This window comes from Gopherus evgoodei, chromosome 20 (assembly GCF_007399415.2).
Source record: "Gopherus evgoodei ecotype Sinaloan lineage chromosome 20, rGopEvg1_v1.p, whole genome shotgun sequence".
NCBI lineage: Eukaryota > Metazoa > Chordata > Testudines > Testudinidae > Gopherus > Gopherus evgoodei.
Window position 1 is genome coordinate 2,017,955 of NC_044341.1, and position 288,358 is coordinate 2,306,312.

A 288,358-nucleotide genomic window follows, 5' to 3' on the forward strand; every position below is an offset into this window, starting at 1 on the left:
CAGTGTGAGTGCCACTGACAATCAGCTCACGTGCCGCTTTTGGCACGCATGCCATAGGTTGCCTACCCCTGGCTTATATCATATCTCTTTGTGTGAGTTTCATCCTTCCTAGGTTATCTGAAACATTCATCTTATTTGACAGTGTCCTTCACTGATCAGCAGGTTTTTTTCTAGATATTAATAAGATGTTTCAACATTTTGTCCTCTTTTGTAAGCAGTTCCTTTTATATTTTAAGAGAAAAAGCTTTGCATTAAAATTAATGGCATTTAGAACTTCCATAAATCTTCAGGCTTGCCTGTGGGTGAGAGAACATTAAGGTTCTTACGTATACAATCAATATGACATGTTCATGACACCTTAAGCTACCTGCAACCACACAACTTCCTAATTCATACAAATAAAAAGTATTCTATGTCTATGCACTGTAAATACAGTATTTAATTTGCCTTATTTGGTTATAGATATACTGTGAAATGATGAATTACTGCCATAAAACTATTTTCACTATATTTGTGCATTCTGCAAATAGATTTTACCACAATCAATTGAAATCACATAAGAACTGTAAAACAACAATTGCCATTCTAGTGAAGGACAATGGAACAATCAGATTAATGTAAGGTGTTCTAACAACCTGTGATGATACCACTTCATTCTCTTTTGAGTCTCCCAGGTCAATTTGTATTGTGGGCTTAGACAGACAGTAAGGTCGTCAAGACAAGGAAAGAGTTGGTTTGGATTTTTTTATTATTTTGTACAGCACCTTACACGCACTGTGTGAATAATTACATTATGTTGAAATTCAGTTAACTTGGATGTGCAACATTAATTCTGCATTTCACAGAGCAGTTTTCCTAATGTTTACAATTGTTGTTATTGCCACAGCTATAGAATAATTCATCGTTGGTGCACCTCCACTGCAGACAATGTATGAAGCTGGCCCAGGGTCATTCCATACAGGTGTATTAAAACCGTCTATTGCAGCATGTTTCAGTGGGAATTTGTATGTAAACACACATATGTAGAGTTACAAGCTCTCTTCCTAAAAGCATTCTGATGTGACTAGGACAAGGACTCTGAGCTGAGGTTCCAAACTATTTTGTTATTGATTATGATGTAGAACAATCCCAGGCCGACATTTGCCGTGACAGCGGAATTTTCTCTGGTGGGAGCATAGGCCAGAAAAGAATGAAGCTACTAAAGTTGCCTATACAAGAGATAAGGGTGTTGAGAGCAGGCCAACCAGTGAGAGAGCCAGGGGTGCTTCAGGAATACAAGGGAGGATGGGAAGGGAAATATATCAGGGAATAACTATCCTGTTCAATTTTTCACCTTGGAAGACTCTCAGCTTCTATAGGGATGGGCAGGAGATATGAACCCAGAGAGCCTCTATATACCACATTTTCAGCTGCTAGACATTGCAGGCATTTTTGTTGTGCCTTGGTTATGTTTTTTTTTGTTGTTGTTGTTGTTTGTAGCTCTCTCTCTCCCCTCTCTACCTCAGCTAACAATGCAGAGCTCTCTCCATGAAAGCTTGCACCATCCATGTTCTCTGCATACCATCCAACCCCTAGGGTGACCAGCTGTCCCAAATTTATAGGGAAGTCCCCATATTTGGGGCTTCTTCTTATATAGGCCCTTATTATGCCCCCATCCTGATTTTTCACACTTGCTAGCTAGTCACCCTATCCAACTCCAACCAAACAGCAAAAGATAAACTACATCCATGCTCTGTGATTAGTATTTATACTACACTCCACCCATCCATAGGCCCTAGTCAGCATCTGGGGTCTATACTCTGGGAATGTGCACCCCCAGCACTAAGAGACAATCCTTACCCAGTAACAAACTAACCCAACACATCAGTCTGCAGCTGGCTATTACACCTAAGACAGAGACAGAACCCACTCCCCTTACTTAAATAAAATCAACCCCGCTTCTCTACATCCTGCCCAGACTGACAGCAACAAGGAATAGCAGCCTATCTTCCTTCCCCAAGCACGTCTGTCTGTGTCTCAGTACAAGTAGCCCCCAGCTCATGGCCTTTATGAAGAGCTACAGCTGTCCCTCATATCAGCCATTAGCAGGGAGACTTTTCCTCCATGCCCTTTCCCTGAATCTTTAACCCTCTAGGTACCACCAAAGCACTGTCAGGAGACAATAGAAATTGTCTTCACTTACACCTACGTGTATGCCCAGGATGTAGGTATTGACATCGCTCAGGGCCTCTGCACACTCACAGTGCTATCAGCATTTCTCTAGGATTTAACACCTGTGCAATTGACAGCTGGAGAGCCCTGCCCCCACTGCTTGGTAATTGACCTAATTACTCAATGGGGCCAGGAGGAGGAAAAAGTCACATCCCTTGTGAAATTAGGTCCAAAGCCTAGGTCATAATTTCGGTAATTTGTCTGTAGTCCAATCAATATATTATAGCTGCTGTCCCACAAGTTACTAATTCTATAGTCTAGAGACACATACAGGTGATCAGACACCCAGGTGATGGGCACATATGGATACCTGGCTAACCTGCTGTGCTACACAGATGTGCTCACTAATTGCTGCAGAACATAAAAAATCAGAATCTTTCCTTCTGTACTTAAGGCTGATGGGGGGTGAAGGGGCTTTTCCTCTCTTTCTTTAAGGATATGAATGATAAATGCATGTTCATGGGGGCTAGGATTGTGTTAATTGCTCAACGATAGGCCAGATACATTAGCATTCCCTACAATGCTAGGGGGTTTTGAGCCTACTACCGAGAAACTGAAAAGACAAAGAAAATGAAAAGGATGAATAGTTACAGCCTGTTAGTACCTTTGTAAGAAAATTAAAGATTTGCTCCTCAGATGTTCCAGGCAATGCAGTGCCAGACAGCTGGCAAATGAGAGCGATTGAGGATGATGGAATAGATCAAACTATTTACAAAAGAAAAATAAAGGCACCGCAGCCTGGCCCCAGCAAGCTGACAGAGCAGCCCGCTTATCTGGTGAATTTCCAGCCCTTTGTCTCTGTCACGGAGATCGTTAAACTCCTCTAACTGCAGAACTCCGGGCTGCATCGCAGCGCCTCTCCCTGCAGCTCTGGGATTCCTGCCACCTTCCACCAGAGGAGCTTGTGTTTAGCTAGCGCTATGGTCCTCGGCCCCGTCCCCTTTACCTGCCAGCTCCTCCCTGCAAATAAACTCTGGCTGCAGGATGCCCAGTCTCTGCCCCTTCCCTTCCCTTCCCTTCCCTCTGGCCTCATGCAATGCCCTAATCAGGAGCCAGGCCAGGAGGCGCTGCCCAGACGGGTCTCCCTGCTCCAGGCTGAAGTGATGCTGCGAGGCGGAGAGAGGCTGCACACCCCGCGCCCTCCCTGCGAGGCAGCCCCAGCCTGGGGGAGGGAAGGGAACTCCCGGTCCCCTGGAGAAGTTTCCCACGCTCACTGTCCGGGCTGCCTGGGGGGGCTCCCTCCCCCGCCTGTGTCCCTATCCAGTCCTCCTGCAGGGACACCCCTCCCCGGGCACCCTACTGCTGCGCCCCCCACCCCAAACCTCAGACCTGGGCTCGAGGGAGGGTGACAGGCTCGCACGCGGCCGGGAGCAGCCCCCCAGGCTGGCGCCCCCTCCCGCGGTTCCCAGGCTGTGCGGGCTCCGCAGCCGCGGAATAGTCCCCCCCCCTAAGAGCGCACTGGTGCGCCCGGGCGCAGGGCTGCGCGTTTCCCGGTACCTGAGCGGGCCAGGGCGTGTCCTGCGCCCCCCGACGGGCAGCTCCCCGGGGCCCAGGCGGCTTGAGGCGAGGAGCAATCGCCTCTGATTGTTCCCAGAGAAGCGGAGTCGCCTGCCTGCCCCTTCCCAGCCCGAGCTGCGCGGGGCTGCCCGCCCCCCGCCTCCCTTGGGGGCTGCTCTTTGGGGTTTTCGTTCCCCTCCAAACTCTGCCCCCCCCCGTGTGTGTGCGTGTGCAAGACTCCGCTCCAGGGCTTTGTGCTCACCAGCGATAGCATCACTGGTAGGAGGGGACAGAGACTCCGGCAGGCTGAGCAGTTAGAGCTTTTCTGCAGGTGAAACCCGGCTCGGCCCAGGCACCAGCCGGCGGCGCTGAACCGGCGCCGCTTCCGTGGGACTTACACTGCTCGGGCTGCGGAGTCCAGTACGATGTGCCATGAGCCGCCTCCCCTCGCCCCGGCCTGCCAGCTCCGCCTAGACCCCGGGCACCGCCAGGACACGCTCGCCCTCCAGTCCTAGGGTGGCGAGGGGACCCCACGCTGAACTTGCCGGGAGGCGTTTTCCCCCAACGATGCCCCATTTCTGGCTCGCTCTGCGGAGTCTGCTTGTGGAATACTGGGTAGGGCTCCTGGTCTGCAGCTTTGGGATTCGGTGTTCGCATGGGATGCCCCATGTCATCCGGATAGGTAAGGGCGGGGGTGCTGCGTTCGCACCCGGGTCTCCTTAGGGAGGTGGGGGGCTGCTTGCTCGGGGGGGGGCTGCTTGCTTGGACAGGGCTTGCTCCAGCTTTGCTGGGATTTCTGGCGGCTCCCAGGCTACCCAAGCGCACTTTCCAAAAGGAAGCAGCCAAAGTGCCAGTCCGATGCAGAGGAAAGGCGGCTGCGGGTCCGGTTCGGTGGGGAAGGGAAGGGTCCCAGACCCGCCCACTAGCTGGGAAGCTCCAGCAGCCTGGCTGCTGCTGGCACGCGAGACGATCTGTCCGCGGGGCAGCAGCCATGGGGCGGGGAGCGGGACTGGGCTGCAGGACACTTCAGGTATTAAAGACCCCGGACCGGGCAGGGGATGTTTTCAGAGAAACGGCGAGAGCTTGTCGGGACCGAGTCGGTGCCGCCCCCGGTGACTCCTCTCGCTGCTTCCCACTGCAAGGGGGGGGCTGCCAGGGCTTTGCAGAGGGAAAGTTTGGGCAGTGGCTTCTCCTCGGCTCGGTACTTTGGAGGCGGGTGCGGGCCTGGGGGTGCCCCGAGCAGGAGGGGGCTGTGTGCACGCGAGGAGAGGCGCTGGGGGGGGGGGTAAGGTACATGGAGAGGAGTGGGCGCTCGCGGGGTCCTGGACTCATGCCCGTGGCTGTGGCCGGTCCGAAGCGCTCAGCGGGGCTGGTGCGGAGCCGGGAGCTCCTGCTGCTGCCAGGTGCAGCGACATCCCGACGCGCTGGCTGGCTGGAGCTGCTTGTCATCTGGCTTTCTGGGGGCTGAGGTGTGACCGGGGGGGGTTACAGCCCTAAAAGGCGAGGGGTCAAATGCCGCGGCTCCCGCGGCCTCTCCGCCCATGGCTGGCAGCTAACGCCGGCCAGCGGCTCCGGGCAGCCAGGTTCGGGCTGCGGAATATCGGAGCTTGCGGGGAGGTTTGACATCCCTGCAGTCATTGCACAGCCGGGCATGCAGGAGTCCCACATGCTCCCTGGTTACAGCTGCGGTTCCGAAGTGTGTGATTCCGGGACGGGCTGTTTGTTCTCCCAGCACTCGAGTCCGCCTGCGGGTCTGGTTGTGTGGCTGTGGTGCACAAAGCCGGGGTTTTGCTCTCTGCCACGTGTCACAACTGCCGTTCGAGTTTTACAAAGGGACCCTCTGGGCCGAGTTCTCCTGGCTGAAGAGCTGTCAGTGGAAGGGCTGTAGGGAGGAAAGCAGCGCGGAACAGGACCTCATTTACCCAAATGCAACTTCACAGCAGCCCTCTCCAATGTCTGCCAGAGGAAGACATACGTAGCAGGGCCACAAATAAAACCCGCCAGTGACCTGAGAGGCAGTTACTGCCCCAGATGTAATCTCTCTACCCATGGGCTGGTTTCCAATGACCATCTGAGCCAGCCTGCCCTGGGGACTGATGGCCCGATGCAGGGAGGCTGAGCACCTGCTGTGTCTGGGAACAAGATACTGTGGTCTGATGCTGCAGTTGTATCCACAGAGGTAGGCTCCTGTGCAGATCATCATGGATTGAGGGGGAAGGCTCAGGATCCAAGGGCAGGGTCAGGGGCCTTTGCATGCTTCCTGAATCCAGTCTGGGGGAGTTCAGCTGTGTAATTGCAGATCCACAGCTCTGAAATGCCCCTCCCTACTAGGGTGCTGGAAACTCTGTAGCACGGGGAGAGTGCAGACTCCTGCATGGGCTCCATGATTCTGCATGTCTCCATCGGCTCTGTGAAACAGAACCCCACTGTAGCTGGCCTGACAGTCCTTACTCAGGCTAAATTCCCACCGAAGTCAATGGAAGTTTCATCTGAGAGGGGACAGGTGTCTCGGGTTCCAGTCCTGCATCTGGATGCACTTGCACAGGAGCCCTATAGGGGTCCAACATTATCGGATCCAATTGCAACCCTGGGACATTGGGAGCTGCAACTTGTGATCCGACTTTCTCCACTACCAGGCACCTGGTGCAGCCATGTCATCCTGAACAAAGGGGCTGTCAGATGCTGCCTTTCTGACTTGGTAGCAATTTAAGAACTGCACAAGGTATAGGGCAGTAGAGAGCCAGCCTCAGTCACTTGACCCACAGTGCTTTGCACTGTCATCTGCCTAGCTCATCAGAGCTGCAAGCTGCCCCCTGATTTGCCCGGCCTTCTGAGATACTCAAGCAGACACTTGAAGGGGTGCTTATTGGAGTCACTGGGAGGGAAGGGTGCTCAGCACCATAGAGGATTAGGCCCATCTTCTTGGGACTGCCCTGTGGCTCAATGGAATCATTCAGCAATAGGCTCCAAGGCCTAGTGGCCTCAACCACCCAAGAAAAATATTTTCTGCTGGAGCTTGAAAAGGCTCCAGGCACTTGCTGGAAGAGCAGAGAAGAAAGAGAGTCTTCACATTCAGGTGCTACTAAAAAAAAAATCATCATGAACCTTCCCCACAGGATTGTTCTCACTGACGGAGACACTGTAGGTCTGATTTGCCGTTGCCTTGCCTTCCCCATACCAATGCCGAACGCTGCCAAGTCAGATGGGCAGGGTTTTACTCTCACACTAGCCTGGCACAAATGACCCCACAGTGGGCAGTCTGACCTTCCTTCCCTGTAAGCACCTCTGCCTACAGCTCCCATCAGTGTTGTTAAGGGTTGATCGGAAGGGGCTGCTTTTAATTTCTAAACTTAAAAAAGCCAAACGCCTACCTCTGGCAGAGCATAACTTGGTTTTGGTCAATGAAACAAGAAAGTTAAAATGCAGAGAGCTGACTGAGGGTGTAAGGAAAGCTACAAATGCCTTAGTGCCATTTGTTTAAAATTGGCATCATATTTTCCTCCCCTTGGGTTCAGTTGAAAAATGCAGATTTTTCTGTCTGCATTAATTTGCCTGTCAGTTTGTGCACAGCTACAGCGATTCCAAATCCCGCTTTTAATGACTAGAGTACAGTGGGACATGGAAAACTCCTGAAGAGGTAGCCTTTGTGCTTTAAAAACAGTCAGGTTTTAAAGGCTTGTTTGGTTTCAAACGAAACTGACAATTGATTATGTGCCATTTGAATTCTAGGGAAGGCATCCAGGACAAGGAAAGGAAGTGCCAGAAAGTGCCTTCTCTGTCTCTCTCAGATCCTCATAATGGGGGAAAGGAGGGAGGGAAGAGATTGATAATGCAGAAAATACATGCCTTTTTTAAAATTATTAAATGGGAGTTTTCCCCACCATTTTCAGTATCTATTTGAATTTTTTGTGATCCATCGAATATTTTCAATATTACACAGAAACCTCGGAATAGATCTTCTATACTGTCAAGTAGCTGGATTCAGCTCCCAGTCACACTGGGGTAAATCCAGAGTAACTCCACTGATTTAACTGGAATTACTCCAGATTTTCACACATGCGACTGAAGAGAATTTAGCCCCCAGTTGTTTGTGATAGTCAGATGCTGGGTGTGAATGTAATCAATGGAACTACTCCTGGTAGTAAGTGCTGCACTTGATAATAAGTATTTGCAGCATCATGCCTCATATGTAGTAAAAGCTACTGCTCTGAATGTGTATAAAACGATTAAGCTATTTTAAACAGCATATTTATCTGGCCTTTCTTTTAGATTAAAAAAGGGGCAGCAGCACTCGTTATGAGTAGTACACTAGAGCTTGATACCATCTTGTAATGTCTGAAGTTACTAACCGTAACAATGCGAAGTGTCATTACTGGAGATGATGTCACAGTTAGGATTTCAAGCATGTACTGTTTTTAGCAAATACATTTTAGTTGCTTCAGAAACTACTCAAAATTATGTCAATGCAAGCCCAGAAAGCAAAACCTACGTAGATATGAACCAGACAATATGAATACAAGACTAATAATAAATAATAATATACAAGAGGAGAGTGAGTGGTAGAATTTAATCCACTATTTTAATGTTTACAATTTTTGGTTGTCTAGTCTTTTGTTATTATGTAGCACCAGCCCTATACATGTCCTGAGCCCAATCTGACTGCCTTCATGTACATGGGTTATCTATCCTTCTGGCTTTAGTGGATTACAGCAGTGAATAAAGGCTTTTTCTGAAGTGCTCAGTGATATGTAGGTGCAAATTACTTGAACCTGTGCTTTAATTTCTTATATTGTCACCAGAACCCTCAGTACATACATACCACATCCTCCTCTATGCATAAAAGGGAGCTATTGTCTGGAGCGAATTTCTTTGTTTTCTGAAGATTTGAAAGGATTCACTTTCCCTTTCATTTTTCTTCAGCTTTAATTTTTGTTGTTGTTACTAAGATTGCATTTTTCTTTTTATTTATTTCCATAGATTGTTATACTTCAAACGTGATAGAAAGGCCCAATCCTGTGGTCACTGAAGTCAATGGAAATTTTGTCATCTATGTCACTAATAACAGGACTGTGCGCTGACTGAACTTTTAAAGAAATGGTCTTAGACAGCTGAATTATAGGGCTTTGTCTCTTATTTTCTCTTTTAAAATTGTGTCAGGTAAGGGAAGAGGTCAGGGCATCAATTGTTTGGGTGATTTGCAAGTAATGCAGGAGAGAGAGACAATTGGATTGGTGTTGGCAGGGGAAAATGATCATTGATTATTTTATATAAATACATAGAAAATAAATTTGGAGCATAATTCTCTGTGAGATCAGCTCTTTCAGGGCTTATTACTGTGTGTCTGGAATATTTTTAAAACCAGATTTCTAGTTTCAGCAAAGGAAGTTTTATTTTTTAAAAACCCAGATTTCCCAGAGATGTCTTTCAGCAGGGATCTGCACTGAATGCTATGGGATTTGTGAAGGCTGTAGGAGGTAATTCTCAGAAAGGCAAGTCAAGTATTATTCTATTCTGCTCAGGCTTGATTAATAGTTTGGAGAAATTCTTGTTTCAGTGAGAGAGTGAGGGAAGGGTTGGACTGAATTATTGCAGGGCTGTAGAACAGAAGTTACCAGGTGTGAGGGGTTGCTAGGTTTTGCCTGTCTTTTCCTAAATAGTGTAGCTGCTGGCCCCAAGCCAGTAGGTAACGGTTTAATGGTTTGTGTTCAGGGGAGTTCCTTGCCCTTAATCCAGGATGTATATGGGATAGAGACCAACCCTGTTCATCCTTCTATTATGAAAACATCTTATTTACATAGTTATTTTGTATAAGCCTCTCCTAATCCTACACACACAGACAGAGGACCAGACTCCAATTAACTCCAGTTTTCTGCCAGTGGAGCCCCGCTGGCTTCAGCGGTGCTGGATTTACACTGGTGTGAGTGAGATCAGACTCAATCCCATGCAGTTTGCAGCAACTCTCCCGAGTTCATTGAATGTCACTACAGCCGAATGGGCCTAACACTTGTCTTTGAATTTGGGAATCACTGAGTGTAAAACAATGAGAATTTTTTTTCAGTGACTGGTGATGCGATGAAACATTGGTGTATAGGAGCAGACAGAAGCTGAATGAAGATCAATATGTCCCCGCCACCCCCTGGAAGCAAATAGCTTTAGACAAGTGGCTTCCTGCCACCTGGGATCAGCATACAGACTTAGAAAACATTAACTTGACGAATCTTCCCTTCCAGCCAAGCTGACTGCACAAATTCCAGCCATTTTGTTCTTTAACGGGAGGTGTAAACAGAAAGAACTGAAACTTGAATTCCACTGGGCTGAGTTAGCATGAGTTAGTCACTGCCAGCCTGACTGCAAAATGCCCCTTGGCCCAGATTCTGACCTGTTTACACAACTGGTATAAAACTGGAGTGACTCTTTAGAAGTCAATGGAGTTACTTCCAATTTACAAAGGGGTAAATGAGATCAGAATCTGGTCCCCCTTGTATCAATGGGAGACACAAGCCCCCACAGGGAAACTGATTTCCTTGGGATTCTCTGAATTTTTGCAAGTTAAAACTTTTTTTTTAAAATCACTTTTCTGCTTTTGTGGCTCTTTCTGTATTTCCAACATCATGTACCCATTACTCCAGCTTTTTATAACTGAAAATGAGTTATAAGGTCACAAGATCCTTTGTGTCAGATAGCATATTTTAGTGATTTCAGCAGACTGTACATGTGGCAGAGTAAACTGTTGTTGGCATATTAATTCTCAATGTATTTGAATAACAACATTACTTCTTTATTGCAGAGAAGTCTAATTGTTTGATCTCAGCTTCCTCTTGAGAAACTCACACAGGGTATTAAAATTAAACTTGAAAACTGACCCCAGTTAAACACAGGAATAGGAATACAGCTGAAATAAATATAACCTCTTGTGTGCAGCAGCTGCTGCTGCTTCCTTGAATGAAACAGACACTTTCTCAAGACTTTGTGTGCACTGATCCATAGACGTCTTTGCACAAAGTGAAATTCAGTAGGTTTATGTAGAGCTGAAATGATGCATTGGCCTTGGATGGACTCTGCATGGGGTGAGTTTCACCACTCAGTCCTTAATGGTAATGGGGCCATTAACTCTGGTACCAGGTTCCATATGGTCTGTCATGAATGCCCTGTAATAAAGGCTGGATTGTTAATTTCGTGCCTTGCCACCTACTGTTTTCTACCCTGCTGTGCAAACCTCCCCTTCTTATCTTGATTTCTGATTCTCTGGACCCTTTCTGTTTAAAGAACTAAATGAGGATTGATTTTTAAACCTTCAGCCTGATTCTGAGAAGACTTTTAAAAGCCTTTTTTATTCTATAATGCACAGAGCAATAGTAAAACCCAGCCAATCCACAGCAAAGCTGCCTCTCTCTTCTTTTTGTAAACCGAGCAGTTCTTTAATATGGATAAGGAATTGCATTAAATTAACCATGCTAAATAAAATGTGGGCTTGCCCCATGATAATCTGTTGTTGCAATATTGCCACGAAACTGAAAAGCCGGCATTTAAAGAGAGCTAATGTTTGTGGAGTGCTTAGTCTCTTGTTTCAGCAGAGGGCAGTGTTTTTCATTTACAGGTGGAGTGCTTTGTAGGCATAGGGAAAATCATATTTTCAGCCACTTCTCTCCTTCTAGCTCTTGAATGTAGCTCCTTTACATTAGCCATCCTAGCTATTTTACAACCATTTGCCAGGAAGGGGTTTGCCAACCTAGCTAGACTGCTAGTGTCTCTGATGGAAACATAATAGGAAATAAACCCCCAGATTGCACAGACTGTTGGTTGTGAGCATTATCTACTAATCCAATGCACTGCATTTCCCCTCTCCTATAATGCTGTACATTCTTCTCTCTCTCTCTCTCCTTGGCTAATGGTTTAATGTAATGCAGTCTAGACAGCTTTTTTTCTCTGCATTCTCAGAACATGGACTGGTCAGAATCTCTGTGCAACACAGATAACAGCTAGAAAGCATCAGTCTACTTTAAAAAAAATAGACAAACCCAGGAGGAATTCAGCAGCTGAAAACAAGGTTAAAAATTTGTGCTACTGGCAGTGTTGCCAAATGGAATAAATGTGGAGTCAGGAATAAGGGATTTTTGCTGAAGCAGATAGGCTGAGTTTGGTCCTAAAGCTATTTGTATCTAAGTTTGCTGAGACTCTGCGGATACATCTGTTTGTGCTGCCTTTGAGGGATTTTGGGGTGTTCTCTGTCTTAAAACACACAAGAGTGTTAGCTCTTTGAGCAAGGACTGCCTTTTATAGTGTTTGTGCAGCGCATGCCACACTACAGCCCTGGCCTGATCGGACTGCAATGTTTAGTAATAACAGTGAGAGGGTATTTGTTAGTCTGAACATTAAATCAAATCCAAAGGTGACATCACAATCAGGAGAGCTTTAAGCGTGTGGTAGGCCTAGTTCTGTACTGCATCTCTATTCTGATGGCAGCATTCTGCATTCATTCTACTTGGGATGTTATTCCAAACCCTCTGTCCTCCTTGTTTATGTGCAACAGTCACCACTTAAGTCACATGTCAGCAGTGTCCAGAGCCTCAGCACACTACACTGTGAAGCTAAGAACTATTCTCCTTTACGTTACAATTTTCTTTCTTTAGTTTTCAGTGCAGACAGGGAAGTTTCACATGCCAAATGTAACCTGAGATGTTTAATCATCTCTGGTGCATTGAAATCCTCAGGCCCAGGGAGACACTATATATTCTGCTACAACTTGATAATTTTATGGCATGAATATATTGCCATGTACAGAGCTTGTTTGTTCTGACAAGGAGAGAAGGTGGCTGTGATCAATAAAATGCAGGATTTTTACACGTTGCCTAATAGAGTTGTGGCATGAATAATTCCATGACTCAGCTCAGATTTTCTCTAAGGATATGCCCAATTGTTCTTCCTTTGAAATATAATTTTAAAAGCTACTAAAGCAAACAGCATTTAGCAGTAATAAAAGGCTACACCACCATACCATTATTAAACACGTCTATTACACTAGCACTCGTATGCCCCAGTCAGGATCAGGGTCCTATGGTGCTGAGCACTGTACACGCAAAGCCACGCTCGCTGCCCCAAAGAGCTTACAGTCACAAGTCTCTTTTCTAGTGCTTCCAAATGCTGGAGTGCCAACCAAGCAAGGGCGACAAAGAGATTGACAAGTTTTGGAAGTGCCATAAACTCTTCTGCTTCAGAGTATGAGCCAACTGTTAACTAAGGAGATCAGGAAGGCACTCCTCTGAGGAGCAGATTATCTCAGAACAGCTACTGTGGGGTCTCAGTTTCCTGTGCCTTCCTCTGAAGCAGCTGGTGTTGGCCACCGTCAAAGACAGGATTCTGCACGAGATGGAGCCCTGTCTTGGTCCAGTCTGGCGACTCCCATGTTCCTGTGTTTAGTGATGCAGAACCTGTCTGGGATCTGAATGCCATGCGAAGAGAGAGGCTTCCTTAGTTCATATCACATATGGAGTGAAGAATAGGCCCTCAGGCACAGCACATGGTGCAGAGAATAACCGTCCTCCTTTGTTCTTTAGTTCATGGTGACATTCAAACGCAGCCACTGTGCAGCACAAGGCTGTTAGACTTCCCTCCAGCAGTTCCTTTCCAGTCTGTGCCATTTATCCAGTGGCATTTATCTACTTCCCTGTGACTGACCACCTCCATGCATCTGTTCTGAGCATTGTCCTCTCGCTCCTTTTGCCTGACACCATGAATGGAAGCACACACAGAATACATTGTTTACTTGTGATGCAGAGCCTCACAGGAACACCTTGAGCTTCTTGCTGGGCTGAAGTTTTCTCATTCTCTATCTCCTGTTTGGTATTGCTGGGAAAATGAAGTTGGTAAAGGGATCTTACTCCTCCTGGGTGAGTGCCAGCACAAGGCTTCAGACACCAGCTAGTTCCCCCTTCAGTCCTGAGGGCTGAAGTTGTGCCTAGATCTTGTGCCTGGGGTGAATAATTTCACCCCATAGCCATTCTGCTAGCGGCAAGAATGAGACCCGTGTGTTCTTGCTGGGTTCAAGTGTTTGTGCTTTAGTTGCAAAGGGCTTGTGAACATTTATTCCAGTCTTCCTGGGCAACTGGACCTTTCTACTCACAGGACCCCACCACTCTAAAGAAAATATTCCTCTGAATCCCTGAAATTACATCAGAATCGGGAGTTACAAAGAGGGAATGCAAAGTTTTTCAGTAGTTGCTTAAGGCTTTGTTCATTTGATTTTGAACATTCAGGGAGGCAGCGTCGCGTAATGGATAGGGCACTAGACTTTAGCTCAGGAGACCTGCATTCAATACTTGGCTTTGCCACTGAGTGACCTTGAGCAAGTTGCTTCATGGCTCTGTGACTCAGTTTCCCCATCTGTAAAACAGGGATAATGATACTGATCTCCTTTATAAAGTGCTCTGAGATCTGCAGTGGAAAAGTGCTATAATCCATAATATTAGTCATACACTACTATATATATTATACTGTAGGCCATTGTCACAGAATACTTCTGAGAGTCACATTACAGATGAATTATTACACATTACGGATGCACAGTTCACATCTAAGTGCTTTCTGATTTTAAATGGAAAATTGGGATTATGTTAATTCACCTGAAATCTTTTATTTGGTGCCTGATGCTGGAAGCCTATCAGTTCCTGAGCTTTATTGAATTGCTTTCTACCGTCACATGCGAATCAGGGCACCTGGCAGGGGAGTGCTCAGATGTGGGGAGGGAGGGAAGGGGGAATTAAACTTGCTGAGAATGCTAAAAAAGCAACAGAGGTGTGGGGGTGGGGATGGGGACAGTCATTCTGAAAGGGCTGGGGAGACTCTGAGCACAGGGCAGATGAGAGGTTTGTGCAGTTCTGTTCAGAGAACTGTCAGATAATGAGGCTATGGGAAAAGCAAGGGAAGAGAATGTCCCCCTGGTGATCATACAGTTTAAAATAATAAGCTGGAGAGGGCTCCTGTGGGTGTGATGGGTGAAATTCCTTAGCCGTTGGCACAATGCTTAATCGAGCTAAAGTAAAAGAAAAGGAGGAAAAGACAAGATTCCTGGCTGCCTGAGTAGAGGTTCCCAACGGGTGAGAGGCGATGTCATCTGGCATTATTAAAGAGCCGACTGTAAAGTGACTGCAGAGTTGAAAAGACCACATGAGCTAAGGTGAAGGGGCAGCACAATTGAGAAAAGCTGCAACGATCTTTGTTACACAGAAAAGCTGGAGAAACCTGGACTCTGGTTCCCAGTCATGATTCGTTCCCTTTACTCCAGGAGCATCCAGGTGGCAGATGGCTGGCAGGGACAGCCCCGGGGAATGCAACACTCCCCTGGCCAGTGTAATGGTGGTGTGAATGGCTCTGTGCTGGCCCCCAGGGGAAGCATGTGGCTAGGGACAGGAGGTGGGTAGTTGGAGCTGAGAGAGGGTACAGACATATAGGGTTGCCAAATCTGACTGAAGCTATTCTGGGAGATTTTTTTCCCCCAACATGACAATGTCATTTTCTTAAAATATTCTATTAAAATCTCCTGGATTGCTTTCAATAGTCACTGGGAGATTGATGCTGATTCTGGGAGACTCCAGGCCAGTCCTGGAGGGTTGGCAACCCTGCAGCCATGGTGCTTTGCACTTTGGCTATTCTGGTTGTCTAAAGCAGGTGTAAAGTACAGCAGCCTCGGGGGCTCCGGCCATCCCCCTCCACCAGGCCCAGAGGTGGTTAAAGTTCCTGTAGCCCCAACTCTGCTTGGCCATGTCTCCTGAAAGCCGCAGCTCAGAATCTAGCCCCTGCTCTTATCCCTACTGATTTAGACAGTGGCAGGCCCTCCGTCTACTTTTTTCACTTTAAGATCTAGATGGGGAGGATTTATCGGCCATTCACGGAGGACTCTAACCCACAGAATTATAAGGCTCCAGTCACCTGGTTATCCAAATAACAATATACAGTTCTGAAGGAAACTCAGCGGGGCAGATGCTGGACCTCGCACAGGGCTAAAAAATGGAGACTGAAGAATATTCCTAGACTGTGAACGTTTCAGAGCAGGGACCATGTTTTCCAATGTGCTCATACGGCCCCTAGAACAATGGGGCCCTGATCCCACCTGGGGCATCTGGGCACAGCTGCGATATCACTAGTTCAGAATAATTTGCTTGAAGAAATGCTGTATGAAACTAGAGAGGGCAAAGCCAAATGGGCTTTCCACAGCCTCTCCTTGTTGGTATTCCTAGTGGTTTATGAGGATCATCTTCATGTAACTCCTTTATGGGGGAAAGGAGATGTCACTGTCTGGCAGCGGTGCCGTGCACTCTAGCTCATTAGATCAGGAAAAGAATCTAGGCCATTACTTATTACAAACTTACTTCTTTTTTTTATGGTCTAACAAACAGGAAGAAGGTTTGTCAAACCAGCTGTTAATCAACTCCAAAGAGGCGGATGCTTTTCTCTTGAGATGCATTAATCCCAATTTTATCTCTGCTGTGATGATTTGGTATCACAATGAACACGAAACAAAAACAAACCAACCTCCGAACAACCCCTCAAAATAAAAATAGACCCCTTTAAAAAGTCTTGTGGGTAGAGGCTGTCTCCTGCCTGCCTGTGCCAGACTGATTCACTCCAACACCAAGCACGGGATATTTGCATCTTGGATTAGCTGGGTGAAAATATTTGTAGAAGTTAATTTATTGCTAGCGAAAAGTGCCAGGTTATTGACCCTGGAGACAGAGGCCTTCTGCGCACTCTCAGAACAGGTCCAGCTCCCGCCGAGGGGGATGGCGTGGTGTCTTTGCCTGCGGGCAACATACATTAGCTTTATTCACTTCTCTTCTCTTCTAGTTAAGCTCTGATTCAGGAAAACATCCCCATCTTAACACATGCTCAACCCACCAGAAATCAATGGAACTTATGTACTTATCTAATTTCAAGCATTTGCTTATGTGCTTTCCTGAATCTGGGATTTATATTCCACTCAGTGCTATGGGATCTAACAACTGAGCATGCCTGGATGAACCACCTTTACGGCTGTCCAGTCTCCTGATATACAGTGGTGCCAGGCACATCACAAATGCTTGTTGAGACTGATCATCCGGAATGAGCCTTCAGTCCTGGATAACTGCTCAGCCTGAATATGAGAATGTCAATTCATGGCATGATGGTGGCTTTTGATGTCCAATAAGAACTGGACTGAGACTGTATTGGGGTATTGGCTGGTCTGTGGGTGGTAATGACATTTGCTCACTACAGCATGGCCTTTATCAAACATGGGACTTAGAGATGAAAGGCCCAGTCCTCTGAGCCAGCCAACACTGAGGTGCACAGGAATGTGTCATTCTAAAAACGGCAGTTGTAGAACAAAACCCAAATACTTTTAAAGACCCAAGAGTGCAGCACAATGAGAAAACAAGCGTCTGTTGCAGGTTGTTAAATGACTGTCATTTCTTACATGTCTCTTGCAATGAAACAGTAAGTAAAATACGGAATAACCCACAAATTTAGCTGAGTTATAGTGGCTGTTGAGATTGAGTGTTAGACTTGTCAGTTACTTTTTGCAGTAAATTCAGAATGCTCAGAAGTAAGTCGGAGCAGTAGTTTTAAAATCCACCCTCTGGTTGTGAAATAGAAACTTCCCCTGCTAGAAACTGCAGCTGTTTGGGTACGTATCTTATGTGATTTTTCCAATGGCCGTAACAGAAGCAGTACATTATAAACTGGGCTGATTTGCTGATGAATGGAAGGAATGCTCACAGCACATGTTCAGCAAAGAACTTCAGAGTCGATTTTCAAAAGGGCTGAAGCCCAGCCTCTCTTTCTGCAAGTGCATGTTGCACATGGAAAATTTGCACCTGCATTTTTGCATTTGCAAAATGAATCTCAGGTGCAAAATTGAGTAACTTTCCGCTCTAGCTGATTGATTTCTCTCCATTGCGGGTGTAAAACTATCCTTGCAAAAGGGAAACTGGCCTTTTGAAAATTTGTCTTTTAACTCTGCCAGACAAGGACAACATGTGCCTCTCTCTGTGGCATTTGAAAGGGGAGATGTAAGTCTTCCCACTACCAGAAAAAGCTTCTCTTGCAAGTTGCACAGGTGCAACTGTGAAATCTGAATGTCTTTGGTTCAAATCTCACCTGGGGGTAAATTATTCACTCCTTATATGCCCTGTAGAAAGACAGGCTGGTAACTCCTCCAATGAATATTAAACCAGAAGAAATCTGTTCTCCTTTCTAGAACTATTTGTATCTGGTATATAACTTGAGAGCATTTTGGAAAATGCAACAAGACACTGAAAGGAGTTTTTCTGGTTAATATTCTAATATGTGTGCAGGTGAAAGATTCCATACTCTCTGCTGTGCAGAACATAAGAATGGCTATATTGGGTCAGATCAAAGGTCCATCTAGCCCAGTATCCTGTCTTCTGACAATGGCCAATACTAGGTGCCCCAGAGGGAATGAACAGAACAGGGAATCATCAAGTGATCCATCACCTGTCGCGCATTCCCAGCTTCTGGCAAACAGAGGTCAGGGACACCATTCCTGCCCATCCTGGCTAGTAGTTATTGATGGACCTATCCTCCTTGAACTTATCTAATTCTTTTTTGAACCCTGCTATAGTCTTGGGCTACACAACATCTTCTGGCAAGGAGTTCCATAGGAGAATGAAGGAATAATTACCCCATGACAGTAGAGCCTCAGACATTCTCTTACAGACTCACTCCATGCCTTCACCTCCTTCCAGTATCTACAGCATGACCTCTAGAATCATAGAATATTAGAGTTGGAAGATACCTTAGGAGGTCATCCAGTCCAATCCCCTGCTCAAAGCAGGACCAACACCAACTAAATCATCCCAGCCAGGGCTTTGTCAAGCTGGGCCTTAAAAACCTTTAAGGATGGAGATTTCATCACCTCCCTAGGTAACCCATTCCAGTGCTTCACCACCCTCCTAGTGAAACAGTGCTTCCTAATATCCAACCTAAACCTCCCCCACTGCAACTTGAGACCATTACTCCTTGTTCTGTCATCTGCTACCACTGAGAACAGTCTAGATCCATCCTCTTTGGAAACCCCCTTTCAGGTAGTTGAAGGCTGCTATCAAATCACCCCTCATTCTTCTCTTCTGCAGACTAAATAACCCCAGTTCCCTCAGCCTCTCCTCATAAATCATGTGCTTCAGCTCCCTAATCATTTTTGTTGCCCTCCACTGGACTCTCTCCAATTTGTCCACATCCCTTCTGTAGTGAGGGGACCAAAACTGGATGCAATACTCCAGGTGTGGCCTCACCAGGTGACCACCCTGGGAATAAAAGAGTTTAGTGTCTATGGCCATTGTGTTCTTCATCTGTTCTCCCCTCTGCTGTTCTGCTGAGGCTTCAAACAAGGCAGCTAGGGATAGTGGGATAGTGACAGCCTTGAAGGACTGGGCTGAGGTGACCACAGCCTTATTTCATACAGGGCACCAGAGCAGACAACACATGGCAATTATTTTTAGTCACAGTCAAAATGGCTAGAACTGGGCCAGTTCCTGGGCTGACTGAAGTCAACAGAGATTCTTCCATTGGCTTTAATGGGGATAGGATGTGATCTGGAGACCTGAGAGGTAGCCAAGTGCTGTAGTTCCTGGTACTGATTTGCTGAGCCATTTGAATCCTGTCCTCTGGCTCCTAAAATGGGATGGTTGCAATGGGCAGTATCAGAGGCTGTCCCCCAGGAAAAAACCATCCCTCTGTTAGATATTTCATCTCTAAAATATACCTACTACCTTGGCCTTTGCTCTTACTTATTAATACTGTTATCAGGCATTTGCATTCTCAGAGAGTTCTTAAAATGCAGCCATTCCTTGCTTGGTTTGTTTAAAGGCCTTTCTACTCCTTCCCCCCCGCCCCCATACCAGGAGAGGCAGAAGAGGGCTCCTTGCTGACAGCCTAGTGATGGCGAGGAGGGTGGATGCAGTAAATATTAGAGAGCAGGAAGCTGGATGGAGACATGGGGCAGGGAGTGAGCAAGGGAGAGGCTGGACCCTCCTTACTGATAGATCAGCAGGTGGGTTTCTTACCCCGGCTCCACTCACCAGGCACCCATCTTCTCGCTGTCTTGCCTGGGTTTTGCCTTTTTTCGCTGCTGCTCTTGCTGTTCGCTGCCACCCCCCCATTCCTTGTTGAAGGGCTACGTGCCCCTGGGTGGGCTGTCATTTGGGCTTGTCGGTGCCCAGGCAGAATTCATTCGCCTAGCTGAGTCCTGTGAGAGCCTGGGGCCTCTGCCATGCAATCCTTCCCAGGAGGCATCCAGTGCTCTCCATTGGCTTCAGAGGGATGTGGATCAGGCCCTCTGCAGTGTCACGTTTCCCGCTGGAAGCAGGATAGGCCTGGGGCCATGCAGCTTTGTGTGTCCTCATTGCTCCTCTCTGACCTCCCTGGGATGGACCAGTCTCTGAGGCTGGGAAGTGCTGCAGCACGGAGTCCTGACTGGAGACCCCGGGTTTCAGCCTCCGTGACTCTGACACCCTTCCTGTGCAATGACCGAGCAGTATCTGTGTAACCAGGCACCTGCCAATAAGGTTATTCCACTGAGACACCTCCGCCGGCCACACAGCTTCAGGAAGGAGACGTAACACTGCAGAGATCCAAGGTGGTATTCATCCGTTGGACACGTAGCAAAAGATACACAACCATTAACTTTATAAGCTGAGGCTTTTCCTTGCTTGCCTAAGACAGTGACTCCCTTCCCTAGATCTGAAGGAGAGCTCGGTGTAGCTCAAAAACTTGTACCTTCCATTAACAGAAGCTGGTCCCATAAAAGATATTGCCTCACCTACCTTGTCACTCTCATATCCTGGGACCAACACAGCTCCAACAGCACAGAGGACAGCCCAGCTATGTCACTCAGGTAAGTGGCTTAGTTAAGCCGACCTAATGCCTGGTGTAGACAGTGCAAGGTCAATGGAGGAATTCTTTCACTGACCTTGAGGAGGTAGATTACTGATGCTGATTGGAGAACACACTGCAGCTGTGCCACTGTAGCATTTTGAGTGTAGACAAGCCCCAGGACAGATTGGTAATATTTTTCTCCTTCTCTTTTTTAAAAAAACACTGGATTCTTAGTGTAGACAATGATTTATTGAATAATCAATTTCCTTATCTACCTAATACTTTGAAGCAATCTATCAGTGCCAGATAATCAGTCTAGCCTGTGAGTGTTTGTCCTGTGTGTCTTGGTGTATCTTTGTCAGGCCAAATGAAGTTTTCATTTTCATGTTATTTTTTTTTATCCCCCTATGGGTTTTGTTTATGGTGCATAAAGGAACATCATGATGTTATATTACACCTTACAAATTTTACAGAGCAGGAGAGACTTATGCAGTATGAATATAAAGGGCAATGCTATAATGCAAAGGGCAGCGAGACATTCTTGAACACAGAAGGGTACACAGGAAGGTAGGGAGATAAATCTAGGCAGATTATCAACCCCAAGTGTCATTCCTGTTTATGGAGAAAGAAGATATTTGGTGTAACTCAGGCTCCAGGTCACTCAGCTGCACTCTCTGAATCTGCTTTGCATTCTGGGCCAGTTATGTTTTTCTTTGCCTGACCAGTGTCCTCTGCCATGGCATCTTATCCTGTTCTCCAGAGGGTCTGCTATGCCGTGTGCTCAGAGTGCGCAGAATTCACCCCTGTGCAGAAGGGCTACCACAATTCCACACCACTTAGGGGGTGACTAGGTCTTGCCTAAGCCTGTGATTGCAGCCAGTGGACAGGAACTGACCTGCTTCTTCAGCAGGAGAGGCCTTTTATGGATAAAGACGGCCTGGTTCCCCGCGTCTAAGGAAAGGGGGAATCAAGAGAATGAACCATGGGAGGAGGCAAAAAGAGTGAAGCTTTCAAAGAAAGAGGGGAAGGGAAGAACTGAGGGGTGGGTTTGATCAGAATGGAGATAGGATGCAAATTCTTCCCAAGTTCAAGTTTGTCTGCAGCTGGGATTCTAGTTCATGCCTGTTAGAAAACCCTCCAAAGCCTGGATTTCATCTATGCTGCTGCATTGCCGGAGGCCACCCCGTATTTCTTCCTGCTTTGAGAGCTGGCCGAACAGCAATGGCTTTGCAGTTGCATATGTTCATTTGTTATTTTACATGTACCAGATTCCATGCAGTGAAGGGGACCAGGTCGTTTGCATGGCTGAGTGTAGAGACAGCATATTCTAGTGCAGTGAACTGAACACTGGTGTGCACGGTGGATTTTCGTTTCTAATCCCACCTCTGCCACTCACCTGGTAGTGTCCTTGGGTGAGGCACTTAACGTCCCTTGTGTCTCCGTTTTCCTACTAACAAAACAGGGACACTACCTCCCAAGAGGGCTTGACTGTTTATTTGCACAACTGTGGGGATTTGAGGCACCGTTGTGCTGGGCGTAGTAAGGGAGTCCTTGCCTCAAAAGAACTTACAGTCTAAATAGGCAAGCCAGAGGAAAGGACTTGTCCAAGGTCCCATGGCAGGTCAGGGCCAGGAATAGACAACCCACATCTGCTGACTACCAAGCCAGCAGCCACTACACTGAGCCACACAGCCTCTGTCATGCCGCTTCTTTGGGGATGAACTCAGATTCATACCGTGCCTTGAAAAATGCAAAGCACTATATAAATGCTAAGAATTACTGACACCGTATAGTATTTATTTTTGCCAAATGCAATTGGAAACATTCTTCTTTTTTGTCAGAACCTGATTAAAACTTAAAAGTAGAACCTCTCTGTAGAGCGAAACTCCCTGCAGCAGATTGGACCCGTCCATAGGATGTGTATTTTGTTCTCTTTTGCACCTTTTTTAAATTTGAAAACCCAGCAGAATTGCCACTTTTTAATTTTCAAGCATCCTCAGGCAGAGGGACAAACAAATATTCATTTTTCGCACCCATCATTAAAAGCCTCACCCAGGAGAATGCTCTCTGCTTAGAGGGGACAAGTGAAATAGAATTCTGTGTATTCCAAGAGAATAGCACTCTGAGCCTTGGTAGAGCTTTCAGGTGAAATCCTGGCCAATTGACTTCAACAGGGGCAGGATACCATCTACCTTAGGTATTCCAAGGCCCCCATAGATATAGTAACTGAACACCTCCCAATCTTTAGCATGTTTATCCTCACCACCCCCTCTGAAGCAGGGCTGTATTGCTATCCCATTGTACAGATGGGAAAGTGAGGCACTGAGAGACTATGGGACAGATTTACAAAGGTATTTAGGCACCTAAAGATTGAACTCAATGGGAGTTAGGTGCTTAACCTACTTAGGTGTTTGTGTAATCCCACTAGGCACTTATCTGCATCTTTAGGCTCCAAAATACCTTTGTAAATCTTGCTTTATGGGACTTGCCAAGGATCCCCCAGGAAGTCTGTGGCAGAGAAGGGAATTTAACCCAGCACTCTAGCCACAGGACCATTATTCCTCTCTTCCATCCTTAGTGCTTCAGATGGGTTGGATGATTTGTTAAACTCTGAGCCTTCCAGTGCTGAATGGCCTGAGGGTGGCAAGGTAATTTCAGGGACATAGTTCAGTACCCGTTAGCTCAGAAGTGTTACTGACAGAGATTCATTTCTGAAAAGAGTACTTACATACAATAGAGGATGCCAGTCCTTGAACCCCATTTTATGTCTTTTAAGAGGGGAAAATACTCTATATGCTATTTCCTGAGTATCTCCCCAACTCTTGTGCAAACACACACGGGACATAACCCCTTCCAGAAGGGTGAGATGAATGCATCAGGGACTCAGGTAGAAAATGAGAGTCTCCTGGAACCCTGCAGGCCAGCACAGATGTATAGAGCATGAAGTTCTCTGAAGCTGTGTGTTCAGTGCTCTAATGCCCCCAAACCCACACTCCTGTCAGGGCAGCAGGACACTCTATTATTGCCCAGTGTAATCAGTGTGGGAACAGTGGCCAACCCAATGCTTGGTCGAGGCTTGAGTGCTTCTCCTTTTCCCTGTATATTTCTATAGGCTTCAAAAAACAAGCCCACTGATGGAAAGGGCAAGATGGCCAGTTCTAAATCCAAGCAGGAGGAGGAGACTCTGTGGAAGCAGTGCATGAGGACACAAAAGCACCTGACATCACCTGGGCTTGGGGTTAGAGTTGGTTTAGAAACGCTTGCAATAATATTGCCCTCTTGGGGAACCTGAATGAATTCTGCTTTCAAGTGCTTGCAGTCACGCAGGTGGCTTTAATGAGCCCAAGTGGGCAAGGCCTCAGATTTATGTTTAATTCAAAGGACTTCACCTTGTACAGAGCCCCCTAGCACCTGGCTAAGACACTGCCTCAATTGTATGGTGAACAGGGAGGCGAGAACAACATCTCCTTAGTCACCAGCAGGACTTCCTGCGGCTCCTTGGTGGGCTCCAGCCAGCTGGTATCATGTAAGCTCTTTGGGGCAGGGACCATCTCTGTGTTCGGTGTCTGTACAACACCTAGACCAAGTTGCCATTGTGCTCTTCTTGGGGCTCCTAGGAACTACCACAATACAAATCAAAATAGTTATTCAAACCCTCTCCTCCTGCTACGAGAGTCCCTTTAAAGGCACTGTATGGCTGCAATGTATTTAAATGCAAGTGAAATCTGCTCTCTATGGGCAGCACCATGTTTCACTCTTCATATTAATTCTTCAATTCTGTTAAAGATGTTCCCTGTTCTTAGAAACTTTGAAGCTTTATGAATTATGTGTTGGCTGCATATGATATCGCCCAGTCTCCCTTGCATGAAGACACATACTGCTAGCGGCACTCCATATCCTCAAAGACCCATTTGTGCCTCACAGGGAAAGTAGAGGCCATTTTAATTCCCTCCACCATATTTTCTATATTCCCCTTCCAACATAATTTATTTCTGTAAGACCAAATCCTGCAGGGCTTAGTTTGACAAAATTCCAAATGAGATCAGTGGGCATTTTGCTTGAGGAAGGCTCCAAGATTTAGCCCATAAATATTTGAATGGAAATAGGATGTTTTGTTTCTTTTAGTATTCCAGTGCTTATCCCGCACCTGAAGCTGAATCCTCTGCTTGTGACATCATAGTTCATTGCAATGGAAAGGACCACAATGTCTCAGAAAGGTAAAACTCACCCCAGGGCAGGGGGCCAGAACCAAACCAATGAACCTCTTTAGTACCATGTAAACACTCAAATTAAGAGTTTTGCTGACCCTCTGCTTGGGATGAATGTCATCCAAACAGGGGATTAGGATCTCAGATGACGATGTAGTTGATGAACTGTCAGATCTCACTTGCCCTTTACATTAAGGGGAATTATAAATAAAAATCCCAAACAGAATCTGTCATCTCAGATTCCTCTGTCCTCCCTGGAATTTTTTCCCAATGATATTTCTCATTAGGCAACATTGGTTTTGTACACACTGCCATTAATTTATTTACTGTTCGGTTGATGATTAGTTAAAATAAACTCAATATTTGTTTTACTTTTTAAATATTAATGTAATGTTGGTTATTTGAGTATGGAGTGGAGGAACTTGAAATACCTTCTTTTCTGCAAAACTATTTTACATTTTGAGTAACGAGGCTTCTGGGGCTGGATCTATTTCTCCCAATTAGAGAGAGAGCAGTAGCATACTAAAATCTCTAACCCAACCCGATTTGCATATTATTATCCATAATGCTTTACATCATGAATTCATATTTAATTTTAGTACTTTTTGGAGGCAATTCTAACCTAATTACATTTCTCTCTTTCTCCAAGAATCTGACACTTTCCCCCCTTCCTGTTTGAGACAACAGCTGAGCCACACAAATGAGCCACAGGAAAGCCATGCGACAGTTGTTGGGATTTAAGTCTTGACAGATGTGGTTTGCCATTTAGTCTTGCTTAAATATTAGTCTCACTTTGCTTCCACTATAATTCCCTGAATGCCATCCACTCAGATCCTCATTTTGCAAATTACCCAAACTCTATTCGTCAACCTCATGCCTCAAAAGTAGAGAGAAGAAATTAATATAGCTTAAGTCTTGGGCAATCTCTCCTTTTTCCTGTTGAAAGAATAAATTGGATCCATTTGCTTTCTTAGCAGCTGGTCAAGATTTTTGTTCATAGATGCAGAACAAGTAGAATAGGCTTGAAAGTAGCCATGTTGATAGAGTATCACTATTTTCTCAAAAGACAGCAACTAACATGGGCAAGAACTGGGCTAATTTGCAATGTCAGTTATCCGTGCTGTGAGTGCAAAGAATGGAGATGACAATGCATGATGTATGAGATCATTTTTCTTCAGGAGATCACTAATACAAAGCAGTGTCTCTAATCACTCTACCAGCCTGTGCAATGGAATGCCGGTTTTGGTTAGCAGTCGGACTGGTCAGCACCATGGACAGTAGTAAATGACAATCCTCCAGTATCCCTGGCTATGAGCTTCAGTTTTCGTGACAAAGCTGGTGCTAGAGGCTGTCACTGGTTTCCGGGGCTGGAGTGGGGTGGGACAGCCAGCCCTTTCAGCCAAGTGAATTATCTGGCATGACGCTTGATGGGAATCCACAGGGGAAAGGGCTTGTCTGCTGTTCCTCCTTCATTGGCGCTACACCAGTCCAAACCCCTAATGTGGATGTGCTGTAGTAGTGCAAAATCAGTAATTTACTAGTGTGTCACACTAGTGCAAAGTGGGTAACTTACCAGAGTGTACTGCACCAGTGCAGAAAGGGTAATTAACAAGGGTTTTGTATAAATCCACATGCATCTCCATTCATGGTTTGTGGCCATATAATGCATCAGTATAAGTACATCAATGAAAAGTTCCCTAATGTAGACAACTTTAAAAGGGGAACCATGTATCCATTTTGGCCCCATTCTGTACATGTATTAAATTATCTATCAATTCATCTACCCGTGGCACTGAAGTGCCTGTTATTCTGGCATCTATACATATAATATGTTTAATGTTGAGACGTAGTTCCTGGGTCACAGCATATAATATATAGGAGAAAACTGGGCTTTTTAGAAATTGCAGGAAAAAGTTTCACAAGAAATGTTTTGAAATTTTAAATTTTCAAATAAAAGCCCTTGACTACTCTAGTTGGTTGAAAAACAGCAGATACATTTTTGTGAACAGTTTCCATAATAATTCACAATTTTTTTCAACTAACTCTTAAGTAGGATAAATCTCACTCTTAGAAATAGAGATGGGTGAGAAAAATCCATTTATTATTACTAGACATATTTAGCAAGCAGGTCATCTCAAACCCAGCACTGCTCACATATCTTCAGTGAGTGTGTTATCTGTGGGAAGCCTCCAGGGCTCTGGTCCTGAAGGTAAAGAACAGGAATTAGACAAGATGTTCTGTAACAGACAGGAGGGACTCAGTGGGGCTGAAAGGCAGGCTGGTGCCCTGCGCTAGCACTATAACACAAGTTTATTTGGCCAGTTTTCAGTTGTAAAATTCCTCACAAATACGCCTTTCATTTTGACCTTGACGTGAGTTTCAAGAGGCCAGTGTTGTTTTTTGAGAGGCTGCAATCCTTTGCACACATGCATGGCAGAGTTGCTATCATGTCTGAAATGGCCAGAGATCTTTGCTATTTTTAAACAAATTAATTCTCACTAAAGCCACTAAAATGTCTGACCTCAAGTGCCTCCTTCCTTCTGGCTTTTCTGTGCATTGCTCCCCTGTAGCTGGTGTTGGGAAGCAAAGCAGTTAGTAGGTGTCCTTGTATTTTAAAGAACTCAGAAGGTCACTTCAGTTTGGACAAGACTACTAATCATTTTAAAACAATGTCATGTTGGCTACACAGCATAAAATACACCTACCTGCCTCTCAAATACATTTGGCTTGGGTTGTTTCCCCTCCCCCACCAACAGTTTGACCATCTATATTTAGTGTTTGCCCACTGGTTTGATATATATTTTTGACTGCATTATTATTAAGGTCACTTTGTGTGGCTAGATGGCTTTTTGTGCCTTGTGAGTGTTGGTGGGAAACCTACTTCCATATGAATAATGAATGTTTATGCCAATAGGACTGTAATTCATAAATTGTTACGACAGTTGCATTTTGAAAGGAAACACAGAGAAACCAGGGTAATAAACCTTGCCATCAAGGGAGTGGACTTCTGAGTCTTGGAAAAATTTCTTGCCCAAGGATTATTTATGATTATTACCCAGCAAAATGTGGTTTTGCATTTTTATTGGTTGCAAATTACTTGTAAACTCACTAGGGAACTAATGAGTTTTCCTGCGCAGCCCGTGCCACTTCAGAGGCTTTTTCGCATTTTTATGGCTGATATATACCATTCTATTCGATTTATAGTAGCAATAATTACTTCTAAATCAGTCATTATTCAGGAGAACAATCAGTATGTTAAAGGGTTAACCGCTCTGGGCTTTCAATTGACAAACGCTGGACATTAGCAATGACTCATTTCAAAGGGATGACGGCTGGGGGCACGTGTGCAGTTTTTCCTTAAGCAGCAATAACTGCTGCTTACTGACTCTAATGGAGAACACTGATTATTCATGTTCCTGAACACTTTCTCATTAATTTTACAGCATTACCGGATCCTGCAGGGTCAGATTTCTGAGTTTCTTTACTAGAATTACTTGCCAAATAATGCAGCTGAGCAGATTCACTGGGCTGATTCATTTTTTTAATGAGGGGATAGAAGGAACTTCGGGAAGTCCAGCAATGGCTTTTTCTCCAGCTGGCTTTTGAATGCGGTCGTAAGAGTTGGTGCTGTTTTCTTGTTAGCTCAAGATGGAACCTAAAAGTCTCACATTTCTGCACTTCTCTGTTGGATGATGCATTTGGCTGCATGGTTGGGCCATGGCACTTTGTATTGGGCCCTTGGGGGAGTTGCTCTGCAGAGGTGCTGAGAACCCAAAGCAGGGCAAGGAAATCATGACCTACGAATAGAAGAGAGCAATGACAGGAGGAAGGTTGGGCACGAGGTCAATACGCTAGACTGAGGCTTAGGTGATCTTGTTTAAGTCCCATGTCTACCTCTGAATCCCCACGTGGCCCTGAGAAAATCCCCTAGTCTGTCTTTGTCCATCCATACGGTGGGCATTACAACCTTATACTTTTCCCACCCTTCATCTCTCTGATCTACTTAGACTAAGAGGTCCAGGGCAGGGACGGTCTCTTACTATGTGACTGAACAGTGCCTGGCATGAGGGCTCGAGATGTTGCTGTAATACAAATAAATAATAATTGGGAAAGTCAAGAATGGAGTCTGCTTATCTGGTGAGAACACAGGCTCAGCGTCTTGTGTCCAGAGGCAAAACATTGCAGGAGTTTGTGGGAGGTGACAGACTAAAACAATCGGAATTGGAATCTAATGAGACTAGAACAGGATGTGTCCTGAAGTGGAGCCCGTGGGTTGAGACTGTGTCTCGCCTGCTTTACGTTGCTTCTGGTTACATGCAAGTGCTTTTGGAGAGCCTGACCCTTCCTCATGGGCCCTCACTCCACTGGGCCCTGCCCTGCTAAAAGCTGTCCCCAGAAACCTGCAGCTCTTGCTGCCAGCTCGCATGCGATTTTGCAAAGAACAAAAAGCTTGTGAAAAGGCTGCCCGAAGCAGGTCTGGATTCTAAGCTCAGCTGCTTTCCCTAATCTTTCCCTTTCGGCTGAATGGCTCAGGCGCTCCCTCCTCAGCCGTGATGGGAGCCAGTCTGGCAAGCAAAATAGCTCAGGGTGAGCTCCCCCCGAAATGTCACATTTACTGTATTTCTGCAAATTGAATTTTCCATTAAATTGTTTGTAGAGGTGCGACATGGTGGCACTCTCCCAGACATAATTATGCATGTCACAGACAAATATAAGTTAATAATAGAATGCCCTTTGAAATTACCTGTGGATCTTTTCATACAGGAGAGAGTGCATGTAAATGATGGGCAGTACCATTTAGGAGGAGTTAGAGAGATTCGTGTGCTAGAATTTTAGTCTCTACTTTCCCTCCCAGCAGAAACTGAAAACTATTTGCATTTTTTCCTTGAATTGCCTGGATTCTTGGAATGGATTATTCCAATCACAGGGCATCAGTTCTACTCAGGCCCAGATCGGAAGGCCCTATCAGTGCTTGCTAGTGGGATGTAGCCCACTGGTCAGTGTGTGCATTATGCCACCTGTCTATGATTGTTCCAGCCCCAGCAACACAACCCAGCTCATGCTATACAAACCAGGCTTGACAGATACAAGAGTGTCATTTGGTCCCCTTCCTTGGTGTATTTTGTGGGACTCCATCCTGAACAGGACAAGGGGGCACGTGCCCGTTTGAGCAGAAGGAGCTGTCATGCACATGCTCTTTCCTTCATGGACTGTGAGCAGCTGGACTCAGAAGGACAGGTATCAAAATCTTCCCCATTGGCCTGCCCCTGCCTTTGCAGAGCCCTCTCGTTGTTTTCCTCTCTGAACTTTGCCCATCCTTGCTGGGTCTCTGGGTAGCAAATGCACCTTAAACCATCAGTGGGGGGTGGGGGGGAATTTCCAGGGCAGGATGATCACTCTTTGAAACAAGCCCATGGTTTAAGTAAACAGCAGGCAGCTCAGATCGACCTTAACAGAAGTGGTTCCTAAATTATTCATTGTCATGGTTACCAGCATCCATTCTGCTTGTTGTTCTCCAAGTGCCACCTTGCAAAACCCCTCCCAGCTAAGATGCAGGTGAGAGCTGCCTTTCTGGAGGTCCAGATCCTGATGGCAGCTCAGCTAATCTCTGCCCTTCCTGGGGTCATGGGCTCCTTTTTTGTGGCTTTCTGAATGCAAGAGACAAATGCTTCTAAGTGTTCATTAAATTTGGGAGGAATTCTGGGCCACTGGTGTATCAATAGCTAATGCCTTAGCTAGAACCAGCAGAGGATTAGTCAGTAAATGGAGTTTTCTGTCAGAATAATATTACAATTTGTTCCTTCTGTCTCTGCCTTGTATGTCTCTTTCCTTCTAAATGTAACTTTATTTAAAAGTACTTTCCAACCTTTCCTGGTTCCACTCCCAGCTCTGCCACAGATTCCCTGGGACCTTGGGCAAGTTACTTAGTCTCTCTCAGCGCATCTATATAGAGTGTGGCACCCCATGGCAGAGAGCCTGACAGACTTGGGCTCATGCTACTGTGCTAAAAACAGCTGTGTAGACAGTGCTTTTAAGCTGTGGCATGGGCCAGAGCTGGGGCCCTGACACACACCCCTTTCTAGGCTTCTGCCCTGAGCTCCAGCCCTTGCTGCCTCATGCACCCTGCAAGCTCGAGTCTGTGGACCTGAGCTGAGAGGCTCGCCACTGTGGGCTGTGTAGACATACCCTCAGTGCTTTACTTCCTTGTCTGTGTAATGGGGATAATGGCACTGTCCTACTGGATGGGGCTCAAATACATACTGAGGGGCTCAGATCCTACAGTGGTGGAGGTCATACAACTACCTTTGGTAGCCATCTGTTAAACCAGTGAGACATGGAGTTTACACCCCAAGATGCTTTGGCTACAGGCATTTTGAGAATCAAGTGTCTTAAATATACTTAACTGCATATTTAATTTCGATTTTCAGGGGTATTTACTGAGATTGAACAACTATGTACTAGACGCAGGGCTATAAAACCTTAAAAATATGCTCTTAATAATCCCTTGGTATTTAACTACCATACAATAGTGTCTTCTATTGTATCCCAATTAAATCCCTATTTGAGACACTTAATTAAAAAAGTGACTATAATAAGCTCCAGAGCATTTACCTTTCTAGTCAGATCCCCCTGATCTATCTCTACTGCTCTGCACGTTTGTTACTATCATACCAAGCAGCATATATCGAATATATTACTACGTTACAGCTTGGTTTTTAATCAGGGCTTTGGGCTTTTGTGCTGTGATATTACAGGGAGATTTTCTTCCAGTCGACACAACTCTGGTGTATCTGATAAGAACGTGTGCTTGCATTTTCCTCAGCAGGAAGTTACTCAGGCCCCACTGTTTGGTTCTGGGAGAGCTGAACTCAGGTGAGGAACTGTGGGTGGAGGGGGTGGCCAGGTGCTTCCTGTTACTTTACACCTTCCAAATTCTAGAGGTCCCCAGGTGTGGAGCAGACTCCGGTGCTTGTTAGGGTTAGGGTTGGTCAGCACCCAGGGCGTGCTGCTGTGCTGAGGTTCTGATCGGAGGGTGGGTAAGGCCATTTCCCAAAGGGGTTGTCTCACAGCTGTGCAGCCCTTTGTAATGGGTGCAAAGGGGCCACAGAGGAGGTTGGAATCAGGGTCAAAATCTTGCATGTCAAATGGGGGAGCCTTGAGAATACTGACCCCGCATCACCATCTCCAGTCCCGGCTTCTGGGCAGCACTCTGCACAGGTCGCTCCTTCAGTTAATGATTATAACAATGGGATCCATTGCATTATTACTGTGTCTTCTGCCAGCCTTCCGCGGACAGGCTGAATGGAACCCTTGGGGGCACAGGTGTGAGGCCAACTGCTTGTCATTGAGTCAGGTGACTTTTCTTCTTTAAACTTTAATTTAATTTAAGCATGTTTTAAAATGGTAAAAGCTTTCACATTAGACTCTTAATCTCACAATGTGCCAGAGATTTTAATTCATGTTAGTGAAGCTTCTCTGTTGATTTTCAGCCTGAGAGTCAAAATTCAGGCACTGGGGGGAGAGAGAAACTCCATGACAGACACTCCAAGAAGTGTATTTGTTTATTTGCATGTTTAAAATACAGCAATTTGTTTATATAAATACTTCTGGGGAAAAAAAGTGAGAGGGTTAAGGCACTGGGCTGGGATCCAGGAGATCTGAGTTCACTTCCCAGCTCTGAACCAGACTCACTGTGTGACCATGGGCCTGGCACTTTGGGAGAATTCCTATTCCCATGTTACATCTGGGGGAACCAGTGCATGGAGAGGTTAAAAAGTCTGACCCAAAGCCCATTGAATTAGAATGGAAAGACTCCCACTGACTTCAGTGGCCATTGGATCAGGCCCTGAATCTCTCTGAGCATCAGTCCCCCCAGCTGTAAAATGGGGCTAAAAATACTTCCTTTCTCCCCATTGTTAGTCTGTCTCATTTAGTTAGGTTACACTCTACCAGGCAGAGACTCTCTGACATTGTGTACGTGCAGCACCCGGCACAATGGAGCCTTGACTTTGGCTGGGGCCTCTCAGCAATACTGTAATAATAACAAACAACAACAAGGTGGGGAAAGTGACATTTTTAACCTGCTTTTTTGTCTAATGAGCTGCTCATCGCGCTCCACAAAACTGTTCTGGGGAGCAACGGAACTTGCAAGGGCAAATAAAACATATGACTCCCCAGAGTAATCCCTCTGAAGTCACTGCATTGCAGTGGCACTGGCGTAACTGAGGGGACCTCTGATGCAGAGAGGAAAGGAGTTACCTGAACTGCAGCAACCTGCCTCAGAAGTGATCCCCTAAGCAGGGCCTTGTGAAATGGTCTATGTGCCAGTCCCAGGTCTAACATGGCACAGATTGCTTCCCCAAGTCAGTATCTGGATACCTCTATTTTCGATTTGTTGCAGTTGCTCAGTGGTAGCGAATTACAGAACAAACCAAATGCATTCACAAATGTAGTGTCAGTTTTCCAAAAGGCAATGGATGTTCTTTCCTTTGGTAGGCAAATCAAACTAAGCACAGCTCTGTGATGTAGCAGCTACTTGGATTTTGCAGAGGATTGTACGGCAAGCAGTGGTTTCTGAGCAGCCTATTACCATAATGCATACAGTATCTTATAAAAATCCTGTTTTCCCCATTTCAGCGCTACAGTTACATTTCATTTACAGTCTAAATCTAATCAGAGGATCAACGTAGATCTTGGCAGAAGAGCCTTTTCTAGTCCTGGGAGTGGGGAATCAAAACGGCTGCACTCCTTTAGCCCAGCAAAGTGAGGGCTGCAGAGATCTGAGACAGAAACAAGCCAAAATACAAAACCACTTTCCCAAAGTGATGTAGCTGAGTGCCAGATTGTCTGAGCTCAAAGACATCCATTGGCTGGAGAATAACACCTTGTTTAGGGGAGAAGAGTAAAAGATGGCGGGAGGGGGGAGTACTTTGAAGGAAAAAAATGGAAACACTTTGCCCCAGCCCCCATAAAACACAGCTGCCATTTCATTGTTTAGATTTCATGTACTGCTAATTATGCACTCTTGTGTTTTCTGTTATTTAATGCTGGCTAGTGATGGATGCTGCGTAATCTTTTGTAAGAGAGAGCACATTTGTTTGCTAAGGCTAACTGCACACAGTCTGTTACTGTGTGGCACTGAACACTTGGAGGGCGGGTGCCTTTCAGTGTTATCCGTGAAAGCCAGGCTTCCCCCCACAATAACCTTCATTAATCAGCCTTCTCTAGTTTGTGAGCATCTGGGACCATGGTGTCTTCCTTGGGTGCCAAAGCTTGCTAGGAATTCCACTTTGAAAATCCTTCTGTTGAGCCCCCATTCTTTGAATTGTGTTTGTTTTGTTTAAAGTGCCTCCTGGTACTGCAGTCTTTTAGGTTGTGTCACGGCTGTGTTCACATTGAGCTGAAACTTGGTGTGAAAGGGCTCCACTTAGAGGGGATCGAACTTCATTTATTTCTAATTCTAGGCCTGAGATTTTCAAAATTAGGATCCTAAAGTTAGCCTCCTTTGTAACTGAAAAGAGCAGCCCACTCTGGGTAACATTTCCAGAAGTGCCTGAGTCACTTTCAATTAGGTTCCTGTGTCACTTGGATGGTTCAGAAAACATTACCCCCTTTGACCGAAATAGAGCTGCTGGGCACCCAGTCATTTTAAAAATCAGGCCATTTATTCAGAAGCCTAAAATATGAATTTAGGGGGGAGATTTTAAAGGTGCCTAATGGGTTTAGAAGCACAAGTCCCACTGAAGGTCAATGGGAATTCTGCTTTTAAGTCCCTTGGGTTCTTGGGGTTGATTCTCAGAAGTGCTCTAACTTTAGGATCCTAACGTCAAGTTCTTCATCCATCTGCCGGCACCTAAATGAAAGTGGCTGGATTTCAGAGGTGCTCGCCACTCATACATCACACAGACTGAGGGGAGCTCCAGCTGCACAGTCTTTGAAACACAAGGGCCACTTTTATTTAGCTACCTAGAGATGGAGTTAGGAACCTAATTTTGGGCATGCAGGTTTGGAAATGCACCTTATATAACAGAGTTTGGTATTTTAAGGTACATAAGGATAAAGCATAGAAACTACCCCAGAACTTGTCTGCTGTTCTTGCCATTTTTTAAAAAATGGCAATTGATTTTAGAGAGGGTTGGCAGAATTCAATTTTTTTTCAATAATTTTGTCATATCAATGTTTATTTTTAAGCTTTTTAAATTTTTACTGGTGTAATTTTTCACAGTTGTGGGAATTATAGGGGGCTTCAGATAGTTATTAAATAGTAGACATTGAGGTTCATAAAGTTAAAGCTTTATAAACCATTAAAATACAAATTGTCAACATCACATTTCAGAATATAGAAAGTAAATATCCTTAAATCAAATCATATTTATTTTCGCTATTCATTAGCTAGCTCATTTGTAACAAGCCTAATTCTAAAGTCTAGATAACTGGAGTTTTTTCTCTAATAAATTCTCAAGCAACATTTTTCTTACATTGCCTATCTGTAAATTTTGATTATTGTCCATGGAAATATTTTTTCATTGGTATGTGTGTGTGCGTATCGTGCAACTGATGTTCACCAACATTTACAGATAATCTCCTCCACCAAGACTACTTTTAGAATGTTTTCTATTGTATCTTTATTGTCACTGCTCTAATTTGTATTCAGATAGTCATGTAAATACAGACTGATAGAGCACTCCAGGTCCTAAATCATGGGATGATCTCTCAAGTCAAAAAACGGCATTTTTACAATCCTGTGTCGGCATTCATGTGATCTGAGAAACAGCTTGTTGGGGGTGTGGTACTGGCTTCATCATCCACCAGGACTGAAGTGACTGGCATTTATGTAGTGTAACTTCTGCTCAGAATAGCCATGCATTCTTCCTGTGGCATCTCTGGAAGCAAGATTAAAGCTCCCGCTGTGAACAATCAGTTCCTTAAAGACTAGCCTATCAAGGACATGTACATAGACACCCATTTTGAAGGAGCCTTGACAACCTTAAAAGGCTTAAATAAGGCAGAAAAATAGAGGCTGCATAGTCAAAGTGCTGAGTTCTTGCAGAGCTTCCTGAAGTTATTTTTAAACACGGTGTCACAGAAGAGGCAAAGCTTCCTTCAGTGCAAAGGCTCAGAGAAGGATGGAGTACCTCGACTCCGAGACAAAATGTGCAAAGCGGGTGAGTCTCGGAGAGCCAAAGGGCCCTCCCTCATGCTCAATAGCACTTCACTGCATGAGTAATCCCATTAACATGAATAGAACCAGCCGTGGAGTAAAGTGGTACCCAGCATTAGATGCTCACAAGCTGATTGATGTACATACGCTAAGGGAGTCTCTAAGAAGATGGGGGACAGTGAGATCTAGGGGATAGGTATTGGGCAGGGAGATGGAAGTTCTATCCCCAGCTCCGCTGGATGATCTTCGGCAAGTCAATGTACCCTGATTGTGCTTCCCGCTCATTTCGATGGTAAACTCTCTGGAGCAGGGACTCTCGCTTCCTGTGCATGTGCACGGGGACCCTGCATGTAGCTGTGTCCTCTAGGTGCCACTGTGATACAAATAATAATTCTAGGTGCAGCGTGTGTCTAGGAGTGGGGAAGTGACTCTGGATTAGATTCTCTTACACATCCTCTGACTCAGATTTCTTGGGCCAGAGGTGACGTGTGTGCAGTTGATAGGCTTTGGGAATATAGCGCACTGGTAACTGTTACCAGTCATCAGTCATGCTTGTAGTGAGTGAGTTTATTCTTTAACAAGGGCTTCACTTGCCTCAGTGATAAGCAATTAAAAAGAACCCTCTGATTTCAGCTGAATACTCGGAGCAGTCTCGCCTTGAGCACATTTAAGCACTACTTTTCTCCTGTCTCCAACAGACTTCTAAGGGCAACTTCTAAGCACAGGCATAACTCTTCAGCTGGTCACCAAAATAAGAGCAATTATTAGACTGTGTCTCTGCCACTCAGAAAGCCACTGGTTACCATCCTCTAATGCCATTACAGTCAGTATCACTTTAGCTTTAATTGCTAAATGTTGCTCTAGAATAGTTGTCTTGCTACTCTGTGTGTGCATGTGTTTGTGTGCACGCGCTCGTCCGGGTTTCAGAATGTAAGGAAAGTTTGTGGGGTTTTTTCTGTACATTTGAAATGCTTCATTGTCAAACTGGCTAAAAGCCCTTATTTATAAAATGCGTGCATCCCTTTCAGTTCAACTGAAAAGGCATTAAAATAACTGCAGCTGTGGAAGGAATAATTACAGCTAGATTTTGTCAAGGACTCTCTTGTCTGATGTTGCCATCTGTGACATAGTGAATGCAAAGATCATTTTAAACATAGGCAGTTAATGTAGGGAATAATTCAAGAGCTTTAGATATTTATGGTAAATTATTTAACTTTATAGTTGGATTTTATTGCCACATTATTTCATGTGCTGAGAATCTCTGCATTTTCTGTTGTCCTGCATGTATTGAGTTTCACTTTGTAGCAGAAAAGTGTGTTGCAATAAAAGCAATACTTCAAACACTTCAGAAATGTTTCTATGGCTGTATATACCTACCTACCTATTTAGTGTTCCTCCAGCAGAATTAGATCTGTTATCAAACAAATTCTTAGCACATTGTCACTGATGCTTTTTAAAGAAAAAATCTTTTGAAAAAGTTATGTCATTGATTGTTGATCAAGTATTAATAATGACTACTTCAAGCTTGGGTTGTGGTAACCTGTCATAGATGCTGCTTTCTCACCATTAATTTGCCACTTTCTCTTAGGAGAATGTTTTACAGTATCCTCCCAGGAGAATGTTGCTATATTATTTCCCCCCCAAATGAAAGCCACCTGCCATCTTGAATAAATGGCTACTAAAATGAAAGAGAGGGGGCTTGTCCTGGCTTTAATGATATTCACTGCTCTGTAAAAGGGGGTCATGTTTCTGTGAAGCCAGTGACACTATCAATCAAATAGGGTAGAAACAGCCAAGTGGAGACAGGTTGCTGGAAGGATCTGAATGCTCTGTGCCCGACACTCACACAGTCTAAGAGTGTTTATATTTTCTGTTGCTGCTGACAATTAGCACATGGCCCATTTCCCCCCAGAGGGTTGCCAACTCTGACTGAAGCTATTCCGGGAGATTCCCCCCCCAACATGACCTAATGTCATTTTCTAAAAATATCCTGTTAATAGCTGGATTTCTTTCACTAGTCACCAGCAGCTCCATGCTGATTCAGGGAAATTCCAGGTCAGTCCTGGAGGGTTGGCAACCCTACCCCCCTTGTAGCACAATAGGACTGGTGAGGATTTCTCCCCTTTTGTCTCTGGGTGGCATTTCTTTAACTTTGCCTTGGAGTGGGGCTCAGAGCTGCATAGACAGACAGGTTACATCCAGGAAGAGGACAGAGTAGCTCCCTGTGTGTGCTACTGAGCTGCATGCATCCTCCCTTCCCTTGTGCTGCAGGCTTTGCTATAGCTCCAGGCTAAAAGAAAAAATCTTGGGAGCCAGCTGCCTTATGCCCTTCTTGGCTTATATGGAGGGAGGTCTGTGACTTGAGGGAGGCTGAGGTGTTGCGTCTGAGAAGATGGCAGGCCTCTGCCAGCATGCAGGACTATGACAAAGTGGACTTTCTAAGGGAACAGCTACTGCCTCCAACTGGCCTTGCATCCTGGATTCTTCACAACATTTCTGCAGCTCCGAGACAGGAGATCCCAAATGGGACTTCATCATGGGATTTGGCTGCTACTTTTGACCACATAAAGCCACCCTATAGCTGCATGGATGGAATCCTTGTTTGAATATGCATCCCAATTCAAAGAGGAAAGCCGGAGAAACTCTCAGCACAAGGCCTCTTCCTCTTCTAATGTATGTCTGCTGCTACTTCTCCAGCTGTGCCTATGGAAGAGAGAAATGAGATCACATCTGCTGCTGCACATCTCTGGGGTTCCTTAGGGCCCCTGGTGGTTCTTTCCCTAGTAATCAGGAGGCAGTCATCCTGCCTACTCAGAAAGTCTCCCCGTTCTTCAGCTGGTTGTTGGCTGCAGCAAAGCACGGGGGAAATCCTATAAAGGAGGCCTTGATTTGGAACAGGCCCCTAAAGGTATCATTTATCTCAGGGAAACAAGATGCTCATCTCATGAGACAAAGGAAGGCTTTATAGCCAAATGGTCACTTCCATAAGCAATTTCTCCAGTTGCCAGGTGGCTGTCGGCAGCAGCCCACAAGAGAGAGGAACCTAAGCACAGCTCAGTCCCAGTCAGGTTGGGGAGAAGTCTGTCTTTACATTGCTGTGAGTCTGATCAGCCTGTGACGTGGGATATGGAGAGTGGCAGGCGGAAAACAAGCCCTAGGAATGGCAGACCATTGGCTGTCTAAGGACACCTCAGGGTAACAAGCATGACTTGTGGCAGCTTCCTATTCATCAGTGTATACAGAGAATGTGGCAGGGTTAGATACATGCTGCTCTATCATATTTAGGCCTTAAAAGGGAGTGGGACTGGCAAATGACATACACGGTCAGATGTGGGGCATGAGTTCTCCTGCAGACCTCTACCAACCTGCTAGAGTGCAGAGGCTCCTTGATTCAGAGCAGTCACCGCGTAACCATAAGCTTTTTTCCAGGAGCAGGGGACAAGGAAATTCCATAATTGCCTCCCAGTCTTTCCCAGGCCCCCGGCTGTTTTCACTAATTCTGAATTGCTAGATCGATTAAATAGAAACAAGGGCTCTAGACTCTTACTTTCTGTCCTAGTTTCATCAGTGGAAGTTGCCAGCTATACATGCCCTTCATGTATGTTCCCCAAGATTCCTGCTTCTTGTCCCATACACTCTTCGGTTTTCTTCACCCGGACATAGTGTCTTTGAGCTGTTATCTCTTCCATTGTAGCTTGATTCAGCCCAAAGATATAGGGTCAACATGAGACACTCTTTGCTTTGTGGAAGCTGCAAATCTCCTCAATTTTGCCTGGACTGTAATTAGCCCCTCTAACTCCTTGTTTTGCTAGACAAACCCTTGCTCTCTGAGTACAGCCTGGCAACTGGGTTTGTTACAGTCGCAAGGCAGATCATTTGCTTTGTACATTACATACTGTGTCTCTCTCCAGTGCAAAGGAAGCTGAGTCTGCAATAAAGGTAACAAAGTGACCTTTTGGGGAGCTATGGTAATCATAACTAAGAAAAGATGAAAACAGATTTCCTTCTCTCTTTCTGTACACAAGGGAAGCTTTCTCAATTACCACATTTACATTTTGCCACTTATTTTCATCTTCAGCACCATTTCATTGCTGGTGCAATATTTTTCTTTAAGCTATACTCTTTTCACCAAATTCACATTGAAATAAAAACAGTCGTATGACCCCCTGTTGTAACACAGCATATTTCCACATTTTTGTCAAAATTTCAACTTTCAGATATTGTGACATTCTGTCTTGGATCAGTCCTGTACACTCTCCTGAAAAGTATTCATGTTGTCTGGCAGATTCTTCTATCTAATCTAATTCAATCTAACCATCGGTTGATGACTCTCATCACTATGGGAACTGAGTGCCTCCAAAGAATTTAAAAATAGAAATAGTAATCTCGCTTTCTTCCTTTGCAGCCGGAAGCTGTTAGGGGTGTGTGTGTGTGTGTGTGTGTGTGTGTGTGTGTGTGTGTGTGTGTGTGTGAAAAATGATTGAAGCTAGGGTGAAGAAATGAGTTTTGAAGTTAATTCTGTAAGACCCATGGTTGTTCTCTCTTGTGGCAGTAAGTCCAGGCCTATTTCTTGTAAAAGTTTTGTGTCATGAGCCTCAGAAAACTTTGAACTCCAAAATGCTTTGATTTGGGTATTGGGTTAAGGAGGTTCATAATGGATGTTTCTTCATTCAAAGAGATTTGTACATCTTCAGTAGGAATCAGATCTGAAGACTCACTTTAAGTCTCCTTGTTCATTTTGTTTTGTTTTTTAAGGCGACTGTTGTAGTGAAGGAAATGCAGAGGCTGCAAAAATAGCTCTGTGCGATGAAGTGTAGTATAAAGAGATTTGTATTTCTCTTGCTCACAATCTTTCAGCGCACATACAACCAAAGACTCTGCTTTGTGTCAGGTGAGAGCCTCATTTTATATTTTAACTGAGTGACCAGTACTTATGTTGATAGATGGACAGAGAAGTCAGGAGCTAACTCATAATTCCTGAACTTGACAGGCTACCTTCTGCAGCTCATAACTTTTATATGTAAAGAGAAAAGATGATGAAAGTGTTTGCTTTGGACCTATAGAGGCTGCATTGAGAGTCCCTGATGTTTAATTATGGAAATGGTTAAAGATCATGGAACAATGTGCAGACATGGCTTCTCTACCTGCTCTTTTTGTCTGTGTCTGTTACTGACACGCATTGTGTCAAGATCTGTTTACAGACTGTATCAGAGCCTGTGGAGTGCCTGTATCTATGGCTCTTTGACTTGGGATGTTAAACTCCATTGTAATCTCCTGCCTTATAGAAACGCTGCTTTATAAGGCTCAGAGTTGTTTGCCTGGATAGGATTGTGTCAGTCACATAGACAGACCTTGTCCAAATGTTTCTTCTTCCTGTGTATGAATGTTACAGGGTGCCTGTGTGTGTGTGTGAGAGAGAGAGAGAGAGAGAAATACAGTCCCTAAAGCTGAGCTCCCCAAAGTTTGAGGGCAGGTGGGTATATGCATGAGAAGCTGGAGCTGAATTTTGTGGCCTTCTGCATGTCTGTAGTATGGACTAATCAGAACTCCAGACTCAGGCATCACCAGACCTTTGGTGAGGACCTGGATACAAACTTTCCAGCTCAGCCCCACCTCTAGTGTCTTTGTTAAGCTACAAAGCTACACGGCACTTGACAGAACACAGAAGACAAGGTCTTTGCCCTATAGTGCTTGTAATCTTCACAGGAAAAAATGCCATACAGAACAATCATTAGAGCTTGAGGATGTGGGGTGATTGTGCCAGTGAAGAAATCTATTTACAAACACATGGATCTATGTGAAAATCTAAAACTCATGTAGCCTTCTGTCAGTAGGCCACGATATCAGCACCTTCTGTGACCAGCAACCTGTCATTATGGGCATTATTATTATACTTTGAGATCTTTGGATGAAGTGCGCAATATAAACGTAACATTATTTACAAATTAATGAAGCCCCAGCACCTGAGTGGGAATGGCGAATCACTTCATCCACCATTGAAATTTAGCCACTTCTGGGGTGAAATTCAGCTGCTTCTTAACAAAGCACAGACTCCTAGGACTGGAAAGGGCCACGCCTAGTCCAGCCCCTTACAGTCAAGGCAGGATTAAGTTATCTAGGGTAACAATGCTTCGCAGCCGTTTAGGTCAGGAAGTGAAGAATTCCAAAGGTCAGGGCGCACTCATGTTTTTACAGCGCAGAGCACATCTTAAGAGAGATTCTCATGGGTAGCCTCTCCTCTCTCCTTTGTGATTTTATAATACATCCCTATGGCTACAAAGAGCAATTGCTTCCAGGGCACAATTAGGTATTTGAAGCATTTTTAGTTTCCTTTAATGTGATTTGGTAGCTGGGAACAAGGAAGAAGAGCAAGCTTCCAGTGACCAGATATAGACATCAGCAAGTGCTGAGCTCACCATGGCTATTCCCCTGGCCCCAGCATGCAAGCTGCTGCCAGGATAGCAGGAACTGCGAGGGAAACATAGGCTGGCAGCCAGAAGACTGAGTCCCACTCTAGTGCGCTTGTGCAAAGTGCAATGAGCTGTGTGAGAAGCATTTCCAGCACTAATGTAGCGCTGGGGCATGGGACCTGCAGTGAGGGGCCAGCAACTGACTCAGCATCGCTGTTTTGAATGGCTTACGCTATCCAAAGATTGGGCCAAATTTTCCTCTGGAGTCACAGAATTTATATCAGCTGAGAATTTGGCCCATAAGGCCAGTTATGGGAAGAAACAGGCATAAAAAGGCCCAGTGTTTGCTGGAAACCCTTCTGTTCTCCAGTGTCTTCACCTCTAGCTATTGTGCTTGTTAACTTGAATTAAACATTCGTAATTCAGAACTCATTGAAACATGCCTTCCAGACTCCCAGACATATCTGCCATGGCCAGGATTAATCACAAATGATAATTATTTCATTTAATACTCTAATTATAACTATGGCTCTAATAAGCAAATTCATGCATGTTAACGTCCAAGAAAAGGAAAATACAGAACCAAACAAGCTCTGAGGGATGACTTGGATGCATCTATTGGTGTCCTTGTGATGGGGTGTGTAAACCCCACATGAGTCAGGAAATGGTTGTGAGCTATTGGGGGCCAATCAGCCCCACCCAGAGATACTGGAAGCAGGTGTCAGGCTTTGAGGGGGAGCTCAAAGAGGAGAGCCCTGCTCAGCAGGTGGCAGGCTGAGGTCAGGAACTGAGGAAGCCTGCTGCCAGTCAAAGCCTCCCTGAGGGCAGGTTCGCCTGGCCTGGCCTGGCCTTGTTCAGTTGCTGCTGACTGACAACTTCAGATAAGCCCAGACAGGGTGGAAGAGTTTGTTTTCTTGGCATTTGAGAAGCTGGAAGGGGCAGAGAGTCTGCCAAGGACTGTGCCCTGGACAGGAGGAGGAGTTTACGGCTCTTGGTATGTATGTTGGACTTTGGGCACCCTGTGAGGGCTGGAACTCCAGCATGACCTAGCCAATGGCAAAGTCACTTCACCCAGGAAAGTGTTGGAGGCTGGATGGATTCACGGAAGACCAAGAGGGAAACAGAGGCAGAGCCACTGCAGCCCCACACCACATCACAAGGGAGCACCTGGGAGGACACGCGATTGCACTCTTGCATCTTTTTATAAAAAATCTGCAACAGTGGGTGTTAGGAAAACCCACCTTAGTTTGAAAGTTTGGGAAGGGCACAGGAGAGAGGGGTGACAGAGCTGCAAGAAGCTGAGGGGTAAGTAGCAGTGGACAGAGCTGTTTCTGAATCTTTTGATGAAAAGTTTTTGCTGAAAAAAACCCCACATTATTCATGAAAGACCCAGCTCAAAAAAATATAGTAAAAAAGTTATAAAAGGGGTAAAAAAAGTTTCAGGATTATTGAAATAGAAGCTTTGTTGAAAAAGTCAGCACATTTTGTTTGGAAATTTTAGGAAATTTACAATGAAAATGATTACATGGGGACGGGGGAGAGAGCTCAAAATCAAAATGAAACATTGATCTGAACCTTTTTATTTTCAGTTTATAAAAATCTGACATTTTTACTTTTTGTCCTGCTTTGAGATGGGAAAAGTTTTTGCAGTGTTGAAAATTTGCTCAGGATGGGAAAACCATTTTTCCCACCCATCCTAATGGTGGTCCACAGTAGGTTGATTGATTATTTATTGTACTGCAGTAATGCTGAAGCATCCACCAGAGATCACGTACCCTCAAATCTGCCACCTCTGTCTCTGGAATCATTTATTTGTTTTAACATAACTGGCAAAGTGTGCTTTGAGGTGCCTCACTTCACGTTTCCCCATCCCCAATGTTTGTGATGCTTAAAATGTGCCACTTCAGTACTGAATTGACAGCCTTCCCCTCTGTGTCGGTCACCAACTTCAATTCCTGAGTGCCCAGTGCTATGATGGTACCATGGTCCAGCCCTGGGCATTACCTCCTTTGAGACGCTGGCATTTTCCTTTGCTTCAGGGATGGGCTTTTTTGTTTTTATATGTTTGCCACATGCCCCTTGCCCTGTGTTCAGCCAGACCTCTGGGGAAGAGCAAGTGAACCAAACAGATCTGCGGGAAAGGCCCAGCTTTGTGACTGTCAAAGTTTTCCTGGGGGCTGAGTGGCGCACTGCAGCTCTAATGTATGCATAGTGTCTTTTCTATATTCTGCACCATGCTACAGGGGAATAAATGGATTCAATGAAGTATTGTGCAGCTGCAAATGTTTAAAAATATCTGACTGTATGTAAATTTATGTAAACTACAAGTGAGTATGTCTAAGTGTAGCTGTGAGGTGCTATGCGTCTGTGCACAGACACAGGTATGCTGCTCATAAAATCTGCATAGTATATTTAAACATTTGTAGGTATTTAGGATGTGGTGAATCTTCCCCTTAGAGTCAATTTATTAACAATCCACTCAAATTCAAAATATTTGGATTCAGCAATCCTTTGTCCCCAACCTAAAATATTAATTCTTGATAATTAACCAGTTTTCAATCTCATTATCCAACTACATATGGTATAACAAAAATCATATGAACACCAAGCAACTCCTAAAACAAATGATAAAATAGATGGTACCTTTTTATAGCTGGAAGCAATTCTGGTGCTTTGTGTATGGAATCTCATTAGTCTGAGCTACTGATATTTTATAAAGCATAGTTAAGATGGTTCTCTGGGCTTATAGCCTGTATCCAGTGGGAAATAACAGCTAAGACTTGGTATCATCCAATTCCATAAAGGTGATTTGTCATGTATTGGGCAGGTGTGTTTGTGTATTCATATAGATACATAATACCCTTCATATGGTACACTATGCTACACATTCACAACAAAGTCCCTTATGACAATGCTTACTGTACTTTGCATGTCGTTATGTCTTGTTTCCTGTGTATGGAGAATATATTGTGCTGCTTTAGTTTCCGGACTATTTCATAATATCAAATGGTAAAAAGAAATCTGCATAACTCTAACAGAGCAGTCAAAATCCAGTTGCAAATATTATGTTGTTTATTGATAGCTCCATAATATGGTGAGGTAGATTGCCAGACAGCTGCATTTCCTGGCATTTAAAAAGAATTCACTGTAATGTATTGTAATGCATTAGCATAATAATTGGTAAGCATTCGCAGATGAATAGTTTACTGACTGATAGATTTTGTACAGAAACTGTGAAGGTTACATGGAGGGTGAAAACATTTCATTGTGTCAATGAACATACTTAATTTTTCTGGAAGTGCTATTTAAATTGTGCAGTGGTATGACATTAACATAACAAAGACATAATGCATTAGTTTATGCTATAATAGGGAACACTGCCATACAGTCGCTTAATCAGGTGACCCGTAAAGGATAGAGGGCTAGAGAGTTCTCTCATCACCATGGATAGTTCCCTGAAAACTTCAGTTCAGTGCATAGCTGTGTCCAAAAGATGAACAGAATGTTGGAAATTTAGGAAAGGGATAGAAAATAAGACAGAAAATATCACTACATAAATCCTTGGTGCTCCCGCAGCTTGACTACTGTGTCTAGTTTTGGTCACCCCATCTCAAAAAGGATATAGTAGAACTGGAAAAGGTTCAGAGAAAGGCATCAAAGATGTTCAAGGGTATGAAACAGCTTCCATACAAGGAGAGACTAAAAAGATCAGGTTGTTCAGCTTAGAAAAGAGACAGTTAAGGATGGGATATTACAGAGGTCTATAAAATCATGAATGGCATGGAAAAGTTACTGGAGAAGTGTTATTTACCCTTTCCCACACAACAAAAACCAGGGGTCACCTGATGAAATTAATAGGCAGCAGGTGTAAAAGAAACAAGAGGAAGTACTTTTCCACATGACACACAACTAATCTGTGGAACTCATTGCTAGAGGATGTTGTGAAGGCCAAAATATAACTGGTTTTAAAAGAGAACAAGATAAGTTCATGAGAGGACAGGTCCAACAATGATTATTAGCCAAGATGATCAGAGAGGCAACCTCACGCTCAGGGTGACCCTAAATTTCTGACTGCCAGAAACTGGGAGGGGAAGATACGGGTGGATCACTCCAAGTACCCTGTTCTGTATTCTCCCCCTCAAGCTCTGGGACTAGCCACTGTCAGAGGCAGGACACTCAGCTAAATGGACCATTGGTCTGACCCAGTATGGCCATTTTCATTTTCCTAGCCGCTGCAATGTGGAGCGATTAACCTCAAGCTGCCTTTCTGTGTCTCACCCTCACCTCTGTGCTGCCTTCCCCTCACTTTCCAGGATGGGCTATTGGATCCTTTAGTTGTTTTGCTTTACTAAATTATCAGTCTATCAGGACAGAAAAATGCTGTGAATCCTTTCCATTAGACATTTCTGCGACTTGCTCACTAAGAACTGCTTAGTCAGTTAACGTGTGGCCCAAAGAACAGCTCATCTCTCCAGCTGGGAGTGGTGTAGTGTAGGAGTGTGAGGTGCAAGAGCTGGGTTCTAATCCCTGCTCTGCCAGTGACCTCATGTGGGACCCAGGAGAGCTTAGCATGCTTCTTTCTCTGCCTGTCTTGTAGGTTTGAAGCTGTTTGGAGGGCAGAGATTGTCTCTTGCTGTTTGTATAAAGAATAGCAAAGTGCTCCTGTAGTGATAACTGAACCCAAACCCCAATTACTGGGTTTGAAACCATTTGATTAATTAGCTTCCCCCTCTTCCTCCTGCATGACTCATTCATCTCTGCTGAATTTCGTCTTGGGAACTAGCCGCTGCTGCCTTCAGACTTCACAACTCTCTGCTGGGTCAGTGCCAACTGACCTGGGGGAAGCCCTGGAGTAGGTTAGATTCCAACAGAGCAGATGGCCAGAACTGAAGAGAGAGAGGACGGGACCTAACATATTCTAGTACAGTGTTGGCAGGTCCTGCTGGGAGCCAGGAGAGGTGAGGGAAATGGATTTGGGGAGGGTCTGTGGGAAGAGAAGGGACTAAATAAAACAGTGGGTGTGGCGAGGAGAGGAAGATCCCCTGGGATTGGGAGAAGGGTGAGCGAGAGAGGGAAAGGGAACATTGGGACCATTTCTGAGCTGGCCTTGATCACTAGACTGCTATGGTAGACTATGAACATGCAGGCTGGGGCAGGAACGAGGAGGGATCTGGAATTAAGAGGATGTGACCAGGATTTGTGAGAATTAGAATTACTCCAAAATTTTTCTGGGTCCCAAGTTCTTGGATGTTAACAGCTGTCTCCTGGGTTCCCTGTAGACATGTGTAGCATCCCAAATAATTTACATGCTTTGGCTTCTGCCTCATTCTTTTCTTTCTTCTTTTTTACAACATTGCCAAGCTAACAACTTCACAATTAACTTAGAGAAAACTGAAAAGCTAATTGAAAGGGACAGAGCTGAATCTCTTGAAAAGAACGGTTGAACGCATTCTGAGTCATTCTGTACGCTAATTCCATTATTGCTCGGATCTAATTGGGGGAAACAGATGTGAGAGGAAATAAAAAATTCCTGCCTTAGAGAAAAAAAGTTCTAGCTCCATCGTGACCCAATTGAGAACTGAAGAGGATCAGTTGTACATATGCACCTTTCCTGCTGAAGAATCCCAAAGCATTTCAAACGCGTTGCTGACATCCAGCAGCACTGGAAAGCCTCCCCCTCTACATCAGGAACTGCAGCCAGTAGGCTAAAGAACAGAGAAGGGAGGAAACTTTTTGTCCAGGGCACAGGGGCAAAAGCAGAGTCTCCCAAACAAGGCTACCAGCCCTGCAGTTTCTGTGAGGAATTCACAGGCCATTCTCATTTTAAAGCCTTTACAGCAAACTGTGTGCATGGAGTTCACTTTATTTACATCCGGAATGATGGAAGGACGAGTCAACTCAATCACAATGCACTTTTCCTCATCCTGATGTTTGGCATTTGCTGTTCTTTCTTTGGAAAAGGGCCATGGAGCAGATAGGAAGGAAACCAATGAGACTTACACCAGCCAGAGTATGATGTCCTTTATATGGAATTTTTAAGCCATCTTGTCATGCGTATCCATCCCCACCACCTTTTGCAGAACATTATATCCTCTTTATAGAAGTCGGTTGATTTGTTTTAAAAACTCTATAGAAAAGTTATGGGTTTTCTATTAGATTTCCCATAAGTGGTTTTCTGCCCACTAAAAACAAAGCAAACATTAAATCTACTCTGCAAAATGTGCCCAGAATTTCACTGTGTGCAACCGCCCTGCCTAGACAGGGATTCCAGGGAGTGCAGCTACCCAGCATTTGGGCAACGGATTTTCCTCCTGTGCCCCTGAAGCTGTACATAAAGGCATCCCAAAGTGTCCCCCAACTTGTTGAGTACGATTCCATGCCACCTGAAAGCCCACCTCTCTGTTAAGCAACCACCGAGTGCGTCTCCCTGGAGTGGTCGCTCAAGACAAGATTCACTGTGTGCATGGAGGGACTAAGCCAGAAGTAGAACTGAGATACGGTGGCCATTTCAGAGTGGCTGATAAAGATTCCGGGGAAGGCAGGGTGTATATCTGGCATGCTTAGGAGGAAGTCCTCTTATGCCAGACACATGTACTTCTTGAGGCACTGAAGAGACACAAAGCTTACGCAGCAGGATTGTATGTGTCTGTGTGTGTGTCCATCTTAACTCCTTGCTGAGTGTTAACCCTCACTTCTCTCATGGTGAGTAATGAAAAGGCATTTGACACCAACATAGGCCTTCGTATTGTGGCACACAGCCCTCTCCACTTTCTTCATTCTCAAATAAGAGTCCTAATCTCAAAAGGAAGGGTGCACACTCTTCTCTAGCCGAGTACAGCAGAGACAGAGAGCCAGCACTTGACACTACATGTTCACCAAGGAAACCTTCAGCGAACCAGGAAACCTTTGTATTAGCAGGCACATCAGCACCTATGTTTCCTAGTCAAAGCAGTGAAGGAAGTGATTAACCAGCTCTCTCTCTCTCTCAAACATTATTTTTAACAATAAAAGTGCTTTTATTAAAAGCTATTCACAAATGCCCCAGCATGTCTGACTTTCTTATTCTAACTGGCTATAAGGAATTTGAAATGTAATTTATGGTAACAGATTTCTTTCTACTTTACCTTGCAATATGTGTTACTTTAACAATGCTCCAGTGCTTTGTAATATCAGGGCCCTATTTGCTTCCACTAATAGGAGGCACAATTACCTGATCCTGTCACTGTGCTCTATATCTTGTTAACGCTCTGTTACAGTGCAACACTAACACCATCATTACAATAGGGAGATGGTTAATTATGACACACTTGGCTTCTTACAAGTGATAGACAGTACAGGAGCTTTTCTACATATCCTAAATGATCTTCGTTTACAAAACAGAAAGTAGCACCAAAGTCTTGAGAACAAACCCCTTACCCCAGTCTGTGTCCTTAGCATTGATTCAGAAGGTTATTCTCTTTCCTCTCTCCACTGAGGCAAATTAGCAACATTTTCAGACATTTGTCACTCATCATTTTGTCGAGAAAACACCCTTTTTACCTTCTTCTGCTATAGTGGCCATTTTTTTCTGTAGCTGTGCATGAAGTAACATCCTGTAACTCTGCTGCTGGGTCACTTATTCTGTACAATGCATTTTTATATTTTAAGTCTAGAATAAGTTTGTTCTGAGCTATTTTCTATAGCCAGGATTGTCTGGTGGGTCAGGGGCTGGACACAAAACTCAGGAGATGTTGGCTTCAATTCCCAGCTCTCCCAGAGACTCCTTAAGGCTCGTTAGGCAAGTCTCTCGTGTTCTCTGTACTTCTATTTTCCCATCTGTAAAACAGGGATGATACTTCCCTGCATGAGGATAAAGCCCTAAATTGTTTAGAACCACTCTGAGGGCAGGGATGGGATCCATGCAAGTACTGGGTAGAAGCTTGGTACATGTGTATGGATGTTGTTTTGTAGCCTCAGAAGTGAGTTAGGCATTGCACAGAAAACTTAAGAATACCGGATCCCTGAATTTAAAGGTTTAGAATCTAAATGGGATTAGCTAGTAACATCCACTGGTTTCCCTGTGCAGTTTATTCCCCAAAAGAGCAGTTGGTATGATGAGTCCAATCCATGTGTTTTATCCTCTGTTCCGTTTACTCCTGAAGATGCTTTTTCAGCAGTACAATCCAATGAGGGTGGGGACTCACTTTACAAAAGAGGTGGCAAGATGAAAATAATTTGGAATTTTCTAATCACAGTTTGCTGGGGCACTGGTTGAATAAATCTTAGACACAACTGAAATTCTTGGAGATAAATGAAACAAATCCCAGCCAACCCTAACAGTTCTCTTGATCCAGGCTTTAGAAATGACTCCACTGTGCTAGAAGACCCATACAGCTGTACGTATCCGGCATGTGGCGTTTCATCTTCATTGGGGAGGGGAGTGGGAGTTGCTTAGCTGTAGAGTAGAAATGAGAAGAGACTAGAGCCCAATGGGCGTGGCTGGCTAGACTGCTACTGGGGAGGAAGCTTTGTTGTGATCTCGCAATGTGAAACCTGTCATTCATCAGGCCAGATTTAAGCCTGGTGGAACACCATTGATTTCACTGAACCATGGGGGAATTTGTCCCATTGTGCCTAGGAGAGTTGGGGAATGTACTTTGTAGGCAACCAGAGAACAGAAAATGTTGGATATTTGCTGAGCCAGCGTTTGAAGACCATGGGCCAAATGAAATTACACCACTGGTGTGTTTGGTCCCATCAAGAGACAATAAAACTTGCTGCAGAGGCCAAATTGCAAGTAGACTGGCAAATTCCACTTACTGTAGCATGTTTCTGCATGGTCCTGAATCTTTCCCTCATCCTCAGTGATTTGCTACTAGGAATGCAGAATAATTGAATAGGCAAGACAGGACCAAAGCAATGAGACTGACCCAAAACTGGCTGGCGAGGTGGGTTCTCTGAAAGCAGACCAGTGTTCCTTATTTTGCTTGCAAATAAAGCAATCTGAATGTATTTATGTAGCTGGGGGTCTTGGTTACCAATCTGAGAGAGAAAAGGGAACTAAAGTGGCTGCCAAGAACCAGGACAGCTCTAAGGGACTTGTTGCAGGGAGAAGGTTTCGGAAGCAAAAGGCCCTGCTAATTCCAAATCTCTGGTATTCCACTGACCATGGGTGGCTCAGCTCCCGTCCCTCTCCTGGCAGCTGCTGGATACCCTGGTATCTGAATTCATCCAACCCATTGCTATTGGCAAGTGTGTCTCTGCATGCGTGTTGTGAGCCCTGGAGTTACAGTGAACTCAGCAGTTTGTACATGTTTCATCCATTCCATACATAGCTCAGAATCAGCATGCAGAACACTTGGGCATGGCTATGCCAAAGACAGAAAAGAATCTGTTTAACTCAGGATACATTAGGATTATTGCAACTACAAAAGAAAGTGCTGGTGTCCACTGAACTATCGTTCCTGCTTTTTAAAAATTCAGTAATTTATTCCCATTGAGATATATTTAGCAGTTAGCATGAAAGGGGAAAGCTAACAGCAGATGGGACTAGTCCTGGGGAGAATTTCAGTGTTGGATGGATTTCATTGTACGTACACAGGTGTGTGTACTGCGCTGGAGACACGACATGCAGCTCTCTCTGAGAGTTTTCAAATGCCATGTATATTATTCACCTAATAGGAATAACAAATTGTGTTTTATTTCCTGGAGCCTGGCCAACTGTTCTAATGGAATCGCATTGATTCAGAGCTATCTGTAAAGTGGGGCCCATAATATTTGGTGTTTTTCTTAAAACCTCTGCTCACAGAGTCCCTAGTTACTTGAGAATCTCAGGTTTTTTGGTTTTTTTTGGGTATGTTTCTAGCCACTGTGTTTACAGAGAGAATCTGGAAAACACAACCCCCTCATAAGGTCTAATAAGAATAGCCTGAAATTTATTAGTTTAAATACTCATGATTTTTAAGCCAACCTTGTGATATTTTGGGAGCCCAACTCACAATTTTTAAACGTTTAGGGGTGGCAATGGTGTCTGAAGATCAGGCATGGTCCAAAATGCATTGAACCTGCTCCTTAATCCATGGGCAGCCCCCAGGTGGATGAGGTTTGGAGACAGCCTCTGGCTCAGAGGAGACTCTCTTACGTAGTGAGATCATAGGAGAGAGTTTGGCTAAAGCAGAAGGCTCTTGCTGGTCAGGGAGAGGGAGTGTACTGGGGGTAGGGGGCGTCAAAGGCCAAAAATGGACATTGCTGCTCTCAGTGGGGTGAGATTTCTGATAGTTCATATTCCTTCCAAGCATGGCTGCTGATCTAGGCAGTGGTCAACCGTTGGAGCTTCAGAAGTAAACTAATTAAAGAAAGAGGAGAGGCTGCTATCGCTTAACGAAAGGAGGAACGTGCAATCCATCTGTAGTGATAAAACTTCCCACCTCCAGGCCGTCACTCACCTTGGAAACTTCACTTTCCTCCACTCCCTTCATAACACCAGAATAAAGGTGGGGGAAAGGAAATGTTATGGAATTAAACTGGAAAAGAACTGCAGAAAGGTTACTCTGCTTCACTTTTGAAAGTGCTTTGTGTGCACATGTAACATGAAGCGGGAGTGATGGAGAAATTCCTTATGATTTTACAAAAAGAAAGGGTGACATTTGTGGTGATATTAATCTCGCTACCTTTTCAAGAGTAAGTGGGGCATGTGAACAGTGTCTGACTTCAGCATGGGATAATAGACTAGTAAACTTAATTAGTTGCTGTCCCAAGGGGAGGAAATTGAAAAGTCCCAGTCTTGCTGTTGGGACTTGGGATGAATCACTCTATTTGCTCAAATCGGTGACTGTCAAACAATAATCAGAAAATGATAATGTGCCGGCTTGGCAGCAGCCCTGCCAAGACAATTGCATCAGTTCCTGGGACACACACTGCTGGCTCTTAGCTCTCTGCGATGCTCTCTCCTATAGTTAGGAAACGGGGGCCACCAAAGTTGTCTGCCTGATCAGTACATCCAAAGCCAGGCTGAGCTTGTTACAGAGGACCTACCTTTCTGCCATATGGACACTCACAACAATGACAGACTCTGTTGCCAAAACATAATAGAATAAAACCCCCAGAAACAAATCAACCCAAACCAACCAAACAAAAATAAGATCTTAAAAATCAGACCCATAACTGCCCCACAAGCAGAGCCAGAGTCCCTAAGATGCCACAAGTACTCCTCATTCTTTTGACTATATGAAGTCTATTAGGGACTTGGATTCTCATATCTATCTGTGGTTTTTATACTGGGCCCATCTTTGTAACACCTGGGCACTCTCCATGCAAAATCCGTAGCACTAGCAAAGAATCAGACCTCTTTCCTCCACTCAAATCATTGCGATGCTGATAGGATTTCAGCCACAAGTTTACATTCGAGTCACAGGAAGGGTATTGGTCAGAATTCTCAGATACATTGAGCTCCCTTAATCTCATTGTGGCTGAAGTGGGTGTCAGTAATCTGCATTGTCAGACCCACTGGATTTATTCTAATTTACAAAGCAATTCTCAGATGACATATGATTGCCACTATTAAGAAAAGGCAATACAGTATTTACCAAGAGTCACCACACACCTACGTTGATCTTTTGCTGGAAAACATTAGACTCATAGACTTTAAGGTCTTGCAGGAGGTATTATAAAATGACAGTGACATTAGAGAGCCTGTATAATATTCACACATATAAATAGGGACAGAAACTGGCCCAAAACTTCACCCCAAATCTGAACCATGCATGGACAGTTCTATGAGGTTCCGAAGGCTTTTTTTTTTGTTTCAATTTTCTTGCTGAGCCCTTAGTTCAGGATTTTCAGGTAGAGTCAGAAACATAAGCCTAAATTTCCTGTGGCAGAGTCATTCTCGGAGAATTTTCCACCATTTTTGAAACCAGGCAGGAAAGCCTGGGAATTTCCTATGGCAACTTCATTGCACTGGGTTTGCAGCACAATTGCCAAAAGTGACTTCTGGAGGTGTATCCGTATAAAATCAAGGATGCGGAAACCCGCAGAACCTTCACTCATTGCTTGAAGTGGACCCTTTTATTAAAGATCAGAATTGGCTTGTTACTCCCTCCACACGCACTCACGCTTTCATTTCCCTTCGCATTGCATGATCCCAGGTTAGTCAGGGAACAGAAGCACCCAGATTCTGTGAGACAGCTCATTTTGGTGCCCAACCAGGAGCAAGAAGTACCCACATCTCAGATTGTAAAATGGGCTAATTGACCTGAAGATGAAATACAGTGAAAACAAATACGTTCTTGGGACTTAATTGTTGCAAGCTGGAGTGGGGAGGCAGATGGAGGAGATGCTTTGCCCAGCAGAGCTAAATTGTGCCCACTAAGTTAAATTCTGGACTGTAGCTGAATCTAGTGCAAATAGAGCTGATCGTCATTTTTTGAACAACAGCAATGAAAAAAGTGTGTCCACATTGGCTATCATTTTTTAAAGTTTCCTGCTTTAGAAATTTTTTTTTATTTTTCTGAAAGCCTGATTTTGATTTGGTCAATTCAATGGTGTGTTTTTTCAAAACGGAAGTTTGGTTTTCAAAAACATTTGATTAATTCAGCAAAAATGGCAGAAAATGACATTTCAGACCACTGCGAAACACAGTTAGATAAAAGCTACTTTTGAATTTGTCCAAATTCCTGCAAATGTTTGTGTCTTTTTTACCATCTCTATTTTCTATCAGTGTAAATGATTAAAATTAAGTCAGATTAATAAAAGCTGAAGATTGTTAAAAATTGAAATGATAAGTAATGCATGTAAAGACTATTTTTTTAAAAGATGTGAATTTTCATTTAATATCTCTTTAAGGCCCCACTAGCTACTCTGCAAATTGAGATTGTGTCAATATATAATTCTAATGAGGGCTTTGTCATTGGTTTACTGACCTCTTGAAATCTGAAGGATACTTCTTGTGTTGCAGGCATTTATCATATTGTATTCTATGTGGGAAAGAGGGACTCATTCAGCGTATAACATCCATTTAAAAAAAAATCAGATGTTATACTGCCTCAGCAAATACAAACTTGTAATAGTCAGCTCTCTCAGAGAAGTATCTTCACATTTCTACTATCCAGGAAAGGAAGTAAAAGGATAAAAGGGCAAAGAAATACAAAACAAAGACATTTGGAGGATGTCTCCTTGTAACTCAATAATTACCAGCATTGCTGACACCACAGGGAAACAGATTTTGAGCCTGCTGAGAAATGGGTAGAATGTTAATAAATTTGGGGTTGCTGCCATTAACTTTATGGTTCTGTGGCGATTTAAATGCCTTATTTCCATCAGGGCTGCCTCTGTCTGTGGATACTTTCATGAGAACATGAAGTTGGTTGAGTGAACACAGAGCGGTCATGGTGTTCAGAAGAATATAAGATGCTAATGGAATAGAGAGAGAGAGGAGCAGTGAATACATCTGAGGTTACATAGTCAAGGAATTTTAATGAGACGTGGGTTTCATTTGAGAAATGTAAATAGAAAAGGGAGAACATTAATATCATTTCAAAACATCTATTCCGGTCTGTGTTCCGGTCTCTGTATCTTTCCTGATCACAGGAAGTGCCATGAGTGTATTGAACTCCCTTGTTAACTTCCTGCCTGACCCCAGACTTGGAAAGCAGTTGGTGGGGGGAGAGATGCTCTGTGTTTAACTAACCAAGGCCAGATTTACAAAGGTATTTCAATGCTTATAGGCACCTACTGGATTACAGTGGCACCTAAACGGCTTAGGCACCCAATTGACATTGATTTCAGTGGGAACCAGGGGCCTGACTTGCTGGGATGACAAAAGCTCCTGAGTAAGTGCCTATTTATTGATCTATTTAGGCACCCAATATCTTCATAAATCTGGACCCTAATCCCGTTTAAAGCCCAAGATCCCACTAATATCCAAGCAGCTGTCCTTTCCAGCAATGTGTTGGAAACTTCCGCTAGGCTTCCAGAGATCTCATTTCCCTGATCTGAGTTTTATTCCAGTCTGCACCTCTCTCCATGTTATGTACTTTGACATGTGTGTATGTTTAAATAATAACTTCCTGAAGCTCATTCCCATATGGATCCTCTGTGAAGTGTGCCTCCGTCCTGGATCTGCCTTCTTGTGCTCCCAGACGGGCTATGGATTTAGCACCGAGAATCTGGGGGCAGGGCAGCACAGGTCCCAGAGCGGGCAGGAAGTGTGGGGGCAGCTATCCAGACAGTGAGAGCAGAGGTCAGGAAATCAGGTTCTGCTGGCTCTACAGAGCAGGTGGCTCTTGGCCAGAGTCCATTGGGGGAAAGAGGTATCCAACTCCCAGCGAGTCAGTGAGACTTCAAGAGCGCCTGAGGAGTCGGAAGTGGTTCTGGGCTCCGTATGAAGGAGGAAGATGTCACAGAACAGTGACAAAGTGAGAAGCACATCAGGCTGGAGCTAATGCTCTCTGGGCTGCACAGTCCCCTGGTTTCTCCCTGTGCAGTATCCTTTTTCAGAAGCACATGAACCCCTCCAGTCACTTTGCCTTCGCTGCAGTCTGCAGGGGGCCAGCGGGGAAGGAGTTAGTACACTCCTTACTGAGGGCAGCCTAGACATTAACAGTTCGGTGGTATGCTGTCAAGTTGTATCCTGGTATTAGAATGGTTTGTCTGCACAGCCACTATGCTACCTCCATATATATTGGATAATAGATGCCCCTTTGGCAGGAGCAGAAAGTATTTCATTACAAAAGTAAAAAAATACTAAGGGGAGAGGGAAAGTGCTATCTCAGCTGGCTGCATAAACAGCTAAAATAAGCAATATGCAGGCATCTCGTTAGGAACACAGAATAATAATTTCTGTTCTGAGTAGCGATAGCCGTGTTTAATTTGTTGTGGCAATGGTGTTATGGCCCCAAACTTTATTGTCCTTTAAATTATAGTGCAGTCTATACAGAAAGTAGACAGGGTCCTAAATCATGCATTATCGCCTGTAAATTTGAAAATGAATTGTGTTTTTTCCCCTATAAATTGCTAACTTCACAGCTTTTGTAAAATAAAAATAAGAGTCATGACATTTATTTTATTTCAGTTAGTGAGGAATTTCCTCCTCTGGAGTCCTTTCATTTCCCTCTTCCCCTTCTCCTAATCTCTTTGACTCCCGGCAGGCCTCAAAGATCTGGGTTTGATAATTTCAGAGTCCAAAGCTTTCCATAGGGGGTGGGGAATGAAGGAATTCACCTCTCTTGGAGGGTGCTCTTCATCTGACCTCAGACTCTATGTGCTATCCCAGGCCCAAACGCAAAGCATTGCCTTGGCTCAATATATGGCATGCAGTCTGCGCTTATTTTCCTTCCAAAGGCAGCATAGAAGCAACTCCGATGATGCCATCCCTACTTGAACATTATTTTTTCCTTTGTATAATGGCCACAAGGCATGTGTTGATCGCACCATGGAGCTAGTGACTCAGTTGTTTTGGGGACAGTCCTATGTCTGCATAAAGCCAACTGCATCAAGGCAGAAAAGTCCATATTTGATATGGTGACATTGGTATAAAGCAACATAGCTTATTTTCTCCCACCCTCCTTGGAATAGCAGAACAATCAATAATACCCTGGGAGTTGAGCTGTGTTCAGAGAGCCTGCAAGCTTAGTCTTTATCCCTCACCTTTTCTGAGTAAAAGGACAGCTGGTCTCTTTATATTACAAGGCCTGTGACTCTTCTGCTGTCTTTGTGAGATCCACTTTTCGGCAGGTAATTGAAATGATAAGAGAAGGATGATTCTTCCCGTCAGCTCCGCTAGCCTGGCTACTAAATTGTAATTCATTTATAGGCACTGGGGGACTGCTCATATTTTGTCATCTTAGACCTGAATCTCTGGATCCGAGGCTTAATAATTTTTTGCCTTGCCCTCTATATTCTTCTGGTTTAGCTCCTCCAGTCTCATTTCAGATTCCATTTGCTGCGTACACCATGTGCTGCGGCTTGCAGCATTCTCCTATCGGAATGTCACCGATGCAGAGCAAAGATGGGATACTTCAGGGAAGGGAGATGGAGGAGCATCTATATAATGGGGCTGCTCACCTGTACCTGCGCTGCTTAGGGAAACTCTCCTGACCCAGTGACATCGGATTATCATTTCAGTATCACACTAAAGTCTCAACCAGCCTTAGAGAGGGCCGTGTTGTGCTGTACAAACATGTGGTGAAGGATGGTCTCTGCTATAATGGGCCCATGGTCTAGATAGACGAGATAGGCAGTGGGTGGGAGGAAGGAAGGATTATTATTCCCATTTTGCAGATGTCCCACTGAGGCTGAGAATGACCAAGGGGTTTGACCAAGATCACACAAGTCACTTGTGTTGGAACTGGGAATGGAACACGGGTCTCATGAGGCCCCAATCCCATGATTCCTCTGGCTCTTTTACTTTTAACATACTAAACCCATATCCCCTTAGACATGAAAGAGGCTGCTCCTGGTTACAAGGTCATGGAGACAAACATTCCCAGGCCAGAGGGACCATTGTTATTGTCTAGTCTGACCTCCTGTACAATACACACCATAAGCCTTCCCTGAATTAATTCCTGTTTCAAAGCAATAGCTGTATTTGAACTGGAGCCGATCTGAAACAGCCAATCTCAAGTCTGTATCCTCCCTATTAAAAAATGTGCCCCTTATTTCTAGTCTGACTTTGTCTTGCTTCAACTTTTAGCCACTCAATCTTGTTCTACCTTTCTCTGCTAGACTGAAGAGCCCTTTATTATCCAATTTCTGTGTCCCGTGTCGGTACTTATAGAGTGTGATCTTGTCACTCCTTAACCTTTCCTTTGATGAAACAAATAGATTGGGCTCCTTGAGTTATCACTACAAGGCGTGGTTCCCAATCCTTTAATCATTCTCCCGGCTGTCCTTTGAGCGGTCTCCATTTTATCAACGTCCTTCTTGAACTGTGGATGCCAGAACTGGGCACAAGATTCCAGTAGCAGCCACACCAGTGCCAAGTACAGAGGGAATAGAACCTCCCATCCTACACGAGATTCCTTGGCAGTGACCAGGGTTCTCTTCCACATTCATCTATCTCATCATATAATATAACACTGCAGTACATCGGCCTGTGGTTGCTAAGTCACTTTGCAGCTCTAATGATGCAAGTATGTTGGCCTCTCCCCAGGCAAGAAGGAAAATGCATCAGGTGAAATGTTTGTATGTTTGTACACCTAGAACAAGTCGTTCTGCAGTTGTGGCCAATGAATAATCTTGATAACCATAGAAAATGCAGTAAAATGAAATTCTCTCCTGTAGTGCCCAGGAAATGCCATTGAGCTTGCTGGATTTAAACAGAGAGCTTGTGAATGTGCTGTACCATTGCCCTAGCGTTGTTGAGGCAGCATGCTCAGCTACAGGGGAAGGGAAATGCCCCATGTTGCTGGGCTAAAGTGTGCTAGAGGAAGCAGAGGTCAGCCGTCATCCCCTGGAAGGGGGTGTGTGGTCACTGAAGAAAATGGAAGGAGGCCAGGCAGCACTTCCCCCAGAAGAGCACAGCTGCACAAGCACATTGTTCTGCAGAAGAGAGCATGCCAAGGTGTACTCACGCTGCCTCAGAGACTGCTGAATAAAAGCTCCACTAGGACAAGGGAAAAGGGCCTGACTCACTTCTCATGTACACCAGTATTTCACTGGTGTAACACCACTAACCGCAGCAGCTACTTCTGCTTGACAGCAGCGTAAGAGAGAGAAGACTCAGCCCCCCAGCCTCCGCCAGTCAGACATCACTCCCATGCACTGCCCAGCGTCTCTTCGCTGGGTCCATTCCCTAGAACATTTGTTACAGGCTCCTCTCCTTCGCTTGTACATTCCTGGCCATCCAGGAAGGCTTTGATGATTTGCAGCAGGTTTCAAAGATGAAGACTTGATAGAGGGAGGCAGCCAGGGAATTGATACAGGAGGCCTCTTAAGTCAGAACCAAGTTCGTTGCTTGTTCCAGGCTATTCATAATACCATGAAGCAAAAGGCCCCTCCCAAGCTGCAGAGACTGGGTAGGAGGAACAAATAGTAAGCTGAGGAGACGCTTGTGGGCACAGTGGTTTGTTTGCCGACTGTCTGTCCTAGGCCATATTGTGTATCCGATATCTGTTCTGTGAATGAGTCAATACTGGGTTTGCCAGAGATCTCTTGGCAGAACTTTCAGACAGAGCCCTGCCAAATGGCGCCTTGGCACACAACAATAATTAGATTTTGGTAATAAAATAAGTGCAGGAATTCCTGGTGTGGAGTGAGGCTAGCACTTGCTATCCTGGGCCCAATCCTTTGTTCACTTCCAGTGGTGTAAATCAGGAGCAAGTCCCTTGAGGTCAGCAGTTACACTGGTGCAAAATGCAGGGAGTGGAGAATCAATCTCCTTTTGCATTATCCACTTTCTGTTGCTGTGTCCTTTGTTTACCGCAGAGTTTTTTTAGCCCTGTTATCACCCACTTTGGGAGAGTAAAACTCAGAGGGCTCCATACAAATAATAATAGCACCAATGAGAAAAAGCTTATTCTGCCCATGAAAGTGAGACTAATACTCCTTGTGCCTTTCCTAACGGGGAAAAAGGCTGAATTACATGTAGCATAGCATGTGCGCTGATTGGAACAAGCTGGGTGCAGTATGGATTGTTAACTTTTGCTGCCTCTTGGACACATGGTGCCCATTCACAAGAGAAACCAGTGGACATAATATTTTACATCTGTACAGCACCTATTGGCCAAAAGCAGCTCATAAATCACATCAATACAGCACCGTCGGCATGCAGCTTTCAGGAGGTGGGGAGGGAGGAGGAAGGCAGTAGCCACACTATGTACTAATGGGATGGGGGCTGGGTAATTTAATTTTTGAAATTATCCCCTCCTTCCCCTATATAACAAACCCAAAGGTGATTCAGTTTTAAACAACTATGTGTTTTCTAGCTTATTCTCAGCCTCAATATAGAAGGCCTCCAAGCATGAGTAGCGCCATAGACACTGTGGGGCTGATTCTGCCCTGCCTTGGACTTCAGCTGGCGATTTACACATGGGCAGACAGACTTCAAAGTGGATGCAATTTTTTCTCATTCTGAGGGGAGAATAGTTCACCTTCTTTCACACAGACGTATGTGACGACACCAGGCAATAAGCAGTTGCGAATCAGGCTCAGTATTTCCCCTTTTGTTAGGATCTCTCCCCCACTTTCTCTCTGCTCCTCTATTCATAGACCCTCACAGCTGGGACACAAATTCAATAATGGATTAAGTCAATCTTGAATCCCTGAAATCTGAGTGGGTTTGAAATGTAGGAAACATGAATGTGCTTTTCTCTAGTGTATTCTATAAAAAGCAAAGTGAAAAGTCCCCCAACAGTGTATCAGCATCAGAATATCACTTATAGGAAAGCGATTTCTCTCTTGCTTCTATTTTTAAACAACCTCCCAGAGTCCACTCTGCCCATCTTCTATGGAAAGTGTTCCAAAGCTTAACTGGTTTGACATGTTCATTTCGGTTTTCCTCAACGTCTCCGGCATCCTCTGATTGAGCATTAAGGCTTGTTTGCATTCTCCAGCCTGCAAATGTATTTCCAAATCCTGGTGCCCCAAACACACATGAGACAGTGGGGCTGTCTGTGACACAGGCATTCTGCTTAAGTGAATGATTGTATATTAGCTGCTGCAGGCCTCTGTGTCTGCGAGCTATGCTCTGGTCACATCCCTTCCTGCGGATGATTTGCTTTCTGGATAATAGCTTCTGGCATGTAGCGCAAGAGACACTTTTTTTATTTTATGAGCACTGTGGAGGCTGCGGTGCCCAGATTTTTCTGTTCTATTTTGCTGCTAACACAACTTTGCACTTCCCCTCCATCAGCTGCTCTGATAAGAGCATTATAGGCCTGGCAGTGCCATTTAATGCTGCCCCTCTGTGCAGCCCCTTGTCTGGTACAATCCATTTGGAGAGTGAAACACAACCTCCTTGAAGCAAGTCCTGCCCTTGATTGCAGAACAGAGCAGTGCTGCGCTGCTGGGTCAGTAGATGGAGCTCATTTCAACCAGTCTAACTGCTGGGAGCTCTCCAGATAAAGAGCTGCTATCGGAAATGCCAGCCTATTCATAATACTTAGCACGTACCTAGGGCACAGCATATTCAGACGTTAGCTACTTAATCCTTCCAGCGCTCTCCAGTTCATGCCCAGATCCCTGCCGCATCGCCTCCTGGAACATCAGGCCTCTTGCTGTGCACAAAATCTGTGTGGCCAGGCACAGTTGTAGAGGGGGAGCCCTGCTGCTTCCAGCAGCTCAAATGCTGTGCCCTGCCCACAGGCCAGGCTGCACAGATAAGGTGTTCCTGTCATAAACATACAACTAAGGGTAGCATAAAATCCCTCCTTTGCCTCTAATGGGTTAAGAAGCTCAAATAACCTGGTTAGCACCTAACCAAAAGGGCCAATAAGAAAAGATACTTTCAAATCAGGGGCACAGGAAGGCGGAGGTTTGCTTGTGCTCTCTTTGTTTGTTCTCTTGCTGGACGAGAGAGGGACCAGGCAGGAGAAAACATCTCCTAAAAACCTACCTGAAATGAGCATCTAAGATTACAAAAATTGTAAGTAATAGCAAGGAAATGCATTAGCTTATCTTTTGTTTTAGCTTGTGAATTTTCCCTATGCTAAGAGGGAGTTTTATTCCTGTTTTTGTAACTTTGAAGCTAAGCCTAGAGGGGAATCCTCTGTGTTTTAAATCTTTTTATTTACCTTGTAAAGTTACCTTCCATCCTGATTTTGCAGGTGGGATTATTTAACTTTAAAAAAAAATTCTTCTTTTAAGAAGAACCTGATTGATTTTCAGTGTCCTAAAAACCCAGGGGTTTGGTCTGTGCTCACATTGTACCAATTGGTGAGGATATTATTATTAACCCTCTCCAGGAAAGGGAGTGAAAGGTCTTGAGGGAATATTTTGGGGAAACAGGGACTCCAGGTGGCCCTTTTTTCTAGATGTTTATCTAAATCACTTGGTGGTGGCAACAATACCTTCCAAGGAGAAGGAAAGGATTTGTGCCTTGGGGGGTTTTAACCTAAGCTGATAGAAATAAGCTTAGGGGATCTTTCATGCGGGTCCCCATATCTGAACCCCAGAGTTCAGAGTGGGGAGAGAAACCCTGACAGTGCCCTTGACACCTTCCTCTCTCCCTGGCCTCCCCTTGACCTGTGGAACCAGATTCCATTGCAGTGACCAAAGAGATGGAGAGAGGCAGCTGAGTGTGGGGAGCAAATGCTACTGGTACCGTTTAGCTGGATTCCCAGCCCTACAACCCTTTCCAATCCTCCTCCAGGAGCTCTGGGCCTTTCAGTTCCCTACCCCAATGGATACAATAAAGGGAACATAGGCCGTTCTAGGATTAACAGCAACACCCACTGTTACAGTCACTGGGATACAATTGTAGAGGTTACAACCCTCCTGTTGAAGGCCTTGAGTTTATCGCTAGCTGGGGTCAGTCAGAACATCTGCCTCTGATATGGGATAGCTCAGCTCAGGGTAACATACAAATCTGAAACACACACATCACCTGACACATCCTGCATCAGCCACTGGGAAAGCCAGAATGCCAGACCAGACAGGTCCATGGTCTGTCCTGAAGTCCTGTTGCTGTGTTGACCTTTCTGTCTGTACATCCCTTGAAAGATGAAATGTGCTATGTAGGTTTTAATAATAATGCATAATCCCATACAGTGAGTTCCCACTATGTATTGCACTAAAGGGTTGGCCAAACCCGTCCCTCTTACTGAACTGCAGTGGAGGCCTTTTGTGTAGGTTACTGGGACCTCATAACTGACTTTGGAACCACTCTGGAGTAGATCATATCTGAATACTGGCCCTTGAGCCTGTTGTACAAAGTGCATCCCAGCAATTAGCACTTGCAGCTGTGGCCAGTACCACCTCCACCATTACCTCTTTTGGGAGGACATCTTTCCTTAGCCAGTGGCACCAAGGGAGGGCCTAGGAGTCCCAGTCATGGGCCAGGGAGCCATAGTGCTGGGCCCTGAACAAACCCGGACTAAAAAGATGGCTCCATCCTGCTGGTGGTGGTGATGCCACAGATAAAGGTGAAGCCAGATCCAGCCATCCTGGCTCAGTTGCCACTCAGGCATGACTTCCATTCAAGTCAATTGGAGTTTTCTCTTGATGACCAAGCCAGGACTGCAAGAATTGAACTATCGCATTCAGGAAATACCCTGGGCAGGCAGCTTTATAATTCTATACTCGCCCAGCTCCTGGGTCCAGAGCTGGAACCATCTGGCCAGTTAGTGAATAATCCAGTGTCTGAGCTCCACCTTCCCTGTTCTGACTGGACAACATAAATCCCTGGGGCCCATAGCCCCCATTATCCTCCCCCCTCTATCTCTGACGTCATTGAATCCTGTACAGCCAGAGTGAGTGGCACAATTCCCTTATTCAAAGAGCTTTTCCCAGCCCCAACAGCTTTTCTGAGTGTTAATGTATTGGACAGTATGTGAACTTCTTGTTCCTTTCCACCCAATAGCAATTAATCCCGGCACAATTAATATGACGACTCAACACTGTGGATTTTTGTTCCCCTGAAGTGACAACACTGCAGAAAAATGACAGACCACAGTATAATATGTCTCCAGGGACCTGCCAGTGACCCTTTCACAGGACATATGTTCTATGCAGTAACACATTTAAGGGTTTCACTCACGTCTTGTTCTATTTGCTGAAACCTCCACAGCTTTTCATCTCACTCATAAGGATTCAATACTCTCTACTGGACCTAGGTTACATGCAGTGTATTCTGAAGGCGTGTGCTCCATATCTGGATCACTATAGCTGGAGACAGTACCTATACAGTTATAGGATCAGAGGGGCAGCCGTGTCAGTCTGGATCTGTAAGAAGCAACAAAGAGTCCTGTGGCACCTTAAAGACTAACAGATATATTGGAGCATAAGTGTCTGACGAAGTGGGTATTCACCCACGAAAGCTCATGCTCCAATACATCTGTTAGTCTTTAAGGTGCCACAGGATTCTTTGCTGCTTTATATAGTTATAGTCACTTTTTATTTCCTCCACTTGGGAGGGCCAAAGCACAGCTGGATTCACAGGATCCCAAGCAATACAATCGTCCAGAATCATCTTTGGGAGCAAGATTATAGTTAGAACTGAAAATTGCACAAAATACCTCCTCAGTGACAAAGATTGCAGGGAGACTGGGGAAATTACCCCTGGCTCAGTATGTTTTAAAAGATTGCAGTCTCAGGCTGTGCCTTAGATGCTCAGAAGCGGCTGAAGACATGTAACTCAAACAGCACCATTGGAGTGGACTTGTGAGAGAGCAGAGAAAGCAGGGGTTTCTCTCAGGAAGACGCTGAAAAGTACACAGGGCTGCTGGCCTTTGTATCCTTCAGAATCCCCAGAACCCCAACACAGTCACAGGTGCTGTGAATGCACCTTGGCGGGTTGATGAACTGCTCCCCACAGCTCACAGTAATCCACAACAAATATTGCTGGGGTCTTTGTGGAAGTTTAGAAGAGAGGAACGGGGGATGTCTCTGAGCATATTATGGAGTCTCATTGGATGCTCCATGTCTAGATTTAGATTTCTGAGCTGCTTCTGCTGACTCAGGACCAGATCTTGAAGATCCTATTCAGGATAATGCAAGTGTTCAGCATTTCTCAGGTTCAAACCTTCCATGCCCAGAGCCCAATGTGAAAAGCAGCAGTCCTGATACAATTGCCTAGTGGAGACACATCACTCTTGTGATCACACTGCCATCTGGTCAGCAAGCAAAACCACTGAGTCTATGTCCAGGAGACTCCAGGAAGTGGAAACGGTTCCTGAGTTGGTGCTGTAAGTGGATCTCTATCTGGCCTGAGTTCTGAATGTGCCCCTCAGTCCTGTATAGAGGCTCACAGGTTGTTAAATAAAGTACTGCTGCTGGCTTCAGGTGTGCTGACATGAACGCTATATATTCTGAGGCCTGGTCTACATCTAAAATGTAGGTTGACATTGCTACTTCTCTCAGCAATAAGAAAAACTCACACCCCAAAGAGACTCAGTTAAGAATTAAGAATGGCCACACTGGGTCAGACCAAAAGTCCATCTAGCCCAGTATCCTGTCTGCCGACAGTGGCCAGTGCCAGGTGCCCCAAAGGGAATGAACAGAAGAGGTGATCATCCAGTGATCCATCCCCTGTCGCCCATTCCCAGCTTCTGGCAAACAGAGGCCAGGGACACCATCCCTGCCCATGCTGGCTAACAGCCATTGATGGACCTAACCTCCATCGGTTAAGCCAACCTAAGTCCAGTGTAGGCACCACTGGGCAGAGGGAAGAATTCTTCCGTCCACCTAGCTCCTGGCTCTCAGAGAGCCAGATTAACCAAAGCGATGGAAAAAGTCCGTCTGTGGCTTTAGCAAGTGTCTCTGCTTTGGCACTACAATGGCACAGCAGCAGTGCCATGGCTGGGCAGCGATAGCAGAGACATAGCCTGAGGCTGTGGAGCTGCAGCCTCCCACATAGATCCTTCCTCAGGATCCTGAGAACAGCACAGAGAGATGGAATGACTTCCCCATAGTCACCCTGCACTCAACAGCTCAGTTCCCTGTTCCTAGGTTCTCGGCTGCCACCTCCGGTGCTCTCCTGGATGACTGCAGGAGATCTCCCAGTGCTGGAATGGGTGGGAGCGGGCTGCTCTCTGGCTCGATTTCACCTCCTGGGCACTGCAGACGGCCCTGTGGTTTTAATCATTTCCATCAGCAAGGAGCAGCTTTAGATCAGCTGGCAGGAAGGCATCTGCTGATGTCTGAGCGCTGTGACTGCCAACCGGTGCTCCCCACTCCAGCCTGGTCCCCAGGCGCAAGAGTCGTATAACAGTTGTGCTAGTTTCCCACTCCCTGATTTAGAACAAGCCTCTGCACTCCAGTCCTGTGGTGCTGCAGGCCCCACTCCCGGCCTGAGATAAATGTAACGTGTGAGCATTATCACAGGCAAGACCAGGATTTGGTGCCTTGCTGCTTAGAGAACCCACAAGAGCTGGGAATTAGCTGACTCAGCTGAGGTCTTGGCCTGGTAACAGACTAGTTCCCTCCAAAGGTTGGAAAGCCACTGGGTCAAGTTCCCTTTAGATTTACACATTACCAAGGGAATGTCCTTCTCTAGGTGCATTACCCCCTCCCCATGCTGCCCTGGGTCTGTGGAGTTAAGGAGAGTGAATTGCCTCAAAGATCTGTCCCAGGAGAAGTGAAATCACTTCATTGAAGTGCAGCATTTGGGAGTCTGTCCATTTAAAATGTCGTCGTTTCACAACTGAGGCTCTAAGTCATTTAAATTAGTGTGGCTGAGACGCTGGGCATTGAGAGTCATTTAATCTCTCTAAGTAACTTTCCTGTTCTGGGCCTCTGCTTACACAGCATTGGCATCCAGCTCTGAATCTAAGAACAGGATGCTCTCATATATCTCTTGCTGACCCTTCCATACTGGCAGACAGAGGACGGTCCCAATCAGTAATATATATACATACATATATAATAATATATGCATAATACGCACTTGGTGCCTCGGAAAGTCTAATTTCCCAAAGCCGAGGAAAATTATGAGTGACATTGACTGGGATGAAAAATTAAAATAGAAGAATGTGAATGAAAATTGGGAGTTCAAGAAGCAATTATTAGATAGCCAAAGAGCCACGATTCCACAATCAAGAAAGAGGACAACTTTGGGTAAAAGCCCACCCTGGCTCAGTGGGAAAGCAAAAGCAGCAATTAGAGTATATTTTATATATAGGATGGAAAAAGGGGAAATAGGAAGTAATCCATATAAATCAGAAGTTATGAAATATAGAAAAATGATAAAGGAAGCTAAAGACTTCAGGGGAAAATCCATGGCTGTCAGGACTATGAACAACACAGCAGGTTTTTGAGTACCTTAGGAACAAAAGAAATTCCTACAATGACATAGGCCCATTATCAGATGGAGATGGTAGAACTGTTAATAATGAGGCAGAAAAGGCAGACCTATTCCATAAATACTTCTGTTCTGAATTTGGAAAGAAGCAAAATTATGTACTTGAGGGTGATGAAATAATTTCTACCCCATTAATAACCAAGGAGGGGGTTTTACAATATCTACTAGGGATAAACATTTTGAAATCAGCAGCCCCAGATAACTTGCACCCATGAATCCTAAAAAGAGGTAGCTGGGATATTTCTGGCTCACTGATGTTAATTTTTAATAAATCTTGGAATACTGGGGAAATTCCAGGAGACTGGAAGAGTGTAAATGTGCCAATGTTCAGAAAGGGCAAGCGGGATGACTGGGGTTACTATAAACCATTGAAGCCAGACATCGATCCTGGGCAAAAGAATGAAAAACTGATACAGGATTTAATTAATAAAGAATAAAATGAAAGGAATATAGTCAATGTCAGTCAGCATGGGTTTTATTGAAATTAGGTCTTGTCAAACAACCTGATTTCATTCTGTGGTGAGATTACACATTTGGGTGATAAAGGTCAGTGCACAGACGTAATATACTTAGGGTTTTGCATGGCATGGGACTCAGTACCACGAAACATTCTAATTAAAAGAGTAGCACTATGTCATATCAATAGAGCACATATTAAATGGATTAAGAACTGACTGACGGATCACAAAAGATATCATTAATGGGGAATTGTCATCAAATGTCAGTGTTTCCAATGTTGTTCTGCAGGGTGTTCCCTGGGCCCAACGGTCTTCAACAATTTAATCAGTGATCTGGAAGCAGATGTAAAATCACTGCTGACACATAGATTGGCAGAATGGTAAATAAGGATGAGGACAGATCAGTCATATGGAGTGATTGGGACTGGATTGCTTTGGGCCCATTCAAATAAAGTGCATTTAAACACAGACAAATGCAGAGGGGAGATAACATGGCCCAACATACTCTTGGCTCCTGTGAACTAGCCAGTCTTGCTTATGTATCACATAAGTTTGGTCAGTTGAATCTGTCCTTGGATTGACTTTGAAACCCAGCATATTACTGGAGCTGAAATGCAGAGGGGATCATAGGCCACAGAAAAAAACATGTCAACAAAGGAAACTAACTTGGTGCATAGCATAAAAGGCCACCTCCTTCTCTCTCCCACCGTTTAGTCTCTTTGGAATGGAATAACCACTATAACCCAATACTGAATGATAAAGAAAGAGGGTGTGTATAGTGGAAGAAGCACATCTACTGTTTGTGGAGCAGAAAGAAAGGGAATGAAATAACGAATAGGCAAGGAACTTGGGGGAAAGATAAATACATGAATAGTTGGTGCATTGGGTCTGGAGGATTTTCACAGGGGGCAGGTGTTGTGTATTGGAGGTGGAGTGGACACTTCTCGTTCTCTTTGAAATAAAAGAAATAATAGCAAATTTAAAAATACCTTGAGGAGAGTGGGCATTCTCTTGCTGTCCAAGGGTTGTAATCGGGTTTACATGCACGATTTGAGTGGAAAAGTCTCCTCACTTTGATATTAAATACTTTTAAAAATCCTTGGCCAATGAATTTATGAGCATAAGAATTGCATTCTTAGTACAAAGCAATAGTATTTTTTCAACTGTAGTTAGTTTGCTTTGGTCTTTCTCTCTTCCCCTCTCTCTTTCTCTCCCCATTGTGTCTTTTAATGTGTTTAAATCTTCAGTAGAAATTTACACATTCTACGTGTTCTTGAATGAAAAGCAATAGGGACTTGCCAGCTCTAACTGTAAAAAACCAGAACACTGCACATTTTGGAAGGAGTTAATTATTCTGCTATAAACAGAAGTTTATATAAATTTGTAAGTGTACAGCAGAGCCACTTAGGTTATCTCTTGTATTGTACACTACCTCCTTCCTGCATGCCAATCAATTGTCTGTGTCATTTCTATCTTCTAGCTGTATAATTGTCAGACACTAAACAGTTTAATTAGGGAATGTGAGGAAAGATGCATCTTGGTTTTGAAAATATTATTTCCAATTGGATCAGCCACATGAATTCTCTGTGTAGGGACAGTCAATAAAAGTTACTTTGCTTCATGTGCTTTTCCACAACGTAAATCTAGTATGTGACTCCCAAACTTTAGGCTCCATTGAGTTGGTATTGACAAGTGAGATTTTCTGGCTACCAAAAGTGACAAAAGCCTGCAATGTCACTACTGATTTATTTCTGCTTGGGGAAGCCAGAGATATTCCATTTTGTTGAGCCTGTTCCCCAACTCTAACAGTTAATAACTTTCCAGCCTGAGAATGAATTTATTCCCTCTTGCACTTTCTATGGGCAAAATTCACCCCTGTTCTGAAGGACAGCACCAGGTCTGTGCATCACTTAAGTCCTCAGATTAGGTCTTGTGCTGGGGCAGTTCCAACCTGCATTTCTGCAGTTTGCAATAGCATTAGAACGATGCAACATAATCAGAGATGGTTGACCTTTTTCAGCCAACACTTTTTTCCACTGAAAAATGCAGTTTTGTCAAATTCACAAATGTTTTGGGTAAAAAAAGTTTTGATTTCTCTGAAAAACTTTGGATTTTCAGTTGAAAGAATTTCTAAATAAAAGTTTGTTTCATTTAGAATTGTTTTGTGGAATTGTTTGAAATGTCACTGCAATAAATTGGGATTTTTCAACCAGTTCTAATTATGATTTTTTGAGAACCATTGTGTAGCTTTCAAACACTAGAACCAAATATCTGAACTGAGATACAGTATTGTTCTGGATAGGCTGAAGAATAATAGCATGGATCCATTTAAAAGAAGCCTTGTTAAAGTTAGATTATGACGAAGCACATGCTTTGAAGCCTTACAGAGTAGTGATCTCATCCTTGTTGCCAGATGCTGAGTCTTTTGCTCATATATTTAACCATATGAACAAGTCACATGTGCAGTTGGGTCCAAAGAACCACATTTACTAACTGCACACAAAGATGCAAGGCCTAGTTATAAACATATTGCTGCTCTAACTGATTTCTGGTGTGTTCCAGTAGAGGTCACACGGACTATTTGAAGTTTACTACCCTAGACAACTCAGTGCCTAGAGAACGTACCGAGAATTGGACCTAGGAAGATTTTGATGCTAAATGGCCTGGAGGAAGTCTTTGTTGCTGAGAAAATCACCCTCTCTCTCTCTTATTATTTGCCCATCGTTTTACAAAAGTGGGTGATCATTGACAAGTGAGTTTTACTGGATAGAACTGAAAGCATAACCGCATGATGAATGGATTAGCACGTCCTGGTTAAAGCTGGAGTCAGAACTCTTCGGTTCTTTTACTGAGTCACAGTGTGACTTTGAGTAATTCATTTCACCTCATTTTTTCCTTATGTTGTATCCCTGTTCCTTTTGTCGCCATGCTAGCCCGTTCAGCATGGTCCTCTGCTAATCTCTTTGTGGATGGATAATCCCTTTGATCTACGCAGAAGACCACTTCATCCATCCAAGATTTTCTTTTTCTGCCTTGTGTTCTTCTGCCATCAACATTCGCCCTCAGTACCCATATACATGCATTGCCCGCTGAGCCTCGTAGAATGTGCCCTGCAAACCAAAGGTCTCTTTTGGTAAGATCTTTAATGAGTATTTGCTGAGCTCTAATCATCTTCAATACATTTTTGTTGCTCACACAAGCTAGCCATGATATAGAAGAATTCTTCTATAACACCATCATTTGAAGGATTGTACTTTCATTATTATCAATTGTTTGAATGTCCATGTTTGAGAGCCATAATGTAACACAGGCCAAATATACATCTTTAAGAATCGGGATTTGGTCTTCAGATTTATGTTCTTTCTCATCAGAAGTTTATTCTTACAGAATCTCTCTTTCATTCTGACTATTCTGATGCTGACTTCAGTATCTGATCTTCCATCTTCCATAATAGTGCTTCCTAAGTAGCAATAATTTCTCACTTACTGTACAACTGTGTTGTTCGCTGGAATCTTAAATGTTTCCCCAGGATCCTTGCGTACCCTAGGTTTTGTCTTGTCCACATTCAACTCTAGAGCATATTCTTTGCCATATTCATAAATAATCTCCAATAACTTCACGTTTCAGAAGAGCAGCCGTGTTAGTCTGTATCCGCAAAAAGAACAGGAGTCCTTGTGGCACCTTAGAGACTAACACATTTATTTGAGCATAAGCTTTCGTGGGCTACATCATGATGTGTCCAATGAAGTGGGCTGTAGCCCACGAAAGCTTATGCTCAAATAAATGTGTTAGTCTCTAAGGTGCCACAAGGACTCCTGTTCTTTTTGCCAATAACTTCATGACACCCGTCTAAAGCAATCAATAGCACTGTGTCATCTGCACAGCAAATGTTATTCACCTATTTTCCATACATCTAAATATCATATTCTGTTTCTTTGATTAACTTCAAACAAACATTTGCTAGAAATGTTGAATAAAGCCAGTGACATTACACAACCTTGTCTCTTGCTTCTCGTTCTCTGTTAGATTTTCATTTTCATTTCTCCTTAGTTGACCTAAAATATCCTGTAGGTGACCAGCTGCCGGCGTGAGCACCCACATGCAGAACTGGGGGCCCAAATGTAAGTGCCCAAGTTTGAAAGTCAAGCACAGAGGCTGCTAAATTTTTATCACAACAACAAGGGTTCAGAAAAGTGACCTTCGCCAAGGCTCATTATCTTGGACACAGGAGAAGACCATGGGGAGCAGAAATAGGTCATATTTAAAACGAATGGATTTTGCAATACTCCCTACCAGTTAAAGGGGAGGAGGCAAAGAGGGGCTGTGAGTTGTTGCCATGTGACTTCCTGAAGGATGGAGCTCATGCTCAGATGCAGAATGACATAGCAGCCTGCCCTGACTTGAAGGGTATCTGCAAAATACACGATCAGCTGTAGTCTCCTGTAAAGCAGACCTTAGGCAACACTGCTGCAATTTTTACAGACACAGATGATAGAGTGAACTTTTTGACTGCTCTAGAGTTTGACAGAAACATCAGAAAGCAGGAGCCCAGGCACAGAGTTATAGGGAAGGCTTGGAACTCCAGACAGCATTTACATTTGAGTCACCTCAGATTCTTGTCTTGAGTCCCTGCCCTGATCTATGCCCCATTCACCCCTGCTCCATCTCTCCCTGGTTTATCATGTCTGAATTCCAGAGCGTAAGCTCTGTAGGGCATGATCTTGTCAGATTTTGCCCCATGAGTATCTTGGGCACAGTTCAAAATGATGAATAATAATCATGTGGGAAAAGGGAAAATAAATATATTCAACGTATCTGAAAAGCTATGGGCCAGATCCTTAGCTGGGGTAAATGAGCATAACTCCATTGAAATCACATTTACAAAGACTTGTGCCATCAGAAACCAGCAGCAAGACTGATGTGTTATTGACTTACAACTAGATTCAGGCCATGCATGTGGGATGTGTGAACAAAAAAAAATACCACCCACTCACTTGTGGTATATAAAATCGCATTCTACTGAACCCTGCTTCTCTGGATATTCTAAATGGTGCAGCTGTCTGGATCCTTCTCTAAAGCGGTTTTATTCCTGCTCCTGTGAACTACTCACCCAGGCCTATCGGTGCTCTCTAGACTTTCAGCTTGGTACATAGGCTATTAGATCTTCACGGGGCAAAGAGCTCATCTCTTGCATGTTCTGTACTTTGCTGTGCTCATTGCCATCTCTGCGTTCAACCAAATAAAGGCAGTCTCTTGAAATGTTAAGTGGAGAAATGCACAAGGATGAGTAGATGCAAAAAGCTTCTTTGTTACGTTTTTAAGCTTTCGGAGGACAGTGCATTTGAGGTTTGCTTCTCTGCCAACCCTGCACATCGATGAAATATGCTGACATGCAATTGTCCACTTGTTAGAGTTTAGTGTTAAGTGAAATTGAGTGACACTGTTGTGATTCAGCCTGAGTGCCACCAGTGAGGTGCGAGGGCCTTTTCCTCTGAAGAAATCAGGAGAGGCTGGTGGTCAGGATGTTCAGAACTGATGGATTGGAAAATGCATTTAGAAAAGGGACAATCCCAGATTTTGTGCAATCTACACAGTTTATGGTTCATGTTAATATTTCTTTTATCTGCCTTGCCTCTTTAGATTGTAAGTTCTTTGGTGCAGGGACTGTCTCTTAATGCATGTACGTACAGCTCCTAGGCTGCTGGGGCCCCAATCTCAGTTGGAGCATCGTAATACACATAAATTATCGCTCAGTACCCACCTTCAGAAAATCAGCATCTTTAAGGTGCACCCAAACACAGGGGCACCCATACTTACTGGCCAGTGTTGAAAATCTAGACCCAGAGTAATAAATGACTGTTGCCTCTTCTGGAGTGTCCTTGGAGAACTGAAGTGTCTTGGATATTCACAGCCCAGCTGGCTGAATGCACAAGTTGACTTCGTACTAGAACACCTTTGTTCTGCTTAGGACATTCTGGAAACAAATAATCTCGAGAGGTAGGATTTAGTCTCAGTCTCACTCCAGATCAGTGCTGGATTAGAGCGGACAGGGTCTATGTGGGGTTAGGCAGTCACTGGAGAGCCTCTCAGGCCTGAAAGCTTTAATCAACAGCCCCAAAGCAACTATGAAAGAGACAGTCACCTCTCCAGCATGTGACTGAAAAGGTGACAGGTACAGTCATGTACAGTACTTGGGCAATTCTATTTCAAAAACTACCATCTCCAACCCTGCAGAATGATACAGAAGGCTGAGCACATCAAAGCTCAGACTCTTGAAAGCCTACAAGAAAATGTTGCACAGAACAACCAGTCCTAAAAACCAAAAGGGTGCCAGCAGGGCCCCGCACCTAGGAGTCCCCATCTCGAGTCAGCTTTGATTGCAAATCTGAAACTCAGGCTAAATTTGCAGAAAGATTCTCTGAGTTTTGGATGATTCCAGGCTGGGCTTTGACTGGTCCCAGGACCATGTATTTAGCACCATAAGCATACATAACACTAGATAATACGTCAGACTTAATGTGTCAAGTGGAAGTCAGAAGTTTTGTATTGTTTTGCCTTAAAAAGAGCAAACTGTGTTGGTTTGGGCTGAGTTTTGCCTTGAGTTTTTGGGGTGCATTCAAAGCCGAGACTTTTAATGACAAGAAGTGCAAGAGGAAAAATTGTTCATATGTATCCATGGGAAGGAAAACTGCTGAGTAATGCACAGCTCCACCAAACCTGACACTTCTCTAATCTCATGAAACAGGTCAGGGATAGGATTTAAAGATTTCATACCATGAGCAGCCAAAACCCATTCCTCTTTATTGTGTCGCCTGCATATAGTACACTGAGTATACTTGTTTGGATTTTTAAATGAATCCACTCAGCCCGTTTGTGTGTTCACGTCCTGCAAATACAGAAAGACTGAAGGAGTTTTATTGTGATGAATTTTTGAAGCAAGCTAATTTCACTCTCATGAGCACCTATATTTGACAGAAACTGACTTTTGAGCACCACAATGTGAGCATTGGTGCCAGAAGTGCCCATCCAGTCTCTTCCAATCCGGTAAGGCTCCAAGCACACACAGTCCTGATGGAGTTCCTGGCTCTGCACACCTCACATGACAAAACCATTAGGGATTAAGAGTGGGGAGGACCTCATCATATTTTATGTCTTGTCCAAAAGATGGAGAGCAGATGATATGAGCCTGGGGTCAGTCCCAATGTAACAAATCTTGAGTTACTCCTTCCTATAAAAGCATCGGTCAATTCAGCTTCCAAAGTAGAAGCCTGTGATAGATTTTTTTTCTTCGCATCCAGCCCAGGGCTGGATTATTTTTTAAATACAGTCTATAAACAAAGGTCTCCTCAACTTGGCAAGCTGCTAGATAGACTGTATCTTCCTTTTAGACTGCTTGGAAGACATGAGATGTTGAAGGGAGCCATGTTGGAGAGGAAACGATACCCCAGATACAACTAGTCAGGCATTTTTCTTAGTGTGCACTTCAAGAATTAAGATACAAAGCAGTACCTCCCAACCCAAATAGCACGTACCGTATACATGTCAGCGGATTGAGCGAACAAGCTTAGCAAACAATGGAGCATCTGTTTGCAAAAAGCAGACAAAGAGCCAATAATCAGGTCTATGCTTATTTTTTATATCATAATTCACTGCTGAAGTGTGGAAAGTCTGTGGCTCGACTCCTGATAAGCAGCAGACAGATAAAAACATGGTTACCAGCTGTTGCTGCTGGCACCATCGTCTGCATTGCAGCTTGATTGGAGCTGTTCTGGAACTGGAGTGTGGAAGTGCTTTATAAAAATACAGCAATTCAATTTCAAATGAAGGGAAGGAGCGAACAGCTGAATCTTGTTTCTTTCTCTTTCTCCACCTACTTACCTATCAACCTGAAAGACTCCTGGCACCATGGTGGCTTCTAAGTTTCCATGAAATCTGTTTTCTGCATGGGAAAAACAGAGGAAAGCTAAATCCCTAAAGAGAATGGCCTCAAATCCCGTCGTTCTCAAAGGAAACTCTGGAGGATTTTGCTGGAGGGAGGTGAGCTCATGAAAGGGTCAGACTGGTACTTGGGTAGTAGCTTGTCCTAGGTTGAAATGCTCTGAGTTGGCACTGGTCTCCAGTCACAAGAGATATGCAGGGTGCTGCCCAGTGAAAAGAGTAGAGAATGTGGGACCTGGCTGGGGAGCTAATAGGACACACCTTTTCACCCCTAGGCCGCTGCCTCAAACCCAGCCCAGCTGGGCAGTGACCGAGCAGGTGGGCATGGCCTAGTTTCTTGCCGTCAGACGTCCACCCTCACAAGTTAACTCCCTTGTTGGCAGTCCTGGCTGTTCAAACACAGCATGGCATTGAGGAGACATGCCCTCATCCACCCCTCGGGATAAACAGAGGACTCCAGGTGCCGGACCAGTTGCTAGACCAGTGTCTTTGACAAGCACCAGGATGATCATGGCTAAACTGAGCATGGACCTACCAATTGTGTCCTCTCACTTCTATCCCCATCACCAGACTTGCTTTTCTTCCCAGCCCCACTGGGTAACTCCTGTCTCATTCCCACGACTGAATCCTTTACCCATCTCCCAGGCTAGACAGCTTGCTAGCCCTTCCAGCCCCAGCTGGTCATGCTCTGCACCTCACAGCTGAGTCTGAGCCCCAGTCTGTCTATGTTATTAGTTCAGAGTGTACGTCTACAAGATTTTGGGTTTCTCCTGATTGTGGCATTAGGTAAAAGGTGTCTAAGTTTCTAGAGGTGCCTTGGAACACTTGGAGTTGGTGCATCATTGCAGCTAATGTTCTAGCCCGCATCTGTTGTAAGTCTGTAGCCATTGCTGCGCAGAGAAAGATGTTGTCAGAGAGAACTTGCTTTCTGCCTTGATGCAAACATCCTTCAGATCTCTCTTATTTAAATATTCAAAGTAACTCTCTCTTGAATGCCAGTCTGCACAGAACAAATCTGGAGTTCTGTTGTATGTGGCTCATTAGTCTCTGGAAATGGGTAATTCTGTGTATCCACACAATAGGGATGACACTGGAAAAACATCCTTCCCCCGTGCTCTGCAGCTGTACAGCTTTGACCTGGAGAGCCTGGACCAGCCCCTCCACTTGGGTCAGATGGTCCCACTCCCTTGGAGTCAACAGAGTTACACGAACCAGCTGAGGATCTGACATGCAGATGTTAAAGGGCAAGAAATATAGTTAAGTCATTGCTCATTCAGTCTTTCTTTTTGATTCTTCCCTGGCATTTTCCAACTGCCTTTCTCCCTTCATCTGTGCTTTCCTCCCTCCACTTCTCACTGTAGGTATCGGTTTTTTAGATGTGCATGTTTAATTAGGGTATAAATGCCACTCTGTTGTGTTCCAGAATGTTAGGGTTTGTATTTTTCTGTAGAACTGTATTTTCTTTCATGAGGTTAGAGATTTATTAGCTCATTTTCAGTTTTATGTTTCCCTTTTGGTGTGTAGTTTTGCCGGTTTCCTGCTTAGTTACCCAGAAGTCCCCCATTTTCCAATCTTCTTCTCTTTGAATTTGCTAGGGTCTCCTTTCTCTTCAGCGAATCAAGATTTATTTTCCTCTCCCACTGTCTTTGGGACTTTTCTTGGGAGCCATTCTTACAGCTGAATTTCCGCTTTATGTGTAGTTTGCAGGTGTCTTTGTGGTTTCCATAATTAGACAATACCTTGTCATTGAGCTGTGTGATGTGATGATGTTTTTATATCTGTATTTGTCCCTGTGAACAATGCCTTCTGCCCCACAGAAATACTGAAGGAGGGACCAGTGTGCTTCTTATAACACACTAGCACACAACGTGATCACCTCTGCCCTTCGTTCCAATCAGTAGAGGAAGCTCCTGCAGATTATTAGAGAAACCATTAGACCTCTGCATTGTTGCATGGTGTTGTATCAATGTTTGGGACATGGGAGGAGCATGGAAATAAGGTCAATTTAGACTTAAAGAACTTGTAACGTGGAGATTAAGGAGGTCCCTAATGCTGTGCCCGAAAACACCTCTCATTAATCTGTGTGAGCAGCACATATGCAGCCGTGGCATAAGTAGGACAAAAGCGAGGCTGAAGTAGAGCTAAGGGTGTCTTGGTTTGTGACACGCTGTCCAGATCCACTCTGGGGTATATTAGCCATCCAGCTGGCAGAAGGAACCTTGAAGTTTTGCTAGTTTACTTTGTATAGCTGGTTAACTGAAATCTGAAAAAAATGCCATTAAGTAGAACTTTGCACTGTTCTACAGACGTTGATACAAAGAAATAGAGAATTGTTTCCCTTTGGAGGGTCTCTCTGTATTAACCCCCAAACTTGTTATTTATTCTTTGTAGTCTGGTAACACTATGGATCGGCCTACAAAGTAACTAGATTCCCATGACTGGCCCCTGCCAGCCAGCTCGGGCTGTGGGGCTGTTTCACTGCTGTGTAGACATCTGGGCTCGGGCTGGAGCCAGGCTTCTAGGACTCTGCAGGATGAGAGGGTCCCAGAGCTCGGGCTAGACCCTGAGCCCAGAAGCCTACACAGCAATGAAACAGCCTCAAGCCTGAACCCCACTAACTGAGTCAGCTGTCATGGGCCAGGCCAAGGTTTTTCTTTGCTGTGTAGACAGACTCTTAGAGGCCCCAACCAAGACTGGGACCCTGTTGTGATGGGTGCTGAACAAACACAGAAAGAGACAGCCCTTTCCACAAAGAACTTTCAGTCTAAAGAATAACACAGGGAAATGAGGAAAAGGAATCCTCATTTCACACACTGGGAACACAGAGAGACTTACTTACCCACGGTCATAGGGTGGAATCCAGATTTCCCGAGTGACAGGTCATTGCTATAACCACAGAAGCATCCTTTCTTCCTCAGCATCTCTCAGCACCCTGTAGAGTCTGTGATTTAGTGAATAGCTGGAGGTGAAAAGTGGGAAACACTCAGAAGTTGCTCTTATTTGCACAAGACCCTGAAAGGAATTTGATGCATGTGTGGAAGTCTGAACCCAAATCTTTCAATCTTTTCATAGAGCTAGTACACCCAGCACTGATGTGCAATATCTGCCAGCTGGCAAAGCATCCTGGGTAATCATATTTAAGTAGCTATCAGGCCTAGATACTGTGGTGATGGACATTTTATAAATGCATTAGATAGACAGACAAGCCATCCCACTTAGGAACAGCAGCACTTCCACAACAGATAGCACCAAAGGGGGAAGAATGTTTATCGCAGCAGAGCTGGTGTCTGAGCAGGGGATGCAAACTGAAAAGACTCATGCACACCAACAGGACAAAAGCGCTTGTCCCAGGCATTACCGCAGGCACGTTGAACTCTTCAGCCCTCAAGCCCTGATTTTTTTTTAAAGGGGCCTTTAATCTGACCTCCCCTGTTTGCGCTTGCAGATAATTATAGGGGGTGATTCATCAGCATAAATGTAGCTGCCGGATATATATATATATGCGCAGTTGTGGTTGGGTATGTGTCCTTGTTCCCTCTTCCAAAAGGAATACTCCCACAGCCACATGCAGGGACACAGGGCTTTAAATATCAGCCTCTTAGTGGCTGGTACTTGACTTTCAATGTCCTGACCTTTCCACACACAGTTCCCCCGTTTGTTTTCGGAAAGCCCTTTTTGTTATTGCACTGAAGGAAGCGCCGTCCTTCAATATTGTTTTAGCCAATTTATACAAATTGTGTCTCAGCGCAGACTGCAAAGGTCACCAGAAAACCTGGAGAGTTATTTGGTGCTCTAAATAGAGTCTAATGCATCTTTTGACACAGGGAAGAGATGACCTGAATGCCACATTATTAACTCAGAAAGAGGCTTTCCTTAATTAGCATCCGAGTACTTCTCCAAAAATTAGAAATCAGATTGGATATCTATACATGTGCATACATATAGATTGGCGAGGGATGTATATATACTCAGGCCCTCATTTATATGTCTAAGATTTGGAAAGATCTATTCTAAAATGTTACATTTTATTCTCAGGGAACAAATAAGTCATGTAAAATAGGCCTAACACTCTTGTTTGATTTTTCACAGTGCTTGTATATTAACTGTTCACAGAACAAAGAGAAAAGGAGAAATGTGTGCTGGTTTCCACAGAAAGCTGTGCTCACAGAGACAGCACTTTGCCATCAGACAAGCATTTTGACTCCTTTAGTTACGGTGAAACAAGCAACTTTCCTTTCCTTTGGCCCAGTAGACACACATTCTTGTGACTCCTTGGGTGTGGCAGCCCCGCACTGAAACAGATCCAGAAAGGAGGACATCAGGACCCAGAAGGGGAAAGGTTCTTCTCTTTGTTGGCTTATTAAGAAAACATTATTTCCATTAACGACCGGTGAGCATCAAGAGGAAGAAAGAGTCAGTTAGAAGAAGCATCCAAAAGTTCAGAACATCTGAATACAGACCTCTCGCTTTTATCTGCCCAATTAGCTCCTTATACAGCCATCCTATTGGTTCCCATATGTTCCTCTAACTCCCATTTCTCCTGCTGGCAAAGGAGTTTGTATTGTCTTGGCTTTTGACTCACCTACTCGCCAAGGTCCTTTGAAGCGCACTAGAGCCACGGCTTCTTTCGGTGTTGAGGAGACAAGAAGTTTGCTGCATGCATACAGAGCGTGCGCGCCCTAATGTGGATTTATTACTGACTTGCTAGTGAGATACATTAAAAAAAAAAGGATAAAATACCTATTTTCATAGGCTCAAGATTTCAAGCAGTGGGAGCCAAGAATGAATGAGCTTTGAGCATGGAAGAGAAAAGCAATGTGTTGTATGTACTGTGACAAAGTTCCTCTTCTACTGTGGTGGGTCCTGCACTTATTGGCAGATTTGCTCACCTCAGTGATCTTCCCCACAGTCTGGGTCAGCTCCACCTGTGTCTGATCAGGAGTTGGGAGGTTTGGGAGGAACCCAGGCCCACCCTCTGCTCCAGGTTCCAGCCCAGGGCCCTGTGAAATGCAGCTGTCTATAGTGCCTTTTGTAACAGCTACATGACAGCTACACCTCCCTGGGCTACTTCCCCATGGCCTCCTCCAAACACCTTCTTTATCCTCACCCCAGGACCTTCCTCCTGGTGTCTGATAACACTTGTACTCCGTAGTCCTCCAGCAGCACAGCCTCTCACTCTCAGCTCCTTGTGTCTCCTGCTCCCAGCTCCTCACACGCACTTCCTCTCCTCTAGCTCCTCCCCACCTGACTGGAGTGAGCTTCTTTTTAAACCCAGGTGCCCTGATTAGCCTGCCTTGATTGGCTGCAGGTGATCTAACCTGTCTGCCTTAATTGGTTCTAGCAGGTTCCTGATTACTCTAATGCAGCCCCTGCTCTGGTCACTCAGGGAACAGAAAACTACTCAGCCAGTGACCAGTATATTTGCCCTCTACCAGACTACTGTATCCCACTGGCCTGGGTCTGTCACAGTACACACACACACACACACGTCTTTCTGTCGGGTGGCCTTAGAACTTCACACACACCACCACAAATGTATCTTCACTAACAAAATTGTGACCAAAAAATCCCCATTTACAAGCAGTTTTCATGCAAGTGCTGGAGCGAGGGGGAGTAGCAAAATAAAGGCTGGTTTTGAAAAAGGAAAATTGTTTTGGTGAGAAAAGCTGATTCCACATCTAGTATAGTGAACTTTCACCAGGAACAAATTCACGAAGAGGTTGGTAGAACCCCTCTTCACACAGAGCCACCTTCACTAGTAGAAATGTTGAGATTTCATTCAGGATGAAATTCATGAATTCACACAATTTGCTCCTAAAAGCGGGTGGGATGGAATCTGGCACCTTCACATCCAACTCTTGCCAAGAGTGGATCAATCTATCTTTTTAGAAGATACTTATTATTAATTATGTGTATTACTGTAGCAGCTAAAAGCTCAAATCATACACCAAGACCCATGGGGCTAGCTACAAACACATAACAAAGACAGTCCTTGCACCAAAAAGCTTGCAATCTGTGTATGTGACTCAGTGGATACAGACAGACAGAAGGGGTAGCCTGAAGAAACAATGATACAAAACAATTGGTCAACATGAGAGGCAGTGATATCAGCACACAGCTGCCTGATTGTTGTCAAGGTTTGTGAAGGATATTGTCTAAGCACAAAGCGCTTCTGCTTCTGAAAAGTCATGCGACTGAATCTCGTCTACACTCACCTACATTCATTTCCTTGGGTTGAGCTGGTTCTGAATTAGGCACATGGGGTTTGGGAATGTCTTTATTTAATTCCATTTCACTCTTTCCTTGCTGCATTGGTGTGTCCATGGCAAGAAGGGTATTTTAGCTGCAGGACTACAGAGCAAGGGCGGCTGTTAAGACATGCCGTTGTCAGTGGTGCTGCTGCAAGGTCTCTCTTCAGATTCCTCTTGTATCTCACATGGAGACATTGGTGAAGGGGTTGATGATGTGGGGAATCTGTCTTTTCTGTGAGATGATGAACTCTCTGTGTGTAGCTCTGCCAAGCTGAGGGTGCAGCCCTTTGGCTGCTCTGTTATGCTTTCATCTCCATGTTGGACTGAAATGCCATGGGGGGGGGGAAGTGATACAAGGCTGACAATATACATTTGTTAACTTAGGATGGTCCTCTATTCTAATAGAAACACCCTAGATGATAGACTGGCTCTCCCCTCCAAGAATACTGGTTTGTAAGCAGAGAGGTCACCTGGTAGGAGTCTGGGATCACCAGATGAGGCTGACAGAGGGACTGGAATGTTATAAAATGGCAGAAACTGATCTATTCATTGTCTTTGGCCATTACCATCAGCTCAAGCAGAGGGAAGCTGCTGCAGGAGTCTGATAAGGCAGCAGAGAAACCCTGCCTACCTGAACACAGATGGTCCCCCATGGACTCCCAAGGGTGGGTAAACTAAAGTGAGGGGCACTGCATTCAGGCTATTTGTTGTTTTCCACTCTGTGTAGCTCTCTCTGCACTCTGTGTATTTCTCATGACTGAGTAAAGAGCAGTGGTATTTTAGTATCCTCTGTAAAGTAACTGTATGGGTGATATATGTGACACCTGCCATATGCCCCCTGAAGAGAAACTGGGGGCCCAGAATACCCCCACAGCTGGAGTTCTGGGAGACAGCCTGTTTAAGCTCTGGGAGGAGTCTGAGGGGTCGGGGCTGGGGAATGGGTCATGTGGTCGCAGGTCTCAATGCAGAGGGTGCCAGACAGAGGATCTGCACCCTGAGAGTGTGCCTAGGGACCCCCAAGGCAGTGACAATGCCTAGACTCTGTTCAGGATCTGAAAGCTTAAAACAAGATCCAGCTGCTGGATCCCCTCCCAGCAATCTGGTGAGCGTCCCACAGAGAGGGCTTCTCCAGACCTTGACAAAAGGCACCATCCCCTCTTCGAAGCTGAGCTGGGCATCTGATGAGCAGAACTTTAACTGGGCTCAGCATGGGACTCACCTGCATTAAGCAATTATTTTAAATTAACCCCCCCTGTCCCTATTTGAGATAGCTCAGCTGGAAAGAAGGTTCTGGCTGGCTTCCTCACCTGCTGACACTTTTTGATGAGGTGTCCAGCTGCTGCCCAGAGCTGCGCCTGATAGATCATGTCTTGGTGTTGGGGGAAGCAGAGTTGGTTGCACAGATGGTACAGCATTCATCTTGCAATTTACCAGAATAAACAGTCATTATTGACTGTATTGTGCTTTATTTATTTCTTTGCACTGGCATTCCTGACTGGACCAGCCTAAAACCAATGGCGAATACAGAGTGCGAGCGATGCCCTGCCTTAACTCCTAGGGGGAGCCAGCAGCGTGAATGGTACCCGAGCCAGGCTGCCCACACGAGACAGGCAGGTGCACGGCAGGTGAGGGTGGGGGAATCTCAGAGTGGAGTGCACCTTAGTGAAACTCAAAAGAGGCGCAGCAGGCACCCTCCTAATGCAGTGTAGCTGCAGTGTAGGAACAGGGATATGAGGCCTCCCCCACCGCAGGGCTGTGGAGGATTAGCCAGTTATGACAGGTCTAGGATGGCATCATGCTCTGTGGCTGCTGTGCCAATGTGCTGGGGAACGAGGGCTTTGGGGAGGTGGAAGGATTCATGCCCCTTCCTCCCCTTGAAGCACTGCAGAACTCAGATGTCCCGGGCAGGGATGGGTCAGTCGCTGCTGCAGCTGTAACTGAGGGCTGTATCCCTGTATCCCAGGTGACTGCTGGGCATCTCATTGGCAGATTGGCTCCTTGACAATATGCTGCAGGCAGCAAGGACTGTTTCAGACGGCCACGCATTCGGTTCGCAACACAAACAGTCTTTCTGTGGTGGTGCCCAATTCCCTTCGGAGTCCCTCCCTAGACCTGCCAGGGGTGGAGAAAGGCAGGTGCCTGGGTAGGGCCTGGCCCTGGGAGCTGGAACATCTGGGCATTCTCTGATCTACAGATGCCCTCTGTGGCTCCGGGGAAGTTTCTGTGAGTCACCTAGAATGTTCTCTCTTAGCTTGCTGCAGATACCGGGCTGTGGGCAGCAGAGAGTCTGTCTAGTGGGGTGGGGGAAAATGGGGGGTTTGCAGCAGGGATCATGGCCCTCGCTTTGCTCCATGGCCCACAGTGAGCTGGGTTGTCTCAGTACATCTGGCCAGCCCATTTCCTGCACAGCCTCCTGCAGAGCCCTGGCCACTGCTTTAAAACTGCTCTCATGTGGCAGAAACCATGGGAGGTGGAGGTGGGAGTGACAACCCTGATGTCTTGCATGGGGAGAGGGGGTGTGGATATAAATTCCCTGTGGGAGCAGAACTGACCAGTCTTCATGCCCCCCCGCTCCAGTGGGGTGAATCTGGCCGATAGGACTAGACAATTCATGTTGCTTGGCGTTTCTTTGCTGCCCATCACTGCAATGTGGACCATGTTCCGGGATTCAGTTTCACCAGAGCCCAGCCCAGTGCAGAGTGGCATGTCACCGCCTGGTGGCTACACTTTTACGCAACCTTGCATGCCCTACTGACAGAGCCCCCCACCCAAATCTGGGGGTGTGAGGTACACTGCAGGTTTAAACGGGAACCGTCCCTGTCCACCAGAGCCAAATGGGAGGGGTCCCCTGGATGAGCCAGCAGGAGAAGGGTGGGAGACAGCGAGGAGCCTGTCCCTATGTGGAGCCCCTTTTTAGCATATGTTGCATTCTGCACTGAAATCCTCTTTGCTGCCTACCCAGGTAGCTAAGGGTCATTATGCTGGTGTTTATTTTGAAATCAAGCAAGTCCATTAAAGTTGTCACATCAAAAGAAATGTGCCCCTTTGAAATCTGTGAGTTGGAGAGAGGCTCTTCAACACTTTGATTAAAACAGAGTTATAATAGTAACATATTCTTCTGTGGCAGGGATTACTAGCCATTGTGGGCCATTGCCTCCTATTGGCTGGACCCTCGGAGCTCTGGGCTTGTTACATACACCAATGCGTGCCACCAACATGTTCATACTCGTCCTGTTACAGAAATATGGCTGCATAGCTATTATATCCCTACTAGAATGCAGAGCGGGAAGCATTGGCACTTTCTGCCATCGGTTCCCATACAAGAGATTAGCCATTTCATAGATTCCAAGGCCAGAGGGGACCACTGTGATCATGGAGTGAGCCCTCCTGGATAACACAGCCAGAAAACACCCCTGAAACGATGCTTGTTTTTGGAAGCGCTCGGCTCTAGTTCAAACAGTTGAGCACACTAGGAGCAAAGTGCCCCCCCCAGGTGTACACAGCGAATGCTGTAACTAGTGGCGGCAGATAGTGCTGCTGCTAACACAGGTGAGGAGAGTTAAAGACTTTGGGTTAATAGAAGGAAGGTCTGATGATTAGGGCATCAGTTTGGACTCGGGAGATCTAGGTTCCAATCCTGCCTCTGCCATAGACTTGCTGTGAAATAACCTCTCTACTCCTGCTCGAGATTCCTGTAGACCCATCCCAGAATCCCATGGGCTATTTTGGCCACAGCGTCACACAGGGAGTCATGTTCAGCTGACTATCCACCACAACCCTCAAATCTTTTCCAGAGTCTCTGCTTCCCAAGACAGAGATCCTCGTTCTGTATGTATAGCCTACATTCTTTGTTCCTAGATACATATACACTGAGCCATATTAAAACGCATAGTGTTTGCTTGCATCCAGTTCACCAAGCCATCCAGATCACTCAGAATCAGTGACCTGTCCTCTTCACTATTTACCACTCCTCTAACTTTAACAGGTGATGACTGGGGCCAAGACACAATCTCTCTGCACCTCAGTTTGCCCTCTGTAAAATGGGACTCACAATCCTATATTTCTCCTAGCCTTTTTTGTGTTGTCTGTTCACACTGTAAGCTCTTCGGGGCAGGGACTGACATATGTACAGCACCTTGCACTACGGGGCCTTTGATCTTGGCTGTGATCTCTAGGCACTACTGTAATGCAGAAAGGTGATCACAGTGAGATGCCAAAAGTGCCTGTGGGTAAGTTGGGTAAAAAAATCACGTGGTGATTTCTGCCGCCCCAGTGGAATAATAGTGGAGGGGCTCTCAGTGCTGAAGACAAGACAACCTGACCAAGGGATCCAGAGGAAGTGAGTGATGCTTGCAGCTGTACCAGCAGCATTACCCAGCAACCTTCTCAAGCCAGCTGAGTGGGAAATTGCTGATTGGAAGCTGGAAGCCCTCCGGCTGCAGCATCTGTTTAAGATTCCAAGGGTGTGTAAGCGAATCCCCCACTCTGTGACCTCAGCCGCTGTTAGTGTTCCTGCTCCAGCTGCTGCAGACACGAGGCTGGAACTCTGCATAATTGTCTCTGGACAGCTAGACGGGGGGAGAACTAAGCAGTCAGGTGTCTGGAGGGAAAAAACCCAAGCCCCCATTTTGGCTAAGCTCTGTGCACATGCTTTGATGGTGCATTAATGAATAAAGTTCAGCCAGATCACTGTGAGCTCAGAGCATCTCAGCAGGAATGAGCAGCTGAATGAGAGTTCAGCGTGCTAATCCATATTCATCTCTGATAGGATATTGCAATATCCTAATTGCATTAAGTCTCAGCTACACAATGCAGGCTGGGTAGCGGTTGGACCAGTGGAGCTTTCTGGTCTGACTGAGCCTGCTGTCTAGATAACACATCATCTTCATTTCCATTATGCAGGAGTTCCTTTATACTTGAGAGCATTAATAAAGATTTGTTAGTTCAACATGAATGCTGTAGAAGTGCCTCCCAAATCTGAATACTCCAAGAGGGGCTTGCACGCGGCCACATGAATTCATGTTTATTATGAAAATATGAACTTTTTTTATTGTATCGCTAAAAGGGATTATGGCAATTAAAAGCCTTTGAAGGGAGCGTGAGCGCCTAGGGTCATGGATACTGAATGCTTTTCGCGGGGGTGGTGGTGCAGTTGTGAGTTATTTATTGCATCCAGGTCTGGGGTAGGAAGAGAAGGGAGGAAAGCTGGAGCCGTTATGCATCAGGATTCCAGCTGCGGCATTCAGCTCTGCAGCTGCTTGGCAGATGCATCGAGTAATGACCAGCTAGGAGTGAGAGCCATGTGGGGGTGATGGAAGCTGCTCGCAGAGCTCAGGTTCTGGGAGGACAGCAGACCTGTGCTACGTGAACATAGGAAATTTCATCATGGGATTGCATGGAACTAGACTGCAGTCCTGGCTCTGCTTTAACGGATACCTGCTCCTAGCTCCTCGATAGGTCGGTTACATCAGTGTAGACTAGCGTGCACATGGCTAGAGAGGTGGCAGGAGGCCTAAGGGGGTCTGAACTTGCACAGCCTTGTGCATCTCCAACTCCGGATTTCAGTTTGAATGAGCCTCCAAATACCAACATTTGACGCTTTTTCTGAAGCTGGTTATGGAAACAAGACACTTTTCTACTTACTCCTGGAGCCTGGCAGTGTGCTTATACCATCATCAAGTTGGCATTGCAAAAGCATCTATCAGCACAATATCTAGGTGCTGTAGAATATGTATCCCAGTTCACTAGACCACCAGCCTTGCTTCATCCTGATCCCCGTTAGCGCCCCATTTTCAGCCACACCCTTCAGAAGTGCATTGCATCCACTGAGACACCCATGCCCCTGGGATTTTCAGTGCAGTCAGTGTTTTAGACCCCTGTCTGACAATAACCTCATCAGGGCAGGGAGTCTTTATTGTATGTGCTGTACAGCTCCAAGTGTGATGTTGGGGATCTTTGCCCTGTTTATTTCTTAAATGTCGCAAGGTGATGGCAGGATTGGCAGGGCTGCATCTGGCTCCAGGCCATGCATCGCACAAGTGTTTGGAAACTGTCTATTAAAAGAAAGGGAACGTTTCCAAGCCTCCAAACCAGTCTGATAGGAGAAGGAGAGAGCGAGCACAGGTGTGCATGAGGATGGGTGTGTGGGCCCATCCAATGTGACTGCTGAGTGAAGGTTCTGCCTGCTCTTTGCTTTACACAGATGGGCTCCCCTTCTCGTTCATAAGCTCAGGTGCCTTCTAACTGCATCTCCACCCCAAATGCCATCTCAGCTGCACTGCTCACATGAAGTACAGCCTTCCCCTCCCGCACCATTTGGCCTCAAACGTAAGACATGTCTGTAGAGCACTGATCCACTGGAAGAAACGGCCAGCTAAAAATAACTGTGTTAGAGTGAGGCAGGCTTGCAGATTCTCCCTTGGCCAGGGCTGTCCTCAGGGGGCTGTGAGAACTGAAAGCTTTTCCCACACAGCCAGGGGAAAAGGCCCCTGGAATGTCTTGCTCTGTATTCTGAGTGTGGAGAGATTCCTCCGCTGAATGTGTTAACATGGCACCAATTTTGTTCCCAGATTCCATTGCTGTTTTATCTGAGAAAAGCAATTATAGCTGAGAATCTCTCCACTTCGCTGCTCTTGTCATCCTGGAGAACACTTCCACTACATCTCTCCCCTGATCAAACAGCTGCAATCTGCTAACGAAGGTGCCACATCTCCTTGTGAGGAACTGCAGCAAGCACATCTCTGGGCAGGCCAGCTCCAGCAAGCAAATCTCTCCTCAAGGGAACTCACACACGCTCTTGTGTGTTATACAGGCAGGATCACAGGAAAGGTGTTCAGCTAATGTTGCTAGGAGAACCATGTAATTACTCAGGTGGATGGGACTAGTTTTCACATGGGAGTATTTCTCCTTTCCTCTGGAGAACAGGGCTGTGCATGTCAGAAGCTCCCGCCCATATTCAGGAGTCATGTGTAAAATTCAGAAACCCCAAAGAATAAATTTGTGACTTTGCTCCCTCACATTTTCACACATCAAGCAACTTCCTGGGGTGATGAAATGCCCAGGCCCCCTCACAAGACTTTTCCTCGGAGTCCCTCTCTGGTGAAAGACAAACGATCTTCCAGCCCTTTCCTGGGTAGCAAAGGGCCACAGATGTGATCATCATTCCTTTTAAGGTCAAAAGGGACCACTTGGGTCATCTAATCTGACCTCCTGCATAATACGTGTCTGTATCTCTATTAGCTGCTCTGCCAGCTTTTCAGGGGTGGTTTCACCATATCTTTTTTTTTTTTTTTTTTTTTTGCAATGTAAAATGAGGATTCCCCTCCGCCCCATATGGATAAAGTGGGAGGTTTTTGTTCTGGGAAGTATCCCCAAACCTGCCTCTTCTCAGCTTTGGGGGAAATGACACAATGGAAGCTGGTGGGGCCAAGGCAGAAAGGCTTGCTAGTCTCACTGTGCGTCTGGCAGAGCCCCGTCTGCAACCTCACTAATTACCAGGGAGTTCTCTACTGCGATGATGCACAAGATGAAAACGAGCGGAGCAGGCTGCCTTCTAGGAGCAGGAATCAGAGGGCTCCTGCACATCAGTGCACCTGCGGCTGGCAATGGCGGTTGGGGGCGGGTTCAATGATACGGACACTGACTGCGAGGAACTGCAGGTGCTGCCTGTGGGTACCGCAGATCTAACGGGAAGATGCTGCTGGTTCTGATGGCTCATTAGCACAAGGGGAGAGAGAGGAGAGATCAGATCCAGATCAGGGAGGAGAGGATGCGGCAGAGAACTCGAGCCATAATAGGAAACACTCCTGCAATTATCTCTGTTGTTTCCTTGCCTTGGACTGCAGTCCTCTTGCCAGCCCAGACTTTCTATCCAGCACCATTGCTCATCCAGAAAAGCAAATACATCGCGGGTAGCTATACGAGACAGTCAGCAGGCAGCAGAGCCTGCTCTTTTATTAATGGGCATGGCAGGGTGTGTGTGTATATCCCAGTAATCCACACACGTTACATTTGAGGATGCCAGTACCTTCCCCTGCTCCCTCGCTGTCAGTGCTGCACATATACCCAGGGCCACAGGGTATCACCAGAGCTTGGAGACATGAAGTGCCAGCAATGGAGGAGTCTGGGAGTAGGCACAGAGTAAGGATGACAAGGCCGCAAGGCGACCCAGCTTGGCAAGCAGCTAAAACAGGAAGCATCCGCACTGCACTTCACTTCACTGGTTAGTTCACAAGGCAGGGAGAGAGAGGGCACACCACAAAATGAGACCTAAAAGAGATGGAGCATAGGACGGAGTTTATGGGCCTAACACTGCCTAGAACTCCCAGGAACTTCTGCAGGAATTTTGAGAATGCAGATCCTGCAAAGCTCCATTAGATTGCTAGGCTTTTCCTGTGCAGTGCAGTTGTAGTCGTGTATTTTCCTGTCCAGCATGGGATCGTTCTCTGCAGAACATCTCTGAAACCCCCCTCGGCAGCGCGCCAGCACCAGGCATGAGCCATGCAGAGGCCTGGGGCTGGGTCTCTGCATAGGAGCAAGTTTCATTCCAGTGATGGGTAATTCCACCACTTCCCTTTGGAGGCTGCTGTCCCCGCCTAATCGCCCTTGTGGCACACAAGTTTTCCCATCCTACACTGACATAAACAGGAGCTGATGCCTTCCAAATAGTAGGAGACAGTTGTCATATCCATCTTGGAGCTGATCTCTGGTTTTATCTCCCTCACGGGCTGAAGGGGCCCGGGTAAGGCTTAGCCCACCTGCCACATGCTGTTGGGTTTGGCCACAGTGTCTGTGGTGTGTAGAACACGTCTGGCCTTCCACATCATGGCCATTTGAAACAGCCGCGGTGGAGAGTGGGGAGGCCAGAGGCAGCACGGTGCAGGGACCCAGCAACCATGGCTTTACAAACCAGGAGGCAGATGTGGTGACCAGATGACTGGAGATGCTACCCTGAAAGAAAAGAGCCTGATTCTCACACTGCCTTGCAACTTGTGTTCACATTGACAGCTGGCAGCGTGGGTGGGAACAGCTCCCAGGTCGGGATGGCAGAGTGTGACGCCAGCTTCACAGGGGGGCGTATAGGCGCACAGCAGAGCGCTTGCTGAGCTGAGTGTCCAGGTCTCAGCCTTTGCTCTGGGCAGGTGCTAGGAAGGACTGTTCAGAGAGAAAATGGTCGTGTGGTTCAAGTACTGAACCAGCTTGGGAGATCTGGATTCAATTCCCAGCTCTGCCACAGACTCCCAAGTGACCTGGGGCAAGTCCCTTCATATCTCTTGCCCTCAGTTCCCCTGCCTGTCAGATAGAGATGATAAATTCTCTTTTCTTCTCCCCTTTGTCTGTCTCGTCTATTTACACGGTTAGCTGTTCAGGGCAGGTGGTGTATCCATGTCCATGTACGTACATACACACAGTGCCTGGCACTACGGGGCCCTGGTCTCTGCTGGGATCTCTAGGAGGGCCATAAAGCAAATAGGAACCATTCAGCCTGAGTACATAAAGAGGGAGCAGAGTGGGGAACTATCAGCTGCAGCCCATCTGATGGCCATTTTCATGGTCCGACAGCAAGGGGCCAGCAGACATTGATTTAGGTGGCCTGTGGCTGACACCAAGCGTTTGCTTAGCAGGAGTGATTGTTTCTAAAGACCAGGCTTTTCATTACAGCCTCAGAGCCATGAGGGAAGCTGCCCAAAATCAGATATTGGGGGGGGGGCGGAGGGAAATGACGACTTTTTCGGTAAGCCTGGGTCTGCCAATGTGCATGAAATATTGGTTAAATACTAACTGGATAACAATATGTTCTTTATGCTGAAGAGGGCATGTCTCTTCAGCGGAAGTTAATCTACCGTGGGTGAAATGAGGAGCAATAGGCTTACTTAAACACGGTATGTATATTCATTGTCTTAATAAGGGATTTGGAAAATATGAGCCCAGGAGCAATCTGGAGAGTTGAAATTGAGGTCATTCCAGGCAGTGTTTTTATAAATGATATTTTAAAAGTGAAATCATGACAGAGGCCCCTTTTCCTGCAAGTTACTGCTTGAGATAGGCCCAGACCAAAGCCCATAGGCCTTAATACAGCCAGACTGGGGGAAGCTGAGATCTGGAGCCAAATGTTGAGGCTCTGAACCCATCTGCCTCCCTATGCTCCTGCAGAGATTAGCCACTCCCAGTAAGACACCAGTGGCAAAGACGAGGAAAGAGCAACCCCTGATCTTCCAGTGCCATGGGAGAGTGTGACTGAAAATGGGGGGAACCCGCACATAGAAATCTTAGATCTCACTTTATTTCTTGGGAGACTTTTCACTCCAGTCTGGAGAAAATGTCAGTTTCATCCAAGTAGGAAGGTGCTCGTGATAGAAGCAGGCCCCTCTCTGGAATAAACAGCAGCAGCGACATGCTAGCCCTGGAAAGTCGTCCCTTAGGAAGCAGGCAGCACATTTAATAGGGTACAATGCAGTCAGACCAAGCAATGAATGAGACCCCTCACTATACAGTGAGGGGTAAGCAGCCTACATGTTACTAAGGACCAGGGACAGCATGAGTGTAACAGGGCCGGGAGCATTGGACTGAGATGAGTTTACACAGATCGAATGAGTCTGGCCAAACAGATCCACGCTTCCATCACAGGAAGGATAAAGAAACAACTCTGACAAACTTATTCTACAGGGGTGGGGATGGGTGTGGGGAGGGTTAAACAATTTTCAAATGATTTTTTAATTAATCCCCCAACCCCATATTTACTCTTGGAATAGAATACCAGGATATAGTAACAAAAGGAGTTTAAGTTCTATCACGTTTGAAGTGCGATGACTTATAAAGAAGAGGCAGACAGTGGGTTTTCTAGCATGTGCTTGGGGATCTGGGCCGGTCAGAGGTGCACATTAGCTGTGAAATATCACCTGGAATGGCAGCTTCTTCCCATAATCCATTCCCAGCATGCAGCAAAGGATTTACACTTTATAATTAACTCTTGTAACTTCACTGTAAAGTTGCCTTAAAATCTCTTATGCAGCTAGGGATAGATTCCATGCAGAGCCTTTGGTGCTGTGCAGCGTCTGAAATCGCAAAGCTCCCAGTGCAACCAGAAGGAATTCTCATTGATTTTCAACACCAAAGTCATATATTTTAATTATTATGGCCCTTAGATATTTGTATGAATTAGCGACTTTTTAATTAAATCAATTCATTGCAGCACACAGTACATTCGCTCCTTGGAGTGCAGCTGAGTTTTAATGCTAGTTTCCAAAGACTATTATTGAACGCTAGAATTTTTTTCAAAGAGAAGCTGGCAACTGGCCTGCAGTGTCATCTGCTAATGCATTCCTGGGCTTCCACACAAATCTGCCTCAGTCTTCAGCCACAGCATCCCTTGCTAGTCCAGTCCTGGAGCCCCACGTGCAAGTCTGGCCCTGGAGAACCTGTGCAGAAGAGAAAGTCACAAGGAGCAAGCCAAGCATACAAATTGCTCCCTCTTATTTCTCCATGGGACACACGCCACCTAGAAGGAAGTGGAGAGGAGTTGGAACCATAGCTCTGGACTGGCCTGCTAACTAGCCAGCCCAGCAGTGGGGATCATACTGCAAAAGCCATACTTCCTGCAGCTCCAGGCATGGAGGAACCTCCTGGAGTCACCAACATTCCCAGAGCCCACGTCTCCATGCAGCCCCTCAAGCAAGTGCTTCTGATGCACAATGGGGCCCAGCATCACTCAGACTACGTTATGACACACAGCCATATCGGTGCATCTGGCAAGGGGCACTTGCATCGGTGTCTCTAAGACAGACTCGAGCCTCTTATCGAGCCATCCCAAACTTAGAGTATAAGTGTTTGGCTTGGTTTGTTGTTTTTCAAATCACTCCATGGCTCTGGCGTTAGTTCAGGCCTCCTCCCGCAGATCTCAGTCCCCCAGACCTGTTGTTCTTGGCCAGGAATAATACGTATTCCAAAGGTGTCTGGTGCATTCGATGCAACGTTCTGAATGGCTGTAATTCACGTTCTCCGTCGTTGGCTGCTCCCCTGCCATTATCCAATAGAGCAGGGGTAGGCAACCTATGGCACGGGTGCCAAAGGTGGCACACAAGCTGATTTTCAGTGACACTCACGCTGCCTGGGTTCTGGCCACTGGTTTAGGGGGCTCTGCATTTTAATTTAATTTTAAATGAAGCTTCTTAAACATTTTAAAAACCTATTTGCTTTACATATAACTAAACTATTGTTGCATATTATAGACTTATAGAAAGAGACCTTCTAAAAAGGTTATAATGTATTACCAGCACGCAAAACCTTAAATCAGAGTGAATAAATGAAGACTCAGCACAGCACTTCTGAAAGGTTGCTGACCCCTGCAATAGAGATTCCCAATGAGCACCAATAGGAGATGCCCACAATGCCTTTCATAAGTAGCCTTGAAATATATTGAACTGTTATTTCTAGTGTTGAGGACAAAGCAGATGGTTGAGGTGATATCAGCATGTATTGTTGTAACATTCGCTACAGTTCACTTTCAGAGGAGCTGTTCCTGCATCTAGTGATTTCTCACATGGCTTTTTGTAGCTGAAGGCGTTGCTCGAATTCACCTCTAATAAACCTGTCCTCTCTTAACTCAGAAGATGACTTGGAGCTATTGCCCTCAGCTGCAGAGCTGTGATCCTTACCCCACTTTTAAATCAGCTGTGACTTTTGCCTGATCTACTAACTGAGGAGTTACCTCTGGAGGACTTACCAGGGAGGAAGGCCTTCAGTGTAAGGTAGTGGGCTGGGACTCAGGAGGTCTGGGGTCAGTTTCCAGTTCTACCACAGACTTTCTGGAGAAAAATCATTTCCTCTCTCTGTGCCCCAGTCCCACCATCTGTTAAATACCAATAATAGCACTTGTTTGTCTTGTACATGATCACTTGGGTGGAAACTGCCTTAGCATCTGTACATACAGCCCCCCGCACAATGCAGCATTGATCTCAGTAGGGCCACCCGGAGCATCTCCAGGTTGTCCCTGTGGTCTGTGGACTTCTCTCTACATCCTCATGAATATGTGATCAATGAGGGTGAAATTCACAACTGTATATTAAGAGCCATGTAGGCCCCACCCCCCATTTGGGGGTACTACATGATAGACCCAGAACCCACAAGAGCTGCGCAGAGCCCAGCAGCACCTATTCTAGCCTAGGAACCACAGTATTAGCCATTGAAAAACAACCTAATATCCTACCTATGGATTAGGGGAGAAGGTTCTGCCCCATAACCTGCTCTGGTTATTGACACCCAGCCCATTTGCTCAGGCTCTCTGTGTACATCACAAAGAGGAGGGTGATTTTCAACCCCAGATTCCTGGATTTACAAGGAAGATGGTAAAGAAATCACTATTCAGGAGGTTTTCCCCCTTTTCTCTGGTAGCCAGAGCCCAGGATTCTAGGGAGAGGAAACTGGCTGCAGCGGTGTTCACAGCCCCTTTCATGACCACTAGCCACACGTACCACACCAACTGAGCATCGCTAGCACAAGTAGTTGTGGTAAGTGTATGTTTAGCTGCACTTTACAACAGGGAGAGTTTCACATTGTTTGTTGGATGGCAACATTCTCAGTTTGCAACTCCCACTTCACCCCATATTGTACAGCTCTCACACTGTGGGTACAGACAAAGACACAAAGTGCAAAGGAAATCAGGAGTCTATTAAAATAAAATAAGGGACTAATTGAAAATCCCCTCAGAAACAGATTTTACAAAATCCTGGTAGCAGCTTCTGAAACAGTGAACAATTCTTTTTAAACATGTCTCTTTAAGGTAAATAAGTTTCTGTCTGAAGCCCACCAGCTCTAGATCATACTTTGGGCTGAATTCTTCACCCATGATGCACCTCTGAAACTGGCATAGGCCCCATTGCTGACACTCGCATAAGCTCTTGAATGGAATTAAATTCCAGTCTACATCAAGCTTCTGAGCTGTGCCACATTCCCAGCCGGAAATATGCTGCTGAGCTAGGCTAACCCCCCAACTGCTGTCTCAGAGCTAGAGCAGATTTCCACCTATGCTGAGTTCCCAAAGCAGAGTAGGAAACAGGGGCCTAGAGACCAGTTTTATAGTCCCCAAGCACCGCCCCTAATAGCTTCTTGCCACTCAACCGCCTCCATCTGCTGCTAAGTGGCCTGACACAGCCAGCCACAAATAGTGCAGCACCTCCCAGCCCAGCAGCTGGGAGGAGGACAAGAGAAACCAGCTCTGCTGCAGTGAGGTTTTTACTGTCTAATTTCTGTTGGGGAGAGGTCAGACTTTTGATGTTTCTCAGGTTTCACTGTGTGAGGGATCAGAGTTCAGTTCATTGCTGGAGGTAAGATTCCTGCAGCTAAATCCTAAGTGATTTAGAGCTGTATCACCCTGTAGAACCACTTACATTGGATTTGAACCTATTAATAAGGTTCCCCTCTTGGTCTCCCCTGTAGCTGGAATGGTGCTAGGGATTTTAAGTCTTTGAGTTGCCAGACTAGTAATGTACCCACTTTATTTCCTGACTGGTTCTTAGTTTGCTTTACTCATAATAGAATGAATGGGCAGCTTCATTAGCATGTATTGGGTTCAGTTCCTATTTAAATGTAATCAGTTCCATCAGCTTTACATAGGCGATCACTCCTCAGAAAAGGAGGTGTTTTTTCTCTAAAACCATGTGTAGTTGGGGTTAGTCACTCACCACATTTCCAAAAGGGGGTAGCAGGGTTGATATGGGGATGGTGCCTTCTAACCTACCTTTTACCTGCCTCTGACACAGACGTGTGCAGAGCAAATGGCTGCTCAGACCTCTCGGAGGATGTTTTCTGTCCCTGTTTCAGTTCTCTGGGACTTGCTGCCCCACTGCAAACCTTGCTGTAGAGTTGACAGTAGCACAGTAAACTAGAAATAGGTTTCTCAGCCTTTAGGGAGGTGTAAGCTCCCAAGTCCCTTTCTGGTGCAGGCTCAACTCTTCACTCCATTAACAAATTCTGGACTCTTCACTAGAGCCACATGCAATTTCCAACCCCTTTGTTTCTCCCCCTCTCTTGCACTGTCCTTATGTGATTCATTAATTCCCTGTGACAGTCCCCCCGTCCTCCCCGTGCACTGGGCCAGCACAAGGGTTAGGCCATAGTGATAGGCCACGTGAGCCTCTGTTTAAGGCTATCAGTGATACACTGGCCTCCTGTGCTGGGATAGAGTCACCCTGAGCGAACAGTCAATCTTACAGCTAATGGTCTCCCTGGTATCCTCAGCCACACAGGCAGGATGAGGCTCCACCTGATTTTCCTGCTCGGCCTGTTGCTTTGGCTGTGATGGGGAGGGCAGGGGCTGCTCAGCCTGTACTGCTGCCGCCAGCAGATTGCAGTGGAGGGGCAGGTTTCCTGGCTGCACCCTCCCTGCTCAGTGGCCAGAGGAGCTGGCTGGGTGCAGAGGGGAACGTGAACTGTGCTAGGAAAGGGCTGAACTAACTTCCTCCATACCCAGAGCAGGCGGCAAGCATGAGTGTCTGAGCAGCGGCTCATTCTCTGGCCTGCTCCTGGAGCACAGCAGGGCAGATTGCAGCCTAGCCCGGCAAACGTTTGTCTCCTCATGGCATCCACAGCATGTTCTCCCCCTTTGTGCACTTGGCATGGCTTCCTTGTTCAGCTGGCATGTTTCCCCCTTTTGCACAGGTACCCACACCCCAGATTCTAGGATGGCACCACTCCCTTTTAACTCCATGAGAATGAGCACTAAGGAGGCTAAAGTAGGTCTCTACATTTCCCAATTATGTCTTTCACCTGCCCCTTAGCAGCAGCACAGAGCAATTTAATCACTCACCCAGCACTAGGGGTTGGAATCTACACCACATGGCCCTTTGAAGCCTCTTGAAATCTATTACAGACCTTTGATCTTTTCCTACATAAAGGGCATTCTGGAGAGAGTGGATAGCATTAACCAGAAACAAATTTTCCATGGGGCTTTCTTTTCTCTCTCTTTCTTTCCTTTTTATAGAAACCTTCATGTGACAAGAAGAACACTTATAAAAAGGCCCAACCAGGCTGAGTTTTGAGGTCATTAGCTTGAGTGGAATTCATTGTATTCATTTTATAAATGGTGAAACAGAGTCAGCTTGAAAATTCCGCATCTATTAAGAGCAAATTCAAAGCATGTAGCATCAAAATCACATAATGCTGAACTGTTAAATATTTAGGGCAGATGATGAACAGCGTGTCATAATATTTGTTGAATTGCATTTGCTATTTGATGCATCGTCTCACTTAAAGGCCTGACTTTTGCAGGCAGCAACAGAAGAATAAAAAACAAATCAGTTGACTGCCAGTATTTGGTTATGAGTGTGTGATTTAATTTAGACTTCATAAAACTAATATTGCATGCTAAATACCAGGTGGATATTAATTTTAATTAACGGAAGTTTAGCAATGCATAATTAACAGGCATTCAATTCACATACAATAATTCTAATGTAATGTAGGTAGAATCCTTATTTGCACTCCATTTGAATTTTCATATATGGCATCTTTTTATTTTATTACCATTCCAGGTCATACCTGGAAAGTAGTTCTCTTGGGAAAGTGAGTGCTTGTGGAGGGTATGGGAGACTCCAGGTTTTTGTTCATGTAGGAAAAATTCACCCATGCGCAGAAGGCTGGCACAGGGCCACTAGACTTACATTATGTCTACACCTCTGGCAGAGTGTGGAGTACTGTACATAAGATGCATGCTCCCCGCCCACGCCCCAGCTCAGATAGTGAGACACTGCTTAGGCGAGAGGAGTAAAGACATGCCAGAACCTTAGGGTGTACACCTGCAGGGATCTCTGTGCACTCAAGCACTGCCTTCACATCTGCACTGCTATTTTAGCACTGCAGTGTCCTGCTGCCTGCGTTGTTGTTCACCACTGTGAAAGGCTCCAACACCCGGGAGCTTCTGGAGCTTTTCCCAGATGCTTTTCCACTGCCAGAGCCTTTCAAAGCCGAGTGCAGCTAGCCAGACCCTGCACACAGTCCCCAGTGTATACAAGGTCTGGTACAAAGCCCATTGAAGTCCATGGAAAGGCTCTGCTCCAAATGGGTTAAGTAACACAGAGCCCGTGTGCGGGCTCCACTCCAGGAGAGCAGGGAGAGAAGAGGCAGTGGCAGTAGAAGGTTCTCCAACACATAATCCCTTTGCTAATCTGTCTCCATCCAAACAGGGGTGGAGGGTGGCACCATATCTAAAGATGAGAGCTGGTCATTCCCAAAGCCCATTCAAACCTTGCCTTCTCTGCCTGTGCTACTAACAAGTGTGTTGGTTGCTGATGGTTGCTGGGGATACAGGCACTCGATGGGACTGGACTGGGATGATATCATCCTGGCATCACAGGCTCATGCAAACAATGACCAGAGGGTTACAACCTTTGGCCATTTCCATTCCAGGCTGGATCCAAGTGTGTGAAACGCTATCTCTCTCTCCTAGACAGCATTCAGTTCTCCAGCAGTGCTTTCTTCCCCCTGCCCTGACTCCGGACATGTGGTGTTAGAGCTGATCAAGAAGTGAAAAACGACTTTCACCAACAATGCTGGAATCTCAAAGGGTTCCAGATTGATCCATTTCTTTTCAAAATTGTACTGAGAACTTTCTTAAAACCGTATAGAAAATGTTTGTTGACTGAACCCCTGGCTGTTGGCAAACAAACAAGAAAACAAAAATGTTTAATAACCATTTTGACAACATTTGGTATTTTCAATACACATTTTGATTTAAATTAATACAGATTTTTCTAAATACACCTCTACCCTGATATAACAGGAATTCGGATATAACGTGGTAAAGCAGCGCTCCTGGGGGGGGGGCGCTGCACACTCCGGCAGATCAAAGCAAGTTCAATATAATGTGGTTTCACTTATAATATGGTAAGATTTTTTTGGCTCCTGAGGACAGCGTTATATCGAGGTAGAGGTGTAAGTCCATTTTTTTTATAGAAAAGATAGCTGTGAAACTTTTTCAAACTCTTTTCAATGCATGCTACGTACTGGATACAACTGCCATGAAGCCGGTAACTCTTAAGCCAGCAGCTGAAGGATCAGCAGTTGCTGAGAGTAAAACAAGTGAGCTTTTCATAATGCCTTTATTTACACTGATTTTTATCTACGTTTCCTATTTACGCTTTTTTAAAGAAAGTTTCATGACTTTCCTTCTTCCACTGGTTTAGTGGGCTGAATTTGGTTCATCTATGGTATTTAGGTGACCCTACCACTAAAGTATTTGAGCACTTCAGTCATTGACGTAATTATCCTCACACTACCCCTGTGAGGTCAGGCAGTGCATTCTACAGATGGCGAACTGAGGCAGAGAGAGGCTAAGAGACTTGCCCAGGGTCACACAGGAAATTGATGGCAGAGCAGGGAATTGGATTTAGGACTCCCACGTCCCAGGTCAGCACCCTAACCACTGGGCCATCTTAAGTCCCTGCAAAAGATGTTCATGATCTTCAACCACCTCTTATTCTTCCAATGGATTTCTACTAGCGTAACTTCATTGACTGAAACAAAGTCCCACCTGATTTACCTGGGCAGAAGTGAGAGGAGAATCAGACCTGTACTGGAGAGGGGCTGGTGGCCAGAGTGCAATGGCCTGTGCTTACAACCATTGCAGGTGTGCAATTTAATGGCCATGTTAGTCAGCTAGCAGCAAGTATACTGGGAAATCTAGTGCTAATATTGAACTTTGTATTATCCATAATAAATACAAAGTACTTTTACTATGCTGCAGTCTTTGTTACAAGCCCAGTCAATCCCACACACGAGCCTGGATTTATTTCAGTTGTTGCATTGTTTTTCTGCTCCAGATTTTGGGTGGACTGTGCACCAGATGGGCAACACATATAATAAGACTTCAGCACAGACAAATATATTTTTCGGTGTGTTTTATTGATGACCATGTTGCCTAAAAGTGGTATTGTAAATCCTTAAGAATTTCAAGCTTTCAGAAACTTTCTTTCTTTTTTTTCTACTGTGCATTACAGTTTAAAGCATGCTTATGGTCCAAAGAATGGATATAAAAATGACACATCTGTGTGCCTGATTTAGTCTCCCATCAGTGAATTTCCAGGGTAAATTTGCTGAGTTTACACAAGTCAAAATAAGATTTATTTATTATTATTTTTTTTTATTTGGTGAGTTTCTCACTGCCCATGCTGTCACCTCAGTCTCATGTCTGGTTATGAAATTGGGCTCATTCTAATATGTGTGGGCCCCACCAGCAACACAGGTTCTGATTCCAGAAGTTATCTGGCTGGATGAGTATAATTAAACCCAGCTCACACTCCAGCAGCATGAACTAAAGTGGAGATGGACGAATACTGTGTTCCAATGCCACTCCAGTGGAAGCCAGTATAAGAAAAAACTTGGGTTTGTAATTAAACCAACCAGAGTAAGCTCAAGAGAACCTCTAGTTACCACTCACAATGGAGTTACTCAAAGCTTTAAAGGTATTTTGTTTTAAACAAGTAGGCCAGAGTTTTCAAAGTAATTTTGAGAATCTCAATTTTTGGGAGCTCCTCTTGACCCATGTGAGTGCACTGTACTTTCTCAAAACTAAATGCTTTAAGGTGTCTGAACAACCAGTACTAGACACTTCCAAACTCCCTGATCAGTTTTGACTGTTCTAAAGTCTGCTTATCTGGTAAATTAAAAGTTTCTTGGCATTTTCATTGCCCTTCTCTTGATAGTGGCCTATTTCCAGATGTTTGTGGTTCTTTTTGTAATTAATAGAGCATGCTAAAAAAAAAAAAGCCCGTTTCATTTTAATCATGTTTTATGCAAATTAGAAATGTAAATATGAAGAAATCTGTTGCTAACTTAATTTGTTTCTGCTGTAGCACTGTTATAGGCCTTTGATCTCAAATTAGTGCTTTGATCTGCTCTCTTGATCAGGGTTATGCACATGCTGTTTGTAGTAGATGCTCTTTCTTAGACTTAAAAAAAAAAAATCCAAATGGATCATTCAAAGAAATAGCACAATAAACATTGCCAATTAGACTGCGCAAACACGAGGTGCAAACGACTGAAAGTTAACTACCAGAGAGATTCCCAGCTGATGTAAATTGGTACACCTCCATTGAAGTGCTTGGAGCCATGCCAGTTTATGCCCAGTTGAGGACTGCGCCAATAGTCTTGAGTTAAAAGAACGAGGAGTCCTTGTGCCACCTTAGAGACTAACACATTTATTTGAGCATAAGCTTTCATGGTTTGTTAGTCTCTAAAATGCCACAAGGACTCCTCGTTCTTTTTGCTGATACAGACTAACACTGCTGCTACTCTGAAACCGGTCTTAAGTTAGTGATTACAAGATTCTAACATTTGGGTGAGGAGGGGGGAAGTAATGCTCTCCAATACGTACTGTTCACTTCCAGTAGCACCCACGCGGTGTGAGGCCCTGCCAACATTCATAGAAAGACCCAGCTCCGGCCCTGTGTTTGGGGCTGCCTCTTCCCCAACTCTCCCCCTCACCCACCGCTGCTCACAGCTGGCAAGGACAGAGGTTGTTAATCCAATTAGCACAATAGGCTAGAGCTGGGGGGGAACTGAGGGAGGAAAGCTCAGTGGTCTGAGCCTTGGCCTTCTAAACCCAGGGTTGTGAGCTCAATCCTTGAAGGGACCACTTAGGGATCTGGGGCAAAATCAGTACTTGGTCCTGCTAGTGGAGGTAGGGGGCTGGACTCAGTGACCTTTGGGGGTCCCTTCCAGTTCTATGAGATAGGTATATCCCTATAATGTGCATTTTCCCCTCTGTCAAGTGGCACTGATTGGCCCTATGGCATCTCCCTGTGTCCCTGGGGAATCTGTCAGGTTTGTGGGAGTGGCACTCAACAAACATTCATCTGTGTGCCAGGCCAGCGCAGCTGCTGCAGAGCTGAATAGCTGGTGGAAGAGAGATGGGAAGGAGAATTAAGAACCACCGGCCTGGTGTCTAGATGACCTCCAGAGGGCTGGGTCAGGAAAATGCGGTGAGAGCTGAGAGATTTGGCCAGTTCGTTTCTGTGCAGCACCTGGATTTAATCCCCGACAAAGCCTGATCTTTATCTAGGGCTGCTGGTTAGTTTAGCAAGACGTAAAATGCAGCCAAGTGGCTTTGCAGAACAGCAGTTAGAGCATTTGGGTGGCAAGTCTTGTAGGGAAGCTGGCAAAGTCCTGCGGAAAAGCCTTTGGCCTGATTCTCTGCCTGTCACAATGCACATCAGAAGTAATGCCCGTGAGTTAAGGTGAGGGCTCAGATGAGACTTTTATAGGGGTTAGATTATCCCACATGTGTCTTGGGGATTTCATGTACTCCCCTCTGCTGTCTGGTGCTGTCCATTGCCATAAACAAGATATTCAACTGAATGGACCCTGGGCGTGAACTGGGAATGTCTGTTACTATCTAACTCAGTGGAACCACTCTGATGGTAAATCAGGAGTAAGTGCACTGAAATCAATGGAAAAGTTTAATTATTGACTCCAAGGAGGGGCCGGTGTCTGTTCTCACTTATACCAGTATAATACCAGCCTAACTCCCGGTCATTGAAAAGTTACTGGTGACTAGCCCTCTTTGTTAAGCAGGGGGCAGCAGATCCCCAGGGAGACGGTGACTTTGCTGGGAAGGGACCGGAGCCAGGCAGTGCATCCAGAGACCATAGGAGAGCCACAGGGACATGCCAGCCAGTCAGCAGGGAGCAAGATCTTCTGGTCTTAAGTAAGTTCAATACACTAAGGTGACAGCTGGCTTCTCCTGGAGATGGCTGCAGCTTCCCCCTAGGCTAGTTCTCCATGGGGATGACAGTTCGACCTCCCCAGACCTAGTGGGTATCCAGGGTACTATGGAGGCAGCAACTTGCCCAGTCCCCCAGGGCGGTGATGGAGCCCTGGCCGCAGTGCCCAAGTTACATCCCACTGTGTCTGACTGACAGTGCTGGCCCATTGTCCTATCAGTGTGATTCCTAGGACTCGAGTGCCCTGAAGTATTCCTGGAGCATTTGATGTGACTTCTGGTTCCAGTTGCCAACCTAACTTTAAATGCAGCATTTGGTGCTTAGGTGCCAGTGATCAGTGCCCTGTATGTATGCCAGCCAGCAGGGGAGGGTGGGGAAACACAGAATCCTGAACTCAGCTCTTGGCAGGTAAGAGGAAAAGCAGGAATTCACCATGAGGGAACAGCATGAGTTAAAATGTCAATACATTTCCAATATTTACATCTGCCCAGAGATTCTGTTACTGATTTGGGATCTTAAACATATAAAGATGCATATTAGACATTTATGTACCCACACAGATGTGGCAAAGTGAGGTTTTCCTCCTTATTATGTTGTACATGAGCCTATATGAGTCTTAATTTGTGGGCCTCAATTTCCCTGTGTATTGCACAATGCCTAAGTTGTGGGAATTGGGTGTGTGACTTTTGCTGAGATCCTTGAGGACAGGTGAGGTGGCTCCAGCTCCCAGGAGGGGGATGCGACCAGGTGACACTTTGCCCAGGAAGCGAGACAAAGGCCAGGAGAAGGGCCCACAGGCATGTTGGAGGTTGAGTTGCTGGAAGCTGGGCAGTCTGCTGTTGGGGACTTGGAGACGGGGGAGTCCAGGGCATCCAGCCTGGGGTTCCCCTAAGTTGGACTTTGCTGAAAGTCACTGATTTCTGTGCTAACAAGTTCTGTTCTACGCTGTGTTCTTGTCAACTAATAACCCTTCTGTGTCACACGCTGGCTGAAAGTCACGACTGACTGCAGAGTTGGGGTGCAAGGCCCTCTGGCTTCCCCAGGGGTCCTGCCCAGGTGGACTCAGCAATGGGAAGTGCACATTGAGAACAGAGGTGCTGGATGCTCTGAGGTCAGTCCCAGGAAGGCCATAACCAAGGAGACTCCATGCCCTGAGGGGAGTCACGCTACCCGGAGTCCTGGCTGGCTTCATACCAAGCAGTTCCAGAGCATTGGGCCTGTGACAATGAGCATTGCTGTTTGGTTGTAATGTCTGGGAGGAGACAATCCTACATCCAGAGATGAATGATGCTCTGGTGGTTAAGGCTGAAACAGGGACTTTGGCTCTGCGGCTCTGGCTCTCCTGTGGGACCATGGACAAATCACTTCGTCTATCTGTGCCCCAGTTCACCAGCTGTGGAAAGGGGGAAATAATCTTTCCTTTCTCTGGGTTATTTAAGTTGCAAGCTCTTTCAGGGCAGAGATTAGCTCTTACTATGTATGTACAGCACCTTCGCTGTTACTGTGATACATAGAATGGTATCAGTCCATCTCTCTAGTGCCAGGGAGATGAGCTGGATCTATTGGGCCGTTCCCGTCTCTGACATTGGAGATTCTATTGAGTCTGGAGGTTGGTCAGGGTGTTGGGAATATCTCCCAGCTCTTACCTGCCTTACCCCTACTGCTAAAGCCACCTGACACACCATGTCCTGACTGAGCTGCTCTTGGGGGAAGGTAGCAAGTTAACACCGGGAAGAAGCTTAATAATTACGTCTCTCCACATGAGGAGTCACATCCTTGGCTGAGTGCTGAGCACATGTGGGAGGCAGAGCTCTGGGGTCTACGATACACCTGTTACAAACACTATGCTGCCAGGAGCAGCCCCTGAGCATGGCAAACATATAGGTACAGACCAGAGACAATCACAATGATAGCAAGAAAAGCCCAGAGCCAGTCCAGAGCTCATGTCTTCCCTACATCGTCTTTATGCCACTCAACATATGGTCTGACCCATAGTTATGAGATGTTCCAGGTGCTCATTCTGCACTCATCAGCATGGCATCTTAGCCGATGAGATGGTATGTATGGTGGCACATGAGAAACAGCATATCGCTAAAGGCGCAGAGGATTATAGAGATGGTACCAGCTGGGAGGTCACCGCAGAGCAGGTGTCTTTTGTAGATGACCTTGACCCCAAATCCCTGTGCTGTTGAATCAAGCCTGCAATCCCAAACAACTACTGACCTGAAAGCAAGTCCCCTGCCCTTTGCCAGGGAAAGTTCAATAGAACTAGGCTGTTGTGTTGGCCAAAGGCAGCATCACTTCAAAACTACCTCCAGAAAACGTAGACAGGAAAGCAAAGACTGTAATAAGCGCAGAAGACTCCCTGAGAATCCTCCAATCCATTATCAACCCCCCACCTTCTGATCTGATGGGTTCTACTATCCATAACTTGCAATTTCCATTAAAGGTGTCTCACCTTTTCAGACTCTCTCTATCTGTTTTTCATTAAAAAAGAAGCCATCATATTCCATTTGTTTCTCATTTAATGTGTGTAAAACGCTGATATGTACATTTTACCCAGGGTGTTTTTAATCAGTTAATTTAACCAGAAACATTAATAATGTATTTCTTTGCCCCTTGACTGCTCATCTGTTAAACAGCTTATACATGAGAGAATAATGTCACCCCCTGTGACATGAAGCATCTAATACAGTGCGAATGGAATAAGATTTTGCATGTTTAATGCCAAAATGAACAAAGAGGAAGATACTGTCTCCTGGGAACGGGTATTACAGGATGAATAAAACCACTACAAAGGACTTGTCTTTCCTAGCAGCCAAGCAAATCCTTCCAGAAAGGACACACATTTTCTGTACTTCATTTTCTGCTTGGATTCAGTTTCTTGGCATTTCTCAGCACATTTTTGTTATGCTGCAAGACCTGGTTAAAGCCGGGTCTCCATGAAGTGAATTTTCCAGCTTCAGCTGCATCCACGAAACCTCACCAAGGTATAATGGCAGGTGTTGGAAGCTGGAGAGCACTGAGACCAGTTAAGAACTGAACTGCACTCAGTGGGTGAAATTCATGCTGTGCAGAAGTCCAGCAAGAGAGATCTGTGTACCAACGGAGTCCCACAGCCTCAAAATCGGGCTGACACAGGACTTTACTGGCACGTGGTCCTCAGGCCTATATGCAGCAGAAACTTTCTTCTCAGCACTTCTCATTCATTTTTAGCTGGTGAATTCAGCAACATCAGTTTGCCTGACTTTAAAAAAAATCTGCCTCCTTAAATGCAGACATGGGCAGGAGATCCGAGCTGCAAAGGAGCAAAACCTGCTGAAGTCAGTGGGGAGCTGCAGCCCACTTATTTCTGTGCCCAAATTGGGAGTTAAGTCCCCATTTTAACTACCTACATTTGCAAGTTTTGGCCGTTTGTACTGAAGCCTAGGAGGGAGCTGCTGTCCTGGCCCTCACGGCTCTGCCCCAGGGAGTCTGAGCATGGATCGGGAGCCTGTGGCTGGGAATGCCTGGGATTTTGTAGTTTGCGATCACAATCTTACCTTTCTGTTCAGCATCTTTTCACTGCACCCCTGGAGCAACGGGCAGCAGTGATGAGATGCATCCCACTGTGCAACAGCCTTGATGTCACACCCTGGCACGGGAAGGGAAAACACTGCACCCCCTGAGGGACGAGAGACTCCATTAAGGAGATTTCTCCTTCCTCCGGTCGGCCTTGTGTGGAAGCAAAGCAGCACCTGCTAAATGGAGACTTTTCCCCAAGGATGAAGGGACCCACAGCAACTCTGCCTGACTCTAGTCATGCTGCTAACACCTCTCTGGCCAGCCTGATCTTCAGTGTTGTGCTGAACTTTACTCTTACATGGGAAGGCTTTTAAAATGCACCCACCACGAGGATACTTGGAGATATTATGCTCTGAGTCCAGGAGAGGGTTTCCAGCAACAAGCACTTCACTTCTCCTTCTTGAAGGGAGACTATTTGTTAGCATTGAAGATTTGGTTTTCAGTCTGACACTTCTAAGTGCACTTGGGATTGGAGCCTAGACACACTCTCATGTTTTCCCCACAGTTACAAGGTCGGAGGACAAGCTGAACAGAAGTGAAACAAATCTTTCATTGGGCTAACTAGAGAGAGGTGGAAGCTGGCTGGGCACATCCTATCCCACAATGCTTCCCCGACCTTTCGGCTACAATGGCCAGCATGATTTGAGACAGGGTCTCGTGCTCTGGCTTTCAACTTGCATTCTGGATAAGCCAACTGGTGTAAAGAACCCTAGCCCAGTGACATGCTGGGTGTGAAATACCGATGCTGCTGGTGCAGATGATTCCCACGGCGTTTCCTCCCCAACACCCCTCCCAGACTGGAGAAATCTGCCTTGGCAATATAAAATGCCACAAAAATCCTCCATTCAGGAAGGTTTAGAGAGGAAGAATGGTCCAGAGGGTAGGGCGCTAGCCTGGAGCTTGAAACACTTGGGTTTATTTCCTAGCTCCCTCACAGACACTTCATGTGGCCTTGTGCAGGTCATTTTGTGTCTCAGAGCCTCAGTTCACCATTGGGGCAATGGGGAGAACAGCCCTGCCCTGCCTCACAGTGGGGAAAAATGCCTTAAAGATTGTGATGAGGGCTCGCCAAGGGCCTGAGATAGACAGGAAACCAGTCCATAGCTAACAGGCCTTATTAGGATCTGTAACTGGGAAGTGACTCCACAGAAGACCACTTAATCACTGTGTATCTCAACTGTTTCATTACATTTATTCACCTAAATTTGGGTTATTGCTGGTTATGTATCTGTGACAGACCCAGGCCAGTGGGGTACAGGAGTCTGGGAGAGGGCAAATATACTGGTCCTATTGGCATCCAGCGGGGGTGGGCGGGCGAAGCCCGCCCACTTCTAAAGGGCCTCCCCCAGCCTAAGGGGAGGACCCACAGGTCTGGGACACCAAATAATTACGGGGGACAACTAATGAAAAAAAAACAGGATCGGGAGTGAGGTCATAGGGCTAAACGAAGGGAACCCGATGGGGACACCGAGCAGAGAACCCCGGACAACGCCCACTGCTCCTCGAAGGCGTCAAGGGAGCCAGTGGACGCCGCCCAGAGGAACTCAGCCCGGATGCGTGAGCAGACGGAGGAACGGAAATAGGCCCTACAGTCGCAGGAAATCCCGTCGGCCAACCTCCTCTCCCTGGTGTTGTAGATGGCCAGTTTGGCCAGGGCCAAGAGGAGGTTGAGAAGGAGATCCCGCGACTTCGTGGGGCCACGGATGGGGAGCGTGTAGATAAAAAGGTGAGGGGAAAAGTGCAACCAAAAACGCAGGAAAATATTCAGGAGGAGCCGGAACAGGGGCTGCAACCTGGCGCACTCCAAATAAACGTGCGCCAAGGTCTCCTTCTCCCCACAGAAAGGGCAGGTGCTAGGGACAGATGTGAACCGCGCCAAGTACACGCCCGTGCTCACGGCTCCGTGAAGGAGCCTCCAACTGATATCCCCGGCGGGCCTCGGGACCAGGGCAGAGTACAAGCTGGCCCACCGGGGCTCCTCACCCTCGAGAGGCGGCAGGAGGTCCCGCCATTTGGTATCGGGGCGGGATGCGAGGGTGAGGTAGTGAAGGGTATGGAGCACGAGCGAGTACAGATGTTTCCGTGGCGCGGTCTGGAACAAAACCGGCTGCAGATCATGCAGGCGGCTGGCAGTGAAAGGGTGAGGGGGCCGATTGGGTCCACGGGGCAGGGGCCCGATAAAAATGTCCACGGGGCCTGGGGTGGAGGGTGGGCGGGGCGTGCCCTCTCGCAGGACCCGGTCGAGGTAAGCCCGAGCAGCGGGCAGTAAAGCGGCCTTCACCTCCTGAAGTACGCGCTGGGGAGTACGAGGTCTGGGGAGCCCCATGCGCTGAGCGAGCATCAGGGGATCCAGCCAGTCTCCCCGGTCGTAGTCCAGGAGGTCTCCGACCCTGGTGACTCCCGCCGAGACCAACCTCTGGCACACCGTGGGGGACTCCGCCACCTGCACACGAAGCTGGGGATTGTGTAGCAGGGGCTCCGCGAGGAGGTCGACCCCCACGGTGGCCGCCACAGACCTGGTCGTTGAAAAGAGCTTCCAGGTCCGGAGGAGGTCTTGGTAGAAGACCGGCAGCCCGGAGAGGTCTCGCGGAAGACCTCTCGGATGGAGGTAAAAGAGCTGCCGGTCGTATCGGAGCCCTCGAAAGCGGCGGAGGAAGGCGTGCGCCAATACGCTCCACGCCGGACTACCCGCACCAAACAGGAGCCTCTGCAGGGCCTGGAGGCGGAAGACATGGACCTGAGCGCGTAAGCACTTCAGGCCCTGCCCCCCCTCCTCCAGGGGCAGGTGGAGGACCCCTGCAGAGACCCAGTGCGTCCCTGGCCAAAAGAACTCCAGAATCACAGTCCGGAGGTTGGCCAGGAAACGCGGGGCCGGGACCAGGGTGTTGAGTCGGTACCAGAGCATGGACAGGACCAGTTGATTAAGTACCAGTGCCCTCCCCCGAAGGGAGAGGCACCGGAGTAGTCCTGTCCATTTCCGGAGCCGCTCCGTCACCCTGCTCTGCAAATCCTGCCAGTTCTCCGGCGGAGACGGATGCGTGGCAGAAAGGTAAACGCCGAGATAGAGCAGCGGACCCGCGCTCCACCTGATGGCCTGAAGCGCAGGTGGGAGGGAGCTCGCCTGCCACCCGTCCCCGACCACCAGGCCAGAGCTCTTGACCCAGTTGACCCGGGCGGAGGAGGCCGCCGAGTACACAGCCTGGCAAGCCTCCACCCGCGCCAAGTCGCCCGGGTCCTGGACCACGAGGAGCACATCGTCGGCGTATGCCGACAGGACCAGCCGCAGCCCCAGCTCCCGAAGCACCAACCCCGTCAACCTCTTGCGGAGGAGACAGAGGAAGGGCTCGATCGCCAGAGTGTACAGCTGGCCCGAGAGGGGGCACCCCTGCCGCACTCCCCGCCCGAAGCTGACCGGCTCGGTCAGGGTCCAGTTGAGCCTGACCAGACACTCCGCAGAAGCGTACAGCACCTGGAGAAAACCCACAAACAGGGGTCCGAAGCCGAACGCTCGCAGAGTGCCCAGGAGATACCCGTGATCCATCCGGTCGAACGCCTTCTCCTGATCCAGGGACAAGAGGGCGAACGACAGACCATCCCTACACCCCAATTCCAGAAGGTCCCGGACCAGAGACAAGTTATCAAAGATGGTGCGGCCCGGGACGGTGTAGGTCTGGTCTGGATGGACCACGCCCGCCAGCACGGACCCTAGCCGCATTGAGATGGCCTTCGCAACAATTTTGTAGTCCGTGCTGAGGAGCGAGACGGGACGCCAATTCCGTAAGTCGCGGAGGTCCCCCCTCTTTGGCAATAAGGCCAGCACGGCTCGCCTGCACGAGAGAGGGAGGACCCCGCTCTGCAAAGCCTCGGCCCAGACGGTGACCAAGTCTGGGCCGAGGACGTCCCAGAACACGCGGTAGAACTCCACGGTCAGCCCGTCCAAGCCCGGAGATTTATTGGTGGGCATGTGACGGAGGGCCTCCGAGAACTCGGCCAGAGTGAGAGGCAGCTCTAGCCGGTCCCGGTCGCCCGTGCTGACCGTCGGGAGCCCGTCCCAGAGCACTCTGCAAGCGTTACGATCGGTCGGATCCGGGGAGAAAAGAGTGGCGTAGAAGGCCCTGGCCCTCTGGCACATCTCCGCCGGATCCGTGAGGGGGGTGCCGTCCTCCGCCAGGAGGCAGGTGACGTGCTTCTTGGCCCCCCTCCTCTTCTCCAGGGCGTAGAAGAAGCGGGAGCCGCGATCCATCTCCCGAAGGAGGTGGATGCGGGATCGAACAAAAGCACCCCGGGCCCGATGGTCTTCGAGGGCTCGGAGCTCCTCCCGCTTCTCCCGGCACGCTCCGCAGAGGGATGGATCCTCGGGGTTGACGGCCAGACGCCTCTCCAGCTCCAAGACCTCCCCCTCCAACTGCCCTATCGCCGCATCCCTCCGTCGGCTGGCACCCCGAGTGTAGTCACGGCAGAAGAGCCGGGCGCGCACCTTCCCCAGATCCCACCACCGCCGCACCGAGGAAAAGGCGCGCCTCTGCCCTCGCCAGGCCAGCCAGAACTCCCGGAAGGACGCCACAAAGCCCGCATCCTCCAGCAAACTATTATTAAAGTGCCAATAGGCCGGCCCCGGCCTCTCCGCGCAGAGAGAGGCCGTCACGGTGGCAAGGTGGTGATCCGAAAAGGGGGCCGGCCGAACGCTGGAGGAGTGGGCCCGTGAAAGGTGGAAACGTGACAGGTAAATACGGTCCAGCCGGGAGTGGCACGACCGATGGGCCTCCACCCGGACGAAGGTGAACGTCGAGACGTCGTCTGGGTGGTGGTCGCGCCAGACGTCCACCAGGGAGTGGCGGTCGACAATCTCCCGGAGGACATCCGCAGCTGCCGGGCACTGCTCGGTCCCCGAGCGGTCCCGTTCCTCGAGGGTGGTGTTAAAATCCCCTCCCAGGACCAGGCACTCACGAGGATCCAGAGAGCCAAGGAAGGCGGACGCCTGCTGATAAAAATGTAGCCTCTCCGGGGCCGATGTCGGGGCGTAAACGTTGACGAGATTAACCACAAGCCCCTCCACACGGATCCGGAGGTGCAGCAGGCGACCCGGCACAGCCTCGGCGACCCCTAGCACCTCGGGCCGTAGGTCGGGGGAGAACAGGGTCGCCACTCCAGCCGCGCAGACAGAGAAGTGGCTAAAGTAGGCCCCGTCCCCCCACTCCAGCCGCCAGCTAGCTTCAGCGGCAGGATCCGTATGGGTCTCCTGCAGGAAAACCACAGAGTACCCCCCCTCCCGGAGGAAGGAGAGCACCTGGCTCCTGCGGAGACCCATCCTACAGCCTCGGGTGTTTAAGGTGGCAAGGATGATCGGCGCCATGAGGAGGGCTGGGGGTGATCCTCGCTGGCAGACACGCCCACGGCCTCCGGCAGGCCGCGCAGCAATCCGTGACCAACCCCGAAGGTGAGTAAGGAGTCACGGAAGACACGGACCCGCCGGTAGGCCGCGGCGGTCTGCTTCCCGGTCCTCCTACCCTCCCCCATGAGGGCCCTCGCGGCCCGGAGGACCTGATGGAAATCCCCCCACCGCTGGAGCGCAAGATGGACTTTGTTCCGGGAGCCACGGACGTCCTCGAGGAACTCCCGCAGCTCCTCTCTCAGCGCATGGGGGGGTGGGGTCACTGATCGATGACTGGCCCCCAGTGGGGCCCCCGTCACAGCCCCGTGGCCCACCGAGGCGGGTAGGCAGGGGGCAGATCCCCAACGTGGCAGCAGATGGACCGACGCCACACGACCCGCCCCGCTCCCAGAATCAAGAAGGGGCGGTGGAAGGGGAACAGCAGCCCCTGGGGGGGTCGGGACAGGAAAGAACTAGTGAACCCGCTCCCTGGGAGGGATTGCCAGGGGCGGCACTGACATCACAGGAAGTGGGGGGGATAAGGACAGGGCCAACAGGAGTAGGGCGTGGATCAGGGAGAGAATCCTGGAAGGAGGTAGAAGCAGGATCCGGAGCCTCCATAGGTGAGACGCCGGAAGGTGGCTCCTCCTGGCCAGGCTCAAGGATCTGCGAAGTGGGCAGGGGACCCCAAACGATGCCGGGCTCAGCCATTGTGGCACGTGCGGCAGCCTCGGCACCCAGAGAGAGATGGTGGTCAATGGGGTCCCCGCTGAGGAAGGAGGGCGGGTCCTCCACACCCAAGAGGGACACCTCCTGGGAAGCGGGTCTCGGCAGCGGGGCACTGGCCGTCGCCCCAAGGGGCTCGGAAGCTGCCAACAGAGTGCCACTCACAGCCGAGTCGAGGGAAGATTCCAGGGGACCCTCAGAGGTGGGAGCAGAAACAGCGGGTAGGGGAAGGGAACCCAGGGACAGGGGGGATGTAGTGAGGTCGCCCAGATCGAGGCCCGCCGGCAGAGGGTCGTCCTCCCCCTGCGTGACCGGGGTCAAACCCAGGGCCTCGATTTCTGCGTAGATGGGAGGGAGATCACAGTCCACCACCCCAGGGCCCTCCCCGCCAGCACCCGAGGCGATACCCACCGCGGCACTCTCAGAGGCGCCAAGTGGGAAGGGGGCGAGAGAGGCTCCCTCGGGGGCTTCCACGGGAAGGGACCCCGGAGGAGGGGCGGTGTTACCTTCCGGTGCTGCCACGGCATCCCCAGCCGGCACCACAAACTGGGAGTCATCAGGGGACAAGGCAGAAGACTCGACATCGGCGCCCCCCTTCCTGCTCTTCCGAGGGGCCTCCGAATCCGAAGTATGTAAAGAAACTCGAGCCTTCCGCTTGCCCCGCTTCCCCTGCACTAAGGACCAGCCCTCCATGGCATCATCCGGGGGCTGGCTAACAGGGGTCGGCTCGGGGGGCAAGGGCAATGGCTCAGGGACTCGAGGAGGCAGTGGTGGGACAGAAGAAACCGGGGAGGATTCCCCCTGGGACGAGCCCTCTCCCACGGCTGGCGGTAGCCCCACCACACTCTCCTCCACAGAGGTGGACCGAGAAGGAGGAGGAGGGGCAGCTTCGGGTGCCGGGCAGCTAGGGGGACCGGCGATGACAGGGCCGGCGCCTTGCCGGGGCTCGGGGGTCCCAGATGCTCCTCCGTGCTGGGCCAAGGGACAGTCCCTCCGGACGTGCCCCATCGCCCGGCAGAGGTAGCACCGGGCCTCCCCCGTTGAGTAATGCACCCGGTAGTGGGCTCCCTGGTAAGGGACCAGAAAGGACCCCTCGAGCGCCTCTCCGCCACGCGCCGCCGGCGGCAGTTGAAGCTGCACTTGCCGGCGGAACGAGAGAACATGACGGAGGGCGGGGTCCTTGCAGCCCAAGGGGAGAGGGCTGATGACAGAGACGGGGCGTCCCAGGGCAGAAAGGGCGGGCAGCAGGGCGGCATTGGGCAGGAAGGGAGGGACGGAGGTCAAGATCAAGCGGACCCCCAGGTCTTCTAACGGCTCCAGGGGGACGAACACGCCCCCCACCGCCAGGCCCGTCTCTACCGCCTCCTGGGCGGCAGCCTCCGATGCCAGGAAGAAGACCACCTTCCCGTACATTTTGGAGGCCGCCACGATGACCGTGGGCCCCACTACCCTGGCCAACGCCCGCACGTAGGTCTCCACGTGGGGCGAGGCGGGCACCAGGAGGCAACGGACGCCGTGCTTCCTGGTCAAAGTGGGAAAGGGGCCCCGGCCGCTGTAGATGTTGGCGGAAGCAGCGGTCGGAGGAGCAGCAGCAGGCAGGGGGGCCGCCGCCACCTGGGCGTACGCCCTGGGGGCCGGGGGAGGGACACCTGCAGAGCTGGTGGAGGGAATAGCGGGGAGGGATGCCGCAGCCGGTAGCGGGGCTGCGGCAGCGGGGGCAGTCTCCGCCATGGAGGGCCTGGCCTTTCTAGCGGGGCCCTTACCCTTCTTCCCACCCCGACCCTTCCCACCGGCTGGGGGGGCTCCCCCCGAATCAGAAGGGGCGAGAGAAGTGGCAGCAACGGAGGTCTCCCCAGTACTCGCCGCCGCCGGTGCCCCAGCAGGGGCGGTGGTAGGTGGATCGGCAGCGGCGGTCGAGGTAGAGGCTTGGGCAGTGGACACGGGGGCAGGTGGAGGAGGGGTAGTGGGAGCATCGCGAGGGGTCTCCCCCGCCACATCCCCCGCCATAACGAGAGCGGGGAGGGGGACAAACAGCGAGGGGAGGGGAAGGAGAGGAGGCGGCCACCCTTCCCCGCTAGGCTGCAGGCAGGGGAGGAGGGCGCCAGAAGGGGAAGGCTAAAGGGGCGTAGGGAGCAACCAAGGACTAAGGGTGGGATTGTTGCAGGGCACCAACGCAGAGGGGGGTTCCGGCTCCTCCAGTTGCACTAGGGGAGCGGGGGGGCAACGGCAGAGGGGGGAGTGCAGTGAACAAGGGGAAACCAAATGGGGAAGGGCACAAGCGCCTGAGAGGGGGCGTGGGCGCATGGGGGGGAACCGATCAGGGCTGGGGGAGCACAGGGTGGGGGGAAAGGGCGAGCTGAGATTGGGGTAGAGGGACCACAGGGACAGCTACAGGGCCGGGGCAGAACTATCAGACAGCAGAGGGAAATAGGTGGGGTGGACAAATGTGGCAAAGGGGAGGGGGTCAGTCCAGTATGAGGGGGGAGGTGGTGCACCCACAGGCACTTGTGCCAAAAAGTCAATGGTTGGCTGCTGCTGCTGCAGGCCCAAATGGTGGAAGTGGGCGTGGTGAGCCAGGCGAGCAGCTCAGTCCCAGAGGCAGGAGTCCAAAGCAGAAGGAAAACAGCCAGCGGGGGTGGTGGAGGGGGCAACGATGGTGGTGGGGCGAAGGGGGACACGGATGGACTGGGGGCAGGCTCCACGCCACACCTCCGGTGCCCCAGCAGACACAGTCCAAACCCCCACCACAAGAGCACAGTTTGAAAAAGACTCAGTCCAGAAAAGCCCCCTCCACAGTGGTCTTCATACTGTCTCCAGCAGCGGGTGGTCTGCTTCTCCTTCCTCTCCTCCTCCGGGCACCAACAGCTCCCCAGCAACAGCCACAGTAGGCCCAGCAGCTCCAGGTGGTGGTGGTCTGGCATCCAGGCAGGAGGGAGCCCGCTCAGAGGGTGGTGGTCTCAGCAACAAGAGCTGGGGTCCCTTACTCCCCTCTTCTCTGGGAAGCAGGCCAGCAGCCCCCCCCAAGGGGCTGTAGGTGGAATAACAGCAGTAACTGAGGTGGGAGGGGAACCACTAGCCAGCCAGCAAACAGACAGCAGAGAGAGGGGTAGGTGGTGGTGTCTAGCCCAGCCAGGGAAGCAACAGGAGCAGGAACAGCAGCAGAAACAGCAGCAGCGAGGGCCCAGCGCCCAGCAGGAACAGCAGCAGCAGCAGCAGCAGCCCTCCCTCTCCTTCCTCTACAGCAGAGTGCTAGAAGAGAGATTTCTGGCCACAGGAGAAGCAGACTTCTGTTCTCTGAGTGACCAGAGCAGGGGCTGCACTAGAGTAATCAGGAACCTGCTAGAACCCCAATTAAGGCAGACAGGCTGATTAGATCACCTGCAGCCAATCAAGGCAGGCTAATCAGGGCACCTGGGTTTAAAAAGAAGCTCACTCCAGTCAGGTGGGGAGGAGCTAGAGGAGAGGAAGTGCGTGTGAGGAGCTGGGAGCAGGAGACACAAGGAGCTGAGAGTGAGAGGCTGTGCTGCTGGAGGACTAAGGAGTACAAGTGTTATCAGACCCCAGGAGGAAGGTCCTGTGGTGAGAATAAAGAAGGTGTTTGGAGGAGGCCATGGGGAAGTAGCCCAGGGAGTTATAGCTGTTACAAGAGGCACTATAGATAGCTGCAGTTCACAGGGCCCTGGGCTGGAACCTGGGGTAGAGGGTGGGCCCGGGTTCCCCCCAAACCTCCCAACTCCTGATCAGACACAGGAGGAGTTGACCCAGACTGTGGGTTCCACCAGAGGGGAAGATCACTGAGGTGAGCAAATCTGCCAATAAGGACCCACCACAGTAGAGGAGGAACTTTGTCACATCTTTTAAAACAAACTTTGTATTGATGGATAATTTAAGCACTACAGATGGATGGACAGACATTCTTTTCTTGACCTGTGTATTACATATTTTTTTAACATTAGCTTTAATAAAATGTTTGAATTGGAGTACTTCAGAGAGCAGGGTTTATTTCACACTCAGAACCCCCACTCTGAGGTTTTAGCCTCAGATGGTGAACTGAGAGGAGAAAAGAGATGAGGTGATTTGCCCAAAATTTCAAAGAGAGTCTGTGGCAGAGCCAAACTCTGAACCCTGCCTCCTGAGTCCCAGGCTGCTGCCTTAACCACAAGGCCAGCCCACCTCTCTGCCTCAGGGGAGTCACACCAGTTCCACAAAGCTGTGAGAAGACACAGGCCACATCTGTTTGCTGCTGCTGTACCCATCTGCACACCAAACCTGAACCCATATTACAGAGCTTAGCCTCTGAGGGCTTCCTTCAGCCCCAGGCAGAGGGGTTTAAGGTGTCTTCTTCCTGAACAGCCCAGACTGGAGATTACTTCCAGGAGCCTGTGTCCAGGATTTACTACGAGAGGTTGGCTTTTGGTGAGCAGCGCTGGTCCTCTGTAGTTTCCCCAAGCAGTCTGTTAACTCCTCCTTGGCTACGGTTCACGTAATCCAGGACAAAGCTGGTCTGCTAGGTTCCCAGTTCGAGGTACTGGGTGTATATTGATGGTTAGGATGTGATAGCCCCGTATGCTGATTGTTTGGGGTATGTGTATTTATAGAGCCCCTGTGCAGCTTGGGAGCTGTGGAATGGTACGTGGAATGCTGGCGAACTGGGGAAGTTTCATTGGGCCTGAAGGTTTCCCATCCCAGTCCCACGAGCCTGCCACTGCTTTTCAGCACAGGCAGGCAGATGAGATGTACGGCAAGCTGGGCTCGCTCCCTCCCAGTCTCCAGTAGATTTCCCATGCACTCTCTGCCACGCACGCTTGCCAAGCAGTGGGACACTAGTCAGCACAGCTCTTTTCAAGCCAGGCTTTTGGGGAAAGGGAAATAAAGCACGTCAGCTCTGTCCCTTAGTCCAGCTGAGTTGCACTCAGTGTGAGCTGAGGAGGGAGGAGATTTCCCCCTTACTTGGGGGCTATCCAGGAGCCTCAGGGGTACTCCCAAACACACCCAGTTGCTCATGGTCCCATGCAGCCCTTCCAGCAGCCAGGGGTAACTGGATTAGTGGGGTGATGGCTGGATCTGTGTCACTCAAGGGTTCCTCTTGTGCAGGGAAAGGCCAAGGTGGCCAGATGTGCTGCATTCCTCCCTGGCTTCCTTGATGTGGCATGAAGGGGTCGTAGTGGAAAGAAACCCTGGTCCCTTAGAAAATGCAGGTAGAGGTGACAGAAGACATGCCCTGAGAGAAGAGTGTAGGGCTGCCCCAGGAAAGGCCCAAGTCCTGTCTTTTTTCCTTTAGAAAAGAAAGAAAACACTGACTAGAACTCCGCCGATGATGTTACAGTCGTGACACAGCCCTGCAAAGCCAGTCTCTGATGCAGGGGCTGTTTGAAAGCAGTTAATATTCACGCAGAGAATCCCCTTCGGAAAGCTCCATCCTGTAAGTAACAGGCAGCTGATTCCCCAGGTTTCTGTTTCAGTCAGTCCATGCCTTTGTAGCCTCAAATTGCATCAGCTACATGACTATGTTGCATCACATTAGGCTCTGCCAAGCTGACGTGACAGGGCCAATGCATCATCACTAAAAGTGTACAGAGGGCAGGAATTCAGTTCCTTTGGTTTCTTGCTCTGACAGAACAGCAATCTATGCCCTTAAGAAATCCATTTTCAGTTCCTGCCGTGGAGGAATTAAAATGTGCAAGTTCCAGTTATTGCATATAGAAGAGCCTGGATCGTTGCTGCTGCTGAGCAGATCTCTGCCTCTGCCCCAGGAAGTAAACTATGGGTTAGTGTTACTGCAGGGGTCTTACTTCCATCCTATCCATTGGGGCAGGAGGTCTGAGCTATGGGGCTGAGGGTGAGGGGTAGGGAGTGCTAGGCAGGGAAAGGATCCCTTTGTGCATCTTCTGCATGCTAATAATTCCCACTCAGCACAAAGGATTCCTCAGTAAAATGTGAGTTGTAGGATGGAGTTTCCAGCTTCTTCTGGACTTTATCTTCCCTTCCTGCTTCATAAAGAGTCTTCCACAGAATCGCTCCGTGTGATTTAGAAGACACCAGATTGCACTGCCATGGGGATGCAGGGACTGGGGAGCTCCAGCTCACCTGGCACTTAAGCTCAGGACCCGGTTATACACGAATTGCTCTTTGGAGCACAGAGATGGGAGAGAAGGCCATTCTTGAGTAGATCAGTCACTGCGTCTCTTTCTCTCATCTGTGTATTCATTCCCTTTTGGATGGGGTTGATTTCACTGCATTTATTTCATATTTTCACTTCCAAGAATAATTTTTCACAAGCTAAGAGGGAATCTCTTGGTGAAGTTTAGCTCCAACCCCGGAGGCTCAGAACAGGGTCAAACCCCCTGGTGGGGGGGATTCCTCTTTATCTTCTGATGGGACGGGGCTAACTTATTTCCCATTGTTCCCATTAACAACACACTGGAAACTAACAGTCTTGTGGACCACAGGGATTTTCTTCCTGTTGAGTCACTTGGTTGGTTTGCAGGTGTGAATTTTCAAAACCTTCCCTGAGTGTGGACACAGCAGCATTATTTTCCTTTCCCAGGGGCCATACAGAGCACTGCCTCTGTCTGAGCACTGCCCCACCCATCCCTGCCTTGGGGGAAAACCACTTTCTGCATTCTGAGCCCTGGGGGGCGGGGAGTCAAAACTTCTGGGGTCTTCACTCTGTTTCCCAGTCGGTTGCAGCTCTGTGACTCTCTGGCAGTCATTCCGGAGGGATTTGGAGAAATTAAATTCTGGAGACTCGTTTATTCAGTTTGTCATATAGAGCAGTGATTCTCAACCAGGGGCCTGGGGCTCCCTTTGGGGCCATGGGCAGGTTTCAGGGGGGCTGCCAAGCAGGGCCAGCATTAGACTCGCTGGGGCCCAGGGCAGAAAGCCGAAGCCCCCCCGCATGGGGCTGAAGTCCAAGGCCCTTAACCCAGCCACCTGAGCGAGCAATGTAGCTTCACGGGGCTCCCTGTGACATGGGACCCCAGATACTTGCCCTGCTTGCTGCCCCCTAATGCTAGAACTGGCTTTTATATGCAGAAAACCAGTTATTGTGGCACACGGGGGCTGTGGAGTTTTTATAGCATGTTGGGGGGGGTAATCAGAAAGAAAAAGAACCCCTGCCATGGAAAACAGATATTTTCCCCACTCAGTTTCATCAGAATACTTTGTCCTAGTGCCAATTTTTTTGCCAGTTTCACCACAAAAATAGAACCAACCTGAAAAGGACAAAACAAGCAGCCCAGCCCTGAGAAGGAAAGAAAACAATTGCAAGAGAAGGAAATCCCTCAGGCCCCAGGTTTGAGAGAACACACACAATCTGGTGCTGAAGGGTAGATGGGAGGTGTAAGAAATTCTTCAGGGTGCATCCCATGTTGTCTCTGCAGGAAGTAAAGCTCTCTGCATCTTCAGTAAGATCTTTTTCAAAACAAGTGCTTGTTCCAGAATGCCATCGATGGAGGGGACTGTCAGGACACTGTCGAAGTGTGTTAGCAACTTTGTCAGCAAGGGAGGGAAAAGTGTGATCAAATGTAGCTGTTTTTCGAAGCTAAATAACACCGTGATTTTATTAGGAGAAAAGGTATGTGATTACACGACAGACTAAGTGCTGCTGAAATTCCCTTTCCTAGACAAAGCTGATTTGTTTTGTGGAATTGGAAAACACCTGAAACGCTTTGACTTTCTTGTACATTTAGCTGCTGTGAAGCTAAAAATAGCCAGCCATTTAAGGAAAATGGCATTTGGACAGAAAACTTGTCTGGCAGGTTTTGACTAGACAAGAATGAAACTGGTGGGATAGAAAGCACAGGAAACGAGTTTTAACCTGGGAAACGTAAAGCAGCTCACACCTGCATGGTTAACAGGGTCCTGTCCTGAGATATACATATCATTTCTCTTATATGGACAAGACACGTCTGTGTGATAAATGGTGTAGAGAGACATTCTGTAGAGCACTGTCAGCTGCTAATGAGATCTCTTTGCATTGTATTAGTGTGTGGCCTTTGTCAATGAGAGTTGGGTACTTAATTCACTTGGGCCTTCTTAAGTCCCGTCTGGGTTGTCCATAGACACATTCTGACTGTATGCTTGGTCTGTTTTGAGGTTGTGGGGGTCTTGTCATGAGCCAGAGAATGGAGGGGATGGTATGATGGGATAGCCTAATTTTGGCAATTAATTGATCTTTATCTATTGGAGGTAAAAATGCCCAATGTCCTGTGATGGGATGTTAGATGGGGTGGGATCTGAATTACTACAGAGAATTCTTTCCTGGGTGTCTGGCTGGTGAGTCTTGCCCACATGCTCAGGGTTTAGCTGATCGCCATATTTAGAGTCGGGAAGGAATTTTCCTCCAGGGCAGACTGGCAGAGGCCCTGGGGATTTTTTTCACCTTCCTCTGCAGCGTGGGACGCGGGTCACTTGTTGGAGGATTCTCTGCACCTTGAAGTTTTTAAACCATGATTTGAGGACTTCAATAGCTCAGACATCAGTCAGGGGTTTGTTACAGGAATGGGTGGGTGAGATTCTGTGGCCTGTGTTGTGCAGGAGGTCAGACTAGATGATCATAATGGTCCCTTCTGACCTTACAGTCTATGACTCTATGCAGTTGTGCATGAGTGAGGCTTATTGCTTGTGGTGCGGTTTTACAGCTGTGGTTTGGATGTCAGAAACAGGAGGATCGATGCCCCTGCGGTCAAAGGAAAGTGAATGAAGGAGATGGGGTAGGCAGGGATCTGGGGCTATTGCCTCCTCCTTGGAATTTGAGTGTGGGTGAAATGAACCCAGAGCTAAAACATGCCTGGCTACAGTTTGGCAAAAGAACTAAACCCATCCTCTTTTGGCTTAAAATTGTTTGTTCCTTTGAAATTGAGATGAAACAGAACCGGAGTTGGTCACAGGACATGGACCAATCCTCTCTCTGGAACTTTGCATTCAAACCACCCAGAGCCTCAGCTTTAGTAAAGGAAAAACCGAACTGATTCTGTTTTGCAAAGCCAAAGCCCACATACCTGTTGTTCACCCCTGCTGCAAATACACCCCCCCAGTCCTTACCCTGGCTAGCCTAACTCTGGGCCTTTCTTGGGCAGAGACTGGTGTAGGTTTGGTGATCAGAACAAGTGTCAGCAAAGCCTGGGGTGACTTTACCAAATGCTTACTGGCAATGGGATTTGAGCCAGGGTCCCCAGGGTGGAAAAGTGTGTTCAGCACTGTACTGTGTCTCAGAAGAAGGTTGTTATTACTATTATTATCTGTAGTCTTGTGATGCCCAGGAGTTCTAGCCAGGACCTCATTGTGCTAAGCACAGTACAAACAGAACTAACAGAGGGCCCCTACCTCAAAATTGCTTACAAGCAGAATTGCAAACACTCTGTGCCTGCGGCCATTCAACCTTCATAAATGTGAACCAATCCACCCAGGGCAATGGCATGGTCCCTTCTGGGATCAGTTAGGCAGCCAATACTCTCATGCTTATCAGGAAGATCTTGCAAAGCATCCCTGAAATCGAGTTGAGTGGGTGAGAGACCTCAGCACTGCCATCTTTTATCTGCCTGCAAAGCCATAGGAGGCAAAGGAAGGGGGAGGATGAGTAGCTGTGATCTGAATAGACAAGGAGATAACACTGTGAAAAGGCTGTTAGTACTAAATCAAGTGAACAGTAACTCAATTAATCTCCAAGACATCGCGAACACTTTTTAAAATAGGGTGGCAGTGGGAAATGCTGTAGAGAAATACATCACCACAAAAGGACCCTTAGTTGTGTTGTTTCATATGACGTGTATTTATAGACAAGCCATAAAAGTGGATACCTTTTTATTGCTGATTCTTTGACAGTCCATTGACTTCAAATTTTTTTTTTTCATCTGAGCAAAGTCATGGTGAAGTTCTTGTCAAAAGACCAGGAAGGACATCTACATGAAACCTAGGGGAAACGCAGACAGCTGACTGCATTTCTGTCCCTTCACCCTGCCGCACCTTGTGGTAATGGTTACACTGGTGTTAGTACAAGAGCTGTATTTCAGAAAGACTTTGGAGCACAATCCCCCTGAGTTCAGCCCCATTAATATGATTGACTATTTGCTCCCAATAGCACCCTTCATCCCCTAGCAGCGACCACTGTTGGAAGACAGGATACTGGGCTAGATGGGCCACTGGTCTGCCCCAGTCAGGGCCGGCTCCAGACCCCAGTTTGCCAAGCGTGTGCTTGGCGCGGCATGCCGTGGGGGGCGCTCTGCCGGTTGCCGGGAGGGTGGCAGGCGGCTCCGGTGGACCTCCTGCAGGCGTCCCTGCTGAGGGTCTGCTGGTCCCACGGCTCCAGTGGACCTCCCGCAGGGACGTCTGCGGAAGGTCCGCGGGACCGGCGAGCGGCAGAGCGCCCCCCGCAGCGTGCTGCCATGCTTGGGGCGACGAAATGGCTAGAGCCGGCCCTGATCCCAGTCTGGCTGTTCCTTGTTCATTCCCACTGTGCTGAGTCGGGGCTGCCTCAAAGAGCTTACAAGTACCAAGTCAGGATAAAGGTGACCTGGGCTGAAGATCCTGGGCTCGAGCTTAGACAAGCTGGGTTCTGTTACTGTCTCTGCCACAGGCTTTGCCTGTGAGGTTGGTGTCAGGGCCTTAGTTCTGCATCTCCACCGTGGAGATAACCTTCACTCACTGTCTGTGACTACTTGTATCACTAGCAACTTGAGGCAGAATCTGTCTCTGACTGTGTCTGTGCAGCTCCTTGCACCGTGGGGCCCTGATCTCAACTGAAGCCTATAGGTACTACTGGAGTACACACACACACAATAATAAAGCGAAGTGTGTTGCACCAGCTATTACAGAGATCAGGATTTATACCACTCCGAGAGCTAGGTCTGGCCGATGCAATTAACACTCGCACCATGTGAACTTGCTAATTAACTCTCCTGGAGTATTCATGTGCACAAGCTGATATTTTCATGTGCAAATGTGCATCTCACGAGCAGCATTTCACCATTTTTACTGACTTTTGAGTAAAAATGCCAAATCTGTCCTCCATATGTTAGTGTTGTTTACTGCAAAATTGGCAAATATCCATCTTCAGGGAAAGAAAAAACTGTGCGTACCTCCTTCCTTTCTGCCACCCCCACCAGCCTCTAAAAATAAAATCACAGCTAGGTCAGGAATGAAAACTGTTTGGCTTTTTTGGGCTCTTGTGAGAGCCTCAGTTCTCACTGCTTCACTGGGAGTGAGAAGGATTGTTTCACACAACGTGAACAAGGGGGAAACTCTGCTTTGAAATATTAACAAGCTGTTTGTTCTGAGGGTGGCTGAGCTGTTTGCTGAACTGAGGCTGACCTCACTGTGGCTGTGTTACTCGTGGGAATGGCTAGCGGAGGTTGGTTTTCAGGATATTTTCTTAAGGTTATTTCTTTTCTGTTGATAGTTTTTCTTATTGCAACCCTGAAAGATTGTCTTTGCCCCGACTCGACTCAAGTGCAGGGTATACATGGAACGAAGCAGATCTCCATAACCCTGGGCTCCACATGCTGTTACTGTATCCCCACTTCTCTCAATAGTTCAAGCCCATTTTCCCCCTTTCATTAAAATGGAAAAGCTGTGACAATTATTTTCATAATTAGCTAGCTCTCCAAATTAATGCCAATTACACTGTGTAATCACGAGGAAGATTATGCATTAATCAGCCCTTCCCAAGCTAGTTATTAGGCTCTGTAAGTAATGATTGTGAAGAACGTATGTGAAGAAAAGACACAGGAGCTAAGAGAGGAAACCTCGCCAATCCAGGGGAAAAGGCAGCAAGGAATTTCCAAATGGATGTAGTTGTTCTTTTCAGCACATTTGATTAAACTGAAGAGATTTGTCGTTAGTTGTTCCTCCCCCCACACACACACCTACCCACCACCACCACTCCTCCTCCAGGGCCTCTGCGTAAAAGATTATTCTGTCATATGTTGCTGCCTGTTGGCTCTCTGTAACACCTTAGCAAATGCAGGTATATTTCACATTGCCTCTGTCCCAATGCGTTCTTCAGCCAGCGCTGTAATCAGAAATATATTACCTGTGCCTGTCTCCTTTCTCATTGCCTGGCACTAAATTCAAGTTGCGAGGTAGTTGCGAGGTGGTTGCACAGAGAATCCTTTCTCAAAGTAAAGCCTATTATATCCAAATGGATGTCTGGAGTGTTAATTTATTTGGGATCAAACACTGATAATCCGCATACCCAATTCTACTGTATTCTGTCACAATAAGACACCCTCCAAACCAATTCCGAAAGCTCTGAGCTGGGAGAAAACATGTCAGTCATTTGCTAATCAATGCAACATGAAGCCAGTTCATTTCAGCATAATGCTAGAGAACAAAATCCTGCTGCTAAAATGTGCTGGGTTGAAAACCTTTGTGCGAAGGGGTAGGGATGAGCCTCACCAATGGGTTTTATTTTTATTATTGTTCATTATTTCTACAGTAATATCTGTGCTTTTGGAGCAGTGCAGACTTTTATAAAGGTAAGTCCCTGCCTCCAGAAGCACAAATTAAGGCTCCAATCCTGCAAATGCTTATGCCTGGGAGTAGCTTTGCATAATCGAATGCTCCACTTGTGTACACACAGTTTCTGGGATCCTCATATATGTACATACAAGGTGTTACTATCCCCATGTGCAACATGGGGAAACTGAGGCACAAAGAGGCCAAGAAAATGATCTGCCCAAGAGCAGAGAGTGAGTGAGTGACAAAGCCATTGGTGAGCCTCATCCCTTCCCCTCTGCACATTTGCTGGCATAAATAACTAAGGATCAATATCCCACCCTTGCCCTTCCACCATGCATCTCTCCTGTTCCTGCTGCTCCCCAAACATCTGTCCCTGCTGTCCCACCGCAGTATCTGGCCCCTGGCTGTGCCTTCATTAGGAGCTCTCTATAAAGCACTCACTACTGCTTCCTGGTCAGATCAGCCCCTGACAAGCCGTTCCCCCTCTGACTTCCAAGCTGCTGTGGCAGTGCGAGGCTGAGCGGGTATCAGTAGGTTGAAACCTGTGCTTGGTCTGGCTGGCTGGGCCAAAGGAGCAGGTGGGATGGGATGGCATCTCTCTGAAGTGAAGGGTTTTCATAGCTGGGTATTTTTAATGTGATAACTGAATGAGAGAGACTCCTGATGATAGATACTGAATTATTAACGTCAATAAGGTGGAGTTTAGCTTTTGCTGGGATGGAGAATGGCTCTGTGAATATTTCACAGGATAAAAAGGGAACGAGAGGGAGATCTCCAAGCAGCAGTATGGTGTGGAGGCTGCTTTGGATTGGGGAAGGGAAACCCTTTGCCGGCTGAGCAGAGCAGTCTGAGATATTCTCTGAGATACAAGAGTAGCAAGCACTGCTAGAGGACAAGGATCTAGGGGTCAGGGAATTCAGTAAAAAGGGACCGTACAGGACTGAGGACTGCGGATAGCGTTTCCATGATCACTTGGTTGCATCTGTCCCCAGTTGGCAATGACCAGAGGTTATTGCCAGAGAGTTGTGCTTCTTTCTTATGCACTCCATGCATCTGAAGAAGTGGGGTTTTTACCCACCAAAGCTTGTGCCCAAATAAATCTGTTAGTCTTTAAAGTGCCACCGGACTCCTCGTTGTTTTTGTGGATACTGACTAACACGGCTGCCCCTCTGATACTTGGTACCAATTTCTATGTCATCTGTAAAACGTAAGAATTATCTGCCCTAAACTCAATAAAATCATGTGCCCACCTATTTCAGTATCCTGTCTCTAGCAGCTGGTGCTGGCCACTGTCAAAGAGGAGGGTATAAGAAACTGATAACCTGCCCTTAGAGTAAATTCCTTCCTGTCCCCAAGTCTTTAGAAGCTGGTTATGCCCTGAAGCAGGAGAGTTAAGAGCCCTTCCAAAACTGGGGGAAGTGTTTTGTTTGTTTTTTGAATCCTTGCTATATCAACTCTGGACATTAAATGCTCCATTTTTTTTTCATCTCGCTAAGCTCTTGGCCTCAGTGGCATCTTGTGGCCATGATGTTTGCAAGTTGAATGTATATTGTGCAGAAAAATCTTTCCCTTGATCCATTTGAAACATGGTATGGGGGAAGTTTGACCTGTTAAGTTACTGGCCTGTGGATGAATTAGGGAATGTCTACACTGCAATTAAACACCCAGGGCTAACCTGTGTCTGCTGACTCAGGCTTAAGGGAGTCAGGCTAAGGGGCTGTTTACTTGCTGTATGTACATCCTTCTAGGGGCTTCAGTCCCAGTTGCCACCAGACTGGTACTCCTGACCAGCACCAAATTAATACAAACATGTCTAGACAGTGTGGTTTGGACCTGGAAGGAGGAGGCATGTAGTTTCTTAAATACCAATAGAGCTGATAAGGTGTCTGCCGTCTATAACGAAACATTGCAAAGGCTTTCCTACATCGAAGAGGAAGGCTTGCTTCCAGCTAATGAACCTGGAGACCATCTGTTACCAGCTGCATTTGCGGAGCTCGTTTTTTCATTAAGTGTTTTGATTTGCATGTTATCAGACAGAGTCAGGTTTGTGTGTCTTACCAGGGCTCTTTAGGGGCAAAAGATTGTTCCTACATCGCCGAGACAAGGAGATACAATTACATAATTTACGCCCTCACTCAGTCACTTCAATTAGAGAGGCTGCCAGTGGGGAATTGAGGACAAGACTTACAAAGGCAGAGCCAGGAAAGCTAGCGATACCATGACATGAGCTCGCTGCCGTTGGGGAAATGTAATGGCATTAACAATTTCCAAACATGGAAAAGCATGCTTTCAAGCCGTGCATTATTGAGCAGGGCAGGCTGTAGTTGGAGGCAAACTCAGAAGTTTCTGCTTGTCTGAACTAAGGACTTGGAGAGCCAAATTCAAGGAGGGGAAAAAAAAAGATGGGGCAGAGAAAACTAAAAAGCAGGAATGACAAAGAGGGAACTTAAGGATGAGAGAGCAGCTGGAGATTTCACTCCTAATTCTTATATTAATTATAATTCTGCATTAGTCACACAGCACAGTGACTGTGTATGAGGAAAGTCAACACACCGATTGCCCCAGTGGTGGAGAATCTAAGACATAAGACATCACAGCATGGCAGGAGGTAGGGCCCAGAAAGAGAAGCCAAAACAGCAATTCCTGGTCACTGTCAACGTGGACCGTGTTCCAGTTGGTGACTTAGAATGTAAAGGCTCCAGATTGTGTTCCCACAACTCTGCAGCTTGGGAAACAATTTAACTGCTGCAGGAGAATGTTCAAGATTAAAAAAAAAATTCTATTCCAAATGGGGACAAAAATTCAAAATCTAAAAAAAAAATAAAAAAATTGTGAACCAATAATGTGAACAAAATTTCATTTTGGTTTAATTTTGACCTTTTTATAAAAAGTTTACTCTTTGTTTAGTATAAATTCGCTAAAATTTCAAAACAAAATATTGTTTCAAAACAACTTGAAAAGCAAAAAAATATTTTTTAAATGTCAGAATTTCCCATTTTGATGACTTTGAAACTTTGTTTTTCATTTTTTTTTCAAATTTGGAGATTCACTGAAACTGACTGTTTCCTGTGAACAGTTTTGGTTTTGACAAATTGATGTTTTCCAGCAGGAAAAAACTTCTGTTGGAAAATTCCTGGCCAGTTCTCCTTACAGTCACACCCACTTTATTCTTATCCTCCTAGCAGGAGCTGGTTGGAAAATATCAATTCTGTAGTCAAAATGCCTTTTGTTTAAACGGAAAAAAAATTCAACCTGCTCTATCCTGACCTCTGTATACTTTCTCTGTGATGTTGATTGAGACTCAGTCACTTCTAATCTCAGATAGTCAGGGGAAGGGGAAGGAGACAGAAAGTGGAGGATGGCAAAACAGGGCAGGATAGGGAGAGAGAAACTTATGAAAAAATATTTCCAGAATTGTTGCTATCTCTGAGCATCCCTGGTTTCAGCCCCAACATAAGCTACCAGCATCTCCCTAGCAGTAAAAGGGGAACTAGGGAAACCCTCCTTCTCAGAGAGGCCCCGTTTCTTGTTTTTAGGTGTCCCCATAATCTGACTTGGCTTCCCTGCTTGCCGTCTCTGGGCTGGGTGCTCAAGTCAAAACAGAATGTGCACAATTATGTACACAGCAGTGAGCGGCTGGGCTCCCAAACTCCCCTGAGCTTCCTAGGGAAATTGAGAGAGGTCCCCCATGCAGTTTGGAAGACATGGAAGTTCCCACTCGCTGATAAATCCAGGGGAGACATGGCTGTAGCCAGTAGTGTAGTTGAGCGTAAATGCGGGTAAAGGGAGATTAGTTTACCTCCTTCTTTTTTTACCACTGGCTGTAGCCCTAATGTAGCTTTGCAATGTATCGGCTTTTCCCAGGAGTTTGTCTCTAGACACGCTGTGGGAAAGGGTGCTCCTGAACCTTCATGTTGTTGGTAACTGTTTTGGTCCTGTCTTGCAGGAGGAATTTTCGAGTATGCAGATGGCCCCAATGCCCAGGTTATGAGTGCCGAGGAACAAGCCTTTAGATTTTCTGCCAATATTATCAATAGAAATAGAACTTTGTTGCCTAACACAACATTGACCTATGACATTCAGAGGATACACTTCCATGACAGCTTTGAAGCCACTAAGAAAGGTAAGTAGATAGCTCGTTTTTCCATCTGGTGAAGAATTGGCTTGAGCAGAGGCAGACTGCTCTCTGCTCACCTGTTCAACATGTAGCCAGGAGCTTTAAGGTCTTTAAGGGCTTTATTTAATTATTTATTTTAAAAATGTCATCTCTTCTACTCATTTCCATTTTACTCCATGTCAGCTGAAGCTGCTAAGGCTCAGATCACCTACAAGTGACTGATTATATGCATGTGGCAAAAATAAATATCTTACGAGTATTGCGATCGGCAACGGTAACAATGCACTGCTGGAGACATCATGCATATACCCACTTGGATGACACCTTTGGCAGCATCCTTCCTGGAAGTACATCACCTGGTGTGCATGGCAGGGAGGGAGATTAGAACCTACCTGGAATGCTACAACAGTGTGTCATTGGTTAACAACACAGGGCTCCACTGATACAGGTGGACCCCATAAAATCTTGGCCCTGCATCTCTCAGAGGAATCTAAGTAACCACTGCATTCAGAGCTGCTCACGTTGCTTTCTCAGTGTGTTGGGGCTTACACACAGGCACATATTTTTGAAATAACCTGACCACAGTGAGAAAAAGTGGAAAGCTGCAGGAGCCTCAAGTCAGCCACACTGGAGCTTCCTCATCTTCTGTCACCTGGGCAATCGTTTCTTCATTAAAACAAACACACAAAGGAACAGGTGTTGAAGCCCACTATATTTTCATGCAGATGTTTCCATTTAATTGAACTTCATGCAGTAGGAAATTCCAAGATGCCACCAAAGGTGTTGATGGCAGAAACTAAACTAATCCTGATTCTCACTCATCGGGATTCTCCCACTTCAGGTGGAAAGTGGCCACCACTTTAGTGGATTTTATGAATATCTTTTCCTAGAATTCTCAGGACCATTGTAGCACCCAGTATGTGCAGGTCTATTGCCTGTTTCTACAGCTGAGTTGACTGAAACACCAAGGGGTCAAGTGAATTCCAGATCAAAAGCCTTGTAAATCAGATGCTCAGCCATGCATCTCCCAGCTCCTTATCCTATGCCGGTCACTAGACTACACAACTCCTTCACCCGCTAACCCTACACAGCTAACCTATTTCTCTTCCAACTCTCAAGTTTGCAAGGCTCTTGAGCAGCTCCACTTAGACATGATGTTAATAGAATATGACAAGTAAATAAAGTTATGTTTTTAAGCCTCTCCTTCATGTTTAATTAATGTGCCACTTCCTGGTGCATTTGCATTGCTAGGTAAAGACTGGGAACTCTATCCAATGAAACAGAGTCCCCCATTCTCCCACCCCGCCTCCCCCCACACATTAGAAGAAGGGTAAAACTTGAGCATCGAAATGATGGGTTGTGCCATTATGAAATGCTTCTTGCCTGTTGTGGTTTGTGTGGATGTTCTATCATGTTTGAGGTGACGGTTTGGTGAACTTTTTAAAAGCACAGAAGTGTGGAATAGTAATGGTGGACCCTAAAAAGCTTAAAAATTGGATAAACACAGAAGAGTTTGTCTGCCCACCACATATCTCTAGTACAGAGAGATTGCACCTCCCTTTGCCCCACTGCCACAAGTCATTATTGTTATTGGATGCCAGTTGATTTGAGCTGCTAGTGAGTGAGGTCCGGAGGGCGGGAGGGAGAAACTGGATGGCACAGCAAGTGCTATGGTTGCGGTTTGTCTGTCAGCTTGTGAGGGTGATGGATTAGCTTCAGCTGGGGAGGTGGAGGGAAACCTGCTCAGCAAAAGTATGACTCTGTCCGAATTCACAGACCAGAGAGGCATCAATAGACAAAGTTGGTAACTGATTGTCACAGAGTCTACCAGGAATCAAGGCTGATATTTGCTTTTTTCAGGGGGTTTTATCTTGGAAGTTCCCCTAGGTTTTGTGACCTCTGCACTGTGCTAGGCTGAAGTGTAAGTATCATGTTTATCTTCACTGAAGCATTATTTTTTTGCTGGATGTTAAACCACACAGGAACGAATAGAGGGGCATTTGTGCGCGTGCATATGTGAGTGTGCAAGTGACCATGTATGTGCACACACTCTCTACCTGTCAGGAAGTGGCGTGGTTTCCGCCTTGCCAAATGGAATTTAGCTTGTATGCCACAAGATGCAAGCTTCTGCACAGTGTCAGTTCTATGTTTATAACACAGGTGGTGACATTCAGTTCATTTGTCCCTCAAGCCTGCTCTCATTACACCAGAGAGAACTTCCACTGGGTTCAGAAAGCCTTTTGTCTGAGTTGCTAGTACTGGACAGGCCCATAAAGGCCAGCTTATTCCATGTGGTAATTTATCTAGTGGCTTCCCTGCACAGAGGATAAGAACCTACTACTGCCAACGGCTAGCACACGTAGTCCTTTGAGCCTTATGCTTTTTGTACTGAAGATCTGGAGTTCTCTCCCCTCTGGTCACCTGTGGTGTCACTTCCATACCCAATATGATTGAATTTCTGGCCCCACTGTGGCAAAACTTTCTGGCTTCAGTGAGGCCAGGATGTCACCATATATCTGATAACTCTCTGAGCAGAGCAGCATAGAGGAGTAAAATACCCTGCTTGGGGGCTCAATCCTCAATCCGGTTCCTATGCAGCAAAGCATGCAAGCAAGGGCCTGATATCCCGGTGGCCTCGCTGAGCTCTGTGTCAGCTGGTATCCCAATAGAAAGGGGCTGTTCACATGTGTAAGGGCTAGAGGGTTAATCCTGTAAGTGTTAGTAAGTCTCTCAGTCTAAACCATTGGTCACTGCTGAGCTTGACACAGATAAATATATTTTATTTTTAAAAAGTAATTGCTGTATGCATTTCAGAATGAAATAATTTGTGTGTTGTTTAATGTAATGAAAGAGTCAAAGCCCCAGTCGGTGCTAAGCATCCGCAAAATATCTGGGTTTTAAGCTTAAATCATGCATTCACAGTAAACTAAATGAAACCTACAAATCAAAATCCCAAAATCTCACCAGCCATCCACCCCTGTTTTCTGGCCACTGAAAATATATTGAATAAATCATAGATAATTTTTGTATGGAAAGAGAGATGGGGGGGAGATGCTTCCAGACCGTCAATGGCTATGGTAAAGTTCAGTCTCATGGGATTCAAACCAGTAGGGAACCCCGAAAAATGGACATTGGTTATTATGTAAATAGGAATCAATCCTTTTCCATATTGAGCTGACTGGGAAATAAGTGGTTTCTTTTTCTGTGAAATTTTCTAGTTTTTCTTTAAAAATCCCAAACCCCAAACTCCCATATCTTTAGGTTTTTTCAATTTTTTTAATGCAAAATTTAGAAGAAAATTGACATTTTTTATGAACATTTCAGTTTTGTCTAAAAGCCATTTTTCATTTTCAGAACAATTCAGTGGGAATTTTTTGCCCAGTTCTACATTTATACCAGTCACTGCCCAAGTGACCCTCATACAGGGCCTAATTCTGTTCTCAGTCTCCTTACGTAGTACTTAGTCCTGTAAGTAATTCTGCAAAGACCAATGGAGCTACTTGCTAAGGGCTGCTTGGAGCTGGTGAAGGTAGCAAAGTCAGGCCTTGGAGAATGGCTCATCGCTGGAGCTTGGCTTTATGGTCCCTCTTTACGAGACAGGAGAGGGCTCCGTGACCCAGCACCATTGATAGGATAGCGCCATTAACTAAGGAGCAGTCAGTGTTATCACCGTGCAGAGCTGGGATTGAAAAAATCCTGAAAATCTCAAGCCTTTGTACGTTCCCTCAGCTGTATTGGGCTTGGATAATCATTCCTTGATCTAGAACCTGACCTGTCATCTCTCATCTGTCTATAGAACCTCACCTGCCTCTCCTCTCTGTTCCTTTCTTTTTTAATATTTATATTTTGGTTGGTCCCCAGAGGCTTGTCTGTCTGTCCATCCATCCCCATACATGCCACTCTCTCTCTCTCCATGTGCCAAGACAAAGCCCCAGCGCTGTGCTGTTTGAGATATGACTGGGTAAGTGACACGCTCTGGATGGGCTTGTCTCCCCCAGTGTCAGTCAGTCCCAGGAGGGATATTGCCTGGTGTATTGACAGCCTCGATCCCTTTCTATTGCAGCCTGTGACCAGCTCGCCCTGGGGGTTGTAGCAATATTCGGGCCTTCTCAAGGCTCCTGTACCAATGCTGTTCAGTCTATTTGCAATGCACTGGAAGTCCCCCATATACAACTTCGGTGGAAGCATCATCCTTTGGATAACAAGGACACTTTCTATGTCAACCTTTACCCCGACTATGCTTCTCTCAGCCATGCTATTCTGGACCTTGTACAGTATTTGAAATGGAGGTCAGCTACCGTTGTTTATGATGACAGTACAGGTAGGTGAAGGGGGAGCAAAGCAGCTCATCTATTGTGGGTTCCATTTCGGGACTTTTCCCATGCGCCCTGGTAGAGTGAAATCATGTAATGTGCAGTGAGATGAGTCCACAGGGACAGATCCGAATTCCTCAGGAACTCACAGCAGAAGTGCACAGGGTTCTTTGGAATACGTGTAAAGCTTTTACAGACTTGTCAATCAACTAGCCTTCATCATCACTGCTGCCGACAAGGGCCAGATGAACGATGAAGTTCTCGGCCAGTGTAAATTGGTGCCACTTCACTGAAGGCAGCGGCGCAGTGTCAATTTATATGAGCAGAGAATTTGGCAGGTAGTTTTGCCACTGAGGGCACAAAGCTCCCACTAATGGCATAACTGAGCCTACAAAGCCTTTGTTGTCTTGCTCATACCATAGAATGCACCTTACAAACATTTGTATGTAGACGGAGCTGTTGATAGTGGAACAAAGCCCAGCAAAGCACCTGCTCTAAAGATAAAATCATGTTGGGTCGCTTGTGCAAGACAATTTCATGAAACCAGCTAGTTTCCTTAGGGGAAGTGCTGAGGAGAATGCCGTGTGACACTGCTGTTGGCTAATGTGGCTCCCTGTATATTCCCCTCCGTGACATGTTCAAATGCACTTCTTCCATTTTGCACGAGGATGCTTGCCATTGTCTCGTCCCTCTTTGCAACAGCCTTCTATTGGGTTTCTTCTTGCAATGCTAGATCCCACAAACTTTCACCAGCTGTGGCTGGCACGGCACTGTGCTTTCTCCAGAGGAAAGAAATGAGTGCACGGGTAGAAAGAAAGTCTCCGATTATTTTCTTTTTCTGCCCACACTTATGGCCGTAATATAATATGATAGAGATGAGATTCTTCTCTTCAGATTGGAATTAATTACCCCTAAAGACTCAGTTTGACTCAAGTCTCTCATTTAATTGGACTTTTTTTTTCTTATTTAATCTATATACAGTAAATGAAATAGATTTTTGAGTTGTTGGCTGGCTGGTTGTCGTGCTCTCTCTTTCCCCTAGAACATGGGCTCTTAATTTGCAGGGGCATGACCCCAAAGCTATAAGGGGTCATGACTGTCCTGCCAATCCCACATGGCCAAATGGTGGGGGGAAGGGGGCAGGGCGCATCCTAGTTAGATTTCAGCTAGATGGAAAGTGGGTTATTAGGAATGGGGTTTCTCATATGGTAAAAGTTGGAAAACAATTGCCCTAGATGTGGCTGAAATTTAAAACCATGGCCCAGCTGCATCCTTTATTTCAGTAGACATTTAAAAAATGCTAAATATTGGGGGGCAGAGGAGGGAAGGGAAATTATTTTGTGAAATCAACTTGTGAATGAAAATTAACAGTTGCCCAGTAAAAGTTTGTGGAGGAACCTGAAGCCAAGTGGATGTGGAAGGGACCCACTGCTGGCAAGAGCAGCCAATCCTGATAATGCTGTGGGTTTTCTCTTTTTGAAACACTGCTTTCTAAGGCCTGATACGGCTGCAGGAGCTTATCATGGCCCCATCAAGATACAACATCCGACTGAAGATCCGCCAGCTGCCCATCGACACGGAGGATGCCAGGCCCCTGCTGAAGGAGATGAAGAGAGGCAGGGAGTTCCGCATAATCTTTGACTGCAACCACTTGATGGCAGCTCAGATCCTCAAACAGGTGAGCTCCGGAGGGGCTGCAGCAGGAGGGATCCTTTGGGAAGTGGGAAGCCTCTGGGAATTCATGCTCATGCAATGATGATAATCCAGCTGAGACATCTGTGGTGTACCCCTGTAGGTAACGTCCTTTACAATAAAAAATGCAAAAATGCAGTGGCAAATGCTTTGCTTAGGCTCTTTTGGGCAATGTTCTGAGGCTATAGTTAAAGCTACTTCCTCTACACTTGGTTTTTACACCTGAAAATACAGGTTTTGTACAAAGAACTATGTTACAAGGGTCAGGTTGCGGTGCAGAGCACACAGAGAACACCAAAGTTAGGGCTGTATTGGTAACCCCAACTGGTGAAATGGAGGAAGGGTTATGGAGACCATGAGTCCAATCCGCTCGTCCCCTGCAACTTCTGCAGGCCTTTGCGCCTGAGCAAAGTGACTGTCGAATTCCACCAGATTACAATGGCAGGGTTCTGTTCCCACTTTGAATTAGTGGGGTGGGAGGGGAAGAAGACTGTGCAAGACACAGGAACAGCGTATCACGTGTCACATGTCTGTGCAAAATGGATACGATTCAGAACCAGACTCTTTCTGTTAAACAACAGCAACTTTTCTGTGTTATTCCCTTCTGGGAGACTTTAGCAAACATGCCAATTAAACCACAAGCAAGCCTGACCTGCAGCTTTTGTTCCCGTGTCAAGACAAGTGCTCTGAGTTCACCTATAGCACTGGACTCATTTGCAATGCAAAGCAGGAGAGGAGTCCTGCCATGCCGCCCCATTAAATATCATAGATATAGGACACGTTTTCCAAAAGTGACTCCTAATCTTTGGGTGTCCAGTGTGAGATGCCTTAACACAGTCTGATTTTCAGAAAGTTCTAAGCACCAGCTCTCTTCAAATCAGGCCCCTCAGAGGTGGCCCAGGTTGGGCACCCTGGATCACGAGTCACATTTGAAAATCTGGGTCCCAGTCTATTTAACACATTCATTACAAATGTCCCTATAGCGATTATGGCATCAAGGCAACTCATAGTTACCCTGGGCAATCCTTTTAAACCCCACTAACCCACGAAGAACTATCCCAACAGCTTGAATACCACAGAGAGCACATATGAGACCATCACATTCCCAGGAAGCAGGTGTGGAGTTTCTTGGGATAGCACCAGGGAGTTAAAGTATTTACTGTTTTATCCTCTTGCATTATAAGTTCACCTGCGAAAAGTCTTTGTTGCCAGTTATCTCTGGTCTCAGTCTTTGTGGTCACAAGTTTACAATCACATGTGTTCTCTGAACTCCCACCTCCTCCTTGGCAGCTGTCTGTGACTGGACTGCTGAACTCTTGTTCTGCACACAGCTCCCACTCTTCTCCTCCTGGTGTTTGTTGATAACCTCTCTGCCGTTCTGTGGGTTGTTTTTTCTTTATTTCTTTATAAAAGCAGAGGCATTTTCTGCCTTCAGACTCATGCATCACACCAACATCTGATGGCAGGATTGAGCCCCAGCACATTAACATTTGCCATCATGGATGACTCGGAGAATTACAGCCTCATTGCTTCGGGGTTGAAATTTTCTGCTGAGACCAGAGACCTGATTATTTTTGCATTAATAGCATCATGTTTTTTAAAGACATCCAGGTCAAGGAAAGGAATTAACGGAAAACTTTGGATTCTGGGTTTCTAGGCCCTGCGATCTGGATTGGCCCATCCTCTCCATGTTCCCTAATCCCCTGCTTCTTTTCAAACTGTCATTTTCTTCCTCTGAGCTAAATTCTGCCCTAGTAATTGTAGCAGAACCAAACAGAAAGCAGAGAGAAGCAAACATCCCCTGAGGTCAAAACCCCAAACCTCCCTTCTGTCTGAAAACATTTCCAGGAGGATTCCTTTCCTAGATACACTAGGGCTGTGCCCTGTTGCAAGGGGAATGGATTTGGTAATTTACTCCAGGCTCCAGGTCCAAAAGATTCAGTGATATGTATCGTAGAATTATTCATTCAGTCTAGTTTTATTAATATCCATCCCGGCAATGATGTGTGGGAGTCATCGTTTATATGGACTCCTGCTTCTTGGTCTACCTTGATCCCTTTTGCATCTCACAGATTAGTTGTAGAAGGAAACACTAAAATATTGCATCCATTAACTGGACATTGCTTTACAGCCTGTGCTTCAAAGATGCTGACATGCTATTTCCCCCTGACTAAGGCAGCTATGAAAAAAAATAGCTATTTGTTTCTCTGGGTATCTGCAGCTCCTGCTTCCTGCCAGAAACTGTCTTGCCCTTTATTCCATCCAACTATTAAGATCTACTACAATGCTTCTTGGAAATAGTAAACATTGCCCTGGGTGCCAGATTTTGCTCTGACTATTTCTGGAGCAGTCCTTTCAGCCCATCAAGCAGTTTTAAATGTATACTAATGGATTTGACTTCATTGATAGAATAATACAGAACAGCTGAGTGACTTCCCTCCATTCTCCTCCCCCCCTGGACTTTTTCTGACCCCCCAAATATTTCTAATTAGAATCCCAAATGCTAATTATAATCCTCCATTGATTATGTTCAGAAAAAAAGGGCACAGTCATTTTAAAAAATGAGTTGTATGAACGTGGTAGGCACTAAAGACCCACGCTAGCAGCAACAGATGGAAATACACAGCAATGCCAACACAAATTTAAGGAATAAAAAGCTTCACACTTCACCTTTTAAGATCAACACAAGGCAGCATTACTCTGGTGGTGGGTTGTTTGTCTGCCTAGGTTTCTCTAATGTTGCCCATCACCATGGTATCTGGAGGACCTGCCTCAGGAAGTAAACACAGCCATATCTTTCTCCCTCTGTCCCAGCCAGGCCAGCAGCGGTCAGCTGATTGTCAGTGTTGGGATTTCACGTGGTATAGGACGTGTGGGGATGCCCAGGTGTTGTAGTAAAATCTCTGGATTTTTCTCACTGCTGGAGCACCACGCCCCACTGAAGTCAATGGGATCTGAATGTGCTCAGCACCTGTTTAAAACAGGCCACAAGGGTCATAGGCCTTGATTCAGCCAGGCATGTAAGCATATGCTTATGTTCCAGGAACTTAAAGTTAAGCACATGCTTAAGCACTTTGCTGAATCAGTCCAGAATCCAAATGTGTTTCCTGTTTCATCTCTCTCTGCATGTATCAACCCTTCAGGTGTTTTTCTTTCACAGTTTCTTCTAGACAGTTTTACCATACATCTTGCTAACTCTCCTTTCCCCCCACTCTTCTTCAGGCCATGGCAATGGGCATGATGACGGAATACTACCACTTCATCTTCACCACCCTGGTAAAGTATCAGATCAGTGCAACTCCTTTTACTGTCCCCGTCACCGGGATGGAATGTGAGCGCGTGCCGCATGTAGTCAGCGAGCTGTAGGGAATGCTTTTTTCTGGGTGTGTCAGACAGCTCCAGGATCCTGGAGGGGTGGAGTGGACCTGTATTAATAGAACGGTGACTAGGAGGTTTTACTTAGCTTTGGTCTAAAGTCATTTATTTTTTCATTTAAACCAGCTTTCTCACTGAAGCATCATGGAGCTGTTCATGTTAACAGACATGCTGATTCTCCTCTCACATACGCTGCTTTTCACCCATGTAACTGCATTTACTTCTCTGGAGTTACTCCACATATACACAAGTGGCGGCAAGAAGAGACTCAGGCCCGCACTATTTATTCAACTTCTCTTCCTCCCGTAACTTTGATCTCGGTGCGTCTGCTCACACACTGAAAGCTGAGCATGTGCACAAGGGCATTAGCCATTGTGGATGGGATTTGTGGGTGCTGAAATTCAATAGGTGTTGGGAACCTCTCTGCCTGACGCTCTTTTGAGAACTGCAGCCTAACCCTCCTTGCTCTGGTAGATATTTCGACACGGCAGGTTTATTTTGCATGAGAAGAATTCAGCTTGAAATGATCTTCAGTCTCATTAAACATGGGCTAGTTCCCCTCTGACTCCAGGAGGCATTTTTCTTGGCATGTGTTTGTTTGCTTGTTTTAATTTAGGGTGTTATTGTCTGGGACTCTCCTGAATTTGGCATGATGCTAAAAAAACCTCATGTATTTTTTCCTTTCAGGAAAGAAGCATAATAAACTAACCCTTAAAATTTGCAAAACTTATTTTTCAAATATAAAAGACATTTTAATTACTCCTACTGCCATTATCTATTCCAGGCAGCTTTAAGCAGTTCCCAAATAACCTCCTATTAATCAGTCCCAGCTCAGCCTATAGTACATCTCATTTATAGGTAAAGCCTGGAAGTGGGGGGGAAATGATAATAAATTAATAAATAAGCAATCACAATTAATGCCACTTTCCTGAAATAACAGTTATACATGGGAAAGACGTTTTAATCTATTATTCCTGAAGGCAATGTTTTCCTAGCTTACAATACACATTCTCCAGCTTCGACCGCACTAGACCCATGGGGTGCTAATGAATAAGTCTATAATGTTATAGGGAATGGTTCTGAAAGGTCCCTAGTCAATGCTGAGTGCACCATATCAACATTTGGCTGGAAAGCGCCACCATTTTGCCGAACAGCAAAGCTGAGTTCAATATGTCGGGCCCCCTCTTGATCTTTCTTCTAACAGACATGGGAGCTGGCAAGATGCCCCACGAAGCTGTTGTCTGGTGTCAAGCATAGCCCCTGCTTCCACAGGAGTTAGGGTTTGATCCTGCAAGGTGCTCAGCACCTTCAGCTCCGGTTGGGGTCAGCGGGACTTGGCACCTCTAGAAGTGGTTCCGCAGCTTGTAGGATTGTGCAGCACCCGTACAAAGAGATGTCTCCTAAGGCAGCTGTTTGAGGGTAGTGAAGGAAAGTTGGGGACTCAAACTACTGAATGTCCTTAGAATCTGTGCACGGAGTTCAGAGTGAAAGAACGTGCACAGGGCAGCATCTCCGGTAGGCGCATACACCAGCAGAGGAGCTAGAATAAAGGGGGAAGAGGGCTGATGTTCTGCTGCTTACCCCACTCATCCAGCTGAGCTCAAGATCTCCACTGCTCTGAAGAGGGCTAAGGCTTAACGCTGATGCAATCTGATTGCTGGAAGAATGAGGAAAACGAAAACTGTTCCCCTGGGGTCAAGCAATAGACTAATAAACCCATAGTCTGAGATAAAGATGATCTTACCCATCCAAACTCCGCTGCGATTAAACATCCACACCCTGAGTTCAGTCACCTGGCATTATTTATGAGAAGACACTCTAGTCTGATTTTTCAGCCTGCTCTTTAACTGGTTCTCTGGTTTTTTACCTAAAATGTTGCAGGTGAAAAATTGATAATGCAGTTCTTTGTGGGCGTGATTAGTGACTGGACCTGTAAACATCTACATGGCATCAGCTGTGCACTTTGAGGGTGCAAAATAGGAGGCTAGCATTTAAAAATAAAATCAGGCCCTAAAGGCTTATTAAGGCCCAATAGCTGCAACGATTCCCAGTTCTTCTACTGAGTATGTGGTCATAGAGGTCTGGAATTCACTGGTTTCATCACACATAGATTATGATTCTGCATTTGGGGCTGTTGTCAGCTGTTCCATAAATTACAAATTCTGGAAGCGGGAGAGTGAGCCATCAGAGTCATTCATAGGGTCAGCCTGTGACTTCACCAAAAACCACATTTGCATGGCGAAGCTGGTTCCTGTTGGGTGTCAGGAGAGATAAGTGTCCCGCCACTAAGATGCACAAAGGCATAAATATCCCAAGTCCTTGCTTCCTCACTGAGAGATTCCCTGTCGTCTCCTGGATGAATCCCCTTAAGGAGTTGCCAAGCTTATTCCTAAACTCGCTGCATGCTTGGGCAAAGCTTCCTTACCAGGCAGAGTTCTGGCCTCACTAACTCTTCCCGGAGCTGCCCTTGAACAGCCGATGAAATCCCAGCAAATTGCTACACGTGCTATTAACATTGCCCAGTAATTTCCCAGACTGCGTCTGTGTGTTTGCAGTATGCTGCCTGTATGGGCACACTGGCCAATACAGGAAACATGATGGTCTGTTCTTTAACTCACCCTTGGGCAGAATGGAATTGTGTGGCTGAAGTGGCATATTGCATGGACTCTCTCTCTCCTGCATTGACCGTGTACCCAGTGATCCTTGCCTCATTGCACAAGCAATCTGGGCCAGATGACTCACACAGGGACTGCCAGAGACTATCAGACAGAAAAACAAGACTTCACCAGCAGGGGATTGATTAACGGTTAAAATATAACCCAACTTTTCAAAATCCCTTCTGGGAGCAATAAATATATCCCCACCCTTATCGCTTCAGCCCCCGTGAGCCATAGCAGGGAAACCTTGTTACTACCCACAATAACAAAGCATTGCCAGAAAAGAAGGCACTGGCCTGTGTGGGTGGACACCGAGGCTGGGATTAATAGGGTGGAAATTCCCCATGAACAGCCATTCACTCCACATTCCAGAAATGCTCTCTCCTTAAACAGCCCCTGTCACCACAGCAATAAGGGAGGGTTTACGAGGAGAAATGACAACAACAGTCGCTCCCTTTCTCCCTTCCCAGCTGGAAGCTTGCTGAGTTCCTCGGGATCCCTGTGTTTGCATGGGCGAGTTGTGTACGTGTGCAGGGGACAGGGTACATGAAGAAACTGTTGAAGGTGAAGAAATGAGTCTTGTCTCTAGGCCTGAGAGTGGCTGGATCCCAGGTGTTTGTTCTTTCTCAGGGCAGTGATCTCCGTAGCCTGGGGACATCTGGTCCCCTGCACCCATGGGTCTCCCCCATTGCTGTAGAGTTGCACCATTGTGTGGGATTGTAGCTGTCATGGAGGGAGAGGCACCCACAGGCAGCTAGAGCGCTTCCCATGGAGGCCTTTGTAGGTCAGGAGACACACTCTCAGCTGGACTATGGACTCAGAAGGGAGCTCTCTAAGCGGCTTAGGTGAACCCCCTGCTGCAGTAGCAGCTGGCCCTAGAGCAGGTCGGACCACGTGTTTGTGGGAAGCAGCGGGTGCTGCTCTGCTGGGACACAGAGCAAGAGTTAATCTGTGACTTGGCTACTTCCTTTGACAAACTCCTCCATTTGATCTGGTGAGGAAACCTGCTGGGCACAGATGTGCTGTGTCCCAGAGCTGAAGGGGGTGTATTATGCTAGGTGGGATAAAGGTGCATGGAGTATACATAGAGCAGGCACTGCCATCTTCCCTAAATACTGCAATGGGCATTGCATGTGAATACTGTGTGTACGCATAAATAACACAGCAGAGAATGACTGACTGGGATGGAGATGAACATACTTCGCAAATTCCAGCCTAGTGTCAAAATCATCCCCAGTTTGCACTTTGGGTTTTTGACAGTGAACAAAGAACAAATGCCTGTTGGGGGCAGCCAGGCTGTTCATCTTATCTAGTAGGGTTTTGTAAATACCTAAATCAACACACCTTGCACATGTCCCGCAGAGCTAAGGACTTCACCTCCTGTGATTGCAAAGTTCCCTGCCTTCCACACAACTTGGGAGTCCTCTGACTTGTACTGTTGAAGACTATTTACATAGGGCGACCAGACAGCAAGTGTGAAAAATCGGGGCAGGCATGGGGGGGTAATAGATGCCTATATAAGACAAAGCCCCAAATATCAGGACTGTCCCTATAAAATCAGGACATCTGGTCACCCTATATTTACATCAGTGTAGCTGACTCCTCTCAAGGTCAGGGGTCATTTGCATGTGCCCTGCCCCCCGTTAGCCTTCTTTTGAAGGCCCTTTGAGAATTCCAGTGCAGTCAATCTTGTGGCTAATAGCACCCCCACCTGGGGACGGTTTAGTAACAGAAATGATTCAAACAAGCCTTATGGTTCTTAATAACCAAAATGGTTCAAACAATCCCCCGAGAGACCCCAGAGGGAACCCCGTACCTGTAACACAAAAGTTCACGTCCAGCCCTGGTTTAGTCGGCCACACACCGAGCTCTTTCTCTGACCCAGTGTGCTGCTTCACCCTACTGCTCTCTGCAAGGAGGCCCCGGGCCCCACCGAGGCGTGCCTCTTCAGTAGGCAGGGTTGGCTGGCCTCAGCCCTGCAGCCCTCAGGGACGAGCTGCCCTGGGACAGTCAGTACTAAAGAAAGTGTCATTTTCCAGAAGGGAAGGAGTCCCGCGGCATTTTAACTTCCCAGCAGGGATCCTTTTCACGACTCACATTTCACCCCAGGTCTGGTTCCCAACAGGTTGAGCAGTGTGGCACATCACTGTGGTAGTTAAACACTGACTTTGATGCGGCGGTATCAGGGTAAAATTGAATCCGGCAGGGACGCCAATGGATTTGTATTGCAGTAGCACCAGGAGCCTGAGCCCTGTCCCAGGACCCTGTTGTGCAAGGTGTTGTACAACAGGAACAAAGAGACAAGTCCCAACCCCAAGGACTGTACAATCCATGACTGGGACAATTCATTTTGGGGTGTTTTTCATCACGTTTTGTGGGGTTTTTTAGTTAATCTAGTTTAATTTCTAAACAATGTCCTTTTGAAATAAAAAGTCAAAACAGAAACTCAGCACTTCCTCAGATTTGGCCCAGGAGAATGTATTGCATGCAAACTACTTTTTTTATTGCTTCTCATCTGTTTTAGAGAATGAATCAGCAGAGAGATGGTAGGAATGGGATGATCTGGGATTACAAAATCAATAACAGTTGCAGAAACTGTTCAAAATAAAATATGGTTAAAGTGACTCGTTAAGCAGATTATTCCAGGACCGAAGCTCCCTTCTGATTGCCATTCTCTGCCGCACTCATTCACGATCCCCTCATTTGTGAGCTCCCAGGAAACCTTGTTCAGCTTCATCATCCAGGCAGCTTCCAGTCCCCTTGGGTGAGCTGTTCTTGTTTTTTGCCGAGCTGAACAGCTGTGGTGTGTGCCTGGCGTGTCTCAGATCCAAAACCCATTCAGATTTGTTTCTGAGGTTTGAGCCCCAGACCTCCCTGTACTGAAGTTAATATTCAGATGTAGCAGAGCCAAGAGATGCATTAAGGAAGTGGGCTAACAAAGGACTGCAAATACCCTCTCTCTCCCTGCCTGCCAAGTGACAGCTTTGGGCAGGTTGCCAGTGGAGCTAAGACTGCCTGGCTTCTCTGGCTCTCTCGTTTTCTGTCGTATAAAGGGCACACTCATTCATTGCAGACCGTGTACACTGGTCCTAATGTCAAGAAATTCATCTTAGCTCCTTTTCTATAGCGATCTGCAAATTGACATTCCAAATTTGGAGTTATTCTGTCATCCAAGGTACCGTCCAGGACTCAGCACTCAAAGCAAATTCTCCAGGAAAAATCTTAGGGAACTTTCACAGGATTAAACTCAAATGCAGAAACAATGTATCTTAAGACCTCATTCTGCAGGGTGTAGTGGCCAGGTACCAGTCTCAGGGCGAGGGTTGGATGAAATTTTTCAGTCAATGTTTTTCACTGAATAATTCAAATTTAGGTCAACCAAAACATTCTGCAAAATCTTATTGAATTTGCCAAATAACAAAAAGGAAACATTTCATTTCAGTATTTTGAAAAAAAACCAACATTTTTCAGTTCAAAACAATTTAATCTTTTGATTTTAAAAAAAAAACCTTGAAAACTGGACATTTCATTTTGGGTTGAACAAAACATTTTGTTGTTATTTTTCGTTGTTTGTCTTGTGTGTTTAGATTGTGATGTCTTAGAAAGGAGATTGGCTTTTCCTAGATGTATGTAGCACCATGGGGCCCTGATTCCATTGGGTACTATCATAATATGATATGGATGGAGCTCTACACCCTGCATTCAGTACAGCAGCACCTTGTATCCTACTTTCTGTGAATCCTGAACTCTCCAGCTTAGTACAAAGACACCACATTAAACAGAGGAAATGAGACAAATAGAAGAAGTCACAAAATGTTAAAATTGATTTCTCTCTTTTAAGGATCTTTATGCACTAGACCTGGAGCCATACCGCTACTCTGGAGTGAACCTGACCGGCTTCCGGATCCTCAACGTGGAGAACCCTCACGTGTCTGCCATCACTGAGAAATGGTCCATGGAGCGGCTGCAGGCTGCACCCAGGGTGGAGTCGGGCCTACTCGATGGGGTCATGAAGGTACGACGGTCACTTTAAAATCCCTTTGGCATGTGGGTGTGTTGTCTCTACCCTGACACAAATGCCACTCCAGTTATAGAAAACTGTGGAAATGTTAAGAAAGTTGTTCCTTTTTTGTTTTTAATTCTGAAATTTGGAAACATTTTGACCAGCTATAATTGTTTTATTGGTATTGTGATTATTTCTTGTCAATAACAGCAATTCTTTGCCTTTCTCTAGCACGTAGAGGCTCCAGCAGGTGCTATACAAACATACAGTAAAAGATTAATTGGGTCACATCTCAGCCAGCTTGTCCCAAGGCACTCCATCCCATGGATCCTTCCTCCTATACTTAGTTGCCCTCTCTTATAATTGCCTTTTAAATACAACAAAGCTCCCATAGTTTAACCTCTTCAGTCCCAGTACTACACCATTCTTATTACAGTCCCTCTGGGTTGGCCAGCATGCACGGGGACCGCAGCTTCCATGCAGCTATCTGACTTGTCTTAATGGTGCAGCTCCCTGTCATGTCTCCTCCACAAAATCTGGATGCATGTAGATTGATTAGAAGCTGTTAGTTCAGGCTGTTGCGTGGCTGGGCCATGCAGTGACCACGACTAGGTGCAGTGTAAACCTCACACAGCGTGTGCTGGGAATGCGAGGCAGAGGACGGTAGCTGTTTCTTTAATCAGATAAATACTGTATTCCTTGTTGGAACACGCCTGGATTTCTCTGCGCTGGCCTGATGCACAGTGCTTGCTGAACTGGAAAGGTACCTGATGCATGTGCTACAAACCCAGGCTGAGGAGGGAACTCTCTTCTCATTGCACTGCACAAGTTGTGTTTTAGGTTGTGGCAGGCAGGTGCCGCAAGGCTGACCGCCCATGAGCACCCTGCTCCTGAGAACAGGCACTGGGAATTGGGAATGTGCATGCTGTTCAATGTGAGACACCTCACCAGGGACGTGTCTGCCACTGTGACAAGCTCTTGCACGGAACTCACCGGAGGGTTAGACTGGATTCAAGACAGCGGTGTGATATTTCACAGGACACAATCCTGCAAGATGCTGAATGCCTTCTGGGAGGTTTGCCAGCACCACTGCCTTCCACAGACTTCACTGGGAGCTCAGGACCTGGCAGGATAAGGCCTGCAGTTAGGAGCGAGTGATGTGGAGAATGGGAGCAGAGTTGACACGCTTGTGTTGGGAGCTAGGGTTCCCTGCAGCCCCGGAATGCTGCTGCTGTTGGTAGCAGCTCTGCTCCCAATAGTTACTACTGGGAGGATGCCTCACCCTGCATAAGTGCTGCCTGGCTTCCTTCTGGCCTGCCTCTTCACACCTACCACGATCCCCAGCTAAAAGGCTCCCAAATTTTCACCGGTGCATTAGCATCCTTTCCTCCTTGAAGTGCCTCCCTCCTGTCACTGAGGGTTACTTCTGAGTGGAGGCTTCCCCCATTGTCCTTCTGCCTTTGGTCCATAGCAAGCAACGCCCCCAACTGGACGCATTCCGGGCTTCCAACTCCTCTGGGTCCCCAAGACTCCAGAAGGATTAGAAGGTGCCTTATTCACAGTGTGCATTTCGGGATGGTGCTACTCGTTAGGGATGGGCAAGCAGAAAAGGAAGTGTTCTGAGGGACGCCCAGAGATGGCTCATTTCATAGCTTGGGTCTTATTACTCAGCACGTACATCAAGGAGGGGTGAGAAAAACTGGGAGAGACTCCAATTTCTGCATCTGGAGCCCTCAAGGAGAGTGACAGTGAGAAAAAGGCAGTTTGGGAAATCCCCCTGGAGCGCCCTGTCGATGTCTGCTCAGGGTGTCAGAGAGAAATAGTCGGCCAGGTCAGATCAGACGTCTAGTGGCTGCTTTGGAGGATTTCCCAACACTCGAGGGAAGGATGTATTAGGACCAGGCCTTAATTTCTGATCATAAGGAGTCTGCTTCCTTAGCCCCATCCCCAGAGTGCTGCATCTCCTCGTGAGAAACCTCTCTCTCTCTCTCTCTCTCTCTCTCTCTCTCTCTCTCTGCACCTCAGGAGCCAAGCACCTGGGGCAACAGTGGAGCCCGCAGCCTGGCGGCTGGCAGAAATAAGGACAGCAGCAGCAGCACTTGTACCATTGCAGCAAGACAGTTGGAAATAACCAGAGGCACTGGCATGACCTTCCCCCGCCCCAATATGGCTTATTGATCTTCTGCTCTGCCTGTCACATATGGGGCATTATGATAAAATGCTACTCTGCAGTGTTGCCCGCACGTTGGCTGTGATTTCCAGCCTCTCTCCTTGCCAGCAAGGACTGAACCAGCATGCTGTGTGCTTTCAAATAAATTTTTTAGAAAGCCTCCTTCCAGCAGAGCTGAAAGTTTCTCTCTGCAGCTAAGAGCAGCATCCTTCTAACATCAGACATCTCTGCCCAAGACATCGGAACCCTCCCTTCCTCCACCTCCTGCATCGTTAGCACTTACTAAACTGAGAAATGACCCAGACACACATGAGAATTCTCTCCATTTTTATGTCTTCTGGTCAATGCCAAACATCAAAACGGTGGGCCAGGCTTTTAGAAGTGGGGACCCCAAGCTCTGGAAGCAAACAGGGCAACTGTGAGTAATGTTACTCCGTCTCCATACGTGTGAGATTTGAAAGAGGACCCTGCAAAAATAATTCCCTCTATTCCAGGAGTTTGCTGGTTCTGGTTCTCTTCCCTGTGTGAAGCAGGAGCTCAGCCTGCATGATCATAATTGTCTCTTCTGGTCTTAGACTCTGGGAATTGCTCTCCAGTGAAAAATGTCTCTCTCTTGCAGCTGAAATTTTCCTTGTAGCGGGCTCGCCCCCTGTTTCCTGTATTTCTTTGCTGACTTTTTTTTGAGTCTTTCCCCTTCTTCCAACACTTCTCCCAAAATATTTTCTAAATTATTTTATTTCTATATGCGGCACGTACCCCTAGCTTTGCATGACCCCGGGGAGAGACTATTGCACTGAATGCATGACAAGACCTCAGTTATGTGGGCACTAAGATTTGGTTGTTTACCACCTCTTCTCCATAACAAGGTCACAAAGCTCTCTGACCTCCGGTTTTAGGGTCCTTCCTCCCTACCAAATATGACCCCCCAGAATACTAGCATGGGGATTTAAGAGCTTCCTCTTTGTTTAAAACAATCTTTAGATTATGCAGTGGGTACACTATCTTCCATGCTCCAAAATGTCTGTTAGCCTATAAGGTGCCACAGGATTCTTTGCTGCTTTTATCTTCCATAGCTACCTGAGCATACTGGGGCATGCTGCACTCTGCTCAAATGCACACTGAGTCTCTGCAATAGTGAATAAGAACAGAAGCCGTTTTAGGAGCACGCAGAGGCCATGGGTTTAACGAGCCAGTCCTGTCTGAATTGCTGTTCACCCGACCTTCATGCTTCAGAATCATGTCCTTCCAGCCTCTCCTCCAGCAGCTAAGTCAGGTGTCTTTCATACTCAATCCCTTCTCTGGTAGCTTATTAAAGGCTGCATGCTGCCTGATTTCCTTATACTCCCAAATACAGTTTGGATGGTTGGGCTGACTTTCAGCTATGCCTTAATTTTCTCACTGAATTTGCATCATCAGAGGTACATGGGGTAGCATTCGGATGCTGAACTCCCAGCCCTGGATTTGTGGGTATAACCCATAAGAGGCATGAAACTCTGAGTACAGGCGCTATTTGCAGGTGGAAAACCATGACTGCAAAATCCGAGGCTAGCACTGAACCCCCCGTTCCGGCCCTTTGCTTTTGAAACACCCCTCACCTTTGTGGGGAGTTTATCCCCAGCCACCCTGGCTCTGCCTTTCTAATTTTGGGAACCTCTGCCACGGCACCTGGAGGCTCACTCCTCTCCTATGAGAACAAAGCCAAGATCCCTTAATCCTTTCTTGGAACGTAGGTTCTTTACCACTGGTGACCTTTTGGTTAGCTTACACTGCGCTCTCCATGCTAGTGTGGTTTGTGGACTGGACTGCCCAGGAGGGTTCCACATGAGAATTCCTGGCTAATGCACATTAGTTGTAGGTATCTGTGAACTCACTCTGCCCGCTCGGGGTAGAACATTGTGCTGTCTCCTACTCCTCTCCAGTATTCCAGCACAGTGCAATAGAACAGAAAGGCAGCCTGGCCTAGTGGGGAGGGCACCAGCTTTCTTCCCAGCTCTGCCAGGGATCTACAGTGGGACCTTGGCCAACTTTCTTTCCTGATCTGTGGCTATGTTTCTCTCCTGCCCTATGCCTCTCTTGTCTGTTTAGCTCTTGGAGATCGGGCCTGTCTCTCCCTATGTGTCTGTAGAGTGTCTAACACAATGGATTCTCAACTGCTGCCCGTACACGCCACTGTAAAACAAATAATAATTACACGCCATCTGTGTGCTTAAATGTATCCCAGTATCCCCCAGATTTACAAGACCCAGTATCCTGTCCCTTAGCACTGCAAAGTTACGCCAGCAGGATGTAGGCCAGGCTCCTACTCTTCACGCATGGGAGGAATAAGGTCATGGGAGTGATTGCCAAGTTGGGACAGAGCATTTTCTCTACTGTTAGATATTTGCTCTGTATTTTGCCATATTGTTTGATTTTTTATAACTGCGGCTACTATTCTTGGGTCTTTGGCATCCACTTTTGTGGAACCAGTGAGGAATGTGTTTTTCACTAGTGGGATTTTCCCCTATCCCTCTTTTAGAAGTGGAAGAAAACGGCACTTTGTCAGTATCTGGAGGTGGGGTGCAGTGTCGCAAAGCTATTCCAAACCACACCCAATACCCCCCCACTCGCTGTCACATTGTACAGCAATAGCCCCGGCCCCACTGCCTGAAATTTCCCAGTTTCATCATGGATATTTCATGGAAGGAGGACTGTCAAGCATTGCCACCTGGGTGAAGATTTCACAGCACCAGTGCCCAAGAAAAACTATCAGGGTTGTGGGGGAATTTTTTTACTCAGAGTCCAACTCCTTGCCTTTGCTTTTGTTTTCTCATGAGGGCAGCTCTGAGTTCTCTGTGGTGTTTAATGGTTCCAACAGTGACTAAGAGTCGGGAGAACAGAGTTCTGCACTTGACTTGCTGCATGACCTTGATCACTTAACTTTTCTGTTCCTCATTTTTCCCATCTATAAAATGACATGTAGACAGTACAGTGGCAGATGCAGTTGAGATACCTAAAAAAGACATACGTATAGAGATGGCATTCTCGTAGTCTGTGATTTACAGAGATGACTATGGCCTTTTAATGTAACCTAACACATATTGGCAAAAACCTCCTGTTCTGAAGAATTTCTTTGTTGTGTACGTGTTTACCCATTTAGAAAATGAAAAGAACAACAAAGCCACAAGTTCTGCCCCAAAAGCAAACCTATTTGCTGTACCGTAGCTGTAGCTATTTCAAAGTTCTGTTGAAGTCTGAAATTTCAGCCTGAGAAGACGTATTTTCTGTCCTGATGGGAAAGCCTGTTAGGGTTAGGAGTGATTGCAATTTTTTCTGCCTTTTTTTAAGGGGTTTCACAAAAAATGATTTTAAACCAAAGTTTTTAATTTTTGACAACCTTTTTAGTTTTTAAATTAGGGGGGAAATTCCCCTTACAACCAGTTACTATTACTGTGGATTTTTTAACCCTGGTGGAGGAAAGAATAAAAAGGTGTAAGGAGGTGGGTTTTCATCCACAATTTTGAAACAAAAACATAAAAACGTGGAGTGGGATTTTCCCCCACCAAACTGAAATGAAAAATTTCAAACAAAAAATGTTATCCAGAAACTTTTTATCCAAATCCAGAAATAATTCAGGAATAATTCCAAATGAAAGAAAAAATCTCCCCCCTTCTCTGACCCTCCCTCCGCACAGAGTCATGAAACATTACTTGTTTTAGATCAGCTCTTCTTTGGATAAAAAATGGGCTGTTCCAAATCTACCCCTCAGAGGGGAATTGAGGACCTGCTTGTCTGGTTACAGTGTGGGGTTTTTTTCAAGATACGCTATAGCTCAAACAGACGTTATGGGCTTCATGCAGGAATCATGGAGCAAGGTTTCCCATGGCCTGAGTTATACAGGAGGTCAGACTAGGTGATCTGACCTTGAAACCTACGACTCTCTAGAAGTTCGTTGAGCGCCATTGTAATGATGTAGCGAATACGGCTCTGTTCTGTTCCCTTTCAGTTCATGGGAGTTTTACAGTTGACTTCAATGGGAGCCGGATATGAGGCCTTTGATTACACTCATCTAGAGCTGAACAATTAGCCAGGAGTCAGTGTGACTGTAGGTGTCCTTGCAGTGGTCAGCTGGTTCTTGCCTTGGGCTTTGGTTTTTATTTATCCAGCACCCTCCTCCCCCCGTTTTACCAGTGGTGCCAACTGTCCCATCAATCTGCTCTCCACTGAAACCGTTGCACCCAGGCCTTCCTCATAAACGTTCAGAGCCGCCTGCTGCTGGCAACTGTGCGTGTGCTGGAGGCTGCCTGGCCTGCAGCTCCCAAACCGATCAGCAGTATCGGGCTGATCCACCGGCAGGATGCAACCCCTCAGTGCAGAAAGCCCTGCCCTCAGGGGAGCCGTGTGCAATTGTGTTTCAGACGCCAGGGAGGAAAGATGTCAGGATGCAAGTGAGAAGACAGAGGTGACCAGGGGAGAATTCAGAGAAGCTTCTGCAGCTTTGCATGAGATGGATCATGTGTTTTCCAAATGGACCCGGCACCAAATCACTCTGCTGCATTAGTGCCTTTTTGCTTTGGAACTGTTATCAACCCAAATGCTGTTCCCCTTTATTTTAGACAGATGCTGCCCTGTTGTATGACGCAGTTCACATCGTCTCAGTGTGCTACCAGCGAGCCCCACAGATGACTGTTAATTCCCTGCAGTGCCATCGACACAAAGCCTGGAGGTTCGGGGGCCGCTTTATGAATTTCATAAAAGAGGTAAAAGCTTCTTTCCTATTGATGCAAACCTTCCATTGGCAACGTGCGGGTGGGGAGCAGCTGTTCAGAGCCCAGAATGAGGAGCTGCACGGTGGCTAGAGAACACACTTACGAGCAATACAGACGACCCTTGCAGAGATGGATGGGAGCAAGGACCCAGGAATCAGATTGTTTGTATGGCCCCTTTGGGACCAAATAAGATGCGCTTGAAAGTAAATGTGGTGATAGAACAGATTGTGCAGCTCTCATCTGATAAAGGCCAATAACCAGAGTCTTGAGATTGCTGGGCTAACCTGAATCCTGGTGAAACACGCCTCACTCTGGTGGAGAGACAGCAGGGCTAAACCTGACCACTCACAATGGTCCAGTAGATAGGATCCTGGACTGGGAACTTCTATTCCTAGCTCGGGTGTGACCCTGCACTTGTACCCTTTGCCTGTCTTGTCTCCAGCCACTGCTGTCACTGTTTGAATGTCCCCACACACATTATCAGCCCCATCTGAAGCTGGAGATGCCTGGTGCCTCATCCATCAGGGAGCTAGAGGTGGGCTGCTTTGATCTGTGCATGTTGAGACCTGGTATAAAAAAAATCGCTGATGCAGCTGGTCAGTGTGTGAAAACTCCACTCCTAACCAGGAGCTCAGCCAGAGCTCTTGGTTGCACTGGAATATTTTTACAGGAGGCATTTTAGAGCATTACCCCAAGTGTGTCTGTGAATGAGAGTCCAGGCCTGGACTGGGGCCTGTCAGTAGTCAATTGTAAAAGTGCATTTGTTGATCTAAAAACCAATATTTAACAAGAATTGCAACTCTCAGTGGTTTACACTCTTTGCAGGTGGTTGATCTTCACCCCTGTGCAAAAGGCTTGCACGAGGCTTATGCACCACTTACATCTCATTTACGTCCTCAAAATAGTTTCCATGGGGTCACAGCAAGACATAAGAAATGACCTAAAATCTCCAGTGCTGTTACAGACGCTCACCTGCGCCTGCTCTGGGCTGCTCTTCTTACAAGGCAGTCTCCTAGCAGAGCGAGAGCTGTCTGCCTTTTGCAGAAACTGTTGGTTGGTGTCCACAAAAAGCACTTGACACAGGCAAAACTGGCAGTGTCTTGTATCTCTGCCCGTGTGCTGATTGCCCAGTTTTGGCAGAGCGGTGGATTTAGTAAGATGGGAGTCCAAAAAGTGAAGTGAACTTCATTTACTCTGTTTTGTGTAATTATAAATTCCCTGGGTTCAGCCCATGCATGCAAACAGCAGCGAAACACTGGTCATTGAGAGCAGCAAGCTTACTAAATCACAGCACTGCAGGGAGGCTGGAACGAGACGTGGCCAGGAGAGCAGCCATGCTGGGCACGTTTCAGGGTGCTACTTTCTTACCAGGCCCGTCCTCTGCTTACTTGCTGTGTTTCGGCTCCTGCCAGCGTAATGTAGCTCACCTCCCTGGGAGACCATCCTAGCCTGAAAACACGAACGAAGAGTGAGGGGTGAGCGGCAGTTCCCTAGTGCTGTGCCAAGGGCACGCTGTGGGCCTGGGCTGTGGACCTGCCATTAGATAGGTGCAAGCACTCTTTGGGATTGCTTTGGGATTAAGGGCTGAAGTCTCATTTACATAAAGGCCTCTTTACACTGCTCTGGCTGCACCTTTTAACATGGGAGTAGTATAATCAGGCCTCAGTATTTTATGCTATTACTGCAGCCATGGAAATCTCTCTTTTTTTCCAAGGCTTTGCAATGGTTAAACTAAATTATCTTCTTTCTGTGGCAGAAAAGTCAATTAAAAGATCATTATTGTTAATTTCTTTTTTGTATTGTGGTATTGCCTACGGGCCCATCAGGGTCCCCCTGTGCTAGGGCCTGTACACACACAGAGTGGGAGAAAGTCCCTGCCCTGAAGCATTTACAATCTGAGTAGACAAGACAGACCAAGGATGGGAGAAAGGAAAGATTATCCCCGTTTTACTGGGACATTGAACTGCCAGTTTGCAGGCTCTGAAAATCTTCTCTTCTCTCTCTCTGTTTGTTCTCTTCTGCAAGGAGCTGCTCCTGCCAGCTGCCAGAAGAGACTGTTGAATAATTTCATTTGTTGCCTCCTTTTGCAAATTACTCTGAGCCCTCCACTCCAGTGGCCGCCTGTTGTTCCTCTTCCTGGCACTCTGTCAGCTACTTGCAGGGATAAGCTTCCTCCACTGCAGCCAAAACACATCATAACTGTGCTCTCTGAGCGCCGGAAAGGACAAAACAGCAAATGCAGAGGGATGTCCCACTGCAGAGACCAGGACCTTAGCCCCGTGTTCCTCACGGAGAGAATTGTGCCAATGTTTGTTCATGTCACACCAGCAAACACACACTGAGGCCTTGTCTTCAGCAGGATTTTTTCAGAGCTGGGATTGGCCTGGGGCACAGCCTGGCTTGTTGTTACCCGTCAAGGGCATCCCGTCCCGTGTGGGAACTGTCGCCCTGAGAATGGCTGTGGGGTGGTCTGGGTTCCTCTCACTGCAGGAGCAGCCGAACAGGACACGGGGATGAGACTGGGCAGCTCAACATCCTGCTGAAGTAACAGAGGAAGCCAGGCAGGTCGCCTCGTTGGCTAGCAGGCTGCTATCACCTACCAGAGTCTCGCAGGGGAGCAGGAAGCCAGGAACAATGGGCAGGGCCGGTTCCAGCATTTTTGCCTCCCCAAAACCAAAACAAAACAAAAAGCCGCAATCAGCGGCACTTTGGCGGCAACTCTACCGCCACCCCTTCATTCTTCGGCGGCAATTCAGTGGCAGGTCCTTCCCTCCGAGAGGGACCAAGGGAGCCGCTGCCGAATTGCCGCCAAAGAGCAGGACATGCCGCCCCTTTCCGTTGGCCGCCCCAAGCACCTGCTTGCTGCGCTGATGCCTGGAGCTGGACCTGCCAATGGGCAAAGCAGAGGGAGGTGAAGCCAATATTCCCTTGGCCTCCTTTCTCAGTGCCACCACACTGGACCTCCTCTAAGGGTCCAGAAATGGAGGGGCCTCCCAAGCACAGGGCATCCTGGAGCCAGCACCAACGAGAGATTTAACGCAAATGAGCTTCAGAACAACCTGCTCTGCAGAGGGCAGGAGAACCTGGTCATCGCTCTGGGGAGGGGAGGTGGGGAAAGCGGCTGAGCTGACCCTTCCTTGTCCATGTTTATTTTGGAAATGAGAAAGCAAAGGGGAGACAGACCCTCATGGGCGACAGGCAGGTGCTATGTCTCATCAAAGGGAGACATGTCTCTGGGCTCAGGGGTAAAACAGACTGAGGAAGAGAGGGAGATGTGGGGGAACGCTGCCTACGGCTGCCAGGGAAAGGAGGGGAGCTCTCCTTGGCTCTAGCTGCCCCGCCTGTGCTCCGTTTCCCTTGTGCCATTGCATTAATGTGACGTCTCCCTGCTCTGCCAGCTCTGTCAACTGCCTGCGGTGGGCTAAGCGGGAGAGTTAGAGCCCCAGCGAGAAGGTGACGCGCTCAATACACATCTGTGTTTGTTTCCGACTCAGTACTTCAAACACTGTGTGTGGTCACCGGGTCCTGGAGAACTTCCCAGCTGTAGTTCCCACCTGCATGTTAATTTGGCAGACTGAGTGCAGTGTCCCGAGCACCCAGGGCAATAGGCCTGTGAGGTGGGGGGCAGCCTTCCTTCAGGAATTAACCAGGCGTACGTATCCCAGGGGAGAGTGGAAGGGGGTTAATCTGGGAAGCCTGCCAGTCATCCTCCCAGTTTGTGCCACTTTCATCATCAGGGGATATTTCTGGCTCATCTCCCCCAGGGAGATACACTTGTTAGAGAACAGCAGGCTGCAGACGAACTCCGCAAGTGGAATGAGTCAACCCAGTAAAGCACGCTACCAGTCTGGCATTTCGGAAAGGGAACAGGGAAATACCAGCCTAAAGTTCAGAGCATGGCAAGCATACTTCACTTGGTGTGTATGGGAGGATGGTATCAGGGTGTCCTGCATTCAGGGAAATGTCACAAGAAACAGCAGAAAAATTGCCCCTTCTGTCCCTAGACGTTCCAGGGCCAGCACTGCACACTGCTGTGACATTAATCACCACTTAGCCTACAGAAGCACCAGCTATTCTTCAGACATTTCTTGCCTCTGAAACCAGGGAGGTTCATTTCTGTGCTGTTGTTTATTAAAACACCAGGAGAGTCACTCTGAGACAGAACGGCAGTGCCAATATCATTGCACTTTTCATCCAAGTGGGATTGGCTCCAGATCGTTTGCAGATCTCCCTTCCCCACCATGCCAGGCTATTCCTCCACCCCAGAATGGGGCTGCAGTTCAAGAGAGCTGCGTGCCCATGGGGCCAGTTCAAACCCTTAAGCACATGCTCACATGCTTTGCTAACAGGGATGGACTTAAGAACTGGGGCCAAGAAGTTCAGAGACTGACCTCCCAAGTCCAAAGAATCTGAAAAGTTATTTATGTTTCTTTTTTTAAAAGAAGAAATAAGCAGTTTGTGGGAAACAGTGGGAGGGTTCTGTTGCTGTTGGGTTTTGTAATGGTGTTACTGAATGATTCATTTGGCTGGTGCCACCGTCAGCAGGTCTCAGAGAAAAACATATTAAAATGGTCTGAGCACAGGATTGGAAGCAACTGAGGTCTAATTAGGGTGACCAGGCAGCAAATCGGGACGGGGTGGTGTGTAATAGGAGCCTATATATGAGAAAGACCCAAAACTCGGGACTGTCCCTATAAAATCGGGACATCTGGTCACCCTAGGTCTAATTTCCACCCTGGACTAGTCACTGAGGCCTGGGGAACACTTCTGTCATTTTCACTTCATTCATCTGAAGAAGTGAGGCTTTTACCCATGAAAGATTACGCCCAAATAAATCTGTTCGTCTTTAAGGTGCCACCGGACTCCTCGTTGTTTTTATACAATGATTGGGCAGAGATAGGCACCGAAACTGAGATTCACAAAAGCCAGCAGGCTAAGCTGAAGCCAGCCAGTGGGAGAGGGGTGCGAAGTGCCACCCTTCTCCCAGATCAGGGCCAGTCCAGGGGGCAGGGAACGCTAGCTCTGCTTGCAATTCTCAGCCAGGACACCGCTTTGGAGTTAGGGTCTCAATGCCATTTTAGCATGAAGCCCAGGACAAGGGGGGAGAAGGACAGCAACCTCCCTCATAACAGTCAGCCCGGTGGTTAGGGCACTCACCTGGGAGAAGGGAGATTCCTAGGCCCTGTTCAAGGCCTCCCTCCCCTATCTGAAGAGGAAGAAAGATTTGAGCAGGGATCTGCCTCCTTTCAGGTGAGAGCTGTGGGATATTCTGATGGGGGAGTCCTGCAGTCTCTCCCATTGAAGATGTTGCCTTGTGGATAAATAATGAGCTATTGAAGCAGGGGGACTGGATCCTGGATCTCCCTGTGATGGGCGAGTGCTGAAACCGCCAGGCTCTGCAGCTGTTCTCTGGCCCAAGCAACCCTTGAAGGGAGAGATGTGCTTCTGGAATTTTTAGTGCAAAAACTGAAGCAGGGAGTGCTTTGAGATGTCTGCCTGGTTTCAGCTGGAGTTTTATGCATCGCAGTGGCCCCAGCCCTGGAACTTAGGTGCCCAACTCCTTCTGAGCATTCAGCCCCAAACTTCCAAGCACTGAGCAGGTCTTCACCTCTTTGTGCTTCACTTTCTCCATTTGAAAAACAGAGGTGAAAATACTTAGCACTTTTCAACTCCAAAGCACCTTGCAAAGGGTAAATAAACATTGGACTACCTCGGCATGGAGGCAGGTGAGGGGGATTTGTTTGTGTTTGAGTGGCGTTGTCCTACGCTGAAAGATGCCCCCTCACCCTCCCCCAGACATTATCAGAGCTGCAAAGACACGAGCAGAAACACAACTAGTTTTGCACCGACCCAGCATGCCAGGGACACGTCCTGAGATCGATGTTGTACACAAAAGGTGCAAATGTAAATCAGGGCAAGGAATATAATAGAATTTATGGAATGCTCCAGCCCGTGCTGCAGCGTGAGCAATGATGGAGGTGATTATTAATTAATCATGCTCGTCGGGGAGAGAGTATCAGTGTAAGGAGTAATTAAAATGAAGCACTGTACAGCAGTAGCAAACGATGATTTATGAAGCCGAGTAACTGCTGTGCTGACTTCTCTCCCTTCCACAGGCCCAATGGGAAGGATTAACTGGGCGTATTGTCTTCAACAAAACCAGTGGATTAAGGACAGATTTTGACTTGGACATCATCAGCCTCAAAGAAGATGGTCTGGAAAAGGTCAGTAAAGTTTGTCCTTCCTGCTAGCTAAAGAGTGTATGAAACCTTCAAAAGATCCACTCAGGCCCCCTGGAAAATGGTGCATCAACCTCATAGCTCCTATATCTGCCTATTTGACATAAGGATATTTGCTGCCTTGGAATTGCCCTGCTCCTGTTTCCTGACGTACACATACACACACACTCATTCACACACCTGAACCTGAAGCCCTCAGTCCAAGTTGTCACAATTAGTTGCCATGTAAGATTGTTGTGGTAACACACATGGGAAATGGTGGAACCACAGAAGCAGAAGAAATTTCCTGAGCAGTCAAGAGCCTGGGTGTTTTTTTTCCATGCCAATGATGGGAGGGAAAAAGCTTAACCCAAGTGCTGCCTAAACGCTGCAGTTTGTTTATGAAGTGTTTTCCCCGGAGGCAACAGCAGCTCTTTAAAGCCCCCCTCTCGATGTGATCTCCTGCTATGAAAATTGCCTAAGGCTGGAAATATCCCCAGTTTATTACAGCCCTGATTCGCCCTCTTGCAGCCTGAGTTTCGAAGGAGATGATAATGTATGGGTTTTTTTTGTTGTTTTTTGATATCCAAGAGAGGGTACAAAAAAAATGAGGACAGGTTAGTTTCCTGGCCTGATTGGAAATGTCCCATTTGGATGTGGAGTGTTTGCAGCAGCAATCCTGCTGCTGAGGATGCAAGGTAGCTGCACAAACACAACCATGTAGAATCTTTCTAATTAGCACAGATCCCTGCTGGATACAGGGATATAATGCCACTGAAGTGCAGGGCTGATTCTCAGGTGCTCATGGGGATTTTATTCCTGTTTCATGGACCACTTAAAAAAACAAAGAATACTCAAATCATTAAAACTCCTAAAACATCATTTTCAAGGGGAGAGCAGTTCATTCAGTGGACAGAACAGAGCAGCAAGTTGCCTGAATAGAACAAAGACCTGCACCGTGGACAACGCATACCAAGAGTCACCATATTCACATGTGCTGTGCTCGAAGCAGGCTGCAGATAGTGCCATTACAGTCTCCGTGAGCTAGCTAGCCATGGTTAGAGAGCCTTCAACCTTAGGGACGGGAGAAATCCTGGGGGCTGATTCTTGGCTGCTTTCCCCATAAGTGATTGCTGACACCTTGCAAAGCGGGTTGCTAGGATTGGTGTCACTGGTAACATCAGCCCAACCAGCTCCCTGAGCCAGTGGACTGCTTACCAGTAATGATCCCGGCAGAGTAATAGGCAAAAATGACAAATGTTTTGGATATCATGTGAATCTGAACTTTAAAGTATTGCCAAAATATCTATCAGTCAACGTAGTTACTCCTCAGCTGTATGATAGAATTGCTGGTCCTGGTGGTATTTATTACTACTGTGTATCACATAATGCTCACAGGATATTGCCAAACCCTGAAGCATATTCCTCAAGGATGTTCATCTTTTATGTTTAATCTTCATCTAGACACGAGATTTTGTAGCTCTCTGCCTTTTTTTTTAAAGCCTTTTATCTACTCTAGAAGGTTTTAAAGTATCAATGTCAAATCTCTGTGGACACTAAGATTCTGTTAATAGCTAATCTGAACTAATGAAATGCCAAATGGCGTGAATCCCAATATGTACTTTGCATTATGTATAATAGCTTATATTTGTTGAGTTTTAGGATTGTGCTTCTGATCCTGCTACCTCCTGGATGTTCTGAGGATTAAAGCTGTATTACCCAAACATAATTACACGTTGTTTGACTATCTGACTTCCACAGTTCTCTTAATGGAATATTTGCATTTTTTCTTTATTTTAATTTTTAAGTTAATTAATGTAGACTTGAATTCCATGCATTTTATTGTCTTAAGGAAAACTTAGCAAGGGATTCTTAGCTGAGTAGGTAGCACTGCCAAAGGCTCTTTATATTATTGTTTCTCTTCCCTATAACAATAATAATCTTCTGACATTTTAACTGCCGCGTGATTGGAAGGAAGCATGGAGCAACGCCTGGCTTTTGTACAATATTTAGAGATTCTCAGAAAGTTCACGGAAATTCCTTTAAAATGTATACTGTTCAAAAACCCTTTCTATGAGTGCAGTAAAACCAGGTTCTTGCCAGAGGTTGCTGGAGAGATTGAATTATTTAAAAAAAAATAGAAAAGAAAAGAAAAACAATCAAGGAAACAAAAAACATAAATAAATAAATAATCAGGAGCTCCTAGCCCTGCCATGGGATTGGTTTGTGGACTCTCTGTTTTCAAGTTTCCATCGCTCATGTGGCCTCGTAGATGAATCGACGTGGATATTCTGTGGTTCCTATTTCTGTGTCTCTGTCTCTGTCTATTTGGGGGCATAACAAGCCTCAGAGGGGCAGCATTAGACAACCAGCCACAAGGTTAAAATACGCCAGGAGATTTTACACCCGCATTCTTGCGGTCTGGGAGAGAGTGCAGAGTAGCGGTTGCAGCAGGATGACAAGGGGCCAGATCATCTTTAGATGTAAATGTGCGCAGCACAATGGTGTCACTGGAGCGGTTGTTTATGCCAGGTATGCCCAGGAGTCAAACTCTTCCGGGGGCACACTGCGTGGCTATCACCAGGCTTTTCCCCTCCCAGAGCGTCAGCTTGCCCAGTGGTAAAATGCTGTCTCACCGGACAGTTGTTAGCGTTAGTCAAGTGATGTGAGATCCCAGCATGAAAGACTCTACAAAAGATCAGTGGGATCTAATACCGGGAGGCAGTGTGGTAGAGTGGATAAGGCACTGGATCAGGATCCAGGAAATTTGGAGTCTAGTCCCAGCTGTGCTGTTAAGCTCCTCTGTGATGATGGGTAATTCTCGGCCTTGGCTTCCCCTCCCACCTGTGTCTGGGAAGGGGCTGTCTTGCACTTTGTTTCCAGAACGCCTAGTGCTACAGGGCTGCTACACACCACCCTAAGAGAAGTAATAACATGGTAAACCTGTTGTTACCTAGCTATATCCACGAAGGTGGAGGAAAGTGCGTTCAGATGTTAAACACGGCGCTTTTCTGAAAGAGTTTCCATTCCAAGAAGTCTCTTTGCCTTATGTTTTCGCATTTGCAGTCGTGCTGTTAAAGGGCTTTTAACGACAGTAAAATATAGATAGTGGCAGGACAGAAAGGGGAGCTGAATTGTAACATCCCATGCCGCATCTATTCCTGAAACTGGAGGGCAGGCAGGCCATATGTGTTTGCATTCATTTAAAAGGGAATTGGACCAAATACCAGTGATGAAGCTGGACCAGTTCCACAGCTGGTGTAAATCGTCCTAATGCCCCTGGTTCTAAAGAAACTGTGACATTTTACCTCAGCTAAAGACCTGGCCCGCTATCTCTTGGCAGAAGAGAACTGATTAAAATGAACATTTGGCCCTATTTGTGACACTTTATAAAGGAACGTAGGAATTCCCAGATTGGATTGGACACATGGTCTATGTACTCCAGGATCCTATCTCTGACAGTGACCAGTGCCAGCTGCTTCAGAGGAAGGTGCAAGAACTCCCTGATGGGCAGTTGTAGGGTAATTGTCCCTTGTTAGAAGTGGGTAGCCAGGAGTTCCTGGCAGGTTGCTTTGTGTCTAGCTCATATTCATTCCCAATGTTACTAGTTTTCAAGGTGGTGCAAAATGGAGCTAAATTAAATGCAGATGGGCTTGGTGTCCACCCTGTGACACCATTGTTATGCCCTTTGTCTGTACCTCCAGGGACTTTGATGCCCTGAGAGGAACTGGTGGAATGTGGAATCTGCCCACATACAAGATATTACAGGAGTTCATATTTCTGAACTATCTCTCTAATACCACTGCCTCTCAGCACTTCTCTCTGCAAGGACGCTGTGATCTCCTGGTGAAATCAAACACTCTCACCCAGGACAAAATTATTAGAATGGAGAAATCTTAATTAATTAATTGAGTAAATTCCTTCTCTCACACTCATGTGTGCTAGATCCAGGGACATTATTCTGTCCATTGGCGAAAATGAGTGCTCCATCCATGGGGGAATTGAACAATAGCAATCCTGCAATGCAAACCAGACAGGAGAATTCATAAGGTTACTCTTTCCCTATTAGTGTGTATGGTCGAGCCTGATGTGACCAGACACATTTTTCACACAAGAACAGATAGGAAATACATAGGAGACACTATGAATTGTGATGCAAGTCACATATATTCCATGTACTTCCAAGTCTACTCAGGGGTGCTGGAACACCCCCAGCACCCCTATTTCCTGCACCTATGAATCCAGTGCTGCAGAGAAGGTGCTGGATGGAAAGCCTAGGAGAATGCTGCCCACAAAATAGGTACAGCCAGGGCAGTGGCACTGCAAACTTCAATTACATTTGGCTGTGGTTTTTAATTTTTTTAAGAAACACAAGTTTTCATGGAAATTCTTTATTTCTTTTGAAACTTGCTGGCTTTTCAATGAAAAGACTTTTAGACTTTTGAAAATGGAAACCAACCAATGTTTTTATCATAGAATCTCAGGGTTGGAAGGGACCTCAGGAGGTATCTAGTCCAACCCCCTGCTCAAAGCAGGACCAATCCCCAGACAGATTTTTGCCCCAGATCCCTAAGTGGCCTCCTCAAGGATTGAGCTCACAACCCTGGGTTTAGCAGGCTGATGCTCAAACCACTGAGCTATCCCTCCCCCTTTTTTTTGTTAAAACCCCAAAAATTCCAGCAACCACCCCCAAAATGTTTTCTTATTTTTTAAAGTTTCATCAGAAATGCCATTTTCCAGCCAGCTGTGTTCTCAACCGTTTCCATACCAGAATTCTCCTCCCACCTAGCTGCAATGCCCTCCCATTTAACAATATGGGAAGGATCAAGTGATCGAGACTGCAGCCCGTGTCCTCTGGTCTATATGACCCACAAAACTCCTTCCAGCACAAATGACTCTAAATACTGTCTAAACACATCCCTTGTGTGCAGCCAAAGCCTGTATTTTGTTTGAATACATCCTATGGCCTCTTTTTGGTTCCGACGGGAGATGGGCCCAAGCTGCAAAATTATGATCTAAATTTTTAACACTTCACAAGTTTGGAAGTGTTAGAATCTGGGGTTTCTGGTGCCAGCCCTGCTGTTCACCAAAGCTTAAGACATTTGCATTGGGGAATCTTTGATTCAGGAACAGCTCTAATCACTGTGAAGTTTGGTCAAAAGTCACTGAGCTCCTGTGCTGCATGGCGCTATTGTCCACTGTTGAATGAATTCCCGAATTCTAGACATCATAGGCCTCCATATTTGTCCACAGGGATCAGTGGCCCCATGAGAGGGCAGCAAAAAGGAAAGCTATTAGATATTTGCAATGTCTGCTCTGCATTGGTGACTGCTGCAGTGGTCGGCAACTGCAGGATTCGTGTCACTTTCTCTTCTGTTTAGTCAACCAACACAGTATAGTCAGCTTTGCTTGCCTGTGCAGCAGAAGACAGAAATAGCTACCCTTCAGCCAGGCCTATGGGATCCTGGAAGAGACTGAACAACACGTCAAGTGTCTAGTAAATTGTTTCTTTGCTTCATTTCAGGTTGGAGTTTGGAATCCTTCTGATGGTTTGAACATCACGGAGATTTCCAAGGGGCGAGGGCCCAACATTACAGACTCACTAACCAACAGATCTCTGATTGTCACCACTGTCCTGGTAGGAGGCTGCTGGCTTGTATTTCTCATCCGTATATAAATGGCTGGAAATGTGCGACTTCTCTGGTGCTTTACAATGCTGCAGTAGCTTTGCCGGTCCCTTTGCTTTTGGCCTGATGTTTTGGGGCTCTCTCCTAGCTCCCTGTGCTATTGGCAAGGTCAGAAACCTGCTCTGGTCACCAGTAAGACACCAACAGTTGCCACACAGCAGTACCTGAGACACTTCAGCTCTTCGCTTTACTTAAGATAACAAGAGATAAGACACTGAGATTTCAGTGCCCTGGGTACTGTCATGTACACATGGTTGGCAAATATTGCCTCATTCATGGTGACCAATTAACCTCTACTAGTTAGCAGCATTTTACCTCCTGCCCCCTGAAAAGGTGTGATGGCTACCTGCTAGCACATGGCTGATCTGGGTGAGGTTATAAAAGGGAAGAGGAAGCTAGTGCAGAGGAGGCTACCGTGGAGAAAATGTGTGTTCTCTCTCCTCCCACCTGGCTGGAGCTGGATAGACCATGGGTGCTTTTTAGCCAGCATTTTGAGCTGGTTTGTCTGGGTTTTGGAAATCAAGCCTTGAGGAAAGGATGTGGAATGACCTGTAGCTGGGGTGTTTATTTTCCCATGCCCTGGCTGGTGAGTCTGTCTGAACAGTGGCTTATAGGCTCTTCCCTGCATAGAAGTGAGGTTGGACTAGAGAGAGGGGGAGACCTGTATCCATATCACTATCTGCTCCACACACTCTCATAGCCACACACTGACAGTGTCTCCTGGTTTATCAGCTGGGCAAGGCAGGCTTTAGCAGCCCTGAATCCCACAGCTGCTCTGTAGGACAGTTCCAAATGTTTTATTAGCAGTAATTGATGCAGAAAGTGGACAGAGTCTGAGGGAGATCTGTACTGAGTGTGCGTAGAGGCGGGTGCTACATCCCAGGAGGCCTGTGATTGTCCTGTTGCCACGTGACCCAACTTGCATTCCTCAGCCCCAGGTGCCATGCCAAACTGGCTCCCTCCCGTCCCTCTGTTTCCGCTCATAAACATGGGGCTGGGTGAGGCAATGGGGTGGGAGTGCTGCACGTGTCTTGAGTTAATCGACCAGAGCTCTGCTAGCTGTCTTATCTTATGGAGACAGAAGAACAATCTGCACAAAGGACTTGGCTTTGGGGGTCTCTGTGCTTCTCTGACCACCAGCTGGGGACAAGGGGATGGGGAAGTGGAGAGGCCACCTGTCATCCTGCAACTTTAACCTGACAGCAGGGGGCCACTGGAGGAAAGAGGCTGGGGAGAGAGGAGGTGAGCTGAAGGCCATGTTTGAGAAGGAGCTGGAAAAGGTGCCATTGGTGCCTAAGGGTGCACAGAGGGAACCACATCCTCTTTGCCCCAGGCCCCCAAAGAGAGAACTGAATGGCTTTGCTGTCCCATTTCACTCTTTGGGGAGATCTTTACCTCAGGCAGCATCTCAAACGAGCTACCCACAATCCTGCTCTGCACCGTGGCAGCTGGCATGAAGGCTCAGAGGGTGAGTGCATTCCCAGAAGCCCTGGCCCTTCCCAGGAATGTGCTGGGGGGATCATTTAACGTGTCTGGTAAAAGATGTATTCCTCCCTGCAAGCTGGGCCTGCTGCTCTGGGCACCTTAGCCACCTGAAGAGAAGCCAAGGCTAGTTGACGTGCTGAGCAATGACTCTGGGGCATCAGAGCCCACTATAAAGGGTGAATATCCTGCAATATTTTCACTGGTGTTAGAATTCACAGTTTGGGTGGGGGGGGGATCCTTTTTTGCATTAGTGGTTAAAATGAAAGATATTGAGTCAATCTGTTTGGTATAAAATGGCACCATTGACATCAGTGCAGCAGCACTGATTTAGACCAAGAGAAAATCTGGCCCACTGAATACTTTCCCAGACAATCAAGTACACAGAAGACCTGGTGGAGATACCTGCTTTCATTGCCTGGTAGGCAGGCCTGGGTTTATGGCACCATTGTCACTCCAAAAAAAAAACAACAGGAGTACTTGTGGCACCTTAGAGACTAACAAATTTATTTGAGCATAAGCTTTTATGGGCTACAGCCCACTTCATCGGATGCATGCAGTTGAAAATACAGTAGAAAGATCTATATATACCCGGGGAACATGAAACAATGGGTGTTACCATACACAATCTAAGGAGAGTGATCAGTTAAGTTGAGCTGTTGTCAGCAGGAGAGAAAAATAACTGTTTGTAGTGGTAATGAAAATGGCTCATTTCCAGCAGTTGACAAGAAGCTGTAAGGAACTGGGGCCGGGGGGGAAGCACGGGGAACTTCAGCACTTCCTTGCTATGGTGACAGAACAGAGCACTTATGGGAGCTAGTTGGTACTTTCTAGAAATGATGTACACAGTGCTGAGTGAATGGCTATTCTAACTGCGCCCAGAGGCATTTCGATACCTGTGTGTCTAGGCAATGGAACTGAAAGGAAGAGGATTATGAGGAGAGGGAATTTGCTGCCCAGAGAATGTGTGAGCATGCTGGCTGGGCTGAGACAGGGCACAAGCAGGTGCTGCACAAACTCCCACGTACAGCTCTGCCAGTGCACATGTAAGGTGCTGAACTGCAGCATCTCCTGCTGTTCCCACACTCCCGAGAAACAGCTGCTCCTTGTCCACATGTGCCAAACAACGAAGTGATTCTGTGTGTTGCTGGGTAGACGCCACTACACTTCCAGTAGCCACGAGGCTGCTTCTTGTTCTTGTTGCACATTTCTTAACCTCCACGTCAATTCTTGTGCTGAATCTCGGGTATGTTCTCTATCCTGGTGCGTGCTGAAGGCCCAGCGAGGGGCTGCCTGCCCTGGGCACAAGAAAGGTTCTGAACTAGCATACTGCCCAAGCTGTGCAGGTGCCTGACTGACTAGCAGGAGAGGCAGTGGAGAGGGGTGGGTGTCTGCTTCAGATGTAACCTATTCTCGTTATAGCAGAAAAAATAAGAGCAAACACATGCCTCAGTATCCTCCCTTCTGGGGCCTTGGTGGCTTGAGGGATTAAGAAGGGGCTAGAGGGGCTCTTCCTCTCTCTGTCACTGATCCAAGGAGGGGCATATTCTGTCCCACATTGCCATTAGCGTCAGGTGGCTGCTCAGTGGCCCTCTAGGAAGTGACTTGTCAGTCTCAGCAGATTTTCTATTTGACAGATGCCCCCATAACTCCAAGGGCACAAAAGCCCCAAATTAGCCACCTTGCTGACAATCTTAGCAGAGATACCAGTGGCTTCATGGGCCTTAAAGCCTGAACCCCCCTCTTGCTTCTAGATGAGGCCCTTCAAGGTCAGAGTTGATGCTCCATACCAGGAGGTGGGGTGGGTACCACCAGAGTCCTTCTCCTGCCACTGCCTGCGTTGTACCTGTTCTGCAGGTACTTCATGCTCCAGAGCTGCCAGTCTGTCAGCTCTCACTATCCCAGAATTCATTTATACACACAGGTTATAACTGCAGCGCTTGTGTTTCTTTCCCCTCATAACTATGTACGTGACAACCTAGCCAAAAGTAATTGAGTTATCCAGCAAACCATGGATACTTAACCGATCTCTTCTCTGTCTCCAACTGTCACACTGTATTTAGTTCTCACCTTCACTATTGGATTTGATAGCAGGCATCAGATCAGAATGAATTTTTATTTAACATCTAATGAATTATGACTAGTAACCTTGGTTTGTATTTGGTGTGTTACATGATGCTGGTCATGCTGTGCCAATCGGCAGCAACAGGAAATAACGCAGTACCTAGAACAAATAAACTGTAACAAAACTTGGGCAGGTTGCGTAGATCAGGTTTGAAATTCTGTTTATGCCAATAATTTTTCCGGCCAATTTCCTTGCAGTGCCTTCCAGGAGCTTCTTCTGTCAATGAATCACGGATGTTAGAGATGGGAAAGAATTGCTTGGTCATGTAGGGTTTAGAGAGTATTGTCTTTTATGACGTATTGTCTAGGGTTCCTAAAAGAATGTGTGGATGTGAACTAGGTATTCATAAAAGAGAAGGACTAGTGTTTGTCCCAGTGGCATGTTACAAGCAGTGTGAAAGGTATCCTCAGCCCAACAATTTGTGCATGCACCTTGAGCCCCACCTGAAGAACCCCTTCTCATTCCAGTTCCACAGCTCTGCCAATGCACCTCACTCCCAGCCTGCAGCTCCTGCTATCCCAGTGCCTGAAACATCATTCTGAGCCAGGCACAACAGATATTTTGGGATTCTTCATGTTTGACTTTCGCTCTGCTTGAGGGATAGTCCTCTCCTTCCAGGAGCGATAAAAGCTAAGGAAGGTAGCAATTAAAAAGCATTTGTTCCATCATTATTTTGCAAATGATGCACTTGTGCTGAGACACTGCTATCCAGTAACAACCCTGTATAATCACATCTCCCAACAGAGGCTGGACAAGGTAGCTATGTAACCTGTTCCAAGCAGCAGAAAGGATGGGAGATACTGGACTTGACAGAGCAATGATCTGGTTTGGCATGTTAAGAGGCTGGAAATAGAATTAGATGTACCACCTGGGTAATGAGGCCTGACTTCTTAAAATGAAACCACCACCCAGCATCAAAATAACCCAACCTGACACACAGTGGCTCCATCTTCTCTGTGCTAGTTGTCACAAAACATTTTCCCCAGCTGAGTTGCTCTGCTCAAATGCCCGGGTCTGAATGAGCTGCAGGAGCCTCTAGTTGTCTTATTTTAGCCCATACCCAGGGCTGGCTCTAGCCATTTCACCGACCCAAGCATGGTGGCACGTTGTGGGGGGCGCTTTGCCACTCGCCTGTCCCGTGGCTCCGGTGGACCTCCCGCAGACGTGGCTGCAGATGCTCCACCGGAGCTGCCTGCCGCCCTCCCAGCGACCGGTAGAGCGCTCCCTGCGACATGCTGCCCCAAGCACACGCTTGGCGTGCTGGGGCCTGGAGCCGGCCCTGCCCATACCATGCTGCTTTCATGCCTGGCTTTGCAAGGAAGACTGCAGGGTAAAAATAGATGGTCATTTTCTCCTCTTATCTTCCCCCACCCTGTTCGGGAGTTTCATCCTGTACTGATCCCAGGGGGTGTGTGCACACGCGCACACTCTCTCTCTCTCTCCGTAGCGATATCTCTGCACAGATAAAGCTCCCTGGTGCAGTTTGCATTAGCATCAGGAGCAACAACAATGGATCCCACTGGCTACAGTTGTTCAAAAGAATGGTCCCATCAGAAGCTACTGCAGAGTCCTTAGGGCAGTAGTAGGCAACCTGCGCCCGTCAGGGGAATCCGCTGTCAGGCCGCGAGACAATGTTTGCATTGACCGACCGCGGGCAGGGCCGCCTGCAGCTCCCATTGGCCAGGGACAGCGAACCATGGCCACTGGGAGCTGCGGGCAGCCCTGCCAATGTAAACAATGTCTGGCAGCCCGCCAGCAGATTACCCTGATGAGCTACAGGTTGCCCACCACTGCCTTAGGGGAAATGCTGGAACAAGAGGCATTTTGGCAGTCTCCGCTCACTCAGCGTCTGGACGTCTCTGCTCAGGCTCCTGGCCTAGGGTCAGTTTTTGCTGTGTAGCAGGGTGGCTTTGGCCTTGTGGGCTGGAGGCCTCAGGCAGAAAAGTCCCATTCCTGCCAGAATGGCTCCAGCCCGCCCGTGCCACGAGACTTGATGGGGCCTGATGAAGCACAGCTCATTCCCCTAAAAAGGGCAGCAGGAAGCTGCAGAGAGTGAAAAACGCTCCTGCAGGGAAGAATCTGACACAAGGGGAACTGAGAAGTCAGAGCCAGGACGCTGAACTCCAGCCTGGGCAAGCCTGGGAGAGATTTGACCTGGACCCAGCTCAAGGAAGGGGGATGGGGAAGGGAGACACTGAACTGGTATGTTGAACTCAGACCTGAATAAATTGGACCCTAGAAGGGGTGTGTCTGAAATGCTGTGAATTGTGTGGTTCTTCAGGGGTCCTGAAGAGTGGGGAGGTAGAGGCAGGGTGCTGCAGGGCTACCTCTAGCCATTGGGTGGGCAGGGGGCATCTCTTTTGTTTTATATTTATCCTTTTGAATTTTTTTTTTTGGTTGTTCTGAAAGTTTTGGTCTGAGGAACTTGAATCGGGCCCAGCAGAAAGACTGCAAGGTTACATAGGCTGGAGCCAGTCCCTGTAAGTGGGAGATGGAGCTTGGTGAATAATAAAAAATAAATGCCATGCACAGTGATAGGAACCCTAGGTGGAGGCCAGGGGTCAGCGGTGGGGGAATTATCTGAGGTTATTTCAACTCTCAAGAGACTGAGCAGAGCCTCATTTCCGCCCTGCCCTTGTCCATCTGTATCTAATTGAAACCTGGCATGGTGCCACAAGGGGCAATTATTGGATGGGGGTAGCTGGTAATACTGAAACGCTGCACCAGCCCAGGTGTGTGGGGCTGAGGGCTGGAGCAGCAGTGAGAGCTGCAGGGCCAGGACTGAGGAAAGCTGGAGGAGGGAATACATCAGCTCAGAAGCGAGACATATTGGTAAAGCTGAGCCAGGATCTGGATCCGGAATATCTCAAACCTTTGTACTGGTGACCCCTTTCACACAGCAAGCCTCTGAGGGCAACCCCCCTTATAAATTAAACACACTTCTTTATATATTTAACATCAGTATAAATGCTGGATGCAAAGTGGGCTTGGGATTGAGGCTGACAGCTCACCCCTCCCCCAATGTAATAACCTTGTGACCCCTGTGGGGTCCCGACCCCCAGTTTGAGAACCCCTGCTGTAGTGGGAGTGGTGCAAGGCAGGAGTGAGGTGCATCTGCAGAGCTAGGGAGCCTGTTTCTAGCTAGAACTTTAATCTCTCTGCTCTAGCAGTTCTACTGCCAGGAAGGTCCCTAAGCTTTATGCTCACATTCCAATTTGAAATCACCACCCTCTCACTGCTCAGCTCTGTGTGCTGGAATGGGTGTGTGCAGGCCTAATGCAAAGCCACCTGCAGCCTTGTGACCCCCGGCGTGAGGGACACAATGGGATTGGCAGACTGAGGTGTGCAATAAATGCATTGTCATAAATCGGCTCCTAAGAAGTAAAATACAACCCTAAAATTTATTGACATTTGCTGCTGTCCTTTGTGTCTCTTCCATAAGTGCAACTGACAGTAGAAAAGCCAGAGGAGGGATCTTTAAAAGGAAAAGCAGGAAAGGTGGTTCACTCCTCTCCTCCCCATACCCGCCCACTGCCTTTTGCTCATATTGCAGTGACTTGTTGGAAGAGAAATATTACCCCAGCAGCCAGCGCCACTCTCCCTGAGCAATACAAGAACTGTGAAGTTATGAAATTGAGGGCACCTTCACTGAGAAATCGATTAGCAAGCTGAGGGAGCTTGTGAATTGGATGTCTGGCCATTTTCAGTAATAAATTGTGAAATAGTCTGTGAATAAGTGGTTCACAGAGATCAGAATTACCCCCTAGGAAACGTCTGAGACCAGGAGATACATTACGGAGCGAGTGGCATCCTAATGTTGAGCGCTTTGCCTGTTAAATATGTATGTTATCCCTATAGTGCTTCCTGAAATTAATAGCATTTTATGGTTGCTTTGGAGCTGGTGTATTTATACCAAGATCCGTAGACTCGGCTGGTTCACAAACAAAACACTAATTCCTGGGGAGAGGGCTGGAGAGAGAGGGAGTTTAATGGGCTTGCATGCACCGCCCTAACTCCATAGGCATGACATTGTCAGCCTTGGTTTCTCATCCAGCAGACCCAGACCCAGGTGCTCTCTCTCATCCACTCCCCGCCAACACCCAGAGCAGGCCGAACTGCCTTCTGCGTAGCCATACGCGAATGGCCTAGGTTTGACCACTGTGGGTGCTGGATGAGCGTGGATCCCTCAAGGCAGGAGGCACAGGCAGGGATGTTGCTGGAATTCCAGCAAAGCCTCCATGCACTAGGGTGAGGTCTGGGGCACCTCCAAGCTAGGACTGTAGCATTGTGCGAAACGTTATCCAATGGTTCAGTCTAATAGACAGTCTTTTCCTCAGGTCAGTCTCCTGTCCTGCCCTTGTCTCCTAGCGCTCACTTGCTGGATAGCGTACCTTGAGCTTCTCAACACTCCCCTTATGTATCTTCTCTCTCCAGCCATTCCCACATCTTCCTGGTTCCTTTCTATTGCCATGACTGACAGCCCAAATGTGTTGCTTTGTGAAAGGCTATGTTTTTCACTGCATACTTTATTGTCTTCACTGGCATATGATGACCTCATTCATCACAAGAGATAAGAAGAAAGATGGAACCTTCCTGTGTAGAAGCCTGTTAGAGGGCTGCTAATATTAAGTTTCAAGGCCTCATTGTGCTGGGAATTGTACCCACATATAATGAAAAGCGGGTCCTGGCCCAAAAACTGACTGTCTAAGAGTGGGATGAGGAACACTAGTTGGAGCAAAGAAAGAAAGAAGAAGATAACAATGAGACAATTTGATTATCGTAATAAACGGTGGTTCTGTATTTGACAAGCAACCTGGGATCTCCTGGTGTGCCATATATCTTGGGCATTAATCAGTGCTTCAGTGTGGAATGCAATAATAATAATAAATTAAAAAACATAGTTTGCTTTCTGCATCTGGACATGATTTTCTCAGAAAAGTAATGGCCCATTCTGGATTCCAACAGGAGCCGGGTTATCAGCCTGATATCTCTGAACCTTTTAAGGCATCCAAGCTGGACATCTTTAAACTAAAAAGAGTGGCTATTTTTGAGCATTAGGGGAAGTGAAATCATTTGGACTCAGAGGAGAGCAGCCCTCTGAGTGTTTCAGAAAGTTCACTGTGGAACATTCCTTTTAGATGTGCTATAACTTACAACCCTTCCTGGCGCTGCCTGCAGTCGGCTAGCTAATAAGGCAGCACTTTGCTGCAGTTTGTCAAATTTTCAGAGGCTTTTCCGAATACAAAAGTAATGAGAACAGTTCAGAAGAGGGAGAGAAGGCCCCAAGATCACATGGTGGGGTACTTAGGCCAGCTTGCTGTGCCCTTCCTGAAGTAATGTGCCGTAGCTTGTTAGAAACCACCAGCTCCATGCAATATGCCCACGGTGCATGGGCATCTACCCCACACTAACTACAGGTGCCCAGGGTTGGAACCACGGGTTTGTTGCTTGAGCGGCCAGGGTGATGCCTGGTTATTGAAAAGTCCTGGGCCCTGATCCTGGGCTGCATCTGAGCTGACCTCAGTGCAACATGGGAGTGGGAAAAGATGCCAAAAGCCACCAGTACCGCTACTGGCTAGCATAAGTTAGAGCCACCCTGGAGCTGCTGTAAATTATTCCTGCTCTTCTGACTCCAGTGCCAGAGCACCCCCTACCTCTTGGGCATGCCCTCTGCAGCGGCAGCCAAAGAGGGAGTGGGGGCATATTGGGCACTAGGCCAGTGAACAGGGCAATTCCTCTGCCACTCAGTTCGGCTGCCTTATGGCCAGAATCAAGCTGTGGGTCAGCACTGGAGGGGATGTTCCTGGGATACTGTGGGGCATGATCAGAGCCAGGTGTTTGTGGAAAACAGGCCCTTTGGAACCGCTCGCAGGAAACCTGCTTAGGGTTCAGGTTAGGCTCTTAGGCACCTCCCCAGGGATCAGTCCATTTGTGTATCTAGTGCCTGCTATTTGGGGCTGATTTTTTTTCCCCTATGTATTTTTATTTTTCAGCACCCTTGTTTTCATTTGCAGAGCATGAAATGGTTGTTTTTTCTTTCTCTCTCTCTGAAATCCCGCTGAATGGAAAACAGTTGGCTGCTCAGAAGAGACAAAATTAAATTTAGTGGGGTAAACAAGGTTGCTAATTAGCTGATGCACCATGCAACGTTAATTTATTCCGAACATGTCGCAGTGCCAACCTTGCCTGCATAATGCGTGTCACATTGCACAGGGTTACCTGCAGGAACAGCCACCTGCTTTCATCACTTTTCTGCTGGAAATGGGACTGGCAGCCTGCCCTTAACTGTGGCTTTTTGCTCTGCTCTCGCCCGTCTGCGCAGGAAGAGCCCTTCGTCATGTTTCGGAAGTCAGACACAGCTCTCTTCGGGAACGACCGCTTCGAAGGTTACTGCATTGACCTTCTGAAGGAGCTGTCCCACATCCTGGGCTTTACCTACGATATCCGCCTGGTGGAGGACGGGAAGTATGGAGCACAGGATGAGAAGGGACAGTGGAACGGCATGATGAAGGAACTCATTGACCATGTGAGTAAGACACGTGTGTGTAAAGCTACCGGTAACTAGGGGATAAACCATGCTGCAGCCTGAACTGTGGGTCAGGACACCAGGAGTGGGCTGACGTCCCCCCTGCTCTGGCATCCCAGAGCTCCGTATCTTCTCCAGTGTATACTGAATGTACTCTATAGTACAAATATTCTTGATTGTTGCCAAGGACCTCTTCCAGCTTTTCCACAGTCATTGAAAGAAGAAATAAATTAACCCCCAACAGATGTCTTCCTTTGCATCAGTGTAGGACCAGCCGGGTAACAATCTGGCTCTAAACCACCCCTTCTAACTCCAGCTACTAGCACAGGGGGCATGTTGGGCGCATGCCCAGTGCCAGGGGCTTTGCCAGAGTGCAGCAATGCCCTGGACATCACTGACCAACGTAATGACCCATGGGGCTGTTTCTTGCTTCAGTGCTGCTGAAACTCCTGGTGGCTGTCAAGTCACATCTGGGGTGGAAGCATCCCTCAGCAGCTCCTGGGCTTGGGGGGTGGGTGGGGACAGGCTGGGGAACAGAATAACAGAGATAACCAGCTGCCTTAGACTCTGTGCCCTCAGTCTTCCTATTTTTATTGTTACTTGGCCAAGCCCTTGATGACACCCTGACCTCAAGCCCCGGTGCCGAGGGTTCTTAAAGACGTGGTGGGGAGTAGGCCACAACGCCTGGTGTCTTCAGCATCACCTGCTTCTGAGAGGACGACATGGAGCTATTCCCTTCCCGAGTGCCTGTCCTCTGGGCTAACAAATGTACAGCAATCAACGAACTGGGCAGATGGTCCCTGGTGCAGGGGCAGTGTTTTGCCAGCCTGGAATAGCATGGACAAGCGTGTTGCATGCTTGGCTCCATCATTTAACCATGCTGAGTCTGAAAGGGTGCAAAAAGCACGGTCCCAAAGAAGGCTAATCCCCTTATGTAGAGACCTGCTTCATTGTGTGCCACAGAGTGCCCCGGGCTGGTGGTGTGCAACAACCCCGCCATCCTCCCCTGCCCTATAGCATGGGATCACTGGCCCTGGCTTAGCAAGGACTCCTGTTCAACAGAGCACATGTTTATCTGTGAGTGTTTGCTTCCATTCCACGGACTTCAATGGGACTCAGGCATGTGCCGAAAGTTAACACATCCTGAAGTGCTTTGCTGCATCAGAGACAGTGTATCTAAACTCTGGTCCCTTTTCCAACCTGTGGCTGAAAGATCCCAAGCAAATGATTTGCCCTTCACTAAGCACTACATGCAACTGGCTGCGCTGACTATGCCACCAGCTATTAAGCAGAAAGGAGTCCATTGAGCCTGCTTTAATCTTTGATTATACCTCCTAAACTTTCCTAGATGTTTCTTTCCACCCAGCCTTCCTGTCACTCAGAAGCCATGACAGTTGTCCTTGTGCTGCTGCCAGTAATTTGAAAGTCTTAGTTGATCACAGCTCCTGGAGAAAATCCTGTAATGCATGTTAACAGCTGAGATGCTGTAGTCATCAGTCTTAATACAAAGAGGCCTCTTCCATGCCTGTGATCAGGGTGATGGGGGGCTCTGCCAGTGGGTGATTAATAATTGTGTAGAGGTGTGTGTGTGTGATTGCATGATAATAGGGTGGGAAATTGTTAGATACAAGGCACGCTTTCTCTCACACAACTGTTTGCTAGGCCGCCCAGCAGTGCGGAAGAGAGAAAACAATCAAATTCCTCCTAAATCTTATCTTCCAAAGGAGACTTAATTATAGGCCCATTTGTAGACTTGAAATAAATCCCACTGCACTTTTTTGCAAGACTGGGGAAGCATTAACTTCAGTGTCCTGACCTGATTCCAGTTCTGCTATTTAACTTCACAGAGGGCATTTTCGATACTATTCTGCCTCACTTCCCATCCTAAACTGCTGTGTGTGGTTACCCTGCACTCTTACACCTTTCACAGCCTTCTGCGGGAAAGGCTCCAGGGAACTGTTCAGACACTGTCTGGGATTTGCAACGAGGCAGCAAGGAGTTAAGTTTCCAACTCCCATTAAAGGGAGCAGCCAGCGCCCTCTGGAAAAACACAGCTGGGCTCCATCACCCATTTTCCCTCCCACTCCTCAGCAGTACATTCAGAAAACTGATGCCGTAAATAAACCCCTGTGGGGAACTACCTAAACAGATCACCTTATCTGGCTTGACTCAGGTGAACCTCACACTAAAGCTCAATGCAGCTAAATGTGTGACCCAGAGCCATAGGACATCAGCATGATTTATTTTTATTATTTCACTGGCTGTTTCCTTCATTGCTGGTGAGCACAGAAGTATGATATCTCCTACTTCTCTGGCTTAGTGGCATGCTTATTTATTGGCAGCACTACCTTGTTTTCTCCCTGGCTCCTAGGTGAAGGAATGATCACTACTGCAACATTTAACAATAATATCTAGCACTTCTCTAGCAACCTAATCCCAGGGTCTCAAACTGCTCTACGAGCTTTCATGACAACACTTCTGCCAATCACCCCAGTGGCTACTGTCCTTAGTTTACAGACAAAGAAATTGAGGCATGAACACTTTGCTGATGGGCACGTGGTACATCAGTGGCAGAATCTGAACCCAGTCCAATGTCCCATCCACTGGAGCATGCTGCCACTCTCAGGACATCTCCTTCCCTTTCTGAGGCACACCTGGGTGGCGGGAGGAATTTTCCTCATAATTGCTTGTGATGCACCATGCCAGGGTGTGTACTAGCCGAATGGCAGGCACCCCAGCTCTCTGCCAGTATCCAGACTCAGTGAGACAGGGGCTTCTGTTTCACGAGGTGGAGAGAGTTCTGCCTGCAACGCAACTGAGAGGAGCAGATAAGCCAAATCAGTGGAGCTCCTCAACATCCGGGCAAGCTGAATCAGTCCGGTACCCCCCCCATGAAACAGAGCCAGCCCTGTTGCATCTCCAGACCCTGTGGCGCTGCATTCTCACAGGAGCAGGCTTTCTTGTGAGATCCCAGGGACTCCAGACCGGGAGTTCCCCGCCAGCAGCTTTTTCCAGGGAATGCTTCAGCCACAGCCCAGGAGCACAGCTGATGATGAGGGAAAGAATAAAAGTGACTCAATACCTGTAGTAAGGGTTGGGTTTGGACTGGGCTCTGTACATGGAGCAGCGCTGAGGACAGATGTGTGCTGGGAGTGTTTGGTCTGAGTCCCATCCTTAGCTGAGACCCCTCATTTTGGAATTAGTGTCTGGATGCAATGTTGGTTGGCACTTGAGATATACCACGGCAAAGGGTCTCCGCCTCCCCCCGCCCCCAGGAGACAGAAACTGTTGAACTCTCCCTCCTCCAAAAAGAGGATGATTACACACCCCTGAAACCTGTTACATTCGCTGGTTGAGAATCCGTAGGTGCTCTTGATAGACAGGCAGACCAGTGGGTAGGTTCTGAGTTCTCACCGGGCCTAGCACAATAGGGTCCCTGGCTGGAGTTCCTGGGCGCTTTGGTAAGACAAACAACATTGGGATAAATGCGTGATCGGTAGCTACAGGGGTCTGTATTTGCTTCGCGAGAGGGGTATATGTTGTGCTAGATAGGACGTTCCTCTCTTTTTCTAGCTAATCCTCCACCCCACCATTAGCATTCCCAGCAGACTCCACACAGAGCATTCCCTTCCATTTTTATGTGGAGCCTAAAACATTTGCAGAGAGCTTTGTGTGCTTGGTGTACCCCAGGTAACACAGCCACCTGGGAGACTTCTGAAGCAAAAGATGCTTTGGAATATAGAATGTCATTATGGCTTTGTTGCCCCTGGATCTGAGGGGGAAACGTGGGAAAGGAAAGCAAAGGGTCCAGAATCCTGAAAGCTTTACTCCTCTGAGTGACACTTCACGATTTCATTAGGGTGAATAAGTGCGACTCCGAGTGACAGCTGCCAAACATCTGCTACAGAAGAATCCTGTATAGTATCAAAGCTCTGTCTAGTATGTGTAACAAACAGGCAGTTGTGAATGATTAAGCTCTTCTCTAGTCTTGAATCCCAGAGGCATTACCTGCTCCTAATGATCTGCTCTCATGCTTTATGGAGTGACCCTTCAGTGGAACAGAGGGTGAGAGCAGGTGTGCTGGGGACAATTTAATTTATTAATAAATTCAGCTTATTTTCTAAAATCATCTGACTCGCAGAAGGGGGGTAAAAACCACGTCACCAACCAGAGCAGCTGCGTTCTTTCTTCCACTGCCATTTAAAGGAGCCCATTAAACACTAGTGCATTTCCAGTGGCAGCTTTACTGAGTCCCAAAGCAGCCAGAAAGGCAAATTGTCTGAGACCTCAGCTCATGGCCAGAGGTCCCTCAACTTCCTATTGAGAAGCGTTGCTTCCAGTGCGTGCTGTGATCCCAGCAGCCAGCCGGACAGCGGAGGAAATCTTGTGTTTTTGTGATGCTCTTATTCCCAGAATTGAGTCTCTAGGAGAAGCAATGATGACAAAGGGGTCTAGCTTCTCACAGTGCGGGGAGTGAGACAAGCAGCCCTGGTGTTTTGGCATCACAGCTATTTTGCATCTCTTTCAAGTGATTCAGCCTCCTAAAGTGCCTCTAAAGTTCCTGGTGCCAATCTGAAATCATTGCCTAAGCAAAATAACGTGTGTAGCCGCTGCGATACTCTTGTAGCTTATGTGAGGGAAATGTAGTTGCTGGGTGACTCACGTCAGTAAATTAGCTTCTCTGTGAATAGCTAATAGGCTATTGCCTTGTTGTTAATCACAGGACTGGGAGTCGAGATCTGGGTTCTGTTCCTGGATCTGCCTCAGACTCCCTGGGTGACCTTGTTCACATGGTTTGTGCGTCAGTTCCCCCATCTGTAAAATGGAGATGGTTCTAATTACCTGCTTCACACAAGTGCTACAAGCTTAATGTTTGTAAAGTGCTTCCAGTGCCTCAGTGGAAAGCAGTGGTGAGGTGAAAAGTAGAGCAGGGGCATGTCAAGGTAGCTGCAGTAGGGAATGTGTCCTCACTACTTACCAGGAAAGAAGCAAGCTCTTGGATTCAAATCTTGCCTTCATATTTGTGCTCCTCATGAAGTCCGCAGAGCACAAAATGTGACCCTGGCTGGTTATGATGGTTTCCTATGTGGCTAGTGCTGTGGGAGATTACAGTAGCCTCCGTATGCTGGGCAGGCTACATTACAGAGTCCTCATTTTGCTAGAGAAACTAAAATCCTGTTTTGTTTCAGCTGGCAAGCTGAGTTAACCCCTTAAATACAAAAAACCTGCAAAAAGACATGAGACTGTCTTGGTTTTCTAACCGTGCCCAGCTCCTCGCGCTTTTATGCAATTATTTTCGTCTGTGCCTCCTAAACCAAGATGCCTAGCTCTGTAGCCTTTTCCTCTTTGCATGTTCTGCATGATTCCCTAATGGAACTGACTGGTACCTCAGTCTCTGAAATGCAACACACACGGCTGAGCAGGTGTTCTGAGGCTTTTTTTTTTTATGCTACACACGTTGCAGGAGAAGGTCAGGCCGTGGGGCAGGAGATAATGGAGCCTGGATAATGAAACATAATTTGAATATGTAGCATATTGAGATACAGAACTAAGGGTCACTTGAAAATACCCATAACTAAAAAATGGTTTGACAAATTGTCTTCAGCCTTTCTCAGGCAAAATTCTAGTGGTCCCTTGGAAAAACTATTCACAGAAACAATCTGAAAATAGTTTTCCTTCTGCAAGGGTCCAAGAGATGGGGTAACGTGGCTCATAATTAGAACTCCGTATTAGCTCTATCTGTTTATATACCTACCATAAAGATTGACTGGCTTTCCTGTGAGGAAGGAGGAATGTTGCCCTGGGGACAGACAGCTTACTGACACTGTATTTCACAACAGAAGAGTTGTTTGCCTCCAAGTTTGGGATATACTCTGCTTAACATTCACATAGAAATATTGTGACTTGAAGCACACTGGGAGAGGTTCTGCTGTCACTTACAGTGGAGTAAATCCAGAGTGAATCCACTGAAGTCAGTACAGAGAACAAGGAAAGAGACCATCCTTGACTTTCTACACTAGATATTGACACACATCAGCCATTCACACTCAGAATGGCAGGACAAGGCATGGACCATGGGCACTCAACAAGGCAAAAAGTGTTCTTGGTCTTCTCAGCAGGATCCTTCTGGTTACTGATCTGAAAGACTTTGTCTACATTAGAGTATTGAACCAGACTGAGCACCAGAAGCTGAACCATGCTGAACTGGTTTAAGGACCATTGCACATTTGCACTAGCACTATTCTAAGTGCATTGGGCTTCAGTGCCTGCTATGCGTAACCCAGGATTTGCAGTGCAGATCTGAGAAGCTGAGTATTCTGGGAGGTTTTGCAAGGGACAGCAGTAATGGGAAAATTAGTTTGAACCATTTCAGCCAGAGTGTATCCAAATTGGCACTAAACTGCTTCAGAGTAATTTAGCTCTGAAAATTCATAGTCTACTTGGTTGGCACACTGTAATCTGCTGGAGCACTTTTGTCCGTGCACAAAATATTATAGATGTGTAAGGGGACCAATGGATCTTAGCACAGAACACTTCTGTAGTGCAGACAAGGTCTAAACATCCCTTAACAAGTAAGCGAACAGAGACAGCTGAAGAGAAAATTGGCCAAGAGAAGACAGACCACCTCTCAGCTACACCACATCAGATCCTTGTTCTGGAAGATATTAAAGGGCTGTAATGAATTTTTCTGCTCTGATCAGTCCAAGGTCAGATTGAAACGCCAAGCCATGCAAAGTGTAGGGAGGGTAAAGATACATGATTTGGAAGCACAATATAAACTCACTGTGATTTTTGGACCTCTATACCAAAATAATTCTGAGTTTTCTATTAAAAGTGAAAATTAACATAAGGGGTTAAACCCTGCCCCCAGTTCCACTGCATAATCTAGTCCTAAATGCTTCTCAAAAGCTGAGGCCCTCCAGAAAACCAAATCCATCCAAATTGCATCCGACGAAGTGGGTACTCACCCATGAAAGCTCATGCTCGAGTACGTCTGTTAGTTTATAAGATGCCAAAAGACTCTTTGCTGCAAATCCATCCAGTGGCAGAAGTCACTGAGCAGCAACTAGTCATCTCTAATTTTCAATCCTCAGAGAAAGACATTCCTGACAATGCAAAGAGCCTTATTTCTGCTCCTGCATACCCCATGCTGCTGGCTATGAACGTTAGAGCGAGCTCTGTGCATGGTGAGCAGGCGTGGGGTGTGATTATGGCCTGGAATTCCATGATGCCGTCAGTCTGGTGTGGAGTCATTTTGAGAAATGCCAGCCAAAGCATAACAAACTCCAAGGGCAGGAAGCTGAAGATAGGCAAATTCAGACTGGAAACATGGCAGACGTTTTTCACAAGGTGGATAATTAACTATTGGAACAACTCCCTAAGGGTTATGGTAGATTCACCATCATTAGGTGTTTTAAAGTCAAGATTGGTTGTTTTTCTAAAAGATCTGCTCTAATTCAGGGACAGTCTCTCCTGGCTATGCAGGAGGTCAGACTAGATCAGTGATTCTTAAACTTCTGTACTGGTCACCCCTTTCACACAGCAAGCCTCTGAGTGCGACCCCCCCCTATAAATTAACAAAAACACACTTTTTTTATATATCTAACACTATTATATATGCTGGAGGCAAAGTGGGCTTTGGAGTGGAGGCTGACAGCTCACGATCCCCTATGTAATAACCGCATGACCCCAGTTTGAGAACCCCGGTCTAGATGGTCACAATGGTCTCTTCTGGCTTTAGAATCTATGAATATGGAATAGACTGTACGAAGCTACATTTCTGTCTACTGGAATGTGGGAGGAGTCCTAGCCATCCCAGATTTTAACCCGTGCCTCACATTTCCCTGTGTTTGTGTCTGGGACCCTGCATTAGCAAATCCCTACAAGCTAAAGGAAACTTTGCTGTGCTGTAATGCAGGAAAGGGGATTTTGCTGGATCATGGCTGGATTGTGGGGTACAGGGAAGAACCAAGAGCAGCTGAGACTTATGTGTTCCCTAAACACGATTTTGTTAAACAGGATTGATAGAAATCTGCTATGTTAAATGTTATAGATTCTTTCAGTATTCCTGAAGCGTTAGGACCCCAGCTCCTACTCTGCACCTCTTTTGCAAGTGTAATGGGAAGAGTATTACATCTCACTTTATAAAATATGGTTTTGAAGTGTGACTAAAATTTGACTGGACTTTTTAGACACACTGTTGACAAGTGCAAATAATAATTTTTAAAGTGCTGTGAAAGTTTCAGATAAAGGGGATATATAAATATGCAAACATTAATTAGCATCCCTGCAAGGTGCTTTTAATGGAAACATTAAATGACTTGCCCAAAGTTACAAAGCAAGTGTGCTGCAGAGCCAGAAAATGGACATAGGAATCCTGACTCCCACTCTCATTCTCTGCACTAGACAAAATTTCCTCTTGGTTCTTATTAGGCAATGCTAATGCCTTTTTTCCACCACTGACTTTATCATTATCTTGGAAAGTATGAGAACCTCAAGGCAGAGGGCACTGCCTGACCAAGGCTCTGAGGCCCTGTGGTAATACAAATAAATAATAATAATAGGAGCTGATATGGGAGACCTTGTTAGCCTTGATTAATTCATACAGATAGGGTCAGTTAAACCTGGTACAATGCCTTTAGTAATAGGATCATAACCATTCATAATTTATTTCAGCCATCCACTCATTAATCTGCTCCACAGCGTGCAGAAAGTGGTGCAATGCTTTGGAATATTGTAACTTCATGCCTTTGATACCCCCACCAAAAAACAAAAATGCAATAATCTGACGTGCTAATTTGCCAACTCACTGAAGTGTCTTTCATGCTGATTTCACTTCAGGGACCTCCTGGAACAGACCCTGTAAAACAGAACAACACAATAATTAATGGCATAATCCCATTAGAGTGACAATGGGAGAGAGCTGGAGATGGGTAAGAGGCAGGAAACATGAAGATAAGTGGCGACTCTCCCCTAATGATGCAGACTTGACCCTCTAGGCTGAATAAAGAACAGAGCATGTCAGGCACTACTTGGAGAGCATCTTTTCTTGGCTGTTCCTTTCACAGCATTAATTCTCCTGGTGAGATCTGAGTTTTGCTGTCTAGGGTGTGGACATGTCCTGCTGCCTCCCTCTAGCTCCCATAGTTCCCTCGGAAGGAGCAAGAGACACTAAGTCTGTGTGGCTGCACTGGCCCAGTTTGGGTCTGTGTGATACTGGCACTGCAGGCACCATTCGAATGGAAGACCAGCCTTAGCACCACCTCTCCCGGCACACAGTAGCTCTGGGTTTCTGCACCATCCAGGCTGCCTCACTGCATGATTGACAGAGATGGCCCCACAATGAAGAGAAAATATTCCATTGGATCATTTGGAAATCCCAAATCCATTGCATGAGATTAACTGAGCAACACTATTCCTATTAAGTAGTCCCATGGCCTGGCAGGCCTTAAACTAAGCCCTTGAGCCCAAGGGAAGAGGTGTTTGGAAGACTTATAGAAGGCAAGCAAAGCATAGCTGCTGGTCTCTGGGAGGTTTTAGCTGCAGCACTGCTGGCTCTTTGAATCCTCCTTTCTAGCAGGCCTGGGTTGGCGGGTGCTTGTCTTGGAGTGATTTATCAGTATTACCCAAACCCCATCTAAAGCCATTATTTATTTTATCCGTGGGTCGTTACATTTTATAGAACTGTTTATGTAAAACATTAAACAGGGAAACCGTTTGAGTGCAACCAGATGGGGCCTGTCTTCAGCAGAGAAGCATCCACAAATCACGCACAGAAGGAACAGCAGTTGATTGGCACCAGGGGAGACCCTGAGGTTAGGAGTCCGTGCTCACTGAAAGCTGATCAGGTGAAGGCTTCTGAGACCTGGGCTTGGATTGGCCCAGCTTCATCTCAGACATCCACCTCCTTCTCGGTGAAGCGGGCACAGCAAGGGAGAAGCAGGAGTCAGGTAAGACCATAGGATCCTGTGAGGTGCGGAGCACACAAGGTAACGTTCACCCCAGGTAGAAGACATGGGGCACACGGGTCTTGTGCTGCTGTCCTGGTGCAGCTCCTAAGTGGTGCACAGGGCTTCAGTAGGACGTTAGTGGTGCCTAGGCCTGGCAAGGCTGACATGGGACTTGTGTGCCCCGCTCCTCCGAACAGGATGAATTATCTCCTTCCTGAGACAGGAGGCTGAAATGTTATGATGATTGTTTAGTGTCTTGAATGACTGAGACTGACGGGAGATGATGTTGTCTCCGGAATGTCTGAGGCAGAGACGGGATTCAGCCAGTGTGGTTCTGGGGAAGAGCGCATGGGAGAAGCCACGGCCTGTCTGAGCATTGTGAAATGTAGCCAAGGAGAAGGGAGATGTCAGTCATGTTGCTTAATGCAGTGATGGAAGGTGCCCAGATACTATGGTACTGAGCACAGCACAGGGAGTAGAATAGACCCAGGTAATTCAGGGAAGGGGGGAGGGGGAGGACTGTAACTGAGGAAATTAGCTCCTCTAGGGCTGCAGCCAGAGCCCATGATGCTCAGAAGGGGTTAGGACACTTGCTGCAGTAAATGTGTAATGAAGGAATGTGCATGAGCCCTGCTCCCATCATGTAATTATAGATATGTCTGGGCTTTATACACATTGTGTCATTTCCCCAGCAGTCTGCAGTGCAACAGTGCAAACTCCAGAGTGTGACAGAGCTCTGGCTGTTTACTTGATGGTCTCTTGTTGTTTTTTTTGGAGCTATGTGAAATCACGGATCCAGACAGAACTGACCATAGGTGATAAAGGCTTAGTCTGAAAACCTTTGTAAAATTGGCTTGGTTCTAGTCTGGCCTTAAGCACAAGTAGGAAAAGCAACAGCAGCCTGAGCGACTCGTGGCATGACCCTACCTTCCATCTCCCAGAGGTGGGTCTGTAGCGAACAGCCTACAACCGTGAGGTGCAAATTGTACATCCTGTCCTGCTGGGTTTGCTGTGATCTTCAACCCTCCTAAGAACAAAAAGCATGGTCTGTGTGAAAGGTGTTTGGTGGCCTTGAGACCATTTCCAAGCTGACATGACTCTCATCACATTAACGCACCACCACAACTGCTACTAACTGCACCCCATGGTTGGCAGCTTCAACGGGGAAGCCATGAATGGATTGGTCCCTGGGGACTGAACTTGGTCTCAAACCGTGAGCAAAGCTCGTTTTGGGAAGGTTTGGGGTGCACTGATGGTGCAGGGATGGACACTTTCAGTGCCATGGTTTTATGGATAAACAGAGAACCTTATGGCTGTCAAATCCACCTCCTTTCGCCAGCAATGTGCATGCTCTCTCTCTCGCTCTCTCTCTCCAGACACCAACGACAACTAATGCAATTAAACCCACATTATGGATTCGTTATCCATAACATTTCATTTAAAAATTCAAGCTGTCTGACAACTGCATCTTGAACTCTCTTGTCGCTAGAGTGTGGGGCACGGCATTATTAGGACATAAAAGCAGCAGAAAAGTGGGTTATTCTTGAAATTTTGCACACACACATACAAAAAAATAAAACTTCTCTTGTGCTGAAAATAAGTGCCAAATTGGTGTGAAATTTCATGTGGGAAATAGAACGGCATGAAAAACAAGAGGGTTTCTAATGGAAATTCCTGCTGACCGATAAGTGTAGTGGAGACATAATATCTGTCTGCAGGGACGATTTATAACAGTTGATTTAACACTTTCACAATAAATGGACGTTTATTGACAGTAAATTCTGGTGGAATTACATATTATGACCATGTGGCCACGTTCTGATTAATGCTTTTGCGCGGAGTGCCAGGGGGGCTGTTTATTTCAAGTGCCTGTTAGCTGGGAATTCATTCGGAAGCCATTGCCTCAGGAATGGAAAGAACCCATTTGTTTGGTCCCGAGGTGTACTTCATATTTATTTCTACACTTCAGGGATTCAGCATTAAGGAGAAGGCATAAAATAGGAGGAAACACTGTGCTTCCAGCTGGCTTATCGTGCTTCTGCCTTTTGTGCGGGTTGGGGCGTCATTAATTAGGTGGATTCATCTTTTTAAATCCAGTGAACACAATGGAAAGGCAACATGGCCCTGTGGATGGGGCTATGGACTGCAGACTTAGGTTCTATTCCTGCTGCTAGCACCATGTTGCTGTGGGACTTTATGCAAGGCTCTTCCCCTCTCTGAGCCTCTGGTTCCCTTGTCCGTAAAGCCTAGTTAGATTGTAAAGTCTCCAGGGTAGGGACAGTCTCTTTCTATGAGTGTGTATACAGGACCTAGCACCATGTGGCCCTCATCTCAGGTGGGGATCTTGGCTGTACTGCCCTAGAAACAATGAGAGCGCTCTGTAGAACAGGCCATGTCCATTAAGGAAAGAGAAGCAGGAAGCCATTGCAATAGCAAGAAGCCCGGTAGGATGTGATGATGCTCATTTCCCATGTACAGCACATAGCTGAGTTCCTCCCTGGCTGTGTTTGCTTCACCACTGAGGTTAAATAAGTTCACTGGCCAAACACGACGTCTAAATGAAGCTGTAAGAACAGCCATTAAGAACCAGAGGGGTCAGAGTGTCACATGATGTCAGGGAGTGGGAAGCGTTGAGGGCGGCTCGGGTCACTACCTCGCCGTTATTCAAACATTAGTTCTCGCGCTGAGAGATTAGACAAGCAGAATGAGCAGTCGCTCACAAAGGGCTCTGCGCTGGGCTGTCAATCAGGGGAGTGGAGTGCTCAAAGGCATCATGACTCCTGGCCGGCTCAGTAGGCTGCAGCCCTGCGTATCATCTCTCAGTTCTTTGCTGGCCTCTGTGAAATGAGATGGTTGTCTTAGTCTGTTCATAATGGGCCTCCTGTGAGATCAGCCCATGCAGGGGGGTCCCAACCCTCCACTTTTCCCTCAGGCTGGTTCCCCAAGGTCAGAGCTGAATCTCATTGGCAGGGAGGAGCACAGGGGTGAATAACTTATGCAGCTACTGCCCAGGCTGTGACCCTTGATGCTTTGGTGCTCACTAAATAATAAAAGAAGATGCAGTCTCTGGCCCAGGGAATTTATGGTATGAATCAGCCCCAGGCACTTAATGCGCTGGCAACAGGTGCAATCTTGGAGTAGGACAGGTGTCTTCAGGGGCGCATTGCCCCCATGAAAGAAGCAGGAAGGAGGATGGTGCCAAGCAGACAGGACAGCATGGAGGAACAGACAGGAGAGGAAGGAGGCAACAGAGGGAGCCTTTGGGCAGCATAGACAGCAAGGGAGTGTGAGAGGAAGCTAGGTCGGAGATGTAGGCAGGGCACAGATGGGGAAGGCACAAATCAAGCTTGCCATGGGAGGGGAGAAGAAGCCAGTGATGGAGCCAGGCAAGAGAAGTGACCGGGTCAGAGCAGCGGGAGAGGATGAAGCATTGTAGTGGCTGTGTTTTATGTGTCCTTGGTAGGAAGAATTGAGAGCTGCACTGTCTGGTATTGTCCGTCAGGCACCAAAAGAACAATTAACTCATTAAATAAAATATGCATTATTTACCTGTCTCTCAACCAAGGCACACATAATTAGTTTATGCAAATACCTAGCTCCGGATGGTGAAATAATCATGGAAGTGTTCTATTTTCCTGAATAAATATGTATCTTGGGGCCGTGTTTGCCAGACAGGCTGTGAATGGCTGCTCCATGCCTCAGCTGTGGACTAATGAGCATTACCTACACTGACCCTTGCGAAGGGACAGTGGCTGTTTGGGAGCTGCTCTGACCCCATTCCCTTGCACAGCTGAGAGACCTGCATGGGGCCAAAGGTTTTTAATAGGAGTCGAACATCTCTGCTCAGAGTTTGGTTCTCCATTCACTTACACTGGTATAAACCAGGATTAACTCCACTAAGCTCACAGTGGGGTAAAATCTGGGTAAGGGAGAGGAGACTCATGCCCCTTTAAATACCGTGGGGGAAGTTTCCTTATTTAGCATTCAGTCTGCTGGACAAAGTTCTGCTTTTGGCTCCGATTCAGCAAGGCACTTAGGTATCTGCTTAACTTTAAGCAGATGCGTAAGTCCCCAATGAGGCACGAGCCTGTGTTGAAGTGGTTTTGCTGAGTCAAGGCTCCTGCGCAGCTGGGACTTGCAGTAATTCTGTGGCTATACTAAAAAGCCTTTTTGCTGTTCAGCAATGCAAAATTCTGGGATGAGTGGATGAAACATTCCGAGGCTGTAAGTGACGTCCTAGTTTGTCATACCAGAACGCAGCAATGAAAGCTTTGCCCCTGCTAAGCAAATCCTTAACTAGAAGCCACCTTCCAGAAAATCTGCATTGATGAGAAAGGATCTCAAAGTGTAGTTCTGTACTATGGGTACCAGCATTACCAACTAGCATTTCCATGCTGGTTGTCTGCTTCAGGCTGACATTGTTTAGGACACTTCAGCAAAAATGGCTCAGCCATTGCTCATAACAAGGTTAGAGGGAAATACGTAATTTTGCCCATGTTAAAAAATTCTGACAACTGTTTTGTTGAGAAGCTTTAGCACCTCTGTAGTTTGGAGCAGGGACCTGATTATTTCTGTACAGGATCATGAGGGAGTCCCCATCTAGAGGGAAATAATTCCCTAAATCCCCATCTTCTAAAAGATTTCATTGGGAATTTTCATAGATTTTTTTTTAAGGCCAGAAGGGATTATTATTCTGAACTCCTGATAACACAAGCCACAGAACTCTCCCTCCACCCCCTGTGATGCCTACTTTTAGCCCATAAAGTCTGGCTCAGATAGGCATCCTCACTGATTTAAAGATTTCAAGTGCTGGCGAATCCACAGCATCCTTAGGTAAGTTGCTCCAGTGGTTAATATGGTTTCATAATTTTTAAGTGCAAATGCTGGGCAAAAAATACAGGATAAATAATAATTAGATGGATTTCTTATGTGTGTGTTAAGCAGGGGCGGCGCTAGACATTTCGCTGCCCCAAGCACGGCGGCATGCTGTGGGGGGCGCTCTGCCAGTCGCCGGTCCCATGGCTTCAGTGGACCTCCCGCAGATGTGCCTGTGGAGGGTCAACTGGTCCCGCAGCTCCACTGAAGCTGCGGGACCAGCGGACTCTTGGCAGGCACACCTGCGGGAGGTCCACTGGAGCAGCCTGCCGCCCTCCTGGTGACTGGCAGAGCGCCCCCCGCGGCATGCCGCCCCATGCACGAGCTTGGTATGCTGGGGCCTAGAGCCGCCCCTGGTGTTAAGCACCAAGTGTGCATGACATCGAACAAGAGCGAAGTCCAGTCAGAGACACAGCACTTGCCCTGAGGAACGTGCGGTGTCACATTCATACAAACCAAGCCACCTGCTGATCTGTGATTGCATTTGTAAGACTTTTTATCGGATGCTGCCCAGGGTGGTCTGAAGCACGTGGTCAGTGAGGTAAGGTAGAACACGATCCCTCCCCAGAACAGCTGTGTTTCCCACTGGTAGGTTTTACAGCAGTGTATGTGCTCGGTTTCCACATGACAGAGATGTCTCAAGGATTGTGGTGTTTGGCGCACCCTTGAAATGCTATCAGTCAGTCATCCAGAGCAGCTGAATATTTTGCAGTTTCCACCTGCAGGGCTTAAACTTGCTGGGTGAATTTCTTGCTGCCAGGCAGCTGTTCATTGCTGAGCAAAGCTGCTCAGGACAGTGGTTTTAAGGCTGCACATTGTGGCTGTCCTACTCAGTCAGACAGGGAAAAGAAGAGAGAATCCAGGGCAATGCCAGACTAAATCAAGAAATTCAGGAAGAATATGACTCCATGTGCCCAAGTGACTTGGTTACATGTGCCGCTGGGGTTGTAGGTGGTTTTGTACATGACTGAAAAATTGGTTGTAAAAGCTTTGAATTTTTGTGAGCTCTGTCAGAAGCTGTGGAAATGTCGGCTACATGATAATTTATACTCAGACACAAACCCTGCTTTCAGCTGTTACAAATTACTCTAAAGCGTGTCTGGGAAAGCAAACTGCCTTTCAGAGAATGGAGATTGTTCCACCAGCACTTTGAGGAGGCTCTGCCTGAGTTTCCACATTGATGTAACAGATGTTACTAACGTTGCTCGATGCGCTGGTGGCTCAGATACTAGGGTGATGAGTGCTGCCTAGGAACCTAGATAGACTGGACTAGAAAAAGATTGAGGGTGTATCTGGGGCACATGATGCAATTACCTCTATTGAGTGATCTGGGTCATTGACATGGCAACAGATTTCCTTAAACTGCCAGGACCAATGTTCAAATCATGCTTAAGTAGCAGGTGGAATTTGATGGTTTCATCTTCAGTTTTGGTGGATGGACAAAGATTTCAAACTTCATCCTCTTTCTGAGGCTGAGACAAAAGGAGACCGAAGGGAAGAGAACTGGTGACAGACAAACCTCCACAGGTTCAGAGTTCGGGTGAGTTTTGAAATGCTGAACTAAACGCTTCTCTGGCTTCATGCTGGCCTGCTTGCCATGGGACCTCCTGACCTTTCAGCTCAGCGAGACCAGGGGTTGGCAGCCTTGGCACGCAGCCCGTCAGGGAAAGCCACTGGGGAGCTGGGACTGTTTTTTTCCCAGTAGCGTCCACAGGTTTGGCTGATCGCGGCTCGCACTGGCTGCAGTTCACTGTTCCAGGCTAATGGGGGCTGCGGGAAGCGGTGGCCAGCACATCCCCCAGCCTGCACCACTTCCCACAGCCCCCATTGGCTTGGAATGGCGAACTGCGGCCAGTGGGAGCTGTGATTGGCTGAACCTGTGGACACTGCAGGTAAACAAACCGTCCCAACCCGCCAGGAGCTTTCCCTGATGGGCTGCATGCCAAAGGTTGCCGATCCCTGAGCTAGACTATTATTCAGTGCAATTTGTGCTCCCGATCCCCTTAGGTACTTCTGAAAATCTCTCTTCTCATTGTTTATTACTGTTCTTTGCATGACAATAGTGCCTAGAGGCCTTCTGGAGCCCCATTACGTTAGGTGCTGTACATACATATAGAGAGGGGCCCTGCCCACAAAGCTTGCAGCCTAAGACAAGCTGGAGATATCGCAGGAATGGCCGTTTGTGTGGCATCCTGGTATTTCTGCTTCAAGTCAAAAACTGGGAAAGAGGGAGGTGGACGACATCAAAAATAAATCAATGAGGTACTGCTCTGAGCCCTGGACAAGCTTCCATTTCCATTTGGTTTGAGTTTCAAGGCTGGTTTGTATTGGATTTGAACTGATTTGCCATTCCCTAGCTGCCATTCAGCCAGCTGGCTTAACTGTAGTTATTTATATTTGTTTTAAATGTGCCTGCCTGAACTCTTAAGGCACATACAAGGAGTAACTCATGCTACCCCAAACAGACCATAGAAAAGGTTAGGGGGTTTGCCAAACCGGCCTGTCCAGTCATTGAAACTATAAGTACCCATATTCGAGTGAAAGTCCTTCTGTGCAGAAAGCCAGCAGAAGAGATATGACCCCAGTGGGGCCCCACTCACATACTAGGTGGTGGCCAGGCCATGTGCTCTGAGTTTCACTCAGAGTTAGCAGAAACCTATCACTGGGGGTGTTTGCAGCAAGACATGAGACGTGAGGAACAAAAGCACAGTACAAAACATCCCTCCTTCATTCACACTCAGCACTGAGACGCCCCCCAGCATCCTAAAACTCTGTTACTTCTTTAACTCTGGGGTGTCCACGGAGAGCCTATCAAGTTTCACCATGAAGTCGACTGTGAGGAAAGAAAATGAACACACTACCTCATGCTGCTAGAATATTACTTCCTGCTACTTAATTTCTGGGATGGCCTCCGTATGTGACATTCTGTACTTGAAGCAACATTGAAACGAAGGCCAAAAAATATGCCTTCTATGTAGGATGGCATTTGCAGCACTCTGAAATCTCAGGTTGCTAAGTGTTGCTGCAGGAGGCAAGGTCACAGCCACGGGTTAGGACATTTTAAAATACATTGTCTCTGGATCTATAATGAAGTCTATTAAAAATGCAAACTCATTCCTGGGCAGATCACAGCTGGGTCAAACCCCCTCAGAACAGAACATGTCCCGCTGCTAAGCACAGTGTTTATATACCTAGGATCAACGGAAGAGCTATGCAGTAAAGTCACAGATTGTAATTTTTAAACAAAGTGGACCAAATTCTGCCTGCCCCTACGCTGGCGTACATCTGAAGCCACTTCCTTGAAGGTCATGAATTTATACCAGTGTCATCTCATACAGACCCTGGCCCAATGCATTAAGCAGGTTCTGCACCATCGAACTGCATTTCTTTTTATCCATGGAAAGTATTTATAATTACCACAACACCTGACCATCTCACCCTCTGCCTGCCCCCTGGGATCTGCATGGTTAACATATGGTCCAAGCCCTGGGAACTGGATGCCTGATCCAAACCCTATTGTAGATAGAAAGAATCTCATTGACTTCAGGGGACTTTGACCCAGGCCCTGAATGCAGAACAGGGTGCAGATAACTCCTGGGGAAGCATCTCATCCCCAGCTAGGCTCCCTAGGGGATCTTAAATCATGGGGCACCAGCATAAGTGGAATCCCCCCATTTCTGCCCCCATGTCCACCCCCACACACTTTGCAGGCTCAGAGGGGACCCTGCTCAGGGAAGCCATAATGAGCCATCCTGAGAGCATCATAGCCCTGCCTACACCCAGCGAGGAGGAAGACAGTAGCTGTGCAGTCAGAGCTGCAACCAGGATCACTGGGGCTTCTGAGCAGCAGTACCCCTCTTCCCCCATGCCATATTAATGGGAGCTGAGACCCTCCCTAAAGATGGTGGTTCTCAGCATCCTAAAGGGGAAAACAAATGCGCTGAAGGAAGAAGCAGGAACCAAGGAGGGAGTGCAGGGGCGGGGGGGGAGGGAAGGGATAAACTGAATAATTAGAAGGAAGGAGTTCCCTGTGGCCTTGTTCAGATTAATAGAAGCATAATAAATTGAAGCTGTATCACAAATCCATCTCTCTGCGTGAGCTGCTTGCTGCAACAACTAGTGCCAGGCAGTGCAAGACCCAGATGCCTTGAGGGCATCAGAAGGATCCTGTGGCTATGGCGATTATTATTCATGATGATTACTACTTGGCCTCCCTGGGCACTGGTGTGAGAACCAGGTCAGATGTAGGTGATGGATAGATGGACACACACCCAGACAGCAGGCCAGGGGGACAGATTTCTTGCTCCAGCAGTTGCGTACTCCTGACAAGACCCACATGCAAAGGAAGAGGAAAATCCTGGAGCTGATCTGCCCTGAGGGGCCAAGATTAGAATTTGTCCTGTGGGTTAGGCCCAGTTCAGCATGGCAACTGCAGTGGGATTGGACGGTGCTCAGCACCACACAGGATCCCACCCTGGGAGAAGAAGCCGGCCCGGGGCTGGTTTGTTGTGGAGCGAGCAAGCTTTAGGCTCTAGTCTCCAGGCAGCAGGTGCTGCAAACCCAAGTGACCCTAACAGAAAGGCTGTGTGGTCTGGTGGCTGGAGCCCTGGGCTGTAGTGGGGAGACCTGGGCTGTATTCCTGCCTCTCCCACCGACCTTTCGTGACAGCCTGGGCAGTCACTGCTGCGCTTTGTGCCTCAGTTTCCCCTCCCATCTGTGGCTGTTTATATTGCATACCCTTGGGGGCAGGGACTCTCTCACACTCTGGTTTCAGTCAGGTCCTCTAGGTGCTACTGTAATACAAATGAATAGTAATAAACTAATGGCCAGTGTGTACATGAACTGGGGGAAAAAACATCTCTGCCATATGTCTATGTGCTTTCTTCCGTCTCCCCCCCCCCACCTTCCGTCTCTCCCCCTTGTCACCAGGCAAACCTAGTCTTGCTCTGAGCCTTGAGCCCTTCGGCTGACTGTGCTTTGACTGCTGGTGACTTGTCCAAACCCCGTCCCCACAAGCTGTGTCACTGAGCAGGGTGGGCGTGGGACCATGTGGACTGGCTCTGGTGAGTTTCACCATGAACTGAGTCAAAGCTTGAAGAACAAATCTCTAAATGTTTTGTGTCCGCTCAGTTCTGATACGTCCCTGACTCTACAACCCTTGGGCCCCATCCACAATTGATCTAAACCGATTTCTGTGGCGCTGGCCCAGACTCCACCCATCGAGACCCAAACTGTTTCCTAAGATCCTGGTATCATCGTCGTCTTCAGGTTGCGGGAGCTGAGGAGGGGCCTGCGTGTTTCTGCTTTGGGTGAGGCCAGGCCTGCCCCAAGTTGGACCATCAGAGGGAATTTACCAAACACTTGCTGCTGCTCCCTGCATTCGGTGGGCTTCTCCCCTGCCCTGAGTGCCCAGCTCTCGGGAGGGCGGCTGGTCTGAGGAGGCAGTGTGCTTAGCTGGGGATGGAAGTGCCTTGGTTTCTAATGGCTTCTCTTTCTCTCTCTCCCTCTGTCTCTCTCTCCCTCTGTGTTGCCGCACAGAAAGCTGATCTGGCCGTTGCTCCTCTCACGATCACCCACGTCCGGGAGAAAGCGATAGACTTCTCTAAGCCTTTCATGACATTGGGGGTCAGCATTCTGTACCGGAAGCCCAACGGGACCAATCCCAGTGTGTTTTCCTTCCTCAACCCCTTGTCTCCTGACATTTGGATGTACATTCTCCTCGCCTACTTGGGGGTCAGCTGTGTGCTGTTTGTCATAGCCAGGTAAGGGGCGCTCCGATGCCAGGGCTCCAGACTGCCACTGCCCGTCACGCTTGCTGCCCTCTGCCGAGTTCAGAATCATTTTGCTGCTTGGTGTCCCACCCCCGAGAGCCTGCAACTTCAACCCGTTCTTCTCTTAATTCAGTTACATTTCCTCCATTGCACAGAGCCAGGCTGGGTTGTTCTTGTAGAGTTGCTCGTGATTGTCAGATTTCATGCACTGTTTATTTCCCCTTCCTTGCTGTGGGATAACTGAAGCACTAGGCTGAGCATCCTTCGTTCCTGTAGGGCTACTCATGATTCAGACAGTGTACATGGTTTGTTACTGTACTGTTGGGTTACTTCATAGGGCCTGATTCTGATCTCACTTAAACTAGTTTCACACCATGGCAGCTCCAGTTAAATCAATGAATTTACTCTTGGATTACTCTGTGAGTGAAATGATAACCAGGTCTGCTGTTTGGGAGATGGGGGTTATTTATTTACTGTAGGGTCACTCACCTGAGCTAAGCAAGCTTTGTTATTGTGGGATTGATTATTACTTCTCTACCCACTGGTTTGGTACTGTAGAGTCAGTCATTCATAGGCAGGGTGGTTTGTTATACAGTACGATGCCCTATCAGCGTTAGGGCTGACCATGCTATGCAGTTAAGGTGGGATTTCTTAGCAGTGGTATCATGCTGTGCACATTGCTTTGCTGTTGTAGGGTCCCTAGAAGTGGCTGCTGCTTTTCTCAGTGGAAATAAACAGCCACAGAACACAAGAATTGGCAGAATGGATCAGCCCATTTAGCCCAGTATCCTGTCTCGACAGTTGGCCAGTGCCAGCTGCTTGGAGGTGCCAGAAACTTTGTAGTTAAAATGTTGGGTTAGCTGCCCACAGCAGAAGTTCCTTCTACCCCCTTTACTCCTCACCCCCATTAGATAGATGATTTATAGCCTTTCAGGTATTTTTTTTACCCTACAAAAAGTGGCTGTGGGTGTTCTCATGTGTAAGCCTCTTTTGAATCACATTAACCTCTTGGCCTCAATGATGTGCTGTGGATACGAGTTCCCCGGGCCAATTACGTGGTTTGGGGTTGTTTGTTTGTAAGTATTTCCTTTTGTCATTGTGAAGCCTGTTGCCTTTCCATTTCACTGACTGTGTCCTAGTTGGGATGAAGGGTAACGATTGCACCTGATTTATCTTCTCTGTGCCGTCCATTACTGAATATGCCTTTTTCGTATCACCTCTCATTCATCTCTAACCAGTCCCACTCTCCCCAGACACAGTTCGCCCCAGAGCCTCAATCACATTGACCTTCTTTCACTGAACCCTCTGCAAGCGATCCCCCAAACCATCTAGATAGCAAAACACTGGGAAGCCTATTGCTATGGACTGGGCAATGTGTCTGTTTACAAAATTAACATGCTGCTAATCTTCACGTTTAAAACCAATTCCTATCTTTAAAAGCAGCAATATTTGCATATATTTGCATGCCTTATTAATTTCATAGAGTCTTTGTTTGATGAGATGCACAGTCTGAGGCCGCTTCAGAATGTGCACAGGCAAAAGTGTCCTCGTCCCTCCCATTGGACAATGGGCCATATATAAGCTTTTGGGCCTTCCATGCAACAGGCAGGTCTCTCTTGGAGGCACTAGCCCCCATTAGCCCTCCCTCGCCTTTTGATTAGTATCCTTAATTGAGCCATTTTGTAATGGCTTTGCTTCCATTTTGCCTGCCACTCATCCATATTTATGGGATACAGAGACAGCCTTGTTTTGGTTGTCTGAAGGGATCCTCAGGGGTGCTTAATGCAGCACAGAAATGAGCTATTATGGCCACGCTTTGCTGTTTATCATTTCAAAGCTCATAAATTGGGAGCGTGGAGAGCAGCCTGCTCCATTGTGGCTGTGCTTTTGAAGTGCCACTCTGCCTGGTGCCATGCGGCTGGAGCTTGCTGTGTTTTTTTATTCCAGTACCTAGAAGAGCTCTCAATAGGATCCTGATGGGCTACATTTCCTTTGCAAGCCATTGACCATCTGTGTTCCAGAGACCAGCCTGAGACGGGCTTTACCTATGGTCACAAATAGCAGTTTGGTGCCCGAGTCCCATTGCAAGTTAGGTACCTCACTGCCATTTGTGCCTTGAGAAATCTCCAGCACCCCGGACTGCACCAGCTCTCTGGGCAGTAGTGCCCGATTGCTTGCTAGGATGGATGGAAAGGTGTTTTCCTCAAAGCGTCCTTCAAAATGAGCAGCGTGCCTCTAATCCACTGACATTTCAATCAGATATTCAAAGCAGAGATTAATTATCAAACTGCAGTATCCGGAATCTATTAACCCTGATGTTCCAGCCCTCCTGGGTTCTCTACAGCACTTAGAGATGATTACCTGGGTTTAGTGTGTAATACCCTGATTACACATACAGCAGTTGTCAAAGTAAACTCTGTTTAGCAGGCAGAATATTTGTTCTCCCCAGAACATCTGGGCTGGTGAAGCAGCTGATTTTTCTTACACTTGTGTAAATCAAGAGTAACTCTACTGACATCAAAAGACATAACTAGGCCCAGTGTGTTTGGAGGGTAAGTAAAAGGTTTAGTCTTACAATGAGAACTGTTCTCCTTACCAGTCCTCACAATGAATCTCTAGCAAGGGACAGTACTTAGAGTGTCTCAGACCCTTCACCACTTCCCATCACTCTGCAGACATTAACTATAGCTCTGTAGGAAAGGGATTGTCTCTTTGGTCAGCATCTAGCACACTGAGGTTCTGGTCCATGACTGACACTCTTGGAGTTACTGCAATGCAAATAACAAAGGGTAATAATTATCCATAACTTTATCCCCATTTTGCAGATGAGGCAACAGGCAGAGCTGGATTAAAAAAATGAAATTCAGATTATTGGGTTTTTTTGGTGGGGATGGAGAGTCACATTTTTTCCATGAAAATTTAATGCCATTTTCCAACCATTTTCCAGACCTGTCCGAGGTTGCACAGGTTGACCGAGATGGGATCAGGACTCCCATGGCTTCTACTCCCATGCTAACTCCACATATTTAGCCACAGTTGACTTCAATGGGAACCTTGCCCAGGAGGTCACAAATGACAATGGCTGTATATTTATATAACGCCATCCATCCTCAATAATACTGAAGGAATTTACAATTCAGACATGGACCCAGCCACAAAATTTGGGTCTAGATCCCAAGCTGATGTTACGAGCCAATCCCTATTCGAGAATTAATAAACAGCTGGTGAATTTCATCCCCTAGGTAGCTGCAAATCATGGGAGGATGAGGATCCCTGTACATCATTTGTACAACAGGGATTCTTGTACATATCACATAGCAACACAACACACCAGTCATTCACGCCCAGGAATATCCTCCATTCAATACCGTGTCTAATTGAAACTGCAGGGGAGCTATGGAGGTAGAGCCAGAGAAGAGAACATTAGCTGCTGAATTACCAATAGTGCTTCATTCTTTAAGACCAGAAGCGACCATTAGATCATCTAGCCTGACCTCCTATATATCACAGTCTATTAATTTTCACCTATATACCCCTAACATTGAGCTCAAAGACTTTAATTAGACCAAAGCATTTCAGTCCTTAGCTTTGGGGAACTGGCAGCCTCACTGCACTAGGTGGCACGGCTGAAGAGCTACAGAAAAACATGCTAGAGAGCTGCAGAATTTTGCTTTGGCAGCTCTATCCTGGACCTCCTGATGTCAGTGGGTGTTTTGTTATTGATCCTACTGGGAGCAGGATCAGCTCCTTAGCAGTTTCGCAGTGCCAGAGAGAGACGCTACCAGACACTTAGCAGGGAATGAGATGTTCATCTGGGAAGAGGAACACAGGCTATTCATGATTAGTGAAGTAGTCGCTGTGATGAGTAATAGCATTATCTCTGCTCTCTGTCTCTGCTAACGATGCAGAATGTTGCTAGATGGACTCTACTGACATGATGACTGTGTTTGATTTCTTGTGTGGTTTGAAATTAGAATTCTAATACATTTTTTAGATTTATGGGTTTACGTTTCCTTCTTCATAGTGGGGACCAGAACATCCCTAAAGCTCATCCTGATTTTCTTTTCCAGACATTTGAAAAGGTATTGAGTAAAGCTAAAACAGAAAAACCTTTTCAATGAACAGTGATGAAAGGCACAAAGGACACTGGAAATGAACTGCCAGCTCACCCACAGGTGGAGTGGAATTAGGGAGTTGACCTTTATAAAGAGGAAATTTGGAATGATTCTTGCACTGGGCCAAATGGTGTATTGTAAAATGGATGGGGCTGCTTACCCAAATGCACACTGATGAACCTCTGTGTTATCCACAGGGGCATATGCATTCAGCAGCTGTCTGCTACAAAGGCTGATAGAAGTCCCATGCAGAATAAAGTTTTGAGATCTCCGCTGTCCAGTGACATGCACTGGCTCCTGCTTGCCACTAGAGGGGGAATTGTTCACCGTCCAGATGGGGGATTTTGGCTGCAGCATCTGTTGCACACAAACACGCATGTGCCTACACTCCAAAGTGGGGAGTTCTCTCTCATTTTCTGACACGTATAGATAGGAAAGGATCGGGCCGCTCGGATCTGTTGGGGCTTGTGTCCAGAACATGTGATGGGGACTCCGAAGAGTTGTGTTCTCTGTGGCTCTGCTTGCGGACCTGGGGCAGGCCACTTGTGCCTCTCAGGTCTGCTTTGCCGATGTGGCACTGCAAGTGAGGGGGCCATATGAATACTGAGAGCAAGAGGTGTCAAATGGTAACAGCGTGTGTGTGACGCAGTCTGAGACCCTGCAATGGAAGGGGCTGGCAGTGTTAACTCTTGTTTTTTCTGCCTCTTTGACAAATGGGAGGAAAGAACTGCTTGGATGACTGCCTTCGGTTCCCTGGGCAAACCCCCCATTGCAGAGTAACCTCTTCTGGAGGTCTTGGCTAGAATGACCTGTGGCTTCTCCTGCTGGATGAGCACGTGGGAGAGTGTAACCCCACATAGTGTTACTCTGCCCTACGCCAAGTTCAGCTACTACCTGGCATTTCTTAGCTGCCTTGAATAAAAGGGTGCTCTTGAGTGCCCTGGTTTGTTATTGTAGGGTTGCTGCAGAGTGCTAATAGGGCTGTGTACATTGGGCTGGGTGACTGGAAAGCTGCAGGGGTGGCTGGGTGTGGTTTATCCATTGGGGGGAAATGGCTGGGGTGCCTTTTTGTCTCAGGAACCCATACAAATTGCTTTGCTTTTGAAAAGAGCTAAAAAATCCCCCAGGAGCAATCCAGGAGCTGGTTTCTGGCTGGAATGGGCTGCCATCAGAACTGAATCCATACATGAAAGAGCCCCGGCTGCTGTCAATATTATTCCTATCGCCCTGTCATCTCCTGCTGCGTTAATGTTATAACAACATGTATCACTGAATGGTTAGGACCAGGATCCTAATTACCAGAGTTAATTAGCACATGGCCATCAGTGCTGCTTCATTTCTAGTAACGTCTCTATTCGGTGTTGACTGATGTCACTGGTCTGGTCGCTGAGATTACAGGAGTGACGCGCGTTCACAATTCAAGCTGCAATTTGCTTCTTCTTAAACTCTAACTGATGATTCCAAAGGGGACACTCTGGATGCTCAAATGCACTTCATGGTGCACTGCAACTCCCGGGCCAGAATAATGAAGGAACTCCTTCCATTTAGCTCGTCCTGCCAACTGGATTGTATCAGAGCACCTTGAACTCTTGAAGCCTCCAATGAATCTGGCTGTCCACTGTCATAGTGTCCATATCTTCTCAGGCTGAGGGTCTCAGCCCCAGAAAAGTTTGAAGCCTGGCCCCATTGTGAAGTTGAAATCGGTTAACGTTGAAGTTGAAATGTGTTAATATTCATTTCTTCCATGTCATTTGTTATTTGCTGTTCCCTAGCTTTCCATCCAGCTTCCTTCAGTCTAGTTTGCACTGATAAAATGTACAGATTTGTAGCAAAGCCAATGCCTGAGTCACGTCATGATGCCTGCAATGGCATTTTTCCTATTCGGTTACTTACAGGATGCAATAATTATAGGCTCCTTTGCATGTACAGTTTCCATCTTTCCTCCTCTTTCTAATAATAGGTTCTGCTTCTGCCATTTTCTTCTGCCCTAGTGCCCTTTTAAGGAATTTCTAGCATCCAGTGTGATTAAAGTTGTACAGGAATGATCCTTTAATGCACGCGGACGGAGAGCAAAAGATATCATGGGAAAAATGCTGGATTTATTTATGGTCTCCAGACATAATGGAAACAACACCTGCTCCTGACCCTCACAAAGGCTCTAGACATTCTATTCTCAGAAGAAAAACACAGTCAAAATAGTCAAGCTGTAATTCAAAGACATGCGCCTCCCAGACTAGGCACCAGGGGCCTCTGTCGAAGCTATCATCATAGGTCAATGACACTTAAAACCGACCTGGGGACTATTTAGAGGCAGGCGAAGAATGTATTTGATCCATCACCACTTTTAATCAGTCTTTCCTACTTCTTGATGGGGCCACTGCCTCCAACAGCCCTGCTCCCCAAAGAGCCATAAATGCTAGAGATATAGAACGGCTTCATGGCAGTAATTTGTCTGGTGATACTTGTACGATGATCCAGGCCATCAGTGCAGCTGGCTGTTCCCTTCTAATGGTCACCTGTTGCTCTCAGTGACGTGATCCCCAAATTACTACTAATCAGGGAATCATGCACAGAGGTTTTTGAATATTTTAATCCTAACAAGGGCCATGTCACCCATGAGAGATTTCTCTGGAGATGCAATTTAGCCTCCAAGTATTTTGTAATAGATCCTTGCTTTCTACTTGAGCCTTCTTTGAAATGCTTTCCCGCTCTCTCTGCAAAGAAAGACCAAAAAAAATTGTATTTTCTCATGAACCATTTCACTTGAAACCTGTTCCTCACATGGAGGAGGAGAGGAAGTGGGGAGAAAAGACTGCATTCTCATGAATCCTTAGCAGCCCCTGTTTATTATGGCTCCAGTGAGAGAGAAGGCCAGAATGAACCCCTCAATGACTTCATTATGACTCTCTTGCTTTCATGGTCCCATGAGCCTTTTCAGGCACTGAAGTCACTGCCCCTGCTTTGCAGTCTCCTGAATACTTCTCTGTAATTTGAGAAGCACTACCAGGTTCTCACTCAGAGACTTTGAAGTTCTCCAGCGTGTCATCTTGTTGGGCTCATTTGATCTTCCCAATTCCTCTTCCATTTTATATTCTTTCAATTGGGAGCCAGAGAAGGTTTTTATCTAATTCTTCAACTCTGGCTTCAGTCAATAGGTCTGGCTTGCTCACTATATTTTATGTGCTCTCAGTTTAAAGCACTGGCACATGTGAGCCCAGGCCATTAAAGAAATGGGCAGTATTTCAAGCCGACTTTGATTTCAGTACAATTTTTTCTTCCTTTCTAATTTTGTTTTTAGAGCAGAAGGATGGCCAAAGGGATACACCAATCAATACCTAGACAGACCAGTATCATTGTACTGCTCAAACCAAAGCAGAGTGCTGGGTGTGTTGCAAACACTGGTAAGAGATAGCCCCTGCCCCAAAGAGCTCACAGTCTACACAGATCAGGCAAACAACGAGAGGAAGGATGGAATATTATCCCCATCTGACAGATAAGAAACTGAGGCACAGAGAAAGGAAGTAACTTGCCCAAGGTCACACAGTAGGTCGGTGGCAGAGCCAGGAACTGAACACAGACCTCCAGAGTCAAGATCCTCCGTCCTTTCAACTGAGAGTGCAGTAACAGTGTATGAAGTAATTTGGGGTCCATGTCACAAGGATCTCCCATTTGTCCCTTTGTTGGCAGTCTTAGCAGAGATGTCTACAATTCGATGGGTCATGGAAACATATATGTCCCCCCAAGGGTGGCTCTGGCAGGTCGGGATTGAGACATTTTAGTAGGGCAGAGCTGGGGAAGCCTGCACTGCTACTGCCAGTCGTGCATATGAGTGAAAATGCAGGAAGGAATGTGGTCTCTGGGATAGGACCTCACGTATTGCACTGACGGGCACATGGAGAACAGAAATGGACAAAGCTTTTCATCACGACATTTCTGACCAAACAAATGTTCCCATAATAATAATAATTCAGTTGTCATTGATCTTTGGAGGGTTTTCATGGGGGGGTGGGGAATCATTCATTTTCAGTTGCCAGATTTTCAGTTAATATCCAAAAATGTTGAAGAAATTTTCTGACAAAAACTATAAATGTCATTAACGGGAGAAAAAATAACTTCCCAACATGGAGGAATGGATGGATTTATCTGTCAGGTCTCTCTCACGGCACAAATATACTCAAAATTAATTTGCAAGATTTTATGAAGTACGAAGTCCTGTGATGCCCCATTTAGTCCATACCCTGGGCAATTCAGGATTGTTCCCTACAGGGTATTTTCAAGTGTTTTGTTCAGTCTAGTTTTTAATGTTCCAATTTTAATATTTAATTTCTATATGTGCAAAGGTGCAGGTGTGCCACTTTCTGCAAAAGCACAGTTATAAGGTTCCTTTCAGTGCCTAAAGTCTGAATTCCTCTCTCCCCAACCCCCTAAAGACATCTCTCCCTCTCCAATTGAGGAAGCCCAATACAAATAAATGGGACAACTCCCTGAAGAGCACAGCAGCTGGTGTAGACCTACAAGTTATTTTAAAACACCTCTCCTAATACAAACGCTGGGCTGCAGGATTTGAGGCAGAAGCTACAGGGATTTCTGAAGGAAGCCAAGCTGATAAAAATTAATATGTCTGGTTCAAAAGCAATTATGCCAATTATGTCTTTAATTTAATCACTGCAAAATTTGGGACTCTTAGCAAACGTGAATAAACAGCTCTAAAAATATTAGCATCTCTCCTGACGAGAGTTCCCTCAGGATCCTGGCTGAGTGAGCTCCATTAAAAGCTGTATTTACCAATCCATCTTAGGCAGGGCTTTCAGCTGTGACTGCTGTGCAGAGAAGCGACAGTGCAACATGCGGTTGATTTTGTCTGTAAACTGTTGGGCTAGGCACGAGAACAGACCTGTGCAATTAACAGACTCCTCCATTCACCACCTGCACTGGGTCTGCACCTTGCTGAAGCCCAGCTGCAGGTTGCGATGCGTGTTGGGGCTGTAGACAGCGCTTCTGTTAAGTAGCCCACTGGAGCCTCCCCTGGCTCAGCAGATATTTGCTGTGTTATGTTCATCTCAGCTGCAAGTAAGTCTTTGCAGAGTTACCCCCACGACAGGGAAGAGGGGTTACACTTCCCCAGGTTGCTGGGTGCTGAAATGGAGCATCTTGTATATTCCTTCCTTATACTCTTACCTGAAGTACCTATCCCACAGTTCCTAGCACATCTGTCTAACCCAGAGCATTCCAGGAGATTCTGCAAGGCCACTGATGCATTGTGGGACACTGAGTCAGCAGCTAGTTCAACAGTTTCATCTGCCACCCATTGGCATGAAAACAGTTCTGAATTAGTCAGTATTTAACCCTGGTGAAGCATATTCTTCTCCAAATGGCAATTAGCAGACTTGCAAACAAGCGTGAGCATATCTGTACTAGTGCTTGGGTGCTATAATTGCTTTAGGGGGAACAATAGCAGTTAGCCTGGCATATTTCAGTAGCATGGGCAAGTCTTTACTGCAAAGTTATTCTAGGGGGCAAAGGGATAACTCCAGTGGGAGAGATGCAGGCGCTCCCTACCTCTGCTGGGAAGCTGTGCCAGGTTTCACTGAATGTGCTGTTGTGCCCACTGCAAAGTACTCCTCTTCCAACACCAATTAAAACACAAACAGATCCTCCTGTGCTCCAGGGAGAAGAAGCTCCCCAGCGTCCTTTGAAATACTACACTTTGCATGAGATGACACTGAAAAATTGTTGCAGGATCTGCTTGGTGAACACAGAAGAGCCCTTTGTTCATACTAGGCATGAGAGAAGCTCCTGTGTTTGTGCCTTTCTTCTGTTGATGGTGTATGGCTGAAAGGTCCTCTGCCATGCTTTTCAAAAGAGGTTGGTGACTTTGGGGGCCCAACCTGAGACACCGTAAAGGGGCCTAGTGCTGAGCACTCACTGTCTGAAATGCAGGCCTCTTTATATTTGGGCTCCCAAATCACTAATCACATCGGAAATTCTTGGCCAAGCTTCTCCCTAGGTTTGAGACAGAGAAATGGCAGGGGTCAGCGGGCGCCCTGGAGCAGCTCCATGTGCATGACAGCTCTGCTTTTCCCAGTCCATTAGGCCCTTCTTATGCAACCGCACAAATAACACGCTCTTGTTTTCCACAGGTTCAGCCCGTACGAGTGGTACGACGCTCACCCCTGCAACCCGGGCTCAGATATTGTGGAGAATAACTTCACCCTGCTCAACAGCTTCTGGTTTGGAATGGGAGCGCTAATGCAGCAAGGTACATCTGGCTCCTTCTGACCTGACCCCCCCCCCACACCCTTCTATTTTTTGAGAGAGAGAGAGAGCTTTTGTTTGGTGCCTGGTTTTTGACAGGAGCAAGTTAAAACATAGTTGTGCTTGTCAAAAACAACCAACTGTAGCAAAAAGAATAATGTGGCAGCCCTGGGCCTTGGTTGTCACACAGCGCTAGAGCCGTGGAGAGGAGCTGTATCACTGCATGCTGACAAGCACAAACACTCGGTCTGAAATTGTGGAGTTTGTCTCTGAACAATTACAGAAGTGCTTGTCAACACCAGCTTTTTGTCTCCATGCTGGGTAGGCAGTTAGCTGCAGGAACTGGGAGATCACTCTCCGCTGACAGTTTTACTGCTCATGGTATCCACCGTGGGATGAAATATTTGTCTCGCCTGTTACTCTTTCTGATTGAGATGTACCATACACACGTGGCTCACTCAGATAGAAGCAACTCTTCAGAGACCTGGTTGGATTTGTGTGTGTTGTATACAGTCCAGGGCTTTGCGTTATCCAGCTGCACATGTGCCAATCATCCTAGAGCAAACAAGGTCAGAAAGGGGTTAATTAGATAAATGCCTAAGTGGAATTAATCTGATCAATGGAAACCAGCCATAACTTGGAGCTTGGGGGGATCCTGGGGACTATGTAGGGCATAATTCATTTGCCATGATTTTCTTTTTGTTTGTAGACTCTATACGCTGCTTTGTGTAGCTGGCAGGAAATAGGGGAGAAAGGACATTAAAACCAGTATGGCAAAGAACTAACCCAGCCTGAGATATGAATCCAGATGCCTCAGCCTGAGGCACTGGTATTGAGACACTCCAGAAGAACTGAACAGTTCCTCATCTGTCACAGGAGGCTGGAGCTGGAGGACTCTTCTTTGCTCACCCAACAGAGACCAGCATGTTCTTTTTCATCTTATCTCCTCATGAGGGTGGCGGCAGGAGAGTGCTCACCTCCTGCTCTGAATGATCGAAAACAGAGATTGTTTCCACAGTAGAAGTCGCTGTAATTTCTTCGGGGAAGCGCCTGGCCCGCAGTAAGATAGCCTGAGCTAGTGCAGAATGAAATAAGCACTTCCATGAGGACTATCAGTTAGAGCCATGCTGCCCAATCTGCCATCAGCAGAGACCTCCAGCTTCATCCTTCTGATTATAAAAAAAAGCCCCCTTTCCATTGCCATGTTCTTCTGACCCTCCAAGTTCTGAAATCGCCTGGACCTGCTGACCTCCTGGGCTTGTCGCAAAACCCATCTGAGCCGGCCTCGGTGCAGGAGTGAGGGAGGTTTCGGTCTGGTGGGAAGGTCTGGTGTCAGTGTTAAACTGTACTAGTCCTGGACACCTGGTCACCCTATGCCCAGAGCATGGGATGGAGTTACCAGGAGACCTAAATCGATATAAAGAATAAATAAGTAAATAAACTGAGTTACTAAATCTTAGGTGTCCAAGATTAAGCCAGGCTCCAGCCTCACTTCTTTGTATGAGTGAAGTTTTGCACCCGCTTATCTTTATGTCTGTAGCTTATTGTGGATGCGGAATCTCCCATTTAGACAGCATGGCACCTGGCTGTAGGAACAAGTATTTAACTTACCCACACATGCAAAAAACCAGCAATACAGGTGCAGTTTTTATAGGCACAAACTATATCAGAAATAGGAAATCTGAAAATATACCCCTAAAGGATCAGCTGGAGGTGCGTTTGCGTGTGTGTGTGTGTGTGTGGGTGGGTGTATACATTATGTTACAATCCATCTCAGCTGCTTAAATTCACTAGGTGGAGCAGTAGCCCCCCATCTCTCTTTCTCTGGTGACACAGCTTTCATAATTTAAGCAATTCATTTACTTTCAGGAAGATCTAACCTGCCTCACACCATTCACTGGTCATTGTTAGAATCAGCTCTCTCACAATGCACGTGGCTGAGGGTGTAATATTTCTTCCCATGTGGTTACTCCATCCTAGCATTGCACTGAAGGGAGAACAGACAATGTACAGATCCTAAAATAACAGAACCCTTTGAGTAAGGCTTTGGTCATTCACTAGGTACCTCATCCAAAATATCAGATGGGTTTCAGCTCAGTGAATTGAGAAGAAGTTAAAAAACTACAAACACATCCACTGATCCTGGGCACAAGTAATTCATAAAATACTCCTACGTGGTAATAGGGCTTCCTGCTGGAACACTCATTTTGATGGACTCCATAGCTGCCAATCAAATAAAGTCCAGTTGAAAGTACCTTCAAAACCCTGTTTCCTTAGCTAGCGGTGTAAAGGCTCATCACCTAAGGAGAGCAGCTGTATAATGAAAGTACAGTCTATAGTGTCTTTCTTCTCCCACATGTCTTCTCCACATCCCATCTGTGTCCCAGTCTTGAGGAAGCTGTGCACCATTTGACAAAACCTACGAGGCCGCTTTCCCAAAACGTCCTTCGATGCTGTCTGCATGAGTGAATGTTTGAGGGGTTCTTTGATACCATGGTGACAGGAACCTTAGACACAGGATGGATGGATTAGAGCAGAATTGTTTCAAGGAGAGCAGAGGCTCAACAGGAGACTTCTTTTACTTAGAGACTTCCAAATTTCAAAAACAAACGTTAAAAGTAAGTAAACTCGATCTGGTGATCTGCCAAGGCCCAGCGATGGAGCAAAGTATGTGGCAGAGACCCAGAATGTGGGACATAAAAGAATTACCTATGCAGGAAACAAACAGCTGCAGGATCCCTTCCCTTAGTGTGACCAACTCTGTTTATAGCCTCAGTCTCAGGACGCTTTATTCTTTGCTGTGACTAATTTTCTGCAGTCAAAGTGAGAGGCCACCATGGAACTTTGGGACTGAAATGGGGGCTATTTGAGAGGGAAGACTTAAATGAGTCCAGAAATACCCAGGTACGTGTCTGTGCAGAGCGGGGTTTCGAGCAGTCAGCGTACCCTGCTTTACTTGGGTGTCATTTGTCTGGTTGCATATCCAGGAATGAGAGTGACATTGGACCAGTGGAAGAACAATATCTGACCATTTGTCAGAAAGAGACCTGGCGGTGGAGGTGGGGGGGGGGTAAGTGAGAGAAATTAAAGAGAAAAAAGACACACATTTTTCCAACCAGGTTTTTGTGCTGAAAAGCAACATCAGTTTGTACACAAAGTGTCTAGTGCTTTTTTCAAGACCCTGAACCTCCATTGACAAAAGGCTGTTCCCTTGGGAGCAAAGCTGGGCTGCATCTGCATTGCTGAATCCTACACTGCTCCCTGCCCTGCACACAGTGGGTGCAGCTCAGGTCTAGCGCAGGCAGGCACAGCTCCACAGGCCCTCGGTGCCCTAGAAGAGCCCGGGGAACTCACTTCCATCCCACGTGTTACCATGCAAGGTGTTTTTCCTGGTACGGCTCACTCAGCTGATCCCAGCTCCTTTACAGCTCTGCTGGTCCATTTGAGATCTTCAGTTGCTTGTCAAGCACCAGCTGGTTTTAACATTTGCCCAGACTGGAGTAAACAGTCTGTTTGCGAGAGGCTGGAGCTGGAATGGGAAAGGAGTAGCTGGATTCAGATTGTGAGAGGTGCCAGGGATGGCTGTGTGACTTGCTAGGGCTATAACCCTGCCAGCTTTTCTGTAGAAAGAAAACTTCATGCTCAGCTGAAACTTGTCTCATCAACTAATTTCATGTAGGGCCTGGTCCAAAGCCCACCAGAGCCAATGAAAAGGATTCATAGCCATGACCATTTACACCAGAGGCTTGTTCCTATGAGTTACCCTTGCCCAAATGAGGACATACCATGTGAATTGGCTGTCCACTCAAAATAGTTTGAATTTCAAAGGTGGCATACACGCAGTGAACTGTGCACAAGGGAGTCCCAGTGCAAGGATTTGTTTGGTGAGCAATTTTTAAGTCAGGAATAAAATTCAAGAAAATTGTGATCTGGTTGCAGACAATTCTGGAACAGAAAAATGAAATGTATTGTGCACATGATTAATTATGAATTATTTCACCCTGATCCACTTATAGTCACGGCAGGGAAACTAAAAGAACCCAAAGCATGAATTCAGTGATACCCACAAGAAATATTGTTGTGTGCCCCTTGCCAGCACTGTAGCATCATTTATTAACGATTCTTCCCAGAGCTGGACAAGGTTAGTATCCAGGGAGACATTGTAGCAGGATGAATCATTCCCTTACTGGATGCAGTTAAATTAGAGGTCCCCTGTGTTGCTTTTAACTCCATTCTACATCTAATTCAAAAATGGTTTTCAAAGCCACGCCTTCAGCTGCAACAAAAGATGAGATGCAATGGAGCAGGAATAAGTTCTTGGTGAGACAATCTTTCTTCCTCGGACACCTAATGAGGGGTAAATGCTGCATTATGTACCACCCTTTAATGCCACACTCTTTAAATTGCCTTGCAGAATCCAACTTTCCATGCAAATTCCAGATCAGAAATGTCACCTGACTGCAGCTGTTTCAAACCCAACCGCTTTCCCCATTTTTAATCCATGTCTCACGAGATTGCAAAAATACCACAGCCCATTTAATCCTTCATCTCTGCTCAGTCAAAGTCATTCCAGACATGTTACACCTTCCATGCTGTACAGTATCTCCTACTTCTCTGCCTCCAGCAGCTATTCAAAGTAATGGATCCTGATCATTTCTTTCGTGCACTGTTTGATTTTTTTTAAGTCTTGTGTATTTGAATACTCCCCCTTGAATGAGGCCTTCGAGAAGTAATTCATATAAAAGCAAAGCGCTTTTTAAATGGCAGAGCAAAACACTCATAAAAGTTCATAAATGACTTGCTGTTTAAATCTCATAAAAGCAGCCTAGTTAATTACTTCAGTTTTGAAGGTTTCCTGTAAATTGTGCTCTGTACCCAAGGTCAGCAATAAAGAGAGAAAATTCTGCAAATGCTACAGAAAAAGAATACAGATTTCCTTGTATGCAAGACATCTGGGTAATTTGCATTAAAAACAATTGGCTTAATTTGTGCAGTTGTTACAGTTCAGCAATGTGACCTAGTGGTTGAAATATGTACTGTTCCCTTTTTATTTCTTTTCTCTCTCTATTTTCCAATTCCTTTCAACTGCTCTTCCTGCTCTCCCAGGGTCTGAGCTGATGCCCAAAGCTCTGTCTACACGGATCATTGGCGGCATCTGGTGGTTCTTCACACTCATCGTCATCTCGTCCTACACAGCCAACCTTGCCGCCTTCCTGACTGTGGAGAGGATGGAATCCCCCATCGACTCAGCAGATGATCTGGCAAAGCAAACGAAAATAGAATATGGAGCTGTGAAGGATGGAGCTACCATGACCTTCTTTAAGGTGAGATCAGACATATGCATTCCACCCTTGAGGCAGAAATGCAAACACACAAGGAATGATACCAAAGCAATGTTCTTGGACTACGTGATATAACTAGTTTTTCTCTATTCTTATTCCCTCTGGTCTGTTTCCCTTCCTCTTAACACAAGGTTGTTCCCTCTTGCATCTTTGCCAGGACTTTGTTCACACCCATTCAGAGTCACCCAGGCTATGGAACATCCATAGCTCACTTCTGCCAGATGCTAATTGGTGCTAGAAATTTTAAATGACATTGATTTTACAGCTTCAGAGATACAAAGACACTGGGTGATGCTGGCTCAGAGGAGCCAGATGGAAGGTGTATTCCCAAATCAAGGCAGAGCTTCTGTGCAGCTTATACTAAACTCCTCCAGAAAGTCTTATTTTCCCCAGGCATCTTCCAGACCTTCATGACTCCCCTAGTCCCTGTCCTCCAGCTCAATGAGGATGCCCTGAAGCCCTTGAAAACAAACTGATAGGCTTCTAGATGAATTCAGAATCAAGAGGAGAGAGATTAATGAAAACTAGAGCTGGACAAATGCTGCAAACATCTTTCCACCTTTTTGCTTATTTGCATTTTTAAGCAACGTCTCTTGCCCCATGTGCATTCACTGAAATATGCACATAATCATGTCTTACTAGCATGAATGTTCTCAAATAGCAAATTTCAAACTTTCTGGGAACTTTCAGACCGGAAACCTGAGAGTTACATTCGCCCAGGCAGGGAACAGAAATAAGACCCACATGCCTGATATGACCCAACCACAACTAACCAACACAGCTCAAACAGAATGAAACAAAGCACAGTGAATGATTTTGAAGAACAGACAGTGGTTCAGGAGAAGGTTTGGATCTGCTAACCTTCTGTGGCCCATTTTTCTCACAGGCGCTGAGGGAGGTGTTGGTTTGTACAGAGGAGTTTTTTTTTATTTACTCATAAGAGCATTAAGTAGGGATTGAGTATCTATTTATCTGCCTAGGTTGGAATAAGTAGTCTGTTCCTTGTTACAGTATATATTAGTATGAAAGTGTCCATTTTTAATTGTTATCAGGTCTTGTATAGCACAGGATGGGCACCTGCTGATGATGTTACATCTTTAACAAATCATAAGAATAAACAGCATAAATAAATTCAAGAAAATCATGTTTTCAGATGCAAAGAGATTAAAGTCATCAGATAAACTTACTTCATGGACTGCTAGTAAGTAAAAGACCCTTATCTCTGCCTTGGGCCTGTTACATACAAAGCAGGTTATTCCTTATTCCCTTGCTACAAGGTTTTTGTTATAACACTATTCTTCCCCCATCTCTGAATACATTGGGCCAAATATTTCATCCATACTAGGTCAACAGGGTTGCAAGAGCTGGAATTTAGGAGTCACAGGGAGCAAGAATATATCCAGGATCGCTCCACCATGGTCTTCAGAAAACAATTTAATGCAATTTTCTGCCCACCTTTCCCACATGTTTTGGAGGAGCAAGGAAATATAACATGCCAACCCATTCATTGTCCCAGAACTGAACTTTCAGGTGTGACTAGTGATTTGGGATAACTGATGAGCACCACCTTAAAGGGGCTTGATTCTCAGTGCATTGGTGTTCAACATTTTCTGAAAACCAGGCCCCGTGAAGGTGTCTCACGATGCAAATTTAAACCCCAGTCTGCAAGTTAGCTGGTGTGTGACTGGCAGCACTGTTCTGATCATGTTCCCAATATTAATGCTAAAGGCACAGGGTGGACACAAGCCATGGAGAATAAACATCAATCAGTTTTCAGTCAGCAGTTGTTGGGACACAAACAGAAGGTTCAGCACATGTTGAACTTGCTGGAGAAGCGTTGTCCAAGTAGCATGGAAGAGGCTTTACTCTGCCTAACAATAGAGCTTTGGGCTTTCCACCGTCTCCATCTCAAATCCATCAGACTCTCTCTCAAATCCAGACAGATAGCAAGAGTAAGTAATTTCCTGCTCTAATCTGAAGCATATTAAAGAAACAGGAACCCAACAGGAAATAATAGAACAATAGCATCTGGTAGGACTCAGAGAGTAACTAGCTACCATGACATACATCCAGCCTGTGTTAATATTTTATCAAACACTAAGCGCTTGGAGAAAAAGACCCATGGCAAAGGAAAGGGGAAGAAAACAAAACAACAAACCCAAGCAGAAAACAAACCAGAGAAAAGGAATCGGATGCCTGCTTTGTGTCTTGGCAATTCCATGTTAAGGCTTTTAGGCCACACCTATGAAAGTCCATGCAGTGCAATGCCACCAATCCATTGCAACCACATCATGGAAGGCAAATTACATGAATTCCTTCTATTTAAAAGGAAATTAATTTTAGAAGTTGTCCAACACAGCAGAGAACATGCAAAGAGCTGTCGCATTTTACTGCCGCTTAGAAGATGAAAATTAATTAAGAGATTTAAAAAAGTCTTTGAAACCATAAACGGGTTGTAAAAGTATGTGTTAAAAACGAGAGAGAGGGAGACGATAAAGGAGAGTGGGAAATGGGGAGGAACTTATCTAGGAATTAGCCTCCCTTGCGAACATGACCTGTTTTTTTATGTTTTTAGGATGATTTTTTAATATTCCCTTGCAAGGAAGAGATTGAGACTGGAGAATGCAGGCTTTTACTCTGTGCCACTAGTAGCAGTCAGAACCAGGAGGGTATGTTAGACCCCAATTCACCAAAGCACATCAGAGCTTAGAAAGGGAAAGCTATTAGCTCTGATGACTATCTGTCTGGTGGCCAGTGTAAAAAGAGATCCCAATCCAGCATCACTACACTGGGATCACACCGACACTTACTGAACCGCCATTACTATCATGTTTGAATATCTTGCCATCATTAATGAATGTCATCCTCACAACCCCCTCATCGGGTGGGGAAATCCTATCCCCATTTTCACAGCAGGGACCTGAGACCCAGCGTAGGTGAAATGACTTGCCCAAGTTCATGTAGGAAGTCCACAGCTGATCTGGGAATTTTAATTAGGTCTCCTCAGTCCCAGTCTAGCGCTCCAGCCGGTTCCAATCACATAACAGACCATTTGCCTGGATTACTCTGGGGTAGGTGTTTTTAATACTGCGCAGCTGCCAATTCAACCATGTGGCAAAGAACCAGATTTGTGATTGATCTTATATAGCCAAGCAAAGAATTATAGCCTTGAAGAGGGAATGACAAATATTATCATTATTATATTTTGCCCTTGTTCAAACATTTCCATGCAAGGATCTCAATACACTTTCTCACTATTAACATTAAATGTAAGGTAAAGGGTGAGTGCTCTGTGTGGGTGAGCCATGAATTCCCTGCTAGCAGGGAGATGCCAGGATTCAGAGAAATGGGGACTTTGATTGTTTGGATGGTGGAAATGTGGCTGCTTTTCTGATCTGGTTAGCAAGCTAACAGTAGCGAGATATGTATCTTTTCCCAACCCCTTTACACCTTCCTATCTTTTCAGTTCAGCTGGAAATATATGGACCAAAACATGACAAAATACTTCACATCTTAGAAGCCAGGTTGTGCCTGGAATACTGTAAGACGCTGAATGGGTGCAATATAATAGCATTTAGATTAGCCAGTCAGCAGTTTAATAGCCAAGACTCATTAAAGGGAGCTAGTGCTCTGCATTTTAACAAAAAGAAAGAACAGAGCATTTCCCTGCAGATTCACAGCCTGCTGTTGGCTATGACAATGAGGACCAGAAGTTACACTTTCCAAAGCCCATGCTTAGTTTGACAGGCAGCAGATGTGCCTTCATAAGAAAATAGGATTTTTTTTTTCAGTACAAACATTGCATAGAATTTCAAACTCCAGCCACTCGGTGTCAGTCTGCTTTTTGCAGCAGAGTCTGCATATGCAGGCTCCTCTTCAGCATGAACAGCCTTATCGTGTTACCTTCATAGGCAATAAAAGCTTAGAAGACCCATTAGGAGGAGGTTCACTTTCACTGTTGCATTTTAAATACTCTTTGTAATGAGAGTTCTGTGTGGAAATAAAAGTAAGTTAGTGTGTGTGTGTGTGTGTGTGTGTGTGTGTGTGTGTGTGTGTGTGTGTGTGTGTGTGTGTGTGCAGTGTCTTTATAGCTTCTTAGCCGTCTTCATCCCATCCCTTCTTTCGTTCCTATCATGCGTCTGGCAGACTCTGTTTATGTTCCACCACATATTTTATTTTTCTGTGTTACAATTGGAAAGAGATGAATTCTCAGGTCTGTTTCCCCCGACATGGGCTTTATTTGCTGGAGCAGCCAAAATGCTCCTGTGGGACGCTGTGTGTTTGTTGTTCCTGGAAAGAGAAATGTGGTTCAGCTTCCTTAGTTGTCATCCAGACACTCCCACTCCAAACTCTGGCCCAGACCCTCAGCTGGGGTAATTCATCAGCCCCCGCCATGACTTCAGTGCAGCTGTGCCTGTGTACACCAGCTGGGGTCTGTCCCAGTGTTTGCAAAGACACGTGCTCTTGGTTCTGTTCATTGGGGATGATGCTCTGGCAGTTGTTCTCGAGTCACAGGGTCCTACTTAACAAAGTTCCTGGGCAACTGGAGACCAAGTGTATGCAGGTTGTGTGATACAGATCATCTTCTGGACAAACACAGACGTGCAGCCTCTGATGTCTATAAACCAGACATCGCATCCTGCTCACTGCAGGAAAAGCCCCATGATTGGTGGATGGGGGATCCCCCCCTGAGATTATCACCCCTCCCCTTCTCCGTGACTAGCTCTAAAAATTCCACTCAGCCTGGGAATCTGTATTCCCAGCTCCTCTGCTGCCCGGTTTGCTGCGGCTAGCGTTGTCCTTTGCTAACTGCATTATGAAAACACAATATGTCACTTTGGTTTGCAGCATCTCTAGCCTGTAGGAATGTCACAGAGAATTGCTGATGAGGGCCAGGACAGGAACATCTGCTGCTGCAAGGAATGCACAATCAAGGTGCTGTCACTTGTGGAGGAAATGGAAGCAGAAAGAAAAGGAAGGCAAAAGCCTCCTCCTGCCAGCTGATGTCCCTGTCTGGGGGGACATCGGCTCAGACTTTGAAAGGTTTTTAGGTGTTGCTGCATTCACCATCGTAACACCTAATAGAATGAAGAGCCTAAATCTTATATCTCCAAAAGGGATTTAGGCACTTCAGTCGACGCTGCGTACAGCAATGCCTAAATAGCTTGAAAAATGTGGGTCACAGCTTTTGTAGGACTTGATTAAAAGCCCACTGGAAACACTGGAACAATGTCCCGTTGACTCAGGTCAGTAATGCTGCCATCAGTCAGTCCCAACCGGGCCTTGCTCTTTTGCCAACTCACTTCATTGGTGGGTTTCATCACTGTGGAAAGAGCTTATGAGAAGCCATTTACTGCCAGGGAATTCAGGTCAGATAAGCTGGAAGATGAGGGTTCCAGGAAGAAATCAGTTAATTTAGGAGCTGTATCTGGTTTCCATTGTAAAAAATACCAGAAATACTGTGTCATGTGTTAAGAAGGATGCTATCTCTCTCGGAACAAAAATGCTGGTTTTAATGTGCCTTTTGCAGCATTCATATATATTTTCTTGTACAGAAATGTTAAATTCTCAAGATTAAGTATCTTCAGTTGGTGAAAATCAATTTATTTCTTTATATGGCCTGGAATTGAAAAGCATAAGCCTGAAAGTTACTTTCTTGCCAATTTCACTGATAAAAAAGCATATATGTCTGGCACCTTTATTTTGGCTCCTCTGTGCTGTTCCATTAATTTATTTGGGTGACTGGCCTTGAAACACTGGTTATTACAGGTAACTCCTGAGCTGTGACTATAAAGAACAGGGTCAGCGTTGTTTGCAATGTTCACAGCATTTGCTACATTCAGTGTGCTTCTCGTTCAGCTTTTTCGTAAATACATTTGGTTCAGAACGCAAGGTAGGGTGAAACTGAGAAACAGCCACATCCGTTCATCCCACTGGTGTAAATCGATGTAGCTGCACTGATTTAAGTAGAGCTACATTTGGTGTGGTCTGGCCAATGTGTTTGTTTACCTAGAGATACCATAGGCTATCCCTGCCTTTCTAGTCAGGCATTTCTGACAATCCAGCATTCTCTGGCAGTTCACAGCCAGAAGATAGTCGTTTGATATCAGCTCTTACTACTCCAAAGCAACTGAGCAGTTTCTTTTCACTGACCTTCTGCAGCAGGTCTGATCTGGGGTGTTAGGGCTACACCTCATGTCAGAAATCATTATTCCCACCTGCCCAGATGGTACATGTTACCAGTGGGACTGAACATCAAGGTAGCAGATGGACATCACTTCAGATTGACTCTGTATTCAGACACTTCCTTTAATTTGAACAAAACACCTTATTAAAATTAAATGGCAATTCATTAGTAAGACTATGTTACTAACATCCAACCACTGTGTTACAAACGTCCATTTAGCATAGTTGATGAATCCCAGTAATTTTTTTTATAATAATCATTTAGCCTTTAAATCAATAGGTGACAAATATCTGGTTACCTCTGAGGCAGGCACAATTAACTGCTTTCTTTACTGACTGTTAGTTTCATACCAGGCAATTATTGTGCGTGTCCAAGAACTCTTTGATTATGAAGAATACACTCTCTGAGGTGCTATAACAATTTAAGTGGGAATTAATTTGCTTCTAATCACAATCTAATCCTAACTGGAACACGTTTCTTTGAAGTGTGAATGGAGACTTTTCAATCACAGGGAGGAAGGATTAAGAGCATGAGCCCATGAAAGTTTTTCACTGGACCTTTAAAATTCCTCCAGCCTTGCAGGAGGACGGAGCACTGTCTTCACAGGATCTCAGTGCTTTTCAGTAGAAGGCCGAGATTGCACATGTCCCTATCTGCAAGGATGCTAGCTGCCTCTGGCAACTGCAGACCAGTGGAGGGGCAGTGGATCCCACTTGCAGTTTGCAGTAACGTTTTACAGTCCAGTGCCCTTATTTTTTCCCTCTTACACTGGCCCATACCTGTGATTGGACAGGTCCAAGCAAGTAACTAGCTATTTAGAGATGGCCAGATTTGTTTTTTCCTTTTATTTAGAAAAAAATATAATACTGTACAAGGTGGCAGTACCTTATATTAAACTCTGCCTTGTTTTCACTAGCATTTTACCTCCTCTTGGTTACCTGGTGTTAGTGAACACGAGTAAGAACACACCTTTTACCCTGGTGAAGAGGCGGCCAATGTGACTAGTGGCATTTTGGCCTTGACACATTGTGAGGTCACTAAAAGCATGGATTGGAGGAGAGCAGAAGAGGCAGAAGGAGCTTGTGTTCATGAATTTCGAGCTGTGGCTCTGTTTGGGGGATCCTATTGCCACATTTGCTCTCTTAAGTGGCTCCGCATGTGGCTGGGTCTTTAATTCTGTTGGTGCGTTAGGCATGCATGAGTGACTGTAAGTAGCTGTGGCAGAGTGAAGTGCACTCATCAAAGTGTGATCTAAGGAGAAGGGAGTGATTACTATTGACCCAAGTTCACACTTCACAATGCAGAGTGAAGAGCCGGGAGAAACACTGCTGCTCTAGCACACATTCCCCCCTGCACCAAATGAGATCATGTGATGGGCCTGGGGGAGGAGGGGTCACCAAGGTGGGGGGGAAATGGGCTGCCCTGGCATTTCAAACTACTCTTGGGTTTTTTCATTCAGTCAAATGGAGTGATTTGAGGAGGAGAGAGGAGAAAAGTGGCTTTTCTGTAGAAGAGAGGCTTGTTGCATGTAATTTAAGTTGCCTGAAGAGCTACACTGCCTCATGCAAGTCCTATTAGTGTCCCTAAATGCAGCCAATTGATTTTTTGCCAGTTTACTTCACTCTGTGCTTTAAACGGGGAGAGCATTGATGTTGTTAAAGAGCGCCGTGTCAGCAGTAAATGCAGAGACAGAGAAAGGGTATGCTCCTGAGGCCATGTCTACATCTAAAATTTTGCAGCGCTGGTTGTTACAGCTGTATTAGTACAGCTGTATAGGGCCAGCGCTGCAGAGTGGCCACACTTACAGCAACCAGCGCTGCAAGTGGTGTTAGATGTAGCCACACTGCAGCGCTGTTGGGCGGCTTCAAGGGGGGTTCCGGGACCGAGAGAGCAAACCGGGAAAGGAAACCAGCTTCGCCGCGGTTTGCTCTCTCGGTCCCGGAGCCAGCCAGCAAACCGCAGGGAAGGAGACCTGCTTGCTCGGGGTTCCGGGACCGAGAGAGCAAACCGGGAACGCCGCGGTTTGCTCTCTCGGTCCCGGAGCCAGCCAGCAAACCGCGGGGAAGGAGACCTGCTTGCTCGGGGTTCCGGGACCGAGAGAGCAAACCGCGGCGTTCCCGGTTTGCTCTCTCGGTCCCGGAGCCAGCCAGCAAGCCGCGGGGAAGGAGACCTGCTTGCTCGGGGTTCCGGGACCGAGAGAGCAAACCGCGGCGTTCCCGGTTTGCTCTCTCGGTCCCGGAGCCAGCCAGCAAGCCGCGGGGAAGGAGACCTGCTTGCTCGGGGTTCCGGGACCGAGAGAGCAAACCGGGAACGCCGCGGTTTGCTCTCTCGGTCCCGGAGCCAGCCAGCAAGCCGCGGGGAAGGAGACCTGCTTGCTCGGGGTTCCGGGACCGAGAGAGCAAACCGCGGCGTTCCCGGTTTGCTCTCTCGGTCCCGGAGCCAGCCAGCAAGCCGCGGGGAAGGAGACCTGCTTGCTCGGGGTTCCGGGACCGAGAGAGCAAACCGGGAACGCCGCGGTTTGCTCTCTCGGTCCCGGAGCCAGCCAGCAAGCCGCGGGGAAGGAGACCTGCTTGCTCGGGGTTCCGGGACCGAGAGAGCAAACCGCGGCGTTCCCGGTTTGCTCTCTCGGTCCCGGAGCCAGCCAGCAAACCGCGGGGAAGGAGACCTGCTTGCTCGGGGTTCCGGGACCGAGAGAGCAAACCGCGGCGTTCCCGGTTTGCTCTCTCGGTCCCGGAACCCCGAGCAAGCAGGTCTCCTTCCCCGCGGTTTGCTGGCTGGCTCCGGGACCGAGAGAGCAAACCGCGGCGAAGCTGGTTTCCTTTCCCGGTTTGCTCTCTCGGTCCCGGAACCCCGAGCAAGCAGGTCTCCTTCCCTGCGGTTTGCTGGGTGGCTCCGGGACCGAGAGAGCAAACCGGGAAAGGAAACCAGCTTGATTACCAGAGGCTTCCTCCTTCCACGGAGGTCAAGAAAAGCGCTGGTAACTGTCTACATTGGATCACCAGCGCTGGATCCTCTACACCCGAGACAAAACGGGAGTACGGCCAGCGCTGCAAACAGGGAGTTGCAGCGCTGGTGGTGCCCTGCAGATGTGGACACTCTCAAAGTTGCAGCGCTGTAACTCCCTCACCAGCGCTGCAACTTTCTGATGTAGACAAGCCCTCAGAGGTCTCTGATGTGAACTATGTAAGTGTTAAACAAGTCGTTGTTGGGGAGGAAAGTCTGTTATTCACTTCACTTATGCATTTTAATGTACAGATATTTAATAGTCTTTGGTGGCCTAAATTTCCTGCTGCTTTTTTGAGGTCCAATAGTTGCCCCAAATCTACTTCAAGGCCTGGGTCCGATCCTCAGCTGGTGTAAAGTGCCATACCGCCACTGAATCCTGTGGTGAGAGATAGTAGTTGAGGATCTGGCCCATTGGAATAGGATTGCTGAAAGGAGCTTTTGCTGGAGAGACGTGTGGGTTAGGGTGCGAGCCTGGGCATAGGAGACAGGTGTTCAATTCCCCCTCTGCCATGGAATCCCCGTGTCATTTAGACTTTCTCTGCCTCGACTCCCTCAGGGCAGGCATGTCCCTTCCTCTCAGGGTGCTGGGCAGATGAGCACATCGAAGACTGTGAAGTGCTTAGTTGCCCATAGAGGTACCTAAGATAAGAGGAACTTGGCTCTAGGGCACATGAATCCTCTTAAAACAGTGGGTTGGTTAATCTTCGTTTCATGGCTGGGTACTCAGTGCAAGGAATAAATTGCAGCCACCAGTGTGTATTTAAAAAGCAGCCATTTCTTCCGTGAATGATGAGACCTCACTCAGGGATGTCCGAGTTCACCCATTTGTATGCTTAGTGGAGGCACTAATTAACCCAATGCATCAAACAGCCACCTTGCCAAATGCTGTAGCAAAAGAAATAGAAATATATGACATGGCAAAGCCACAGGGGCAGGCCCTTCACTTCAGAAAACATTACACAGCCACCACTGCCTTCCCTTCTGTGTGTCTCTTCCTGAGACTCACGTCTGCTGCCTTGCCTAGGCATCGGGGGCTGGCCTAAGAAATGGGAGAATTTAGATTACATGTATAGTGAGAGAATGCTCAGGTACCGCGAGCACAACTTTTTCTCCTCAGTCCCAGAGTCCTGGGCCTTCTCGTGTGTCCCATGCAACAAGGAGCCCGAGCACAAAAAAGCCAGATCTGGCTTAAACAGTATTGTGGACTTGTTTCATGCGCTGTCTGCTTGACAAATTTATATTCCTGTCACATCCAGCGTGAGGACAGAATCTTTTGACACCCTCCATCCCCACCCTCTCCAACACCTGGTAAATTTCATCAGAGACAGACCGAGCCTGTGATGTGTTCTCCAAATCCGCTCCTTCTTGCTCGGCTGATGGTATCTGCCTGGATGATGCATGCTGCTATCTTGTGCAAACATATGGGAAGGGAGATTGAGGAGAGAGATTCTCCAACTATTTGTCATGGAAAAAATAAATGACAAGACTGAACGAGCACTGCTCCCTTACATGCCTCTTCAAAAGAGATCTCACTTTGGAGAGCTTGGGAGATTCCTCTCGTCCCTTCTAGGGTGACTGAATGTCCCTATTTTATAGGGACAGTCCTGATTTTTGGGTCTTTTTCTTATATAGCCTCCTATTATCCTCCACTCCCTGTCCCGATTTTTTACATTTGCTGTCTGGTCACCCTAATCCCTTCCATTATTAAAAGAACTATGGTTCTTGGTGATCCATTCCCCAAGGGGGAATAATTTCCCTTAGCCCAGAGGTGTAGGAAATAGATCTGTAATGCACATGCAAAGAGACAAGTGTTACGTGCCATGAATCTAGTTTGTTTGGTAGAAACCTGGTTCAGCTTGTATTTCTGAGTCCCTTGGGGCCCCATCAGACTAAATTCAACCCTGAAACCTGACCTAGACCCTCCTTCTCCAGTGGCACTCATCACAGTACACTTCCTGCAATAGTTCTGAAGTGAAGGGCCTGCCCCTATGGCTTTTTCATGTCATATATTTCTATTTCTTTTGCTAAAGCATTTGGCAAGGTGGCTGTTTGATACGTTGGGTTAATTAGCGCTTCCACTAAGCATACAAATGGGTGAACTCGGACATCTCTAAGTGAGCTCTCATCATTCATGGAAGAAGTGGCCACCTTTTAAAGACACACTGGTGGCTGCAATTTAGTCCTTGCACCGAGTACCTGGGCATAAAATGAAGATTAACCAACCAATGGTTTTAAGAGGACTTGTATGTGCATCTGCTTCTGTGAGACCTTCCTAAACCAATGCATAAGCTTAACTAATTTTTGTTACAGAATGTGTAAAAGGCACTTCAAAAGGCAATCTTAAGTCAGTTGGGATCATGTTATAAAGAAAACAAAACTACTTCTTTCCACCCTAACAGATTTTTGAATGAGCAAATGAAGACAAAAGTTCACATCATATGCCAGTCCAGAAAATGTGTAGTCCCCATTCCAGTGGAATGTCTGCCAACAGTTAAAAAAAAAAAGTCCCCATTTCTTAGCTATAGCAAAATATAGTAGATGCTTCTCTAATGTCTCTCTGCATCTGTTTATGTAAAAATGTAAAGCCTGTTTGACAGTTAAACATATCTCAGAAGGGACACAGATTGCCTGTGGTGCTTGAAAGTTGGAGAGAGTGAAATATATTCTCTCAAACACTCTCTCTCCTCTGTCATTGGGTAGAAAGGGATAAGCAGAATTCAGGTTATTATTCTTCAGAATAATTTAACAGACATTTTGGGAGTCTATCATAATAGCAACTTCTGCAAGGCATCAAAGCAAGGTGTGATTGTGCATTGTTGAAATGGACAAATATATTTTTATACTTAGGTTGGAAGCTCTTTGGGGCAAGGATGCTGTATTTGTTGTGTGTTTGGTGCAGCACCTGACACAACAAGGTCCTGGTCTGTGACTGGGGCTCCCAGGCGCTACCTTGATATAAATGGGAAATAATGCGAGGGAGTTCCTGTACTGTTAGTGTCGGTCAGGATACTGATACTTAGGAAAAGGGAAAACTACTTAGCTCCTCTGTGCCTCACTTTAAGTATTAGGTAAAAGAGGCATTGGAGGCACTCAGGGGGCTAACAGTTGTTAATAACATTTTTCATCTGAGGATCTCCAGTTATCGTGCAGTCATTAATTAAGTGCAAAGCATCATTGTCGTTAGTAACAGTTGTGATTACATCTGGTGTGTCAGACAGCCTCAGAGTTACTCTAGTTTTCCTTTAACGAGAAGGATGCCAACATTAACCAATGGACTTTCCCAAAGCCGCCACTGATGTTCTTGTACATTTTGGTTCTCTCCGGTGGCTTTAACTTTATTGGTATCCTTGTCACAATTTGGAAGCTTCCAGACGCTGTTTAGCAGCAAAGGAATAAAAGGCTAATTTATTTCTGGTGGGGGGATGGCTTGTTATTGTTGTTCCAGAAATCCAAAATTTCCACCTTCGAAAAGATGTGGGCTTTCATGAGCAGCAAGCCATCAGCACTCGTTAAAAATAACGAGGAAGGAATCCAGCGAGCCCTCACTGCAGAATACGCCCTCCTAATGGAGTCCACCACTATTGAATATATCACACAAAGGAACTGCAACCTGACCCAGATTGGAGGGCTGATTGACTCCAAAGGCTATGGGATTGGAACTCCCATGGGTAAGTGACAGTGGTGTAGTTTGTGTACACGGCCTGGAGAGGGGCTGCTTAGCATAAACACAACAGCTGGCATTGAGCTAATCACTCCCAGCAATGTATTTCTGAATAAAACACCCAGGAGTATCTGCCGGGTGAACGGGGATGCACAGCCCTGCTTACAGAGACACGCTGCCTGCACTTGGTGGCTTTTGTCCTCCTTCCCCGCTGCGTGTGTAACGGCAGCCATTCTCGCTCCCCCGCAGGTTCACCGTACCGGGATAAGATCACCATTGCTATCCTCCAGCTCCAAGAGGAAGACAAGCTGCACATAATGAAAGAGAAATGGTGGCGAGGGAATGGCTGCCCGGAGGAGGAGGGCAAAGAGGCCAGCGCTCTGGGGATACAGAACATTGGTGGGATTTTCATTGTCCTAGCAGCAGGCTTGGTGCTGTCAGTCTTCGTCGCGATGATCGAGTTCATCTACAAGCTGCGCAAAACAGCAGAGCGTGAACAGGTATGGGCATCATCGGTCTCCCAGCCCCTGCCATAGGGTGGGACTCACAGCTCCTCTTCCCATACTGTATAGCTTGGATGTCCTAAGCAAATCCCCCATCTGGAAGGCCGTTGCCTCCAGGGAGAGGCTGACGGACTGTACCTGCCTTGGGCTAGGTATGGCCTGGTGCTGAAGAAGGTGGACAGAAAACAGGAGGGAAAGAGAAGGCCAGTGACTTGCAGGGAGCAGCCCTGTAGCCAATGTAATATTCATCTCCCAGGGAAACATGACACACGGTCACCAAAATGGGCTCCGTGAGCAGTAAAGGAGCCACTAAATGTTATTCTGCCATGCTATGGCAATTGTCTTGGCGAAACCAGGGAACTGGCATAGTATTCCATGCACTATTCCTCATTTATTAACCCTTTATACACTATTTATAAATGGAATCTTAGCAGAAAGTGTGGTCAGGCCCACCTCTCATGGTTGGCTTATGCCCTTGATGGAAGAGGGTTTATGCCCCTCAGACCCTTTTACCTTGTGCTGCGTATACAGCGATGTTACACATAACTTCTACAGCCAGAGGCTGAAATAAGTTGGCATAAGCAAAACCGAGTAAACCAGCCAGCCCAGGTCAGGCTGCAGCAGTCCTATGACACTCAGGATGCCACAGCATTCTGACTCTCAGAGAATACCCTTGCACTTACTACAGTAACCTCGGCTTTTTCTTTAACCAGCCTCAATAGACTGAAGGGGAAATCTCACCTATCTGCATAGGGGCCCACAAATGTCCTCCACAGCCCTGTGCAGAGTGGATGCATGCTGGCCCTCTGCACAGCAGTTCTCGGAACACCTTCCTGGGAGTAACAAAACCCTTTGCCTCCACTCTTCCCCAGCGCTCCTTCTGCAGCGCCATGGCCGACGAGATCCGGCTGTCGCTCACCTGCCAGCGGAGGGTCAAACACAAAGCCCAGCCACCCATCATGGTGAAGACAGACGCTGTGATCAACATGCACACGTTCAACGACAGACGGCTACCAGGGAAGGACAGCATGACGTGCAGTACTGGGCTGACGCCCGTGTTTCCATAGGGAACCAGGGTTGGGGCGGAGGGAGGGACATGCTGGAGATGGGATCGGATGCTCTCTCCATTAGCGAGGAAGGAATAAAAATCCTGGTTTGGTTCAGTTTCAAGAACAAGGCCTTTAACACAACTCCATCAGTCACCGGAACAGGAACGAGAACTTCAAAGCATGGACTGTAACCTGGTTTTATTTTTTTAAAAAGGCTTAGCTCCTATAGGCCTCGTGGAGTCCAAACACACTACACATCCAGGAGTCTGATGTTTACATATTGAACACACATGGAGGCAAGCGAGAATCAAGCCGGACTGACCTTCAGTGGATAACGAGGAGCCCCCCGAAACCCCAGGCTTCCTTTAGCATGGCAATAAAAAAGAAACATTTTGGGAGTACAGTATGGATGTGGAGTGAATGACAGTCCATGTGAGCATCTGTTCCGAACTGACGTACACAGCACATTTAGGATAGAACGACCGGGAAGGGGAACACATATAAATAAATAAAATGATTGTCAAAGCTGCTGCCTTCTCTCGAAGCAGTCCACCATGACCTTTTACCTCAATGCTGTGCTGGCTGCTTGTTGCTGAGAGAAGGAAATCCACGTGTGCGTGTGATGCAAAAAGGCATGTGGAAATACATCAGAGTCAGACAGCTGGCTAAGAAGGGGCAAGTGATCTTTAATGGACTCCCAGACACAGGGCATAGGATTAGGGTAGTGCACCAGAAACTGCTGCCATCTGAAAACACAAAACAAAATCCTCCTGTGCCAATTTCCCCTGTAATGCCAGGGTGAGATTGTGATCTTTGGGTCACCAGCTCCTTCACAGCCTGTGGGAAGGTCACATTCCCCTTAGAAAAATCTATAGACTTCAGCATTAACACGAAGGGAAAGTGAGGGAGCTGTTTCTGGGAAGCTAATGGGTAAGTCTACACTGCAATGTAAGCCCAGGATTAACAGAATTCAAGTTTGTTAACCTAGGGCTTGAGTGTCTACACTCATTTGTAACCCCAGGTTAGGAATTGTTGAACCTGGGGTCTCAACCTGGGGCTCCGGCATCTATACAGCATTAAGTGAGATCGAGTCCAATCACCCATATCCCAGACCTCCTAGCGGCCTCCAAAAATGCAGCCACTCTAGCCATTTGTTCATAGTACAGTTTGGGAAAACTCAACTGTCCAGAGGACAAAGAAAGTTGCCCTATGGGATTGTGGGATATTTCTGGCAGACTCCCAGAGCACAAGTCCAGTGGGGCTGCGTCTACATTGCAGAGCAATAGGGCTTGGACCCTGGGTCCCGGCTTGACTTAGGCTTGGACCCTCCACCTCCATGGGGTCCTTGGACCCTGGGTCCAAGTCCTGGGTTAGTGCGATTTGTGTGTAGACCGAAAAGGGGTTAGGCTTGAAGCCTGAGTTCAAACTCTGGGCTTACATTGCAGTGTAGACACACCAAATGTTACTAACTCCAGCAAGTTTGATGGGGGTGAATTATGTCTGCGTTGGTTTCATATTCCTGATGGGCAGGGAGAGACGGGTTGTTTGTCTGGTTTAAAATTAATGTTTAATTTGGGGGGGGGGGTTGTGGGACATCCCAGACTTGCAAAGAAGATCTTGGTCCGAATAGGCAGGACCAGTCTTGGGTCAAACAGCACCCTGAATGAGCCAGAATGTGGCACTCACTGTGGCTCTCCCGGTGCACTCACTGTCCTACCACACAACTGCATTGCCATTTTACGCCACCAAAAACACACCAAACAAACAAGAAACTCCATTTAAAACATCCTCCATGAATGGTGCTCGGATTTTCAGCCACACCCCAGGTTGCTTGTCCCACAAGGCTGGTCCTGCAGATGCATTCAGTAAGAATTACCAAAGACATGTGAGCTGATTTAGAGGTAATCTTTGAGTAGGGTTTGTTTTGTTGTTGTTGGGTTTTTTTGCATTCTGCCCCCTGAGAGCATCACACAACAGCGTTCAACGTGACATTTCACTGGCTCATTTCCTTCCTGGCCCTTTGCAGAACCAGCGATAGGCTGCAACATGCAGAGATGCTTTTCTAAAATGTTGTGGAGAATGTGCTGAAAAAATGAGTTCAGAGATTTGACGCTGCCCGATTATGGGGAGGATTTAGTGTGGAGGAAAACGATACTTAGCTTCCTCTTTTAATGCAAAATCACTAGAGATCTGCCATAGGGACTCACTGCACCTTCCATTCTCTCCCATCAGAACAGAGGCTAATCCTCAAGGCTGGTGTTCCCTCCCACATACAGGGCCAACACGAAGCTTATACACCACTTAAGTCCTACTTTGAGGGCTTTAGCGGGGCTTTAAGTAATGCCTTGTGCTTGGTCTCTTCACATGGTAAATCTCACCCTACATAGTGTGAATTTAGGAAGGTTTTATGGCTACAGCAGGAGTCAGCTGCTAAACTAATCCAATTTTTCATGTTCTTATTTAGAAACATTTTTAGAGACTTCACCTGACCCCAAAGGAACAAATCCGTTTGCAGTTTTGCTCATCCTCTTTCTTTTCTTTGTTCAGTTTTAGTTTTTAGGGTGGTGGAGTTTGGGTTGAATCAGCACATTTGCTCCAGGGAGAACTGTGGCTGCTTTTCACAGAGAGCGTACTTTGGTTTGGTTTCTTCCCACAGTGAAAAAAGGCAATGTTTTATCCTGAAATAAAATGGTAGCTTTTCTTTCATATGACCCTGATAAAAAAAAATAGCCATTTGGGAGAGAATTTGCCACTATTCTCTCCTTTTCTTTTCATAGACGCCATAACAAGTTAGAGGTGAAACTTGCCAACTCTCCGTGGGTGTCAAACTCCTCTGAGTTTGGTGACCAAGGGTGAAATTTACCCTAGTGCAGTGGGCCACGCTCCACTTAAATCCCTCTTCGGCCCTTAAACCAGGCAGAATGGGATGGAAGTGGGACGTAAGTGGAGCCTAGGCTTTGTGCCAGCCTCCTTCAGAGGGGGAAACACCATCCCGAGAGCAATAGGCACCAATCTGATTGCTGACTCACAGAAAGCAACTCCCTTTAATTGTGATAAGGAGGTGACTTAGCCATTTTTCCCCCTGCCACCTCCTACTCTCATATCTGTCTCCATCCCCAGCCTCACTCAAGCTGAATTTAGACCTCTTTTGTTTGACTTCCAAAACACTGGCTGACTTCAAATTTAGTGTTGGGTCCAAAGGGGTTGGATCCCAACAGCAACATCATCTCTGTCACTAAAACAACAATAAGTGAAGAAATGTACCAAGAGCAGAAAGTGGGATGGAAAAAGTACCTCCCTCTCCCAAAATTAATTATTTTCCTTCTGCATCTCTTTGCACATCTGGCAGCATTTCAGACAGGCAGTTTTTACACTTTCTTCTGGGCTTTCCAAGCTCTTAGAAATAGATTTCACAATCATGGGGAAGTTGAAAGCAAAGCCAAAGTCCTGCTGGACTTTAAAAAAAAAAGTGCCCTCTGTCTCTTTCTCTCTCTTTAAATGCTCCAACAGGGTGAGCAGTAACAAGACTGTACAAAATAGCATCCATTTCACTCCTCAGAAGATTATTTTAAAGCATAAAATTTAACCAACACCATTTGCTTGGCACATAGAATGTGACGAGTGAGTTTCTGTCACTGTTGCCCCAAATTTATGAGACCACGTGGAATTACCAGTGCTTGCGACCAGCAAGAAAAATCCCTGCAGATTAACCTTTTCCCTTTATCGTCACAATTACAGTAAATTGGCCATGAAAGAATAGCCCATTTCATGCTTCTCAATATTTAAAATCCTGAGTATTAAGCCTTTCTCCATATTCAGCAACTGTTTTGTAGGGCTGAAAGTCCTGCTGGAATGTAGAGGAAATAGCTAGAAGCCGGACACATGTGGGCACACAGGTTAGTGACAGAATGGACAGCAGACCCACAAGGAGTCCTAAAGGTGCTGGTGTGTGTACCCAGCAGGGGCCGAGGGGGCATACGGACCCAGTGGTGTAACTAGCAAAGGGCCGGTGTGGAATGCACAGAGGGGGTGTGGGTGGCTGAAAGCCAGGAGGAGGGTACTCACGATAGATGAGTGACTCTGTAACCTTTGAACGGTGGGGGTGACATCTCTCGTAATTCACAGCACGAGCAGCAGCAGTTCAGACCTCACCTCCTCATGGGTTGTTCCCCGCCTCTAATACAGATTCTCCTGGGCCTTTACTGAAATGCCAAATAGGTTTCCTCACAGTGGAGGTCTTCCATACCCACCCACATCGGTGCAATCAGCTTCTCACTGCAACTACCATCCCATAAGCTCTGATCTCATTCATATATAGAGAGAGTCAGACATGCGCACCTGCCTAAAAGTATATATTGTTAAAAGTATATGATACACATACAAAGGTTTTTAAATACTATCTGTATATATTAGCAGAATGCGATCATATTTTTCTAATGCCATCTGGCAATGATCTACAAAATCCACAGTAAGAGTGGACAGGTTAGAAGTCTCTGTGCCTCCTGTCATTCCACCCTCCTTACCCACCCTAACACAAAGGGATCTCGGGTAGGGCTGGAGGCAGTTTGTGGAGTCTGGATGGTGACCTCTCTTTTCCCAGGGGGCCGTACAAACCCATTCGGTTTAGCAGCTTGCAATTTCAAGCTCCTCTGAATGTCCTGGCTGCACCCCATTGTTACTGATTAATCCCATTCCCTTCGTTGAGCTACAGATATTGGTCCAGATTCCCAGCCAGTGTAAGCCAGCTTCACTCCCTTGACTTCAAGGAACAACACCAATTTACACCAGCTGAGGATCTGACCCATTGCCTTTATTTGTGGCAGGGATGGGGGGTCCCCTCGGTTAGATTGGTTCATTTCAACCAAAATGTAGGGATGGGGCCTTACAATTTCTGATCTCTGTTATACTGGTATAAATCTGACTAAAGTTGCTTTTGAGGTATGCTGCCTTTGACTGATATACCTGAGATCAGAATCTATCCCCTTGCCTCCACTAATCCTTGGGGTGCCTCAGGCCTTTGGACTGGCTAGCAAAGGTAAAGTGCGCACCAGGCCGTCTCTGATTGTGGAGAAGTGGTGAACTAGGAGCTAAACAGACATTTGAAAGGAAACATTGGGATGGGTAGAAAATTTAATACAAACTAAAAATCCTTTGCAAATCATTTTGTCACACAGCACATACATTTGTCTGAAATACATGTCACAAAGTAATTAACTTCCATCGCATATAAATCAATCACACAAATTTGGGGTGGGGGGGGAGATATGGGAAAAAAACGTTGATAGAAAATGCTGCTGTTTCAGTTCACTGTCACTCTTACAGAATTCAATGTCTCCTTTTTAGTCTCTTGTAAGACCAATGAAGTAACACAAGGATGGGTTGATTTGGCATTTGTTCATGGTCAAAAATCTTCCAAACTCACTACGGTAAAAGTTGCGTCATTTTTTAATTTTTCTTTTTGGGGGGTAATTTCTAGTGTAAATTTCCAGCACCCAACACTCAGCCTACATAGACACCAATGGAGTGAATATGCGAAGGGGGGCAGGAATATGTTTCAAGATCGCTGTTGGGGGGGTTGGGTCAGAAATGTTACTGTATGTTTCCATGGTAGAGGTTTCTGCCAGGTCTGGGCTCCAGTATTTCTCCCTATACCAGCCATCAGTGCAGTTCTGGCAGCTGAATTCCAGCACTGGAAGTCATTATGCAGCATTTGTGATCTCAGAAAATTGAGCCATGTGCTATGTGCCAACCTGCTGCGAGAGACCAGGTCGAAACATACTCAACACATTGTTTGGTTTAATCACAGCTCCCTTGCTCTGGAAAGTTATGACTGGGCCTTGCAAGTTAAAGCCAGTCTGCCTGGATGAATGGATTGCTGAGCATTGTTGTAGAATGCCCTTTGCTGTCTATAATTTTCTTTGACATGTTTCTCAAAAAAAACTGGTCTCTGTGACATTCAGGGGATTTTCCTTTGTGGACATGCAGAATTTCTATGAATATAGTTTTTTGTAAACATTTTGTAACAATTTTGGTTTCATAGTAACTGTGTTACTTGCTGATCATTCTAGGCTGATGTAAATAAAATTTCCAGGAAAAAAAAGAAAAAAAATTCTGATTATTTTCCTTTTTAAGACACTGTGATATATCAAAGTGCACAGTTTGCTGTATGAGGTAATATGGTTTTAAATTTTAAATAAAAAATAATTTCTAGGAAAAAATTTTTTTTGTGCCTGTTTGTTTGTATTAAAGATGCCTCTTTAGCCTTGCTGGAATCTGTGTCTTAAAAGCAACTCCGTTGTTTAATGGCTTCTCTAATCTATACCCCATCTATACAAATAGTTCTCCCTCCTCTCTTCTCCCTCACCCCCAGTTAAAAACCCTGTAACAAATAAACAAACAAAAACAAAATCCATCCCAAGCAGAGTTTTTACCCTAAAGGGTAAAAGCCACAGCATGAGAAGGCACGCTTGGCAACTTCTGCAGTTCAGTGTTCCCATCAATAAGGAGAGTTGTCATTTGGTGCCAGCTGGGAAACCACCCAGGTCTTATCCACTAATGCACAGGCCATGTGTCGGCAGGTTGGGGGTGCACAGTTGAGCTGGTCAATTTTTTTGGACCAAAAATGGCTTTTTTACCCTGAAATGAAAATTTCAGTGACACATTTTCATTTCAGCCATATTTTTCTGATTTTTTTCAATGAAAACCCCCCAAATCAACACTTTTCTTTCTCCTCTTACTCTCCATTTTCCAGTAGGAAAAGAAGGCGATTGGGAGAGGGGAAACTGAAAACAGATGGTTTTTTTTCTGCAGTTTTTGTTTCGTTAATAATCAGGAAAAACAATCAGCAAAAAAGTTTCTTCAAAAGAGGAACATTTTGTATTTCTTTGGAAGTTCTTCATAGACAATCTTTAGTGTTTTCCAACTGGCTGTGCTGAGCTGCACTTTTATATCAGTATTTGTTTAGCACGGAGCACTGTGTTTTGGACTCCAGAAGAAACAGAAGCAGCTATGGTCCCTGCCATAAAAAGCTTGAACTCAGCCCAGGGACGTTCCTTATGATTCTTCTTCAAGTTATCAAAGTGGTTTGGGCTCTGATGAAAAGCCTGGAGAACTGGACATCTAGGCCTGATTCCAAAACCCACTGAAATCAATGGAAAGACTCCCACATTTGCCCTATGTTTGCTGAGACATGAACTGGTGACGGGACACACCTGGTCTAACCCCCGCTTCTTAGAGAAAGTGCTATGCAGGGTAGATAATAAAGTCCTGATGCTTCACAAGGAACTGCCTGTAAACATTTGCTCCCTGTATTACACAGCACTCAGGCTGAAGCTGTGCTTTTCATGATGAATGGATGCTAGATTCACCAAGTCTAGGAAAGGCACACAGATTCCCCGTGGGCTCAAAGTCTTAGAAAACCTCTGTTTACATCTTTCCCTCTTTGATATGAGTCTAATGGCAATTAAAAATCTTATTAGCTTGATAAAGGCTTAAAGGACTCAAAAGGCCAATGTTTATTAGTATGAACGCTACAGTTCTGCTTTATTATATTAAGCCAGGGAGCTTAGATTTCGGCATTTAAGGGGGAAAATTCTACTCTCATATCTGTACATTGCATCTCAGTTCTGACATTTTGAGTGAAATGTGCCACAGGAAACCTACACATGTAGGCTGAGGAGAATATTGGAGGCAAGATTACTATCACTTCCATTAACCCCTAGAGGCTCCAACTGAGATCTGAGCCCCATTATATGACGCACTTCAGAAACACAGAGTGGGAGACAGTCCCTGCCCCAAAGAGCCTACAGTCTAACTAGACAAGACAAACAAAAGGGTAGGCAAAAAAAATTATCCCAATTTACAGGTGGGTAAACTGAGGCACAGAGCAAGTCAGTCATTTATGCAAAGTTAGTTGGGGCATAAATGCAGCAAAGTCAGCAGTGGAATCCAGACCTCCTGAGGCCCCGTGCAGTGCTTTACCTATAAGGCCAATCTTCTCTCCTATTAAGGTCAGGTCCCAAGGGTCTCAAATTGCTCACATAAAAAGAATGGCTGTATTTGAAAAGATATGCCACTATCTTGAGAAGTTCTCTGTGGAGATGTTTCTCGAAGGAAGATTCTCCTCTGTCATGAGTAGAGGCCTGACAGTAGGCACAGGGTCAAATTTTCAAAACTATGTAAGTGACTTGGGAGCCTAAGTCCCATTTTCAAATGTTACTTAGGTTCTTAGGAGCTCGAGGCTCATTGACAGACAATGGGACTTGCCCAAGCACATTCTAGGTCATTATTGAAAATGGGATTTAGGCTAGGTTGTTTACACACCTTTGAAAATGTTACCCAGAGTGGTTTTCTCTGGAGCATAAGTTCAACAATTTACACACACACACACAGAGTTTTTTTATGCATATGCATTAACCACCACCACCACCACCCCCCATATACAAGGCCTTCATTTATTGTACGCTGGAAATGCACAAACAATTCCTTTCCATATTAATTATTTTTAAGGGGCACCTTCATAAATTTCTCTCATTTCCATTCTCTACCAGCACCTGGAAAACGGCATCCTTGAAATTTGTGCCCAGAAGAGTGTGTCAGAGGATGGCAGAGATTCACTTTAATGTTCTGAACTCTGATCAATACGCAGAGAATATGTCAAAAAGGGAGAAAGCAGCAGATGTTTTTGCAAGGCTCCTGCTACATAACCTAGCATGAGAGCGTTGTGTACGATAGCAAAATCCACTTGCACATGGTGTAGGTTGCATCAGGGAAGAGGCTGTTTCTCTTTACAAGTCAGGCTAGGCCAGGCAGACCTTGCCTGAGCCAGCAACACAAACTTACATCTGCATTAATAATATGAAAAATTGTCAATCGTTAGTCGGAGGAGGCCTGTAACAAGGGAGAGCAATTAACCTTATCATTCAGTGAATCACCTTTCACTGACCATGAACCTGCCACCTCAAAACTGCCAGTCATGGCAGGCATAAATAATTACTCTGACAATAGATTTCACTCTCAAAAAGGGAAAATTCATTACCTTTCAGTGTCAATTAGTCCCAGGGCGTGAGAGAGGGGGAACAAAGGAACCACAGGGGAGTGGGGTAAAGCTGCCCATCTATCTTCTCATTTCCCTCTCTTCAACCAGGAAGCTTTGGAAATTCCTTCAGATGATCAGGGAAAGCAATTTTTTGTAATGCCTATTTATTTATTTAAACAAAGTCTCATTTTCAAAGGTAGCATCCGGGTGTTTGTCTCTAGGTGTGGGAGGGTATTTTCCTCATGCTGAATCTCGGAAAATCTGATCCCACCTCACATCTCCGCCTGCACCACCTGTTCTGCCCCTGCTCAGCATGTGCCATTATACCTGGGCAGGGCAAAAGGACAGCTGGATTTTCAGTCATTCTCTGCTGTCATGTTACATTTTGCCCTGTTCTTTCTTGCTTTTAAACCCTCTTCAGTTATGAAGGATTTGACCAACTGTGCCTGGTTTTCTGGAAGACAGTCAAAACCTAGGGGGTAGGGTCAAAAAAAAGGTTCATATAGGAATAGCATGTGAGGCAAGGCAGCAAGAGGTGGTTTATTACATTTAAATACAGATAGGAATAGATACAGTGCAACTATCTGTAAATATGCATAACAATTAAAGTATCTTTGTACTTGTACAATCCCTTGCATTTGAGGACCTACAAGGTAGTTTAATATTGTTGGGCTAAATTCATTCCTACTGTGAATTCACTGACAATATTACACCAGGAGTTACTTTGGCCCATGGAGCATCTTACTTCAGTTTTAAAGACGAGGAAATTCAGGCCAAGTGACTTGACCAGGCCACATGGTCAGTAGGTGGCAGAACTACAGGATCCCAGGCCTTTGCGTTAAGCACTAGACAGCCTCCCTTCCTGTCGTGTTACTTGGAAGGTCTTCAGATCAAACTGACCAAGACCTGACTTGTCTGCAAGGGGACGGTAAATGAAAAGGGGAGGAACAATCAGTGGACTCCTTACGGAAAAAGGAGCAAAATGGATGAATTTTCCTTTTAGTCACAGGGAATTACCCATGTGAGCACAGACTTGGGCCCAAAATGTCCAATGACTCAAAATTGTTAAGACCTAAACTTCAGGAAGCAGAATTTGGTTGGCCTGGACAAACCAGTTTGCATGAAATTAGAACAGAGCTGCACCTTTGCTAGCAACTCAACCTGAATCCAAATCTGCTTGTGACATTTGTGAAAGTTTGGTGACATTTCCTTTTAACAAATTCCCCATCAGCTTTGGCATTGGATATTTTCAGCCAGAAGCTGAAATATCAGACTTCTCAGGAGGCCAGACTTGTATATTTAAACACCTGTTTGTAACCAGATAGTGCTGGGAGTCCAGCTACAAAAACAGTTCTAGCGACTGTCCCAGGTAGGTTTCTAGAACCCAGCAGATGGCAACACCCCAAGATTTTTGGATTCTTCTAAATGCAGAAAGCACTTGAAATAGCTAAGACATAAACTTCTGGAATTTATTCCCTGGGCCCCTCCCACAGTACAGCAGCATAAAGTATTTCTAGCTTTATAGTTAACTTCCCATTAACTCCTTGGCTAACCTGAATGCCTGTCACTAGTCCAAGTCCCTCTCAGTCTGTCATTCCTTTCTTCGACCCCACAAGGCCTCATCTATACAAGCAGGCCGCACTGGCAGAATTTTCTTTACATTGGTGGGCACAGCCATCTCCCATCAGCTGTTCCCTGAACTCCTATCCATAGAAGGGATGTCTGGACTCTGTGAAAGGAGCAGCCATCCTGGTTTTTACTTATTAACGTAGTCCTAATGTCAAACTGTTCTTTCATGCGGGACAACAATTCTGGGCAGTCTGGGCCTGCTTTTCATAGCTCTCCGAGAACCTTGATGTACAGCCACTTCCTCTGCCCTGGAAGCAGCAACCTCTGAAATCTGAGATTCTCCAGCCAGAATGTCACAAATTCAATATTGGGTCAAATTTGATCCTTTTCACTTCCCAGAGAAATTGTCTTTCAGTTTTGTGAGAGCCAGCCAGGAACCTGGAGGCCAGACAAGGCTCATTATTCAATGCCAACCTGATATCCAGCACCCCACAAGGTAAGATCAACAGCTTCATTTAATAATAATTTACTATTGAATGTTTCCCCTTCTTGGAGTTCTTCCCTGCCCAGTACAGGCTGCACATAAACAGGCTTTCCTAGGACCCAATATTCAATAATAGGAATGTCTCAGGTTGAGGCTCCCTGTGCACACCGGTTCATTCACTACTTAAATCATGCCGTCTCTGGATGGAAGGCGGGACCACAGGCCAACAGCTGGGACACAGCAGAGCAGAAGCTCTGTGTCCTGGGGGAACTCTTTGGAGTACACTCCAGAACCACGGAAGGGTGAAATGGCTCACTGGATGTGTGTCCGGGCTGCTTTTCTGGCCAGTTGCTCTTCGGATGCATTGTCATCATTGTTGAAATTGTCCCCTATGCAGAGCACTTGCACGAGGCTCTCTGATGATGAGTCCTTGGATTTACATGGTGCATTGCCCTTGCTCTGGCTCTCTGCCCAGGCGAGAATTTCATCCTTTCAATGTCTACTCAGGGGGCCTCCAACTGTTTGAAAACTCAATGTCTAGCCAGACAGGACAGGACCTCAATTATTCACCTCTCCTCTGGAAGCTTTAACACCATCAACTTCCTGAAGCACACATGGACCCAGGGCCAAAATCAGCCTGCTGGCACTGGAAGGTGGGTTTCCAGAGCTGGGACACAGGCCCCCATGCTGCTCTCCCTCTCTGTAGGTCATCTCCTAGTTCACAATACGTTCTCTGACCCTAGCAGGGACAAGGAAGGCAGAAGGGACCCACGCCCAGGTCCTGCTTCCAAAACACATGCCATGCTGTTCAAAGGCAAAGCGAATGAAAGCGAGTTTTGATTAATAGGCTGGGGGTGGGGAAGGCAGCGAGATTCCATTCCCCATTCGTGAGAGGCTCAGCCTCAGCACCAGGGGGAGATTTATGGGGTGTGAAGACAAATTTGAATTTCACATCAGGCCTAGGACTGCACTGCCATTGCAGGGATCTGCCACATCGGGCTGCTCCAGGGAAGCAATCTCGCTAATGAAACATGAACAGAAGAAAATGGCTCTATCCCCGTTCCTCACAGCCCCAGGAGGGTCTATTCTTGCACCAGCTGTTTACAGCATGAATCATTCATTAATATTACATAAACAGGAAGCAGTGGGTGGGATCTGACACCAGTATCTGCACGGGGAGGAAAGAAGGAGGGGGGGGACTATGAAGACATGCTTAGATGCCAGTGACCAGAGGGGTGTTGGCACTTCTCCTTGTGTCCAGCCACTGACTAGCATTAAGAGAAGTTAAAAACACATTAAATATGTTCTTAATGTTACTCTTGGCCATATGAGCAATGCTATAGCTGCCCCGGGGATGTTCATGGGGGAGGAATGGTCTGTCTGACACCAATGGGACTGGAGGTGGGTCCACAAGATAAGATGTGTTCCAGATTATTAAAAAGTTTGGGCCTGATGTATCTGAGGTGCTGAGCACCTGTAGCTCCCATTGGAGGTGTTAGTGTTTGTGCTCTCTGAAAGCCAGGCCTTTACATGCGTAGCTGTCTGCAGGGGATTTTATATACAGCAGCCGATGTTTTAATATCACTTAGGATAAAAGGTGTCAATGGGGCCATTTAGCAGTCTCTGGAAATAAGGTGAAGCAAGATGTTAGTAAACAAGAATTCCTTTGGCAGCACTTGAGTAACATATGTGCTCCGTGCATAATGCGCCTTGAAATAGCTTTGGTTGGTTAGCAAAGTGACTTTGGGATACAACTCACATTGCACAGCAGCAGCCGAGAAGTCCTGCACAAGAAGAAAAGCAAGACCAGCCTTGTGCTGACATGTCTGTGTGGGGAGTGAGGGGGAGCACTGTCCTCTAGGTATGAAGAGAGAGAAGGGATCCTTCCCGATGGAAGAGGCTTCTGTTTTCATTCTGACACCAACGGCTAATGAGCTAGTTCACATCAATGTTTAATAATAAAGAATAATGGTAAAAATAAACCTCAATAAAAATAATACTTTGTATCTACCCAACGTCTTTCACCTCAAGTCTCAAGGTGCTTAGCAAATAAGAGTTAATATTCATACTAGCCTTGTGAGGCAGACAAATATTCCTACCCTAATTTTACAGATGGGGACACTGAGATACTAAGAGGTTAAATGACTTGCTGAAGGGGAAATAGAAAATCAGTGGCAAAGGCTGGAGCAATCCTGATTTGGAGTCTCTTTGCTCTGTTCACTGAACTATACTGACTTCATCTCTTGCAGAGAACACAGAACGTTGTCCTTCGTTTCTACTTGGAATGAATGGGATTTTGCCAGCACAATAATTCTCTTAGGCTTTGTCTATCCTGGGGATTTGCCAAGCTGTCTTTTCCTTTGACCTCAAGCGCCAATTGTCTTTATGGTCTTTTCCCCATCTTCTGCAGACCTGAAGATCCATTTTTTTTATTTCATTTGCAAAACTGCATGCTGCCAAGCACCAGCTATCCCATTACAATGTTCATTGCTCAGGGAAGTGTAGGCTCTTCCCCGTTAGAGTTTACTTACTGTTTGTATCACAGTAGATCAGGGCCCCACTGCACCAGGCTCTGAACAGCCACATGGTAAGAGACAGTCCCTGGCCGAAAGATCTTACAGTCTAAACAGATCAGACAGACAAAGGCTGTGAAGGAGGCAAGTACTTGTCAAGGGCAGACTATGAGTCAGCGACAGAGCTCAACTCCTAGCCCAGTGCTCTCTCCACTAGACCAGGCTGATGAAACAGACAGTGAAAATCCATCACTGTCCAAATCTTGCACAGAGCATCTCAGAATATTTTGGGAGCAGAGCATGAGGCATGCAGTACACAAACACGACCTCAGACACTACAGTGGTGCAGGGGAATTCTTGTTTTCATCTTTTATTGCTGGTGCTGTCTTTCACCATCCTTGAGTGTGGAGTCATTTTCACACTCCACACAGAAAAGAATACAGACAGCAGCTGGTCAAACTTCCCCCCATCATCTGGAGATGAAGGGATCCCAACTCAGGATGACAGAGGAGTTCAATCCCAAAGCCCTAGTCAATCTTCTACTTCTCTGCACAGACCACCCACAAGGAACGGGGGAATTAATCCCCCTCTTCCTTTTTTTAATGACTATATCACTTGCCCACTAGGTACCAGACAAAGAAATGATGTCCCATGAACAGTCACTTTCTCACCACTGCCCTGAAATAACCCACCAACAGCCTGTGTCCCACATCCTACCATCCAACCCAGCCTGCCCTGAGTCAGGGCTGGAACCAGGCAATGAGCTTGAAGTGAGGGACTCTGTCATCTCCTTAGCAATCCCCTAAGCCCTACATGCCCACAACCATTACAGCTCTTGAGTTGGGGAACTATGGAAAATGTTGTTTGGGGAGAATTTAATATTGTAGGAAGAGAGTTCTTTTTGTTGTGAATATTTCAGCCATGTTACTATCCCTTTTTCTAGCCCAGCTGAAGTAGCACCGTGAGGCATAATTAAAGTGTTTAAAAAGCATTTGTCATTATTAAAAAAAAAGGAGGATTTGCAATTTTATTATTTTGCTGCTGTTTCTATTATCTTATGTAAATAAGCCACGTATTCCCTTCTGCAGAGCGGGCTGCACAGCGATACGAGTCCCAGCTAGAACATTTCTTGCCAGGCTCTCGCTCTTGAGATTATCAACTGCCAGTGAAGGACTGTAAATACATCTTCTTGAGCTACTCAGCCCACATAACCATGCCCGCCTCGTTAGTGGCTCACCTGCTCAACATGCTGGGGTGGGCTGGCCAAACGGATCCCCAAGCCCTCGCTCCCATCCAGAGCACAGAAAGTATTAGACAGTCTGGGGCATGGAGCCTTTATGCTAAGGGGATGCATTGCTATAAAAACACTAATCCTAGTCCATCCTTTGGGTGATCATGCAGCTACAGCAGATAATTCAGTCAGAATTTCTTTGTTATTTAGCTTGAATGACTGTCTACTCTCTGTACTGTAAAATACACCGCCCACACACACACACTTTGCTTGGATTCTCTCTCTCCACAAAAGCTGCCTTAAATGCCAGGTAGCCATACAATGGCCCTGTATGTGCTCTCTATCTCGGGCCTTATGCTGTGGCTATCACTCTGGTATCTGAGCATCTTAATATTTCACAGACAGTGCAGTGAGCCTGATAGTCAGGGCTGAGGTGCTGACAAGAAAGCTCTGTTCTGGAACCAATGTTCATCCTCAAAGACTGCATCCCACCACCTGCTCCATAGCAGCCTCAAAGCTTTTCTGCTGGGTTCTAGAATGTAACTAGTTCGATATACTGCAGGATTACAGGGGGAGGGGAGGGAGACTGACTAGGAACCCCAACAGTTGAGAGCCTGGAACAGCAACAGTAGGGTTGCCAATTTTGGTTGGCTGTATTCCTGGAGATTTAATCACATGACAATCTTTAATTAAAGATTGATCTTTAATTCCTGGAGACACCAGGCCAATCTTAGAGGGTTAGCAACCCTAAGCAGCAGGGAAGGAGACTTCACAGCCAGCCCAGGATCAGCAAATCAGATGTATTTTAAAGAGGGCCCTTGTGCAATGAAAAGAACAAAAACTCAAATCCACAAACTCATCCCCATCTTTGGCCACTTCCTCTTCATGCAACTTAAATTTTACAATACAAAACCACCCACAAACACAAGAAATCAGGACTTGTGATACTAACAGCCCCTTTCCCCAGCTTCTAAACACCAGCCCTCCTTTCTCCTCTGAGAGGAGTCAGCTCCTATTTATGGTTCTGAGCCTAACCAGGCTCAGCTGCCCCTAATTTCATCCCAGCTGGGAAGTCTCTCCTTGAGCAGGCTGAGACCTCCTGCTAGGATTGCCCCTAGAGGAACCACAGACTGTTATTTAGCTAGGCCAGACAGTGCTGGAAGGAGGGCTGCATGGGAGGAGATGCTTGCTCTGTGAGGGAGCCTAGCATGAGTTTCAAAAGACACGTGACTCCATACTGTTCAGTATCTGGGCCTGTGCCGTTCCCTGCTTTGTGCAGCCTGGAATCTCCCCTGGGGAGAAGCTACTGCATTTTTCCACATGAACAGTGGCCTCTGCCATGTCAGCAAGGTCCAGAGCCCTCCTACCTCTAAATCTGTGACCCTGAGTAATGCATATTCATGGCATTGCCGTTTGTGCTGCTCGCCTCAGATCGCCAGACCAGATAGCAAAGGGCTGACGTGCCTGGTGGCTCCTGCAGACAATGAGGACCGTAGAAGATGGTATGTAGGCGAAGGTCTCTTCATTGTCTCAGTTACCCTGCTGGAATGAAGAATCTCTGGGATGGCTGTGGCAGACTCTCTGGGTATGTCTACACTGCAATCAAACACCTGCAGCTGGCTCCACTAGGGCTCACAGGGCTAAAAAACACACAAGGAGAGAGGTCCCAGAGCCAAGCCCAGAGGTCTACACTGCAATGGGATTGCCCCACAGCCCGAGCTCCAAGAGCCCAAGTCAGCTCACTCAGGCCAGCCATGGATGTGTAGACACACCCTGTATCACATGTGCAGCCCTGCATTAACAAAAGCAAACAGTGCCATGGGGCTAACCTGGCAGGGCGCTTTGGGCTGGTGCCACATGCAGGTTGGCTTTGTAGCTGTTACACTAGCTCAGGGGAGATCGCAGACCCTCTGCACATGGTTGCTAGTGGGAGCAACAGCCCAGCCACAGTTCACTGTGGCAATGACACCCTGCTGAGCCCCTGTATCTCCCAACAGGGTCCACCTCTCTCTGCTCACCAAGAACACACACTGTGCAATAAACTGGCCTTGGAAGGTAAATACACAGGGAGGACAACTGCCTCCTAGAGTCCCTGAGTTTAAGAGCAAGAGATCATCTAGTCTGGCCTCCTGTGTACTGCAGGCCAGTTGGTTTCACACAGACACCCTTCTGCTGAACCTAGTCATTTGTAAATTGTCATCTTCTCTTAAAATTCGCCTAGCGGCAGCAGACTTTTATAAAAAAAAGTTTCTGTCTTCATGACCTCAGTAAACCCTGTGGTAGTTTCAAAAGTCACTTGTCGAAGCTGTGTCTTGCTCTCTTGCTCATTTCTCTCTTGCACGGGCATGTGCACGCGACTCTCATGCACTCTCACACATATAAAGAAAAACACTAAAGCACAAGAGGGAACTGAATCACTCAGATTCAAGTGACTTGCTCAAGTCACTGGTAGAGTTGAGGATTAACTCTAGGTCTCCTGAGTTACTGAGCAGTATCTTAACTGCAGGTTTACCCTTCTTCCCTGCCCCTGCAGAAAGGCTATGATATGGCCCCTGTAAAGGAATGATGGCGCTCACCTCCCTAATGCTGCCTCTGTTTATGAACGACAACAGAGGAGAAAGGCATGGACTAATGGGTGGAACACAGGCCTGGGCACCTGGAGTGGTTGAACTGTAATCCTGCTTCACTGCCTCCTGCTGTTGTCTTGGGCAAATTATCGAAACCAGGGGTCCTCAAACGTCAACCTACCATTTCCCCTTCTGACAAGAAACCACATGACCTCATGAGCAGGGACTGAAACCTGAGCCTGCCTGAACCCCACCACCCTGGGTTGGGGAACCAGAGCCAATATCTGAGTGCCACTGCCCCGGGAGGGAGGTGGAGGGGCAAAGCTGAAGCCCAAGGGCTTCAGACCCAAGCAGGAGGCCTGTAAACTGAGCCCTGCCACCTGGGGCTGAAACCCTCAGGCTTCAACCCCGAGCCCCAGTAAGTCTAAGCCAGCCCTGGTGACCCCATTAAATGCAACCCACTTTGGGGTCCTGACCCACAGTTTGACAACCACTGACCTAAACTCTCCACTATTTCCCGCCCCCTCTGACAGGACTAATGTGGCACAAGGATTTATTTAAGAATAATGTTTAGCATTTACAGAGCTCCTAATTTACCAGTTTGAATCTGAACATTTCTACCGCCACCACCACTGCTTGCTTCCATCATAACCAGGAGCCAAAGTCTGCTCTCCTTTGCAAATCTGGAATAACTTCATTGCAATTAATGGAGTGATTCAGTATGTAACCAGTGTAAATGACAGCCTAGTATGTTATTATCTGCACTTAGCATTTACAACCTATAGCAAATATCTGAAACTTTCTTGGTGCCTTGAAGGCTTAGACAGAGTGAGTGGCCCTGATTGCACTGGGGCACAATCCTTCCCATGTGCCCTTGCTTCCATCAGCTGGGATAAACTAAACATACCAGCACCAGCTCTTGATATTCATAGATTAGAATCATAGGCCATGTCTACATCTAAAATTTTGCAGCGCTGGTTGTTACAGCTGTATTAGTACAGCTGTATAGGGCCAGCGCTGCAGAGTGGCCACACTTACAGCAACCAGCGCTGCAAGTGGTGTTAGATGTGGCCACACTGCAGCGCTGTTGGGCGGCTTCAAGGGGGGTTCCGGGACGAGAGAGCAAACCGGGAAAGGAAACCAGCTTCGCCGCGGTTTGCTCTCTCGGTCCCGGAGCCACCCAGCAAACCGCAGGGAAGGAGACCTGCTTGCTCGGGGTTCCGGGACCGAGAGAGCAAACCGGGAACGCCGCGGTTTGCTCTCTCGGTCCCGGAGCCAGCCAGCAAACCGCAGGGAAGGAGACCTGCTTGCTCGGGGTTCCGGGACCGAGAGAGCAAACCGGGAACGCCGCGGTTTGCTCTCTCGGTCCCGGAGCCAGCCAGCAAACCGCAGGGAAGGAGACCTGCTTGCTCGGGGTTCCGGGACCGAGAGAGCAAACCGGGAACGCCGCGGTTTGCTCTCTCGGTCCCGGAGCCAGCCAGCAAACCGCAGGGAAGGAGACCTGCTTGCTCGGGGTTCCGGGACCGAGAGAGCAAACCGGGAACGCCGCGGTTTGCTCTCTCGGTCCCGGAGCCAGCCAGCAAACCGCAGGGAAGGAGACCTGCTTGCTCGGGGTTCCGGGACCGAGAGAGCAAACCGCGGCGAAGCTGGTTTCCTTTCCCGGTTTGCTCTCTCGGTCCCGGAACCCCGAGCAAGCAGGTCTCCTTCCCTGCGGTTTGCTGGGTGGCTCCGGGACCGAGAGAGCAAACCGGGAAAGGAAACCAGCTTGATTACCAGAGGCTTCCTCCTTCCACGGAGGTCAAGAAAAGCGCTGGTAACTGTCTACATTGGATTACCAGCGCTGGATCACCAGCGCTGGATCCTCTACACCCGAGACAAAACGGGAGTACGGCCAGCGCTGCAAACAGGGAGTTGCAGCGCTGGTGGTGCCCTGCAGATGTGTACACCTTCAAAGTTGCAGCGCTGTAACTCCCTCACCAGCGCTGCAACTTTCTGATGTAGACAAGCCCATAGTATATCAGGGTAGGAAGGGACCTCAGGAGGTATCTAGTTCAACCTCCTGCTTAAAGCAGGACTAATCCCCAGACAGATTTTTGCTCCACATCCCTAAATGACCCCCTCAAAGATTGAACACACAACTGTGAGTTTAGCAGGCCAATGCTCAAACCACTGAACTATTCCTCCCAACAAAGGGCCATTAGGAGAGAAATAATTAGCTAAGTAGACTGGCCACAGTCATTCAGGCCTTGAATGTACATAGTGGTCTGTCAGGCAGCCATTGTGAAGTCTTAATGCTTATTTTAATAATAATCTCGTAAAGCCCCTCTCTCCTGTCTACTCTAGTGATACTGGGGTGTTCTCCATATGTCACGCACGCAAGCAAACTCGATCTAAGGTAACGCTCTTGGAACACTAGAAACACATAGAAATGGTGGATAATGCTATGCAATCTAAACCTGGCAGCCAGCAAGCAAACATCCATCAGAAGTGGGTAATTGATGCTATCTGGGGCTAGTTTATTCCAATCAATATAGCGCTCTCTTTACATCAACATTCTCCACAGCTCTCATGTGTTCTGGAGGTTTAGAAAATGTTATTATCCAGACCCCTAATTCCAACAAATCCCATTATCCAGGCAAATGAAAATAACAAAAACAAAAATTACTGAAATTGTTATGGCTGAATTGCTTGTTGGGGTTTTATTTATTTATTTCTAATGGGATTTACAGTACATATCGTAGGCTCACTGGGCTTAAAAGCAGTTTGGAACAGGGGTCCTCTGGCATAATCTTATGCAAACGCTAAACAGTGATTATCTTAAACATTGTACAGCAAATGGCTTCTTGGAGGGCCAAGGCTCTTCTATGCTATTTGAATAAATCTCTTGCTTCCTCTCATCTATTTTAGCTTCACACACAAAATTGCAAGCAGGTTCTGTAAGCTTTACGCATTGCCACATAGAGCTATTTAATGGCCATGGACTTTAACTAGGAGATTTGGAAACCTTTGGAGTTTTTTCTTTAATCTTTTTTTTAAATAAACAAAAACAGGGTTTTTTTTTCCAGAGTATGCTGCTAGCTGGCAGAGTCCATCAAACACGTTTACTAGCAGGAATGTTTGCTATAACAGCATTATTTAAGTGAATGCTGCAGGATACTTTTGGGAAGCAAATTTAGGATTTGTATGCACACCAGAATCAACGGTGTAAGAGCTACACTCATCCAGTCAGGGAAACAAAACATGTCATGTGACTTCTGTGTTCAAGAAAAATAGCTCAAATTTCAATGTTCATATTGAAACAACTCTCGGTGAACTGTTTTGAAACACGTCACAAAGCACAATTGATTGCATGAAGCGGGTTCAGATAAAGCTGGTTGAAACTGGTCTGTTATTTTTCATTAAAAATTATTTTCATTCAATTTATTTTGCAAAAACATTTTCTCAATTAAAAATTAATTTTAAAAATTTTCTTTCATTTTTTAAAAAGACATTCTTTTGTTGAGAAAAAAATCTGACTTTTCCATACTTTTAAAATCTTTCCTCTTATTTCCACTGGACAGAGCAGATGGGGAGAATGAGATTGAGACAAAATGAGGGGGGGAACCCTACTTTTGCTCCCTTTAAAAAAAATTTCACCACTAGAAAAGTGAAAGTATTGCTCTGCCTTACTTTCTCTCAATTAACAAGAGAACGTTAAAAATCAAAAGGAGTTACTTTACTGACTCAGTATTCAGAGAGCTTCCCTTGAGTCAGGAATGATTTAAGATCCCAAATCAGGAAAGCACTTAAGCATGTATGGATGCATTCCCGAATCTGGGCTTTAATGTCTCAGCATCATGCTAAACAGAGGTGTCTTTCACATGAGATATAAAATCAAGATTCTAACTACATCTAGACTTTAAATATTCCAAAACACTTCTTCCCTGTCCTTCAGCTTAAGGGAGCTAGCCCTAGGGTCTTGGCCACATGACATTTTGTTTAAATGCATTCTAGCTAACTACATTTGTTTCACTATCTAATTGATTGTTACAGTGTTGGTGTTTGCTGTTGAACAGCTGCCATGTTCCATTTCAGAGGTGGCTGAATTTCATTGGTAAGTGAAGGAATTGCTATATGCATGTACTCAGATAGTTTTAGTATGGAGCTTTTCAGTATGGAAGGTGCTATATAAATGTATTATTTAAACTCCAAAGAAACTGTATGTGAGTCTTCAAATAAGGATTTTCCCCCACGTTTCCAGAGCCTCATGGAATGTAACTTGCTAGCTCCCACTGATTTAATGATCCTGTTAATTTTAATGGGCCGGCTGCCTTCCCACTAACTTTAATGTGAGTTGGGTGGCTAATAAAACCTGTGCAACTCTTCGAAAATTTAGAATTAAACATTTGGTTGAGTCCATATTTCATGTATTATGATATTGACCTGTTTGTATCCACATTATGAAACCACAAATCCTGCAACATGAATTCATTGCACAGTTAAAATCCTGAAAGGCGAAACATAAAATAAACTTTGGACTTTATTTCTTCTAAGGTTCCTTAGCATGAGGTTTACTGGCACCTCCTGCCTTGAACTAGCCCATCTTGGGCTGGAAAAACGCAATGCTCCACCAGCACGGAAAGAGAGATCTTGATGGTCTGTATGATTGCCCTTGTAAGTCTCCTCTCGCTCTGTGCAAAATAAGCAGTGAGACAAATACATGCCAGGAAGTAAACCAAGCGTATCACAAAGACCCTGTCAGCTCCGAGGTATGGTCCTTTGCCACCTTGCCTAAAGGTGCCCACCTGCTAACCCAGACTGCAATACCCAGCAGGTGTGCCAACCCCCATTTGCCTGAGAGATTGGAACAAAGACTTTCTTTCTCCCTTTACTTTTGCAAAGGTAACCAAAGGGTGTCCAGGGGCATTTCAGAAGCAGATGATACAGTAAGAGTTGGCAGTGGGCCCAGTCTCTACCTTCTGAGCTGATATTTCCTCAGAAAACATATCCCACCAGGCATAACAAGGGGGCCATGCACGCCAGGGCATTGCCACAGATCCTGAAAGTGGGTTGGGAGGGCAGAGAGCGCACCAAATGGGCCTGCAGTGTGATGGATGTGACTGGCTAGAAGACTCATTAATCTGGCCAAAGCTGCTAATGCCTAGCTGTGCCCCTCAAGCTTCTGTAAACAGGTGACACCTAGGGGCAGAGACTTCTGGGGTGCCCCACATGGGGATGATGGAGGAGAACATCCTCAGACATCATCACATGGGCACAGTCTATTATCAAGCTTACAGGAACGGGCAGACAGACTCCACAAGGATACTAACCTGCCACATCTTCTAAGAGCCCGACCCACAGCCCATTGAAATCAGTGGAGAGATTCTTGCTGAGTTCACGGGGCTTTGGATAGGGTCCTAACATCATATTCCATCATATACCTCCACAGTGAACTGGACTCAGCCACCTCTGCAAGGCTGACACTCTAGGACTCAGAGGGGCTGACATGCCAACGTACCTGGTTGTTACTGTTACTGTTGATGGGCGAATGAAAGGAGAATCTGTCCCTTCTCTCTTACATCTGCAGGGAAACCAGTTCGGTTCCAGTATCAGCACAGGAGCTCAGTTAGTTATAATTATTTCTCTCTTTAATTAATTGATTTTGATGAGGTTTTGGATTCTACCAATACCCACCACTTTGTAAGAATTGAGAATCCGGAAGCTAAAATCCCTCCAGTACATATTGAGAGTGCATTTTAAATAAAATAAAAGTCCCATTTCAGGCTACCCTTGTTTTGCTGCACAAAATGTGGGGAAAACCCCACACATATAACTAACAACCTCCTAGTCAGTGCTGGAATAATAGTGGCTGGTGTCCATGTTTAGTAGCAACCTACACATCCTCCCTGTGATGGGTTCGGTCACAAAGACTCCCCTCGAGACTATCACTCGATGAGCTGGGATACCACTGAGAACAACCCTCCTGCCAGAACTGGTGCCCCTCCACTCCTGTCTTGCTGAGTTAGACACTTCAGTCAGCTCCAGCACAGACCCAGAGGTTGGGCCATGCCTCTCTGCAGTTCATTGAAACTGAGATTCACTCAGCCCAGGGGCTTCTCGGTTAACAGGGACTTTCCCAGCACCCAGCGTTCAGCCTTTCTGGGAGCCAGAACCCCAAATAAATCCATTTTACTCTGTATAAAGCTTATACAGGGTAAATTCATAAATTGTCCGCACTCTATGATTTTCAGATAGAGATATGCACAGCTGTTTTCTCCCCCAGGTATTAATCACTTACTCTGAGTTTATTAATAAACAAAAGTGATTTTATTAAGTCTAAAAAGTAGGATTTAAGTAGTGTCAAGTAATAACAGACAGGACAAAGTAAGTCATCAAGCAAAATAAAGCAAAACCATGCAAGTCTAAGCCTAATACATTAAGAAACCAATTACAGGTAAACTCACCCTCAGAGATGTTCCAACAAGCTTCTTTCACAGACCAGACTCCTTCCTAGTCTGGGTCCAATCCTTTCCCCTGGTAGAGTCCTTGTTAGTTCCAGCAGACATCTCAGGTGGTCAGCAGGGGTTTTCTCATGACTGTCAGCCCCCTTTGTCCTGCTTCACCCCCTTTTGTAGCTTTGGCACAAGGTGGGAATCTTCGGTCTCTTTGGGTCCCCACCCCGCCTTCAAAATGGAAAAGTACCAGATTTAAGATGATTTCATTATCAGGTGACATGGTCACATGTCACTGTAAGACCCCTAGTCTCCATTCCCCATGGGCTGGCCCACACAAACACAGGAAGGCTTTCAAATAACTAGGGCCATTTACAACTGATTGTTTCTGGAGCACCCTTAAGGGCTTCTACTTAATATATTTACAGCAGTAATACAATTTTATATCTTATTCTCCTAACTCCAGACATAGAAATAATACATGGAAACAAATAGGGTGAACACACTTGGTAGATTATAAGCTTTGTAATGATACCTTACAAGAAACCTTTTGCATAAAGCATATTCCAGTTACGTCATATTCACATTCATAAGCATATTTTCATAAAGCATATGGAGTGCAACGTCACACTCCTCAACACCTCTCTCTTCCCAAGGAGAATTACAACATATGTCTGAGACCTATTCCAATAAAAATAGACACATCAGGGGAAACTGGAGTGGGGTTGTGAAGATAGAAACACAGAGCAACACTGGCACCATCTGCCTTTGCAGTAAATGCTTTCAATGAAGAGGTGAACCATACAACATATCCTGCTCCTGTCAAGATCTGAATGACCAAGGCCTTTAGGATATTGGGTCCATAAGCTGCACTTTGAATCCTTGCTAGTTCACCCACTTACATCACTTCAGCATCTGGCCGATCATCTCTAGACAGCAAAATAAATTTAAGAAGATGAAGAGTAAATGGATAGTAATAAGAGTTGGCTGGAAAATGATAAATATTTTCTGCTTTCATTTTGGTTGATTTTTTTGGAAATGTTGGGGATTTTCAGCAAAGTAAAATGTATGGTTTTCAGTGTTTTGAGTCTGCTTCCCTTCTCTTCCGTTTCCCTTTATTTACCACCAGAAGAAAGGGGGAAGGGGAGGAACAAAACCGAGAGTCAGAAATGAATTTTTTTCTGTTAAAATTTTCAATTTGTGCAAAAATTCATTTTTTCATTAGAAAAAATGTTAAAATAAACAAAAAAAATCAGCAGGGTTTTAATACAAATGAGAAACTGGTTGGTCACATTTTCAAATGATGCTGCTCGCATGCACTTCCCCTGGCCTGCCAGGGCATGGGGTGGTGAGCCCAAACATTTGGAGCTAGATTCCTTTAAGCAGGAACATTTCGAAACATTTTTCTTCTGGTGTAAACTGGTCTATGTAAAAATGGCTTTCATAGTCTAGTGGCATGCCTAAGGCAGCATCCTAATTAGCTCATCAATAACCCAGAGCAGCTGCTCAAAAAGAATTCAGCTGTTCAAAGATGGAAAAGTCCATTAACTTTATTGCATAAAATGTTGGACATGGTTTAGACAGAGAATTACTGCCAAATTATATAAACTACCAAATTGTGCCAAATGAAAAGAGTGCAGACAGGGCAAGACATTTTTTAAACTGTCATCACCCCTAAAGAGAAAGGAGGAGCCCTTTATTTCCCTTAATATTGCTATTGAAAAGGGACATGTCTGATGGCTGCTTCAGAGTCCATCACTATGCTATACAAAGAGATGCCTAGGGTTTCTTTAAAGTCATTTTTAAAGGAATTTTTCTTTCAGGCAGGCAGCAAGTTTAAGGTCATAAAATGCTAAGTGAAAATAATTTATGTACCATACATGTATTAGTGATGAGAAAACCTTAGAGTCTGGCTTTGTTTCAGCTCAGCATCCAGAAGTCTAGATGCAGCCCTGATCCTTGCAGATCAGTGCAGGGAATCTCTCCGGAGCAGAGTTTTTGTTTTTTTTTCCAGGAGATTCTCAGCACTTCTAGCTCTGGTCACAGCCAGAATCCTGATGAACAACCACAGGCACAACGAGCAGTTTAGTTTGGTTTTAAAAACTACTCAAACCTTTCAGCATCTCAGAAAAGCTCCTATTTGAAATTATTTGTAAAGACGAGTGGAGGCGTCTTAAGGCATTTTACAAATGATGTGCAATTAAAGCAATAAATAATACAGTCTGCAACTGCTGGCTCATGGGATAAGACTGAAATCAGCAAGGAAGCATCATGTTGTGATTCAAATGGTGAAAGAGCAGCACTGCCATCTGTAAGATCTCCAGGCAGCGAGATCACAACAGCCCCCCGTGGTGACACAGTTAGGTACCTATGAGACAAACAGGCCAGCTCTTTGTGGGAACAGGCATAAGGAAGTGATAAGACTGTGGGTCAGATTCCCACTCACTCCATTTCTATGCTTGCAGCAAGGACCAATGTCGCCTTAAGCCGTCTTCATGCACCCGAGGTTGCCAGTTCTCCTGATTTTATCATAAGTCTCTTAGTATTTGGTGTTATTTTTTAAAGCCCAAGAGACTGTTATTACACAGGGAACACAACTTTCATTAAAAAGAAGTTTCTAGCCCCATGGCTGCAGAGGAAAGTTTGAAAACATGACCCCTAAAAACTCAAAAACCAGAAGAACCCTTTTTCTTTTCTTTTTTTTTTTAATCTCATGATTTTTAAGCCCATCTCATGACTTTGGGGTTTGGCGCATGAATTTTTGGGATTGGCAATGCTATACTGTGCAGGCCGCAGGAGAATAGCTTTAGTGCCATGAGCTCCCCTTTCCCCCCATCCACTTCTACACTGGCTAGGGAGGCTTCCTACGCAAAGAGTTGTTCCGAGGGAGCTGTTTCTGCCCGCTGCACTGCCTGGCTGCCTGAGCATGAAGAGAATGAGAAAGCTAGGCCCATGATTCCAAAAATGCTTTAACAAGTTGAAAGAAAAATCTTGAATGTAAAATGGAACTAATTTACCATATGGAAATAAGACATAAAAATACTCAGAAGGGCAAAAGCTCACAAAACCCCGTACACTTATAATCAAGTACAATGAGCAAATTATTACGTTTTTCACTAATTGTACAGTTTGAAAACATCCTGCAATATAATAAGTGATACAAAAGGCTTAATAGCTCTCAAGTTGGTGAGGAAAGAAAGTTATTCTTTGTCTGCACATAAATATGATAAACAATACACAGTAATAATTAGCAGCAATTATCTGGTATAGTGATTATCTCTGGTAATGACCTAGAAAATGAACCCATATATCTAAGGGATCACGGAACATAGTCTATAATGGGTACTCATCTTAGAATGGCACATTTAATTGGGCTGGCTGCACATGCTTTGGGTCAGCATTCCAGGAATAGCCTTATCTTCTGCTCAAGGTTTTGATCCTGAAAGTGATCAGCCAATGGGATTTGACTGATTTGTATGGGAGCTGAATGCCCCTCAGAAGCCTGATATCTACAAAGGAATATTTCAGTACAGGACCACCGGAAAACTCAATGCAGCACAAATGAATGGGTCATCCCCTATCTGCAAGATATTATAGGGCATTCCAAAATGACTCGTGATTTTGAATGCCCAACTTAAACACTCAAAAGGATCTGATTTTCAAAAGTGCTGAGCATCTTCCCTGTGGAACTTGGGCCTCTTTAAGATGATTCATGCTGGGCACCCTAAATCACCAGTCACTTCTGAAAATTTAGCCTAGATCTCTTGAATTGAGAGAGAGAGAATTCCTCCTCATGAGATCATTATCCAGCTGCAGGGAGAGTGACTTTCAGTTATCTGACGTCACTAGGCGATAGCTGTGGCCACTCCAGTCTGGTGTTTCTGCCTGGTCATTGTCTCCAGGGTAAATTTCAATGCACATCCTGGACTTGTGACTTGGGATACTCTTACTATACATTTTACTTCCTGAATGTATTTTCCTAAATCAATCAGTGGTTCCACTGCTGCCTCTTAGATGAACATCACATGCCCTGCCCTTGCTTCTTCTCACCTGAGCAGTCCTTTCATGTGACAAATCTCATAGAATCATAGAAGATTAGGGTTGGAAGAGACCTCAGAAGGCCATCTAGTCCAAACCCCCGTTCAAAGAAGGACCAACACCAACTAAATCATCCCAGCCAGGGCTTTGTCAAGCCAGCCTAAAAACCTCTAAGGTTGGAGATTCCACCACCTCCCTAGGTAACCCATTCCAGGGCTTCACCACCCTCCTAGTGAAATAGTTTTGCCTAATATCCAACCTAGACCTCCTGCACTGCAACTTGAAACCACTGTTTCTTGTTCTGTCATCTGCCACCACTGAGAACAGCCAAGCTCCATCCTCTTTGGAACCCCCCTTCACGTAGTTGAATGCTGCTATCAAATGCCCCCTACTCTTCTCTTCTGCAGACTAAATAAGCCCAGTTCTTCTCCTTATAAGTCATATGCCCCAGCCTCTTAATCATTTTCATTGCCCTCCACCGGACTCTCTCCAATTTGTCCACATCCCTTCTGTAGCAGTGGGCCCAAAACTGGATGCAATACTCCAGAGGTGGCCTCACCAGTGCCGAATAGAAGGGAATAATCACTTCCCTCGATCTGCTGGCAATGCTCCTACTAATGCAACCCAATATGTCATTAGCCTTCCTGGCAACATGGGCACACTGCTGACTCATATCCAGCTTCTCGTGCAATGCAATCCCCAGGTCCTTTCCTGCAGAACCACAGCTTAGCCAGTTGGTCTGCAGCCTGTAGCAGTGCTTGGGATTCTTCCGTCCTACATGCAGGACTCTGCACTTGTCCTTGTTGCACCTCATCAGATTTTGTTTGGCCCAATCCTCTAATTTGTCTAGGTCACTCTGGACTCTATCCCTACCCTCCAGCATATCTACCTCTCCCACAAGCTTAGTGTCATCTGCAAACTTGCTGAGGGTGAAATTCATCACATCATCCAGATCATTGATAAAGATGTTAAACAAAACCGGCCCCAGGACTGATCCCTGGGGCACTCTGCTTGATACCGGCTGCCAACTAGACATCTAGCCGTTGATCACTGTCCATTGAGCCCAACAATCTAGCCAGCTTTCTATCCACCGTATAGTCCATTCATCCAATCCATATTCTTTACCTTGCAGGCAAGAGTACTGTGGGAGCCCGTATCTAAAGCTTTGCTAAAGTCGTGGTATATCAGGTCCAGCGCATTCTCCATATCCACAGAGCCAGTTATCTTATCACAGAAGGCAATCTGGTTGGCCAGGAATGACTTGTCCTTGGTGAATTCATGTTGACTGTTCCTGATCACCTTCGTCTCCTCCAAGTGCTTCAATATGGATTCCTTGAGGACCCACTCCATGATTTTTCCAGGGAATGAGGTGAGGTTGACCGGTCTGTAGTTCCCCAGATTCTCCTTCTTCCCTTTTTTAAAGATGGGCACTGTATTTGCCTTTTTCCAATCATCCGGGACTTCCCCTGATCACCACGAGTTTTCAAAGATAATGGCCAATAGTTCTGCAATCACATCAATCGACACCCTCATCACCCTCAGATACATTAGATCCGGCCCCATGGACTTGCGCATGTCCAGCTTTTCTAAATAATCAACCTGTTCTTTCACCACTGAGGGCTGCTGACCTCCTCCCCATACTGTGCTGCCCAGTGCAGCAGTCTGGGAGCTGACCTTGTCTGTCAAGACCGAGGGAAAAAAAGCATTGAGTACTTCAGCTTTTTCCACATCAGCTGTCACTAGGTTGCCTCACCCATTCAGTAAGGGTCCCACACTTTCCCTGACCATCTTCTTGATGCTAACATACCTGTAGAAACCCTTCTTGTTACCCTTCACATCCCTTGCTAGCTGCAAATCCAACTGTGCTTTGGCCTTCCTGATTACACCCCTGCATGCTTGAGCAATATTTGTACATTCCTCCCTAGTCATCTGTCCAAGTTTCCACTTCTTGTAACTTCCTGTAACACTTTTTGTGTTTAAGCTCACCGAAGATTTCACTGGTCATCTGACATATTTACTATTCTTTCTCCACATTGGGATGGTTTGTTCCTGTGCCCTCAATAAGGCTTCTTTAAAATACAGCCAGCTCTCCTGGACTCCTTTCCCCGTCATGTTATTCTCCCAGGGGATCCTGCCCATCAGTTCCCTGAGGGAGTCAAAGTCTGCTTTTCTGAAGTCCAGGGTCTATATTCTGCTGCTCTCCTTTCTTCCTTTGGTCAGAATCCTGAACTCGACTATCTCATGGTCACTGCTGCCCAGGTTGCCACCCACTTCTACTTCCCCTACCAATTCTTCCCTGTTTGTGAGCAGCAGGTCAAGAGGAGAACGGCCCCAGTTGGTTCCTCCAGTAGTTGTATCAGGAAGTTGTCCCCAGCACTCTCCAAAAACTTCCTGGATTGTCTATGCACCGCTGTATTGCTCTTCCAGCAGATGTCAGGGTGATTGAAAACCCCCATGAGAAGCGGGGCTTGTGATCTGGAAACTCCTGTTAGTTGTCCGAAAAAAGCATCTACCTCATCCTCCTGGTCTGGTGGTCTATAGCAGACACCCACCACAACATCACCCTTGTTGTTCTCGTTTCATATGAGTCAAAGTTTGCAGGATCAGGCCCATTTTGCAATAGGTCCTACTCTTTAAATATTCTCAGCTTCTTAGCTGGAAGGAAAGGATGCTGCAAACTCCTGTAGGAATTGCCATAACAGAAATACTAATAATACCTGCCTCTTATTTAGCACTTTTCATCAGTAGATCTCAAAGCACTTTAGAAAGGAGCACAGTACCTTTAGCCCCATTTAACCAATGGAGAAACAGAGGGATGAAGTGACTTGCCTGAGGTCACCCAGCAGGCCAGTAGCAAAGCTGTGAATAGAAGCCAGGGTCACCTGCTTCCCAGTCCAGTGTTCCACCTACTAGGCCACACTAACAGATGAAGGTCCAGCTCCTGTGAAACACTTGTGAACATTTTATTTTACATTGTACATTTGGAGATGTGTCCAAAGGTTTCTAGGCGTCTTTATAAGATTTGCCAACCAACCTAGAAAAAGAAACATAAATGTAAATTCTAGGAGCCAGCAAATGAGCAACCTCATTCCCAAAAATACGATTATCAAGGAAAAGAAATCGCCGTGCACGATTCCACGCATGAACCCACGTGAGAACAGAGTTGGTGGGGAAGTGTGACGAAGTGAGAGGTTTTCTTGTGGTTTTCTGTGTTTTCCAGGGTTTGCATGCACAGGGGGTGGGACTCAATGTACCTAGGTGTTACTGCTTTAACGAGGTGAGGGGAGAGGGAGTTTGTTGTTGCAGAGGACCGGAGAGGGACTCGGGACCCCAGACCAGGAGACACAACCGGTTCTGGCCAGTGGGAGGACAATGGGCTGCAGAGAGAGGACCCCGGTGATCTGACCAGCCGGTTCCAGCCAGAGGAGAGCTGCAAGGAGAGGGGACTCAGGCCTTCCTGTTAACGACCCTGTTTACCTGGAGGGAAGACAATGGACAGAGGCGGGGCTTGAGGCCGGGGATATCAGAGGACCATCAGGGAAGCAGGGGGGCTCGGGGCTGGCGAGGGGAAGCAGGCAGAGCCCACCTGGATGCAGGGAGACTGGGATGTGCTGTTATTGTGAGATGCCAGGCCTGAGGCCCTGAGAGTTTCCTGTGCTGTGTTCAACTCTCAATAAACCCTCCTGTTTTATGCTGGCTGAGAGTCACTCCGGTCTAGAGAACAGGGTTGCATCAGCCCCTTCAGGAGTGAAGAGGCCCAGGGGGTCCAGAGTGCGTGGACTCCTGGAGGGGGCCCACGGCAGGGACAGATGTGCTAAGGCTCAGAGAGGTGCGGCTCCAGGAGGTGGAGGAGCCTGACCCCGAGAGAGAGTGGACCCCCGAGAAGGGCTGTCTCACTGAAAGGGGCACCCCCCACAGACTGCACAGGGCCAAGAGTGGGCAAGATCTGTGAGTCCATGATGGGGAGCAAGCCTGAAACACAGGGCTCCAAAGCAGAACAGAAGGAGGAGTTGGGAAACTCATTCTTAGCGAGATTATGCTTTCAGTATTTCAAGCCTCACCAATTTTTATTTTATTTTATTTTATTTTATTTTTGGGGACACAGGACAGCAGTGCATCCTACAGGTAGAAACTAGGCGTATACAAACTATAAAATTCTCCCCTGTGCAGAGGGCCAGAAACACAAGTCCTGTGCACCACATGTCTCCCTTCAGCTCAGTGCAAACTGTTAAGATCTTCCAGTGCCCCTCTGCTGTTCTAACAAGTACTCACTCTCTGCACAGCCCTGTTTATGTATCTGTTTGCTTCTTCTTGACCCAAGAAAAAAAATCATAGCACAGTCCAGCAGACAATATGGGGGCTCCTAGTCACTTAATCACCTCCACAATTATTTGAGTATTTGCAGTAACCACTTCTTTTATAACTAATTAGCAAAATTAATCAACAAGGTAAAGATTCCAGTGAGAAATAATTTACAAAAATAATTTCCCAGCTGCACTGAGAAACTCCATTTCATCCCACTCTGGGTGCCATAAATTCCCATCAAGCTAAGAAAATATAGAGTAATTTGAAAACATTGATATGGCAATAAAACAGTGATCTCAGGCAAATGGAATTAGGTAACATAAAAACTGGACCATATATTATCCTGCTGGAAAATTCTCCCGGGCAAAATTATGTTATTCAGGACACAGAGACAACAGTGCAACATTTCCCTTTGCTGGAAAGAGGTTGCTTGGATTCTGAATTTGCTGAAATAGTCTTCTCTCTTCTGAGTTTTCCTATACACTGCAGATTCTCCCTGGACTTCGGCATTTATTTAGGGAAAGAATATTTTCATTGTGCCCTTAAGAATGACGATGCAAGTTCCTGAAGGGGTCACAGCCAAGGTTTATAAAAATGGTATGTTTAGATTAGGAAGATCATTAATAAAGAACTCTCAAGCTGCTCGAGGGGGAAAAAACACGTAACAGGCTAAGCTAAAATTTTCATTTCAAGCTGCATTAAATATGTGACTGGATACAATTATACTGTGTATGTTACACAGAACGTGGCTGGCATGTTACAGAATCAGCTTAGAAGCAGACGGTGATCTCCACGGCTCCCCTCAACCCTGTTACAGCCTGTGTTCATTGAAAATTGTGAGCTGCTCAGATATTGCAGTGATATGGGCCAGATAAACAGGCTATTAAACACAATTTTTTCATACAAAACATTACTCACTGATGAACATTTAGTTGCTGTCTATAGCATCATTCTGTGTCCCTGCAGAGATGCCTCTATAATGCCGCAGTGTTGAACTGGAAAGGAGATGGATGAACTAGCTTAATAAGCCTCTCCTAGCTCTGATTCCTATAATTCTGTGTGCTGGGAGAAGCACACAGCAGATACTCAAAGATGTCTTCACTGAAACTTTGATGTGTCCAAATACTGCTGGCTAGAAGGTTGGCAAGTATTATAGGGAAACGTGGTTTTGTGCAATAAGAGATTCATCCAGTGTATGCTGATGTCATTGAAAAGATTCCCATTCACTCCACTGGGCTTTGAGTCCAGCCCTATGCACAGGTTTTAACTCAGCTAGGACTTCTGTGTTTTAATCCCAGCTCTGCCACCGTTCCATTGTCGGGCCTTGTGCAAGTCACATAAGACTTCCTGTTTCACTTTCCCTACCTGTGTAACTAGAGATAATAATATTTGCTTACTCACCACCCAGGGGTGTTTTGAGAATTAATTAGCTGATTTTTACACACCACTTTGACATAAACCACTTAATTAGCAGGATATGGAGATTCTAGTCCAAGTGTTGGTCTCGTCTGCTTTGCTTTATAGGAATTAATATATCTCTATTACCCCGATTTCTTCCCTGCCTTGTCTCCAACTCTTACAGAATTAGCTGACACAACTGTTAGGTGGTTTAGATGTATTCAGTTGAGTTTAGTTGAATATCATTGGTTACCAGGTTTTCCTCAGTGTCTATGAAGACTTGAAAGGGTTCTTGCTAGTTTAGCATGGATTCATACACCCTGGAGGTAGCAATGACATCTAGCCCACTCCTGTGCCAATACAGAATTGCGCATGCAATGGATTCCTTAGGGTTCAGTCCAGTTCACGGTAACAAGCTGTTTGCCTCATATGCTTTAGGATGATGCAGCCTTATACAGAGTTCCTTGGGGGGGCTGGGTCTTGATCCTTTCCAGTGGGCACTGAAGTGAACTCCTGTTGGGGTACCTGCAAATGGGTAATGTCCTTTGACTGTGGAATCTCCTATAGGTGGAGCTTCATTTCACGGTGTCACCAGTGGATTCCAGTACTGCATCGGGTTTCTGTTTATTCAGCTGCATTTTAATTAAGATTTGTTTTCTTTGATACTTGATTCATATTACACAGACCTCTAGAATGCCGGCACTGAGCACAACACACAAAATACAGTGGCACGTTATGTGTTGTGTTTAGTTGAGAAACAGCTTTGTGGTACGTAGTGAGGGAAGACCTTGAGAAACAATTTGATGAGAGGCGGCCAATTTGTATTTGCAAGAGGGAGGTTTTGCTTAACAAACTCCCTGGATGTGTTCCAAGATTTCACTGCCTTGCAAGACAAGGGAACTAGAATGGGCCATTATATCTGTATACTTAGCTGTTCCAAAATGTACCATGATATATTGTTATGTCTAAGAAAAGAGGTCATGTATCAGGAAATAGTTGCTGGAGCACTTATTGGGAGATATGTCACTTTGGGGGCTTCATTCTTATGGCAGATACCTGGGTTTTTCATTAAAAAAATATCAAATGCAAGATTTTTCATTGACTACATTGGAAAAATAATGAAGAAAAAAGAAAAAATTTAGAAAGTTTTGGATTATGTATGGCCTTTATGGAAAAGTCCTATAGAATTTAATAGAAAAAATCACCCTTTTTATAAAATTCTTTAGATTGGTTAAAAAAAAATCTTACAGAAGGGATCTCATTTTCTCTAGGCCTTTCCCATGACAGGGTAGTAAATTAAAATGCAATTATTTACCATCTTTGATGCTCAGCCAAAACTGTGGCATAGATTTTTCTAAATTTTTCGGTAAAATCAATGTTCTTCTTTGTGCATGTTTTCAGTTAAATGCTTCACTTTTGATTTTTTATATGAGAGAATAACAATAGCCCCTCAGCCATGAGTGACTCTAAAAATAGCAAGCTAGAGTGTGTGGTCTAGCACTCATGAATGAGTCTACAATAACAAAACAGGGTGCTCTTGCATGATGACTTAGGGAATAGACTGAAAAAAAACCCAGTATCAATCAGTATTCAACCATCTATGGGGTGTTACTTTAGAGTCTAGATGAAGTTTAGACAATACTGAGGTGATTATTTTTTTCAAATTTAGAAAACTATCTTGGCCATGTCTATTTAATATAAACAACACAAATGAAGTGAGCTGGAGGAAAACACAGAGTGCATATTAAATGGAATAGTTGTCCAGCATATGGATCTTGTGAAGGAATCCTTCAAGCTATCTACATCATACAAGAGCTGACCAAAAACATTTTAAAAAGTAAATTGTTACAAGCGTGTCCTGCAAAAGAGATGTCTGCATGTATGCAGATACTGAGATGATGCGCCAATGGACGACATTCAAGAATGTACAGCAATGTTAATAGCAGCATTGTTGTAGCTGGGTTAGTCCCAAGAGATGCGAGAGACAAGGTAGGTGAGGCAATGTCTTCTACTGGACCTACTGCTGTTGCTGGAAGGTACAAGATTTGGAGCTACCGAGCTCTTCCTCAGGTCAGTGGAAGGAAACAGAGTGAGAAACAATAACAGCTGTTTTGACAGGCTGCAAATGATTTACTGTGTGCAGCTTTTTACATGGTGCTCTTCATATAACCAGGATGCAGAGATGCTTTGAAAGAAGGGTGCCAAATGAATCAAAGGATGTGAAAGGGTCATTGTGCCCCCTATAGCAGGTAGGACTGTGAGCTTTCTCTTTGGATAAATATTATTGCTCTGGACTGGGTATCTTGTACAGCAAATGGCGTATTTCCTTGCTTCAAGGATATTTCTCTCGAGGACAGATTGCAGCGTCTGAACCTAGTTGCACCAAGACAGAGAAGATTCTGAAGTTACCAGATAGAAGAGGTCACGGTTGCAAATGGGTTTAATAAAGTGGAACATAACGAATCCCTCCAGGTGCTGAGACGATCAAAACCATGCTAAACAGGCAAATCACTCCTGAGGTTTGGGAAGTGGGGAGGTTCTTAAAAGAGAAACAAACCTTTGGAAGAAGATGCCAGATAAGGTCAAAAAACAGCCACTACACATGGGTTTAGGAGACAGCTGGACATTTTTATGGTAAGAAATAGAAGGAGAGGAATAGTCAGAGGATTAAGGAAGGCAAGATAAAAGCAAGAGGTGAGGACTGAGATTAATTTTAAAAGGACGGGCTTCTGGAGCACAGTGGCTTTTTCTTGTACAGTAATTTCTTATGGCCTTATCTTTATAAGCAGTTGGGCTTTCTGTCATGTAAAGTCAAGGTTACAGAATGACCTGTTTCTAGCAGAAGGTGTCTGAGCAGGAGAGTTCTGCACATCTTTCTCCAACTACAGGACAGAGGAGCTGCTGTTTTGCAATTTGATTGCTAACCACAAGCATGGAGTAGCCTTCAGACACAAGCTGAGTAAAAGACAAACTGCAAAAAGTTTCAGGAGATCTGTTTGGATAAGCCTTGGGAATTTGACCCATTTGATTTAATCACAGGATCACATATTCTGACTTCAAATCCTAATTTTTTCTACAACCTTAGATACTCATCATTTCTTAGGTGCCTATTTAACAAGCTTAGCAAAGCAAAAACTTCAACAAACAACCCACCTACACATATTAAATATGCCATTTCTGGACACTGATCACTTGGTCAAATCAAAATCCACTTCTGCTGGCCAGACCATTTTGGTTGGAACTTTATCAACATGCTTAAACGCTTTGCTGGACCAGGGTCAGAGTGCTCAGCGGTTTGCATGATCAAATCTTTGGTTTCTCTACGCCTCAGTTTCCCACATGTAAAGTGGTTATAATGATTTTTCCCTGTGTCACTGGGCATGCTCGGAGGATTACGTCCAACAATGTTTGTGAAGTGCTCAGATATACAGTAATGAGGGCTGAATAAATAGCCAGATAGATATTTGTGCTATATAGGTCTGGGCAAAAAAATGCCAATTGTTTTGCAAGGGGAAATTGCATTAACATTTTTATTTACAAAAATTTCCTGTGAAATTTGTGTGGCTTTTCCCCAAATCCTATCCACACTCCAAAAGTAAACTAAAAAAATAAAAAAGATTGTCAAAAATTATTTATGAAAAAAATAGTTTTAAGTTTCTGGTTTTGTTTGTTGGGGAACAACGACAACAATAACAACCCCACCCCCCAAAAATATTTAATAAAAATAAACATTTTTGTTTTGGTTCAAAACCCATTTTTCTTCCCCCAAAATGTTCGATTAAAAAAAAGTCAACCGACGCCTGTGGTGTAGAAGCACGTTTTTATGACTTTGAGGGAAAAAATGTTCTAAAGCTACTAAAGCCTAGAGTTGTCTTTACTCTGCCCTCTACGCATTGCTGGGAAGAGATACTCCAGAACTATTGTGCCTGAAGAAAGCAAGCAAGCCAGGAAGGAGGGAAACCTGTTTTCCTTATCCTCCAAAAAAGAGGGCAATTTTTCTTAATTATATATTTAATTTTACAATCCAAGCAAAAGTCAGATGAATGTATATTTTCTACCCCATAACCAGCTTATTGCAAAATAGGTTTTATCGATGTACTGAACTTGCACTTTAAATTATTATGAAGTGTAATAAAATGCAATAAAATCATCAATTTTCCGCAGAAGATGAGCTAAATAAAAGTTAGTTACAATTTACAATCCAAGTTCTCGTATAGCATGTTACAGCCCAAGGTTAAATATACAGGGGAGCAGAACCACATTTCAGTTTACAACACAATCTGGCAATTTCAGATTTAAGAGAAGCTTCATAAATTTAATTTTCGTTTTTATTTTATTGCTTCTTTTTTCGCTATAGGTCTGGATTAGTGAATCCATCAGATACATGAAAGAAAGCAGGACAACATCAAAACTAAACACAGTGAAATAAAAATATACTGTTTTTCCTCCGTAAATCTCTCAGGTAGGCAGAGGCGCAAGAGGACAAACCAACCCAATTCACTCCTCCTTATCTCCAAGGGATACTATCGTGGCTGATTCATATGAGGAAGGTTGGCTGTCGTCCGTAGCTCCATCTGCAGATTGTCAGTGCTACTCCTACCATGTCCAGAGGGTGGAGGAGTGTTGTGAGGTATGTGAGAGAGGGAGCAACCTCTGCAGTCTCCTGTTTCTAGCTACTCCTCTGCTGCAGAGAACTCCAGAGGGCTACATGGCTGCATTACCAGCAGCCAGTATCAAGGCGGCTGATTATAAAAGGACTCTTAGATACTGCAGTGATGGGACCATACAGTGTCTAACTCAGAAAGAAACACCAAGGAAGCATCACTGCACCCTGCTGTTTGGGTATCTTTTTTATTCCCAAAAAATCCTTTCAGCATGAACAGTTGGCTCGTTTCCTGTACACAAATGCATGCATGCTTCTCCCCTGTGGCAATACAATGCATCTAAAATTAACTCCTATTTTTAGCCTTGTGTTATGAGACACATTTGTAATTCCATCTGTGTTTGTGATAAAAATATCATCTATGGTGAAATTTCCTTTAAATTAAAGGCCCAAATGAAAAAGCTCTTTAAAGTGCTCAGATAAAATTCTGGACACTTCATTCCTAAACCTTCATATTATTTCATTTTAACCAGGTGATAGATGTAGATTTATATATGAGCCTCAGAGAAAGAAAGAAACCAGTGTGTGTACAAAGAAGAGGAATTTATGGCAAAAGAACATTTGTCAGTTTGATATTTTTTTCTCGTTATTCACGATTAATGAGGCCTCATTCTCTTCTTTAGTAAAATGATTTCTTCTGTTGTCCCATAGGATCCATTAGACTTTTTAGAATATCAATCCGATGAATCCCTTCCTGAGATTTTAAATGAATCACACTGATTACAGTTTTATTTACTCACTGAGGCCTACTTAGTCATTTCATTGTTGCTGTAAAAAGCTTGTTACTCTTTTTAATTGAACTAGCTTTTGTAAACTGCATGCATTCTCACTAATTACTTTCCTTGATGAGAGTGGAGTTCCTAATTACTAATTCCTCTCCTGAAATCTGTGATCTGACAAGGAAAATTAAGTGGCACATGGGCTAATTTTAGGGTAGGTGGGATCTGGACTGAGAAGATAAAACTAGGGGTGATGTGACTGAAAATGGCAAAGGAGCACTGGGCACTTGGACATCTTTTGTGCTTTAAATGCATGTTCTGTTTTGATCTATGTTCACCCAACGAGTCACAGCCTGGATTGCCAGGAGCCACTGTGGTAAAGTGAGGTGACCAGTGCTAGATCTTGTTACTAAGACAGGGAATGCAGAGACAGAAATTGCTCAGTGCTTCTGGTTTTCCAAAATGCACACAGACTGAGTCAAGTTCTGCAAGGATATGAGTGATTGGCATCATTTGTGTTACCATCGCGACTGAGTGTGGGTCCCCACTGGGCTGCACAAATTCCAGAGCCAGTCCCCAGAAAGATGATTTTACAATCTAAACAGATGAGACAGACAAAGGGTGGGACGGAACATAGGGACTTGGCCAAGGTCACCAAGCAGCTCAGTGACACCAGTCTCCTCATTCCGAGTCTAATGCCCTGTTTGCTTCCCCTCCCTGCTTCAAAAGCAGGGCACCTGAATAACTTACCTCCCGCCCCCACTGAATTGGGTCCTGAGATGTGTACGGGAGCTGTACCTAATTACAGGCTGGATTTGGCCCCTATATAGAACCTATATCTAACCTTGTATTTGCCTCTTTTGTTTCTGTGATGAATGTAAAGTAAATCCTTCACCTGCAATACTGTATTCTAACATTCCCTCAGAGGTGCAAGGTCACCTTTTGCAAAGTCCCTTGATGGTTCTACGTTTATTTTAGCAAGATTTCTTCTTGGGGTAAATATCATCGCTATAGCTTGCTGGCTTTTAGCAACTCAGACACCTTCCCTCCTCCACTGAAGGGTGCAGTTCTATTCAATTGGAATATCATGGGCTATTTGACTAGTCTAATGAGTGCAAGTGGTAGAGAGGTAGGGAAAATATTGGAAAAAATGTTTTGCCACCATTTGGCCAAATAAAAGTTGCATTTGCATCACTTGATTTCTCACTCTTTTTGAGTTCACGTCCTATAAATCTTCTAGCACCTGAGTATCCTGTCAGAATATTCACAAAACCCAGCAAATTTTAAGGGAACATTAGGAGGGCATATGTGGGAAGTGAATTCTGAGCTTGCACTTATGAATATCTGCATGAAAAACCTAATTCTAATTCTAAGGTTACACTCATACAACCAGGAAACAGAAGCAATTCCATGTGACCTGCATGTACAATCAAAACCGGCCAGCACAACCTTAATTCCCCTTACTGAATGCTCACAAATATTTGGTGGTGGGAGCAAGCTACAGACAAAGAATTAGTCACAAACTATTCAGTACCACACTTCAAACAGCTGGTGCCTTTGAGAAGATTGTAGGTTGCTGGCATGCAATTTCGGAACAGAGAGAGAGGCTAAATTAATCAAAACCATTATTTGTTATGAACTGTTTGCTCTTGTCCATAGTCAAGCCTCTACTAACGGGCGTTTCAACTGGGATAGAGGCTGTGCAGGAATCACCCACAAAATGCATCCAGCTTTGGGGGTGAAACAACAAATACTTTACCAGTGACAGAATTTGGCAAGAGCATCAAGGTTCATGCTCAACCACCTCTACTAGTGAAAAGTCACCTGGGATCTTCAGTGAGCACAGGAGCATTGGCCTAGCGCTGCCTCTGCATTATGCCTGTGTCTAGACACCTGTGAGGCTAGGTGGTTAGAAAAGCAGAGGGATTTGGTGGGGAGAGTACCTACCATCTATTGAACCACTGATAACAGGGTTTTCCTTAAGGTTCTCCCATCTAAATGTTGACCCAGCCTAACCCCGCTTAATTTATGGGACCTGATGAGTTCACAGCTTGGAATGGGGATGTTGCAGATTCTGTCAGAAGCTGAAAATATGTTCTACTTGCTTTGTTCATGCTTATCCATCTGTGTGTTTATCTTGCTTTCCAGCAATTACATGGGTTTCTGGTCAGTAAGTGTGCTGTAATGCTTGGTGAATGGGATAAACAGCATCTGCCTGTAGTCAAAAGCACCAAATATCAATATTTCATCTTTAAATGAATGTGATGCTCACGTCTCATTGCAGAATGGATCCTCTAACCAGATCAGACCCATTTGAAATCTCCAGGGAGCACTTATAGATGCACAACTGGATTTGCATAACAACAGGCATTTTAAGTGACACATGTAGGAAACAGATGATGGGCCCCCAAACAGAAAAACAAATCTAAACAATCTGGGAAAGTTAAGATTCAAACTATATAGCATGGGCCCATATCTAACAGCAAAGCTTTATCAGTTAATACTCCAGGAAGCATATTTGTAATGCAGCCATAACTTTGAACAGTGGCCCTGGTTGAGTTACTAGCAGAGATTGAACCCAAGAGCTCTTCTGGGAGTGGTAAGTACCTCATGGATTGGCCATAGATGGGGACATAGGCCTGCTTGACCAGTGTGTTTCTGACCCATTGAAGCAGATTGTTGATTCGATCTCCCCAGAGGATTGGTGAGGAGACGCGCAGACACTGACCCTTACGACAATGGCTCATGGGCATGGAAATGAGGCTACCCACAACCCCTAGTAGCTCCACATTGTGGCCTGGAAGGAGCTTGTACCATTACTGTCCAAGAGACTTTCTGAGGAGACAAAGCTTCCATCAGCAACATTATCGAGCCAGAGTCAAATATCAGCACTAAATTGTTTTAAAGAAATACTTGTGAGAATACAGGAGCTTCCCGATTTGGAGGGGATCATGTCTCAAAGTGGATTGAGATCCCATGAACATGAACTCAGTGATCTCCAGTCAGTCTGCAGCAGCTATTTCATTTCAGAAACCCATTAAAGCAACAAACCACTACACCCGATACAAACTGGGGGGTTGTCAGGGCTCATTCTGTTTTGGGGAGGCACTAACCTTGACTAAATAGGAGAGTGTTGTCACAGATTGCAGCTGAGGGGCACTGAGAGAGCTGACCCTCCGACTGGTGCTGCAAGGGATGCTGCAGAATGGGATGCAGGTGCATTTGGTGGAGAGGTGTGATACAGAATACACGAGATGCCATGGCAAAGGCAAAGGGGCGTCCAGGGCTGAACAGGTGACATAAGTCAGGACCTAGATGCATTGGCTGAGCTGGAGAGAGAATCTCACATGACTACTGGCTTTTTATTTGCCTTGCACTTTTACAACATTAAAATCCTCTCTTCCCAGCCTCTCGGTCTGTAATGTGCTGGGTTCTCTTAGCCAAGAAAATGCTGCTGGAAATGACGTTTCTTTGCTGGGAAAGCGCTGCGTTTGCAGCCACTTATGGATCCCCTTTTCCGGGTGTGGCTGGGCCGTTCAATACCAAACTCAAGCAACCACCCCTTCCTTAGCTTCTCCTCGTCCTTGGAGGCTGCTGAGGTTCCATGGAGACTGTGGCTTTGACAAGGCAGCACAGGACATGGCGGAATCTCAGGTCGTGCATTATGGTGAGGAACGTTTCAATGAGATGACCCCACTTTAAAACAGGCCTGACTTAATGGAGGACTTTCTGCTTTGGGCAGCCACAGGGAATTCCCTGAGGTATGTAGAGCTTTAAGTAGACTGTCATGACAAGCTGTTCTAATGAACCCACAGCTGCAATGGTAGCCGCACAGATGTCTTACCTGCCCATCGTCTGGCAGATGCTGGTTCAAATCTTTCCTCAGGACCTCGAACCTAATTACCTGGCAAGGTGAACGCTCAGAGGCTTCTCTCTGATTGGCACTCTTAGAAACCTTTCCAGCAATGCATGTCTTAGGAATAAATAAGGGCCATAAAATTGCTTGTGTTAAAATTTTAGAAATGCCTGTGTATGGGAGGCTAGGACTGGAATAGCAGGGGTCAGGTGGGGGGCAGATTAGGTCCCATTTGCATTGATGGAGCATGGGGTGAAAAATGAGAATTTCAGGGAGACAAAATAGATTTTACAAGCCAATTTAAGTAAAGTGTCCAGCAAATTATTGCTCTTCTCCTGAAATTACCTTTTCTTCTCGTGCATCTGTGCTCTTTGCAGTGTGTCCAGGCAGCCTAATGACAAGTGGGGATATCTGGAAATGAAATGATGGCTCCAATTTAGAGAAAAAGCACCATTCCAGAACAATAGCACAACGGTTAGTAAGGAAAATTGTGGGGTGATTCTGAATGCAGCTTCCTGGTGCAAGCACCCACTCAAAGCCGCATGCGGGCAACATGACAATACAAAACAGATGGAGAATTAGCAGCGAGGGAAGAATTGCTTGGTTCTTTTACACACACACACGCACACACACGCACGCACACACACGCACGCACACACACGCACGCACACACACGCACGCACGCACACGCACGCACGCACACACACGCACACGCTTGGTTGAGTTTCTCTAGTTTGAAGCAACCTGAGCTTGAGATGAAACTTGCTGATGCTTTCAGTGAGTTCAACACAGCCTGGGACTAGAAGCGTAAGCAAAGGTTAGTGTGAGGATCTGGAATGGATTCATAGCCCCCTGGAGCTGCCTCTTCCTGGCAGCTCGATGTGTGGCCGTTCACAGGTATCTTCAGCCACTTTCTGGTGGGCTGTTGTGAAACAATCAACCTCTGCTGTGCATATCACAGCACCTGAACTGCACTTGGGGGCCTCTGTGCCTCTGCCCCTATGTGAATCCCTTACACATTCCCCGTCTGTTGAGTTCAGCCTCCCCATTCTTGCTCTAGGGCTTTGTACAACTCCACCCTTGCCTGTATCTGAACTCCCATTTCCTCCTACAAAATGCCCATGCTCCTCCACTGCCTCTCCCCTTCTCCCACACGCTCCACTTTGCACCTCCCACCCCCAGCACTGAACTACCACATCTCCTTGTTCACATCACCCTGCTGTAACAGCTCTTTGCCAAGCCTGTCAACTAAGATCTCTTCTCTGACAACATCCCTGCACCTGCCCATCCCTTAACTGCCGTCCTGCATTTGACCTCCTCGTTAGGGCTGGGACCTTGTCCAGTCGGTGCCCTGTGCAGTATTGGTGCATATTATCTATGGGGGTAGAGAAACAACCAATCTCTACACACTAACCAAAACAATTTTGATTATTGGTTGCATTTTTGTAGCAAGAGACATAGAAAAATGACAAAGGAGGAAAGGTCGGGTTTAGGACCCTTTCCCTGGTTACCTCGAGGCCACCTTTGAAAGGTATTTCAGCACCTAACTCCATTTGAAGTCCAGGGGAGTTCAACACCTAAAGGCCTTTTAATATCTGAGCCCTAGGCACAAAATCCTTATGACCAGAGGAACTTTTGGAAAAACCGTGAACTGATAAAGAGTGAAAATGAGGGAGTGAAATTTCTCCAATTCATTCAGTTAGTATACCCCTCTCAAGCACCTCACTTCCCTTCTTGGTTTGTGTGTATCCCCCACAACAATCCTGTTACGGCTTGTCATAAACTAAGGCCCTGATACTGCAAACACATATTCTTGTGCTTAATCTGAAGCATGTGAATAAGCCCATTGAACTCGGATTTGTTCACAAGAGCACTTTCATAAAAGCCTGTAGGATCAGGGCCCTCAACTTAGAAGCTCTTTAGGGCAGGGATGCTCTTTAGTTATGGGTGAAATCCTGGTCCCACTGAACTCCCATGTCAGGTTTTCACCCATTATTTTTGTACAGCCCCTAGCACTCTGGGACTCCAATATGGTTGGGGCCCCTGGGCGCACACACAGAAATAAGAGTAATGCAGCAAGGAGAGCCTGGGGAAAGGAAAATTCTCACTCTGACAGTTCTACAGACAACGACCCATTAACGAGATAATCCCCATCAGTGTTCCTTGAAGTGTTTTAAAACTGAAATAACAATGAGTTACAAACAAAATAAATGAATGTACACCTCTACCTCGATATAATGCTCTCCTTGGGAGCCCAAAAATCTTACCGTGTTATAGGTGAAACCGTGTTATATTGAACTTGCTTTGATCCACTGGAGTGTGCAACCCCCACCACCCGGAGCACTGCTTTACTGCATTATATCCAAATTCATGTTATATCAAGTGGTGTTATATCGAGGTAGTGGTGTATTTGACACACCGGTAGGTAAAAATTGCCAGCTGATTTGAATTCTCCACGAACAGAACTTGACAGAACATCTAATTCCAGAGGTAAGTGTGTTCATGAACATTTCATGTATCACAATGTCCCTCTGTTGCTAGCCCTTCATCCCCAGCAGGTAGCAGTACAAAAGAAATAGTAAAGACCTCCCCACCCCCATCCAAAATGGAGTCTGCAATCTGAGAGAGACATATACAGAGCCCTCATTAGCACACAGAATTCATAAGTTGTACATGCCAGGATGGGCAGGGATGGTGTTCCTAGCCTCTGTTTGCCAGAAGCTGGGAATGGGTGACAGGGTATGGATCACTTGATGATTCCCTGCTCTGTTCATTCCCTCTGGGGCACCTGGCACAGGCCACTGTTGGCAGACAGGATACTGGGCTAGATGGATCTGTGGGCTGACCCAGTACCACTGCTCTTATGTTCTTACATACAGATTCCTCCGCTCATCACACTCCATCACAGGAACCAAGTGATGCAAAATTTCCACAGAGATGCCACCCTAATATGCTCCCTCATCATTTAGCCTGAAAGCAGCAACATTAATGGAATCTGGAGACTTTTTTTAATAGTAGCAGCAGCAAGTTGATGCAACTTCCCAGATTTACCACAGTGTATAAAAACCAGGCTATGGGAATTACAACTGATTTGCGGTTCACTGCTATGGCTATACCTCACCACTAGTGTTTTACCACCTTGGTGTTCACTGATCACTGCACTTCATTACTTCCAGTTGCCCTAAGAGTGCAATGCTGGCTTCGGAAAGTGTATTTATAGCTGGCTAATCACAGCTTAATTACAGCAGCTCAGCGGGCTCTTGCATGAACTCGAGGTCTGAGATAGTTTCACTAGGAAACTTTTTATGAGAAAAGCAGAAGCATCAAATGGAAGAGATGTGGGGGGAGAGATGACTTGGTGTTAACTGGGGCAATGTCTCTTTGCTAATTTGTGTGTATCATGAATATTAAAACCACAATAAAAAGAAAACTCCCTCAGCTGGCTACTTCCTGCCCACAGCGAGGAGCCTAAGGAAGAAGCTACACACAGAAGAGAACCTGAGAAGAAGCTAGCTAGCCAGAAGGATGAATGGACTGGTTTGCCACTGGCCAAGGATTACATCAGGTTCTAGGGCATCCCTCTGGTCAAAGACAGTGGGGAGCCTTGGAGTGGAGTAGCAGGAGTCAAGGATACCGACAGGTATGTGTCAGGAAGGCAGCATGGTTTGTTGGACAGGGCCTTGAACTGGGCATCAGGATGCCTCAGTTCTATGCCTGGCCGATCGCTGTGCCTCTTTCTTTCCCCTCCCACCCTTTATCTGCCTTGTCTAGTTAGGGTCCATCTCTCACCATGCACCTGTACAGTACCTAGCACAATGTAAGTGGTTTTCTGACTTCCACACCCTAAACTGCTCCTGTGGGTTGCAGATAGCCAGTCTCATAGATATCTAATAGCTTAACACAAGTGGTATATGTGGTTCCTCCAAACCAGATGAGAATTTGGGATGCTCCATGTTTCATTAGCTCAGTGATAAAGAAACCCCTTCCCCCGAGTAATGAGGTAAGAGATATTATTCCTAGAGTTGTGCTAAGATTAAGCAGATATTAACTTCTGATGGTTTTGGTTATTGACCTATGGTTAAATATTGACCAAGGCTACACATGCACCATCTGATCAGCTGCTGCAGGACTTCAGGGAAAACTCCTATTAGCTTCTGACTCCAAAGTTAGCGTATGCAATCGGATCGATTAATATTGCTTCCAGATGAGCACGGTTTGACCTTCAAGGAAGCGCTCACAGTAGGAATTTCCTAACTTCACATGACTTTTAATCCAGCCATAATTCGGGATTTATTTTTTCTCATAGGTAACAACAATTACTGATGCTGATGCAAACAAAAATGCATTACCATGGTAACGTCCAACCCAGACATGACAGACATTCTGGGAGTGTGGCGAAAATGCCAATATTTTCCAAATACCAAAATATGTTTTGGAAAGACCTTTTAGTGGGGTAATTACATGCAGTAAAAATATAAATAAACCATAAAAAAGTGGCAGGTTGTCAAAACCTTTAAAAAGACACATTTGTATACACCGGTGAAGACCTCAACATTCTTGAAAGTGTGAATTGAAAGGGGAAATGGAGGCGAATGAATAAGTTTAATTCCTTCCCCCTGTCTGAGGCTGTATTTTAACCATCTAGGTGAGTAAAAACTGCTTTAAAGAGGCTGCTATTATCAGGTCTCCTACAATAGCAATCACTCGGTGCACTGGAAACTTCTCTCTGCTTCTTGCGAGTTAGAAACAGATGAAAAATGCCACCAGGATGAGTCGTGCTGGGCTGGCGTGCTGTTACATTTGGAATGAGTCTGGCTCAGCGTATGCAGGATGCAAAGGACTGAAACAATCCAAGGGAGTATTGAGAAGTTTGACACTTGAAATAACCAGTCAAAAATATCCAATACTCCTGCTTATTATTCCCAAGTGTGGCAAAATTAGATGACAACATATCAGGAAATTGAGATATCACAAAATTCTGTCAACTAATCTCTAGCAGGGCAGTTAAGGTATAGGCTTGCTACGGTATGTGCTAGAAACACATACAGTTAAACTGACCTCTCCAATGCTTTCATAATTTATCTCTACTAAAGAATCATAACAGAACTATTTACAGCAGCCATTAAATAACATAATATTTCAGTATTGATTTTGTGCCTTTCCCATTGACACACACAGCTTTTGATAACTCAAGCTTTATTGATTTTTCTATAAACAAAATATTAATATCTGCAGAGGGAGAGCATACACAACTGGTTACAGCAGTGGCAATACACTGGCCTCTTGGGAGATGGATGTTAAAAAAAAAAAAGAGGAAGCTAAGGCACTGCAGCTTGTCTGGGGATTAACGAGAAACCAGACAAAGATGTTTAGAAAGAAGCAACTGACCCGCGTGATCTGTGCTGGCCCTTCCATTACCAATGAGACACTCCGACATTTCATTCACTTATTTATATTTAATGCTAGAGCTCGTCAGGAAAGGATGACTCAGGCTTCAGCAGCACGGGCACAGTCAAGGATTCCCCACTGAGATAGGAGTGGGACAGCCTGAAGATGCACTGGGAATTAAAGACTCCTGCTGCAGCGGGAACTGACTATGCTATTCTTTGCTTTCCATCCTAAACTGTTATTACCATTATTCATACATTGGAATGGAGCCAATGAGCACACTTTGATCTGGATTAAGTTTCTGCTGGGGAAGCTGAGATTTCTTAGAAATTCACAAGAAAAAGAAAGCAAATCAGGCCAGCCCCAGAATGCTGACAAAGTTTAGAAATTAAAGTCAGAAGAGAATGAGAAGTGAAAACCCAGGAGCAGCTCTGTGATTAGGAAACAGCCTTCCTCTCTCTTATTCACTGTTCCTCACAGCGACCTTTGAGTTGGCTTTTGGCCACGTCTTTTTTTTTTTTTTTGGTCTCTTTTTTCTGCAAATAGCAAAAGAGAAGAGAGGGGGAAAGGCTGTAACATTCCCTCTCTGAGGAACACGCAGTCCATAGGAATTGCTGGAGCACATAACGAGTGTCCAGGGAGAGAAATCTGAGGCTCAACGAAGATCAAACATTGCTGGAGTTGAAATAGGGAAGGGGGACGGCCTGGGAGGCCTGGATTTGGATCTGTGAGGAGATGCGTGAAGCTAGAAAGCCCATTGGGTTTCATGGCTTTTGTCTCCTGCAAGAAAGAAACAATCACAGCAATAAACTGGGAATTAAAGAGTCCAGTTATCCTGGGCAGTGGGTATAATAGGCCAGGGAGCTGCTGTTGTGGGACACTGGGCTGGGGCTGCTCAAGCCAGCCCAGGACTGGCATTTCTCCAGCCTGCCCGGTGTAGCTGGGGCTGGTTCGGCCAGCCAGCCCAGGGCTTGGGTTGGGCGGCCAGCTAGGGCCAGCCTGGGACTGGGGCCAGGCTGGCCCAGGGTTCCTCTGGCAGCGGGGGGCAGTGGGGATGGCCCAGGGTTCTGGCCAGCCTGTGGCTTCTCTGGGCACAGGGGGGAAAGGGGATTAGGGCTCCTGCTGTGGAGTGCAGGGCCTCATACAGAAGGGGCAGGGCCAGCCTCCCCAAATGGGGTGTCCACCCACCAGCCATGCCAATGATCATAGTGATGTGTCTAATGCACAAAGGCATTCGTTAGCCTTGCTTCTTTCTAGCAGCTGCCTACTTAAAGCTCTGCTGTTATAGATCCCATGCCCCTGAATTATGATAATATCATCCCAGGACATTGCTCAGCCATGTTACCTGCTCAATTTAGGCCACCCCCCATGCCCTACTGAGGATTCAAGGGAGGCCCTGCCCATCAATCTGTTATTGGTGCTGGGGACAGGCCTGCCTTTGTGACATTAGTATTTAGAACCCATATAAGGAAATGCAGCTTCTCTGCACAAGCTTGGATTCTGTCCTCTTTCATCACCTTACTCTGCGGACAGACCCACTGACTTTAGGGATGGCAGAACCTGGGCCATGACGCTGGTGCAGGAAGTCAAACGCCAAGATGGGCGGGCTCATTGTATGGCCCGGACATCAGCAGTACATGTAGCCACATAAACTCAGGGAATGATACAAGGGAGCTGGAGGTGACTCTGAGAATTACTGAGCAGCAAGCCGTGCCACAGTGCAGGAAAAAAGAGTCGATGTGATCACTAAAGAGAGCATCATAAAACGTTTCTTCTGAATGATCCTGCATTGGCTGCTGTGAGAAGCAAGATTAGCGATTAGATGCACCAATAATCTGATACTATACGGCAGATGCTTTGGAGTTGTTTTCTCTAAATGGTCCACAGGCTAATAAGGGAGACAATGTGACTGTTAGAACATCAGAACGGCCATACTGTGTCAGACAGATTACATATCTTTTTGAAGATAAGAGGGTTGTTTTAAACCTCCTGCCTAGTAATTTCATTTGGTGACTTCTCCACACCAGTCATGATTTTATAGACCTCTAGCATATCCCTTGTCTCTTTTCCAAACTGAAAAGTCCCACTCTTATTAACCTCTCCTCATATAGCAGCTGTTTCATACCCCTAATCATTTTTGTTGCCCTTTTCTGAACCTTTTCCAATTCCAATATATCTTTTTTGAGATGCAGCGATCACATCTGTATGCAGTGTTCAAGATGTGGGTGAACCATGGATTTATAAAGAGGCAATATATTTTCTGTCTTATTATCTATCCCTTTTTTAATGATTCCCAACATTCTGTTCACTTTTTTGACTGCCGCTGCACATTGCGTGGATGTTCTCAGAGAACTATCCACAATGACTCCAAGATCTCTTTCTTGAGTGGTAACAGCTAATTTAGACCCCATCAGTTTATATGTACAGTTGAGATTATGTTTTCCAATGTGCATTACTTTGCATTGATCCACATTGAATGTCATCTTCCATTTTGTTGCCTAGTCACCCAGCTTTGTGAGATCCTTTTGTAGCTCTTCGCAGTCTGCTTTGGACTTAACTAGCTTGAGTAGTTTTGTATCATCTGCAAATTTTGCCGCCTCACTGTTTATCCCTTTTCCAGATCATTTATGAATATGTTGAATAGGACTGGTCCCAGTACAGACCCCTGGGGGACACCACTATTTACTTCTCTCCATTCTGAAGACTGACCCTTTATTCCTACTCTTTATTTCCTGTATTTTGACTGGTTACCAATCCATGAGAAGACCTTCCCTCTTATCCCATGACAGCTTACTTTGCTTAAGAGCCTTTGGTGAGGGACCTTGTCAAAGATTTCTGAAAATCTAAGTACACTATATCCACTAGGTTCCTTTGACTGTTGCACCATGTACTCGCCAATCAAAACCCAACATGGACAGAAAGCATCAAAGCATTTTCTTCAGCAGCCATATTCCTCAGGAAACATTAAATGGTCATGATCACACATAATAAGCACTGTCTTGAGCTGCAACCCAAGTGAGATTCCTCTAACTTTTCCAAAAACAAACCACAGCAAATACTAGGACGAGCAGCCTTGTACAGCCACTTCACGCAGGTGGAAATGACCACACACAATACAGGGCATTGAAAGATCAAACAACTGCTCTCCCACTGCTGTACAACAAGATCTTGAATTAGCCTGTCTGCTCCCTCTCTTGCAAAGCTAGGTGCTTCCATAATGAGTCGGATTGCTCCTATTATCTATTAATGCATGGTTGGTGTGCAATGGATACTACAACTCTATGCTGGATGGAAGAGTTCCCTCAACCCGGAACCCTCCTGCCGTCCCGGGATTGTAGAACTTTCAGTAGAGTGGATACCGTTAATTCTTTTCACGTAGTGTAGTACTGCAATGTGCATGTTATAAGGGAGAGTCGCCACTTTGATATTTTCTTTCTTTTATTAACCTTTCCATTAGGATGTTTTTGGAGCTGCCCTCTGTAGCTGGCTGGCTTGATCCCCGCAAGTCCTCTCTGCGCTGGGTGTTGCCGCTGGAAGGAAGAAGCAGAAGATGAAAGGTAGGAGAGGTGAGGCATAAAAATGAATGGTTCAGCATTTGCTTTGGTTTTGCAAAAGGTAAACCAGGAATTGTTTGGCTCCAGCCACATTGCTACCAACTCTCCACCCCAACTGCAGGAAGACCAGGCTGTGAAGGGGAGCTGCCATGTTCTGGCTTCCAACTATCCATTTGAAACTAAGATGGGCAAAAAACCCACATTTAGCTTCAGGTCTTTGTCAGACAAGGGTTGTTTTGTTGCAAAACTAAAACCGAATGTGAGAGTGGATCCAATACAATTAGATCCCAATGTCAAGTTTATTAGTGGGGCGGAGAAATGGCTATGATTCAAATGTGACCAGAAATAGCCTTGTGCCAGGTCACACTACCTAGGTTCCCCACTCCCACAGGGAAGGTGATCTCAACCACCATTGCAGCTGGGATAGAAGAGAGCAGCCTCCTGGGTGATGCATAACCCCTCATCCAGCCCTAGCCCCCAAGGGCTCTGGAAAGGCTGCTGCTTCTTTCCCATTACCTCCCCTCAGCACTATGGAAACTCCACTGGGGGCATTCCCAGGGCTGCCTCCAACAGAGGATTTTCTGAGTCCAGGGGTGGCTGGAGGTTCCACAGGGCCTTGTCTTGCTGGAGTTTTCCTTCCCTAAGGGGAGAGGAAAGCTAGTCTTGAGGTTAATGACCTCAGGTCTCCTGAACGTATGTATGGAAACGGTATTGGAAGAGGAAGCTACTTTAAAACAAAAACACAATTAATGGGTGGTTGAAAGTATAATAAACAACCCCTCTGAATAATTCAGAGTTCATATTCATTAACAAGCCCAACAAGGGGTGATATAGGGGTTTATTCAGCTCACTCATTTGCATGTCACTTTAATTGATTCTTTGTCATTTTGTATTAGTCCGATTCCATTACAAGGAGTTAGTAAACGTAACAGATAAAGGGATCTGACCAAAATCTAATGGAGATAATAGGGTTTTTTTTTTCCATTAGCCAAGTGATTTGACAGACAGTAATGGATTTCATACCAGCCTGATGTAAAGCCTTGTATTAGGCAGGATAATTTAGTGATAACAGTTTAGCAATGTATTGATGGAAGATAATGGGTAATCAACAGATGAAGCACAGTCTGTCTGTATGCTCCTTTACCACTTCACTTGCTAGCTATTACTGGCTAACACCACTGCATTCGCTCATTCTCTCTTCCTTGCTTTGATCCCTATTTCTTCTATATGCCAGACTCAAAAGTATGATAACCTATTAGTATAATTCCCCCTTTATTTCTCCAGTAGTGGAGGCTACCTGCAATCCACGTACTGGGACACTAATGGGCAGGTTGGCTTGAGGGTGGAGGGGGGCGGAATCCATTGCAGTTTTCTGTTGGAAGACTGTTTGGAATTAAGGCTGTCATGTAACTGCTGAGCACGGAAACCTCCAGTGTATCCACTTGAACATATTAGAATGAATCTGCTGTCATGCACTTCAGGGCCAGCCCAGCCAAAGCCCGAACCACTACAAACATGGCCCTGACTTCGTCTCATCTGCCGTTCATACTAGAGTCAATTCAAAAACAAGGCGACTGCAAGGTTTCTATGCTGGAATTGGACGGCTCCGTGGCTGATAAGGAGAGTGAGACACCAGAAGGGTATGATGGCAGTCTTAGCCACTTAATAAAGAGAGGCACCTGCTCCCTTTAAAAACAGATCTGGCAGCATTCTTGGATCTATGATAGTCTCGGGGCTTGATTTTCTACCACCCAGCACCTGGTGCTGTCACCCACACCTGAGCAAAAAAGGGGTGTCGTGTGATATGCACACTCCATCCTCCTTTGGGGTGGGAGAGGGTGTGATTCCACTGGAGTTACAGTCTACCAGACTGTCCTTCAGCTGAAACCAGCACAGCCTGGAACCCAGCGTCAGCATAACGGCTCTGGGGGTCAGGGCTGTGTGGCCTAGCAGCTGGAGTCAGTGTAACAGACTCGGGGGTCAGGGCTGTGTGGCCCTAGCGCCGGCATCAGTATAAAAGCCCCGGGGGTCGGGGTTGTGTGGCCTAGCAGCCGGCATCAGTATAACAGCCCCGGGGGTCAGGACTATGTGGCCTAGCAGCGGGTGTCAGAATAATGGCCCCGAGGGTCAGCTCCTACCACAGCCACGTCCGCTCTGCCCTTTTTAAACCCCCTATCTTCATGTCACAGATTCATAGTCCAGTATAGACCCTGCAGCCTCCAACAATACCTGTAACCTCCATAGAATTTTAAAATCTTGTTTGAAAGGGACAAAATATACTTTAAATACATTTTATTGATGCTGCTGGAAAGTGAAGGGACAGCACAATAAGGAGCCAGAGGAAGAATCTTACACCGGAGAGCTGTGTAATGGGGGTGGACTGCGTTAGCAGCGTGGCACTAAACCAGGTTGTGAAATGCCATGTTGTGCTCCGTGGATGGAGAGCCAAGCTTAGAGTTTGCTTCCTGGTTTTCATTAAGCATTTTTTAGGCTGTTAGCAAGGCTGTATCTTGACGTTCAATGCACGGATTTACCCTTTTCTCGTCCCTGGTGAAGGGTTTGCTTCTTAAAGGTGGCAAGGAGTCAGCCCCAAGTTAAACTGCACTTCAGACAGGATTTATTTGTAAATATGAAAACTAATCTAGGTAACTGTTTAAACAGCCACTAGACTAGGGCTGGGCTGGGATTAACATATCAAGCCTTTGTAAAAGGATTAGTGGGACTCCATTGAGCTGGGGGTTAATTTGAATATAAATTTGCATCTATAAAGACCAGGAGAATAATACTTCCCCAGCCCTCTGCTCCTTATATCCTCTGGACTGCTTCAATTAAATGTATGCTATGAGCACTGCTAAATATTGATAGAGTCTTGCCACATAGCTGCTCTGTTTCTGGAATCCAGATTTCTCAGAATATGGTTTGCAGTCTTCCTGTGTTACTGTTGTCTCTATGAAAACAAAACATAACTAAGGATCATCAGTGCATGCAGACACACACACACACGAGCAATTAGCTTTAACTCCTTTCCAAGCAATGTCATGACAGAAAGATGGGCAATTGTACCACAGAACACAGAAAAGCTAGAACATTGGACAGGATGGGAGATGGACCCAGACCAACACAAAACCCTCTCTCACAATTTAAGACAATCCTAACCCAGGTCCAAGGCCAGGTCTGGTCCAAGAAAGGGAATTATTCCACATTTTTTAATTAAATGAAAAAAAAATTCCAATTTTTTGCAGAATTATAAGATTTTTGACAGAACAATTAGAACCTAAATGGATTTTTTTTATTTCTTCCAGTCTCTTTCTCCTTTATTCCTACCTCTTCCACTAGGCAAAAAGGAAAGGAGAGAACAAACATGAAACCAGAAAACCAAACAATTTCCATATAGATTCCATGTGAATCAAATCAAAATTTTTCTCTTGTGAATTGTTTCATCAAACAGCCAGAAAAATGTAAAACAATACCAAACATTTTTGCAGAAATTTTCAGAGTATTCAAAAAGCCATTTTTCTCTGAAAAAATCATTTTGATTGAAAAAAAAAACCAACAACAGCCAATACTATCCAGAACTCACTCACTTTTGCGGCCTGGCACAAAGCTATGATAATTTTTTTCCATGCAGAAAACTAGCTTTCTGCCCAGCTCATATCTGGATTTGATTTGGATTGGATTCACTTTGGAAGTGCGAATATAAATGAGGTTGGATATTTATTTCCTGAAAATAAGGAGGGGGTGGTGGTTACAGTAAATCATCCCAGGATGTGACAGTATCTGGACACAGTCCCGATGTGCCTGTATAGTCTGCACAAGCATTGTGATTCATTACTGTCCTCTAGCTTTAACTGTGAAATTCATCTCTGTAACCTCTTGTGCTGCCCCCAGGGGTGTAATGGTGAAAAAAGAAGTAGGTCAGAAAACTGAAACCAAACTCCACATTCCCCAGGTGAGAAGTGTTTATCCTCCACTATGCTTCTTGTGAGCCGCTGCCCAAGGGTGAATTTCACCTTGAGGCCATTTCCTCAGCAGTGCTGAGATGCACCTCGGGTTACTCACTTCAACTGAAGACTGCAACTTTCTACCATGGATCAGAACCTACTCTTCAGGGAGACACTCAGGACACGTGTTTGTGAAAGACGCAGCTCCCTGAGCAGAGCCAGCACAACACTACCCGCCACCAGCAGTTCTGACAACAACCCAATTCTAATGTTATTGCCTACTGCTTTGTATTAGCATAAATAATACAGAACCCTGGTTTCCTGATGGTTTACATAATAAGCAAACCAGGTCAATTGCTCACCAAACCAGTGACTGGGAACAGTAACAGATAAAATTTGATTTGTTTTTACTTTGCTTTGCTGAAGCAAGGCTGAGTTCACTCATGCATGTAGACATTCCCCAGCCTTGCTTTTTTAAGGAATCAGACTCAGACTGGCTGGGTTAGGGAGCACAGAACCTTTCACCTCAAGTCACTGGTTCAAATCCAGCCCACTGTTGTTCCTGAGACGGGAAGACCTAAAGTCCTCCGCTGAGATCGAGGCCGACCGTGCTAGGTGGGATAATTGCAGTGTAAGGCTACTGTGAGTTAGGGGTGTGATTTCCCTGCTTCTGCACATTCTGCCAGCTCCCGTGCTACATGCCTCGTTAAACTCACACTAGCTCGGTGAAACCTGGTGTGAGCATGAGAGCCAGAGAATCACTTCCCCAACTCCTAAAGTAGATGTAGTCTTACAAGACATACCAAACTTCAGAGACAAGACAGACAAAGGTTGTATTGTTACCCTCACTTTACACACTGGAAACTGAGACCCAGAGAGATTAAGGAGCGGTGCTCAGAAAAATGACTTTTTGATGAAACAGAAATTTTCATGGGGGAAAAAAAAAACTATTTCCATTCAAAGCTTTCAGGTTTTCACCAACAAATATTTTTAAATGAAAATCCAAAATATTTCCAAGGAAAATTTTGACAAAAATGAATGTTTTGGTTGGCTGGTTTTGGTTGGTTTCACTGAAATGTTTTAAAATGAAAAAAATTCTCTACCACACCAATATTAAGAGACTTGCCCAAGGTCACACAGGAAGCCTGTGGCAAAGCTGAGATTTTAATCCAATTTTCCTGAGTTCTAATCCAGTGCCTTGACCAGAAAACCACCCAAGGTCTGTCTTTACTATGTAATGGCTGCTCAGTAGCCTATATATGAACTGAGCTGGAGAGCTCTCAGCCAATTCCTGTCAGGTATCCCCATCACAGCTAACATGTCCCTCTTGGGAAGCTCAGCTGTGATGCTAATATATTATTGTTCAAACAGGATCCATAGGTTCTGTGATCTGCAGGTGTGACTCAAAACCCTGAATGGCATGAGAAACAGATGATTAATGGCTAGCAGTGCTAAAAGGAGGGTCAGTTGGTGCATATAAAACTGCAAGAACAATAGTTAAATGGCTCATGCACCATCAAGCAGAAACTGTTTGCTTTTGTTCTTTAACTGTGGTGATAGTAAATGACATACAGAAAACAACAAAGTATGACTGATGCGCCCACGTAAGAGGCCTTCACTGCGCCTAGAACCAGGTACTGCTGCATGATTGATAGCTCCTTCCATGTGGAGAAACAAAATACTGAAGGTAGGTCCATTGAGAGGCTTGTAGCTCTTCACTGTGGATTGCTGGACTTAATGAAGGCTGAAATCAAGAGTGTGTCAGGCACAGGTCACAGGGAAGTGTGTGGAGCCAGTTGGGCTTTGGAGTCCCTGATTGTTGAAGGAGATAAGTTAGAACAATATTCCAAAAAAAGCAGAGAGCAAGTACTGTGTGACAGATCTCATTCGCCAGCTAAAGACTGCTTTCTTACTGCATGGCCTTCGGATGGAAGGTTGCTGAACCTGTCACAGGTGGGCAGAATGCAGCATATGAGCTCGTGTGCAGAGTGCAAGGTTACCAAAGAAAATGGGAGGCAGTCTAGGGATTTGCCAGGTACAGCTGATGCTGAAGAGTGAATAGTAGCAAATCAGGCTCATTAGAGTTCATTATGTTACAGCAGAACTGGACAAAGCTCTCACTAAAGCAGGATGCAGTTTGTTGCAGCACAAAGGATGTTTAATAACATTTTGGGCCAGATTTTAAAAAATTGACACCTGCCTATTTGTGCCGACACTCCCAGCTACCCAGCTGCCTGAGCAGTCAGGTAACAAGGCATACAAGGGCTGTTGTTTGCATCTACAATTTATTTTGGAAGTGCAAACTGTACCTGCAAAAAGAAATTCCCTTTGTGTTCAGTTGTCAAACAGTAGCAGTTTGGCTCCACCAAGTTATTTCAGATGAGACTGTTACTCCAGCACAGACATCAGATTTCTCCCTAACCACCACCCATAATTGCAAAATACTGTTCTAGGGCATCATATCAAATCTTGGCAGAGAACCAGGCTTGTATCATTTAGACATAGCACAATATTAGACTGAATATGCAGTGATATGGAGCAGGATGCACAAACATCAACTCCCCTCTCTAATATCACGGGGGAGTCACTGAGACTGAATACTTGCTGCTGAAATACTGATGTTGTCTCTGGCAGAAGCCAAATATTTGTTCTGTATTCATAAATTCCCTCTCCTTGTTTATAGACCGTCCATTGAGAGAGAGGGCTGTTTTTCCTCCCAAAGCGAAAGTAATGTACTAGGCCCACGTGGTAGCAAGCAGTCTCTGTAAAATGGAGGATGTAGTATTTAGGGGCACCAAAGTAGATATCTAAAAAATGTGCCTTGTTTTTCAAAGAGGTTGGTTAATTGCACATGAACAGAGAGCAAGTGCATCCCAACTGGTTGAAAAACAGGAACATTTTCCACCAAAATTCTGGGGAGAAATCTGTCCCCTTTTTATTCAAAAAAATTCAAAATATGATATTTTCAGCCAGCTCTAATGGGCACATTTCAGAAGCTTCTGCAAATGATCCCAAAGACAGTAGTTTCATGCCCACAGCTATTAAATTCAGCCCTGTGCAGAGGGCACACAGACCCTGTACTGGCCTCTGTACAGCCATGAATTTCTCCAATAGACTGAAGAACCAGCCTTCCAATATGCTGCAGGTTAGAGGTTTATTTCCATTCCAAGCTCTGGGTTCACCTCCCAACCTCACGAACTAGGAATTAGCCATCAGAAGCTTTTCAGAATGCTAGCAAGAATCACAGATTGATTTGTGAACATCTCTGCTCAGAAGCCCTGATTTACAGGCACTTGTTTGCAACCTGGGATGCAGATCCTGGCCTAGGCTCACCAGGCTGCTGACTGGAACAGTGTGAGTAACTGCCACAGTGCAGAAATGTGGCTTAACCCAGGCTTCCCAATGTGACTGCAGGGCAGTGATGTGGCTGGCTGTTGGTGTGGTAGAGGAGTGCATAATTAGAAGGTGGGAGGTTGAGGACTGCAACACCTTGGTACTCTGGGTGATGCAGCAGCAGCCAGATGGCTGAACAATCGAGATATCAACGTGAGATGCATACAAAAGAGGAAGACAGCTACTCGGAAATAGCTCTCCAAAGCTCACGCTGATAAAAAACCGTTAGACCGCACCAGTATGTATTCTGTATGTAAGGACACACATGCTGTCTCTCTCACTCATACACTCATGCATACTCTGTAAACTGTGTAAATAAATAGCTGATGTCATGCCATTTATCTTCATTTGTCAGGCAAGACAGGATAACTCAGTTGTGACTATACCACTCCATCCTCTCCTGACTCATGAAGATTGATGCCATTTCAGATATCACCCATCACAGATCCTTTACAGATACAGCAAGTTTCTTCTTTGCCAGAGAGGCTAGTTGGTGGGAACATTGGTGCTGGAATCAGGAATGTGTATCCCTGAGATCTCTGCAGGACAGACCGTGGTACCAGCAGCATGAGGATTGCCTGTGCTTTCCTGGGGTATTCATTCTACTTTCCCCCTGCATTCCATTACCACAGCTTTGCCATTGCAATTTGTCCTGGACACTGGGGTGTGCTTTTTATCACACTGTCAGATTCTTGCCTAAGCCCATTAGGCTGGGACAAAACTGTTAAATGTGATGAAAATGGCAAGAGAGAGACAGGTATCGACCTCGAGTCCTGTTCCATCATGCTCTGCAGATAATTTCTGTAATGGCAGCAGGGCAGCCTGCAGCATCCCTGCCACTCCTGCAATTTTATTCTTTGCAGGCTGCTACTCTCCAGCATGGCCAGCTACCGAAGAACAATGACGTGACAATGAGAGGAGAAGAGAAGGGTGAAATTGGTAAAATGAAAATACGTCAGTGTGAGGTTCAGATGGTTTGGATACTATGAAACCTTGTTGCCTGCTTGTGTCACTCAGCTGGAATCTCATGCCAGGCTCAAGAAGAAAGTGCTTAATTGGATTTCTATTTTTGCTCCTCAAGAACAGTATTGTAGATATGGCACTGAGCTAAGACTCAAGAGACGGGGGTTCAATTCTTGGCTCTGCATGCAAGTCATTTCATTTCTCTGTGCCTTTGTTCCCCAGCTGGGCAACACTTCTGTTCTTCCACTCTGGGCCTTTCTTGTCTAGCTTGCACTAGAAGGTAGGGCTCGTAGGAAAAAATCAAAGGGGACACATTTTTTCCTAAAATGTTTATGAAATTTTTTTCCCATTTTTGACCATCTCTAATTGTAATTAACTGCTCTTTGTAATTCAAACTGCCTCTTACTATGTGTAATGCAGAACCTAGCACAATGGGGCCATATCTTGGTCAGAACCTCTATGTGCTACTGTCAAACACACAACAATAAGGAACAAATCTTCCATGCATTTGCTGGTTGGGATTCTCAAGGTGTATGGTGGAGAAGAGACTTAGGCCCCAAAATCAGGAAAGCATCTTTTTCTGGACAGCACTTAAGTGTTTGCTTCATTCCCACCTAAGTCAATAGGACTTAAGCATGAGCTTATTATGTGCTTTCCTGAATCAGGGTCAAAAAGATGGGAGCAAAAGTTTCAAAGAAACTTTTGGAAAGTTTCTGTGTTTCCACATACACTGGGTCCTGACATTCCATTTTATTTGGTCCAGTAGGTTTCTAAATTATCCACCAAGGCTCTTTATTTCAGTCACAGCTGGTGGTAATGAAGTACATTGCAATACTATCTTTGGCCTGATAGTATCCCTAGGGCATTCTGTGCGTATATTTATGATTACATAATGGAACAAACAAACAGTTTAATCTAATAAACATTTGTGTAAAGACAATATTAGCAGTTGCCAAGAGGCATAATGAAAAAAAACACCTTAAATCATGTAAAGGTGCCCCACTGGATTTTAAATAAGATTGTGTGTTGTTAATAATTGTATTACATGCACCAATATTTAACATGTATTTCCAGCATTGCTCCATATATAGAAATAGTCAATATTCCCTAGAGAAAAGAGTTGCTTTAAAGGTGTTGTAAAGAATAACTCCAAGATTACAGTTCACATACTGAAATACTAATGAATTAAGGTGAAGGTATTTCCCATTCTTATTTCCAACCTTAGTCAGAAAAATGAATTGAAATTGAACTTGGGCCAGTTTCTGTTCTTGCTACGAGTTAGTTATGTGGGATTCCAGTATTAGAATGTTAATGCTTCCTGCACTTCTGAATCACCTAGAAATATTATATATGTATAATTAATTTGGCTCTCATTTATTTAATCTCTTAATTCATAAATCTAACAAGTGGTGCCTCTCTGGAAGCTGTAGGCACCCTGGACAAAAACTTAGTTCTTATATATTTATTTACAAGAAAAGGAAGACTACATCCCCCTCTAAAGAAAAGCTGATCCAGAGTTAAAGACCCCATGTCCCTCTTTGTTGTATTAATTTTTAAAGGAAAGAGATACTCCAAATAAGACTCGAAACTAGTTTGCCACATTTATCTAGCGATTGCTGTGATTAGGTAATTAGCTTCTTTCACTTGTCAATAATGCAACATCTCACTGTGCCACATTCTTCAATTTCCCCTATTCACTCATCAAACTTTTAGTAGGT

At 46.2% G+C, this 288,358-nt stretch overlaps 1 protein-coding gene and 1 long non-coding RNA gene across 5 annotated transcripts in view; one reads left to right on the forward strand and one right to left on the reverse strand.

Moving 5' to 3' along the window:
• The first annotated feature begins 4,012 nt into the window (after positions 1-4,012).
• GRIK3 (glutamate ionotropic receptor kainate type subunit 3) lies at positions 4,013-232,757 on the forward strand. 4 transcript variants are annotated; one of them, XM_030539127.1, is made up of 17 exons: positions 20,513-20,593; positions 24,700-24,791; positions 130,713-130,889; positions 134,947-135,204; positions 136,693-136,874; positions 140,111-140,164; positions 146,762-146,935; positions 153,686-153,829; positions 159,955-160,062; positions 165,581-165,694; positions 175,673-175,876; positions 196,240-196,463; positions 206,728-206,846; positions 211,949-212,166; positions 224,823-225,045; positions 225,288-225,538; positions 226,414-226,608. In XM_030539127.1, the coding sequence occupies exons 2-17, from the start codon at positions 24,764-24,766 to the stop codon at positions 226,606-226,608; spliced, it is 2,673 nt and encodes an 890-aa protein (XP_030394987.1). In that variant the 5' UTR covers positions 20,513-20,593; positions 24,700-24,763. The 4 variants fall into 4 exon arrangements, 3 of the variants coding, with proteins under 3 accessions (XP_030394988.1, XP_030394986.1, XP_030394987.1); XM_030539126.1 differs by lacking the exons at positions 20,513-20,593; positions 24,700-24,791 and adding an exon at positions 4,276-4,390 and having other exon boundaries at positions 226,414-232,757; XR_003997315.1 differs by lacking the exons at positions 20,513-20,593; positions 24,700-24,791; positions 196,240-196,463; ... (1 more) ...; positions 225,288-225,538; positions 226,414-226,608 and adding an exon at positions 4,013-4,390 and having other exon boundaries at positions 211,949-212,035.
• Positions 232,758-277,616: 44,859 nt separating this feature from the next.
• LOC115637637 overlaps positions 277,617-288,358 on the reverse strand; it is a 23,490-nt gene continuing 12,748 nt past the window's right edge. The window contains exon 3 of the long non-coding RNA XR_003997313.1: positions 277,617-278,319. This is a non-coding gene — a long non-coding RNA (uncharacterized LOC115637637). The remainder of the gene's footprint in view (positions 278,320-288,358) is intronic.

Coding starts and splice junctions, on each gene's coding strand:
- GRIK3 (XM_030539126.1), top strand. CDS start 4,276: ATGCCCCATTTCTGGCTCGCTCTGCGGAGTCTGCTTGTGGAATACTGG. Junction 140,165..146,761: donor ACTTCATCTTCACCACCCTG/GTAAAGTATCAG, acceptor CTCTCTTTTAAG/GATCTTTATGCACTAGACCT. Junction 153,830..159,954: donor TTATGAATTTCATAAAAGAG/GTAAAAGCTTCT, acceptor TCCCTTCCACAG/GCCCAATGGGAAGGATTAAC.